The sequence below is a fragment of the Lynx rufus genome, unplaced genomic scaffold, assembly GCF_022079265.1.
Source record: "Lynx rufus isolate CCGP_SWC_20201006 ecotype Redwood Valley unplaced genomic scaffold, mLynRuf1.p SCAF_24, whole genome shotgun sequence".
NCBI classification, from domain to species: Eukaryota; Metazoa; Chordata; class Mammalia; order Carnivora; family Felidae; genus Lynx; species Lynx rufus.
The window spans coordinates 12,902,890-13,186,380 of record NW_025814839.1 but is presented as its reverse complement, the minus strand read 5'-3'; the positions used below and the strand labels follow the sequence as shown (position 1 = coordinate 13,186,380).

The window sequence follows — 283,491 nt, the reverse complement described above, 5'->3', positions numbered from 1 at the left end:
AGAGAGACACACAGAATCCGGAGCAGATTCCAAGTTCTGAGCTGTCAGCACAGAGCCCGACATGGGCTCGAATCCACGAACCTCGGGATCAGGACCTGAGCCGAAGTCGGACGCCTGACTGACCGAGCCACCCAGGCGCCCCTGGTTTGTTTGTTCTTTTTTAAGGGTCGCCATGAACATCCCTGTATTTTCTCTTTGCCTATCTGGGTGCACAGAGTCTGCCTCTAGGCTCTAACCACCTGCTACCCCGCCCTCAGCTCCGTGGCCACACTTCCTGTGCCAGGTTTGGCTTCCCCACCAGCCTCTGCTTTGGGAAGGCCCCTGGGCCGCCTGGGGGAGCCTCTCCTCCTCACGTCCCAGCCGGTCTCTGCTCTGTCTCCTCTGAAAGCCCAGCTCAGAACCCTCAACGTCTCTCCATAATGAGATAATTTACATTTTCTGTTATTTTTCTTTTTTCTTTTTCAGTGGAAAGGGGGCACTTAAAGTGAAATATCTCTCGACACACTGTTAACAAGGATTCATAAAAGTGAACTGTTCACCTTGTCTGTCGGCGGGCGGTTATGAAAAATCAATAGCACACAGAGGAATCGTGCTCCTCGCGTCCGAGGTTGTCTGTCTAGTGGTGTGGACAGGGTGGGAGCCGCCTGGCCTCCTCAAACACGCCACCGGGAGGCTGGGGGGTGTGCAGGCGTGGGGGTTCCTGGACCCGAGCGACAGCTCAGGTCAGAAGTCAATGCAGAAGACGCATCGTTTGGTGCAGAGAATGCCGTCTGGCCCTGAACCCTCACTGCTTTCTTTCCCGATACTACCACGAGAGCGTGGCTCGAATGCCACATCTTCTGGAAAACTCTTCACTCATTCACTCCCCAAACACATGGAGGCTCCCGCTATGCGGCAGGCCTGTGCTGGGCACACAGAGGTGGCTCAACATGCTCCCCGCTGTCTGCATGGTGAAGCTGGACAGGTCAACAGGACCTAGACAGGGTGACGTGTGCTTCAGCAGGGATGCTGGGGGCCCAGAGGAGGCCTCTGTCCCTGCCTAAAGGGTGGGACACTCAGAGGAGGCTCCCTAGAGGGCCTATGTCAATGCCCAGGGCCCAGAGTGTGTGGGGGTGAACCGGACAGAGTACAGGAGGAAGGACTTGTTGAGCAGAAGGAACAGCATATTCAGAGGCCCAGGGGCAAGAGGGAGGGCAGGTGGGTCTCGGGGCATTAGAGGTTTGATCTGACAGCAGCACGCACGGTCAGAGTGGGGACGGGTGGGAAGGTGACCAGTGGCCTGCCACTGAGGGCCCTGCGGACCTTGCTGAGGAACGGGGACCAGATGGGGGCTGATGCCTCTGCTGGCGGTATTTGGGGGTGAGTTTTGATTTCTCTTTGAAGTTTGAAGTCTCAGACTTCTTAAATTGTCTCTAATGCACCCGTGTTGCCTTTCTAACAAGCATTTTAAACTAACAGTAACAATTCTGCGGAAGGAAAAAAGGGAGAAGAAAAAGTAGCACTGGGGGTGCGTGGGTGGCTGAGGTCACGATCTCCTGGTTCGTGGGTTTGAGCCCACTGATAGCGGAAATTGCAATGGCGGTAACGATAGTGGTGACAGTAGTGGGTGACAGTTCTAATAGTCCCGAGTCTAACCCGTAGGCAGAGGGGGCCACTGAAGGGAAGCGAAGGATGACAGTTTGAGTTCCAGAAGTCCTAGGAAGGTGACCGATAATGGAGGCAGGTGGGGAGCGAGCCTGTCCTAGGGCCCCTGCTCCTGACAGTCTCCTCTTAGGTGATTCACTGAGGGAAGTGGTCCATTTCCAGGCTATCCTCCCCCCCCCCCCTGCCATTAGCAACTAGACTCTGCAGCCAGTCAGATTCAGTCATGGCTGCTGTGTGGATGGAGTGAGGGTCTGGAGAGATGGGTCTCTCCAATGCCACTTTTCCAGCATCCAGAACCTTAATTGCCTCTCCCTCTAACTCTTAGAACCCTCAACAGTCAGAATTGTTTTCTTCTTTTATTTTCTCCATCTACTCATCCATTACCCATCACTCTCCCATCTATCCATCCATCCAACACTCACCCATTCATCCATCCAACCATTCATCCATCACCCACCCACCCATCCATCCGTCCATCCATCTATCCATCATTCACACATCCATTCATCCATCCATCACTCACCCATCCATCCATCCATCTATCCATCCATCCACCCATCCACCCATACATCCATCTATCCATCCATCCATCATTCACACATCCATCCATCCATCCATCCATCAATCCACCCATCACTCACCTATCTGTCCATCTATCTATCCATCCATCCATCCATCCAACACTCACCCATTCATCCATCCAACCATTCATCCATCCAACACTCACCCATTCATCCATCCAACCATTCATCCATCCAACACCCACCGATCCATCCATCCACCCATCCACGCATCCATCTATCACTCATCCATCCATCCATCCTTCACACAACCATTCATCCATCTGTCAATCCACCCATCACTACCTATCTGTCCATCCATCTATCCATCCATCCATCCATCCATTCATCCATCTAACCATCCATCCATCCATCCATCCATCCATCTAACCATCCATCCATCCATCCATCCATCTATCCATCCATTTTTCCATCCTTCTCTTTATTTTCTGTGGTAGGAAGACCGACCCATTGATTAAGGTTCACCAAATATTAATTTCTGGGTAGTGGAATTTTGAATGATTTTCTTTTTTTTAATGCTTATTTTTATTTTTGAGAGAGAGCGTGCAAGTAGGGGAGGGGCAGAGAGAGAAGGGGACAGGGGATCCTAAGCCGGCTCTGCACTGACAGCAGAGAGCCTGATGTGGGGCTCAAACTCACAAACCACGATATCATGACCTGAGCCGAAGTCAGATGCTTAACCGACTGAGTCACCCAGCTGCCCTGTGAGTGATTTTCTTCTTGAATCTTTGCACTTTCCATATCGTTTGAATTTGTACACCCCATATCCCTCATAGGTGTTTGTATAAAGACGATGTATTTGTAAAAACAAACAAGCATACATACCAAAATAAAAAAACACAAGTCAACATTTCAGAATGCTTATCCTGGTGACAGTCAGCTGCCACATAAGAAGTCTGACTACTCTGAGACCGCCATGCTGCAAACAAGTCCAAGCTAGCTAAGTGGAGAGCTGCACAGAGAGAAAGGAGACATCCTACTGGCTCCCGTAGCCCAGTCATGGAGCCCAGGCAGCAGATACATGAGTGAAAGAGTCATTTTGGATAGCTCAGCCCCAGCATATGCAACTTGGAGAAGAACAAAGAGACTCATTTGACAGCCAGACCTGGGGACCCAGACACCTACACTCATCCATCATTCAAGGACCCCAAATTAGGACTCAGTCATCGGTGAGCAAACATAAGCTGTTCTTGCTGTGTCCTGCGTTGGTCAACATACACAAAAAATCGTTGTACACACACACACACACACACACACACACACACTCACATGGTTTGAGCATGACCATGGGCGAGTCCCTTTACTTTTCTGGTCTCACTTTTTCAAAGTGTGGAACAGGGGCCAGATGGCAGTAAGTGATCACACCGGTGGTTTCCCCCAGATGTCTCACTTGCCTTATCTGGAAGGCAGTGTCACGGGAGGTATAAGTCAGGCTTGGGAGTCAGGGTCATAAGTTTAAGCCTTGGCTATGGCATTTATGAGCATGTGACCTTGATTCCCCCACACAATGCTTGGCTTTTTTTAATTTTTCTCCAGTTTTACTTTTCTATCTTGATGAAAAATATGTGATGTTAGATGTCATTGCAAACAGAGCTGTGGCTAACGCTGCGCAATTTATATTGCTGGTACTCTTGATGGCTCAAACATGTTTCAGCAATATTTGGTGTGTGTTTATTTATTTATTTAGAGAGCAGGGGAGGGGCAGACAGAGAGAATCTCAAGCAGGTTCTACACCGTCAATGCAGAGCCCAAACTCACAAACTGCGAGATCGTGACCTGAGCCGAAATCCAGAGTCAGACGCCTAGACAACTGAGCCACCCAGGGCCCCTTGTTTTGCCAATATTAAAAAAAAAAAAAACTTTCCAGGGGCGCCTGGGTGGCTCAGTCGGTTAAGTGTCCGGCTTCAGCTCGGGTCATGATCTCGTGGTTCGTGGGTTCGAGCCCCACGTCGGGGTCTGTGCTGATGGCTCGGAGCCTGGAACCTGCTTCGGATTCTCTGTTTCCCTCTCTCTCTACCCCTCCCCCGCTTGTGCTCTCTCTCTGTCTCTCAAAAATGAATAAATGTTAAAAAAAATAAAAAAATTTTTTTTCCTTCTGCAAAGTTGTCGGTGGGGAGAAAATGCTGCCCTCCACGCCTTGACCCTGGATTCCCAAGCTGCCCCTTGAGAAGCATACACACAGGGTGGGCCGGTAAGGTTGGGGGCATCTTACGCCCTGACCATCAGTCCTGATCAGAATGGAATGAGGATCTTGGCAAGGGCATCCCCCTGCAGCCTGTGAGTAAGCATGTATACACACACACGCACGCACACACACACACACACACACACACATACACATGCACAAAATGGCTCTTCATATACCCGGCCTGATTAGAGTCAAAAGGGCGAGTAAGGGCCAGATTAAATATGTGTTGATTACGTGAGCTTGTGCTCCTGTTTATTTCTCATAAATAAGACATGAGCCCTGTTTTCCACTCCCAACACACACGTACACACACACACACACACACACACACTTCCTGGGGATGATATTTATTGTATGCAAATCAGAAACTGAACTGGGAGAAGTAATCACCTGTTTATCAGATGGTGTGCAGATCGGGTGGAAAATAATAAGCTGGGGTAATGGTGCTGTATCTGTTTGGACGGAGCTGACCTAGACCTGGGTCTGGATTTATCACACCCTGGACAAGTCAAGGGCTGGCCCTGGGGCCCGCCGATCCCCTGCCTGGTCAGGTTCGCCCAGTGGCGTTTACCAGGTAATTGTGCGTTCAGAAAATAGCAGGGTGAGGGCTAGTGGTTACCTGCTGCCTGCTGAGCTTGGACAGCTGTTTGCAGGAAAGACCTTGGACGTCAGGCTGACCCGGTGCAAACGCAGGATCTGCTGCCACTCGCTGTGTGACCTTGAGCACGCTACTGCCCTTCTCTGGGTCTCCATTTCTTCCCCTGTTAAACGAAGGCGATCATGGCTCCAGTCTTGTAGGGTGTCGGGAACACGAGCAGGGTCAGGCGTGTCTACAGAGAGGCGCTTGGAGTCACCCTAGACCTTTCTCTCTTCCTCGCACCCCGTTTCTGCTTCCTAAGTGTTTCCTGAATGTGAGCACTGTCTGGCACCCTGGAAGTGCCTGGTAAATGCTGTCCTTGTTTTGCCCTGGTCCGGGTCTCACCATCTGTCACAGATTGACATCTAGCGAGCTTCCCTGGGTTTTCTCTGTCGCCTCCGATTCGTTCCTCACCCTCTGAAGCAGAGAGGGCTCTCTCTTCTTCTTTCTAAAAAATCTCTTTTATGCTCATTTATTTATTTTTGAGAGAGACAAGGAGAGAGGGCAGAGAGAGGAAGAGAGAGAAAGAGAATCCCAAGCAGGCTCGTGCTGTCAGCGCAGAGCCTGATGCAGGACTCAATCTCAAGACCGTGAGATCATGATCTGAGCCGAAATCAAGAGTCAGATGCTTCACCGACTGAGCCACCCAGGAGCCCCCGAGAGGGCTCTTCCTAACGTGAAAATCCCACCATCACGTGGCTCTCCTGCTCAAAAGCCTGCCGTGGCTCCTCAATGCCCTCCAGACAAAGAAATCCACATTCCTCCCCGTGCCCCACGAGGCCCCCCCAGTGCAGACCTCAGCAGCCTGGCCGTTGCCTCCTTCCCCACGCTTCAGCCTCTCAGATCTTCATTCAGATCCCTAAACACGCCAAGCTGGTTCCTGCCCCAGGGCCTTTGTCCTTGCCGTGCCCTTTGCCTGGAACCTTCTGCCCCTGGCTCCGTTTCCACGCTGCTACTGAAATGTCACGTCCCCAGGGAAACTGCTCCATCTAAATTAGGTCCCCTCTGCCAGCTATTTGCCCTCTCTCGGAACCTTGTCAGTTTCCTTCATGACACTGATCACAATTTGTCCTAATGTTATTTATTTGGGTTTACTGGATTGCGGCTGCATCTCGGGGGGACCGGGAGCTTCGGCGCGCGGGGCCCGTGTCTGTTTTGCTCGCCACGGTGGTCCCGGTGTTCGGGTGCCTCACCGGAGTAGCCGCCTCACGGATGCCCTTTGGAGGGCCGTGGATGTGACGAGACAGGCACAGGGGTGCTCTGGGCCGGCGGCCGTGTGCCCCAGAGGGGAGGGGCCCTGACACCTGGCGCCCCGCCCACTCCACGGCCCCCTAAGGGATGTTTGCCTGCCTCTCCCTAATGGCCTGACATACAGGGTCCCAGTGATAAACCTCCCTCTGATGAAAGATGCAAAACTAACATCTGGCGGTTAATTAATAAAGAGCAGCGGTGTCTGGCTGGGGCACGTGGTTGCTGATGTTGGCATTTTCTTCGCCCGCCCCAAGAGATGCTGACGCCGTGTTCGAAAACGGGGGGAAAAAAGATCGATTTGGAACAGGCCCTGCTGACAAGGCTCCCAAGGGGCAGGACACCCTCTCGCCCCCTTTCTCGGGGGCTGACGCCCCGTCCTCCACCAAAGGGTTATGGGTGGTGACTCATAACCCTCATTTATTGGAGACCTATTATGCGCCAGGCTCCGCATCTCATTCATTCTCCCCAGGAGCCTCAAGAGGTGAAGGTCTCTGTTCCCAGTTACATACAAGGAAGCCAATTTACATACAAGAAAAAGCACGGCTCAGCTGCCCGCCCCAGAACCTAGGCTCCCCCTACCTCACTAGGACTCGGGGGTGCCCGATGGACAGTCACTGGGGTGTTTGTCACAAATGCAGGCTCCAGGGCCCCAGCACCCCAGAGTGGGGCCCAGGAGTCTGTATTTGTAACAAGAGCCCCATATGATTCTGAAGTGGGTAGATCAGATATCTCTCCTCGGAAAACACTGGTCTCTGGAATACTGTCAAACGCTTACTGAGCACCTGCTATGTTCCAGGCCCCCAGCTACTCCCAGTAACAACACTTAGGCAGGATGGACGTCTCCAGTTTACAGACATGGCCCAGGGAGAGCAAGGGACTTGATCAACGCCACACAGAGAGGCAGGCGGGCTCTAACCCAGATCCTCTGACTGCCCCAGGCCTCGGGGCTTCCCGGCTGTCCTCCGCCTGGCCCCCATGGGAAGGGAGAGGACCCCGCTCTGGGAAGGGAGAGGACCCTGCTCGCAGCTACAGGAGTCACATGCCAAGACCGGGCCGCTGAAATATTAATAAGGCTCGTGTTTCAATTACTATTCGGGACACCCCGGCAGGCCTGGTCCCCAACCTCAGCTGGACGTGCGAGTACCAGGGGGCCCTTAAACAGGCGTGTGGGGAGCCTATCTAGGAGGCCGTGGCTGGTTCGTCAGGCTTCTTGGACTGGGCAAGTCGCTGTCTGAAGTCCTATGGGGTGGGGTGGGGTGGAGGGCAGCCAGCAAGGGGGGCTGGAACACGGCTCTGAGGCTCCGGAGAGGGGAAGACAGAAGGCAAGAGATCGAAATTAGAGCGGCCTATGTCTGAATCCCGGCTCCCTCTGCAGCTCTCTGTGGGGCTAGGCAGGCTCTCACCTGGAAACCAGGGGCCTCCCACGGCCATGGTGAAGGAGACAGCAAGGCACCGGCCGTGCCCCCAGGCTTGAGTGCAGCCCAGAGTTACTCTGAGAGGCTTGGGTTTCAGGCAGATGGGTTCAAACCCCAGCTGCACAGCGTTTGGGCTGCATGAACTAGGCGCCTCACTTGGCCGGGACTCAGTCTCCCCATTGTCCCTGCTCCCAGGGTTCTTATGACCGATTAAATGCTAAAAAATGCTTAGCACAGGGCCTGTCCTTAGCACAGACACTATCGTGCTGACGGCTGTGTCGTGGTCTTAGTGTCACCGTTCCGACTGTTACATTGGGAGCTTGTGAGCACAGGTTGCTTACCTGTTTCAGGGTTTCCTGTCCCCGCTGAGCCCAGGCGGGGCTTCCTGTGGCCCTCCCTGCTCCAGGATTCTCACTTGCTTGTGTCTGAGGGGCAGCGTGGTCACCCACCCTGGGAGGGGGCGCCAGCCAGTCGGGAATCACTCAGCATAATTGAATTGTTACCGACGTGCCCTTGTGACTCTGGCCCACAGACATGATAATGCTCCCAGGCGCTGAACTGGCTCCCACCTTGGAGACCTCCTGGCACCCTGGACGGTGGCCCAAACAGGCTGGGAGTGGAGGGCCCATGGGGATCATAGGACATGTGGATACTTGGGCGTCCCTGGCTCTGCCACCGACTTACTGGGTCCCCTTGCCCCTCTCTGGGTCCCTCAAGTCAGCTCCTGGGTCTGCCTGGGGGCCGGAGGTGGGAGAGAAGAAAGGAGCCCGACTTGGGGCTCGCTTGAGGCTTCTCCCCCGTCTTCCCTAGCGCTGGTCCAATTCCCTCCCCCACTCATTCTCAGTCCTGCCTTCCAGGTTCACTGCCTGCCAAGTAAACGTTGGCATTAGCCCCATTTCTCAGCTAGGCAAACCGAGGCTGAGAGAGGGAAGGCACCATGTTCAAGGCCCACAGCCAGGAAGTTATCAGATCTTGCACCTGAACCCGGGTCTGTCTGACTTTCAGGAGCCCACGTGCCCACGCTCGCTCCCCTATCCTACCCTCCTTTCCGCCCCATCTTCCCCTTAGCCTGGACCACAGGGTGGGGAGACCTCCCTAGCCACGTCCCTCCTCCCCCGCCCCCTCCCAGGCCCGCCCTGGGCAATCAGTTTCTTCAGATATGATTTGGGATTCTAATGAACGGAATGATTTGGCATTTAAATAATTATCCACTCTCTAACTGTTAGTGCTGCTGAGTCGGGAGAAATTTCCGCATCTTATTTATGAATATGGTTTTTCCCCCTCACCGGGTGGAGATTTCCCAGCCACCCCCTCCCAGCGCCTCCTCTCTTAAATGCCTTTCCAGCGCGTCTCCAGTGGAGCATCCCCCCCACGCGAGCCCCTAAGTGCCTATTAACAACGTTTCGCTTCCGCTATCGGCACCCGTTCACGCCCCTTTTTTATCTTTACATTTCAATATCATTACAAATCCTAGTGTTATTCAAATTGCATCAATTATTCAATTTCTCCACCCGGAGTGGAGGCAGCGGCTTCCCAGTGGCTGAGCAGGAAAAAGCAGGGGCCTTTCCAGGAGGGTTTGAAATTCACGGGGGATTCAGCCGGCTTCCATTAACCTGGGCTTTTTGGCTCCCACAAATCGTGGAATTGATTAACACACACACACACGCAGTTGCAATTTGGTTGGGGGAGAAAGCCTGCTGCCGAGACGCACCTGGGGAACGGTTTGGGAGCTAAAGTGCCGTCGCTGCCCTGTGATATTCATCCGCTGGGTATTTATTGAGCTCCTGCTGGAAGAAGAGCAGCCACCATTTATTGAGCACTTACTGTATACCAGACACCACTGGGTTTTTGTTTTTGTTCTTATTTTAGAGAGAGAGCAGAGAGGGAGAGAGAGAGAGAGAGAGAGAGAGAGAATCCCAAGCAGGCTCCGTGCTCCCCAAGGAGCCTGGTGTGAGGCTCATCCCAGGACCTGAACAGAAATCAAGAGTGGGTTGCTCAACTGACTGAGCCACCCAGGCACCCCAGCACTAGGTCTTTAGGGAAGATTCCTCCTCTAATCTTCAGGACTAGCTGGTGAGGTAGTTATTAACCCCCCTCCCCCCATTGTATAGATGAGAAAACTGAGGCTCAGGGAGGGAAGGTCTCTGGCCCAGGGTTGCACAGTGGTAGAGACTGGTTTTGTCTTCAGGACCTGGCCTCTTAATCATTACGCTATGAGCTGTGGTTGTAGGGTTTGGGTGATCCCAGGGAGTAGCCGGGCAAGGGCCTGCGGGAGTGGAGAGGAAAGAGAAAGAACACTTCTTCCCACAGGGCCCTTTTTTGAAGGCTCACATGAGAAATGGTGCACATCTCGTTACTCCCCAAAGCCGAATTTGTTTCCCCAACAAACAGTAGTTTCTCATGGACACTGAGTTCTATCGTGGTCACGTTTCCCTCTTTGCTTTGGTTGCCAGGAAACTCTGAGCCCACTGGTCACAACCATACAGGAACTTATCCCGTCATGTCCCCATCCTGGTCCGCTCATCTAGGCCCTTCCTGTTTGGGCATTGCGGTGTGTATTTGTAAACCATTTCTAAGCCTTTTTTGAAACGAGGCCAGCTCTAAGTACCTTTTAAAAAAGGCTTTTAAGCATCCATTATGAAGCGTGGATTTTAACCTTGGCGAGAGGTTTATTCCCACTTTGCAGATGATGCAACTGAGGCCCAGAGAGGCTAGGAGACTTGCCCAAGGACGCACAGTAAGTGGCAGAACCAGGATGGGAGCACAGTCTGCCGGCCCCCAGCACCAACTTCGTCCCATGACCCAGAAGGCCAGGTCCAGGCTCCAATGTCCCTGCCCTAGGTCTTGGTCTGGCAGGAAGGCGTGAAAAAAGAGCATTTAATCATGAGTCAGTGGACGTGGACCCCACCACCTTGCTGTGTGACTATCCCTCTGGGCCTCAGTTTCCCCACTGAGCACTGTCGGTCTGCCCTCCAAGGCCCCACGCAGCTCTGACCTCGTGTCACTCTTTCTGCCTGTTTTACCAGCACATCCATCAATATCTGAGCCACGGTCGCCACTCCCTGAGGCAGGTGCAGACCCTGGGGAACAGTGTCACCTGCTTCCCAGGGTTTCCTGACGCCACCGACAGGAGGAGGGAGCAGCCGTGGTGGTGACAGGGCTGTGACACGCGCCTCCCACACCGGCCACCTGCGTGCTTCGTGCTCTCGGGACCCTGGCAGGCAGCGCCTTCCTGGCAAGACGGCAACATCCAGGGCGGGGACAGAGGTGGGGTGTGAATGGGGAGAGGCTGAGATCTGGTGGGGGGGAGAGGGGTGGGTCCGTCCCTTCCTGGACATAAGGGCTCTGGGTCTAGGGTCCCGGGCCCCAGCCTGACCTAGGAAGGTCTGGGCTCCCAGCAGGCAGTTGGCGTCCTAGATTGACAGGCGCTGGAGACTGGGGGCAGGGGGGCCGCTGCAGTGAAAGGAATGGCATTTACTGAACACCTACTAAATGCACTCCTCTCCACCGGAGGCTGCAAACTGGCAGTCCACAGATCAAATTCGGGCCACAAGCATGGTTTCTTCAGCCCATGTGGTGCTTTCAAAAAGCTTGCCTCAGTTGTTTTCTGGCCCTTACAAATAGGGACATCCTACATAAAATCAGGATTTCGGGTTCTGTTGAGGAGTCAGAGCACCAGGCAGCGCTGAGCCGCCTCGCCCGCAGGCTGGCTGGGTGCTCAGCGGGAGCTTGCTCCTTGCGCCCCATGTCCCACTCAGCCCTCTTGTCTCCCTCTGCATCGCTGCCTGGGCCCTGCGGGCACCCGAGTGCTCACCCCTCTCATAACCACGAATGCCTTGTGGGTGGTGTTACTATTCCCATTTTATAGATGAAGAAACTGAGTGCCTCCAGCTTATATCCAGCACGCCAAACCCCCCAACAGGTAGCACTGGAGTCAGGACTTAACCCCAGCCCTTAGCCACCCCCCCCAAGCCCTTTCTGTTTCCACCGCACCCCCACCCCCCGCCCCAATGAGGCCGGAGCAGACAGCCCCAGCAGCCTCCCTGGCGCGGAGCCTCTAAATCCTCGGTGTCCCCGTGCCAAATGAATGGCCTCTGATGTCCTTTCAAGCTTTAAGGAGGGGCGTGGCAAGTAGAAATTTGGCCTCCCCGGGGTCAGAACCAGGAATCTAACCACTCATCACGCTGAGCCAGCGCGCAGGCTCTGTGCTGGCAACTTTGAACACCCGCTCTTTTACCCCTCACGGCTCTGCAAAAGGTTTAACAGATTAGGAGACTGAGGCTCTCCCCCACCCACCAAGGTCCCGTGCCTCTGTCTTCCTTCTAGCTGGTTGAGGAGTCCCACCCGCTTCCTACCTCAGGACCTTTGCGCGTGCCGTCCCCTTTTGCTGGACTACCTTACACCCTCCGGCACACAAGCCTTCATCACCCTTCAGGCCTCCCCTGGCTCTCTGAACAAAGTCTGGCTTCCTCTGCTATTGCCTCTTAGAGCTCCCTGTACACTTTGTAGTATTAATGGGGACAGTAATGGTAGCTAAGACTTACCGCACACTTTCCACGGGCCAGGCACCGTTCTCAGCACTTCGATTACATCATCTCACCCTCTGAAGTGGCTGTGATTATTGCCCTCATTTTACAGATGAGGACATTGAGGCGCAGAGAGGTTAAGTAACTTGCCCAAGGTCACACAGCTGGTGTTGAAATTTTTACCTTAGGCTGCATGACTGACTGCGGACTGACATCTGCAGGGTCTATGCCCTGGGGGACCTTCTCTTGATAAATAAATATGCTTTATATGGATGCTGGCACCAGGATTGTGGTTCCGAATTCCATGCCCATGTGACCACAAGCGTTACCTTGTCACCTCCATTTCCTTGCCGGAGTGTCTGTCTCACCCCCGGAGCGGCCCCCAGGTCCTATTTGACTTCCAGGGACACCCCAAGTTTGCCGTCTCCCCCATCCCCACCCCCAGTATCGCCAGTGAGAAAGGGGCCAGACGGGGTTCAAAACCACAGATTGAGTTGCACTGCCACCGTGCCTTATAACTGTCCCCCTTCCCCCAGGCTGGGGCTGTGGACTGGCCTCCAGGAAATTCCCAAGGAGCCCCTCACTCCCGCCTTGCACCCCTCCTTCCTCACCACCCTCCCCTGCACCAGTTTACTGCCAATGACACTCAGATAAATGGTTGCTGTCAGCCAGGCCGGTCCCACGGAAAGGCGTGTCGTGTGATGTATGGCACCATCTTCTAGAACCACAGGACTCACTGCTCAGGGGCTCCGAGGGAATGCTCCCCCACTCCTGTCAGCCTCCGACCCTGGGCCACATCTGGGCTTTGGGGTCCCCCTCCTGTTCAGCCCTGGGGATGAGTCTCCCGTCAGACACAATTACTGGGGTCTTTAATCACATGCTGTTAAGAGCCTGGCCCACTCCCCTACTCTTCGGGCTGCGGTGGAACCCCAAAGGCAGCCTCCATTTCTGTCTGCTCTAGGTACGACATCCCGGATTATTCTGGGGCTTAGGGGGCTGCACGGGCAGTGGTTGTTGGTCCAACTCTCGGCGTCTGGGCCCAGAGGGAGGAGACCCCGCTCAGCCCAGCCCCCAGTAGGGCAGCTAATGAAACTCTGGTTTATGATCGTGTAGCCTTCAGTCAGCTCGGCTGATGCGGGGAGATCAGGGCGAGTAACGAAGGCGCTGCCCCGCGGGCCTGGCCAGCAGCCCCTGGGGAGGGCTGAGATATCGGAAGCCCCCCGGTCCTCATATTTCAGGGGGCACCCAAATGCTCTCTCCTGCCCTTGGACTTCTGCCGGCTGCAGAAAGATTGCCATCTTTCAAATGGGATTAATGACAATCATAGCTAGCACTTAGTTCCGTGCGAATGCTCTACACGCAGCCAAAGGCCGGCCACAGTATTGAAAAGTGGGGCCAAAGTATTCAAGTGCATACACTACAAAGCCACGCGATGTTAAGCAAATGACGAGAGCCAGCCCCCGGGGAGTTTGCGGGAGCCAGTCCTATTATATTCAAACTCACGCCGTGGGCTTTTACCTTTGGTCCTCGAGACAACCATCGGAGGCAGCTGTCATCACCCCATTTCCCAGACGATGTAAACTGAGGCCCAGAGCGTTTCACGCACCTGCCCAAAGACACACGGCCAGTAAATTGCAGGCCTGGGACAGCAGTCCAGGAGAGGGGGCTCCAGAGTCCCCGCAGCAGCCGCCAGCCCAGGCTGCCTCCCGGAGCTAGAGTGAAGATTCAGTGAGGACGAGCAGGTGCAGAGCTCTTACCGCACCCCCCCTCCCCCTCCCCCGCCCCCGCCGCCCCCGCCTGGCACAAATGTCACCAACCTCCCCGAGGAGCATCAGCAGAACCTCCCGTGGCCCTCAGCGGCTAATCTAGCTTATTTTTCTCGCCCAGCCCCTCCATAGAATCGAATGGCCTTTTGTACTCCCTGGTCCTGAGCTGTGGGGGTCTGCTTCCTCGCCCCTTGGGTACACATCTGGTCACCCCCTCCAGGTGGAAGCGGAGGCAGGAAGGGCAAGCCCACGGCATTGACCTTTGCAGGCGAAAAACGGGAGACCCTCCCAGCCATGCAGGCAAGAAAAGACAAACGCCCTCGCAGACCTTCCTTCTGTAAAATGATGGACTGTGCACCTACTGGGTGCCTGCACAGCGCTGGACGGAAGGAGGGATGCAAACGGCTTTGAAGCGCCCTCAAGGACTGGCTTCCCGTGGGTCTCGGTGCGGGCTGCCGTAACCACATGCCGTAGACCTGGGGGGCTTAAACAGCAGACCTTTATTTCTCACTGTTCTGGAGGCTACAAGTCCAAGATCAAGGTGCCAGCATGGCCGGCTTCCAGTGAGAAGCGGCTGCCTTCTCGTCATGTGCTCACATGACAGAGAGAGAGAGAGAGAGAGAGAGAGAGATAGACAGAGAAAGACAGAGAGAGGGAGAGACAGAGAGAGACAGAGAGAGAGAGAAAGTTCTGGGGTCTCTTCCTGTAAGAGCACTGACCCCTCATGACGGCCCCACCCCGACGATCTCATCTAAACCTCGTCATCTCCCAAAGAAGCCACCTCCAAATACCATCCCACTGGCAAGTGAACTTCAGCAAAGGAATTTGGGGGCAAGGAGGGGTAGGGCACACCTCAGCCCATAGCACCACGCGCCAGAAAGACAAAACTGTCACGTGAGGAACGGACCGGCTGGATTCTGCTCCTGGACTCACGTTGACTCACCAGAAACTTGCCGAGACCCCAATATGCATGTGGCACCACGGTGGGCACTGAGGGTACAGCAGAGAACGGGACACTCGGGGTTCCTGCCTTCGGTGAAGGGAGAGGACAGCAAGAGAGGGGCCACCGCAGTGCACGGAGGAAAATAAAACAGGGGGACGTGAAAGGGAGCACTCAAGGGGTCAGGAAGGACTTCTGCATAGAGTAGGCCAGGGAGCTGAGACCTGAGGCTGGGAAGCCAGCCCCGTGGAGACCTAGGGGGATCGGCAATCCAGGTGTGGCTGTGCAATCCAGGAGCGGGGAGCAATGGATTGTGTCCCAGCAATCCAGGAGGGCGGAGCAATGATCCTGAGGTGGAAAGGAACTGAGGAGGCTGGGAAGTCAAGAGACAGGTTGAGGGGCTGGATCGAGGGCAGGGGACAAGCACCATCCATTGTCCCTTGGGCCGGCCTTGTGACTCTCGGCCAGAAAAGAGGGTGAACGGCCAGTGGCGAGGGAGGAGGGGCTGGCTGGCGAGGCACACTCGTGTCTGTGGCCGTCAGCTCAGTGGCCATGACAAAATACCAGACGGCAGGCTTACGTGACAGAAACGTATTCTCTCAAAGTTCTGGAGACTGGAGGCCCAAGGTCAAGGTGTCGGCGGGTCTGGTTCCTCGGAGCCTCTCTCCTTGGCTTGTAGAGACGTCCCTCTTCTCCCTGTGTCTTCACGTGGAATCCCCTGTGTGCGTCTATGTCCTAATCACTTCCCTCTTTCTTTTTTTTTTTTTTTTAACATTTATTCAATTTTGAAAGAGAGAGAGAGAGACAGAGCACGAATGGAGGAGGGGCGGGGCGGGGGGAGACACAGAATTCGAAGCAGGCTCCAGGTTCTGAGCTGTCAGCACACAGCCCGATGCGGGGGCTCGAACTCGCGAGCTGTGAGATCACGACCTGAGCCGAAGTCGGACACTTAACTGACTGAGCCACCCAGGCGCCCCCCTAATCTTCGTATAAGGACCACAGTCATACTGGAGCAGGTCCAACCCACATGGCTTCACTTTACCTTAGTTCCCTATGTAAAGGAAATACAGTCACATACGGAGGTCCTGGGGGTTAGGGCTTGAACATATGAATTGGTGGCGGTGAGGGGGGGGGGTGGACAAAGCTCAGCCCCTTCTCAACTGGCTGCACCTTAGTCCAGCCCCTAGCTACCAGAACCTACATTCCTCCCCCGGAAGACTTTCCCTGAAGCCTGCATCGTCACCTGTAGCCGGAAGTGCTGGGGAATCCGTGCCCCCAGGGCCACCCCGGTGATGGTGGGGGTTGATCTGTAAGCGCCCAGGCTCTCAGCTCCTGGAGCTGTGTGTGCACCTTTCACTGGCGGGCCCCTTCCCTGCCCCCCTTCCCCAGGAAGAAATCCTGGTGTCAGCCTCTGACTTGCAGTCGAACCCTTGTCTCAGGGTCAGGGGAACCAGCACTTGGAGCGGGTGGCTCGTCCCTCCCGGCCTACGGGAGCTTGGAGATAGCGAGGACTGTTAAGAGCCGTCTGCGGAAAGCGGCAGGTGCCCTGGAGGGGGCCCTGGTAATAGAGGGACAGTCAGGGCCACGTTTGTAGATCGTCTCCCCTTCCCCGGGCGTCGTGCGTCACACTTCACCCGCCTCCTCTTCTTAAACCCTCCCGACGGCTCTAGCGACGCAAGTCATTCTTAGCCCCCTTTTACAGATGGGGAAAACGAGGCTCAGAGAAGTCATCTCTGCCCTGAGGATGCAGAGCTAGGTTCTTAACCGCTACTCTATCTCCCGCCATGTAAGGTCGGGGCCTCGGACGCCCCGTGACCCAACTTCCCCGGCGTGGCAGCTGCTCAGGGCCCCCTTGGTGCTCGCCGGGCCCATGACAACTCCCCCCGCACAGCCGGGACCGTTATCTGTTTTGCGCACGGCCTGCGCCCGTCAGGGTAATGGACTGTGCTTGTCCTAGCGGAGTTGGCCTCTGGCAGGGATGATGTATGAGGCGCTATTGTTTGATATGAATGCATTAGGCGACATTCCCGATAAAGACTTTACCAGCAGAGCCGTGGGCTCCAGGAGCAGCCCCCGTGGAGGGAGGCGGGCGGAGGCAGAGAAGCCCGGGTCCCCATCGAGCTCCGGGGGCCCTGGAGGCGGGGACCGGCCGCTGTCAGGGAGGCAGAGACCCCGTCACTCCACTCTTGCTTTCAGACTTTTGGGTCCTGAGCCCCGTGTCTCACATCCTTACAAGTAGCAGAGTGTGGACAGTGGGTCTCGCCCTTCCCGAAGCGTCAGACTCGCCCTGGGAGCTGGCTACAAAGGCAGGGTCCTGGATCCCAACCCGGACCCGTTGACACAGTCTCCGGAGTGAGGCCGGGGATTCCGCCTTTTCAAAGCAGTTCCCTCCGTGAATCTAATATAGTCGGGCTGGGACCCACAGGTGGTCCAGAGAAGTGGTGTGGGATGAAGAGAATGGGGTTTGAAGTCAGAACCCCCTGGGTTTGAGTCTGGGCTCCTCTGAGAAGCGGCAGGGAAATCTCAGGCAAGTCCCTTAGGCGCTCAGTGTTGTGATCCCGTCCTTGACAAATAAGCCTCAGTTTCGCGATCTGAAATGTGGGCCTAGCGGCAATGCCCGCCGCGGTGGCCTCCCGGAGAGGGAGGGGACAAGAGCCCGCCTGTGCTCTGTCCGCACACTCACAGCTCCCGGGATCAGGCACCGTGGGTCCTCCCCATCTTCCCACGGGGCCTCCTGGGGACACCACACTTAACTGCAGGCTGACACTCCGGGGGATCCCAGGAGGGAAGGGGCGCCCTGCTGGGGCTGGAAGTTCCTCCAAAGGGTCCACTCCACTCCTCGCTTTGGGTGGATATATAGTGGTTGCCACAGGCTGGGCGGGGGGAGGACAGGATGGGGAGTGGGTGCTGATGGGGGCAGAGTTTCTCTTGGGGGTGATGAAGACGTTCTGGAATTGGACATTGGTGAGAGTTGCAGAACTTTGTGAACATACTAAAGCCACGGAACTGTAGACTTTAAGAGCGTGAATTTTATGTCAGTTACAGCTCAATTTAAAAAAGTGTTTGGAGGGGCGCCTGGGTGGCGCAGTCGGTTAAGCGTCCGACTTCAGCCAGGTCACGATCTCGCGGTCTGTGAGTTCGAGCCCTGCGTCGGGCTCTGGGCTGATGGCTCAGAGCCTGGAGCCTGTTTCCGATTCTGTGTCTCCCTGTCTCTCTGCCCCTCTCTGTCTCTCTCTGTCCCAAAAATAAAATAAAAAAACGTTGAAAAAAAAATTTAAAAAAGTGTTTGGAGTCACAGGTTATGAAGGCACAGGACAGAATCTAAGGGAGAGTGAGCAGGGGCAGAGGGGTGGATGCGGCCAGGGCAGTGGGGCTCTGAGGGCCGCTGGATGGACTCCAGCTTCATGATCACTGAGGAAGATGGGAGCCAAGGCGGGTTTTTGAGCAGAAGAGTGGCATGTTTCCCCACGGCTCCATCTGACGATTGTGGGGGGAGGGGGGGGGTGGGCACGGTGGGAGCAGGAAGGCCGGTGACCAGGCGCAAGAGGACAGGATTTACAGATGGATTGGCTGTGTGGTAGGAGACAAAGAGGGAAGTCAAGGATGACGCCAAGGTTGGGGCCTCGGAGGAGGGCTGGGAGGCAGAAAACCGTGGAGGGAGCAAGGCGGGGCGGGGAGGCGTCCAGAGGTCAGTCTGGAACGTGTTAAGTTTGCAACCAGCCGGACAAGGCGCCCCAGCACTTGGGGGCGAGGGGCACCCGGCACAAAGATGATGGTGAAAGCGGGAGACAGGATGAGATCCCAGGGACCCGTCAAGGCAGAGAGAGGGATGGAGAGGGCAAGAGCCCAGTCCAGGGTTTTCCATCCACAGCAGGTGGCACATCATCGCCATATCTCTAGAAAGGGGGTGCTCTGGCTCTTTTAAAAATGAAAATCTGGGGGCACCTAGGTGGCTCAGTCGTTTGGGCTTCAGCTCAATTCATGGGTTCCAGGCCCACGTCAGGCTCTGTGCTGATTCGGGTTCTGTGTCTCCCTCTCTCTCTGCCCCTCCCCTCCCTCTCTCAAAAAATGAACCTTAAAAAAATGTTTTTTTAATTTTAAAGAAAGATGAAAATGTGAGGGTGCCTGTTGCTGCTGTAATGAATTGACCACCAACTTGGTGACTTGAAACGATGCGCATTTGTTATCTTACTGGGTCCAAACTGGGTTTCCTGGGGCTAAAATCAAGGGCAGAGCTGCACCCTTCTTGACGGCTCTAGGGGGCAACCTACCATTGTGTCTTCTCCAGCTTCTAGAAGCCACCTGCTTTCCTTGGTTCATGGCCCCCCCCCCGTCACTCCGACCTCTACTTCTGTTATAACATCTTCCTCTGACACTGACTCCCCTAAGTACCCTTGTGGTGACACTGGGTCCATCCAGATAATCCAGGATAATCTCCCCATCTCAAAGCCCTGAACTGAACCCCACCTGCAAAGTCCCCTTTGCCATGTAAGGTAACACATTCACAGGTTTGGAGAATTAGGACATAGACATCTTCGAGAAGTCGAGATCTAACACCACCCCCCCCCATGCCATTCTTCTGCTTAAACCCCCTCCGGTGGCTTCTGTTGCTCTCAGGGTCACATCAGAACCTCTGTTTCCTGCCTCTCCCCACATCCCCATCGCGGTGATGTTCACCCGGATCCCAGGTCAGCTGTGGCCCTTCCCTCTGCCTGGAATGTTCTTCAAGTGTCAGTCAGATTTTAGCGCACAGGTCACCTCCTCCTGGAGTCTTCCCTCACTGCAACTAAAGCAGCCCTCTTCCTATACCCCATCATCATTTTTTTTAAGTTTATTTATTTTGAGAGAGAGAGAGAGAGAGAGAGGCAGGGGGCGGCGTGTAAATTGGTGCAGCCGCTACGGAAAATGGTGTGGAAGCTCCTGGGCATTTAACCAAGGGAAGTGAAAACAGTACTTCAAAGAGATATATACCCTCCTATGTTCATTGCAGCGTTATTTACAACAGCCGAGATAGGGAAGCAACCTAAGTGTCTGTCGGTGGATAAAGAAGGTGTGTGTGGTACATACAGACGATGGAACATTATTCAGCCTTAAAAAGGAAGGAAATCTTGCCATTTGCAACAACAGGGACGGACCAAGAGTGTGTTGTGCTACGTGAACTAAGTCAGGCAAAGACAGATCCCGTATGAGGTCACTTACTCGTGGGATCCGAAAAACGAATCAAACAAGACACAAGTCAGAAGCAGACCCGTAAATACAGAGAACGCACTAGTGGTTGCCGGAGGGGAGGACGGAGGGGGAGAATGGGCAAAATAGGGGAGGGGGATTAAGAGGTACAAACTTCCAGTTGTAAAATAAGCCACGGAGATGAGAAGGGCCACGTGGGGAATAAAGTCCATAATATTGTAATAACTTTGTATAGTGACAGATGGTAACTGTGCTTATCGTGGCGAGCATTTCCTCATGTACATAAACATCGACTCATTATATTGTACACCTGAAACTAACAGGATATTGTGTGTCAACTGTAGTTTGACTAAAAAAAAAAAATAGGCACTCAGCAAACGTGTACGGCACGACCGTGGGGGGCCTGGCACTGTGTCGGGAGGTGGGGTTCAGCGTGAACCAGACAGACGTGGTCCCTGTGCCCGAGGAGCAAATTCCCAAACGCCGCCTCCTGGAAACCCACCTCCTGAATCTCAGGACGCCTACCACAGTCTGCCTCCAAGTTCAGCGATTCCACGGCTGCCTCCCCCACTGGGGAGTGAGCACCTCAGCGTCAGGGACTGTGTCTCACTCATCCGGTGTCCCCAGTGACGGGTGCAGGGCCTGGCTCAGGAAATGGCTCAAGAAATGGCCTGTGAAACTGAATGAATCAGTGGGTGTGTGGCTATGAGGGTGGAGTGCTGGTCCTGTATACAGTAGGTGCTCAATACCGGGTGATGCCCACTGTTGATGGCCCTGCCGCTTGGGTCAGGGGGGGAAGAGGATGTCCTGGCTCCTACATTCTGACCTGGGGTTGCGGGGGGGAGAGGCTGACCCCACACATGGTCACACACACACACACACACACACACGTGCGGACGCTCTTCTAAACTTATCCACATATGTATGCTCACGCACATGTGACAGGGTCAGGTGCAGGGAGAGACAATGAGGTAGAGGAAGGGTCGAAGCGCCTGGTTCGGGTCCTGACACAGATACCTCTTAATGGGAGGGTCTCAGTTTCTTCATCTGTGAAACGGGGATGAGACAAAACGCCCCTCATAAGCACACGGTCGAGATGAGGTCAAGTGAAATGAGTTAATTTGTGTAACAGCGTGGCCCCTGGCGGCCCCTTGCTCCCCACTGTCTTGCTGGCTCTGGGCTCCCAACTTGGTGTGGGGGACACAGGAAGCAAGTGGAAGGGTGGGCCGGTGGCTCTGTGGCTTGTGCCCCTCCCCCCCAAAGCCCCCTTAGCCACGTGATCAGCCCTCACTGTCCCTTGCCCCCAGGAGGGGTCCCCTTTGTAAGGTCCCCACCTTACAAAGCCGGTCTCTTCTACGTCCACATCTGTTCATACCCTGATTCCACAACCGAGGAAAAGAATCCGGTGCCCCATGTGTCACGAGCACAAACACTTTAGCAGAAGCTTCTAAACGGTGAGGCTGACGGTGGGGGTTTCAGGCATGTATGGGACCAGCCTCTGCCCGCCAGCCCCGGGCCCACCCAGGGTTCGGCAGGAAACAGACTGCAGCGTGGAGGCTGCAGATGTGATTGTTAGAGCTAATTTATGCTCCGTTTACACAGGCTCCAGATGTCACGGGCTCCTCTGTGGGTTTATCCAAATGCCAGGGAAGGTGGGAAGGGCCGGAGACCGAGGCTGGAGCCCCTTCCCCCGCCCGCCTCCTTTTCCTAGCCTTGCTCTGAGCACAGCCAACGAGTGCCCCCATCCGCCCCCCTCCGCCACCGCCCCGGGTGTCACCTGCCCTGCTGAGCCCAGCCCCGCTCCCCAAAGCTCGTGCCACATGTTTTGGTCACGGACCGTAAGCTCCGTGAGACCAGGGGCCGTGTGCCTGGGCCCCTCTGGGGGCGATGGAGTAGTAATGGAGTGACGTCACTAGTCATGGCGTGACGGACGGTGTGCCAGCGGCTGTAGTGGGTAGCAAGATATGTTGAAGTCTTCACCCCCTGGTCCTTGTGAATGGGACCGTTTTTGGGAAAAGGATCTTTGCGGATATAATCGAGTTAAGACGAAACCATACGGGATCAGGGTGGGCCCTCAACCCAGTGACTGGCGTCCTTACAAGTTGGGGGAAATTCGGGCCCAGAGAAGAGAACGCCATGTGACAGCACAGAGAACGGGGGCGACGCACCCACCAGCCAAGGGAGGCCTGGGACCACCGGCAACCCCCAGAAGCTAGGAACGGTTTTGACCCCGGTGCTTCCAGAAGGAACCACCACCCCTGCCGATACCTTGATTTCAGACCATGGCCCCCAGGTGTGGGAGAGAACACCTTCCTGTTGTCATCAGGCACGCGGTTTGTGAGGCTCGCTGGCGACAGCCCTAGCGAGCTGACCCGGTAGGACTGGGGGCTCTTGTCTAGCTGGCCAGCCGGTCAGGGCTTCTCCCGTCAACGCTCCTGAGCCTCAGCCCTCCATGGGACTGCCACCCACCTGGAGGACCGCACCAGCCCCAGCGCCTCCGAGTCTCCCCGCCTCAGGCTCGTCCCCCCAGCTCTTCTGCCCCCGGCAACTGGGGCGTCTTCACTCTTACTTCCTACTTCCTCCCCACTCCCCGGCCATCGGCTCTGGCCCCCGTCCCCCGAGAGTGCCCCCCTCAATCTTGGACACACACTGGGCCTCTCTGGGGCATCGGACACCGTTCTAACCCCCTCCTCGCGACTCTCCCTTCCCTTTGAGCCTGGGGTGTCTTCTCCCCATGTTTCCTCCTGTCTGCTCTGTGTTGTGCGGGTGGCCTCCTCTTTTCCTGCCCTACCTCCCGAATGCGGGTGTTCCCCAGGGCTCTGCCCTGCTCCCCCTTTTCTCCTCCTTCCACACAAGGTGGTGGCGATGGTGATGATGGTCACGATGATGATAGTTTGTTTTCAAAAATTTTTAAACGTTTGTTTATTTTTGAGAGAGAGAGAGGGAGGGAGGGAGGGAGAGAGGCAGAGAGAGGGGAGACACAAAGTCTGAAGCAGGCTCTGGGCTGTGAGCTGTCAGCACAGAGCCTGATGAGGGGCTTGAACCACAAACTGAGAGATCATGGCCTGAGCCAAAGTCGGACGCTTACGTGACTGAGCCACCCAGGCGCCCCCGTGGTGCTGATGGCCATGGTGACCATGGGGACCGGTGGTGCTCCTGTTAATAGATTTCTCAACACAGAAAGCGTGCTAGATCAGGCCGTGCCGAAGCTTCAGATTTCCTGAGGCTCTACACGCACACACTGCGTCTTTGCACGTCTGCCTCTCTACTCTCTTGTCTTTCCTGTCTTTCTTACACACGCTTGTGCACACAGGCTGTACTCACGTGCTGGGGCCGCCATAACAGAGGACTACAAACGGGGTGCCTCAAACAGCAGAAACGGATTCTCATGCAGTCCCGGAGACCAGAAGTCCCAAATCAAGAGGTCAGCAGAGCTGTGCTCCCTCTGAGATGCTGGGTGGAACGAATCCTTCCTTGCCTCTTCCTGGCTTCCGGTGATGACCATCAACCACAGCATCTCTCGGCTCACAGCTACACCCCTCCGGTCTTTGCCTCTGTTGTCACATGGCATTTTCCCTGTGTGCCTCTGTGTCTTTTCTCCTCTTCTTCGAAGGACACCAGACATAATGGATTAGGGTCACCCTCACGTCCTCACCTTAACTTGATGACATTGGCAAAGGTCACGTTCGCAGGAACTGGAGGTTAGGATGGCACATATCTTTTGGGGGACACACTTCAACCCAACACACACACACACACACACACACACACGTCTTCTCCTCTGTACCTTTCTATCAGGCTTCTATCATTTCCACACCCCATCCTGTGTACTATCTAGCATTTGCCTGTCTGGTTACCTCTCCCCTTGTCTGTTTCTCCCTCCTCCTTTCCTACTTTCGTTCTTTCTTACCTTCAAGCATTTATTGGGCTTCTCTCTCCGCCAGGCTCTGTGCTGGAGAGATGCAGACACGGGTGACAGGCAGGAGCCCTGTCTTCAAGGAGGGTGAGGCTGCACAAGCCACTGACCAAGCAGCCCCATGAGAGCGTTCACGGGGCTCCGCGCGTCTGCGGGCACATTTGATGCAGCCAACGTGGCCTGTCCTCGGTGCTCTGTGCCCTGCTCCTCCTCCCGGGCCATCCCATCTCCCGCTCACTTCCACGACCCCAGAGGCCGCTCGGATGCCCCTGCTTCCTGAGCAGCTGTCCCCACGGACCAGCGAAGGCATCTGGGGGACGTGCGCCCCCTCTGTGCACGGGTACCTTCTCCCGGTGCGCATCTCTCTTTAAAGAGGCTGAAGATTGCCCAGCCTGTCTCCGGGCTTTGCACTGAAAGGGCTAAATGATATGCTGACACCTTAATTACAGCCCATTGTCACCGAGTGCAGCGGAAATTGTCGGAGTGATCCCTGGAGAATGGGGCTAACAGGCCCGTCAGAGCCTTTGATTCCCCGTGGCAGATTGGAAGATGACACCTACCTGTGTGGCCGTCGCAGGCAAGGGGTCCAGAGGGCCAGGAGCGCCGGCCCTTCGCCCCAGCCTGCCTCACCTCCGGGGCCAGAGGTCTGCCTGTGGTTTCCTTTCTGCCAGGCCTGCTTCTGCCCACACGGCAGCTCCTCAAACACCCCTCCACCTGTCAAACCCCCCTCCCCGGGCTCCCACCTTTGTCGAGACTTGCTAGTGCTGCCGGGAGCCAGGCTTTGCCCTCTTAAGCCCCGCCCCCCGCCCCCAGATCTTCACCACAATGCAGGGGGTGGGAACTACTATGTTTCCATTTTACAGATGAGGAAATGGAGGCTCTGAGTTTCTAAGCCACCTGCAGGAGGTCACCTGCAGGTAGCCCGGCTCCCAGCCCGAGCCGTGGCCACTGTGCAGATGGCCACTCAAGCCCTGGGGCAGGGGGTTGGTGGTGTGGTGGGAGTTGTCGAGGTCATTCGGGCCGCCCGCAGCAGATAGGGGCCAGGACCTCACTCCCAGTCCACGACTCTCTCTCTCTGCCAGGCAGCATTTTGCGAAGCGCATCTGTGGAGGATGTTGACGGTAATAATAACGCAATAACAGCAACGACCTGTCATTGAGACTGACAAAGCAAGGGCTCTGAGCCTTTAGCCCCAGGGGATTTCAGCTCCACCGTTGACTCTGCCGCCTCTATGACGATTCCGTGAGCTGGTGCAGGGACAGAAAGTCTGGTCTAGGGGACAGCTCGCGCCCCCTCCGCTCCCCACCAGCCCGCAGCCTGCACGGGCCAGGGGCCCAATCCCCGGCAGAGCCGTGCCTTGGATGGGCGGAGCGAAGCCACGGCCCCCTCCGGGCCAGGCCTCTGACCACGCCCACTTTGTGGACCCCTCCCTCTGCTGCCGTTTCTGGGTGAGTGAGGGCTGGTGCGAGGCACCTGACAATCTGGACTTTTAAATATTTCTTTTCGGTTTATTTATTTATTTTGAGACAGAGCGAGAGAGAGAAAATGCAAGTGGGGGAGGGGCAGAGAGAGAGGGAGAGAGACTCCCAAGCAGGCCCCACGCCATCAGTTCGAGGAGCCCCACGTGGGGCTCAAACTCAGGAACCCATTTAATTTGGGCTTTTAAAATCCAGCCGTCGGGGCATCTGGCCGTCTGTCAGTAGAGCATGTGACTCTTGATCTCGGGGTTGTGAGTTTGAGCCCCACAGTGGGCATAGAGATTACTTTAAAAAAGGGCTTCTATGGGGCGCCTGGGTGGCGCAGTCGGTTAAGCGTCCGACTTCAGCCAGGTCACGATCTCGCGGTCCGTGGGTTCGAGCCCCGTGTCGGGCTCTGGGCTGATGGCTCAGAGCCTGGAGCCTGTTTCTGATTCTGTGTCTCCCTCTCTCTCTGCCCCTCCCCCGTTCACACTTTGTCTCTCTCTGTCCCAAAAATAAATAAAAAACGTTGAAAAAAAAAAAAAAAAAAGGGCGTCTAGGTGGCTCTGTTGGTTAAATGTCTAATTCTTAATTTTGGCTCAGGTCATGATCTCACAGTTTGTGAGCTCGAGCCCCCCATCGGGCTCAGCACTGACAGTGCAGAGCCTGCTTGGGATTCTCTCTCTCTCTCTGCCCCTCCTCTGCTCATGCATTTTTCTGTCAAAATAAATAGGTAAACTTAAAAAACAAGATTACTCAGAAAAATCTGGCTGTCACAATGGAATCACAGGTGACACCTGGTGACACAGCTAGCCCCATCGGCTGGAAAATCGGCCAAGGCATCTCTGCAGAGAGGAGCACCCACTCAGCACCCCCAGGACAGGCAGACCCCGAATAGGTGTGCGGGAGCTGACTGACAGTCCCCATGCTGGGAAGGGAGACGCGGCAGTGGGACACGGGCCCTCCCAAGCTCTGCTAGGGCAGGATGGTGACTGTCACTGCTGTCTCCTTCCAGGAGACCCGGCCTCCAAGGGGGCCGGTGTCCCATGCGTGCCCCTACGCGATCCCCATGGAGGATCAGGGAGAGGCAGAAACTCCATCTGCAAAGCTCAGGCCATGTGCCCTGTGCCTCACAAGCTCTGAGGGGTCAGATGTCATTCCCATTTCACAGAGGAGGAAACGAAGTCACTATATCATGCATCCTTTTGGAAAAATTGCCGCGTGTCTGCTCTGTGCCTGGGGCTATCCTGGGCACTGGGGCCACATCAGGGGACAAGACAGAGTCTCAGCTCTCGGGGAACTCACACCCACAAACAGGGCCTGGTTTTTGGTCGCATGTCATCCGCAGCCAGGAGGAGGCAGGGCCAGGCTGCGAGTAGGTTGAGGGAAGGGACGTAATCTGACAGATTGCAGGCCGGTTCTGTGACCTCAGCAAGTGATTTCACTTCCCAAGGCCTCAGTGTCCCCAGCTGCAAAATGGGCACCCTAGTGACACCTCCCCTACCCAGGGCAATGGAGTCAGGGCTCTTCTCGCTCCATGCCTGCTGGCAGGAGCCGCAGCATTTACAGCTGACACGGCATTTCCTGGACCCTTCCCCCACCTGGCGAAGGAGAACGGCTCCCAGTGAGGCTTCTCCCTCCGGCCTTGTCATTTCATGCGGCCTCCGCCAACTCCGGGAGGTGCCGTCATGGTCCCTGTTTGGCAGGTGGGGAGCCCAAGGCTCCGAGATGGAGCGACCTGCCCAGAGGCCACAGCAGGTAGCTCAGAACTGCTCTGCTCTCCACCCCCTCACCCAGCCCTTCCACCCGGGGCGGGGGGGGGGAGCTGCCGAAATGCCATCGGCAGACCCACGCACATGACCCAGCAATTCCGCTCCGTCATCAAGGAGTGAAAGCCCACGACCAAACCGAGACTCGACGTGAATATTCATAGCAGCATTATTCATAACAGCCCCAAAGGGGTACGACCCCAAAGGGGTACGACCCTCAGGGGTCCCACCTGAGGAAGCCATACAGTGGACCATTATGCAGCCTTAACAAGGAGGGAGGCACGAACGCGTGCCGCCCAGATGGACCTTGAAAACATTGTGCCGAGTAAGAGACGACTTAGTGTATGATTTACAGGCTGATGCCCAGAATAGGCAAATTCAAGAAACAGAAAGATTAGTGGCTGCCAGGGGCTGTGTGTGTGTGTGTGTGTGCTTATGAGGAAGTGTTTCCTTTTAGGAGAAATGATGAAATGTTCTAAAATCGTGGTACCGGCTCCAAAACCTGGATACCCTTCAGATGTGTGAACTATATCTCACTGTTGTGAGAAACAAAACCCAATATGCGCCGGTGTGTGGACCCCTGTCCAGAGTCCCTGTGATTCCCCGGCTGCATTGTCAGGGGAGAGCCCAGGCCTTCAGATTCCCCTTCCAACCTGGGCAGGGGTCCGCCTAGCACAGCCCAGGAAGTAACACAGGGACCCAATACCGGAGACCAATCCTGAACCTGGTCCTCCACGCAAAACCATTCCATGTTCCAGGCCCTGTACTGGAGTGGGGGACTCTGTGGAGGCCAAGGGACATGCCCTCCCTCCCGGAAGCCGACAGACAGACAGAGGAGCGGTGGGAGGAGGGTGGGGCTGACCAGTAGGCGGAAGGGACATTGCTATCATCAGGGCCAGCATGGAGAGGAGGGGTCCCTAACTCAGCTCTGGCCCAGGACGGTCTCCCAAAGAACCAATGTGTAGACAGAGGCCCAAAGAAGTGAAAAAGATAGAGCAACTCAGGAGTGGAAAAGTATTCCAGGCAGAGGGAACAGCAGATGTGAAAGCCTAGAGGCTCCAGAGAGTGTGGCCTGTTCAGAAGAAAGGGAGGGATGGAGGGAGGGACACAGGGGGGGACCCCTGGATCTATAGGAAGGGAGTTGAGGGGTTGAGATGGAGAAGCCACAGGCCCACAGGGCCGACCCTGGGCTCTGGGGATCCCCATCCCAGAGGCAGAGCCACCTCCCCTGCCCTGTTGGCCCTTCTTGGGCTGGAGTGCCTGAGGACACCCCCCCCCCACCACCGAGGGAGGGTGTCTAGGCCGGCACAGCCAGGGGCCCCTGACCTGCGTACATGCCTCTAGGTCCCCCTCCCAGCTGTCCCTCCTGTGCCCCATGAGCATTAATCACAGCAGACGGAAAAGCAAGACTAAATTTTAATGAGACATCGCTGGGATGTCTTAAGCTGCATTTAAAAGCCCCTAAGCTTCCCTCGACAGGGGGACCCGCGTTAGGCAGGGTAAATATTTACGGCTCCACCTGAAAAGCCGGGCCCATTTTTCATGCAGGATTTTAACAATATAGATCACGCTGCGAGTGAGACATAGAGGAAAATGAAACCATAGGCGGCCGCAGCGCCAGGGCCCTGAATTATGGATCCGAACCTGTCCCTAACTTCTTGTTTTTAATTAAAAAGCCCTTTTTGGTAATTCCATTAAGAGGCGGCAGTGGTTCAAGACTCTCCACCCCCACCCCCACCCTGCCCCGACCCCTGCTCGTTCTCTTTAAATTATGAAATGTCCCAAGGGCTCCTTCCGGTTCAGGGGCTGGAGGACCAAGGTTAGGGGAGTGTCAGGATTCAGGAGGCCGAAGGTCAGGCCCAGCAGGGGCTCTGGGGCCTGAGCCCCTCCCTGCCATCTGCTTCTCCCCTGCCCCACACCTCAGCCAGACTCTTACCGTGCATCTGACTGCGTGCTGGGAGCTTCCCTCCCCATCATTTCTCTCGGTCCCCACGACGGCAGCGTGAGGTCAGGATGCGATGCCTTGTGCACTAGAGGAAGCTGAGTCTCAGAGAGGGGAAGGGATGGGCCTAAAGTCACACAGCGAGTACGCGGTGCAGCTGGAACTCAGACCCAGAGCCACCTGCCTTGGCCCGCTGGTAGCACAGCACACATTAATTCGATAAAGGATGTCTGAGCACCTGTCCTCTCTGGGGACCTAGGCCAGAGCTGGGGATTCAGAGCTGAGAGATGAACGTTGCTTGCCCTTGAGGAGTATACAGTACCCTCCCTGCTGCTTATGTGTACCTTGCCTCCTCCTGGAAGCTTTTCCTGACTACCTCGGGCATCGCTCTTCCACCTGCTACCCAGACCCCAACCTCATATTCATCCACCCACCTGTCCTTCCTTCGACACATCTATTCTCCCACCCAGCCGTCCATTCATCCCGCCATCCACCCTCCACCCATTCACTCAGCTACTCACCTATTCATCTATCCATCTTTCCACTCATCTACTGTCTCATCCATCCTTCCTTCCTTCCTCCCATTCCCCTCCTTTCTTCTTTCCTTCCTTCCCTCTATTCACTCTTCCTTCCTTCCTTCCTTCCTTCCTTCCTTCCTTCCTCCCATTCCCCTCCATCCTTCCTTCCTTCCAGCCATCCTTCCACCCATCCATCCAACCATCCATCCACACTTCTATCCTTCCTTCCTTCCTTCCTTCCCTCTATTCACTCTTCCTTCCTTCCTTCCTTCCTTCCTTCCTTCCAACCATCCTTCGATCCTTCCTTCCTTCCTTCCTTCCTTCCTTCCTTCCCTCTATTCTTCCTTCCTTCCTTCCTTCCTTCCTTCCTTCCTCCCATTCCCCTCCATCCTTCCTTCCATCCATCCATCCACACTTCTATCCATCCATCCATCCGTCCATCCACTCACCGACTCATTTACCCATCTACCCATCCGCCTACTCATTTACCCATCCTTCCACCCACCATGTATCCACCATCCATCCATCATGAAAAGGAACGAACACATCTCAGGCCACCACTATGTATTACCCTTTGTGTCTCCTTCATCTGATTCTCATAGCACCTCTGCCAAGTAAAGTCTATCGTCTTCATTTTACAGATGGAGAAACTGAGGGTCTGGGATGTTTATGTTGCTTGTCCAAAGGCAAGGCAATGGAGAGTTATCTGCTTTTAGGCATGGTGACAAAGTGCGGGCCAGGAAAGAGAGGTCTAGCCAAATCGCATCATGTGGGTGGGCTCCCCGTTTCCCCTCTCCCACCACCACATGTGAGCCCCCTTCCTCTCTTCCCTTGCTCCTAGGTGGGGCACTGGCTACCATGGCCATCCCTTGTCCTCAGAGTGGTGCAGGGAGAGGCAGAGCCCCCAACACAGGGCGCCTATTGTGCCCCTCCCAGGAGCACAGGCTCCCCATTGTCTGGAGGAAGCTGCAGGTGGGCTCCAGGCTGCTCCTGAAGCCCAGTGTCTATCATCTGGCTTTGATTGTCACCATTGTGCAGCCACAGCGGCCCTTTGTCTCTGACAGAGCCTCTCCCTTTGCCTGCCCAACCTTCCCCCACCCCGCTGCAGCGATTTGCACTTAGGGTGGGAGGGAGAGATGGAACACGGTGTGGGAGAGAGCACTGGCTTGGAAGTCCAGAGACCCCAAAACATCACATCCCCTCTCCGAGAGGGACTTGGTTTCCTCCATCTGTAAAATGGATGGTAATTCCTGCCGTGCCTCATCCATATTGGAAGCAACAGCAGGGGGATGTAGGGGTAACTAACTCTGTTAATCTCTTGCCGTGTGGCCTTGGGCGAGTCATTTGCCCCCTCCCAACCTGCTTCTACCTCAGGGAAGGGAGAACAAAGAAGACCTCGGTGTGAACAGAGAGAGCCTGCTCCTAGGAGGTACAGCACGCAAATGCTGGCCCCAGGCGTGTGCTGAGCCCAAATTGTCCTCTCCTTCTCCACCGGAGGCAGCGGACACTGAAGAACTCTGTGCCCTGCCGTGCATTCTGCTGTTTCTGCTGCATTTCCAAGCCGTCAAGTCCTTTCTTAGGCCATCTCGCATCTCAGCACAGAGAAGTTAAGCAACGTATGTGAAGTCACACAGTGAGAGGCTCACGGCTCCTGTCCCCAGCGCCTTCTCCCCCCCGGCACAGGAGGCTTCGGCCATGCTGTGGGGCGGAGGCTGGGCAGCAGGTGTGTGGCCAAGGCCGGTCTGATGGGGGCACGTACTCCTGGCCTGATCGGATGCAATCCCCTGGTGCCTGCGACAGGCTCCACTTATCAGAGCAGATCCGGAAGTGGAGGGGTGGAGGGTCCCGGAAGCCCCACAGAGGCACCAGACTTAGAAATGGCCGCGCCGGGGTCTAGCCCGGGACGAAGGGCCCCACTGCTGCTGTCCCTGAGGACAAAGGGGTGTTGCTGAGACACGTCCCCCTGTGTGGAGGGGTGACAAGGCGACCTGGAGTCAGCCCTGCCCAGCGGCAGGCACCCTGGTCTGTGTGGCCTCCGTGGCCGCTCGGAGTTTGGGCGTGGCTGGGTGGCTGGGCAGAGTGGCTGGGGCTGCAGAGGTGGGTCCATCTGTCACCGAGCTCTGCCAGCACCCAGTGCCCAGCGCAGATTCTTGAGCCTGAGGACGCACGGTCGCAGCCCCTCCCAGGGGACAGCACCGCCTGGACACAACAAGGTCACCCAACAGTGTCACAAGACACAGATGGATGGGTGTCGCACAGACACACGCAGGTCACCCAGATGGTGTCACGAGACGCAGGTAGATGGTGCCACACAGCCACGTCCTACAGTCACGGATAAACAGTGCAACTGGAACCGTGTCATCCCCGTAGATGCAGTGCCTATGGCCTCCCCCGCATGATTCCCCAGGCACAGTATCATACACAGCGGGGGACATACCCCCTTTGTCACACGGGGCACATGTGGCCACGACCACCCACGTACCTTCACATTCTCCCTCACACTGCCTGTCCGGAGCCGAGAGGCCAGGACCTCTCAGAGGAATGCAGTCCTGGGTTTGAATCCTGGCCCCAACCCTCCTTCTGTGTGTCCCCCTTCCCGGCCTGGGTCTCTGTCTCCTCCTCTGGAAAAGGGAGAGGGAACACCACCCACCAGGTTACTGTAAAGCCTGAGCGGAAAAAAAAAAAGTGCACAGGGTCCAGCAGAGGGCTGGCATACAGCAGGTGCTTAATAAAGGTGTGCAGAAAGCAGAGCCTCGGGTGAGGCACGCGAGCCTCTGGTTGTCCGTGGCAGGCTCTGGACGCGAAGTCCACTGCATAGTCTCTGGGGGCCGGAAGCCCCTCAGGATCTCAGGGACTGGCCTCAGGCCGGGAGTGGCAGGGAGGGAGGGAGGGAGAGGCTGGTCCACCCACCCACTCACCCACTTCGAGCAAGGCTGAAGTGCGCCATGCGCTCTTAGGGGCCCGACCACGCCCATTCCCACAGGGGGAGGAGTCTATGGGCCAAGGGGATGTGCCCACGGGAAGCCTGTGCCCCCCTGACCCCACGCAGGAATCCAGGACCCCGGTTCCAAGGCTTGGGGGGCCTCTTCTCACGGTTCATCTGAGGTCCGTCCTCCCAAGACAAAGCCGCCACCAATGCGGGCACCCTCAGGCCCGAGGGGCAGTCAAGGTATGGCCACTTGAGGGGGGTTGGGATGGTTCCAGGTTGCCTGAGAGGCTGGTGTCTAGATGTGTGTGAACAATGGCCTTCCAGGCCTGGACGCAGCCCGAGTTGGGAAGAGAAGCCTGGGGGGCTGGTGCTGGGGCCCCATTTACACCCTCATCTGGACCCCAGTGAGTGGCACAGGCAGGTCTGGTGGGGGCCTGGGCCCAGGACCGGACACGGCCACCCTCAAACACTCTGTCTCCCAAAGACAGCAAGAAGCTCGTCTATCAGGGGCAACCTCCCGCAGCCAACAAGTGACATTCCAGGCCTGGGACTCTGTCTAACCTCAAGTCCCGTCAGGCTCATGGCTTCCCAGTCCTGCCATGGGATCCCCCACCCCCACCCACGTGACCGGGGATATCAAGCCAGAGAGCCCTGGAGCCTGCTGGTCAACCCAAACCTGGGTGCACAGCGGATGTGAGTCCAGAGTTGGTCCAGGAGCCCTGTGCCATTGCTGGACGGAACGGACGACTCCACCCGGCCCAGGGCTCAAGCTCGTACAATCAGGGTCACCAGGAACCCTGCGACGCTCAGAAATTCCAACAGGCCTGGGTTCAAATCCCGACTCCACCTGAATGTGTGGCATCCAGAAATCTAAAATGAGCCTCTCTGAGTCTCGGTTCTATTGGAAACTGGAGATAAAACCCGCCTCCCAGGGCTGTGGTTGGGATCAAACGTAACCATGGCTTTGATTTCTGTCAGTACCCAAAGCCTACACGGACGTCCTTGGCCAGTCCCGGGGAAGCGTTTGTTGAATGAATGATTTTGAAAGACAGTCGGACAAGTGGGACGGAAGGAAGCCCTAGAGATCTGCCCAGCCCCCAGCTCCGGAACCCCTCCCTCTGCACAGCTGCAGCCCCTTCCTGGGGTGGGGTTCGGGGGGGGGAACCCCTGCCCCCACTCAGAGCCCCTCCCCAAGCCACAGGAGGCCCAGACACATGTTCGGAGGGGGCATTATCTGTGCTCAGTTGACTGTAAACGTTTAAGCGGAATTGACTGTGTACTCAGCCACTTTCAAACACAACTAATCTTCATCGGGGCGACGGGAAGTGAAATATGTTATTGTCGGCAGCAGTAAATTACCCGTGCCAGAGCCGGCTCGTGAGGCATTACGGGCCGTGGCCGGCGCACTCCTTCACCCTGCCGCCACCCGCCCGCAATCCATTACCACAAACGGCCCTGGTCACCTCCTCCCCTGCCCCAGGGATGTGGGGCCAGCTGCCGGCCACCCGGGCCCGGCTCCCACCCGCCCCGGGCAGCAGGATGGAAAATGGGCAGTGGGGCTTCCCGGATGCCCGGACAGGAGCCGTGGGAAGACCCACGCCCAGCAGATTCTTGGAAGTTGGCGACCCGAATGGGAGACCTGGGTCCAGACAGGGAAAGGCATGGGGTCCCAAGGCCTCTTGGGCCTCGGTTTCTGCATCTGTGAAATGGGGATTCGTTTCCAGTTGTCCGTGTTTGCGAACCTCTTTAGAGAGTCCGGCTGAACGGAAGATTAACAGCTGGATTCTCACATCTGCTTCTGCATACTCAATCTGCCGCAGCACGTTGTTCTGGTTGACGTAGACGAAGAACACGAGGCCTCGCACAGACACACAGCTCAGAAAACGGCAGCGTTCCGACCTCTCTCTCAGATCATTATGAGCGTTCTTTCTTTGGTACGGAAACAAAACTCCCCGCGAGGTCGGGTGTAATGTGGTACCTGGAAAAACATCCCTTAACTTGCACACTCTGAGAAAGTAAAACCCATCGGTCTCTTCCGCACTTCGAACGGATCTTTGGCTCATCTTGTGACATTACGTATCAGCCATTGGGAAAATAGTGGTCGGCTTGAGTTACACAGCCCTGCCAAACATTGGCATATTTCGCCATACAGTATCAGAGAGAGAGAGAGAGAGAGAGAGAGAGAGAGAAGTCACGTTCTTTTCAGGGAAGACTTCAAGTAGGAAGCCGTCAAGCCCACGGTGGCAGATACAAGTTCTCCAAAACCCTAATTTTTGCTTGAAAGTCTAGTTTTATCCTGAGCAACAAATCGGTTGACAGGCAACTTTATTCGTGTTTGAGAAAATATCTGCCACATACCGTTTGTCCGTTGGTCATCACTCCGCGTGAAAATGGCGTTCTGTGAAGAAAGAGGCCGGTGCCGCTCGAGACTCCGACAGTCACACAGTGTTTTTCTGGAGCAACCCATGGTAGGGCGGAGGGCTTCCTGGCCATCCTTCCTTTTCTGTCACGAGGCATATTTAAAGGATGCGAATTCAGGGGGCTCCTGGGTGGTTCAGTCGGTTGAGCGTCTGACTTCAGCTCGGGTCATGACCTGGCAGTTTTTGAGTTCGAGCCCCCGCACTGGGCTCCCTGCTGTCAGCGCAGAGCCGGCTTCGGCTTCGGGTCCTCTGTCCCCCTTTCTCTCTCTGCCCCTCCCCCGCTTGCGCTTTCTCAAAAAGAAACATTTAAAAAAATGAGTAAATAAAAGATGTGCACTTGAAGGTTGAGATTTTTGTAAAAAAAAATAAATAAATTTTACTTTTCATTAGGAGCATGCTTAACTGAAAGAGGCTTTTTAACTTTTAACCGAGAGAGTATTTGGGGTAAAGAAAGCAATGATCTCCATTATGGTTTTATGGTTTGGTGCCCGTGGCCATGACATTGAGGCCAGCAGTGTATCCACCTATTACTTTTACGGCATCAGTGCAAACACTAACACGGTGAAAGAGGCTCATAATGTCTTAGTATGATTATGAATGTGGTTTTGGTCTCAGGGGTAGCCTGAGAGGGTCTTGGGGACCCCCAGAGGTCTGTGGAGCACTTTGAGAATCACTGATTCAGGATGATCAGCCCCAGGGTTGCCAAGGGTTCTGGAAGATGCGGCTGAAAAGACCTCCGTGAAATGCCCTACCTCATCAGGTACCAGCATCCTTCGCCCATCCTCTGGGGCCTCCTCCCCATTCTGGGGGCAGGTGTCCCCGGTCCCATGCCCAGCTCCTCCCTCAACCCCAATTCCGAGATTGCTAATGGAAACCTGTTGGCTCTTTCAAAACCCTCTTCAAAGTCAAGGTCTTCCTGATGCCTTTCTGAATACAAGCCCTCAGAGATCATATGTCCCTCCTCTGACTCAGTATCTCCCTCCCAGCCTCAACTTGTTCCCTGCATGCTGCCTCAGACAGACATGGTCAGCCCCTGAAAGACCCAGGTGATGCTTGGGGTGCCTGGGTGGCTCAGTCAGGTAAGGGTCCAACTTTGGCTCAGGTCATGATCTCATGATTTGTGGGTCCGAGCCCCCGCGTCGGGCTCTGTGCTGACAGCTCAGAGCCTGGAGCCTGCTTCGGATTCTATGTCTCCCTCTCTCTGACCTTCTCTCTCTCTCAAAAATAGATAAACATTAAAAGACCCAGGTCGATCCAAAGGAATGATCTGGAAAGTAGGGCTCAGCCAATGGCTGGGGCTGATTAGTGACACTGGCTAACAGTGGTCAGCAGGCCAGAGGGCTCTGGGAGATCCTGCTACGAATCCCAGAACATTAGGCACACCCCCAGGAGCTGAGCACCAGGCACCAGCACCCTCGGCGGGGGGGGGGGGGGGGTGCGGGATGGGCCAGGCGTGGACAAGAGGAAAGAGTTATACGTTCTTCAAGGACCGACCTGGACAAAACTGTGACCTTAATGAATATTACATTTACGGTCCTTCTTGCTGGGTGACCTTTGACAAATCACTTAATCTCTCTGGATCAAGTTTCCTCATCTATCAAATGAAAAGTTTGGGCCAGTTCCTAAAGACTCCTTACAGCTCCCAAATTTTCCAGGTCAATGATATTCATGGGCTAAGAGCCCATGATGTTGATATTTCAGCTTTGAAGGAGAGGAGCATTCACGATTTTTGGGCCACTGACATTCGAATGTAGCATGATGTTGACATTCAGATGTTGTGTAACATCACCCAGTGCGACTGCCATCAGTTTCTAATGCTAACGTATGAAAAGGCCCATTATGCTGACATCGAACACTCTATAACATCGGGGTCGAGTGCGAGCTTTGTACCGGTCATGCCAAAGCCCTGGGGTCCATAAACTGTCCCTTCATGGAACTTTCCTCTCCAGGAGCCTGGATCCCCATGGCAGCCCCAGAGAGGGGCTTGGGGAGACTTCATCTGTCCCCATCCCCCAGAGTCTGTCCACTCTCTTACCCGAAGGACTGATGTTGCCTCAGCATAAGGCAAATGCAACTTGAACACAATCCCTGGGACTGCTCTTCTAACTGGGTTCTGCTTCCTCCCCAAATCCGTTGCCGTAGCCCCAGTTCTTTTTTTGTTTTTTAAACGTTTATTCATTTTTGAGAGACAGAGAGAGTGTGAGCAGGGGAGGGGCAGAGAGAGAGGGAGACACAGAATCCCAAGCAGGCTCCGGGCTCCGAGCTGTCAGCACAGAGCCCGACGTGGGGCTTGAACCCACGGACCCTGAGATCATGACCTGAGCTGAAGTCGGATGCTTAATCGACTGAGCCACCCAGGCACCTCACTGTAGCTCCAGTTCTGCACGAGTTCCCTGCTTACCACTTTCCACCTAGGGCTTTGCCGGCTAGAACCTACTGGTGGAAGGGGGGGGGGCATGAAGGAGAAATCAAGGCTGGCGGGGGGGGGGGGACCCACAAGGGGCCCTGGGAGGAATGTCCTGGGACTGTGGCCCAGCCCCTTTCTCCGCCCCCTTGTCCTGAGCGGTGGAGGCCAGGGCTCCGGGCCTTTGTCACCACGGTGATACCAGCTCCACCTGCTCAGACCTCTGAGAGACAAAGCCCCCCATTGGCTTTGCCTCCCCTGCCTTTCCGAAAGAAAGAAAGAAAGAAAGAAAGAAAGAAAGAAAGAAAAGAAAAGAAATTCCTGCAAGTTGAACAATCCTTGTGTTGGATTTGGGAGATGTTATTCCGAGTGACAGACAAGGGCAATTATCTGCAATCCGCCAGCAGTTTTAGCCTAATTTCATTACTGCTGTGCAATTCTCCCTGAGCTGCTAGTCTATCAATGTCTCGCAGAACGGATTAGCGGGCACTTTCTTCATCTTCAAATGAATTTTAGCTGTCATGCCCTTGATGAATACAGCGGGGACAGGCGGCTGACCCGGACTGGGGAGTGGCCAGGGGGCGGCAGGCAGGCGGCCTCCGGGCCTGGAAGGAGGTGAGGCAGTGGGGGACAGACCAGTGAAAGGAGGCACAGGGAGGGGAAGGCACCTGAATGAGGCATCCAGCCCGCCGGGGCCCTTCCGTGCCCAGGATTTAGGGCTGCCCGGGCCCATCTCCCGGGGCTTTGCACACCGTGCCTGCCATCCGGGGACAGCCTCCCAGCTCCCGGGCTGAGAATACAAGAGGGGGCTCTTTCCTCGATGCGCACGGCTGACCCCCCATCCTGCAGCCCTCTGGGTCGCCCTGACACAGCACCCAGGCTCCAGAAACTTCTGCTTGAAGTCAGCCTCCCTGAGACACCGTGGACCTCACAAGAGCAGAGTCCAGCATGGTCTTGTCACTACTGTGTCCCCAGAGCCGAGCTCATAGGAGATGCTCTGTCAGTCTTCATTGCAGGACAAATGATTCTCAGTTTCTCCGCAGCTTGGGTCGGGGCCTGGCGTGGGCCTGGCACATGGCAGGAGCCCAGGCGCTATTAGACGAAAGCGTGACGCCACGGAGGCTGATTGGAAAGAGGGCGGAGAGAGGGAGGAAGGCAATGGGGGTCCAGAGCTCCTCCTATACGTCGAGCATCTCGCTCTGTGCTTTGACTTGGCTGACGTGGCCTCTCCAACGTCACAGAGGTGTCAGTTGGGAACTGGTGAACCCAGGCCTGTCCGGCCATCCTCTCCAACTCCCAGGGAGCACTGTTTTGGGAGCACTAGATGTGGCGTGAGATTCTTATGGACAGGGGGAGGCCCCATGGAGAGAGGGGAGGAGCCCTGGGGAGAGGGCACGTGGGACCCTGTGTTAGCCACATGGGGTGAAGACCATGCCGGCTTAGGACTCCCTCGTCTCTACTCCCACCCAGAAGCCTTCTCCACCTCCCCTCCAAAAGCTTTCCAAATTCCCGGGACGGGGGCTATGGTGGACTCTCCCCTTTTCCACCCGTCCCCGCGTTCTTCCCCGTGCCCTCGATAGCTGACCTCCACAGGCATCACCCCCCCGCCTCTGGCTTCCAGGAGGGATCATCCCCTGCGAGGCTGGGAGGGGCGGAAAAAGGGAGGTTGGGGACACTCCTGCCCTGACTCATTGGCAGAGGCTGTGTCCCTTGGAGCCCACGGCTCCCTCCCGGTGGCACTCCCTCTGTGGTTCCCCAACTACCGGGCTATTGTAGCTCCATTTCTGTCCCTTCAGATCTAAGGGTCTCTGCTGTTCCCCGGCCCTGAGGGTCTGCACCTTTCTCCTCAGAACTCCCCTTCCGGAGCTCTCCTCACCTGTGCCCTCCGAGCGGCTCGCTGGGTCCTGCCGGGATGCTCACGGATGCAGGACGAGCGGAGATCTGGTCCATGGTGACAGCGGCCTCCATTAGCCCCGCACCTGCTCCGGGCCGGGCACAGGGCTGGGCTGCGGGCGTCCACCGGCCCACTGAAAAAACTCTCAACCGCTGGGTCTCAGAGGAGGGCACCGAGGCCCAGAGAGGCCAGGAGACTGTGGGGGGCACCCAGCAGGGAGTGGGGGGTGGGTCCACCTGAGCCCAATCCTGCCCTTCTGACCGCACTCAGTTCTGCCCCAACCAGAACCAGTGGACCTTCTGTGGTTCTTCACGAAGACCAGATGTCCTCGTTCACCCTGGAAAAGGCAGCCATGGCGGATCCTTTACGCTCCCTCAGCCCCCAGCAGGCTGCCACATCAGCAAAGGGAAGTGGAGCCCGAGAGAAGAGGGGTTCCCTCCACAGCGGCCGTCCCACCGGCCCCCTACACCCCCTGGGGAGCCTGCTCTCCTCTCCCCAGGGCTGCAAGATGAGGCTCAGATCTGTCAAAGCCGGGCTTCCCTCCCCATATTCAAGTTCTGGTCCTTTCTCCAGGCACCTGGGAGACTCTCCCAAGTTTATCGATCGCCAGGGCAGCCTTGAGTCAATATAGTGCACTTTGCTAATTAATCTTTTCCAGATAATTGCGGAAAATTATTGGTTTGCGTGAAGCTGGGATAAGGGGCAGCCTCCGTCCCCGCCGCGGCCCAGAGTGGCTTCCGGCAGAGCTCAGGGTACCAGCCCAGACCCTCTGCCCTGCCTCCCGCGCCTTACTTGCCTTTCTCTACTTTGAATCGGGGGCAATGGGCCCTGCTCCCCCCACCCCCTGCCCAGCCCCCTTCCAGAATCTTCAGCCCAAGACCCCCGGGCCAGCTCTCCCAGAGCTGCTCTGGGATGCAGGGGAAAACACTAGAAGCAGGGCTGGTCCCAGGTGCAAATCCCAGCTCCGGCAGTTACTAGCTGTGCCGCCTTTGGTGGGTTATTGAACTTCTCTGCGTCTCAGCTGAAGAACAAAATAGAGTCTGTCGTCTCCGCATCACTGGGCTGCTTCTAAAGACAAAACAAAAGAAGGCGTTTTAACACTGATTTACCAGGACTTCCGCAACTAATGATACCAACGCCCCCAGCGGCAGCCAGCACTGGACAGGGGCTTTGGCACATTCCAGGTACCACTCAGAATGTCTGAGGGGGGGCGATCATTAGCCCCATTTTACAGAAAGGGAACCTGAGGCCCTAACGTTGCACAGACAGTAAGAGGCCGAGACTGAAATCCTGCTCGGTAGCCGGGATGCCGATCGTCGCCTCCCACGGTGTCACCGAGCTTGGCAGAGTGCCTGGCATACAGCCGTGTCACCGGGAACTAGTTCCCCACATGCCCCTCTCCAAGGCCAGGGAACGCTAGCTCTGGGTGGCAAGTCCCCCACCCCGACCCCGTCATCAGGCTGCGGTGGACGCAGGGCCCTCCCCGACGCCCCACGGTCATTAATCCAAACTGGACACTCCTGGGTAAAGTCCCCCGTCCCTTTAGGGCGTCTCCCTTTCTCCCAAATGCCATTTAACACACCACCTCGCGGGGCTGGAGATACCTGTTCCTAATAAACCTCTAAGACTTTAATGAACTAAATAGCAAATTACTTTTTTATTCAAGAATGAAATTTTATCATATTCATAATTCATATTTTATTTCAGACATCTGCTGCTGATTACATTACATTTAACTAAAATTAGATGATGCTCAGAATGCAATTAAGGATCTGCCAAATTCTTCGGCCCACCAATGCCGGCGGAGCTCAGCGGGGGCCGCTAGGAACCTAATATGTAATTAGGAGCTATTTTCTAGCTGTTTTTAAAGTCTGAAAATTAGCCGCCTTTATTAATCACACAGACAAATATAAAGTGGAACCAACGCTCGCTGAAATTTCTAAAAGGGATTTTTTGTTTAATTATACACCACGGAGCGCTGTGACTCGTTCTGCATGTTGATTTGTTGTGCACTGACATTTTGACAACTGGTTCTCAATTTGTCTGTCGTAGTTAGGCAACAACAAAGCCGACGGTAATACTTTAACTTTCAAAACCTTCAGTGTGCCGGGGAGAGGCAGAATGGCATTTCTCGCCGCAGGCCCCGCCGCACGGGCTCTCGAAGCCACGGGAGCCGCGACACGGGAAGGAGGGCAGGCCAGGGCCAGAAGGGGCTCAGAGGAGGAGGTGGGCCGGGCCGGGAGGTGGTAACAGCACAGGGCCAGGAGTCTGGAGGTGGAGAAGCCAGCCCAACTCTGCAGCTCGGCTCCTCCGGGAAGGTCTTCTCTCTCCCTGGGCCTCACTCTCCTCCTGGGCACCCGGAGGGGTTTGGCGTCTGAGATCTTTTTTTTTTTTTTAATTTTTTTTTTAAATCTTTGTTTATTTTTGAGAGAGAGACAGAGTGCAGGGGGTGGGGGGCGGTGAGGAACAGAGAGAGAGGGAGACAGAGAATCTGAAACAGGCTCCAGGCTCCAAGCTATCAGCACAGAGCCCGATGCGGGGCTCAAACTCGCGAACCGCGAGATCATGACCTGAGCCTAAGTCAGACGCTTAACGGGCTGAGCCACCCAGGCGCCCCCGTTGTGCTAATTTCTGTGCAGCGTCATTGAGGTCTTGCCCCCCTCTGGGAGGGGCACTTCTATTTCCTCACTGGACAGAGGAGGAAGCTGCACTCCAGTGAGACTCATCCCAGGCACAGTGGGCGCAGCAGAACTCAAACTCAGATCCAGTTGACTCGAGAACCCGTTGTTTTAACTTCACTGCTGTAGTCACCTGCCTGGCTGGGCAGCCCCAGGCAGGGGCGGCTCTCCGGGCCCTCGTTTCCCATCTGCGCAGCTTGGATGCGGCGAAGCAGCTTTGCAAGGCCTGGGGTTGCCACCCTAGCCAGCTGCCCTTGCCCGCTTGGTAACTGACCGTCCCACCTGCGGCACTGCTGGGGGCCGGGGAGGGGGGACGCAGAGGGGGTCATGGCACGGAGCGGGGTGGAACTCCTGGCTGGGTCCCCGGCCCCCGTGCAACCCCTGAGCTCGTTCCACGTCCCCTGGGCCAACACCCACCCACGAGCTCCAGGGACAGGGTGGCTGCCGAGGGGCCCATTCGACAACAATGACAACAATGACGATCAGAACAGCAGACGGCTTTTTCCTGGGTGCCAGCGCGGTGTCACGTTACTGCCTGCACTCTGCCACAAATCCTACGAGGCGGAGTCACGGGTGAGCTGGGAGGCTCACATTCTGGGTTCAAACCACTCTCGCCACCTCCCGGCTGGGGTGGCCGGCCTTGGCCGGGCCACCTTGCTTCTCTGCACCATTAAAGTGAAGATCCTAAGGGCATCCGGCTGTCTGGATTCTGGTGAGCTGGATACCTACCGAACCAGGTAATGGGTACTCAGTCCAAAGAAGCCTCAGCCAATGGAATTTACCTGCTACTACCCCATTTAACAGATGGGGTCACTGAGGATCGGTGGGGCAAAGTACTTGCCCTAAAGTACATATCGCTGAGCTGAGAACTGCACCCACGTGGTCTGATTCTGAATGCTCTCACCCCAGCCCCCGGATGCCTCCCCAGTGCCCACTGGGGAAGGCAGGAGAAGGGCCTAAAGACCCACCAAACTGGGCAGCCCCGTTTGGCCACCGTGGCTATTTCCAGGGGCCCCCCAATCTCTCACTTCCCTCCTGCCCCCTGGACGGGGTACCCAGCAGTTTTTGGCGGGAGTCGAGGCACGGTGGAGCCCACCGTGGGGGTCTTCTGCCCGCGCTGCCCCCAGGCCGGGGAATCAGCCCCCACCACCTGCCAAAACCCGTTTTCAGGAGCCAGCCCTTCATCCCCCTCCTGCCCCCAGAATCACCTGATAAAAATGCCAACGGAGAAAAGGAGGTTTTTTTGGGTGACAATGAAACTGTCAATAAAATCTCAAACGCGGGGATAGGCAATGACTATTTCACTTACTCTGACAGTTGAGATTTTGCTGGGGAAGGAAAGTGACAGGCATCTGCTGACATCAACACCACTTCTTTCAGAGAACAACCCACGGGAAAGGCGGCCCTGGAGACCTGTGTGGCCCAGATGCCGGCTGGGCTGGGGCTGCTGCGTTGTCAGAGGAGTGGGGGTCAGCACGGAGGAGAGGCTGGACGCCTCGACTCCATCGGCTCATTGTTCGTCCCGTGACCTCCCGCTCTGAGTGCTGACACGCACTGGGCTCTGGGCGAGGGCTGGGAGCTGAAGACGTGAACCGGGAAAATGCCTGCCCTTCAGAGTGTTAGGCGTTCCGTTGTGTCCCTCACCAAAAGACGCGGCGAAGCCCTGACCCCTGGTACCTGTGAATGTGACCTTATTTGGTCACAGCAGATGTCATCGAGGTAAGATCAGGTCATCAGCGTGGGCCCTGATCCCGTGTGACTGGTGTCCTTATGAGAAGGGGAAAAGTCACGTGAGACGGAGACACGGGGAGAAGCCGCTGTGTGGCCACAGACGCAGAGAGTGGAGGGATGTAGCTGTGAGCCGGGGGATGCCCAGGATTGCCGGCCACTTCCAGAGCCGGAAGAGGCAAGGAAGGATTCCACTCAGAGTCGTGGAAGGAGCGTGGCCCTGCTGACACCCTGCTTTCAGACTTCCAGCCTCCGGGACCGTGCGAGAAAGTATTTGTGTTGTTTCCAGCCTCCCAGTCTGTGGCACTTTGTTATGACAGCCCTAGGGCACTAATAGAAAAGGCATAAAAGACACCCAGGCCAACTACGGAGTCAGCAGAGGCAGGAGACTGGTAAAAAAAGGAGCGTATCTGCTCCCTGAACAGAGGAGACAAATTGGACCCCCAAATCAGAAGGTCCCTCCAGGCACCCTGCTTATCTTCCCATCGGTCACCACCTCTCCATCCGTCCCTAATGCCACTGCTACCTTCTAGACGCTGCCGTCCCTCACTTCCCACTGCCCTTCTCCATGCATTCATGATGCCACAGCTGGGGGACTTTCCAAAGCACAGCTGTGACCTGCCCTCGGGTGCCTACTTCCCACCTTGGCTCCCCAGGGCTCTCAGGATAACCTTGCCTCATGTTGGCTCCGGGCACCACCTGAACACCAAACCACCTGGGGCTTCTCTGCACATGGTCCAGCACTGCTCGCCTCAATGCCTTTGCTGCCTGGAACGCCCTCCTTCACCTCCCAACTCAGCCAAAATTCTGCCCAGGCATCTCCTCCTCCAGGAAGCCTCCCCTGATGCCATCCCCACACACCAGCTGGGATGTGTCCCACCCCTTCCTGGGCTCCCAGGGTAACTCAGAACCTGTTGATCTTTACGGTCATTGTCAGTTTGCTTATCTGGCTCTTTCCTGTGAGCCCTGGAGGGCAAGGATGGGTCTCGTTCACCCCTGGGACCCCAGTGCCAGGTGGTATGTCCCCTGGGTTCCTTGACCAAGAAGCATGCTCTGGGAAGCAATGTTGGCCCAGCCATTTAGACCCGGGCCAGACAGTCGCTTGCTTGTGAGATCCTGTGAGATTGCCCAGGGTAGAGGGAGAGAAAGTGGCTTTAGGGTCAAAGGGTCTGGGCTTCAGTCCCACTTACCAGCTGGCTGGACTCGGGCACATCACCTCATCTCGCTGAGCCTCAGCATCTTTATCTGTGAAATGGGAACAGTAAGACCTATTAACTTGGGGTCTGATTACAGCGATTATTAATGGTTCCTGTCATTATAATGATGATTAATTCATTGTAATTGTAAGATACCATATGGGCTTCCATTTCCCAAATCCGTGGGTTCCTCAAGGCCAACCTCCCGACCAACTCCTCAGAAAAATGAACCATACATGCGCCCTTGTGAGAGGGTCCGCAGTTTCTATTTGTCATTTAATTCTTATAACTCTTTACATCTTAATACGTTACCCTTCCAACTGGATGACCTCTCTCTCACCAGCGAGGATCAGCCCTTGAAGGGCTCAACAGTGGCTGCATGGTCAATTTGAAGCCCTTACTGCCCACTCAGGACCTAATACAAATCCGAAACAATCTGGGCACCTGAGCTGAGGAGGAAACTGCAGGGTAGAGACTGCAAACGGGATTTGGAGTCGGGCAGACCTGTTTCCACCTGGTTCCTCCTGTAACAAGGCCGTGAGTCTGAGGACCAGCCGTTTCCCCTCTCAGAGCTTCAGTCTTCCCTTCTGCCAGATGAGCAGGTGTCTAACCTCAGTCTTGGGTTCCATCCAGCTCCCTTCCTTCCCGGTTGGGTGAGGTTGGGCATGCCCCACCACAACTCGGCCTCGGTTTCTGTTCTGGAGAATGGGGACAACGCCCGCCGCAGAGAACCGTGCTGAGAAGGAAGAGCGCTCGTGCATGTCAAGCCCGCCATGGGGAACGTGTATAGGGACCGATGGCTGTTACGTTATTGCACCACGTTTGATGAATGGCCAGACCTGCACCGCCCCACGGCCCGGGGCCCCCAAAGCCTGGTAAATGGAGCGAGGAAGGGGGCACAGACCGGTGCTGGGGGCGTTTCCTGTGCTGAGGGCGTTTCCTGTGCTGGGGGCCTTCCAGCCCAGCCCTTCAAAGGACTTTAGAAATGCTCTTTGTCTCCCCGGTGCCCTAGCTGCTGAGAGAGGGAGGGTTTGTGGAGGCCCCTCTTTCCCTTTGAGTGAAGAAAAGATAAGAAAGGAAGTGCCCCACCCCTTTCCAACCAAGACCCCAACCCCCACCCGTTCCCAAACCCAGCAAACCCCTTTGGAGGGCTGGGGCAGCCAAGTCCCCTAAGCCGAGCGGGGTAGCCTTCCCTACTGCAGGTGAGAGGGGCTGCTTTCTACCTTCCTCCTCCTCCTCATTCATTCATTCATTCATTTGTTCGTTCACTCATTCATTCAGAAATCCTCAAGTTCTTAAGTGCCAGGTAGTGTGTTCGACTCGGGGGGGACAGCAGTGAGAGAGACAGCCGTGACACCTGCCCTCAGGGGGCTGGCAATTTACTGGGGTGACAGGTGATGTAACAACAGATGACTGCAGGGTTTGGAAATATGTCAAAGGGAGAGATGGGAAGGGGCGGGGGTGTTCCAGGAAGAGGAAACGGCAGATTTCTGCCATCATCGTTGTCACTGTCATCATCATCCTCATGGTCACCGTCCCTGCTGTCACCTGCCCGGCCCTCCCTATGTGGACTCATGTAGCCCCATGAATCTATTTCCTATCTCCTGTACTGGAATGTGAGCTTCTCGACGGTAGGCACGGGGTCTGGTTGGCCCCCTCCTCGGTGACTCAGACCAACGCCTGGCACAGAGTTGTTACGCAGTCACATTTGTTGAGCGAATACAGAGTGAATACGCAGGCACCGCGCTCAGTGCCCTACACCTGTTACCTGACTTAATCCCCACGTATCACCTTATGGGCTGATGGGCTGACAAAGAGGCTGAGGCTCAGAGAGGTGAAGGGGCTTGCCCAAGGCCACACAGCCAGCAAGTGACAGAGCTGGGATTTGGACCCAGTTCTATCTGGGCTCTTTCCCTCTACTGCTCAGGCCTGGAGTGGAGGGGTCTGGGGAGGGGGCGGGGCTATGCAACAGACAGCAGGGCCCCTGGCACCCCCCAAAGGAAGCAGGTCTGAGAGGGACGGTACTGTGGGCTCCATAAATAACCCGGGTCCCTGGGCCCCGCCGGAGGTTTAGCGGCCCGAGAGTGTGTGTGTAATACAAACAGCTCTAATCCCCTGTCAGTTAAACTGGATATCAGAGGAGACAAGCTTCCGAGCGGGGAGGCCTAATTGAATGGAATTGAAAAGGCGGAATGGGCAGCCGGGCCACGGAGGCGGGATGCGGGGCGAGCAGGCACGCAGGGCGGCAGCTGGCTGGGCCTCCCCTGCTCTGGTCCGGGCGGTGCTCCAGCCCCCCGCCACAGGGAGAGGGGCTTGGGGGTGGTGGGGGGCATCACTATAGTGAGGGGGGGCACCCCAGCCAGGGCACTCCGCCCCCGCCGGCCTCCCCTTTATCTGCTGGCTCTGCCATTTTCTCTCCATTGCTGACCCTTTTTCTGTTCCCTCTGTTATCTCGAATAATGTCACTGCCTCTTTAGAATCTATTCATCAGAGCAGAAAGAAGCCAATGCTGACTCTGATAAAAAAAAAAAAAAATACCATCTGTGCCTCCCGGGGAAGAGCTCTCAACCCAACCTCTGGCGCCCCTGCCCGCCCCCGCCACCCACCCGCCTGCCATTTCCTGGGGGTGCCGAGGGGTAATCAGATTCCGCCGGAGGCCGGGTGTCCTCCCACAGGTGGTGCCCCCACTCCCAGCTCACTCTCCAAAGCTAGGGGGAGACGGTCTCTGAAAGAGGTCTCTACCCCGGGCAGTTTTCCATCCACAGAAGAGCTTGATTTGGCCATGTGAATTTTTTTTTTTTTTTCAGATTGGTTTCTCTTTATTGGCTGACGATATGTATTTTATCCAAAAATCCAGATTCTGAATTCTCTTTAAAAACTAGAGAGGAAGGTTGGAGGACAGTGGGTCCACCACCCACAGAGCAACAGATGATCGGAGCTTGGAGTCAAGGCGTGACGTCCTCCCTGCAGCTTGATCCTACGGCATCACCAGTCTGGTCTCTGACGGCTTGCCATTATGGGGGCTCCGAACGCAGAGGTTCTCCGCTGTGGTGCCGAGGGGCAGGCGGAAAACCTCAGGGCACTTTTCAGGGGACTGGAAACATCTTCAGGGCGACAGCAGACCGAGGCCCAGAGAGGGCAAGCCACTTATCTAAGTCACACAGCATTTCAGAAATCTCCCAACTCGCGGACCATGTGCTCCTCAACCACGTGAGGCAGATGGGGAGAGAGGGGGTCCTGACTCTGGCCCACCGTGCCTCCCTTCCCTGCTCCCTGTCAAAGCCACGAAGACTCCCGTATCTGTGCCCGCACTGTTGGGCCTCCGGGGAGTAGGCTCTGGGCGCCAGCAGGAGCTCTAGCATGTCCTAGGACGACACGTCAGCGGCCCCAGCCATTGGAATGTCCCATCTCAGCCCAGCACCTTCAGACGGTCACGAGGCCTGGGTTTGGGTCCCGACTCTGCCACAAACGCACTGTGTCACCACGGGTCTCTGTTTCCGCATCTACACAGTGTGGGTCCTTGCAGCTCTATCAGGGAACGTTAGTATCAGGGCTCCTATGTTGCTAACAGAGGTCAGGTGCTCAGTCCGAGGAGAGTCTCTTCTTCCAGGGTCACATCCCCAACTCCCAGACCCATGACCGTCAACCGGTCTAGGGGCCACAGTGTGCGAGACAGCTTAGCCAAACCTGCCTCCTCGCCCTGAGTCCCGCCCGTCTTCTCCCTCCGGAAGCAGGATGAGTCAGTAAAACCTAGCCTCACCTGGGGAGGAAAGTGGAGGCGGCCCGGGGCTTTGCAGCCAGACGCTGCTGGGGTCCCATCCCAGCTTGGCTGCCTCTGGGTGGGGTCACGTCACTTCTCTGAGCCTCAGTTTCCCCATCGCAGATAATAACGACGGCTCCCACTGACTGCACGCACCAGGCTCCGGGCTCTGTGTGATGTGCATTGTTGCCTGGCATTTCCACTTGGCACATAAGGAACCTGAGGCTCAGAGAGGGCGTGTGGCCAGCCCGAGTGGCTAGAGGTGATCGGCCACGATCAAGGCCAGACCTGCCTGACCCCAAAGCCATAAAATAGTGATCACTGAGAAGGGTAGAGCCATACTCTTCTTCTTCTCAGTAGAAGAGTAAAAGGGGCATGAGGGCAAAGCTCCAGACACAGGAGGGCACTATTATTTCTATGGATAGGGAAACTGAGGCCCAGAGAGGGCGAGATACCTGCCTAAGCTCCCACAGCAAGCCGCCTTGGTTTTCTCCTCACAGCTGGGGTGTCAGAGGAAGGGCACTGTATTTGGAATCCAGAGGGACCCATCAAGGCATACCTTCCGCCTCTGTTGACTTCATGGCTCACAGCAGGGACCCCCTCACCCTGGGCCTCAGTCTCCTTAAAACGGGGCCCCCCACGCTTTCCTCAGAGGCTTTGCGGTATAGGTGGAGGGCAGCGGGATGAAGGCACACAGAGCCACAGGCCGGCATGTCCGGGAGGGCAGGGGTAGCCCTACCAAGTCACTGTCTTCCCAGAACTTCGCCCAGCTCCTGGCACGTACTAGGTGCACATTTAGTATTTGCTGAATGAATAGCATCCAGGGGCCCAGGGCCAGCGCCTGCCTGCAACCTTGGGCAGTCGTGGGGAGGAGGGCAGCTCCTTTGTCTCCAGGCAGGCAGGATGCCCCGGAGGCCCGAGGGGTCAGGTTCATCCCAGGTGCCCCCATCAGCATTCAGGTGATTCCTTCGCCTCAGCGAGTACATTATGCAAATGCCTCGAAATGGATGTTTTCCTTATCAGATTTAAAACACTGTATGAGAACAGACTCAGTTAATCTCCTGAGCCGGGGAGGGGGTTTGGCAGAGCAGCCTGTGATAGAGGCCCGATTCCCGTCTCTTCCCCTGTGTGTGTGGTTAGGCAGCTCCCCTCTCTGGGAGCCCACGAGGGTGGTGAGGATTGCGGCATTTGGGCCCCCCCCCATCTCTCCCCGTTGCCGGGAGGGGGTTGAGGGGCAGCCCAGGAGGACAGGAAGGGCCTTTCTCTGTCCCTCGGGCTGTGGCCCCCCCTCCCCGGTTTATAGGAAGAAGCACACCCCCGAGGGCCTCTCACGGGGCCATTTCCCTGCAGCCGCATTTGTCGGCTTTACGGTGGGGAAAGAGAGTAAGACTGAACGGCTCGGGTTTGATTTACTAGCTTGAGCCGCGTACTCGGGGCCCAGCGCCCCTGGCCCTCAGTCTGCTGTGCAGGATGGCCTCTGAGCCCCCGCTGGCAGGTGCAGACCTCTCTCCCTTCAGTGAACAAAGACAGGCGGGGGCCGACCGTGCGGGGAGGGAGGTGGTGGCCAGCCTGATGGATGGCGTTCAAGGCTGGCCCCCGCCCCTCTTTGGTCCGAGGCCTTAGGCGAGTCACTGGACTTCTCTCTGGGGGAGTGTGTGTCTGCTTCTCTGCGAAACGGGAGAATTTCCCCGGGCCCGCAATCCAAGCAGCTCTAAAACCCAGAAGCTCGAATTCTTCTGGAAGCACACCCAACATGGGCGATCTTTACCCTCTCCACGCCTTTACCTCCGGATTCCCCATCCACAGAACACAGGGTCTCTGTCCCTAAAACCGCAAATTCGTCACATTTGGCCCCCCGGGGCTCAGATAAGGGACTGTGGTCCTCCTTCACCTGTGGGAATCAGTGATTGAGACGCCTGAGGGGTTTAGCATACAGCCTGGCATTTTGCATTTGAGGAAACTGAGGCCCCGAGGGAAGTAAGTCCCTGCCCCAGGCTGCAAAGTCGGCAGGTGAGACGGATCTCTGGACCCCAGGTAACGGTGCTCTTCCTGTGATGCCCCAGCGGGGAGGAGAAAACCAAAAGGTGGCCCACCCCGTGACCCTGGGCAGGTCTGTCGCCCTCTCTGGGTCTCAGTTTCCCATCAAGAACAAGTGAGACACTGGACTGTGTGATTTCCGAGGGTCCCCCTGACCCTGACACTTTTGGATTCTAATTACAAACACCTGGCTGATGACGGAGACTAGTGCCTTTGCTTCAGAGAAGCCTTTTGAGAAGACACAGGGTGTGGTTCTTGGTTCAACCCAGGGCCGTTTTCAGGGGACGGTGGCTCTCCTGAGACGGGAGAGTCTGTAGCGCTCTTCGGCAACACGGTCACTTTGCCTGTTGGCTGTGTTGGCCGGACCACAGGGGGTCCAAGCTGTGGGCAGCAAGGACGGCCGAGGGGGCAGCGGGGGTGAGCTGAGCCGGTGCCTCCAGGGCAGAAGTGACATCTCCGTTCTGACAACTAGGCAGGGAATTGACAGGGGGCTTTGGGAAGTCCCTGGTCATCTCCTGGAGAACAGTGCACAAGAGGGGCTCTGAACTCACAAACATCTGGCTTCAAATCCCGCTCTGTCCCTTGCTTGCTGTGTGACCCAGGGCAAGTCACTTCCCTTCCCTGGGCCTCCGTTTACTCATCAACAGAATGGGGACAAGGGCGATACCTACCTCACTGACCCGAGCGGGTTCACAGGGATAAGGCAAACAGCACCAGGCACCACGCTGGGCGTATAGCAGGTGCTCAGGAAGGCCGGCTGTTAGCAATTCCGGAGCTGACGAAGCCACCGGGAGGGGCTGGACTCTGAAGGACAATGCAGACGATGGGACGTTCTGCAGGATAGCCGGCCAGGCCTCTTGAGTAAACCGTGTTATGGAGGAAAAAAAAAAAGGGGGGGGGGTGAGAATTTAGGGCCATAACAGCCAGATGTGTGGTCCCGGACAGGATCCTGGACATTTGGGGGACAATTAGGAAGAAATGTGACTGTGGCCTGGGAATTAGGGTACAAACATATTGTAGGCATGTTGCTTTACCCCTCTGGGCCTCCGTTTCCTCATCTAAGACAGTGACTGGGCCTGGCACACAGTAGGGTGCTAAGAGACAGCCAAGGGGCTGGACCCGACCAGCTGAAAGCCAGCAAGGGCTGGGGAAGGGGGTGCCTGCTCGGTGCTGTACCCCAAGCTAGGCGCCTTACCAAAAGCTCTTGCCAGGGAGCTGAAAGAAAAACGGAGCCCTGGAGAGGCAAAGGGGCTGGCCCAAGCACCCTGGGATGGCCAGCGGGGGGCCCGACCGTGTGCCGACCCACAGCCAGCTCCCCTAACTGGACAGGCTTCTAGCCGTCCGCCAGGAGAAAATCCTCCCCAACAGAGAGCACAGGCGCAGACCACAGCAGCTACTCTGTCTGCCGTGAGTCACAATATTTGCTGCCTGTCTCCCGACGTGAGACCTCTGCCAGACCCAGGGAATTGTGAACTTCAGGCCGTATGGGTGGGTGTTAACTCCACGGTAGGCTGCAGAGGCTGGGAGCGGCTCCAAATGCTGACTTGAGAAGCTGCTGGCAAAGAGGGAGCTGGTGTTTTAGGTGACCACCTCTCCCGGGAGGGGGCCTGCAGGGAGGCTGGAAAGCCAGTGGGCGTTGGCTGGATTTCTCCAGCAGCGACCCCCGGGGTCTCAATCTAGGCGGTTTGGACACACTGGGCTGGGCCCTTCTACCGGACTCTGGGCACCGTTCTGAAATGTCTGGGCTCTCTCTGAGAGACACTCCATTTTTTGGCACAGGACAGTGGTAACAACTGGAATTCACAAGCACCTACTATGTGCCAGGCACGGTACCAAGGAAGTGACGTGCACTTTCTCACTCGGTCTTTGTGAGACTTATTACGTAGGTATTACTATTATTTCCCCCTTCCAGATGCGGAGACTGTGGCCTCCAGAGGTGGCCTGGCTTGCCTGAGGCCACGCAGCAGATGGGCGGTAGAGGTGAACAGAAACCCAGGCAGAGCTGAGCTGTCCAGCACCAACACGGCGTGCTTAATCGACCTTTGGGGTCACTAGTTCAGTGTCCTCAGCCTTGGCCCTGCATTAGAAGAATTACCTGGGGGCTTTTGCAAAACACCCAAGACTGTGGAGATTAGTTATATCAGAACACTGGGGAGGAGGTGGGCATGCCAGGGGTGGGGGTGGGGTGGAGAGGCTGAGGTGCAGCTGGGAGCGAGATCTACTTCTGCAGGTGAGGACAAAGGTGATGGGGTGACGCTCCCTGCGAGTGCAAACTGTCTACACACGTAATAGAAAAGACCGGTGGCCAGGAATGGGTGCCACTAGGCCCTTAGGGTGGCTTATGGCGGTGGCCGGGGTGAGGCTGTGCTGGCCAAGGCATGCAGGTGGCTGCTTCACAGAGTCATGAGCGACGGGCTGCCTTCTGCTCCAGGAGTGACACATTGTCCCCAGGGAGGGAGGAGGAGGGAGGGTCTCAAGGAAGCAGGTAGGTTCTGGGGGCCTCAGCTTCTGGACACCCACCATGGGCATCTCTGGGCGCCCCAGGGAGCTCCCAGGCTGGCCTCCTGCAGTGTGGAAATGCTGACAACCAATATCCCCGAGAAAGCACCTTTCAGCCCTGGCTGCTTATTCAAATCGTGTGGGGAACTTTCGAAAACACGCAGGCCCTGGCTCTGCTCTGACCAAGTACATCAGAATCCAGAGGAAATAATGAGCCCAAGCGTGGAAAGCAGCAAGAATTGCAACGAACCTGGGTCCACACAGTAGCACGCAGGGGCTGAAGACAGGCGCTTACAGGCAGGTCGTCTGAGTGGGAAGCCTACCTCTGATGTGTGCGCACTAGCTGTGTGGCCTTGGCCGAGTTACTCAACCTCTCTGAGCTTCAGTTTCCCGATCTGTCAGATGGGGCTGAGACCAGCAGTTATTCTCCAAGACTGGGGCAGATTAAAAGAGGTGATGTCCATAGTGTTTAGAACAGTGCCTGGCACATGGTCAGTGCTCAGGATTAGTATTACTGACTTAGGCATTATTTGTGTTTTGAAGAGACACCGGTAACCCCGATCAGTGATGCCGAGGCAGGCATCCTTCATATTGCGCTCACGTCCCTGGCAGTGACCCCTGGCACAGCCCGAGAGGCCTGGCATGGTGGGGGGAGGGGAAGGGCAGAGCTCAGACCTGCTCTACAGGCCAGCTCCCACTCACCCTCCCCGTGAACACCCTGGGAAAGGCACCCGCTGCCCCCTAGTGGCCAAGGGCAGAAGCGCAGGGCCATTTTGCCCAAGTCGTGAAATCCCTGCCCAGCCCCCACCTTCTGCGTGCTCCCTGCAGGTCCCCGGCTGCTGGAGCTATACTTGGCAATGTGCTAGCTACAAGAGCTTTTTGATGGATTCTGCCATTTCAGAAGGATATCTGACTGGTAATATAAAGTTCAAATAGGGCCAGGCAGGTGCCAGGCACTAGGCTACAAACCCCTTGGGTCTTCCCCACCCAGTGAACTTTAGAAAAAAGGAAGATTCCAGGACCTACAGGTTGGTTTTTGTTTCCAGGGCTAACAAAAATCTGTGAACTTGTGACTGCTCATGACTCCAGGTGCTAGGAAGCTTAAAATCCCCCTTCTGGAAAAGCAGGTAGGTCGTTCTGAATGACCAGGGCCATCTAGGAAAACCCCACCCTGTCCCCGAGACACACAACCAAGTGACCCAAAGCCCTTCTTTCCTTCACCTTAAGAGCTCCACGGGGCAAGTGGCTGGAGAAGGGACAGGGACAGAGGAGGCAGGCATGGGTGGGCTGCAGACTGTACAAGACTGTATCCTCCTTCTTTCTGGACTCCGAGTAAAGCACTGGTTTCCTCAAGAGCTTTTTATTTCCCCTCTGCCAGTCCTGTGATGGGAGGTCACAAAGTGAAGGCCACCACCTGGACACCCCCTTGGGAGCCCACAGTCTAGCTGGAGAGAAGAGCAGGCCACACAAAGTGCCGAGTGGTTCAAACAGACTGGAGGTGCGAGGGGAGGAAGGTGGGGGTGAGGGGACTGAGGGTGCCAGGGGTCAGGGAAGGCTTCCCGGAGGAGGTGGGAGGAGCGGGGCCCTGAGAGACAGGTGGACGTGCAGAGGCGGGGGGGGGGGGGGGGAAGGCGCACCGCTTCAGGAACCACACTCCCGCATCTGAGCGTCCAACCAAGTGGGCAGGGGGTCTGGGGAGAAGGCAGAGGCCCAAAGCGGATGGGTGTGTGGGAGCTGCAGGGAGGACAGGAGGGAAGCCCCCCACATGTCAGAGGACATGGCAGAGCCCCCCACGTGGCCCCACCGCCTGGGCAGCTCAAGGGGATGCAGGACGCAGACCGTGTCTTCTGGGCGGCCCAGTCCGCTGCAGGTTCCAGGTCGTGCCGCTGGGACTGGGGCCCACCGGCCAGCACAGAGGCCGGCTCCGGCACCCAGAATAATCCAGGAAGGGGCTTCGTGGTGGGGCTGCAGCGGCACAGGCTCCTCTCAGAGGCCATCCAGGGCTTGCCGCACGGGGGCGTCCAGGGAGGCGGCCGAGTGGACAGAGATGCCAGGGGCACCGATGCTGGTTTCCCAGCAGTCAAAGCCGCAGCTGCTCAGGGCCTGCTTCACGGCCTCGACCACCGACTGCTCCAGATCTGGGGGGACGGAAGGCAGCAGGTCACCCCACACTCGTCTGCTCCCTTCGAGGCTGTTCAGGAAAAGGCCCGGGAATGTGGAGCCTTGCACCCTCTGGGGGAGGGGGCAGCGGTGGGCACAGAGCAACAGGTAAAGTCACGGGCCCCGAGTCACACGGCCCCGGCCCCACCGCGTACCAGCCGTGGGGCCCCAGACAAGCGGCTTCCCTTCTCTGAGCCTCGGTCTCCTCATTTGGGAAGGGGGCCAATAGTGATTACTACTCCCCAAGGGTTACTGAGAGGCTTCCATGAGGAAAAGCAGTGAAGGCGCTGGGTACACTGCCTGGTACACGGTACACGCCCCAGAAGTGTTCTCCCTCATCATCGTCACTGACCGTGAACGAGGAGCCAACGGTCAAAGTCGGCTGTAGGCCACAGTGACTTCCTGAGGTCTGGGGCCGCGCTGAGAGCGAGGGGGGTGGTTGGGGCCACTGTGGGCTTACTACAGAGCAGTGGGCAACGTTAGGAGAAAAACAGGGAGGAGGAGAAGGTAAAGGAGGGGAAAGACCAGAAGCAGGGGGCAAAGGGAAGGCCGCACAGGCGGGAGCACTGAGTGCCAGGTCCCGAGGGCAGGTGCGGTGTGGTGACCGAGCCGGCCCCGGGTACCGTTACCCGGCCTTGCTCTTTCCCCAGACACTGGGGGGCGGGGGAAGAAAGCCCTCGGTTTTGTAGCAAGGTCAGTCCCCATCTTGGCCACATCAAGAGGTGACAGCGGGTGATGACAACGTCCTGGTTATTCCTCAAACCTGTGGGAGACTTGGCAGGTGAGGAGGTGGTGGGGACAGCCGCCATAATGGTGGCCTCTCCCCCAGCCCAGCCCTGTGCCAGGCTTTCTAAAAGCACTTTTCTCCTTGCGTCTAGACAACAATCATAAACTAGCCATCAGCGTCCTTGTTCCACCAATGCAGCAACAAAGGCCCAGAGTGGTGAATTAACTTGACTGAGGCCCCACGGCAGAGGTGAGACTGGTCTCCAGCTTCTCCCTCCTCCCAAGGGAACTGCCCAGGTAGAACCTTTGTACGAGCCCAGGCTGCCAACCCACCCTACCCAGCCTGCTCCCCGGTACCTGGCCTGAGGAGCGTAATGCCACAGCCACCGCCACCCGCGCCAGTGAGCTTGCTGTGCAGTCCATGGGCCATGGTCACCTGGCACAGCTGGTCCAGGGAGGCATGGCCCACGCCGAGGGCATTCAGATGGTGCTGGTTCATGTCGATGAGCTCCTGCAGGAGAAGGTTCAGTCTGTTCCCACTCGGCCGGCCTGAAGCCAAGGTCCTGTGTCCACCCCATGCGTGTGACAGCCGCCGGTTTGGGAGAGCAAAATGGCTTAGGCAAGCCGGCACCGTGTCTCTGTCCGCTGGTAAAAGAACGTCTCCTTCCCGCGAGACTTCCCATGGGGCTGGGGTGGAGCTGGTGGGGAACACATGTCCCAGGCCTGGCCAAAGAAGCCTCTGGCCACGGTGATTGCTCAGGGATGGACCTGTGACCCAAGCTGGGCCAACCACCGCCTTCCCAGGGTTTTCTCTGCCTCTGCCCTCGAGCTGCGAAAACTGGTTGACTTCAGAAATAAGCCGCCAGAGTTCTCTCTGCCCTACACACGGCCAGAGAGTGCATGGAAGATGGAGAGATTTCAGACTAGGTTGTTTTGGCCCCTGGATCCAGCTATGCTTGAAGCTCTTCCTGCTGGTCTTCCCAGTTATGAGCCAATAAATTCCTTTCCTGCTAAAGCCTGCTTGAGATGGATTTCTATCATCTGCACAAGTCTGAAGTGATACGCCATCCGACAGCTGCCGCGGGTACCAATTTTCAGAAGAACTGGTTTCTTATTCAAACAAGGTCATAAGTGGGGGAAAGAGCTAAATGTTTTTCTGGTTTCTCTGATTTGCATAAAACTCCTGCTCTTCTGAGGCTCCAACGATGCAGGTTGATGAGATAGGAAAACTGATAGCTATCGCAGCCCAGGGACCCCTACTTACATTTCATTTGCTCCATCAGCGTCTGGGCGGGCACCGTGCTAAATGCTGGGGCTCTAAGAACGAGCACCCACCTGTGGTCCCTGCCACGGGCAAGTGAAGAATGTGAGATCTGGCAGAGCACCCGGGGGGCTCAGTTCAGCCTCCGATTTCAGCTCACATCATGATCTCACAGTTGGTGGGTTCGAGCTCTGCATCGGGCTCTGCGAGGACAGCTCAGAGCCTGGAGCCTGCTTTGGATTCTGTGTCTCCTTCTTTCTCTCCCCCTCCCCCGCTCATGCTCGCTCTCTCTCAAAAATAAATAAAACATTAAAAAAAATTTTTTTTAAAGAATGTGGGATCTGGAGGTGCCTGGATGACTCAGTCTGTTAAACATCTGGCTCTTGATTTCGACTCAGGTCTTGATCGCAGGGTTTGTGAGATCAAGCCCTGCGTTGGGCTCCATCCTGACAGCGCCTGCTTGGGATTCTCGCTGCCCCACCGCCCAACGCATGCATTCTCTCTCAAAATAAATAAACATTAAAAAAAAAAAAGGATGTGGGACCTGGAATCAAGGGGAGGGGACTGGGTTTCAGTCCCAGCTCTGCTACTTCTAGGTTCTTGGGCAAGGCCTCTCACCCTGTGCCTCAGTTTCCCCGCTTGTAAAACTGGCATCCTAAGAGGATCTGTCTCACTGCAGTGAGGAAGAAATCGGAGTTTTTCACATGACACCTGGCCTGAGATCAGGGCTCCGTGGAAGTCATCTGCTATCAGTACTTTTGCGGTCCTAGCACAGTTATCCCCGTAGTACAAAGGGGGCGCCGCTAAGGCTCAGGGCGGAAAGTGACTTGCCTAAGGTCACTGGGCTGGTAAGGTACCAAGCCAGCACTGGAAACCGGGTCTGCCCGATGCGAAGCTCCCGTCTACCCCGCCTCCAAGAGCGAGCGCCCTCAGCATTCCTGCTGCCGCCTACTTCTCGCCACGCGGGGCTTAGAGCGCGTGGCTCTGCTCCGGGGAACCGGGAGCGCGTGTGCTGCGAGGGTTGCCAATCACGGAGCTGTCGGCCGGGCCCACCTGGCCCTCCTGCCGGGGGGGGGGGGGGGGGTCCTTCGGGCGCGGTCGGGTCGGCCCTCCCCTGCAGCCCGCCTCACACACCCCAGCACTTCTGACAAACGAGCAGACAGGCGTGATGGCCCGGTGGTGGCCCCGGGTGCCTCTCCCCAGCCCCAGGGGCTGGATGCGAGGGAGAAGTTATGGGGGCCCACTCTCTGCGCCTGAGCGCCAGGTGTCACGTTGCCGAGGCAGGTTTCAGACACCTGTCACATTCTGATCCAAAATCTGTCAAGGATCAGATGACAGGTTGTGACACAGGAGAACAGCTCGCTGGTTTGAGCACAAAGCTGTCCAGGAGGCGAGCTGCACATTTCAGCGGCTGCCACAGCCAAAAATACACACAATGTATAATCAACGTGCTGTTCTGTGGCATTCTCCGGGGGCTCAACAGGGTATATTTTAGGCAGTACTCTATCATTATTAATTTCCTGCTCAGGAGGACTGTGTTCCCTCCTTTCTACGTGAAAGGAATTGAAGCCAGCAAGGCAAAGGCTGGGGGACTGGAGGCAGACAGCTAAGGAAATGGGACCAAAAGCACAGAAACGAGAGCGGGTTGTTGCCCCTGGCCCATGGTGGGTGCTCATTAAAGATCTGATGGCCAAAGAGATAAACCCATAAGTCAGTTTAACACCTGGCACGGCCACCCACGAGTTGGCGAACCTTGCAGAGAGTTGCTCTTGAGGACTCAGTATTCATACCTGTAAAACGGGGGCAATATACCCACTTCACAGGGAGGTGGTTACAGAGACCAAGTGCGAAATCATTTGTGAAGAGACTTGGTTTAGTAGCTGCTTCCATTCACTATAGGAGCTGCAGATTCAAACGCCTCCCGCGGGACAGAGAGGCACCAGGTGGACCGCAGCAGCTGCAGGTGACGCTTAGGGAGAGGTGGGGACTATGGAGAAATGGAGACCCCAGGGCCTCCTCCCGGGGCCTCTTCTGCACTTCCAGCTGACTGTTGCTACCGAGCCTCACCCCCCCGACCTGCCGGATCCTCTGATTCTCCAAGGGAAGCCAGGTGGCTCTTTAAGGTCGATCCACATTTGCCAGGCCACACGGGCCGTGTCTGAGGATGACCCTGGGCCCTCGGGCTTACTGAGCCAGTGGCTCATCAGGCATGGTAACTGCCTGTCGCCTACCGGGCCTCGCTGCACTCTTAAGACACTCCAGTGAGACCAGCAGAGGTGAAGCTGGGATTCAGACCCGGATCTGATCAAACCCAGGGCGCGAGGCCTCCGCCTCTACACTGGAATTATGCAAAGGGTAGCGGCTCGGGTCACAGGGAAGAACCATGTTAGAATACGTGTGAGCCAAAGCACGCCGGTGATAAACAGTCACCAAAGGACACAAATGCAGCGAGCAAACATAACGGGAAAGGGATGGCCGTGCAGGAAATGGCTCCTGGACCTCTGGAAGATGGGGTCAGCAATATCCCACCGCACCTTACGTGTGTGAACCCACACCTGGCCCGTCGCACTTAGCACGCGCCAGGCGCTGCCCTCTGTGCTTTCGACATACTCTCTCTGCAGCTCTGAATCAGCTGGGGAAAGGCGTAAGAAGAAGGCACGCTCGCTGGCCTTGGCATACACGGGACCCCAGGCCCGGGCCCAGCCCCCAGGTTTCAGTTCGGGGGACTGTAAGCGCAGAGGGGGAGCCCCTGCCTCAGGCAGTGGTGTGGGTAAGACCGGGGACCCTGCAGACGGGCTCTTACTTCCAGCACCAGGTAGTGCTCCGGGGCGGGAGCAGCCACCATCTCCCCCAGCATCCGCTCGCACTCCAGGGAGATAGCATCTATGGAGGTCAGCACGGGCGCCACGATCTCTGGGAACTGGAGGGAGAGCAAGCAAGGGCCCGTGAGGCCTGGGGCAGGGCAGACACCAGACAGCCGCCCCGGCCACGGGAGGAGGGAGGTGTCCCCACGGCCCGCTCCCACCGTCTGAGGAAACCCCTTCTCCTTCCCGCCGGGGATCTGCCTTGCCCAGGCCCCCTCACAGAAGCGGGGGGATTCTCGCCACCAAGCCAGCGTGTCTGACGCTCCCTGTGCTGCCTCCCGGCTGGGATGGACACACAGCACCTCCTGGTCTGCCCAAAACCGCCTCCCCCGCTCCCCATCACCCATCCTGCCCCTCCGCTAGCCCATGCGGCAGAGGGAGAGCTCGAGCCCCTAGACCTGGCTGTCGGGGCCCTGCCAGAAACCCGCCCGAGTGAACACGAAGCACCTTAAGCAGCCTGCTCCTGACACCGGCCACGAGAGCCTTGGTGCTGCGAGGGACCTTGGTGTTGGTCAGCAGGATCCTCAGAGCCGGCAGCCTGCGGGGTGAAGAGGGTCCATGGTGAGCTCAGGACGGAGGAGCTGCGTCAGGGCCGGGGGCACTCCCAAACGTCACCCGACCCTGACACAGGAGGAAGCGGAGGCCCAGAAAAGGGGACCTCAGTGGGCTGGAGGGGGAGAGCGAGAGGAGCAGGGTGGGTGGGGGGGCTCCTGCCACCAATCATGGCTGCATCTCCGCTCCAGGCCCTGGGCAGTCGGGACACTTTCCTTTGGCTCGTCACTCACCCACTTGACTTCAACTGGGCACCTACCATGTGCTGGGCACATGTGAGGGGGCCTGGCTTCGCCTGCAGCTGGCCGAGCACACCGGGTTCACAGAGTTAGATGAGTTCAAAGGCACTATGGCCAACAGTACAAGAGGGGGTGAAGGTTCTGTCGTGTGGGCCACCCCAGGCTGCCGGAGTGGAAGAGATTTAGGAAGAAAAGCAACGGGACCTGGGACGGATCACGCAGAGGGGGTGCACACAGGGTAGGAAGGCACCCAGGGGAGCTGGTATGGTGAACAGTGGGGTGAAGGGGAGGAGGGCAGGCTTGGGTGGCAGGCAGGTTCCCCGCAGGCTGAGCCCATCCCTGCCCTGCCTTGATGGCTCTCAGACCAGCCGCCATGGCTCAAAGCCAGATATGGTCAGAGGGAGTCCTTCGTCCCTGCTCGGCTGTCCCAGGTGAGAGAACAGAGGCCCCAGGACGGCCACAGTGAGCTGCCCTCGCCTACCTTCTGAGCTTTAGGCTACCTCCTAAAGTCACGATCGCAACTGTCCTATGCCTAGCTGTCCCTGGGGACTTAAGGCCCCATTTCTTGTCATCCCAAGCTGCCTTTACAGAGCACCACGGGCCGGGGACTATTTGGATGAGCTCTGCCCCAAGACAGCTGGAGACAGGCAGACCCCTTGATACCTTTATTCGTTTTTCTTTTCACAACTCGAGACTGTAAAATCCAATAGGGCTGGAAAAGGCTGCCAGAAACCTGCTTGATCTCACCGCCCATAAGCCCATGAAATTAATATCGATTCCCAGCCTTGGAGGCCGGCTCTTTTTTTTTTTTTTTTTTTAACTTTACAAAAGATGAACATTCTATTTGCCTTTTCTTTTCCCCTTAAAGACAAGCCGTTTCTCAAAAGGGCAGCGTTCTGGGAGGCCGCATCTTGATCCACTTTGCAAACAATGCATTTTTTTTTAATAGAGAAGCACCATGCATGGTTTGGGGGGAAAGGGTTCCTCTTGAAGCCACTGGCGGGATTAATGTGGAGTCTGGCCTCCCGGCTTCTCAGAGAATCAGCCATCTTCTCGCCGTGGCGCCCCGCAGCCAGCAGTGAAGGTCGGTTTGCTCTGTGTTCCCATCCGTCGGGGCGGGAGGAGTTGGAACACTGTGTCTTCATCTTCCTTAGACAAGTCCTCTGCGAACAGGCGGCTCCTAGCGCTGCCGGCCCCACTAAAACCCCAGGCTCTGCGGGCATCTAGAGACCACCCAGGCTGTGCTCCGCGAGTGCTCGTGCGTGCTAGGCACGGCTAACCCCTCAATCTTATCTCACCCCCGCCCTCCCTGGGTGCTCGCTCCTCTCAGCCATCCTGGCCCTGTAGCTGCAGCTCAGCACGCCAGGCACATTCCTGCCTCAGGGCCTTTGCACTTGCATTTCCTCCGCCAGGGACCCACCTAACTCTCGTGTTCCATTCAGGTCTCTGCTCAGAGGTCATTTCATTGGGGGCCTCCCCGGATCATCCCATCCAACGGCCTGACATGCTCTCGTGGAACCATCTGTTCATTGGTTGTCTCCTCCCAACAAAGTGTGAGTTCCGTGAAGGCGGGACTTTTTGTTCCCCACTGAGGCCCCAGCACCCAGCACATGGTAGTTGCTCGGTATCTGTGGCATTAAGTTTGATCTCAGCAGAGAGCAAAGCACTCCACAGGTGCCGTTTCTGATTCTGGGCTCGGGATCCTCGTTATATAAACGAGGAGGCGTGTGCCTCAGGAAGAGCGACTCACTCAAGAGCACCCGGCTCAGTGGGGCGCCTGGGTGGCTCAGTCGGTTGGGCGTCCGACTTCAGCTCAGGCCGTGATCTCGTGGCTGTGAGTTCGGGCCCCGCATCCGGCTCTGTGCTGACAGCTCGCAGCTCGCAGCCCGGAGCCTGCTTTGGATTCTGTGTCTCCCTCTTGCTCCACCCCTCCCCCACTCATTCTCTCTCTCCCTCTCTCTCTCCCTTAAGAATAAACGCACATTAAAAATAAATAAAACAAAACAAAAAAAGAGCACCCAGCTTGAAAGTGGCAGAGCTGGGCCCGCAGACCCCAGAGCCTCTGTCCGCCATGCCACCACCAGCTGGCCACCGGATATGCCTCGGGCCCCCCTCCTGCCTCCTCACTCATCCCCACATTTCCCTCCAGTAGAACGTACACGTGCCCACACCACCACGTTAGCTGGGGCCCAGTCGGTGCTTAGGATATAACTAGCCCTCAGGAAACACTGAATGAGACGTCACTGCCCCTGTGACGCCCAAATCTGTCACCCCTCGTGCCATTCGTGGCAGCTTCAGGGCATTCACATCATCCTCTGGGTATCTTCGTGCCGAGGATCACAGTCGTGCCTGCCTCCTCCGGTGGGCTGAGCCCTGCGGGCAGGCCTGCGTCTGGTACCTCAGAGACCAGCGGGGACTCCTGATGTCGCTGCACGGGGAGTCAGTCTACGTGGCAGAGCCGGCCCCTCCTGGGCCCCAGGCCCCACTGCCCTGACTGCACAGCAGCCGGAGCAAGCTGCTTCCACTTTCCTAAATGGCCCCGCTTCCTCCTCTGTGCAGAGTGAAGGCTGTCATCCAGGGGGATTCTGCCCTCCAGGGGACACTGGCAATGTCTGGAGACATTTTTGGCTGTCACAACTGGGAGACAGGGGAGGTGCTACCGGCATCTAGCGGGTAAAGCGCGGGGATGCCGCTAAATATCCTAACCATGCCGCACAGGGCAGCGCCCGCCCTATAAAGAATCATCCGGTCCACTACGTCAATGGTGCCAAGGCTGAGAGACCCTAGCGCAGAACCTCAGAAAGGCAGGCGTGGCTCCTGGAAGCCAAGAGACCTGGGGCAGAAAGTTCCCAGAGGTGCAGGTGGAAGTGACGCGGCACATCACGCCAGGTCAAGGAGCCACTCCTTGGCCCAGCTGGCGAGGGCAGTGGGCCGGGACTTGCTGCCCACGGGCTGTGAGGACCGCCCTCATCACCGTGGAAAGGCCCGCCTGGGTGGCAAAGTGCCCTGGGACACCACCTGACTCCATCGAGGGCTCAAGGAACTGCCACCTGCTCACCCTGGGAGTCGCTGCCCGCACGGGACATTTCCACCCTGAGTCCAAAGAGAACACAGCATGCTCTATTTTAACATGCATGTTTGTAGTTCCGATTGCTCCCGAGGGAGGGGGTAAGGGAACCTGGGAAATGGGCTGAGAAGTTCTCAAATGTCACCCCTGCTGGAAGCCTCTCACGAGCCTGAGCCCTGGCTCTGCCTCGAGTGCCCGACTGTGGCAACCCTCATGTTCACCTGCAGTGGCTTTGTGTGCGTGTCTGCTGGCCCCCCCCCACCCGCCCCCACTCTCCTCCCACCCTGCCCCGCCACCAAAATTGTGTCCCAGACTCATTTTTACATCCCTAGACCCTAGTACAGTGTCCTCGGGAACACAGGAAGATATCAATTCTCATTTGCTAAATGCATACACAATCGAATGAATGAAATGAATGACGACCCAGGGGTCTGGGGGAGCAGCCGCTCTCTGGAAGGTGAATGGCACGGCCACGCATGACTTCTCCCTCTAATCTCTTGGCAATTTAAGAGCTGCAGTACAGAAGGCAAGAACGGGGTGTCCTCATGGCCCACGGCCTGGGAGGGCCTCACAGGGGAGGGGAAAGAAAGCCAGGGGTGCCTGGGGTGCTCAGTCAGTTAAGTGTCTGACTTCGGTTCAGGTCATGATCTCGCAGTTCATGAGTTCGAGCCCCGCTTCGGGCTGTCTGCTGTCAGCACAGAGCCCGCTTCCGATCCTCTATCCCTCCACGATTCTCTCTTGCTCTCTGCGCCTCCCCCTTCTCAAAAATAAACAACAGCAACAACAAAAAAAGCCAGAGATGCTGCCCCGCATGTTACCGCACAACGAGACAGAGCCCCCCGCCCCCCAACAACGCGATGAGGCAGCCATGCCGGGAGGGGCTGCCCTACCCCAGAATTACCTCTTTAGGAGCGAAATCTTTCCTTGCTGGTATCGGAGTGCTCCCCCTAAAGAGAAAAAGCAGCGGGTCAGAGCTGTGGGAAAAGCTGTGTGTGTCTGCCCCTTGGGAGAGAAGCTGGGCTTGAGTGGGTAAGAGTTCTGCCCCATCTGGGGAACAGGTTAAACCCTTGTTAACTAGTCGTGCCAGCTTCGGTCACAAAAGGTCCCGGGAGGGCACAAAGGCACTCCGCGCTCCGCCAGGGAGCTCGCCCTCCCTCCAGGCTGCCCGGCCTCGTGCCACAGGTCACATGGTGAAGGTGGGCCCAGGACCGTGGCCGGGTCCGGGAAGCCAGTATCCCACAGCAGCTCGTGTGACTGCCAGGCGCTATGGCCGTGACCCTGCAGCTGTACTGTGGCAACCCTCATGGGGAGCTCACCGCACCTGTAGCTTCCCAGGCCCTGCCATGACCCCCCAGGACCCCCAGAGGTCTGGGTTCAGCAGGTGTGAGGCAGGACCCTGGAATTTCTCCCCTCCCTCACCCCCAAGCAGGAAAACACTGTTTTCCTCGGGAGCCGCTGATTTCATCCATCCAACCCAACAAAGCCTGAGCGTCTACAATGGTCACAGGAATTTGTAAAATAATACAAACACAGAAAACTGGCCTGTGGCCGCACCTACCCCAAACGCTGACAGCGTTGTCTACTCCGGAGGGGTTCCCGTGAATCACTCTCTCCCCCTGGAAGGCCCACTTGTTAATCAATTCCAAGTCCTCCACTGTCCACCTGAAGAAGACACACAAGTCCGTCTGTACCTCGGTGGAGAGGGGCGGCCAGGGCCGCTGAGGCAGCAAGGGGCAGGATCCACAGGTTGGGCTTGGTGGAGACCACACGAGCCAGGAACAGGAGAACAGCCTAGAACCTCTCCAGCTGTAGAGCCATCTCCTGCAATCCCCATGAAAACCCTACAGGGACGGTACAATTACTATCCCCTCTCCTACAGAAGAGGAAACTGAGGCACAGGTGGGTCAAGTAGACCCCCCGTGCTGTGCACCGCTAAATCAGAACCACATCCGTCGAGGAGCCCAGGTTCTCAACTACCGAGCTCTATGGCGCCAACAGGACATACTCGTTTGTCCGATATTTACTGAGCATCTACTGTGTGCCTGTCGCTAAGCTCACGGTAGGGAACGAACCAGACACGGCCCCCAGCCGCCTGAGGCTTGGCGTCTCGTGGAGAGGGGACGCCAAAAGCAATCGATATTTAACTACAACCCCCAGGAGGGGCAGTGCAGGCTGGATGGCGTGTACCCCATCTGGAAAGGGGGAGGGCCTGAGGGACAAGGGTGCGGTCGGCAAGGCCAGAATGTGCGGGGAGAACATTCCAGACCGGGGCTGCACAGCACCTGCAACTGTGCAAGAGCCGGACCTTTCCAGGAACCGAAAGGCGAGCGCGCGAGACAGAGTGGGGGCAGCTGGACCCAGCCCGGGACCTGGCCCTCTCCGCAAAGGTGAATCTTCTTCCCACCCTGTGCACTGCTCATCCTCCGGGGGCTCAGATTTCCAACCCAGTCTTCACAGGAGACCGGATTCCGGGTCTGATTGCAGCTCTGTCTGATTTAGAAACGCTGGGCAGGGGTTGGGGCCTGCTCTCACCAAAAGTCCTAGGAAGGAATGACTGGGTCTTCAGGGGTGGCGGGAGACCTGAATGTTAAGGAATCAGCATGAGAAAGAGCACACGCACGCGCGCGCACACACACACACACGTATACACACACACACACTTATGCATGCACACACACACGAGTCACCCATGCCTTTTGAAAATTAATTAAAATTTTTTTAATGTTTATTTTTAAGACAGAAAGAGACAGAGCATGAGCAGGGGAGGGGCAGAGAGAGAGGGAGACACAGAATCCGAAACGGGCTCCAGGCTCCAAGCTGTCAGCACGGAGCCCGATGCGGGGCTCGAACTCACGAACTATGAGATCATGACTTGAGCTGAAGTCGGACGCTTAAACGACTCAGCCACCCAAGCGCCCTGAAAATTAAATTTTTTAAAAAAGTTTTAAGTAGGCTCCACACCCAATGTGGGGCTCAAACTCACGACCCTGGGATCAAAAGTCACACACTCCACTGCCTGAGCCAGCCAGGGACCCTCACCCATGCCTTTTGAAAGGCAGAGCTGGTCTGTTGGCCCATATACACGAGTCTGTTTAAGGGACCCAGGGCAAGCAGGCCTTCACTGATCTAGGTTATAATCAGTGATTAGCACATGGTAACGAGCACCATCTTATGACAGAAGCACCAAACGTCAAGGCTGGAGGGCCCCCTGAGGGACCGTCAGGTGCAGCCCCTCACTTCCAGATGAGGAAACAGAGCCCAGAGGAGAAGAGGGGGTGGCCCCGCGCCCTGCAGCAAGTTGGCAGGCACACCTCACTGAAATCCCTGAAAACCATCACCTTGTGTTACCTCCAGGTGCGCCTCTCATCACCTACCGGATTCTTCCCCTGACAAAAGCCGCCTCCACCCCACCCCTCCTACTCCTCTCCACCCACAGGAACCATCCAGAGCGAGTCTCAGGAGTGCTGACAGACACATCACATCACGAGCCCGCAGATCCACTGTGGCCACGAGGATCAAAGGGACCTTGGGGCTCAGCCTGAATCCAACCGTATTTTAACCTCCATGTCTCAGAAGAGAAATCATTGGCCGTGACAGGGCAGCCAGGGGGGTCTGGGCTGCGGGAAAAACCACTGCCTTTCCAGGGCAGAGGGAGAAAGCCTCGATTCAAAGCCAAGCTCTGGAAGAGGACAAACGTCCGAGGCTGCAGGCTAGTGCAGTGTGTCCGCTCTGTGCCCCTGCAGCGGGCGTGGAGGGTAGAGGAGCGGTGCTCTGGGAGGAAACACGCAGCCACGCCCACCGTGCACCAGCACCGTGTAAGCAGCCTCTTCTGCCGGCTACACCGGGAGACAGACAAGGCCGGCGGTCCGCCCGACACCACACACGGTTGGGACCCCAGGCCCCCGGTGGGAGGGCTCCCCTGCGCTGTGTGGGCCCAGGACAGACTGTAGTTTCTCCAGATGCAGCCCCCAAGTGGCAGAAATGGCTGCCAGCGACACTGTCCTGACGAGCCTCGCTGACTCCATGAGAACTGCAGAGGCAATGCTCCCTCCGTGGAATGAGGTCAAGGGCTCCTAAGAAGGGAAATGCCTTAATAATAATAGATACTCCTCCCGGGGCGCCTGGGCAGCTCAGTTGGCTGAGCGTCCGACTTCAGCTCAGGTCATGATCTCACAGTTCGTGGGTTCGAGCCCCACGTCGGGCTCTGTGCTGACAGCTCAGGGCCTGGAGCCTGCTTCCGATCCTGTGTCTCCCTCTCTCTCTGCCCCTCCCCCGCTCATACTCTGTCTCTCTCTGCCTCAAAAATATACATTAAAAAGAAAATTTTTTAAATAAACGTTGAAAAAAAAAATTAAAAAAAAAAAATGGGGCGCCTGGGTGGCGCAGTCGGTTAAGCGTCCGACTTCAGCCAGGTCACGATCTCGCGGTCCGTGAGTTCGAGCCCCGCGTCAGGCTCTGGGCTGATGGCTCGGAGCCTGGAGCCTGTTTCCGATTCTGTGTCTCCCTCTCTCCCTGCCCCTCCCCCGTTCATGCTCTGTCTCTCTCTGTCCCAAAAATAAATAAACGTTGAAAAAAAAAAAAAAATTAAAAAGAAAATTTTTTTAATAAGAAATAAAAAAAATACTCCTCCTGTGTTTATGTCTTGACGTGTTACACTTTTTTTTTTTTTGCATAACTGTCTCGTAAGACCCAGCAATAGTGTCCTTAATGCTCTCATCAGCTTTTTACAGAGAAGGACACCGAGGCCCTGAGGGGCGCAGCAGCACGGCCGAGGTCCCGCAGTGAGACAGTGGCAGAAGTGGGCCCAACGGCTCCCTACATCCGGGCTCAGGTTCTTTCTACCATATCACGGGCACTCGAACCCCAAAGAGGCAAGGTAGAGGTGAGGGGTAGGGGAAGGGCAGAGAGGTCAGGCTCTGGATTCAGACCGCCTGCATTGGCCGCAGACACCTCTCGCCTCACAGGGTGGCGGGGAGTCCTCAGGGAGGGAACCCACGCCGGGGTCGTGGTGCCCGGGAAGGACAATGACGAGGGCAAGGGCCGCGATTACCTGCTGGCAGGCTCGCCGTCCTTCAGCGGGTTTGGGATCTCCTCGCATGCGGTCAGGAGAGCGGAGGCCACACACACGGAGTAGGCGGCACTGGAGCCCAGGCCGGCCCCAGTGGGCAGCTCGGACCACACCCTCATGTCCAGGCTGGGCAGGGTCCTGAAACACAGTGGGGTGCAGGGCATGACTCTCCTGAAGGGTGGCGAGGTGCCGACGTCGCCCAGGACTGGACGTGGGCAGGGCCTGGCTCCGAGCCTCTGGCCAGGTTTCTGGACTCGTGGACGTTTCCCGACCCTAAAAGCAGCCCTCCGGGATTGTAGGAAGTCGTGGCGACACAGACAACTTGGAAATAAATACCAGAACCACCTCCCTCCTGAACACACCGTTCCCTCCCGAGCCACCAACCATTTCTCTAAACTCCTTCCTGTTCCCTGCACAGGCTCTTTCGTGGCCCCGCTCTCTCTGTGTCCCTGCCTGGGATAGCTCTGCACCTCTTTAGCCCCCGGGCAAACTCCTAGTCTTCCTGCAAAACCCTTCTCAAATGTCACTGCCACCGTGAAGCTTCCGCTGGCCACCCACAGAACCCATTCCTAGCTCCCCTTGACGATCTCCGCTACGTAGCCTTTCTCCACCACTGCCTCATGTTGGCGTGCTGTGCGCTCACGGGACCCTCCTCCTTCCTACCGGCCAGCAGTGCCCCGCTGTGTGTAACACGGGCCTGTTTTCTACCACTGGAAAGTTCAGAATCACTGTATCTTCTGTGTATTTCCCCTAAGCAAGGACTGTCAAATTTCGTGTCCTGTAGTTTCCATTAAGGAATTTTCCCGTCTTCCAAATATAAAACCATAAGGCCGAAGCTGCTTTTTCAAACTACACATGCCCACCCTGCTCAGATGAGATTCTGAAATCTGCACCCCTTCCCCGAAGGGGACGTGTCCCACTTAAGTTGAAAATCCCACGGCGGACAGCAAGAGTGGAGGCGTTTATGAATGGGCCCTCTGCACCGTGCCTGGCCCCCAGCGTCTGCTGTATGAGTGACGAGCTGCCCCCTGAGGCTTTCCCTTTGGGTTTGAAACAGAAAATAATTATACTGAAACTCACCGTGGGCTAGTTACCGATCTAGGCCCGTTTCATATATCGTATTTTCAATCCTCCAATAGTTTTCAGAGGAAAATAGTAACAGCTAACGTTTCTCAAGCTACGTGCCAGGCTCTGAGTCAAGCGCTTTAAATAAATAAACTCATTTAACCTCACAAGAAGCCTACGAGGTAGGTATTATTACTACCCCCATTTTACAGATGAGGACACTGAGGCCCAGGAACGGTAAGAACCTCAAGTAAGCTAGTAAGTGGCCGCCGTGGGGTGCGAACCAACGCCATCTGACTCCCCATCACCACGTGACGTGGCCTCGGCGGTGAGCTGGCCTCCCTGAGGGCAAATAGCCCAAATCCTATCTTCAGGGGTGAGACAGACACAGGTGTCACTTTGCTGATCACAGAGTTTCCCTGGAGTCTGCGGGATGAGCAGCAGGGGTGCCTCTGTGGACACAGCACAGGAGAAGCCACGTGGTAGATTCGGGAGTCCGGCTTTGGGTCTGCTGAATCAAAGAGGCCAGAGGAGGCAGTGGGGGGCTGAGAACGTAAGTGTCAGAACCCAAGTCGGTGGGGCTGATTCCCCAGCCCGGCCCTCAGTGTGTTTCTGAGTTTCATTCCTGGGCCAAATGAGGGCGCCCCTCTCAGAGCTTCTTAGGAATGTTAAAAGCAGACCATCTATCAAGGGTCCAGCCTGGCACCTGGTGCGTGCGGCGATGGCAAATGGCCATGGTCACCGGAACCCCGGAAGAAAGCCCCTGTGCTCTGCGGTAGCCAAAGCTACAGAAACCCTTGCCCGCTGCCCCGGGCGGGCTGAAGCAGGGCTCCCTCCCCGGACCACGCACGCACCTCTGCTTCCGGCAGATGCACAGGTACAAGTAAAGGAAGGCCAGCACGGCCGCACGCTCGGGGTCGGCACAGTCCTTGGGGAAGGCTGCCACCTCCTTCAGCTTCTCCACTAGCTCCGCGGTGGGTGCCGAGGCGTCACCTTGCTCTGTCGCAAACAAGCACACGTGGCTGGGTGAGAGGGCCTCACGTGCTTTTATAGACAACAGCACACAGAGGACCCAGCGGGTCACGAGAATCAGAATCTGACGGGCACGGATTCACGGTCCGAGCGCCAGGGCTGAGACCGCCACCGGCCTTCAGGTTTTGCGGGCAGGTGGACTTGAGTTTGGGTCCCAACTGTACCATATGCTGGCTTTAGGGCCTTGAGTGTGTAACTCAACGTCTCTGATCCTTAGTTTCCTTCCTTGGTAAACGAGATCATGACAGGACCTCCTCCAAGATAAACTTAAATAAGGTACAGGAGACCCTTAGCACGGTTCCTGGCATACAGGAAGTGTTTAATTAACAGTAGTTTTTGAAACATGCATACACACACAAGGCGAACGCTAGCTCGATCTCTCAGAGGTCTGGCTTTGACCTCCACAGAACAAAACCCAAACCACGGGCAGTGTTAAATTACTCCCCAAACGTGTCCCTCTCCCAAAACATAACCTGCAAGGACAGGACGCTCAAAACCAGAGAATGTGGGGGCGCCTGGGTGGCGCAGTCGGTTAAGCGTCCGACTTCAGCCAGGTCACGATCTCGCGGTCCGGGAGTTCGAGCCCCGCGTCAGGCTCTGGGCGGATGGCTCAGAGCCTGGAGCCTGTTTCTGATTCTGTGTCTCCCTCTCTCTCTGCCCCTCCCCCGTTCATGCTCTGTCTCTCTCTGTCCCAAAAATAAATAAACGTTGAAAAAAAAAATTTAAAAAAAAAAAAAAAAAACAGAGAATGTGAAGGGCTGAGGTTTGCTTGGGCAGCCGGGAGAGGCCAGATAGCAGTTTCTCTCCCGTGTGTGGGGGGGCTGTGCCACTTTCCTCCGAGAGCCTGAGCAAGCCTGACCGGCTTACCTTGACAAACCACTCCTTGAGTCACAGGTCAAATTTTAAAGTAAACAGAAAAAGGAGCTTGGTGTGCCTGTGTTAGGAAACTTTAGGGTGAGGCACTCATTAAAAGGGCTGTGGGCTAACTGAAATAATAATACATTAAAGGCAGCCGAGCCAACGGGCAGTGTTACTGAGGGCACAGACATTTCAGAGCTCGGTGAAGGAAATGGAATAACTTGTTAAAGTGGTTGGAGAGTGGGGTACCTGGGTGGCTCAGTCGGTTAAGCCTCTGACTTCAGGTCGTGATCTTGTAGTTCGCGGGTTCGGGCCCCGTGTCGGGCTCTGTGCTGACAGCTCAGAGCCTGGAGCCTGCTTCGGATTCTGTGTCTCCCTCTCTCTCTTTGCCCCTCCCCCAGTTGCACTCTTTCTCTCTCAAAAATAAACATGTAAAGAAATTAAAAAAAAAAAAAAAAAAGACTTTGGAGAGTTGAGAGAGATCCGGGTCTGAATCCTTTCTGCATCACCGACGAAGATGTGCGACCTGAGCCACTCGACCCCCGAACCTCGATTTTCTCATCCATAAGATGGGGATGGATACCGCCACCTACTTCCAGGGCAGGCTGGAGACTTCTAAGAGTGCTGATGTATGTAACACACTAGGCCAGTGCCTGGCACCCACGAAGATGCCCAGTGAAATGTTCACTGTGTTTGTAACTATCGGGAGGCAACCAAAGAACACTGAAAGACAAAGGTGGAGGAGCCCTGCAGTCTAATAGAAAACGCGCGTCGTGCACCCTGCTCCTTTTTCTCCTTGGGGAAGTAACTCACACGCCCTCACGGACTGCGCTCAGTGTCCCGGCCCTCGCCCACCTCCAGTCCTGCCGGATCCTTGCAGCAACCTTCCCAGGCAACACGACTCTGCCCACGGAGGCTCAGGGGGTTTGAGCGACCTGTTGAGGTTCACACAGGCAGGCAGGGGGGTCTGGGACGTGGGCCAGACACCTGCCCGCTTCCATCAGTGCTACTGACACCCCAAAGCAGCAGCCAGCTCCCGGGGGACATTGCGAGCCTGGTGGGGGATGGTCTTGGGCACCACGGAAGGCAAATCCCACGCTGCTCTGGACGGCTGCTTTCCGAGGCCTGCTTCAAGGTAGCAGTTGTTTTCAACTGACAGTGTCCCTAGAATCACCCAGGGAATTTCTTTCTTTCCCTTCTTTTTTTTTTTTTTAATGTTTATTTATTTTTGAGAGAGACAGAGAGAGACAGAGTGTGAGCACAGAAGAAGCAGAGAGAGAGCAGGAGACACAGAATCCGAAGCAGGCTCCAGGCTCCGGGCTGTCAGCACAGAGCCTGACGTGGGGCTTGAATCCACGAACCGTGAGATCATGACGGTTTGAGAGAGAGAGAGGGAGAGAGAGAGACAGAGCACGAGCAGGGGAGGGCAGAGAGAGAGACAGAATCCGAAGCAGGCTCCAGGCTCTGAGCTGTCAGCACAGAGCCTGATGGCAGGGCTCGAACCCACAGCCCCTCAGGTGCCGCCCAGGGAATTTCTTTCAAAATACACACACCTGGTCCCCTACCACCTCTACCCCTTTTCAATAAGAGAGAGGCAGGGCCAGGAATCCGTCTGTATTGTTAAAAACAACAACAAAATCGTCTCCAGGGGTTCTTAAGGCAGGACTGGCTGGAAAATGGGGGTTTTCACCTGTTCCTCCACCCCCTACAGTATTCAGGAGTGGCTTGCTGTGGACTGTTACAGGGGACAGGGAGCAGGCAGGAAAAGACCATTGGGAGGACTCCCACTGGCCCCACTCTGGCTCAGAAACACTGTTCCCGACAATGGGGCAGCAGCCCAGCGAGGAGATAGCAAACTGAGAACAGAAAACACCCTCCAGGTTTGGTGCAGGGGGAAACCCTGCTGATGAAAAACCTTGCCTATGAGGGGACACAACATTCACAGTATTATCGAAAATTAGCACAGGGGTCTTTATTTATTGGCATGGAAAGGTATCAGGCCTGATACCCTGAAGGGGGGGGTAAAACCCACACATTTCTGGAAAGTTTGTATGGCCTGATCAGATTTTGGTTAAGGAACAGATATCCTCCTACGTCTCTCAATCTAACTATCCACCTGCAGAAAACAGTCCAGAAGGATTAATACCAAAATGCTCACCGTTGTCACAGGGGCTGCTGAGAGGTCAGTATAGATTTTTTTTTTTTTAACGCACAGTGGTTTAATATTGACTCTGTTTTCCAATTAATAACCATGCTTTTATTTTTAATGATTTTTTAAAAGTTTATTTACTTACCTTGAGAGAGAGAGAGAGCATGCATGTGCAAGTAGTGGAGGGGCAGAGAGAGGGAGAGAGAGCATCGAGCACTGTTAGCTCGATCCTATGAATTGTGAGATCATGACCTGAGCTGAAATCAAGAGTCAGATGCTTACCCGACTGAGCCACCCAGGTGCCCCATTATTTTCTTAAAAAAAAATTTTTTTTTAACATTTTTATTTTTGAGAGAGAGAGAGAGAGAGAGACAGAGCATGAGCGGGGGAGGGGCAGAGAGAGAGAGACACAGAATCCAAAGCAGTCTCCAGGCTCTGAGCTGTCAGCACAGAGCCTGATGTGGGGCTCGAACCTACGAACCATGAAATCATGACCCGAGCTGAAGTTGGACGCTTAAACAACTGGGCCACCCAGGCACCCAGGGCACCCAAGGTGCCCTATTATTTTTAATGACTTTTTAAAAAATGTTCATTTTATTTTTGAGAGAGGAATAGAGAGAGAGCAGGGGAGGGGCAGAGAGAGAGGGAGACACAGAATCCGAAGCAGGCTCCAGGCTCTGAGCTGTCAGCACAGAGCCCAAGGCGGGGCTCGAACCCACGAACCGGGAGATCATGACCTGAGTTGAAGTCAGCACTTAAACGACTGAGCCACCCAGGCACCCCTGATGATTTTCAATTATACAAAACGCCACTACCTTCTCTTTGTCAAAACCATCCTCCAGAAGGAAGGCTCACTTTGTCCACTCAGACCGTAGGACCCTCCCAGCGGTATGTAACCATCACCGGAAGTAAATTTTCCTAGTCTTTTTCCTATGCACTTACATACCTGCTGATACCTAATCCGGGTCGTCCCTCAGATACATCCTGTTTGCATCTTTTGTTTTTTCACCCAACAACAGGCCTTCACGATCAGTCCACCACAGCCTGCATACATCCAGTGCATCATTTTATGCTCTCGAATTTAAAAAAATAAATAAGAAGGGGCACCTGGGTGGCTCAGTCGGTTGGGTGTCCGACTTCGGCTCAGGTCATGATCTCGCGGTCCGTGAGTTCGAGCCCCGCATTGGGCTCTGCGCTGATAAGCTCGGAGCCTGGAGCCTCCTTCGGATTCTGTGTCTCCCTCTCTCTCTGCCCCTCCCCCACCCACACTCTCTGTCTCTCTCAAAAATAAATAAACATTAAAAAATTAAAAATAAAATGAAATAAATAAGTGAAGCTAATTTTATGGCTCAAGAGAAAAAACACCCCCAGAGTGGCCAGTCTCCGGGCCCCTCAGGGATAGCCTGGCATAACTACCCAGGCATGTGTTTCCCCTCTGTTCAGGACCCCGGCTCTTCCCACACCTGGTTCCTGCTCGTTGCACTTACCCAGAAAGCTCGTGTCCTGTAGCTGAAGCCTGGCCACATCCCAGACCCGCTTGATGCCAATGTTCGGTAGGTCGAGGCACACTTTCCCATTGCTGTGGGGCTGAAGCCGGAGGAATGTTCTTAAGTTCACGGCCACCGCCAGCGCTACCTGTAGGATAAAGGGCAAAAGCAATGAGCCTGAGCATGGGTGGCGAAGAGTATGGCTCCAGTCTTAGAAACAGGGCTCAGTGTCAATGTGCTGAGGAGAGATAGCAAATACTGGCACACAGGGCACGCCCACTCATGCCCTTGGCAGACACTGCCGATCAACCTTGGCATGCTCTCCCACTAGGTGGCACCGGCACTACCAATCAATAAGGAGTTAGCATCAACTTCTGTTTGCCCTCTCCATGCAAAACTTCAGAGGTCCTCCACACCAAGGAATGGCTTCCCCATCATCACCATGTCATCCAAATAAATGTAAGTTAAGAACATGAAGAATGACGGAATGGAGAAAGCATGAGCTGTGGGTTCAGACAGACGGAGGTTCATTCCCGGTTCTACCCAGGTGTACGGGACCTTGGTCAAGCGACCAATCCTCTCCTAAGCCTCAGCTTCCACATCTGCAAAATAGGATAATAAAAGTTTAACCTCGGAGGGCAGTCCTCAGACTTAAATGAGATAATGCATGTTTCAGACTCATCTGCTGGATCCTACTCATTTTCCCCATTTCTGAATGTCGGGGTGCCCCAGGGCTCAGTGCTCCCACTCCTTTTCTTCTCCACCGAAGCCCACTTTCCAGGTCGCCTCACTCCACCTGCACAGCTTTACCTTTCAGCTTTGTGCTACCTTACTGAGGCCAGAGGAGCCCTTCAGTGGGGGTAAGCCCTGTCTTTTCCCTGCCTCCCTGGGGAAAAACTGACCTCCTCTCTTATATACCCCTAGGCTATGCCTCAAGACTTCTTTTCAGTTTAAGATTAGGGTCAGGGAGAAGAGGTGCCCAATTCTCAAAGACTCTGGGGGCCTTTACCTTGCCGTGGACCACAGCATGCTCTCCATGAAGAATGACTTTCCCTGGAGCAGACACCAGCAGGACTTCTGACGACATAGCTAGCTCCTGGGATTCCTGAAAGAAAAAGCCAGAGAGAGGATGAGACATCCCCAGATCTCAGAGATATTAGAGAATACCCAGTTCAAACTCATCATTCTAACGAAAAAGGCAGCTACCATCCAGCACTTCCTATGTGCCCCAAAGACTGCGCAGTCCACTAGGCACATCAGAAAGACCTGGGTTCAAATCCCAGCTCTTCCGCTCCCCAGTGAGGTCAGTCTCTAACTCACTCAAATGGTTAAAAACCTTGGTTCCGTCCTATGTTATATTCGGACAAGAACTTTACTTACCTCAATGGGTTTTGGAAAGCTTAAGTTAAATAATACAAGAAGACCACTTGGCAGCGTCGGTCCCAGCTTTTATTATTACTACTATTGAGGGGAGAAATTTAAATGAAATCATGGAGTAGAAGGAAAGCTTTCCTGGACTTTTAGGCTGTTTCCAATACGTCACGACTATAAATTGTAGGCTGCAGAAAACAGATGTCAAGCCCCTTCCTGCATGCACGCTTAACCGAGGATCTCTACAACACAGAGTCCTAGAAAGTGACTTGCTGGGTCTACAGGTGTGCGCATTTTAGATTTTCTAGAAATAATAAAAAATTACCATCCATTTAAGGCCTCAATTACCTCCATATGATAAGACCTGAGCCGCACTATGAGCTAAGTGCCATCGTGATCCCCTTTCTTAGCGGGGGAAAGTGAGGCTCGGAACCGGGAGACCTACTGCTTGCCCAAAGCTCCAAATCCCTTCAGATTGGAGCTCACCAACCGCTCGGGACGGATTCTCAGAGTCGGAGAAACCAAGCCAGAGAAGCCGGGAGCCCGGCCCAAAGTCTCAGCCTCAAACCTCGCGCCCCCAGCCCCGTGAGCCCAGGCGCTCACCTGCCTCGGCGGGACCGGTGAGCGAAAGCCAGAGCTGCTCGGGGACCAAATCCCCCCGGGCTCCACCTGAACAGGGGTTCACCCTTCCGCTCAGCCAATCAGAACACGCAAACTGGGCGTTCCTTTACCGATTGGCTTGAACATTGGCCAATCGGTGTCGCAACCAAGCTGTCCGGCAGCCAATGGGAAGCAAGCCCTTGGGAGTGTCCCGCCCTGGGTCGAGAGCCAAGAGCCAATGGAAAATGGGGGCTGAACGGTGATGCGGCCGGAGGTAGGTGGAGTCGCCCGCGACCTGGACGGGAGCCTGGCGGGGTCAGCCCCTGACGAGCTGCCTGGCGCATGGCTGTGTGGGGACTGGGATCCCGCCTTGGCCTGCGCGGGGGCCTCGGCGCCGGCAGGCTGCTGTGTCCCCGTTTCCAGAGCCGCGGCCCCCAGGGCGTGGAAGACGGGGACGGGTGAGTGCCTGGCTGGGGAGGGTAACTCGGACACCTGCCGTGAATTGTGGTGTCGTCGCCATGGTGACGTCACACCGCAGTGAGGTCGCCGCAGCAACAGCCAGGTGACACGTCTTAGTCCTGACGTCACCTTGGCCACGTGAGCACCGTGGCAGCCAGAGACCCAAGATTTCTTTGCACAAGTCCGAACGAAGCCCGGCTGTCGTGCGTCAGGGCAGGGCACGTCCCTGGCCCGCCACGAGGGCCATCTTGCCCCGCCTCACCGTCGGGTGGGCCTCAATTCAGATTTTGACCTATTTTCTAAGACACAGAGATACACCAACACGATCTGAAGGTGGCCGTCCTCACCGACCTTGAAACTTGCTCCCCTTCCCAGACCTCCGAACCCGCGTGGTCCCATGAATTTATCATGGATCGATATACTCTCCTAGATCCAGTAATTGAACGTTTGGATCACCTCGTGATGCCACATGTTCGTGTCAAAGCCTGCATTAAAGGTGTTATGTTGCTATTTGAAAATGCCAGAATTAGAACTCTGTTTTGCCAGGTCTTCATTCCTGAGTATACGTGAAGCTTCTTAGAAGGGAAATGGCCCAGATTACTTTCTCCAAGCAGCCCTGACTGGGTAGAGTAGAGGATAAGAGTTTGGGTGGGTCAAAGTAACGGTTTCTGTCGGGTAAAAGGTAACTGGGGTCTGGAGTAAGGTAGTCTTGGGCATGAATCCCAGCCCTGTGTCTTCCTTCCTCAGGGACCTGGAGTCTCATCTTGTGAGCTCCAATTTCCTCAACAGTAAAAGGAAGGTCACCGGTAGTGCCTATGGGATAATTCCAGGAGATAATGCCAGTAATCCACTTAGCACAGTGCAGAGACTATGGAAAGTGATCAATAAACTCTTTCAGTGAATATTTATTGAGCATGTGCATTGAGCAGTGCACTACATGAGCTATTCTGCAGATAATGGATGTGGGCAGGACACAGAGCTTGCCCACAACGGACTGAATTGGGAAGAAGGGAGGAAAATGATGCCAACACGAGATCCAAACAGAGGAGGGGAAAGTGCTGCCTCTGAGGTTACTGGGCAAGATGTGACCCACTGAAGGAGGGTCATGCCCACTCTCCACTTCTTGATGTCTGTGTCTCATTAGGCCACAGCCTTCCTTGAAGACACCCAAGATCCCCAAGATATACACCAAAACAGGAGACAAAGGTAGGCGGCAGATGAAACATGCAAAAAACTCCATTTGAAAGTTCTTCCAAATTGTTTGCATACGTTAAAAATTATGTAACAGGGGCACCTGGGTGGCTCAGTTGGTTAGGCATCCGACTTCGGTTCCGGTGATCTCACAGTTCATGAGTTCGAGCCCCATGTCAGCTCTGTGCTGACAACTCAGAGCCTGGAGCCTGCTTCAGATTCTGTATCTCCCACAGGTCTCAATAAATATCATCAAATGTGATATGAAATGAAAGATGCCTAAGATATATGAAGTGATAAAAGCAAATTGCAGAGCAATTCAAATAATTGAAATCTACTTGGATAAAAGTGTGTGTTATGCGTATATACATATATGTGTTCAGATATGCATAGAATATGCTGAAAGGTTACATCTTGAAGTACTACCTGGGAGAGAGATTGAGTTTAGGAGAGGGGAATGAACAGAAGGGCTTTCATTGTTTATGGCGCATACTTTTATTCTATTCTAGGACTTTTTGTAATGAGCATATATTACTTTATGTAAACAATACCTGAAAATAATGTTGTACAGAAAAAAGTGAGATGTAGACTGTATCAATGTGACATATTTTCTAAAGTTTACAACTGCAGGGGCGCCTGGCCGGCTCAGAAGTGCATGCGACTCTTGATCTTGGGGTCCTGAGTTCGAGCCCTATGTCGGGTGTAGAGATTTCTTAAGTATTTTTTTTTATTTATTTTTTTTAATGTTTATTTTTGAGAGAGACAGAGCATGAGTGGGGAGGGGCAGACACACACACACACACACACACACACACACACACACACACACAGAATCTGAAGCAGGCTCCAGGCTCTGAGCGGTAGGCACAGAGCCCCACACGGGGCTTGAACTCACAAGCCATGAGATCATGCCCTGAGCTGAAGTCGGACACTTAACCAACTGAGCCACCCAGGTGCCCCTACTTAAATATTTTAATTAAAAAAATTGCAGGTTGGGGCGCCTGGGTGGCTCAGTCGGTTAAGCATCCCACTCTTGGTTTCGACTCAGGTCATGATCTTATGGCTTTGTGGGATCAAGCCCTGCATTGGGCTGTGTGCTGGTAGTGGGAGCCTGCTCTCCCCCTCTCTCTGCCCCTCCCCCACTCGCACTGTCTCTGTTTCTCTCAAAGTAAACGAATAAACTTAAAAAAAACTGTGCAGGTGGGGCGCCTGGCTGGCTCAGTCGGTTGAGCGTCCGACTTCGACTCAGGTCATCATCTCACAGATTGTGAGTTTGAGCCCTGCGTCGGGCTCTGTGCCGACAGCTCAGAGCCTGGAGCCTGCTTCGGATTCTGGGTCTCTCTCTCTCTCTCTATCCCTCCTCCGTTCATGCTATGTCTCTCTCTGTCTCAAAAATAAATAAACAGCAAAAAAAAAATTTTTTTTTAAACTGTGCAGGTCACTAGTTTACATATATTTTGGGGAGTATGTACTTAGGTCGTAAAAGTATAAAAGATATGCATACGATATACTTAATGCCACGGAACCATACTCTTAGAAATGATTCGAATGCTAAGTTTTATGTTATGTGTCTACTACCACAGTAAATAAAGGGAAAGAGAACGGGCACAGGCATGCCCTCCAGCCGAGACCCCCAGGGACAGTCTAGTCAAGTTGGGTCACTTAGCTCATTACATGGCACACCGTGGGCTCAGTGAGAAGATACTGGAAAGGACCCATTATAGGACTGGGCTTATGCCAGGTGATCTGGAGCAAATTCCAGGAAGTGGGGTGTTGCTCTGGATTGGATGCCATCAGGAAGCAGGGCTAATTCTCTAGTTGGGTATCTCAATCTTTTTTTTTTTAATTTTTTTAACGTTTATTTATTTTTGAGACAGAGAGAGACAGAGCATGAACAGGGGAGGGTCAGAGAGAAGGAGACACAGAATTGGAAACAGGCTCCAGGCTCTGAGCTGTCAGCACAGAGCCCGACGTGGGGCTCGAACTCACGGACCGCGAGATCATGACCTGAGCCGAAGTCGGCCGCTTAACCGACTGAGCCACCCAGGCGCCCCTCAATCATTTTTTTTTATAAATTTTTTTTTTTTTTTACGTTTTTTATTTATTTTTGGGACAGAGAGAGACAGAGCATGAATGGGGGAGGGGCAGAGAGAGAGGAAGACACAGCATGGGAAACAGGCTCCAGGCTCCGAGCCATCAGCCCAGAGCCTGACGCGGGGCTCGAACTCACGGAGCGCGAGATCGTGACCTGGCTGAAGTAGGACGCTTAACCGACTGCGCCACCCAGGCGCCCCTACCCCTCAATCATTTTTTATCTAGAAGGTGGGTGTGACAAAGAGAGGCCAAAGCTGTCATTGATAAAGAAGCAGCAGTCCCTCGCATTAGCCAGAGAATGGGGATGTTTGGTCATTTTTACAGGTTGGACAGTGTTCTGTGCTCAGACATGATTATGGGGGGTCTTGTTTGGGGATTGCTGTGTCACAGTCAGAGTGGGGGCCACCAGACAGTGTTCTACAGAGGTGTTTGAGTCCCAACGGAACACCACAGCCTGCCTGCGAGCACCAGGCTGGCTCCTGGCTGTCGGGAGCAGATTTGTTCTATCTCCGTGGTTAAGGGAACATGGTGGGAAATCGTGACCTAGGCAGAGATCCACAGAGGACTTCAATTTTATGTGAAATATAATTATAATATGTACCTATATGTCTTATTTCTTTTTTTAAACAATGTTTATTTATTGAAGAGAGAGAGAGAGAGAGCCGTCCCACGCAAGTGGGGTAGGGGCAGAGAGAGAGGAAGAGAAAGAATCCCAAGGAGGCGGCACACAGACAGCATGGAGCCCAACACGGGGCTCAGTGTCACAAACCATGACATCATGACCTGAACTGAAATCAAGAGTCGGATGTTTAACCGACCGAGCCACCCAGGTGCCCCTTCATATGTCTTATTTCTTTAGCGGAATGATTAGTACATGATTTTTAGGCATAAAATAAAAGCATGTCAGGAAAGAAGTTACCCTTAGGAATAGCAATGAAAGAGAGTACCTGGGGGCTTCAGGGGTGCTGATCATTCTCTGTTTGTTGATCTGGGTCCTGATCACAGAGGTATATTCAGGTAGGAGCAATTGATCAACTTATATACTTAGGATTTGAGCACTTTTCTTTTTTTTTTTTTTTAAATTTTTTTTTTCAATGTTTATTTATTTTTGGGACAGAGAGAGACAGAGCATGAACGGGGGAGGGGCAGAGAGAGAGGGAGACACAGAATCGGAAACAGGCTCCAGGCTCCGAGCCATCAGCCCAGAGCCTGACATGGGGCTCGAACTCCCGGACCTCGAGATCGTGACCTGGCTGAAGTCGGACGCTTAACCGACTGCGCCACCCAGGCGCCCCGAGCACTTTTCTGTGTATATGTTATCCTTCAGGTGGAAAGTTTTTTTAAAAAAAGAGCATGTCAGGAAAAATAAAAAATCTTAATTTGGGTGGCTAAACGTTTTTTCATAGGGTTTTCTAGCACCTTCACTGGAGAAAGGAGACCTAAAGATGACCAGGTGTTTGAAGCCGTGGGAACTACAGATGAATTAAGCTCAGCCATTGGGTAAGGCAGACGGGGTTGGCCTTGAGGCGGGGTTTGAATAGGCACCAGTAACGTAGTTCACGGGAAGCTCTCGAGAGCAGCGCTGGCTGGCCCCGGGGGGCGGCCAACCCTTGGTGAACCTGCCTCGGCCTGGCACGAGGCCTCCACGAGGCTGCCGGGGGCTGCAGGCGCCTTTCCCTTCCGGCCCTGCCTGCTCCTGGCTGGCATCTGTCCCACGCCATGTGGAGCTGCCATGCCCCTCCTTCCCTGGTTCCCCCACTCTTCAGGCGAGTACGGGTGTGCGGCTCCCACCTCCCAGTGATGGGCCCGACTAGGTGAGGTGTTCAGGATGGATAATGGCAGGTGCAGGTGGTCTGCCGCAGACCCCTTGGTGTCTGTGGGAAGGCGGGGGGTGGGGGGAGGAGGTGGAAGAGGCAGACACAAGGTGAAATGGGCAGGGGGGAAGGACGGGGAGTTCTGGCATCAGCTGTTTAGGATTAGCAAATCAGCAAGCCATCATCCCTCAGTCCGGGGCGGGGGGCAGGAGACTGGGGACGCCTCGATTGTGGATTGTCGGAGAGCAAGCCTCTCCATGTGCCGGGCAGAGAGCCTCAGCCCACGTGCCTCGTGGAGCCCACAGTCTTGGGGGTGCTGGGGGAGCAGACGGTAGAGGGGCACCCTCCAGGTGGCGGGAGCCTGAAGGAGCAGCACCGAGGAGGGTCTGCAACTGGCTGCATCGTGGGGATGTCTTCCCTGAGGATATTCCCGGGCACCTGCCTGGTGCCAGGCCGGAGGATGTCGCTTTGCGGAGGGCAGACTGTGTCCGGCCCACAGAGTTGTTCCTTGCAGTCCAAAGCGGGAGACCCACGCTAGATGACAAATTAACACGTTTGTCTGTTTAGTTCTGACTATGAGGCAGGCTAAGACGATACACTGGTTGTGCCCAGAAGGCAACCTCTGTTGCGTGGTGACGCTTCACCCCAGTCCCCTCCTCTGTCTTCCGGGTGGGTCCAGCCAATGGAAGGCACCAGCAGGAGATGGGACATTGGTAGAGAGAGGAGCGGGAACACTTTTGCCCCCATTCCCCAGTGACTCTCGCCCAGTCAGCTGCACGGCTTCTGGCGGTGGCCCCACCGAGAATCCAGCTCTCCCGGGTCTGGAGCACCTTTGACCCTCCCTCGCCCCTTCAGGCCCCTGCTTGTGCTAATTTTTGCCACCCACTGTCATTCCATAACTTTTCTCACACCCTGTTAATAGTCCCCTGGCCAGCCTTTCCTCCAGGAACCCTGCGAATGCACTGCCGACTCTTCCCTGCCAGGCCCCTGACTGGTAAAGAGAGTGGCAGAGTTTGGAGGGAGGCTGGAGCTGGGGTCCTGACCTGCGTCTGGGGCGCTTGGCTTTCCCCGTCCCACCTGCCTTACCAGGAACTCCTACTCAGCCTTCAAAGTCCCACTTCCAGCACTGCTTCCTCCAGGAAGCCCTCCCTGAACTCCAGCCAAGGCCAAGGTTCCCAGGACCCTGGCCCTTTCCTCCAGAGAGCTGACCTCAGTTTGCAACTTCACGTTCAGTCGTGTGATACCCGATTCACGCCTCGGCCTCCTGCCGAACAGAGCCTGTGTCCCTTGTACTCATGCTGAATTGCCTGGACCTGGCCAGAGTAGGCACTGAGAAAGGAAGTGTTGACTGGATGAGTAATGAGTATAAGAAAAGGCATTTTGAGCAACAAACACCCCTAACCAAATGAAAGGTTATGATGTTCTCACTGTCAGCAAGAAAAATAACCCTGTGGTGTCAGAGCTGAATTAGGGCCCACAGACATGATGTGAGACGCAGATTCTTTTCTTTTTCCTCACAGGTTTGCTTTGGAATTAGTCGCAGAAAAAGGCCACCCGTTTGCTGAAGAGCTGCAGAAAGTGAGTAGCAGTGTCTCATCCCAAGTTGGGATTTGTATCTCTGTGGCCTGATGGCCATAACTGGATTTGCCATCTGACCGTCACTTCCTCTCTGGGTCACCTGGGGCTACTCACTGTTTCTCTGGGATCCTCTGTTTCTTCACCTGCAAAACGGGGACACAGAGATCATCCTCCCTCCCAGGCGAGTGGTGAGAACAGCACCAAGGCGGGGGGAACGTAAAGTGCAGTGGACTTGACCCAGCGTGCTTCTGCCCTTCAGGGGACGCACGGCAATGTCTGGTATTACTCTTGGTGGTTACAGGTGGGCCGGGGGGGGGGGTGGGCTCCTGACATCTAGTTGGTAGAGGCCAGGGATGCACATGCTAAATGTCCTACAACGCCCAGGGCCTCCCCTGCCACAGAGAATGCCCCTTGCCTGAATGTCAGCAGCCCCGAGGCTGAGAAACCTGGGAAAACCAGCTTCAGGAAGCCCTAGGCCAGGGGACCTTATGGCCTTTAGTATTAGTGTTCTCCTTAGGAAGCATGGAGACTGTGACCCACAGACAGGACTTTAACAGTGGAGACAGGGACATCCCCTCGGATGCATAGGACGGGCCCAAGGTTTCAGTCTACACATTGGCCTGAGACTGTAGAAGCTGCTTCCTGAACACTCAGCCTGCTTCAGTCCTCCAGGCCAGGCTGGGGCCCGCTTAGCCTCCTGGGAGCAGGCGGAGGGCAGTGAGGGGGCCACAGAAGGATGGGAGGGCCTTAAGTGCCGGAACTCTCTGTGAATGAGGCCCTCCTGTGCGCCGCCAGCGTGGTTTTCAGCCTCCCAGTGAAGAAGTTCTCACCTCAGCAGGCGTCATTTCCGCATGCTGTGCTCATCTCTGCAGGGTTTCCAGAGGGAAAAGGCTGAGGCGGGGGTGGGGGGGCAGTGACGTGATGAGTCCACCTATGCTTTAGGCCCCTGTCCTTTGGGTCCCAGCTCCAACGTCACGTCCCCCAGGGCCTGGTGCAGCCGCCCAGCCTCCAGCCCGGTTAGGTGCCTCCTCCAGCTTTCCACAACCCCCGTTGTGGAGGCCCCGCCTCTAACGGCAGGTGCCACAAAGAGTGTCACACGGTCTGATCCGTCTGTCTCCTCACTGGCCTGGGCACCCCGAGGGTGCAGACTGTGACCTTCTCACCCGGGAGCCCCACCAGGTCCCCGCTCGCTGGGCCCGTGCACCGCTCTCCTCAGAAGCCTGTGACCTGCAGGTTAACGGGCACGTTATTGGGGCAAAACAAACTCCTAAAGGAAAGGGCCGCCTGCCCAAGGCGCCGGGGCTGGGAATCAGCGGAGTTGGGATCTGATTCCCAAGCTGGCTCCCGCCCCCTCCAGTGCTGGGGTGAGTGCTGCAGCTGGCCGTCCAGGGGGGCACTACCGTTACCCCGCCTCCCGCTCGAAGCCCGCGAGACGCCAGGCGGCCGAGGTCCCCACCCAGGTTCTGCCGGTCGGCGGCCCAAGGAGGGTCCCAGCTCACTGCTGGGTGGGCGGCCTCTGCTGCCTCCCGCTGCGCCCTGCTCCCGGCACGCTGTCACAGTCGCCATCTCAGCAGAGGTCACAGACCACCACCCACCTCACGGCGCCCCACCCAGCTTGAGCGGACTCTGGCCGGCCACAAAGGAGGCGGCATTCGTGGGGCTCACTGGCACGGGCGCCCGTGGGTCGTTTGTCACGCAGGGGTCAACCGTGTTCTCGTAGATACTTGTCCTTTATGGCTTAGTTTTAAAGCACTGTCACGTTTGGTGTCTTGGCCCGGCTGTCACAGGTCAGACAACCAAAGCCGTCAGTGGAGAGGAAAGGGAAAGACTTCCCGGGGCCCAGGCCTGACGGAGACGAGAGTGGGGTGAGAAGCTACCTCTTGACTGTCACTGGGCACCTGACGCTCATCGTCTGTGTGACTCGCACCCCCAAGGGACCCAGGGCCCCCGCTCAACAGAGCTGGTGTCCGAGGCAGACGTGCCGAAGGTTCAGACGGAGTTTGCTGATTCGCCTTTAAATGCCAGCTGATTAAAGATCTGGCCAGTCCCCAGCAGGGCAGCCCCTGCTCGCCTCCTGGTGTCACAGCGCACCCCTGCACGTGGAACCACGCGAGCCCCGCCCGGCCCGCCAGGAATGGGTCTTCACTGTCACCCCCCGTTGCTTCCCCAGATCCAGTGCTCGCTGCAGGAAGTCGGCTCTGCCCTGGCGACCCCGCGCTCCTCGGCCAGGGAGGCTCACTTAAGTAATCTTCTCTCCCAACCTGCCGCGCGTGCTCAGAGGTGGGACCCTGTCCGGGGCGTCCCCTGGCACCCCCGTCAGCCTGGCCCGTAGACCCCGAGAAGGAAGGCCCTCCCAAGCCGGCGGAAGTGGTTTGCAGAGCCCCCCGGGGTGGAAGGGACATGGGTGCGGTTTCCTTGGTCTGGGCTGCGACGGGCCCCATGGCCGTGTCCTCCTGCTTCTCGGCTCCTCAGGATGTGCTGCATTCGAGGCGGGGCCCATCCTGGAGCTGGAGCAGTGGATCGACAGATACTCCAGCCAGCTCCCCCCTCTCACGGCATTTATCCTGCCGGTAGGTGCCAGGCGGTGTCAACCTGGGGGTGGCCGCAGGCCAAGTGTGTTCACAGAAACACACAGGTGCGGAGTAAGCCCCCTCTTTAATTTTTGCCCGACAGAAGCTGGCCGCCGGCCTCCCAAGTCCCCTCCGGACCCTCCCCGGTCCCTCCCCAGCCCTGCCCACTTTGGAGGGGGCTTCCCAGTGGACGCGCCCCTCTGCAGGGCCCCGGAAGCAGAACACTGCTGGCTGGGGGCAGGGGCAGGGTCCTACGTATCTGTCGGTCCATCTGTCCAGGGAGCTCCCTGTCTGCAGTGGGCACGCCCACCCCCCCACCCCCTTCCCCCCCCTCCCCACCCCCGCTCCAGCCAGCGCCCGCTCTCTCCTTTCAGTCGGGAGGCAAGAGCAGCTCCGCGCTGCACTTCTGTCGGGCCGTGTGCCGCCGAGCAGAGAGACGGTAAGGGGGCCAAGGGAGAGGGGGGGGGCCTGGCCAGAGCAGCAGGCAAGCCTAGGAGGGTCGGCTCCGTGCCATCCAGCCACCCATCGGCAGACCTTCACCTGCCACCTTCACCGTTCCAGGTGGACGCCAGCCAGCCCGGGTCTCTGTCCTCAGAGCCCTGCATAGCCGAGGGGAGACAGTGACCCGCGAGCGGACAAATGACAGATGATGTAACCACATCACGCTCAGAGCTTACGGAGAAACAAGAGGTTATAGGTGAACAGGGTAGGAGGAGTCCCTGATGGGGTTAGCTGGTTATTTATAATTCTGATACTCACATGCTATGAAAGTCAAAAGGATATTCGGGGAGAGGCCTCCCTGCCCTGTGCCCCGGCTCCTCATCCCTGGGGGTTAATGTAAGTGGGGTAGTTGGAGCTGGGCAGAAATGAGTGGAGAGCCCCGCACCGTGGTCAAGGCTGTGAGGGACGTGGAGTGGACACAGGGAGGGTGTCTCCCAGTCACACTGCGTGAGCCAGGGGTTGAAGGATTGGGGGGCGGGAGGAACAGCGTCCAGTGCGAGGGGACAGCAAGGGCAGAGGTGGCAGCCCGCACTGAACGGACACAAAGGAGACCCGAGTGTCTGGGTCCAGAGGGAGAGGGTGTGGGGCACAACGAGGCCAGAGACCGGGCAGGGCCTCGGAGGCACAGAGAGGTCTACCTCTATCCCGAGAGCAATAGGAAACCGTTGGTGGGCTTTAGGCCACGCGGTGACATGAAGGGACCCTGCTGGCTGCTGGGTAAAGGGCCCAGAGGGACCCACAGGGCTGGCAGCGGGGCTGGGGGGGGGCAGGTGGAAGCTCTCAACAGACCAGCCACCCGCTGCCCCAACACCTCCGAGTCAGGAAGAGGAAGGACCCCTAAAAGCTACTGACAGCCTTTCAGAGAAACTTCAGAAGAGTTCCCTGCAAAACCCCCATTTATACCACTCGTAACGCCAGCTCACCCAGCTTCCCGGACAAATGGAAGTGAAGCCCTACCTACACTGATAGAATGGGCAGGGCCATGCATTTGCTCATCGTCACCTCATTGATGCCTCAGGATAACCTTGGCAGAGGGGTGGTGGCAGCCCCCTGTGTACAGGAGTCGGGAAACTGGAGCTCAGAGAGGCGGCCTCGTGGCCAGGGTGGTCACCTGAGCGGTCCACGGCAGAGTCCAGATTCGAGCCCGGGTCGGTCTGCTTCCAAACCCAAGCTCTGTCCACAGCCCCACATCACAAATGTCCCATCCCTCATGAGAGGCTCGTGGGCCCAAGTGGTTCCCAAAGGGGTCCCGCGTAACAGAGCTTCAGTTTCAAAAGAAAAAATTCATCGTTTGTAGAAAACCATCCGTGTCGGCAATGCCCACGGTACCAAAACAATCGGAGAGACGCAAAGGCCCGGCAGGGGGCCTCGTCCAGCAGAGGATGCACCAGGCAGGGTGGTGGGGACGTGCATGTGGGATGATGAAACCCCTTGGGCAGGGGACACAAAGCCAGAGCCTCGGTTTCGGGGAGAGCATCTCTCAGCAAGGGTTATGTGGCGGAGGTGACCTGTGTCAAGGGCCCGGCAAGGGCCCGTCCCGTCACCAGTGCTCAGCAGACAGCAGTCCGGAGGGATGTCTGCGCCCAGGCCGGCAAGGGCACCAGGTCAAGCCGCTGTAGGCTCTGAGGTGCCGGTGTGGGACGCAGCCCTGGGTCCCCTGGAGTGTCGATCCCGTAATATACGCGACGTGGCGTTTCCTCCTCTTCCAGGGTGGTGCCTCTTGTCCAGATGGGTGAGACGGACGCTAACGTGGCCAAGTTTTTAAACAGGTACTCTGATGGAATTTGGAGAGTCCCACTCAGTAAAACTAGGCACGTTGTGGGAAGCAACGATAAGAGAAGGGGGCCCACACGTTCATATCCACTGAGGGTCGGCGACGTGCCAGGCGCTGCGTCGGGCACAGGGATGCAGCTGAGAATGAGGCAGGTACCGTCCCTGTCCCTGGTGAGGTGAAGGTGTCGTCGGGAGAGGCTGTTGTGAAAACCAGGAGCACGCAACATAAGAACAAAGGGACAGTGCAGTAGGAAGGGGCCTGCTTTCGGGTTGAGTGACCAGGGAGCTCAGGCAGGGGTCAGACCCACTGTCAGCCCCTCCCCACAAGACTCCAGGGCTGTATGAACTGAGAAGAGACAGCCAGGCAAAGCCAGCTCAGGGCCGTCAGGGCCCAGGGCCCTGACACAGGAACCAGTGAGCCGGGCTGGCCCCAGGAGGTCTTGTCTGGGTTCCGTTCCAGCCTTGCCTCATGCAGTTCCAGTGTGGGCAAGGTCAGGGCCCAGGGGCAGGCTGAGAACCAGGGGGCCCCTGGGAGCTGTCCTGGATTTCCAGAAAGCGACCTCACAGCCGGGGTCTCGCCCCTCACTGAGGTCACTCCTCCCCCTGGGATGTGACCTGATCAGCTCCTTTCTTCCTGGGAGGTGGCTGGGCCTGAAGGGAGAGAGGAAGGTTCCGTTCATCGGCACAGCAGTGACCTTTGGGGAGCCTTGTCCTCCCGTAGTGTTGTGTGGGCCAAGCCAGTTCATTTCCTCAGCAAGGAGGATAGCACTAGGCAGACTGGAAACAAGCATGTCACTACCTTCCATGAATGGGAGAGACCCAGAGCAGAATCTCTTCCACTGCCCCCAAACCCTGCCCCCAGAGAGATGGCCAGGCATCAGAAGGAGGGGGGCTTGATCTCAGTGGGGGCGTGGTCAGGGAAGGTTCCAGCCTGGAAGGCTGGCAGGACCTGGCATGGAGCTGGCCACAGAGGGTAAGATTGGGGCCTGGAGAGGTGGAAGAGGGTGGTGGGCAGCGCTCGGCATGAAAACAAGGAAAAGTGGGGGACGGTTGAAAGGTGGGCGGCTTCGTGAACTCACTGCAGGCTCCTTAAGGGCAGGCTGGGTGTCTCAGTCCTGGTCACGGAAGGTACACAAACCAGTCTAGGGAGTGGCCCAAAGCCACCAGCCCTCTGAGGTCCGGTGGGGGTAGCGGCCTCATCTGGCAGGAACTGCCCCAGCCCCGGCGCCAGAGTCACAGAAGCTGGCCCGGAGTGTCATCCATCAAAGCCCAAGTTGGCCGAGCACCCGCTGTCCCGCCCGATGCTCCTGGGGTGTGTGATTTATATTTCCTCCTTGAAGGCTAATATGGGAAGGACCCAGTTAGCATTGATCTCTCATTTCAGATCATTCTCTCTGTCCCTCCAGACTCAGCGACTATCTCTTCACATTAGCCAGATACACAGCCATGAAAGAGGGGAATCAGGAAAAAATATACAAGAAAAATGACCCGTCGGACCGAGCCTGAGGCACCTGGAAATAATGCAAAGGGGGAGATCTGTAGAGCCCTCCGAGGTGAAGAGTTTGTCCTTCCTGTCCTGATTCTTGAAGATCTCGCCCAGGGGGACTGGAGGAGACCCCTGTCCTCCCCGCTAGGCTCTCCTGGGTCTTAGAGGAGGTGGTAATGAATGAATTCAGTATGGGGGAAAATAAGGCAAAGTGATCCCAGCAGTGAAAAGCCACATAGAAAAAAATTAAAAGTGGGAAAAGCTTAAGCCATGTGTGTGTGTGTGTGTGTGTGTGGGTGTGTGTGTGCGCGTGCGCGTGTGCACATGTGGTGAGAGAGCCCTTCCCCTGCCGGCTCAGCTGGCATAAAGATTTGGAACGATATCAGAGACCCTGGGAAATGTAATTGGGATTTAGCTGGGCCAGAGGGGCTGTAAATGTCACGTTTATAAAGGGGAAGGCAGGCGGGATTTGGAAGTTCGGTCACCTCCGAGCCACCATCCCCACCTACGTATGGGGGCAGGGCAGCTGCACACTGACAGGTGAGGCCTCATGACTTGCCTCGGACTCAGGGATGAGGGACCAGGGTCCAGGGACGAGGGACCGAGGAACGGCACGGCTTGGAGAAGGACTTCTTTCTCTGCCGGTTTATGCCTCTGAGATCCATGCCATGGCTGTATTTTATCTCTCTTGTCACCGCCGCCCCCTCCCACTGCGAGATGACACTGCCAGTGCCAGCTGTGTCCTTGGGAAGGGGATATTTATGCAGGGCGAGGAGGCGGCCCTGAGAACGTGAAGATCGCGCGCTGCTAATTGCGGGAAATGACTCCGGAAGGGCAGGCTCTCGCTAACTGTCAGGGCCAAGATGCCTGGTGAACTCGGCTCAGCAATCGTTCACTCGCGGAGCCCCTGCTTCACATCGGGCACCGGCTCGCTTCAGGCAGGCTGGTCACTCTGCTGTCCTCCTTGCCAGCAAGTCCGCGAACGCTAAAATGATCGGTCACACGTATAATTTTGCTCTCATTTCTTACGACTCTGCCTGCACATTTTGCAGGAATGGGTACGTTTCATCCCGCTGGATCCTTGGCCTCCGGGCAGGCTGCAGCAACCCTCTTAAGCCTGGGCGGGGAGGTGGCTGAGGTGCCGGTGAGCGTGGGCGAAGGTGAAATCCCTCCTGGAAGAGGCCGTGTCCGAGGCCTGCCCCGCTCCGCCCGCCCAGTGGTTAGCGCCAGGTCTGCTCCCCAGCGGGTGCTGAGCGTCTGTGCACAGAGCTGGAAACACTGAAAGCACCAGCATTTCAGGAGAGGCTAACGTGGCTAACTGCCCTGCAAGCACTCGGGCCGGGCCAGGGAGGAGCTGGCCCCAAGAGCTTGCGGTGAACCACTCGTTCCCCAGCTTCTGCCCCCTCCTCACAGTCTTCCTGGAAGGGGCAGGACACATGTACCAAAACGCTCCCAGCCATGGTCAGACACCCTGGAAAAGGACAAGAGAAGCCCTTTGAGGAAATACAGCATAAAATGATGCTTTGAAACAAAGCAGCTTGCCTCTTGCCAAATCCCGTCCCCGCCAGCCCTTGCTGGGAGAGGCTGTTGCGCGCCTGGAGTTAACCCCCGGTTCCCAGGCCCTGCCTCCGCCTCCTGTCTTTGGCCGGCACGCGTTCCCCGAGAAACGGCCCAGGCGCAGGGCAGACTTGGCATCTCGGGGGCTGCCTCCCGTGTTGCCAACCTGAGAAAAACAGAGCGAGCCTGCTCTGGGGACCCAGAGGACTGATCAGTTTGAAACATTTGCTGTCCTGCAGGGCCTCACAAAGGCACACTGGAGCCAGAAGCAAAAGGAGAAATGCGCACCCCTGCGTGCTCCCGGCAAAATATCCTCCTGTGTCTCAAACCCAGGGGGAAAGTTCATGAAAAGCTCCACCCTCCAGACACACGACTAAGTAGGAAGCCCGCGTTGCCTGATCTGTTTGCACGCTGCCGTCGGCGCTCACAAGCCGTCGCCCCCGCCCCGCGCAGTTGTGCAGGGGTCGGGAAAGAAACAGCAGGCCGCTTTTACTTAAAACTGTGATGTCTTGGGGCGCCTGCCTGGCTCGGTCAGTGGAGCAGGCGACTCTTGATCTCGGGTGGTGAGTTCCAGCCCTGCGCTGGACACAGAGATTACTTAAAAAATGGTGATGGTTCCTCGATCATAGATCTTTTGCATCCTTTTAATCTTTTAAAATATCACATGAAACTTTTACCTCCCTTGATTCCTGGGGTTTGGGGCACTTCCATACATTGGCACCCATTGAAGTACCTCACCTGCCTACCCCTGGGCCAGACCAGGGGCCCGGGGCACATTTAATACTCCTGCCAGAGAGGAGCTGGGGATTGACTGTGTGCCGGGCCCGGTCCAGGGGTGCCACGGACCCTCTTGTTCAAACCTCACAGTAGCCCTGAAACAGGCACTCTGCAGGGGAAGAAACCGAGGCTCAGGGGAAGCATCTTGTCTCAGGGAGTCTGCAGCCAGGTGTGGGCTCAGGACAGGGGGCCTTGTGTCTCTCCCTCCACCGCCACTTGACAGTCGTTTTAATCACGACCTGGGCCGCTGAGAACAATGTCAGACGCTAATAGATTCTGCCGTCTCATTTCTCAACCCAGTTTCCCTTAACTGATCTCTCCTGGCTATTGTTAATGTGCATTTTTCACCGAGTAATTTTCTCCGCCCGAACTTGTAACACATCCCAATGACAAACGTCCCGGTTCCGAATCCCCCGTCAGCTGCAATGTCACCCTCGCCTCCTCCCGACACCTTCCTCCGACAGCCCATCCAGTTTTATGATCGCTCTGTCCCAGTTATCACTATTGAACCTTTAAGAATCCAGACGTACTTCAAGTTTAATTGAATAAAATTCCTTGTATAATAAATTCCGCATGAATGCTACATAAATCAGTGCCTGGACGGATTTGTGGCCCGTCCCTCCCTCCCTTCGCCCAGGCCCAGGAGTCTTCCGGGCAATACTGGACCCAGGCTGGCCCAGTCGTTCTATCAAGGACTTACCTTTGCAGTCCTGATGGGGGCGCAGTTTCCTTCTCTGAGAGTCCTCCGTGGAAGACCGTGCTTGAGCCGGAGCAAAGGCAGGGGTGACAGGTCGGGGACGCCTGAGGCCTGAGGATGTCCCTCACTTTCCTCTCCCACTCCACAGAATCAGACACTTGTGACGGAGGGACCGTGCACACTTCCTAGAGACGCACGCACGTATTCACCGCGCGCATACGCCGTGGAAGCCCCGGGCAAGAATCCCCTAGAATGACCAGCGTAGCCCCCCTTCTCAGGAGCCGACCGGAGTCTCAGGCTGCCTGCCGCAAAGCCTCGCCTGGAGTCCGCAGAGCTCCAGCATTGAAGCGCGAGAAGCAGCACTGGGGCTGGCCGGCGAGGCCGCCGGACGGCTTCCGATGCTTGAAACACCGCGGAGGGCAGTGAGCGCAGCTTGGCATGGGCTCAAGACCAGCTCTGGAACTTTCTAGCTTCTTGCCTCTGGGTGGGCCACTCCATCCTTCTCAGCCTTGCTTCTTCGTCTGTGAAATGGGAAGGACAACAATGTCTGCCCCATAGGTAGGGGCCACCGGGAGAGCTTAATGAGGCAGCGTGTAAAAGGGCTCGGCACGCCCCGCAGCAAGCCAGCTGTTCTTACGGTTTGTCCTTACGGTTAAATTCGAATTCAGGCTCCAGCTGTGCCGCTTCCTGGGTGAGCCACCGTGAGTGAATTGCTCACTAACCTCGCTGAGCCTCAGTCTTCACCTTTTTGAAGTTTATTTATTTATTTTGAGAGACAGAGACAGAGATGGGGAGGGGCAGAGAGAGAGAATTCCAAGCAGGCGCCGTGCTGTCAGTACAGAGCCCGACACGGGGCTCGAACCCGCACGCCGGGAGATCACGACCTGAGCCAAAATCAAGAGTCAAACGCGTAACCGACTTCACCTTTTTTTTTTTTAATGTTTATTTTTGAGAGAGAGAGAGAGAGAGAGAGGGCGTGCACAAGCGGGGGAGGGGCACAGAGCAAGGGGAACAGAGGGCCCGAAGCAGGCTTAGCGCTGGCAGCAGAGAGACTGATGCGGGGCTTGAACTCGTGAACCACAAGATGGTGACCCGAGCCGAAGTCAGACACTTAACCGACTGAGCCACCCAGGCGGCCGCCCCCTCAGTCTTCACCTTTTATGACTGGGGATGATTCAATTTCCGAGGGTTCGGGGAATAAGTCAACGGGTTCAGCACACAGCAGCGGCTATATCCAAAAAAAAAAAAAAAAAGTAGCTTACTATTGAATTGGGTCTTCTCCTTTTCTAAGTACTTGCAAGTAGCTCAGGCCTGGGTGAAGCCCAGAACACCACCAAGCAGCGCCTCCGGGTGGTTTGGACTTGCTGAGGCTGGAGGGACACAGGTGTGCTCCAGGAGGTGCTAGTCCCAGTCAGACCAAGGGCCACGGCTCCAGGGACACCATGCCCGACTGAAAGGGAGAGGTACTCAGTCACAGAGCAATGAGAGCCGAAAGGGATCAGAGAGATCATTGCTCCCATTTCACAGATGAAGAAACTGAGGTAGAGACATGCGTAAGTATTAGTAGGTCAGTATCAATAACGACCGCAAATTGAGTACTGATTGTGTCCAGGCCTCCTAACCACTTTACAGGCAACCTTTCGTTTAATTCTTTCAACAGCCCCTGCACGTGGTACTGTTAACATTACTGTCATGTCCAAATTACAGGCGGAAAAACTGAGGCGCGGAGAGGAGAAAGGGCTTTCCCGAGGTCATATGGCTCTAGGAGGTGGAGCCGGGCTCTTCATCGGGGCTCTACACCCTCTCAGCACCATGGCTACCGTTCCCTCAATGCTCGACTGCATGGACGTGTCTCATTTCTCGGAACCCTGTGAGGCGTGTACACATTCTCCCCATTTCACAGGTCTAAGGAAACTGAGGCTCAGAGAGGTGAAGTTGCCTGCTCAGAGTCCCACAGCACCTGCTGCGGCAATGATGATGGTTATAATGGTATCATCACAAACAGCTGACATTTACAGAGCTCTTCTCGAGCAACAGGAGGGCTGCTCTACTGAGCGATACCAGAGCAGCTTCCGTGTGTGCTTAGCACATGCCCCCCCCCCACGCCACCCCCCCCCCCACAGGTACATATTTGTATCTTTGTTTCAGATGCAGACACAGAAACCGGGGCACAGGGAGACAGCACTTTGGCCAGTGTCACACAGCAAGAAGAGGCCAAACTCGGATTTGAACTTGGGTCTGTCTACCTCCAGCACGTTCTTGAACCTCTCCACGGTGACTCATGCCACCCGAGGCCTCCCTGTGGGCAGCAGCAGAGCCAGGACAAGAACCCCAGTTTTCAGGGGCCACCTTGGGGCAGTGATTGACAGCTAAGTAGGGGAGGGGAGGAGAAGAGGGTATCACAAACCCTGGGGGAGGGGCCCCAACCACACCTGCTACAAGCTACCTCTCTGGGAAAGGGTGAGAAGCAGGCATCGGCCTGGGGGGCATAGAGGCAAAGATGGCCCGGAGAAGTGGTCGAATAAATGGTGGAAAGGCGTCCAGCTGACTCAGCACCTGGGGGTGGCTGGGTGACCTGTCCCCCACCAGATGCTCCCAAGGCACAGATCCTTCGGCCCTCATCGCCGGCCATCTGCAGCGCCCACATCCTTCCTCCAGCCAGCAGGTGCCTTTATTTACGATCACCTTGGAAGGGTCGAGCAGACATATGTTGCTAAGGGTCGTTTATTCTTGTTTATAAAATTTATGGCTTCACCTCGATTACACACTGTCAAAACGGGAAGGATTGGCCCCAAAGTCTCTTGCCGCATGACTGCCTCAGACGTGCGTACATCTGTTAACTCCGTAGGAGCTGTAGAGGGAAATAAGGTTGATGATAGCTCAAAAGCTCGCTGTCCCGTCACAAGGTGTGGGCAGCCCGCCTCGAGAAAAGGCATCTGGGCGCGTCCGTGGTGGAGAGAGGGGTGGTGTCTGTGAGTGGCCGGGCCAGGTGGCACCAGGACCCTGTCCCCTCCTGGCCACACGCTCTCTGTCGGGCGCTTGGGGTTGCCCAGTGGGAGAGGAAGAACTTGTTTCTGAGGATCCTCAGGGGTCCGGCCGCAGGACCCAGCAGCTGGAGAGAGTTCCGAGCCTGTGGCTCTCCACCTGCAGACTTCAGCGGGGAGACAGAAGCGGACTCTCCACTGCTGGGGGAATTGGAGATAGGACGACCTTTCAGGAGGGCAATTTGGCAGTGCACATGAAAGTCCTAGAAACGTACGTCCTTATGGATTCTGCGTCCGAGAATTTCTCCAAAGGAAATAGCTACGTTGGTGGAGCCATCGGGATTTTTCAGGGCAGTGCTGCCCATTACAGTGAAAAACTGGACACCGTGTCTAACAATAGGGAGCTAATTGCTAAACAGGGAAAATAGTTAACAATAAGAGGCTATAGGAAACACAAAGCTGGGTGCGTGGGTGGTCCGTGAGTTCAAGTCCTGCATCGGGTGAGCACGAGACCCACTTTAGGTGAACATGAGCCCCAGGTGAGTCCTGCTTCTCTCTCTCTCTCTCTCTCTCTCTCTCTCTGCCCCTTGCTCACTTGCACCCTCTCTCTCAAAAAAAAAAAAAAAAAAAAAAGAAGGAAATACAAAACGACTGACATTGATTGTGTCTATATATTTATTACTGTGGAAAAGAGAAAACTTTTAAGTGAAAAAAAACCAAGTTGTAAAATAGTATATATAGAACGACCTAATTCCTGGAAAAGAAATGCATGTGTGTGTATACACCACAGGAAAAAATGCAAGGATCTGTCCCATGTGTTAGTAATACTTACCTCTAAGAGGCACCTGGGTGGCTCAGTCGGTTGAGTGTCTGACTTCGGCTCAGGTCATGATCTCACGGTTCGTGAGTTCGAGCCCTGCGTCGGGCTCTGTGCTGACAGCTCAGAGCCTGGAGCCTGCTTCGGATTCTGTGTCTCCCTCTCTCTCTGTTCCTCCCCTGCTCACACTCTGTCTCTCTCTCTCTCTCTCAAAAATAAACATTAAAAACAAAATACCTCTAAATCATGGGATTATGGGTGGTTTTAACTTTAATTGTTGTTTGTCTGGATTTTCTTTTTTTTTTTTTTTGAACAATGAGTTTGGGTTGGATTTGACAAAGGCTTACTTGTGTAATAAACATGACTGCCAAAGAGAAAAGAAACGGACAAATGCTTTCCATGCCTGTCATAAATCATCTACCTCTCTCGGGATGCTTGGAGCCAGGGTAGGCTTCCCTCCGGTAGCCAGAGCCACGGGGCCCCTCCGAACTCTAGAAGCCTGGAGAACATGCCCCTGGTCGTTCTGCTGAAGACAGCTGGCTGTCTGGAGTGCAGTTCCTGGGCAGCCTGAATGTGGAGGGTTGGCTTCGGTTCTAGGGCAACAGAGGAGGGAAGAAAAATGATCACGGCCCCACTGAGGATTGCCCCCGGAAGGTGATCACACCAGCTTTCCATAGGATGCCGAGGACGCTGGCATCCTTCTTTCTCCTCTGTCGGCTGCTGCATCTTTAACTTGCCTGGGGTTTGAGAGTAGACAAAGAACATCCGTATTTATCATCTTAGATGGATTTTCACCGTGGATTATCACCCTAACTTCATTTGGACAAACTGGCGCCCCGTCGGGTACAGCGATGAATCCAATGTGCCACAGTCAGCCAAGTGGCACAAACCAGCACTCCACCTGGGCCTTCGGTAGCAAAACCCAGCTTCCCTTCCCAATTACCTTTTGTGGAGACAGTGGAAGGGCTTATTCCAGGGGTGAGAAAGAGATGCCAATATGCCATTTGGTCGGGAGGGGCTGCCCGGAAGGCTGTGTTAAGAAGGAGCCTGAGGGGCGCCTGGGGGGCTCAGTCGATTCAGTGTCTGACTTCTGCTCAGGTCATGATCTTGCAGTTGACAAATTCGAGCCCCGCGTCGGGCTCTGTGCTGACAGCTCAGCCTGGAGCCTGCTTCCGATTCTGTGTCTCCCTCTCTTTCTCTCTCTCTGCCCCTCCCCACTCATACTCTGTCTCTGTCTCAAAAATAAAACATTAAAAATTAAAAAAAACAAACAAAAAAGGAGCCTGAGGCTGGGCTGGGTCCAGATTTGGCAGCTGTTAGTAATCCGTTAGCATGACTTCCGACGGAGGTAGTGGAACAAAGATGTATTTGACATTTCTGGATTCCTAGGCCAAGGCCCTCACAGATTTTAAAGAATGGGGACTTCAGAGGCAGGTATTGTCTCTGGGCTGCCCAAGCATGGACAGACTGTCCCTCCAAGCTGGCCCCAAAAGTGGCTTTCTCGACCCCACAGTTCCCTAAGAGGACGAGCTGGCGGGACAGATTTCTCAGAGCTTTGAGGTGACAACATCAGGGTCACAGATCTCCGAGAACCGAATGCGTATAAATCTAATTGATGAGTCAGCCCTGATGAGCCCCCACCGTAATTCAGAATCTGTAATTACATTTCACATCAAAGCACGCAAAGATTAAAGCCAGTGAGAAATAGTGTGACAGCTCCCATCCCCAGCCCAGCCCCAACCTCTGCCACAATCTCCGTCCCCCCTCCTCCTGCCAGCAGGCAGGTGATCCAGGGCTAGGGGCTGTCCTTCTAGAAGCCACATTCCTTTAGCTGTTTCTTCTCTCAGTTAACTCCCTACGGTGCTAGGCACCAGGTCCGTCCCCCCTCCTCCCGTTCCCCGCAGTGCTGCATTGAGACGGGGCAAACGCTTTCTTCAGGGGGTGTTCTTGGGTTTCTGGTTTACAATGTCCTCCCACTGAAGACCGCTAGGAACACCCCTGTAGTTGAGCAATGTCACGCTGTCCTATTGCAACAACAGAGCACACACACCATTGGGAAACGCGGGGTGTTTTAGAAGGGGGATTTCTTCAGCTGGTGCCGGGTGCTTTGCAGGGTGGTTCGAGGACTCAGGGGGCAGTTCTGTAGTTAAGGTACCTTAAAAAATCCTAGCTAGAAGGGGTGCCTGGGTGGCTCAGTTGGTTGAGCATCCAACTTTGGCTCAGGTCATGATCTCGCAGTCTGTGAGTTTGAGCCCCGCATTGGGCTCTGTGCCGACAGCTCGGAGCCTGGAGCCTGCTTTGGATTCTGTCTCCCTCTCTCTCTGCTCCTCCCTTGCTTGTGCTCTATCTCTCTCTGTCTCCCAAAAATAAATAAATGTTAAAAAAAAATTTTTTTTTTTAATCTTAACTAGAAGGAGGAAGGAATGAAGGATGTTAAAGCTAACGGTGGGGCACCCAGCTGGCTCAGTCCGTTGGAGCACATGACTCTTGATCTCGGGGTTGTGAGTTCGAGCCCCATGCTGGGTGTACAGATTACCTTAAAAAGATAAATAAAATCGTTAAGCTGTAATGCAATACATTGGAGGGTCAGCAGACATAGCCCCCAATGTCAAGGGCCTGGCTTGGTGAGCCACCTTGCACACACGCATCCCCACACTCCCACACCCAGGATGCGATCAAGCACCTGGTGTGGGAAGTGAATTCAATGCTCATTATATGCCAGGCATGGGGCATGCCTGACCTCATTTGACCTCCTGGGGACCCTACGTGGGACGAATGATCATCCTCGCTTTGCAGGTGTGGAAAGATGAGGTGATTTGGCCCAGGTCCTGGGAAGGAAGTGGCTGGGACCAGATCCAAAGTCTAATTCCAGGATCCAAATCCTTGCCACTGCCCTGGGTGCCAGCGTAGGCTTTCGAAGTCCTGACAATAACAGGAAGCCCCCCGTGGATATTTGCTATGTTCGGGTCCCTCTTCTCTTGACAGCCATGCCTCAAGTCCCTTTTGGGGAGTTACTTTTCCCCCTGGGATACAATCTCCGTGGGGCTCTCTGTCCTGTTTTCAACACATCATAAGCGATCTTCTGGGTTTCCCATTAGTGTCTGTCTCTCTCAAAGTAGGCTGTATCCTAGGGCTTAGTTAGAACAGGGCTTGGCACATGGCAGGTGCCCGAGAACACTTACTGAATGAATAAATGGAAGAGTGACATCGGTGCCTTGCTGGGTCTTTTTGCTCTCCCTGAATTTTCCCTGAAGATTCTGGCATGATCGGAACAAAGATGGGTTCCTGGTCGGAGCGGAGTCGTTCCCGCCGAGTCCTGAAGACTCTGCTCGACTCAGCCTCTCTCGAAGACCCTGAACTACCCTGGCCCTTGCTCTGGCTCAACTCTGCGTCTCCCGTCCTCAAAACCTGCCGATAAATCCCTTTTCTGTCTACATGAGGCCGAGCCGGTTTCTGTCACTTGCAGCTCGAGAACCCTAGCTGATAGAAACCCCTCGTGAGGGTGGCTGGAGGTGGGTGTCTCCAACTTCCCAGCTTCACAGCACGGACCTGCTGGGACAGGCCACCCGGCTGGTTCAACAGGGGCCGCTGTTACAGGAAACCAAGAGGGAAGACCAAGGAACTCTGGCCATTGCTGTGGAAGCAGTAGCAAGTTCGCTGTCATTATTAAGATGGTTTGGGGGCTGAGAGCAAGGCCTCCATAGAGAAGACGCCACAACCCCAAATGGATCATGGTCCCAGATGCACTAAGGGGCTGTTCTGGGCCTTCACCTTGTCCCCCCTGGGTCTCTGGCTCAACTGGTGAGGAGAGGGGCTCAGCTTGCAGGGATGGGAGCGATGAGCTAAGGAAGAGGTGCCGCAACGCCCACATCCTGTCTCCACCTGGGGAGCTTTGGGGGGGAGGCGGAGGCAGGGTAACTGCAGAGCAGGTACCCTTGCTCGGGTACGCTCCCAATCCAACTCAGCCTCTTACCTCCGTAGCCGGGGACAGTGCTGTTCTGCAGACAGCCACCTCTCCTGGTCTTGCCAGGACTCAGGAGACGAGAGCTCTGGGATCTTCAGCAAGTCCTTACAGACCTGCAGGGCCTTCACTGCAAAGCGGGTGCAATTCTGTTTCCAGCAGTCCCCTCAAGGGTAGATGGGGCACCAGATGCAGAAGGCTCTGAATAAGGGACAGAGCAGCCCCTGTGGCTTCACTCAGTCTTGATCCCAGTGTCTGGAAGGCTCCCCCACCCCTCTTCTGCCTGCTCAGACCTTAGTAAGGGCTTGGGAGTGTGGCAAATGAGGGTTCGAATCTTGGCTCTGCTGCTGACCGACTCTAGGACCTCGGACAAGGGGCCTGCCGTCTCCAAACCTCAGTTTTCCCAGCCGTGAAGCGGGCATCCTAACAGTGTGGCACTGGAGCGGATGATCACGGTATGTGCTCAGACATCTCTTCCTTGGATCGGTTACGCCTCTTCCCCAACCGGACCGTGAGGTCTGCAAGGCAGGGTGGTGTCCACATTCCTTGTGACTGTGCCCCCCGGCACGCGGCGCAGCCTGTGTGCCTGTTTTTGGGTGAACGGAGGCAAGCCTGAACTCTCTGGCAGTCTGTCCAAGGGGGCTGCCTCCTGGCTGGGACGCCCGCCAACTGCTGGGTCCGTCTGGCATCATCGGTGATGGTGACAACGCCATCCGGGCAGACCCTCACTTGCCCCACACAGGGTGATGCTCCCCTCCCTGGGCAGAGACCCTGGGAAGGACACAAGCGGGCCGGGGAGTCAGTGGGGCCAGGCCCTGTGGGGAGAGGGTGGTGGAGCCCGGTGTGTGGTACCGGTGCCCAGAACAGGCGATATATTAAGAGGACAAAGCGTCATTTGTCACGTGCCACGCCCGCCCCCGCCCACGCCCCCATCTGTCTTTCCCTCAACTTCAGGCTCCCCTGCCTTCCCTGGGGGAGCCCTCTCCTGCAGCCCCCTGTCTCTGTTTGCACCCAGTGACTTTTTTTTTTTTTTTAACGTTTTACTTATTTTTGAGAGAGAGAGACAGAACGCGAGTGGGCCAGGGGCAGAGAGAGAGGGAGAAGCAGAAGCAGGCTCCGGGCTCCGACCTGTCAGCACGGAGCCCGACGCGGGGCTCGAACTCACGAGCCGCGAGACCATGACCTGAGCCGAAGTCGGACGCTCAACCGACACCACACCCAATGACTTCTAACCCTTCCCGGCTCCCCCGCCACCCGTGGGATATCCAGCACAGACCGTTCCCTGTGGCGGCAAAGCCGACGCAGGTCGAAGGGGACCCTTTGTAATCACACGGACCCGGGGCCGAATCCCACCTCTGGGGCTTTCTAGCCGCGTGGTCTCGTGCAAGGGGATGCGTCTCTTTGAACCTCATCCGCACCCGCAGAACGGACCGAGTGCCCAGGGTCCCTGGGAGGAGGAGGGGCAAGAAATCGTGCAGAAGGCTGAGCGCCGGGCCGTGCTCAGGGTGAGGGCCCGGGGGACGGGAGCTCCTGCCAACACCACCTGTGGGAGGGCGTCCCCGCTCCTGCCCCGGGTGTGATGCGGTCCACCTCCCGCAGCTCACCAGCTCACCTTTGGTCTGGCTGCTGCCTCGGCCCTGAACGCCTCCCTTCCTGTCTCCGAGGTGCAGACCCTCTTTCCGGGGGGGAAATAAAGGACACTTCCCTGATGGCACCCTTTTCCCTAAAAACACCCGACCCCTCTTCCGACCCCGGAGCGTGACTTGTCCCATTACCACAGAGAGGCTTTGTAAGGTCCGACTCCCGTTTTGCGGACGAGAGCGAGGCCGGGAGAGGCGGGCAAAGCTCTCGCGGCCAGTGAAAAGCGGGGCTGGGCTTGGCACCCGTGTCTGGAAGACCCCGCAGCCACGAGCTGTCCATGAGGTAAGTGGGAGGGTTACTGTCGGGGCGATTTTCCTGCTGAGGAAGAAAAGGTTCAGGAAGTTGGAGGCCTGCCCAGAGTCACTCAGTGGACCTGAACCAGCGTTTGATGCCAAGTTCAGGGTCTCCTTCCCCCACGTGTCTGAACGCCGGGCCCCGGTGCATGGCGCACGCGCTCCAACCTTTGCTCCTGAGTGCGGTCTGCGGTGTGGCGCCAGGCGGTCAGGAACGAGGGCCCCCGGGCCCCCCAGAGCCGCTGAATCAGGCGGGTCCCCCTCGGTGACTCGTGGGCACACGGTGTTCGGGAAGCCTGGAGTCTGACTTACGCTTTCGGCTTCCTCTGCAGGCTTCTCCGGGGTCAGAGAAGCAGGTCACACCTGCGGGGCCTCTCCTGTGGTCGCCGAGCGTTCTCGCCGTCTGGCTCTCTTGGCGGAGGGTCTGTAAAATGACACAGACCCCGGTCTGCCCGAGTCTCTGAGTCTCCCCGAGGCTCAGGGGCCACCCAACTGCCGAGGGCCGGGAAAGCCATGAAGGGGATGCGGCTGCCGGGCCCGTCCGGCGGAAGGCTCAGGACACGGCGAAGGCTCGGGCAAAGGAGCCAAAAACCGGAGGCTGAGGGTGAAGCCCGGCAGAAGCCCCTCGGCACGTCCCACTGACACCTATGGATGCCTCCTCACACGGAGTGTGAAAGACAGAACTCCAGAGAGGGCGTCAACTAGGTCTCTGGAATAAAATAACGAGGACGGTTACACCAGCAGTGAATCACCGTATCACTGTCCACAGAGGGCCCAGCACAGGCTGGGGCTTTTCGGGCCACACTACGTGCGGGCTGCTGCTAGGCCCATTCTGTGGAAGAGGGAGGCGCGGCCCGGAGACGCCGAGGGTCTTGTCCCTGGCCTCAGGGCGAGTGGACAGCAGAGCCAGGATGCGAACCCGGTTCCAGAGGCTCCAAATCCCTTGCTCTGTCCAGTGCACTCGCTCAGCTCGGACTCCGGAGTCAAGTCGCGATTCAAGCACGTGCTTGCAACAAAGGTTAGTTCTCCTGACGATTACAGTGAGTGAGCGACTTCCTTGCGACTCCGAACACTGGAGAGACCCTTGGATCCTGTCTGGGCCTCCGTGAGTGCACCTGCCCCCCATTCCTGCAGAAGTTCCAGAGGGAGATTGCGGACGAGACTTCTCCATATGATTTCTCACTCCCTGCTGTGTCGGTCGGTGGCAGCGGAAGCTCCCGGAAGTCGGGTCGGGGCCTAAGTGACAAGTCACGGCAGTCCCGTTTCCTTCTCGTGCCAAGGTGGGCAAATGTAGGAATAGGACTAACATCTGAGTGCGGACTCGGTGCCAGGAACTGAGCGGGCTGCAGGCCCCATGCTGCTTCATTTAAGCCCCGCGCTCCCAGAAGGGGACAGGAGACTCTGAAGAGGCGCACGCAGAGGCCGGCCTGGGATGGAACAGGAAGTCAGGGTTGGCACGCGTCTCCGTGGTCCCGAGCCCGCGCTCTGCTTCTCGAAACGGTGCTCCAAACCGACCACTTTCCACAGTTCTGCAGCTGCTCTGATCAACCTACGAGCTTTCCAGGATATAAGTCTGGGGCCTCAGGGAGCCCTGGATCTACATGTTAACCAACCTCAGAGATAACCTGTCTGTTCGCGACCCTGTCACTTTTTGTAGTGTGACATCTGCTAAGTTAACGGGACAAAGATAGGCTCGTGGCTCTGCTAGGTCAGAAATGCTGCGGAGACCAGCGTTCCATGTAAATATTCTCAGGCACTTGCAAGTTCTGGCCGTGTTATTAAAATCGTCTTCAGGGGTGCCTGGGTGGCACAGTCGGTTAAGCGTACGACTTCAGCCAGGTCACGATCTCGCGGTCCATGAGTTCGAGACCCGCGTCGGGCTCTGGGCTGATGGCTCAGAGCCTGGAGCCTGTTTCCGATTCTGTGTCTCCCTCTCTCTCTGCCCCTCCCCCGTTCACGCTCTGTCTCTCTCTGTCCCAAAAAATAAATAAATGTTGAAAAAAAAAATTAAAAAAAAAAATCGTCTTCATCTAAGGGCTCCTGGGTGGCTCAGTCGGTGGAGCAGCCGACTCTCAATTTCAGCTCAAGTCGTGGTCCCAGGGTCGTGGGATCGGGCCCTACGTCAGGCTCTTTGCTGAGTGTGGAGCCTGCGTGGGATTCTTTCTCTCCCTCTGCCCCTCTCTCCCGCTCCTACACTCTCAAAAAAAAAAGTCATGTTTTGGCACAGAATGAGGCTCTGGGTGTCTCACGCTGGACCCTACTGATGTTGTTTAGGGAGCTTGGCAGGATTTTTTCCCTCCCGTGGTACAAATGCTCCAGGCGAGAAAAGCCGGCACGCATGGATTTCTCTTGGGTGCCCAGGCGTTCTGACTGTTGTAAAAGAGCTGCCAGGCTTTCAAGACATCTCTCCTGAGTCCCTGGATTTCAGGGGGCCAGCCTCCCGCTCAGACCCTCCAAGGGCTCCCTGCTCCAGGCAGGGAGAACTCACAGGAGGCTGGAGGCACCACGGAAAAACAGGCAGGTTTGACATGGGTTTCCTGCAGAGTATAAATCTGGGCTGAACAGAATGGGACATGGCTGTATATCCTGCAAGGATGATCCTCAGCGTGGGGGCAAAGCTGAATGGACCCAGACGTAGCTGTAAAGTTTGCCCTCACACGCTCGTGAATTTATGTGGATTGTTTTCAACGGACATACATCTATCGCTTCTATCCATTTGTGTGTAAGACACATACTCCAGGGCGATGGCTGCCTCTGGGAGGTGGGTGAGAGGGCAAGGGCCCGGGCGGTGCTGAAGACGACCTTCGCTTTACCTGAAGTGTGCTACTTCTCAAAACAGAAGTGGAAGCAAACAGGACACTGTCAGCCGCTACTGACTCTGCTTAGTGGGTGAGACTGGGGAGTCTGTTACATTTTCCTTTGTACCTTCTTTCCGCTGCAGGAGCCCACGTGCCCTTTAAGCTCCAGGCGCCCCATCGTGAGCTATCCACACACGTGGTCGAAAAGCGCTCCTTCAGATAAAAAGCAGAACACAGCCATCATGTGCTGAAGTACAAATTTAATAAAGCCTTTGATCACGTTTTAATCTCTAGGTTATCTATGAAACAACAATGACAAAAAAATGCCACAACTTTTTAGAGCCATCAAGAGCCATCGAGGTGTCCACGAACACCAGCCATAAACGTACAGATGCAGGGTTTTAGATAGTGCAATATTTCCAGCTGTTGAAGAGAATTTAAACGAAATCACAAACTACCCCTCCTCATCAAAAGAACAAATAAAGTTGACGTTGGTGCTTGGAAACCACTCTCTCCCCAGTCCCACGCTGGCGGATTCTCAGGTAATAAAAGCTGAGGGGGAATCACACGTCTTTGTGCAGGTGGACAATCTGGGCCGCAGCATAAACGTACAAACCTGCTCAGTGCACCTGCACGCATTCCGAGGAGAGCTTTAGGAGAGTCGGGTTATTTAAAGTGGCAAATCCATAGATCTAGAGGTTACTAACAAATCTTAAATAACAAATTCCTGTCTGTCTTTAGATTCCTTGCCGTCTTTCCATCAAAGGAAAACTCTGTTCTCCAGAAGTGCAGGGGCTCTAACAGAGCCAGGGTCGAACCCGAGCAGGACGTGGTACCCAGCTGTGACCCTCTGATGGAGGCCATGGAGACAGGTCTTGCCCGCTTTGCCACCAGCATGCCGGAAGGTGCTCTGCTGCTTGGAAGAGAGCTGTCAGCCCTCAGCCGGCTCCACAGAGCAGAGGAGGGTCCAGGCACTCCCGGCTTCTACCTTGGTGGTAGGGATGCGTAAGGAGCTTGACGGGGTGGGTGAGGGTGGATGGCTGTCAACACAGGCCACAGACACGGCCTCCGTCTCAAGTCCCTGGATCTAGACTAAAGTTCTCAGGACAAGGGGTGGGAATGAGGGCGGGGGGAGGGGGCATAACGGGTTGGAAGAGAAAATGAAGTAAAAAAAACAAAACCCCAAACCCCAACTCAGAGTTTCCTCAGCCCTTTGAGCCTCCATCAGGGAAAGGGCTCCCGGTTCCCTGCGTTGAAGATGGATGAGCGATAAGATCCAAGGTTTTTTTGTTTGTTTGTTTTGCAACTTTATCATCAATGGTGGAAAGTCACTGCCCGGACAGGCTGGGTAACTTGGCTAGTGCTTGTTCCTTACTAGACAACAAGTAGGGCACACCAGCGGGGAGAAGGCAGCCGCCCTCTTAGGAATCAGCAGGTTTGGGGGAACAGCCAGAGCCTTCTGGAAACAGAGTTGCTCTTAAGGGCCAAGGGTTTTTTTTCCCCCAAAGCCAGATGCCAAAGTGAGTGCACAAGATGGGGTCAAGCCAGTGGAAGCCTCCCGGCCACTCAGCCTGCTGAGTGTGCACAGCATCTGAGGCGAGACAGGGGAAGGGGCACTGCCGCTGTGTGGAATGCGTGGTTTCGAGGTGGGGGCAGCGCCCTGAACTTCCTGGGCTCCACGGCCTCCCTGGCGGGCACCGCTGCTTCCCTGGGCAGCAGGTGAGCCTGGCGGTCTGGAGAGAGGCTGCTGTGGCCCGGAGGGGCAGAGACTTTGTCGAGTGCATAGAGGCTTGGCGAGGCCTTACCTGAGTAAAGAGTTTTCGGAAACGGAAGGAGAGCGTCTCACCTGTAGTGGGCTTTGCGCACTCGGGCCCGTGTCATGAAAAACACTCTGGACCCTGGGAGTTCTTGGGACTTGTTCATACGCAGCTCAGAGTTAGGGAAAGAAAAGACTCACCGAGAAACCAAACCATCAGAAGAAGGCCTTCTGCGTCACAGGCCCCCGGAAAGTAGGAGAAAAGGAGCAGCGCTGGCGGAACTTGGAGGTTTATTCTCAACACCCTTCCCATCAGTGTCACCTAGGGAATGCTATGGAGTTGTCACGTGCGTCCCAAGTTGTTGAGGCCACAGGGGAATCTCATGGCTATAGAGAGCGAGAGGTCACCTGGCTTGTGGTCACTTTCCCAGGGCGCCACTACCCCCGGAGCCGAAGGGCCCGGGACGCCAGGAGTTGGCCAGGGTGGGGGCGGGCGCGGGAGCTAGGAAAGCTCGAAGCCCGTGTTCATGCTGACGGCATAGCGCAGCTTCTCGCGGAGCACGCTCTTCCTGCTGTAGTTGGGCAGCTTGAGCAGGTTGAAGCAGGTGGAGGATGTGGGCAGGCGGCCGCCTGGCTCCCGCTTGCGGATGGTGAAGAAGCCCCGGAGGACACTGCCGAGGGTGTCCCCGGTGTCCTGCAAGCACACACCACAGCCTTGGGCGGGAGGCGCCCGGCGCCAGGGGCGGAGCACGACGGCGGGCCGGCGAGCGCGCACGCTGCTGCCCGAGGCCAGCCCCCAATCGCGGCATGACTGGCCCCGAGCGCTGAGTGCACGGCGGCCCCCGCGGCTCGGTCCTGCACAAGGACTCCTGTGTTAAGTACGCGCTCAGAGACAGGGCTTTCCGCTTAACTCCTGGCTAGCGGTTTTCAAAGAGCCAGAATACTGTAAGAATACTCGAGGTACAAAATCATGCCTAATGCGGCTGAACGATTCCTACTGCCAGCGTGGCGGCCTACGGAGGACCGTAAGTGGGGCAGCCTCCTTAAGTAAGGGGACTGAGGGTCGGCTAGTGTTTCACGAGGGACATGGAGCCCAGACCGCACCATCCTGAAGGCAGCCACGTGCAGGGGCCACTGGGTTTCGCGGGTGGTGAGGGGAGGGCTGAGACCCTTTCACTGGCGACTCTTCGAGGGCCCCTTCCACACAGCACGATGACCCGAAGGCATCCATTCTCCCGCACAGACGAGGAGACGAAGCGACGTGCTGGATGTGCACGGCCGGCATTCGGGCTTGTGCCGCCCACTCCTCAGCCGGCGTCCCTACCCCTCTCTCCCACCGCCCCTCACACCCGGAGCCCTGGTCGGGCCGGCAGCTGCCAAAACCGCTCCCGGGTACTTTCTCCCAAGGGAGTAAGGAGAGCTCAGGCCCCAGAGCAGCCCGGATCTGAGGGTACCCTCTGGGTGCCGGACCGCTCTCCCGGCCAGAGGGCCGTGGAACCTTCTCACGGGGCTCCGAGGAGCCGCGCTGCCCGCCGTGCGGACACAGACTGGGTGGAGGCTCCAGCCGGTGGGCAGAGCCGACAACAACCAAGAGGGGCCGACTGTCCCCCCACCACCCCCGGCAGCGGTACCTGATCGTCTGACACTTCAACACAGCGGATGGAAAAAGGAGGCTTGAGGTAGGCGAATCCCAGGAGCGGGGGCCTGGAGCAGCTGGTCACAAACTGCAACACAAGGCAGGTTGGGGGACAGAGTGGGGCCCTTGCTCCCTCAAAACAGGCCCCTTACAGGCGAGCTTCACTTTTCTGCCTTCTCCGGTCACGGTCCCATTAACTGCCGTGCAGCTGCCAGGATGGTGACAGAGAGTGCATTCGGTCCAAGGGCCGGAACACATCTCACATCTCTCTTAAGGGTGCTGCTCTCGAAGGTTAAAACCCCTGAAGACCACACCAGTGGGTGTGACTTTGTGGGCATCAACCCCATCACTGGGTGGAGAATGTGCAGCTCAAGAGTTCAGGAACAACACAAACTCCCCACACGGGACTGATCCCCAGTGGGTCTGGCACGGTGACCATCGCTCAGACAGGCACCATGCAATGGGAGCACTGGGGACAGTGAGACCGTGGTGCCCACCAAGCGTGGCACAGGAGAGGGGGCCCTGCTCCCCCTGCACCTGGCTTCCTGCTCGGCTTCCTAGCCACGCAGGCAAGGGTATGTGGGTGTGCTCACCCGAGCTCCCGGCCTGCTGGTTTACAGAGCAGTCTCTGTGAGTGGTCTCTGACAGATGAATCTGCTCTCAGCATGTGGACAAAAACCAGGCCTCAAGGGCCAGCAAGGCTGAGGGGCAGACCAAGACCTGAGATGGGGCCTACGGGCAATCAGCCCTGCTCCCTTGCCAGACTCTCGGGATTCCTTGCATCTTCCACGTGGCCGCACCCATGTTATTTCCCCCAACGGGCTAGCTCACGTCTGGACAGAGGAATCGGAGTGACCCGGAAATCCAAGGGATAAACCTGCCCAGGGAAGTCCTAAGAAACGATTTGCTTTCTAAAGTTCAACATCAGCTAAAAATGCGCTCCCTTCTCCAGGGCAGGTACGGACCTGCTACTTACAACACCAGGCTGTGCTTCCAAATGCCACGGCAAGCCGATGTCTGAGGGCTCTGGGAGCCCGGTCTCGTCTAATCACTCCACGGAAGCTTGTGGGATTTGCTCTGTGTTAAGGAGGAGGAGACAGACCCAGGAGAGTCTGTGCATATTCCAATTCGGGTTGCTCAGACCTGCTGCAGGCCAGGGCTGCTCAATGGAGGGAGTGGTGCCTTCACCCCCTGGGGCAGGAGGAGGAGGAAGGGGGTGGGGGCGGGGAGGTGGCCCAGGGAGCTGCCATCTGCTGGCGTGACGTCTAGAGAAGGCAGAGTCATGTCCACTCCTGTGCTATGACGCTTGTGTAGTACAGTACCACCCAGCTCTGGGGCCCGTGTGCAGAAAAGGGAGGGCACAGGAGCAGGAACGGCAGGTCTGGCGACAGGCTATCCAGAGACACACAGGCCCGCCATGTGGGACAGTGGCTGCACACGGTTATGAGACACTGGCCCTCTTCCTTTCCGGGAGAGGCAGGGCAAGAGGTTTTATGGGTCGGCAGAGTGTTTTGCCTACAGGAGGCGCTGTCGGAAAAACTGAATTGATTCTCTTGAGAATCAACTTTTGGAATTAGGTCCACCTGCCTACCCCAAGTCCCTCAAAACCTGCAGGGATAACCAGGGCATTTCTGCATCTGTGAGAAGGGCCTCCTTGATGGGAATGAACTCTCCTCACAACGACAAACCAAGGAGGAAGAAAACCCGCTGCCATTTCAATTGGTGGTGATACTGTTCATGCTGCTTCAATGACTGGGGTCACTTGAGACCATTCGAGAAACCCAAACGTCCGAAGGAAAATATTTTAAGGCACTTAAATTTATCCCCAGAATATGGCAAAATGTTAGTGACAAAACATCAAATAGAAGACCAGATAACAAAGTGACGATTCCATTTTTATAAGATACACAGGTACACAACACATACACAGACAAGTGTAAATACCATCCAGTGTCCTATAACACACTTTGCCGACGTCAGTAACAGGAAACACGGTGGCCCTGAGGGAACGCTTTGAACATTTACAACTTCAGAGACACCAATATAAGGGAACTGGTTAATGTCAGCCACTCTGCAAAAATATATGTCACTACCAGCCTACTCAACCATATGTGTTTCTTAAAAAATATGTTGTTTTTTATTTTGAGAGAGAGGGCGTGTGCGAACCGGGGAGGGGGCAGAGAGAGAGGGAGGGAGCGCATCCCAAGCAGGCTCCGCGCTCAGTACCGAGCCCAGTGCGGGGCTCGATACCACGAACTGTGAGATCATGACCTGAGCCGACATCAAGAGTCAGATGCCCAACTGACTGAGTCACCCGAGCGCCCCTCAGTCACATGTGTTTTATCAGGACATTGTGTGTGTGACACTGTATGTTTCACACTACTGAGAAAAAGGGTACACAGAGGCAGTCCCTGGAGAGCAGGGATGGAGACTGTTAAAAAGTCTGCTCATCTGGTGGGTGCCTGGCTGGCTCAGTCAGTGGAGCGTGTGACTCTTGATCTTGGGGTTATAAGTTTGAGCCCCACATTGGGTGTAGAGGTTACTTTTTAAAAAAAACTTAAAAGAAAAAAGTTTGCTTGTCTGTATCTTAAGGTAATCAACACCGTTTGCTTCTATAAGGAAGAAAGAAGATACATGCGAGGCCAGCGCCAATGAAGGGGAAGACGGAGTGCTGAGCCCAGCCAGCTCAGGCCCAGGCAGGCCTGTTTCTGCAGAGGAGTAGGCAGCGGGTCCCGGGCCCACCCAACTCAGCCTCGCCTTGGGCCTGTCTTGTTACTGCTTGACTTACCAAGGAGGCCGGCCTCCGGGAGAGGATATGCCGATAAAATGAGGTCCTCTTGGTAATTTTATTTTTTTCCAGTGTAAATTACTGTATCAAGTGGCCTCTAGGTTTAGGAGAGTATCTACGAATGTGCGTAAAGGCAACATATAAAATACCTTCAGAAACATGGCTCTCTCGTCAGGTGTGAAGTCAGAGGCCAGAATATCCCAGAGCCAGATGATGACCCTGTGACTTCCGTGAAACCCACCGTAGTACACCGTGTGCTTCCTGAAAACAACGCAGACAATGGGCTCAGACACACACTCCCACGGGTGCTCACAGACACAGGCAGGGATGGGATTTAGCCAAATGACACAGCAAACCCGGGTAGGCCCGGGCGACTACTGACTTCTTGGAAGGCTGGAAGCTCATGCCTTCGTAACCCATGTCCCTGGAAGCTAAGTGGGCAGGGAGCTTAAGAGCCAGGCCTGCGGCTCCGGAGCAGGAGCCGACAGGAGATCCTGCAATCCCATTTTCCGAGCCCTGGAGAGCCCAGCGGGCGGTCCCTGAGACTTGCTCAGTCTCCACTTCGACTTCTTGGGTCCCCAGACAGACAAGTGGCTGAGCTTTTATTCCAGGGCGATTCACCCTTAATCAGGGAGCAGTACACTTGGAGGTGGGCTGCAGAAACAGCTCTCCGATGGGAGCCCAGCAAGGGAGCAGAGCTTGCTTTCCGGGAGGCCTAAGATTTCACCTCTCCCCCCTCTTTCTCGCTCCTTACTTTAAATCTTCCAGGTCAATCTCAGCATTGTCACCGGAGATGAGACGCTGTAGCTCGGGGGTCGAGAACATCCGGATCCACTCGGGCTTGATAATGGAACGGAACCCGCTAATGAGGGCAGCTGTCTGGTTTTTGATCTGAGTGTGCATTCGAAAGTGGGCCATCAGATGGATGTAGCTAATCCTGTTGCAAACAAGAGAAAACGACAGGAATGAAAAGGCCAGGGCGGGCTGTTACCAACGGAACGAAAGAGGAGTCCAGTCATTTCTGGACCATTTCGCAAAAACACAAACGGCACCAGGGCGTCTCACCAGAACGATCATGAGGACGATGATGGTGGTGGTGCCACTGTGTATGCACCGTGCGTTCAAGGGCACGATCTCACTCATTCCTCCCCCAAACCCAGTGGGTGACGATCGGGCGACACCCCACTCTACCGAGAATAGAAGTGAGACATTCTCCAGGTGAGGAGAGGACCCTTCTCAGTACAAAGGGTGCTTTTCGGGCTTCTATTTAATTTCACTGATATAAGATATAATTCAGTCCTCCAATAAGCTTTAAAGCATAGGAAACGTGGTTTCATGATGGAACCTCGGTCAAAGCCTTGCTAATCCAGACCAAGGCTCTCAGCCATGAAGAGGTAATCCTGCAGATAGTTGTAACTAAATGCGGCTGGCTGACGGGTTCGATGGGGAAGCCAGAGCACTAACACCGGTTCCGAGCAGATGGTCTTCGGGGTCTGTTTTCATGAGCACGGTGACCTCATCTGCAACACCATATACCGTGCAACTCTTTCGAACAGGTTAAATCCGGGCTTGCTACCATCGCGGATTTCTTAGCAAACCATTTCCTCAGAGATGAAAGAACCTGAGGCCAGCCCAGGTGCAACTCTCAAAAGCCCAAATTAGCACAGTCCCAATAAAAATTTTACCCCACGACGCTCAGATTTGAGTTACTGACCTTGAAAATAGGACTATTTAAACCAGTAGCAGACCACACATCAGTATACTCACGTATGACTTTTCCCATTATCGCCACTCATGGACTCTCTGAAGCTGGTTGCTGACGTTCCATTTTACCAAAAGGGAGGGACTGTGGGGGACTTTCCCATTTTACCTCCCCGACCCCCAGAAAGTGCAAGATCAAACATCACCCCTGAGGGGGGCAGCATTGGCATTTCCAGACCTCTTAAGACCGTCCGTAGGACCGAACCCCCAGCCCTTATACTGAGCTTGGATGCTAAGAACGTGTAAGCGTTTGTGAAGCGGCATCCCACACGGGTCTCCAGGCAGGACAGGGACCTCACTCCAACACAGGCCGCACCGACCCACTGCCCCCGGCTGTGCTACATGCCGCTCCCACCCTCACCTCTGTGCCGCGATGCCTGGCCAAACGCGGCCGATCTGAGGGTGGCGGGCTCTGTGTGACACGTCACACATCTGACAGTGGTGATGCTCGCTGCTCCCACTGATCAAAGCTTCCCTTTGAGCCACACATCCTCAAAGGTCTGTTGCGTGGCATTGCTTCACGCAAAGCCCTCAGAAGGGGCGGTTACAGGCCCACGGCAGGCAGGCACACGACCCGCCCCTGCTCTCGGACACCCTCAGGCAGTGCCTCCCAGCCTCAGCTCCCTGTTCTTTGCTCAGTTGTCCAACTGATGCCCCGTGGCCAGGAGTCAAAACTGGGGTCTTTCGATCATGATGGTATCAGGTCTGCTCTTCTAAATAAAAGCTCGCCAAGCATGCGGAATGACCCAACCACCTGACCCAGGAGGGCCACACTGCTCGGAACACTGGGCTGTGATGTGCATCTGATCCAAATGACTCACCAGGTGGGACTGAGCTCTCACTTGTCAGTAGGAGAGTGATGCTCAGATTAACAGTTCAGAGGCTCCACTGAGCCTGGCGGCAGAAGATTGATAGATTGACAAAAGGGCCAATATCTACTCCTCATGCCAGGTTCTACTGTTTTAATTAGGGGAGAATAGTGCGGGTGGAGACAGTGCATTGAGGAGTTTTGCTTCCAGGGACCAAGAAGGTTGACATTTATGATAGATTTCTAAAAGCCTGTTATCTGTGACAATAGCTGCCGGGCCTCAGAGTCTCCCCGCGTCTAAGGACCTGTCTGTGGCATTTGAATTCATCACCGTGTCTTCTCAAGAACAGCGTTTTATACAACTGCCACATGCTATCATTCCAAAATGATCTGCCCCTCCAAGGTGTCTTTCCGCCTCCATGCCCTCTGGGTTCAGGACTACGTGCCTGAGTGGCTCAGAATCCATTTGTCTGCATCTCGAGCCGTCATTAAATTCCTAGGAACACCGTGGCCGGGGTGCCTCTGACCTTAGATGTGCTACTGCAAAAAATAAATTGTCAATTCTTATTTTGCAAATCGAATTTAACGCAATTTTGGCCTCTGAACTGTAACCAGTAAATTCCATGATGATATTTATGGCCTCTTTCTACTTCGATTTATCTTAATAAATTCTCCAAGTGAGCCCAGAAAGCCAGAATGAAGTCTTTTCAAGTGGTGACTTTAAAAATCTAATTGCTATACTCACTTATTTGCATTCGTAACTGGCGTGGTCTTCCCTCCAGGAGTCAGTTCATGGCAAACGAGCTGGGGGAGAAGACGGGGAGCAATGACTCGAGAGAATTCTAACGGGGAAATAAAGCTCTCTGAAGACGAAAGGGCCCGACGTCAATATCTCTAATAATGACAGACTCGAGGTGGAGCATGTCTGGGGGCAATCATCTTCGCAAAAAGCCAGGGCTTCAGTCTCAACAAGCGGACCCTACATGATCAATATGGAAAAGTGTCTTCTCATCTGATCCTCGTTCAAACATTTGTAGTAAGGCTTCAAGATGTCGTGGAGGGGACCGTGTTAGCATTTATGAGCACAGAGGATGGTTAAATATATGTTGGTACAGCCATACCCCGGAATGTCATGCAGCTATTAAAAAATATGAGGAAAACGTGTATTTGTTGAGAAGGGAGGAAAAAAGGTTATATGACAACACGCATGGTGTGGTGTCATTTCTACAAAAAAAAAAAAAATTATAGAGGTGCCTGGCTGGCTCCATCGGAAGACCATGCGACTCTTGATCTCAGGGTTGTGAGTTCGAGTCACGTTGGGTGTAGAGATTACTTAATGAAACTTTAAAAATTACATATGGGCTCAGGGAGAAAAGTCTAGAAAAGCACAGACCACACATTAACAGTGGTGCTCTCCTGGCACTGGCATCAGAGGTGGTTTCGTTTCCATTTTTGTGCTCGTATTATAGCTGAATTTGTGGTTTGCAGTTTGCATTATTTTTACCATCAGGAGAAAAACTGTCAGGAGGAATGTTCAAAATCTGATTACAGATTTGAAATCCATAGAATCAATTGTTTTCCTCAACCTCAAGAACTTCTGGGGTCACTTAAAAATCAAAGAACGCATGATTTGAAAGCTGATTTTAACAAATTCTATTAGCATAATACCCTAGGTCTCTAATGATGAAGAAAGGAACAACCGTGGACCCCTAGTCCCACTGCTGCCAACACCTCGGGGCAACCAGAGGATTTTAAAGCTGAAGGGCCTCTGGCAATCACTCAGCCTGGTGTTTCCCAGAAGGGGCTCCATGGAACACCACGTCTGTGGGCTACCACTTGGAGAATGGCTCTCTCTCCCCCTGGAAGAGTTCTGAGACCCAGCGAGCTGGGGAGGGCAGAGGTCAGCACAGCTCACTAGGTTTCTCCCTCACAGGCCAGTGTGCTGGGGGTGGTGGTGGGGGAGGCTCTTCGGAGGGTGGGGCCTGCAGGTGTTTACCGAGTGACGCTGGTCCCAGCCAGGACTCACGTTCAAGAACGCACTTTTGTGAGATAAGGGAAGTGGGGCTTGGGGAGACTGAGTGACCTCCCTGAGGTGATGCAGGTATGGCTCCAAGAAGCCAGCTCAGCACCACGAAGCTCCTGGTCTAGGCTCACGCAGGTGTCCACTGGGATGTAACTAGAGGGCGCTGAAGGCGCTGAGGGGAAAAGCCGAAAGGAAAACTCTGGGAGCAAACTCCTCTGCTGGTGCAGTTTCAAGGGTCTTTTCTTCCTGCCCTGCTCTTTATGACGAGCACGAGCAAGGACTGGATTCTGTCCGAGGCACTTCCTCTCGGGTGGCTTCTTCCCCTCTTCAAGTCACAAGACTGTGTGTGACAGCTAATCCTCACCATGGTAACAAAAAGCAATGTTACCAACGGGGAATTAGAGCTTCCATCAGGAAAGGCCCAGAGTGCGAGCTAAGCAAAGCAGGGTCTCCGTGGGGAGCTCTCCGAGGGCCAGGCAGGCAAAGGCCAGGTCAACTGGGATCGGAAAAGGGAGAGCCCTCCTTGCTGGCTAGGAGGGAGAAGGGGGATGGGGAGGGAGCCGGGGACGAGGACAGACAGCTGTGGTTTGTGGACCTCCTCCTGGGGGAAACACTAAGTGTTGGAAAGGTCTCAGGAAGCCGGTGGAGGGTGGCGAAGAATTGCTCAGCCCTAGAGGCCGACCTACCTGACCCATGACGTCCTCATCGTACGACAGAGTCAGGCCCAGGTCAGCGATGTCCCCTTCGTAACGCTAATGCAACAGAGAAGGGGCAAGTGTTGGGATCCAGGAGGGCTAGGTCCTCGAAGGTCTTAATACTTCCCCTCCTACTGAAGCAAAGGGAAAGGCTCCTCACCGCGAGGAAGGGGGTAGAAGCGCCAGAAGGGGACGCGGGGGCCTGTGGTGGCCGCAGAAAAGCCCCTGTCCCACAGTAGGAAACTGCCTTCCACCACCCGAGAGCCCCGAGGCCTTCACTTCACTGCGTTTGCACTGGCCTGCAGCCAGGCCTTCTGCCGTGCCACACTGACCTTAATAGAAGTGAGGTTTTTGTAGAACTCTGAGTCCAGTGAAGGAAGCTCGTCCACGGAGCTATAGAAGACACTGTGGTGGTGCCCGAGCAGCTGGCTCAGGAAGAAGGAGGCGAAGGGCACGTCCACCACAATTCCCTGTGAGAGGAAAGACAGAAGCTTGCCTGTCTGCCCCGCAGGATTCCATCTCGGTGATCTCGTCGGGCTGGCCTGGGCTGCAGAGGGGCTCCAAGGGCACCAGTGAGATCTCTAGACGCTGCCTAAACTTCCCCGGTGGAGACCAGTACCTCCCGCCACCTGGATCAAGTGCCTCTGGGGGACGTCACAGCACAGCAGGTAAGGGCACAGGCTTTGGAGCTGCAGAGCCTCGGGATCAAATCCCAGCTGCCCAGCTGCCTGGCCGTGAGGACATCAGCTCTCTCATCTGTAAATGGGGCCCAGCATAGCCTCGCCATTTTAAGGATTAAATGAGCAGGCTGGAAAGGAACGGGGAGCACAGGCTCTCACCTGGAGGCAGGGCAGGGGAAGCCTCCAGGAGAAAGACCTATCTAAGCTAGACCTAAGGAGCACAAGGCCCACAGGTGTGTTCTAGGAAGGGGACACAGAGCTCTCTGGCCACAGCACAGTGTTCGGGGGAGGAAAGGAGAGGGGTGAGGCCAGAGAGGAGGCAGGGCCAGATCAGGAGAGGTCTCTGGAGCTTCCTGGAGTCTGGACTCTATCCCGAGGGCAGCAGGGAGCCCCAGGAGGGCTCTAAGCAGGTTTGCGCTTGAAATGGGGAAGGCACCGGAGGAGGAAAATAGGAGGTGGGGATACAGCAAGGAAACATGCATTACGCTGAGGAAAACGGACAGATTATTCTAGGTGGAGAGAAGACGCTGGATCACAGAGATTTAAAAGGGGCAGGGCTCAGAGTCAATGATGGCCTGACTCAGAGGGCCGAGTGAGTTAACGTGAGTTAACACACTGCCCCTCACACAGACCCAGCATGTCCTAATTTCCCCCTGTGCTGTTACTGCTGGGGGAGGAGACAGACACTGGGTCCAGGGAACAGGGAGCACATTCCCAGGATGACGAAGGCACGCTTCTCAGCGGGCCCAACTCTTCTGGCACCTCGTGTTTAGAGGAGAAACATGGCATATGGCCAAGTACATCCTCATGGGATTTCTTCTTTACATGGGAATCACCTGAGAAATGGTGGGAACAGAAGCACAGAAAAGGAGCCCAGGACCCCCAACCAGCCCAGGGCAGGAGGCAGCCCGAGGGAGCTTGGGCAGGGACGCACACAGAGCACCTAACCGCACCACGGCCAGGGAGCGAGGCCGTGGACGGAGGCCATTTACGCAGAGAATAAGTATGCTCGGCCACAGGGCCTCTCTCCCTCCATCTGCCCCAGCCCCCGGCTCTGCTTCGGAGGGCAGCCTGGCTTCCCTGGGGTCTGTGACGGGGTGAGAGGGGAGAGCTGCTCAGGCATCTCTGGAGCCCACCGTGAAGGCCACGAGAGCGGCAGCCCACGAGCTCCCACGGCAGCTTTACTTCCTGCCTGGGGAGCAGGACCCTAAGGGCGGGACCCAAGTGCCACCTGGCTTGGCTCATGGCGGACAGGGACCAGGAGCTGCGTGGGCCTCACCTGGAGTCTGCACAAGTCCACACCACCCTGACCCCATGAGACCGAGGAGCCAGGCACCACAGGTGTTTTACCTGTATTAGCTCATTTACCATCTACAGCAAGTCGATAACGTAGCTTTTGTCATCCCTACTTTTTCTGACGCGAACAAGGGCCTAGAGAAATAAAGGCAGGGGCACCTGGGTGGCTCAGTCGGTTGAGCGTTTGACTCTTGATATCGGCTCAAGTCATGATCCCAGGGTCATGGGGTTGAGCCCTGAATCGAGCGTGGAGCCTAAGATATTCTCTCTCTCTCTCCCTCTCTCTTTCTCTTTTCCCCTCTCCCCTGCTCCTACTCCCTCTCTAAAAAAAAAAAAAAGAAAAAAGAAAAAAAAAGGGGAAATAACAGCAACTTGCAGGTGCGGTCACACAGCTGGCCAGGGAAGACCCGTCTCAACCAGGAGCTGAGGCTCTGGAAGGCCCTGCCTTCTTTGCCTTCTGTTGGCAACACCCGGACCCCTGCGGCTGGCTCTGACCCCGTGGCTGGCTCTGAAGCACTCACTCCAATAACAAAAGATTTAAATTTAAAAAAAGCCGTTAACAACTATCACACCCCACAAAATGCTGCCCTCCTGGGGACCAGGAGGGACCAGGCCAACCTGGGTTTGAAGTTGGATTCTACGGATTAACTACCACTGAGACTCTGGTCAAGCGTCTCAAAGCCTCAGTTCTGTCACCTGCAGGTAAATGGGACAGCAGCAGCCACACCGCAGCACTGGCGAGAGGATGAAATGACATGACGTGCAGAAAGCACCAAGTGTTTCTGTCCAGTAATCTCGGGTCCTGTCCTCTTTCCTGGACTCCATCCTAACGACAGGTCCTTTACGTGGCCGGGCCCGGTCACCAAAACGCGCACGAAGTCCACGGGGCTTCTAACGTCTCATTTTCCCTTCCAGGGTGATGCTCCTGAACATGCCTACCTCATACACAGCCTTCCCCAGCATCTTGCCCACAAACTCGAAGAGCTGTAGATAGTTCTCATGAATGTAGGACGTGGGTGAAGGGTACAGCCTCTCGTCCCCGCTGGTTGTCTGTGAGGAAGAACGGAGAGAGGCAGGGAGGTTAAATGCCTTGTAAAGAGCAAGCCCAGCCCTTCGCTTCTCATTTGTCACCGAGAACCTGACTGCTGTCAGCCCCGCTCCCGCTCCCCTTAAATACCTTGAACAGATTGAGTGCCGGGTCGAACACCCTCTTGATGATTTCCTCCAGGAACTCCTTGAAAACACCATCCTGGTCAATGCCGGCCTCGTCCACCCCGAGGTCATTGACGAACTTCACACGGATCACGCCCTTCATGGCGTGCTGGGACAGCTGCCGGAGCTGCTCGTAGCCATCCTGCCGAGAGCAGAATTGCAGCCCATCAGGAGCGAGAGGACTTCTGCGTAACTCAGGGCTGCCTCCCCAAGGCTCCTGCTCCCGTGTGAATCCTTCCCGGCATAATTCCTAAACAGTTAGGACGCAGGGTGCGGGGCAGGGGGATGAGCAGTTCTCACCTGCTTGTACAAGAGCCTGTTAAAAGGAAAACTCATTTTGGGGATGTGACGCCACTGCTGTGTGGCAAGGGGAGGCTGCCTCTGGGACGATGCAGAGCACCAAGACAGGGAAACCAGGCAAGGTGAGTCGACAAGCTCTTGGCCATCCCATCCCGGCCATCCCATCCCATCCGCACAAAGGATGGAAGAAACTGGGACAAGATCCTACCCTCTATTTTAATGCAAAGAGTAGCTTATTTAGCTCACGGTAAAAATCAGTCAGTGAGACTCATAGATCACCAGAAGGTGAGAAAAGTAAGTACCCCCCCCACTGCTCAACTCCTGGAATCTTCCCCAGATCAGGAAAGGCCTGGTGAGTCAGTCTGAGGAATTTAGTGCCTGAGGGCACTAGGGAGCCAGAGAAGAGTCCAGGCGAGGGGAGACATGACTGGCTTTCTCAGAAATATCGTTGTTGATGGCACAGCAGCTGGAAGGAGGGGACAAGGGTGCAGGAGTGAGTCAAGGGTGCAGGAATGAGTGATGCTGGGCCCAGAGGCAGGGGCAGGGGGGAGGAGAAGCCTGCAGCCAGCCCTCGAGGCATGCAGCCATCTAGTACCCGAGGACACGACTTTAGAGTTCTTGTAATCATCTTGTTTAGTCTGTCTCTTGATTCTAATCTGCCAAGGTCTCCTAGGTTCCTCGCACGTGGGCGCTGATAAGTCGGCGGCTCAGGTGTTTCAGAGCAGTGACTGTCAGAAATAGTGCTGAACAGGACAGCGCCCAGGGAGGAGTCTTCTGATCCAACATGAGCCGCCCCGTCATGAGGGAGAAGCCGTCATAGGGGAGAAAGTGAGCTCTTTAGATCCTGTCGCAGAAGGTGCAAATCAACTGCAATATCCCTACGGAGGCCGCCCCACGGGTCTCCCTCTCAGGCATGACTGCAGTGCCGTGAGACGTTCTGCTAACACGAGACAGATCATCTCTATGGCATCCACCTGTCTGCCAGTCTGGTCCCTTGTCACAAAGCACACGAGGCCAGAACAGTAAGACCTGCTTTGGGAAACTCTTGCCACCTTCCTGCTGATCACGTTCCTCTCGTGATGCAAAGGATTGTCCCATGGTGGCTCCCGATCTTATTCTGGGGTGAGGGTCCCAAGTTAGTGAGCCAGTAATAACTACCTCTGAGGGTCTTTGGAAGGCAGAGGACCACGGTTTCGGGTGCATAGGCCAGTGGAGTATCCTGTATGCATGTGGAAGTCTGAAAACCATGAAGTTAGATGGAAAGAAGCGGGAAACAGAAGTCACTGTGCAGCGCCAGCGGCAGCCTTTAAACCACGTGTCTCCATTTGAGATCACCATCTTGGCACAGAGTCGGGGATGGGTGGAGAATTCCAACATCTTCTTGCTTGCTTGCAGGATTTCCTCCATCCTGCTTTGAAATGATGCCTCCTAGCTTTACTTCCCATTAGGAGGGGTGTCAGTATCATGCAGATTAAACGAGATGGTGTCCTGGGCAAGCACTTAGCACATGGCTGAACACAGGGCAAGTACTTAAGGAATGCTCGCTGGAGTCAAATCTTATTTATTTTTCATTTTTCATTTATTATTGATTGAATGATTGAAAGGGGTGGGGTGCGAGGGGCAGAGAGAGAGAGGGAGAGAATCCCAAGCAGGCTCTGTGCTGTCAGCTGACTCGGGGCTCGATCTCACAAACCATGAGATCATGAACTGGCTGAAATCAAGAGTCGGACACTTAACCGACTGAGCCACCCAGGCGCCCCTCAGTTTTTCTTCACCAGCCCCACGTTGGCCTTTTCTCTGAAGGGCTATAGGGAGGAATTTGCCAGCTGCCTCCTAACTGCCTGCTGCACCCCACATCCTCCGGGCACTGGCGGCATCACACGAGGATTCAACCTGCGTCTGTCCTTCCTTCCGGGAGGTGGGTCGGAGGAGGGCGTTCCTCTTCTCTACTGCATCTCAAAGACCCTGACCTGGGACGAGAGCTGGCTCCCAGGCACGGCTCTCCCACTGACACCTGAATGGAGCTGACTGTGAATCGTAACTTCTCTGGCCTCAGTTCTGCCTTTGACAGAGTGAGGGGACAGGGCTGGGCAGAGTATGGCTAAGGTTCCTCCTGGTTCTCAGATGCTAGGGTCCCGGCCCCCATTCACCATCTGTGAGGGGACACCTTCCTGCAAAACTTCAGGCTAACACCTGGAAGCGGGGTACTAAGGCAGTGCCTTCAGTACAAACCACAGAAGAGGGAACCGAATAAAAGCCTGGGATATCCCAGGAGCGGCTAATATCGGCTTCGTGATGCCCCCTTGTGTCCAAATCCAGCAAATGCCACTGCACGCTCCTGTTCTAACCACCAAACCACCACAGGAGAATGACTAGAGTGACTGAATATATGACCCTCTCCCCTTCCCAATTCGATATGAACAACAGTAATCAGGTTCATGACGAGATAGACTCTAATGGAATATGGAAAGGAAAGCGGACTTGGCCTAAAACCTAAGAAAGACATCCCTCCTCAGACATCCCTGGAGGCTGTGTTGGAGCAAGCAGGCCCAGGGTAACGGGGACATCAGGGGACTCTCCCATACACAAGGACGCTTGAGGGAGTTGGGGATTCCGTCATTCTCAGGGCGCACCAGTCCCTAGCACCCCAGACTTCCCGACTGTCAGGAAGTGACACGTCAGGGCTGGCCGCGTCTGAGTGGGACTGAAGATGTTAAGGGACGGGGGAGGAGCGTGCAGGTGCGACCGAAGAAAGTGCTGCAGGAGGGAGTTTCTAAACCCACTCGGTCTTTCTCTTCTTGGAGTCAAAGCAAAGCTTGCAAACTGGTGGCCCGCAGGTTGAATTTGCCGGGAAGACAGGTGTTATCTAACCTTCCAGGCACATTACCAAATTCCATTAGCACCCAACATAAAAGCTCTGGGGATCTCACACAAAACCCCGCATTTTGGCCTTCTAAAAACCCAGAGCATAGCGAAGCCTAAGTCCCCACACAGAAGTAGCCTAACTCCCCACACAGAAGTAGTCAGGTGGAACTGGGTGGAGGCGGTCTCCTTTAGGGGGCACGTGCTCCCCACCTGCCCACCCCTCCTTACTGCTCGGGAACAATGAGGCTGGACGCCAGGTGTCATTTATCCACTCGCTCGTGGGGTCCTTTTTCTTAAGTAGTGACCTAAACTGCGGGCTGTGTTTCAGAGAGCGCAGGGTGGGGGGAGCCAGGGAAGTGAAGAAGATTCCTGTCGTTCAGCATGCAAACAAGATGCTCCTGCGTGGACACACTCGGCCGGCTTCACCCATTCCCACGACCAGCAGGGTCCCTGTAGGCACTTACATTTCTTACCTCTACTTTCAAGAATGTCAAAACCGTCACCTGGTTACCACATGGTGCCTTTCCCCAGCAGACCCCAGTGTCAGTCACCAGTGGCCGGGAGGGAACTGAAAGCAGCTCTCCAGGAAGGAGCGTGAATCCCCCAAGGGAGAAAATGAAAATGTGTCGGGAGGAAGGGCTGCTGCTGTGGCCGCTGGCTGGCTACGTGGCCACGCGCTGTCCTGAGATCCCACGACTGCCCTCCGCTGCAGAACAGGCTAATGAGGAAACGTGGCTGAAGCGAGATAAAAGGTCTGAAGAGCAAGCATGGGCAAATAAACCCAGCCCAGCCTCTTCCAGGAATGTGGGCTTGGGACTCAGTCACCAATTCTACCACCGCTGGTGGGATCCGCACGTTTGGGCAGGTTCCGCACTGCACAACCCTGGGGGAGGGTATGGCACACACAACGCAGACCTCGCAGTTACATATGTTTATTGTAACAACGTTCCAGCAGACGGTAGTTGGTGTCTTGTTCCAACAGAATCAATATATTACAATTTTCTGACATATAGAGGTGACATGTTCTGAGGACAGGCACCAATTTCTGGCACACGTGAAGCTGCCACATAGCAGCAACCGTGGACACTGGGTTGGCTGAGGTGAGCCACTTCACTTGTTCCTCCCAAGTTCATGTCTACCAAGAACTCCTAGCTCTAGAATACATGCACTTCCCAGTATGGCTCAGTAAACTTACTACCTACGCTCCAGCCTCCACATTCACAGTTGGGAGTCTGGGCAAAGTGCCTGCCAGGACGAATGGAGTTTGCACAGACACGAGAATGCCTGCACGTGGCACTTCCTGCGCAAAGAGGCACAGTGCTCAATGTTCCAGCCCGGGGGACCCGCATGGGGAACAGGAAGGGAAACACTGCACTGCGGGTTCCCGACACTGAGGACATGTTTAATCAAGCGGCTCTTCAGAGCAGATCCCAGGACACATGGCCCCATTCCGCTCCCTAAGTCTCGATTTCGGGGTCATCAGACCAGGAGGTGACAAGGACAGTTCACAGGCAATAGATCATCCATTAAAAACCCCCCCGTCTCACAGAGTACACCTTTTTGTGACGGGCTTCTCACCTCCAACATGCGAGACCGTCGGATTGTGATGTGGGTGACGTGGGGAGAGGCTGAGCTGGTTTCCACGAGCCCCAGTTTCTCCTTCTCCTTGGTAACCATGTTTCGGAACAGGAGAACTCTCTGAAATGAGCAAAGGTGAGACCAGGAACTGGGTCAACAACGGATGATTCCCTAAGACACGCTGTACGGGACTAACGAAACAAGTCACGCGAGAGGCCACCACAACGGGACGCTCTGACAGATGCTACAGGTCAGAAGTGTCTGGGGAGAACAGCAGACGTTCCCCAAAACAACCTTGGGAATTAGAAATCTAGCTGAGTACATGCCAAGGAAGAAAGGCCCCAGAAAGAGTGGTCTGGCTGCAGCCACAGTCCGGTTAAAAATAGTCTGGAAGCCGGGACGCCTGGGTGGCTCATTCAGTTAAGCATCCGACTTCGGCTTGGGTCATGATCTCACAGTTCATGGGTTTGAGCCACACAATGGGCTCTGCGCAGTGTGGAGTGTTCTTGGGATTCTCTCTCTCTCTCTGCCTCTCCACCACTCGTGCTTTCTCTCTCTCAAAAATAAATAAGCTTTAAAAAAAAATGGGGTGCCTGGGTGGCTCAGTCGGTTGGGCGTCTGACTTCAGCTCAGGTCATGATCTCGTGGTCCATGAGCTCGAGCCCTGTATCAGGCTCTGTGCTGACAGCTCAGAGCCTGGAGCCTGCTTCCGATTCTGTGACTCCCTCTCTCTGACCCTCCCCTGCTCACACTCTGTCTCACTCTCTCTCTCAAAAATAAACATTAAAAAAAAAAAATTAAAAAAAAAAAAAAAAAAGAATGGTCTGAGAGAAAATCATTCTCATTCAGTCAATAAGCCACCATAAAAACCTGGTGGTAGAACAGGTTACAGAGGCTGCTTTATACACCTATGCCTGCTTTAAAGGGAATCAATGTTAGGAGTTAAAAAAGAGAAACATTTCAAAGATAATTTTTTTCATTGTCAGAAATTTCAAAAAATGATCCCACAGAATAAAGGTTCCTGACCTTTTATCAGCCTCCTCTGTGCCTTCAAGCACACCATAGGCCCCCCCCCCCCCCCCCCCCGTAATATTTCTCAGTTACTGTTAGAGAAGAACCCTCTCTCCCATGGTCAAGATTCTGATAAGCCCCTTTCAGGAGAGCACGACCCTTGGCCCCATCCTGGGGTTGAGAATCACTGCTGTAAAAGCACTCTGATGATGTCTGCTGAATGAAGAAATAAATCCAATCGCTGCTGATTTTGTTTAAAAATGGGAATCCCCTCAAATGTCAAAGGATTTGTTAAATACAATAAGAACAGTCAGAATGGTAACAGCAACAACGGTAACAAGAGCTAACTATATACAGGAGAGGCTCGTGTGTTTACGTTTGATCATTTCATTGACTACGAAGTTAACACACGGCTGCAGCAGGAAAAGTGACTGCCCACGGCTTCCCGAGGAGGAGGAGGAACGTATCTGGCAGAGGGGTTACTTCTCAGGGGAGCTGCTTGAGGTGGCTGGTTCACCAGCCTAGAAACAAGGACTGAAGTGCTCTGGATAGTATCAGGGTTCCAGGACAACATGGAAAGGAAGGATAGACGGAGCCACAGTGAGGGAGGCTGTGACGGGGATGAAGGGCACTGGCATGTCTCTTGTCTGTGCAGGGGGAATTGAGACTTCCAGAACAGGTCTTTAACTTGTGTGGGGCCGTGAGGCACGACTGTTTGCTCTCACTCCAAATCTTTAGCATGACTTGAACACGAGGCAGAAGAAAAGCTTCCCAGGGCACCTGGGTGGCTCGGTCGGTTAAGCGTCTGACTCTTGACTTGACCTCAGGTCGTGACCTTGTGGTCGGGCCCTGAGCTGACAGTGTGGAGCCTGCGCGGGATTTTCTCTTTCCGTCTCCATCTGCCCCTCCCTCCACTCGTTTGTGTGTGCCTCTCTCTCGCTCGAAATGAACAAATAATCATTTAAAAAAATGTTAAAAGAAGAGTTTCCCACCTGGGTTAATCCCATATGGGGCGGAGACTGCCCACACAGAACTAAAAGTGCAGAGGTGGCCGTGAGAATGGCAGGAGTCAAGGAAAGACTGTGTGGGGCTCTGGTCTCCACGGGGCGTGAAGGGGGTTTGGGACAACGGTACGCAGCTCTCAATGGTATGAGAGGCCTCACGACGGCAGCAGACATCTGAGAAAGGGTCCTTGTCTCCATTTTGCAGATGAAGACACTGACTCGCCCAAGGTCACACAGCTGGTGGACACAGGGACCACAGTCAAACCCGGGACTCACACACGGGCCACCACACCACAGAGCCACTGCCCACCCCGTGTGGCACCAGGCCTTCCAGGCCAGAACAAAAGAGAAGGTCTCAAGTCCCAGTCCGGGGATGCGCTGCACATAAAAGCGTAAAAGCAATGTAAGAGAGTGCAGAGAAGAAAGTGCTGTGTGTGTGAACGAGGCGGAGCCGAGGCCTTGAAAAACTTTGAGGGAAGCAGGAACAGCTTTGTGGGCCGCCCACGTGAATGAGATCAAGAACAGGGAGAGTTCTGGTGTTTAGGGCAGATGCCATAATGACAGGCGCAAGATTGCGGGCAGGCCTGGAGAGACTATAACCCCCCTGTGCGCTCTGGCAAGAGCATGCCAGCGAGAGAGGGCAGTACGTGCCCCCCCAGGAGGGGACAGTGCCTCGTTGCTATGACATACTGAGCCTCAGATGCCCTCCTGTACCTGCTGAGACCATAAAAGGGTCAGGACAGGTGCCAGGGGATTGGGAAGGGTCCCCACGAGAGGAGAAAAAGTTCCTGAACCAAGGACAAAAAGCCTGGATGGCAATCTTAAGCACAATTCCCCAATTCCCCAAGGAAAAAACACACAGTGAGGATTAGATTATAGCCTGGTCCCCAAGACATGCCAACTAATCTCAGAGGTTCTCAGACTTCTTGTTCTCAGTACCCCCACAGACTCAGTAATGACTTTCACGGCACTCCTAGGTCAAAAGAAATACTTACAGTGCCATCTACGAGGTAGCGAGGGTCCTAGCCACTTGGTAAGTATTTATGTGCTAAGAGCTTCGTATTTTAAAAATACATGCATGTTGAGGGGCGCCTGGGTGGCGCAGTCGGTTAAGCGTCCGACTTCAGCCAGGTCACAATCTTGTGGTCCGGGAGTTCGAGCCCCACGTCAGGCTCTGGGCTGATGGCTCAGAGCCTGGAGCCTGTTTCCGATTCTGTGTCTCCCCCTCTCTCTTCCCCTCCCCCGTTCATGCTCTGTCTCTCTCTGTCCCAAAAATAAATAAACGTTGAAAAAATAAATAAATAAAAATACATGCATGTTGAAACAAAAACTGAGTTTTGTTTTTAAAACCCAGCGTAGTGGCATCCTCGAAAGGAGTGTTGAAATCGTGAGCTCGAGCTGGTGCTCCACATGGTGTCCAAAGGATCTCACTGTGCTCTTCTCAAAAACTTAAAATGCCCTGTGACAACCCAGGGTCACCCCACCAGAGCGCCTGTGACCTGCAGACACATGGAGCGGCAATCCCAGACTACAAGGGATGGGAGTGCTATGGTCCAGGGCTGACCTCACGGACACGCAGGGCCAGGGCAGGGTGCTGCGTTTTCAGTTAGATTGCCCCAAACTGGACGAGGCCCAGGGGATGGGGGGCCGGAAGCCACTTCCCCAAGGAGTAGCTGGGGGGAGGGGAAGGATGCTACCTGTGGCACAGAGAAGACCAGAAAGCAAACGAGAGTTGTCCGCACATCTCAGAAGATTTGGAGATTCCACTTAGAGTGGCTGTTCAAGGACCAGAGAGTAGAAGTTACACAGAAGTAAATCAGGTTAAGGTGAGGAAGAACGTCCCATCACTGGGAAGAGTAAAGCAATACAATGGCTGGCTTTGCAAGGCTCCGGGCCTTCTACCTGAGGCAAGGTCAGGTGTACTGTCGGGGGCCTCCCACCCCAGATGGAGGCGTTTAGCTAAGTAATCCCCACAAGTTCCCTTCATTTCTAAATTTTTTTTTTTTAACGTTTATTTATTTTTGAGACAGAGAGAGACAGAGCATGAATGGGGGAGGGTCAGAGAGAGGGAGACACAGAATCTGAAACAGGCTCCAGGCTCTGAGCCATCAGCACAGAGCCCGACGCGGGGCTCGAACCCACGGACAGTGAGATCGTGACCTGAGCCGAAGTCGGACGCTCAGCCGACTGAGCCACCCAGGCGCCCCATGTTCCCTTCATTTCTAAGAGGCTCTGCTATCAAGTGCAATAAGAATTTAAACAGCCACATCCGTTTGCAAATCACTACTTGAGGGTAAAGAACGGCAACTGCGAGTATTAACATCAAGGTCAAAACAATATCAAACAGCAGCGAGGAATATGTATCTCTGAAAACTAAGGTTCAATGTACAAAAAATGTGACTTAGGCTTTTTTCTAAAAATGTCTTTTGTCCAAAAAGAAAAAAAAAAGGGAGGGGCGCCTGGGTGGCTCCATCTGTTGAGCGTCTGACTCTCTCGTCTCAAGTCATGGTCTTGCAGTTCATGGGTTCGAGCCCTGGGTTGGGCTCTGCACTGACAGCGTGGGGCCTGCTTGGGATCCTCTCTCTCCCTCTCTCTCTGCTCCTCTCCTACTTGTGCTCTCTCTCAAAATAAATAAACTTTAAAAAAAAAAGAAAGAGAAAAAGAAAAAGGAAAAGAAAGAGAGGCACACAAAGACCGTAAGAGTCTCTTCTGAAGGAGCACAGTATCATTGTGGGTTCCAGCAGACATTTCTGGAGTGTTCACTACAGACCAGGGACATGGGCAGCACCTTCCCTCATTTCCTGACACTCTGGCCACTGTACCTGACCCTTTCTGAGACTCTCATGTCTCTCGGGTCCGGGACACCACACTGATGGTTTCCCTCCTCTGATGAGTCCTCTCCTCATGCTGGCCCTCTTAACAACAGGCCCCTTGGTTGTCTGACTCCGCCCAGTTCCCTGACCACCCTGTCCGTGGCCATGGATGCAGTCAGATTTGGGTGCTGTCCACGTGCAGTGTCTCTCTCCAGCCCCACTGTCCGATGGCCTCCAGGAGTGGCGGACACCGCACGCCTGTGCCGCCTGTTCAAAGCTGACCTCCTCTAGCCTGCGCCCCTACCCCAGGGAATGACTCCCCCAAGCGCTCAGGAGCCCAAGCCAGAAGCCCGCCCACCACCTGAATCCCTCCTTTCCTTCTCTGAATGTCTTTGTTCTGATCCTATCGTCTCTCCACTCCCATAACACCTCTGCCTCTAGCTGGTCTTCCGTCCCATGGCCAGAAGGAACCTTCTAAAGCGTAGCTCTGACCAAGGGCCCCCGAAGCTGATAACGCTCCAACGGCTCTGGCCAAAACCCAAGCTCCTGCCCTTGGTCTGCAGGGTCTTTCCAGCTCCAAGCCCTACAAACCCGCTCAGCTTCCTGGCTCTCCTTCATATCCTCCGCAGCCAGACCGTACGTCGGGCCTCCATTAGCACCGTATTCTCAACCCCCCGGGCCTTTAACCACTGGAAGCTTCTCCTGACTCCCTTCCCCCTGTTGCCAGCTGGGCCTGGCCCCCTTGTCTGGGCTCCCCCAGCATCCATCCCTGTGACATGCCCCCCACCTGCTAGAACTGCCAGTGCATACTTTCTTCAGTTTCTGTACTCGGCTTAATACCTGGTGTAGATGGAGACCCACTGTCCGTGCACATTTGCAGAGTGAACGAGCTCGTTTCTTTCTCTCCAACTGCTACAGCAAAGGGGGCGAGTCGGGTGCCATGCGGCGGGGCACAAAGACGCACAGGGGCCTGGCTCTGAGAGCAACTCACGTTTTTGTGGGGAACGACATGAGGGACGTACTGCAGGATCAGCTGCGCCCGTCTTCTGTCCTTGTCCAGTTCTTGGAAGAGCACGCTAGGTTTGAGGTCCCTTCGGAAGAAAGGCATGGGTTTGGGGTTATCATAGGACAGCAGCTCTCTAGCGCAGGCGCGGCCAGCTCCAGCTTGCTGCCGTTTTTGTAAGCAAGGTTTCGGCGGAACACGGCCACATCCGTCCACCGCGTACCGTCACTGGCCACTTTCCCGCCACAACGGCAGACTGGGGCTCTTGCAAAGGAGAGCCTCTGGCTGCAAAGCCTAAAATACCTACTCTCTGCTCCGCCACACCCCACTCTAGTGCCACAACATAAGAGCTGACATGTCATTTATAAAAAATGGCAGACATCTTAGGACAGACACCTGGGTAGCTTCGTCGGTTAAGCTCGATCTCGGCTCAGGTCACGATCTCACGGTTCATGAGTCCGAACCTTGAGACAGGCTCTGTGCTAACAGCACAGAGCCTGCTTGGGATCCTGCCTCGCCCTCTCTTTGCCCCTCCCCTGCTTGCTCTCTCTCTTAAAATACACAAACTAGGGGCGCCTGGGTGGCGCAGTCGGTTAAGCGTCCGACTTCAGCCAGGTCACGATCTCGCAGTCCGTGAGTTCGAGCCCCGCGTCAGGCTCTGGGCTGATGGCTCAGAGCCTGGAGCCTGTTTCCGATTCTGTGTCTCCCTCTCTCTCTGCCCCTCCCCTGTTCATGCTCTGTCTCTCTCTGTCCCAAAAATAAATAAACGTTGAAAAAAAAAAATACACAAACTAAAAAAAAAAACAAACCAAAACAAAACTGCAGACATCTTACACTTAGTTGTTGTAAGTGGATCTCCCCACCCTACCCCCAAAAGGCCGGCTGTAGTTTTCATCCTGCTCATTCTGTTGATAAAAACCACCACTGAACTCTCATAACCTGCTGCTCAGTTCAGCTACAAGAAGTTTCTTCCCATTTGCTAACTATGCCCTGGCTTTGTCACCATTACTGAGCCCTGACCACCCTCAGGGTGAGCGCATCCTCACAGGCACCAACCGCTGGGCGGTCTGTCCTCCCAGGGGGACAGAGGATGAGGGAGAGATGAAGACCCCTTGGCCCCAGAGCGCGAGCCTGGCCCCCACAAACCCGCTCGCCCGGCCCCGCTCCTCACTTTCGCAGCCAGTGGTCCTCGGGGGCAAAGCGCCGCCGGCAGTCCCTCTCGTACAGCACCATCAGCCAGCCGTGGACAGAATGGAACAGCTCCAAGGTGTCCCCCTTGGCGTTCTCTGTGGGTCAAAGAAATGGGAGAGCTGCAAACACAGAGCTGGTCAGGGCTGGCGAGGAGCCAGGAGGATGGCGTCTTGTCTCTGCCGGTCACCAGCCCCCACCAAGGTCTCTAGAGTCCACGTGGAATCGACAGAATAAAAGGCGCCCTGGGTACGTTCTGTTTGCAGGACCCTAGCGTCTCAGACACAATCACTACTGTCTGCCTCCCACTAGCAGCTGATCCAAAGGACCTTTTTAATCTAAGGAGCTTTGTACCAAGCAAACTGGAAGCACTTTAGGAGGTGAGCTCTGATTTGGAGCGTGCCCTGACACATGTTCTCTTTTCACGGAAATCAACTCAAAGAAGCAAGGGGAGATCCAGGGCAAAATCATCATCGTTAATAATCCTTCACACCTACACGTATTTCCTGAAGGGAGATGTAAAACTTCCATATCTGCACCTACTATCTTAAGAGGCCGCAGACAGGAGAAGTACAACTTCCAATTACGTGAATAAACGTGCCTGTGCAATTGGTTGTGACGGGCGATAAAGCTAGGCATCAGTTGATGTTCCAGACCGTGGCCTCCCCGCGTGCAGCACGACGGCTGGCATCTTCGCCTTACCTACGATCCCATCCCAGATCATCTTAAACACAAAGGAGTTCAGGAAAGAGGAGATGGTGACCAGCTCTTCCAGTTTGAATGAAATTTGTTCTTCGTAAACTTCGATGTCGTCAAGGATCCTAAATCAGATGGAAAATTATTCACAACTTCCCACGGAGGAAAGGGGGGGAACGACGAGATGTGTACCTCTTACTAGACGAATAGAAGCTCACGAAGTAAGCTCTGATGGGTAGGATGTGCTTCAGGAGAACCTGGAGGGGAGAGCAGCTGGGGGCAGAGGTGAAGCAAAAGCGACCACGTGCAGATGAGTGTGGAAGCTGGTAATGGGCATTTGAGGGATCCTTCTACTCTTCTCTCCACTTTCTATTAATTTGAAACTGTCCATAGTGAAAAATTTAAAACCACAACGGAGAGAGGAAAACAACAATAGGCTTCCCTCTGTATTCTCCTTATTCATAAGGATCTGACTGTGACACCTTCTCCATCCACGCCTATCAAGAAATCTTGATAGAGTGTGTGTGCCCACTGAGAAAAGCTGTAGAATCTTTCCCTGCATCTGCAGCAGCCACTAGTGACCGTTAGTAGGTACATGAGAAGTGTTTATGAGGGAATGAATGAACTAATGTTTGAAAGAATGTGTGAATAAATGAACTGTTTAAGATACAGCTCTACCTGAAAATCTCCTAAGTCTGCTCCGTTCACCTTAGGGCATGACTCGTTCTTGGGTCGTCCTAGACCCGGCCCTTCAGGGTGTCTTACCCTTGCCCTGGCCTCCAACTGCTCACGGAGCACCTCTCTCTGTGGTTCTTACCCAATCTGTCACCTTGTGTCCCTGATCCCCTCCCACCCAGTGTCTTCTACCATGAACATAACTGCCTGACGGGGCCCATTCTCATAATTCTATACCAACCTTTGGAAAAAGTGGAATTAAAAGAATACCAAACACACAAGTAGACACATAGGCTGAAAAAAAAAAGCACTGACTGGGACTCACATCTATTAATTCCCCACTCTGAGCCAGGCACTGCACTGAGAACTTGACTTTCCTTTTCTCATGTACTCCCTATCAGATGGCTGATAACCATTTCTACTCTTTGAAGAAGGAAGCTCAGAGTGGTTAAGCAACTCGCCTAGGGTTAGTCGATAATCATGACAAGAACTGCAGCCCGCAGCCCTTCCTAAGTGTCCGGGACTGTGCTAAGCACTTTGTGTGTTTTATCTCCTGCAATCCTTACCACAGAGCCCAGAGACACGTGCTACTGTTGTTCCCGTTCGTAGGTGAGGAAGCAAAGGCTCAGAAAGGTGGAGCCCCCTTGCCCGGGGTGTCTCAGGAAGTGGCCCACCCAGGATTTGCATCCTGGCACTCTGGCTATGGAACTTTCCAGGTAACTACTAACCTAGCAAGGAAATGGTAAAGCAGTGATTTGAACCCAGCTCTGGGAGAATCCCAGAGCCCACACTCAGTGGGACTGAACCAGCTCCCCTGGAAGGATGGAACTAAGAACTGCTGAACCCCAACTATGTGCCACCTACTTTGAAAATGTTTTCTCATCTAATTTTCCTAATGACCCTGCCACACGGGTCCAGAGGATGGCGGCAATCACATCAGCAACTGCTTCCTTCCTGACACTGTCATTGGGCTTCTCCACATTCTGGAGAGGAACTCGGCCCCACAGCAGTCAACCTACGTGACGAGGTGCCGGGAGCAGTCACAGAACAGCGTCAGCATGGCCAAGAGCTGCTTGGACTCTTCGGTGTCATTGTTGAGGCACTCCGAGAAGAGCTTTAACCCTCCGTGGGGCCCCAGCTCACAGATAAACGCCCACAGTTTGGGGAGCAGGTCATCAAGGTAAGTGAGTCCTGGAAAAGGACAGAGAAACCCAAGCTTCAGGTGGGGGCACCATCTGGGTCACGGTTTCTCCTATCCGCTGGGGGAACAAAACACTCCTATTAGTGGACACTTAATGGGTGTGAAAAAAAGGTGCAATTACTAAGAAAATCATTATCACCACCGAGAGTGACGATGGCAATAACAGCTACCGTTTAGTGGGTGCTTTCTATGTTCCAGATGTCATTCTAAGTACTCTGAATGCATTATCACCTTTCTACCTTGTGAAACCTAACGTTACCTCCATCTTACAAGGGAAGAAACTGAAGCCTGGAGAGGTTGAGGAATTAGCTCCAAATCACTCAGTCCAATAAGGAGCAGAGCCAAGAAGAGGAACCCAGGTCTGTCTGACTCAGTGTTTATATTTTAAATCAGGGGTCAGCAAGTTTTTTCTGGAAAGGCCTAGAGAGTCAGTACTTTCGGGCTTTGTGGGCCTGGCCTAACACCGTGTCACACTACTGAATGCTACCAGCATAGCACAAAAGCAGCCACAGACAAGATGTAAATGAACGGATGGGGCTGTGTTCCAATAAAACTTTATTTACAAAACCAAGTGGTGGGCCGCATTTGGCCCCTTTGCTGACCCCTGCTTTAAACCATCTTTCTGGCTCACCTACAATTTAGCAAAGCTTTCCTCTTTTCTACTATTCTACCTTTGTTAAAAATGGGAAAGCAATGAACGACCGTAGCAGAGATCCCGTGAAGTGTCACACAAACATTTAACCCTGGGTGGAGAAGACATTTTAGGAACGCTTCCCGATGGCATTTTAGGAATGCTTCCCAATGGCTACAAGGCCTCGGACACATAGGCTACGTCACTGTCACATTTTAAGTCTATTAGTACAGCTACTGACTCAGAGAGTCTGGCTCTGAAAGTCCATGTGTCCCTGAATCTACAGTAGGGTGTGTACCTCAAATTATTCCTCATTTTTCACTTTCTGCTGGAGTCCTTATAACCCCCCTCATTTTACAGGGCACTCTGAATTACTCGGTTCTGGACAAAGAACTGCTTCGGGAAGGTATATCCGCCTGGAGGAGGAGGATGACAGACTCAATCAGTGCTGCTCTGTGCTTAGACCAGGGTGGCCTGAAGGAACCAGAGAGGAGTGGCCACTTACTACTCCTGAAGGCTGGAGCTCACATTTTCCAAGGGGCAGGACGAGATTACGGAACGCAGACCCCTCAGAATTTAAGAGGAGGTGGAGACAGAGACGGAGTGAGCAGCCGCACTGCGGAGACCACAAATACACTCCTATGGGACAAGAAGGGAAGAGCAACTGCTCTCACATCATGTGAATGGCCCTCACGGCGGGGACGAACATGCTCGTTCCCGGCCTCAGACGCGGCTTCAACAAGGGCTGCGTCCGGCGCGACTCCGACGGCAACGAAGACGCAGGGCCCTGGGGAGCCGGGCCACAGGGCAGCACGTGGCACGCGAGGAGCGGGAGCAAAGCCCGTGGTCTCCCACACTCTGCTTTGTGTGTTGCTAAACAAACAGACCCGATACTCTACCGACGCTTCATGCTAGTTTATCTCCTTCTTAAAAGGATACGTTTTCAAGTCAGCCAAGAGAACTTCTGGGTTCTCTCACTGGGACGAGGAGGGATGCCTGAATTTGTGGTCGCCTCAAAAAGCTGAACGCGGGCCCATCACCTCAAAATCCCGTCACTCGATACGCTTCTCAAGCCCTCACACTAGGTGCTGGGGCCCTGGGCTCGGTCCGGGCCCCTTTTCGTCTGCTTTTACCCTCCCCCGAGGGAACCTGCTCCGGGCCCAGGGCTTTACACAGCAAGCCTCTGCTCACGCCCCTGCGCGGTCCACTCGCGTGCCTGCCTGGCACCTCGCTCTCCTCACGGCTAGGCAGGACTCTGTTCCCCCAGCCTCCCTCCCAGTGGGCTTCTCCAGCTCTGCAAATGCACCACCATCCACAGGCTGCGGGGGCCAACAACCCGGCCTCATCTTGGAAGCCTCTAGCCTTCACTCCCCCAAATCCAACTGTACCGTAGGACCTGCAGACACGACTTCTAAAACATGCCCAGGTGCCCCTGCTTTCAACCCCACCACCACGCCAGGCCTGTGCTGTCCAAGCGGGAACCGCGCTGCCCCCGAGGAGGCCTCTGAGAGTGTCTGGAGATGGGCAGCGTTGGCACGAACGGGGAGGGGAAGCGCCACGGGCATCTGTGATGGCTGGGCCGCTCAACATCCTACAAAGGACAAGACGGCTTCCACCGCCAAGAACTGTCAGGCCCAAAACACCAGCAGTGCTGCGGCCGGGAAACCCTGCTCCAGTCCAAGCCCACGCTGTCTCATGACGTCCATGGTCACAGTGCCCATCATGACGGGCACTACATCCTTCCCGTGCCTACAGCTCATCTCCTCATTCTTAGAATCCCTCGGGGAAGAGACCCCGGCTGTCTTAGTCACCTCTTTATCCTCAGCCTGGCACACATAGGTGCTCTATCAATACATGAAGATGAGTAAGTGTGAAGGAGAGAGGCAGTGGCAATTTATGATGTAAAAAAAGGTACAATGAAACAGAAAAGTTCCATATCCTTTACGTAGTCAACGGCTTTACTGCTCACAGACTTCCTGTCCTCGTAAGACCAATTCCTACGAGCAAGTCCTGCGAGGCAGTGGAAAGCCCGCAGTACCCACACTCTTGTGTTCACAGGGGCGGGGTGAGGGGGGCGGGGCGCAGAACTTTCTTCCTTGCTCAGCTAAGAAGGAAAATGCTGGGCAGAGACCCATGTGATGAAGATATTATGCGGCCGATAAAAATGACACTTTGGAAGAACCGCTGACCAAGATAAAATGCTTCTAAAATGATTAATGGAAAGGGCACAACTACGTATTTCAGTCTAAATATATACATACGTGTAGCACACTCAGGCACAGGTGGTTATCTTTGGAAAATGGGATTAAATATGGTCTAGGTTTTCTTTCTTTTCTTTTTTTTTTTTTCTAGTTTTCTATTCAGAAAAACAGTAACTTTTGAAAGCAAATGGCACTCCGTAATGAAAACAAGAGCCAGGTCACAGGAGCAAGCTGGCCGCGTCAGGACGGAGGTTAGTGTGAGCCATTTAGCTGAGGTGTATCAACCTCGAAGGGGAATAGCTCAAAAACAACCTCCTCCAAAATATATTTTCTGAGCTAAGGAAGCCAGAAGAAAATCAGCTTTTTCTAAGAAAAGTCATCCCCCAATGTTGGAGACGGAAGAAGACGCCTCAGGCCTCCCAACCTGTGAGTATCTGCAGCCGGATCTGGGTCAGAGTCGTCAGCGAGGTCTGGTAGAGGACGCAGATGTTGCAGACCTTCTGGACCTCCGCAGAGTCCACACGCTTACCCCCAACAGGCCTGAGAATATTCCGAACTGATGCGGACTTCTGAAACGCGCGCTTCAGGAGGTCTGGCATGGAGAGGAGAAGGAACGTGTGAGCAGACGCTCAGCCATCTGCCCAGTTTCACTCTGTAAAGAGCATTTCGATAATGTGCCTCCTTTATAGCCAGGGCCAGACAGTGGGGCCACTGCTCTGACTCAAGTTATCTCTCTGGGATAAATTAGAAAAGCATTAACCACAGGCTTTTAGGTGGAACCCAAAGACCTCTTCAGAACATCAGAAGATGTTCCAGAACAAGCCAGGCACATTCGACTCCTACAGGGGATTCCTTTACTTTGCCACCGGACTTCAGAACCCACAAGGGTAAAAATTCGACCGTATTAGGGGATGATGGGTGAAGGCGGGTGGTCTGGTTGATTCCCAGTTCTCTGTACTTTCAGAGGGGAGCAGCATCAACCTCGAGCACTGATACTTGCTTTGGGTTGTACTCGAAGGTTAGTTTTAAACCTTCTCCCTTACATTTACATCCTGCTGAAGCGACACTGAGCCCTGCTCCCGGGCAGCTGTGACATGGGGCTCTGCACCACACTGGCTGGCAGAAGAAAAGTCACCCGGAACCTGGACATTTGCCACAGGCAGGTGGCACCACAGAACTCGGTGTCACTGGCATTTCCCGAACTTTTCTCAGAGTGGGCAAGAAACCTTTCCATGGACCCTATGACTGATTCCGCAGTAGGAGCAATGCCAAGGTGGCCTGGCCAGTGACCCAGTGTCCTCTGCATAAGGACCCCCACGTGGGAGACTTTTTCTATGATTAGGAACTCAGAAAGGCTCTACTTCCCTTAAGAAATGAACCTTCTGAGGCATGTGGGTGGCTCAGTCAGTTAAGCGTCTGACTCTTAGTTTGGGCTCAGGTCATCATCTCGCAGTTCATGAGATGGAGCCCCACGTTGGGCTCTGCGCTGACAGCGCGAAGCCTGCTTGGGATTCTCTCTCTCTTAAATAAATAAATAAACTTAAAAAAACTGGGGGCACCTGGGTGGCTCAGTTGGATAAGTGTCTAACTCTTGGTATTGACTCAGGTTGTGATCTCACAGTCGGTGGGATCAAGTCCCGTGTTGGGCTCTGCACTGACAGGGCAGAGACTGCTTGGGATCCCCTCTCTCCCTCTCTCTCTGCCCCTCCCTCGCTGATGCTTTTTCTCTTTCTTTCAGAATAAATAAACTTAAAAAAAATTTAAAATTTAAGAAACGGGCCTTCTTTCTTCCTGCTAGAGAAGAGTAAGAAAAGATCCCCACCCCCCTTTTCATTTTAGCTACTAGAAATTCAGAGCCAAATGGAAGTCCAGAGACAACCACCATGGCCCTTGTGGCACACCCATCTGTGGACACTCTTCTCTATATACGACCTCGGTTTTGTTCACCTACTGCTACTTCCCTAGTCCTTGTTTTCTATTCCTGAAGATTTTCTATTGCTATTTTGCTGAATGTGAACTTGGCTTAGTGGTCTTAAAACCCTTGTGGGAGAAGTCCGAGAGTCACAGAAACAGAGGGGAGAAGGCACACAGGGACAGCAGGAGCGGCCCCCGAGCCAGGCAGAGCCACAGGGTCGGCCCCTCCGAGCCACTTACTCTTCACGGGAAGCACGTTCTGGGGGGATGCCGGCTGCGCGTGGGCTGGCTCCTGGTTCTCCAGAAGCTTCTTGTTCAGGATGTCACTGAAGAAGATCCGGATCAGAGGCACCCCCCACAGGAACTGCAGCTGTTTGGTGATCAAGGGCATGGACTCGTTAAGGCTACGAGAGAGCAGGAGACCGGTGCTGTCAGCTCCACCTGACGGATGGCCGGGGAGAGCCCGCTCAGCTCCCCAGCGGGCCTTCCACTTGGAGGGGTGGCTACAACCTGCCACTCGACATGGCGAGTAAGAGGATACGAAAAAGGGGGCCTAGATGCATAAGGCGCTGGCCTCTTTGCCTTCTCTGCCACCCCACCCAGGCCTCCCGTGTCGCCAACAGCATCCCTGCTCGCCCTAGGGCCGCAGGCTCCACCTGCCATAGTCATGCCCTCTCTCTGTTCTGACCCCACCCCATTTACCATCCAGTCAACAAAAGCCATCTGCCGTCTGCTGCACTGGCCTCTTCTTCACATCCAGCCCGCAGGCCTGGCCCGCGAGTCTCCACGACCCCCTACCTCCTGAAAGTCTCCCCGCTCCACGCCGCAGCCCTAGCGTCAGACTCACACTCCTGAAATCCGCCTTCATCACCTCCCGGCTTAAGATCCTATGAGGGCTCCCTTGGCTCCCGGCACCACAGTGGAAACAGCCACCACCCATGAGCACGAGCCAGGCCTAGAGGCAGGCCCTTCACGTACCTTATCTCCTTCAATCCTCTGAAACAACACACTCCGAGAGACTGTGAAAATCATCCCCGGGTTTCGGGCAAGGAGAGCAGGGTAAAGGGGCTTGTCCAAGTCCACTCAGAGCAGACCAGGTTGCCCACTGCTGCCCCCCCACCCCCCGCCCCTCCTGCCTCCCAGAACATCCTTCCTGAGGCCACAACACACCTGCCCCATTCTCCTCAGGCTGGGCTATCACACTGGGGCCCGTCACGGGCTGGCCATTTGTCTTTTCAACCGGATGGCACTCTGGTAGGAGGAAAAGGGAGACTATCCTGGGATTTCCTCCCCTGGCCCTCACTCTTTGTTTCAAGGACATCTGCCAGGGATCCAGGCAGCTATCTGAACAGGAAAAGAGCCGGAAGCTCTAGCCACCTTCACTCCCGAGACCTGCCTCATCTCAGCCCAGGAGGCTTGTTCTGTTTTCAAATCTGTGATGCCGTTTACTTAATCTCTCTCTTTGAGCCTAGCGCTTTTAATGTTTTTGAGTCCTTTAGTTACAAAATTTTAAATTTATATTCCACCTCTTGAAAAGGATCTGAGGTGACCTCTACCCCCTTTCAGTCACGGGGCTTATTTTAATCACCTCCAAAATATGGCAGTCTAGGGAGTCAGGAAAAGTGATACTGAAAAAGAATAAATAGGGTTGACAGATAAGGTTCACAATTTACTAAAGAATGAAATACAAAATAAATGATCTCAAAAAAGACCAACAACAAAAAACTATTGAGTGGCGCCTGGGTGGCTCAGTCAGTTGAGCGTCCGACTCTTGATCTCAGCTCAGGTCACGATCTCACAGGCTGTGGGTTCAAGCCCCACATCGGGCTCTGCACTGATGGTGTCAAGTCTGCTTGGGATTCTCTCTCTCTCCTCCTCTCTCTCTCTGTCCCTCCCCCACGCATGTGCATGCTCTCTCTCAAAATAAATAAACTTAAAAAAAAAAAACAACCTGTTGGTATTTACAGGTTAAAAAAAAGAAACTGAAGGGACATTCACACGGTTGTGTCTGGGTAGTAGCACAATGGGATGGTTTTTTTTCTTTTGGTCTTATTTAGATTTTATCCAGTGAATATATATTACTTTTGCAACCAGAAACAAAACAACAGAAGCCGGAAGAAAGATGGAAGGAAGAAGGGGGAGGTGGTGAGAGACAGGCAGGAGACAAGAAAGGCAGTGATTTGCCCTGGGACTTACCCATAGTCCACAGATTGGGAGAACCAGCCGAGGACGGGGTGCCAGTGCGTCAGGTTGGATTTCTTCTGGGACACGTACTTCTGACAGTAGCACAGCATCTGGGTGAGCAAACTCACGAACCCATCCGTCTCTTCCTCTAACACCTTGGGGCTGAGGGAGCCCAACTGCAGAAGGTTGCCTGCAAAGAGAGAAGGCTGAGTGCAAGGAGCCCGGGCAGACCCACTTCGTCACCTGGCAGCCCCGCTCTCCGCCTGGGGCTCCCGCAGTCACGTCCGTGTGCAGGAAGAAATCCCACGTGGAGAGGCACCTGGCAGCTGGCAGTGCCGGGGCTGCTCCGTGTTGCGCCTGGCTTCAAACCCTGGCCCTGCCACAGAGGAGCTGTGCGACCCTCAACCCACCTCTCGAATCCGTCTCCTCATCTAGAAGACTGGAATAATGATCCCCACTCTTGCCGTGAGGATGACAGGCAGACTCATACGCAGACGTGTGTGAACTTTAGTTAGCATATGACACTTCGATACGACACTAAAACTTGAGAATCGAGAGTCAATATAAGAAATGACCTTTGGAAGGACACCTGAATGTCCTAGGAAGTCACTCTTGTTCAGCGTTCACCGAAGTTACTCACCACGAACTCCCTTAAAATTTAGCCCCAAGGACCTTTTTCTCCATTAAAAAAAACCTCTTCTAAGTGATGAGAATTACGCTCTACCCATTCGCTTCTGTCCTTTCTCTACTTACAAGGAAAACGTAAAATAGATGATGAGGCTCTGCTCCGATCTAAACACCACCCAGCTGTGCCCTCCCTTCTCTTTTGAGATGAGAATTACCCAGGTGACTCATCCCATTTTCATTCTTCTCTTGGATGCCAGGAAGCTGAGGGCCAAAATTTAACATTTTTCACTCAGCCAGGTTGCCAGGTTGCTACATTTTCCATCAGTTTTCAATTCTACGTGTCTATTTTATGTATCTAACTACATGTCTTTTATCGTTAGGTACTTCCAAGCGTTACTAAAAACAACTCATGATCCCCAGAACAGTAAAAAGCAAACACACTTGGGCTTCTCCTGATGCCCAGCCACAGATACTCACCCATTAGACAAAGCGTATGGCATCCTTCTAAGCTTTCACATACGTCACGGCATCGATCTTCGTTTCTTAAAAATGCGATGAATTTACGAAGCATGTCATGAGATTCTAAAACAGTGAGGCGCTGCAAACAATTGCAGACTGTTAGAGCGGGAGCCGACAGGAAGAATTTCCCACTGGAGCATGAACTTGGTCGCTTGCACATCAACACCTAGATGCCAAACATGCTCTCAATGGCCAGGAAGAAAATGAACAAAGATGAGGACCTGGCTCTCTCGGCTGCTAACAAGGCCGCTAACAGCTCCTGCCTTAGAAGTGTCAGGAGAAGAGGTGGAAACGAAGGGAGAAAACATTTTACTCTCTAATTTCTAAGAAGAATGGCAAAAATGGACTGGGGGTGGGGAACCAGAGAGCCACTTACCTCAGGGGTCACTGTGCTGAGGTGAGTCACGAGAGCAGGCACAGACATGATGTGGATGAGGAATGGCCGAAGCAGACTGTCTGAAAATTGTGCAGCAATCACAGGGCTAGACACAGACAGATCGCCTTATTCACACGGGTTTGCATGTTGCCCCGGAACCAAAGAACCACTCTGCCAATGCCCCCAACTCCCTTGAAATTATGCCTCACAGGACGTCTAGGAAAACTCAAGGCTGAAAATGGGGACATCCAGTCTCAAAAGATCACACATACGGACTAGATGCTCGGTTTCCCTTGGTGCCCTGTTACGTACACCTCTGCATGAGGTCATCAAAAACCTCCCTTAGGGGCGCCTGGGGGGCTCAGTCAGTTAAGCATCTGACTCTCGGTTTCAGCTCAGGTCATGACCTCATGGTTCGTGAATTCGAGCCCTGTGTCGGGCTCCATGCCGACAGCACACAGCCTGCTTGGGATTCTCTCTCCCCCTCCTTTTCTCTGTCCCTCCCCCACTCTTTCTCTCTCAAAATAAATAAACTCTAAAAAACAAAACAAAACACTTCCTTTAGCCTCTCAGTTGTTGCACCTGAGCCCCCTTGGGGGACAAATTCTGCAGACGTCCTGCTAGGTCTCAGGATGTGGCCTTATGTGTGGCCTCAGTGTTTGGCATGGCAGGGGAGGATGGTAAAGGAGACGTTCGCTGCACAGTCCCCACCAGTACAGAGCTCACGCTGCAACCAGGGAGCTGGACAGGCACAAGGGAAAAAAACAGAAACCGAGTCTGGGCAAAACGGGGGCCTGGGGAATGAATGGAACAAGGCAAGTTTGAGAAGGTTCCATGTGCCATGGATTCAATATATGTTGCTCTTGGAATACAAAATTGTGCCCAATATGTGAGACAAGAATAAAGAACGAGGAGTAGAGAGTATGGGCTCTGAGGTCAGGATAGCCTGGGTTCAACTCCTGGCCCTGCCACTCCCTGCTGTGTGACCAGGGCCCTGCTCATGCCTTAACCTCTCTGGGCCTTAACTTCCTCATTTATAAAACTAAGATTAGAGAATGTGGTGAGGAGTCAGTTAATGTGGGTATAAATCTTAAAACAATTGTGTGGCCCATGAATGTTGGCTATTTGCATCATAGGATTTAGTGATCACGTCTGAACATAACGTTTATAATTTTACAGACTTTCAATAGTATATCCTACTGTGACAAAAGCACTAGGTATTTTGTTTTAAAAGGTCCTGGCCATGTTCAATTACATTCAAATACTCAGAGGGGGAAAAGGACACTACTTAAGGAAAAGGCTTCAGAGCCGCCTGGCCTTCAGAGTGAGCCAACAGACTCTAACGACTCTAACGTACAGAGTGAAAAAATCTAAATGATGGAGGCTACCACATTCTTAAAGGAGAAGGAACATGACGGAATGGCTGGATGTGACCCTCTCGGTGAATCACTCTTGAATTACAACACTCTGGGTGGGGGAGGGACGTTGGAACGGAAGGGAAGACTTCTGTTCTCAGGAGACGGAGGAGGGCGGCAGAGCGGCCCTGTGCCCTGGAGCTCAGGCACCTGCGTGTCAACGCTTCCCTGCCTCTGACGAGAGGGGAGAGTGGGCGAGGCTGGAACGAACTGCTCCAGAAAGTGACTCAGAGAGAGCAGATGCAGGACACCTGCCACTGGAAAACCTGTTTGCACCTATGTCTTAGGACTCATTAAATACGACTCCTCTCAGAGTCTGAAAGGAAGGTGTGTTTGTTTACTAGATGATCTGGTCTACTTCTGTAACTAATTACAGCATCACTGGCAGACCCCTGCTCCTCTCGTAAGGATCTGGCTTCTAGAAATGGGCTGTCCAACGCAGTAGCCAGTAGCCACGTGTGGCTCCCGACCACTTAAAATGTGGTTAGTTCAGATGCAGGTAGGCTTTAAGGGTAAAATACACACCAGGCTTTGAAGACTCAGTATGAAAAGAAATAAATTATTAATTTTTTTAAATGTTTATTATTTCTTTTTGAGAGACAGAGTGCAAGCGGGGGAGGGGCAGAGAGAGGGAGACCCAGAATCTGAAGCAGCTCCAGGCTCCGAGCTGTTAGCACAGAGCCCGATGCGGGGCTCAAACCCACCAACGGTGAGTTCGTGACCTGAGCCGAAGTCAGACACTTAACTGACTGAGCCACCCAGGCACCCCAAATTAATTTTAACTAAAATAAAGAATTTAAAAGACTGACTACATGTAGAAATGATTATATTTTGGATATATCGATTTAAATAATTTCCCCTTATTTCTGGTCTTTTTAAATGTGGTTCTCATTACAGAGAAGGCTGCTCTAGACCAGCCTTGTCCAACAGAACTTTCCGTGATGGTGGAAATGTTTCTTCTTTGTGTGGTCCAATAAGGCTGTCACTGCTCAGTCTCACGTGGTCCCGAAGCACCTGAAACGTGGCTAATGCAACTGAGGAACGGAATTCTTTTTTTGTTTTTTATTTTAATTTTAGTTTCAGTTTTAAAGAGAGGCGGAGAGAGAGAATGCGAGCAGGGGGCAGGGGCAGAGGGAGGGAGAGAGAGAACCTTAAGCAGGCTCCACACCTAGCATGGAGCCAGATGCAGAGCTCGATCCCATGACTCTGGGATCATGACCTGAGCAGAAATCAAGAGTCAGATGCTCAACCAGCTGAGCCACCCAGACGCTGCAAGGAACTGAATTCTTAATTTTAATATATGTCTATTTAAACCCCAGGTGGCTAATGGTTAGTGGAAAGTACAGTCTAGACCAGGAGTGGCAAAAATGGCTCACAGGCAAAATTCTGCCCCTTGCCTATTTTTGCAAATACGGTTTTGTTCAAACATGGCCATTCTCCTCTGTGTACGTATCATCTATAGGTGCTTTGTGCCACACCAGCAGGGTGGTTGTGACGGACACTGCATGGATCACAGAACCGAAAATACGTATTAGCGGGCCCCTTGCAGAAAAGTTTACCAACCAATCTCTAGACCATCGTTTGCTAACTGGTATTCCACAGGAAAGGAGTCCATGGGACACCAATAGACACGTTCCACCAGTGAAAACTTAGGTGGGGGTATTCCATGTTCAGATATGTTTGGGCTGGCACCGGATTAAACAGGCCCAAAGGTTCTTAGACCTCAGGACTTGTCAAGAGCTCTCTGCAGTAAAGTGCCCTGTGGATTAGCAAAGGGGGGCAGGGCAGGGAGCTTTATGTCACTGGTTTGACCATAACACTCCCCCTGCCCAAAGTTATTATTATCTTGGGAATTAAGATGATCAAGTTATCATATTAACATCTCCCCCAAGTCTGTGCTCCTCTCAACAGTTTAAGAATGTTCTGGACCCAGTCACAGACACAGCTTTGTGCACTTGGTAATTCTCAGAATTGCAGGCATAATTTCTATATGGAAGTACTTAGCTTATGTATTTTGTATCTCCAATCTAAGTGAAGGCAAACAGCACAACCTCTCTGAGCCTCCAGATTCTAACATTTTATTGTATTTTATTTATTTATTTTAAGTTTATTTATTTATTTTTGAGAGAGACAAAGACAATGTGAGTGGGGGAGGGGCAGAGAGAGAGAGAGAGAGAGAGAGAGAGAAAGACAGACAGACAGACACTGAGAGAATCCCAAGCAGGCTTTGCACCATCAGCACAGAGCCCAATGTGGGGTTTGAACTCACTAACTGTGAGATCACGACCTGAGCTGGAACCATTAGTTGGATGCTTAACTGACTGAGCCACCCAGGCGGCCCAGATTTTAACATTTTAAACCTGGGCTCACAACACTACTCCCTTCACCCTCTACTCTGCCTTTCGCCGGGCCTCTTCCAGCTCAAGGGGTTCTCTTTATCTTATCAACTAAAAAGCTCAAAAGGAAAAATGCTTGGGTCTTGGGTCCTTGGCACAATGAAAGCAATTCGCTTTGAAAAGCTTCCTTCAAATCGCGATGCAAAAAATTCAGGGGCACAGACAGAAGAGCTGCCACAGATGCACCCTGTCTGTGAACAGAACAGAACAGGCAAGCCCCGACACGTAACATGAGGAACAGGAGGAAGGGAAAGCGAGAGGAGGAAGTTTCCGGAAGCACGCCAGCCCCTCAGCTGGAGTTACTTACCGCAGTGCGAGAGAAAAGGTCGCAGTTAAAGTGCTTTTGGACAGACAAGGCCGGGGTCTTGCCAGGCCACGGGTTAACAGCATCTGAAAAAGAACATTTTAACTGGTCAGGGGCCGATGCCAACCTACAGTCACTTGTACGTAAAAAAGCAGCACAGAAGTAAAATGAATGCTTCAGATAAAAAAAAAAAAAAAAAAAAAAACCTATATTTAGAATGTTTTCCAAAAATGAAGGGAGAGCAAAGTAAAGGGTATCTCCTTCATTATACCACTGTCTCTCTAAATATTGTGTTTAAATTTTTAAAATAAGAAACAGCCAAAAAAGTTTACAGCCAATAAAAAGACTACCACCCTTAAAATTTCATATGTATGCTACTCCTACATTCTGGCATCCAGTAGAAGATTCCTCACAGAGACGTGCTGCTGACGGCACCACCTTCGGCCATCACACCGCCTCCCAGGGTTCATGTGAGAAGAGGAAACCCGATCAGGAAGGAGCCCATCTCAGCGCCGGGCAGGAGGAAGGGTTCAATCAATGCTACTTCTAAACCCGAGAATTCCAAACCACTTTTAAACAGCGATTAGAGTTCCGGCATTTATTTCCCCGGGTGTGTGAGCCGGCACAACAGGGGTGGTGTGGACAGAAGGGTGTTTGAGGACACAGCAAGAAAGCTAACTCCAGACTTCACCCAAGAAGGAACCCAAGGGAATCAAATCCTGAGGCCTCCCCTCTCGACTTTAAGTGTCAGCGGCTGGGTCATTTCTGCAGCCAAAGATGTAGCACAACGAAGGGACCCCAGTGCCACTGTCCTCCCTCGACACAGACCACAAGCGACTCAAGGTGGGGGAAGGGACAGGACGCTGAGCATTAAACTCCTCCTGCAAAAAGGCTTCTGTGAAGAGGGCACCAGGTAATGCCAAAATCAGCTGTGAAAATTCAAGTTCAGGTACTGAAGAGAGAGGTCACGTGTTCGGGGACGCACTCACAAACCTGCAGCACAGGATAGAATCCATGCTGGTTGAGATGTCCCATTATATTCGCACAGATGTGGTTCATGGCTGGCCGAAGATTCTCCCCTGAATGAAGAAAGACGTGTGAGAGAAAAGGCACTGGCCTGACCGTGAACTGTTTATAGCACACCCCAGGCCCGAGGCCATCATTTCGGTGGCTTGTCTTCCTACTCCCCTTCAGCCTGGTATCAGGCACAGGGAGAGGATGAACTCCAGAATCCACTCTCCTGGAAGGTCCAGCTCAAGTGTCACCTCTTAGGATGGGTCCTATGATCTCCCTCAGCCAGAAGTAATGTCCCCAGCCTCTGAGCACCTGTCGCACCTTTCCTAATTCCCTCCGAGGGCCTAGCACCGTTTGCTCTCTGTGGCCACCGCCTCTCCCCGCTGGGAGACAGACACCCTGGAACTCAAGGCCAGAACTCCCCAAGATTTAAATGCCCCCCCCCCCCCACAGCACACGCCTTAAAATAACCCCTCTTTTCTGGCCAGGAGCCTTTACACATAGTTGCCTCTGTTCTCAAAGTCCTCCCCCTTGGCTCTGCGAACCCCAACTCTCCCTCCAGCTGTTCACTCAGACATCACTTCAGCGGGAGAGCCTGAGTCCCAGACACAGGGAGGCAGGGCCTCCCGGATCCACTCAACGTTCTTGTTTCTCCGTAGTCTTCCTTCCGAGCGCTACGTTTCACACGGTCGTCATGACATGCGTGTGTTCACATGTAAGTCCTTCCTATATTCGCATATAGTCACAGATATGGGACTTCCCTTTAGCGTCTATCTCCCTCACCAGACTCTCCAGTTCTGTGAAGGGCGGGCGGGCACACGGCAGTCTTTGGCACCTGAAGCCCGAGGGCAGCAGCCTTCTCTGTATCTCCAGTGCCCGCACAGAATGTGGCACGGAGAAGGCCATTTGCAGAGCGGATGGACAAAATGAATGGACAAAACATGGAAGGCTCAGTACGGCATCTGAGGGAGGAGGCAGCTTCATGATGCAAATCTTATGGACAAAATAGAATTATTTGCTGCCCAATGATTGTGACACGAATGACAAGGCTTGAGTGAATATCATCACTTGGAGGCTGAGGTGCTATGGGAGTTTTAAAAAATGAGCTCAGGGGGACCGTGCCTTTAAACAAATTCAAAGGAGAGATTAGAACACACAATCCTGAATGTATTCTGGATATTACAATGCTATCTGATGGAAACGTCAAGGGCATCTTCATTGGTATGCTTTCAGGGCCCCCCCTGAGGCTTATGGCAGTGAAAATGCTTCCTAAAAAGGAGAAAAGGTCCCCAAGGTCTCTATGCAAATGCTACTTGGGAAAGATTTTGAAGCCAGTCCCACAGACCTTTTCCGCGGAGGATTTTCCATGTTGAAGTGTCTGTGAAGGTGACAAGCATTGTGAGGTACAGCGTGATGAGTCTGGAGTCCTGTAAGATTTCAGGCTGGAAAACAACAAAGAGACTGAGATGAAGTCATACGTCCAACAGCGGAGCAGCCACTCACAACTTGCCTGGATACACTCTGCCACCAATCGGCGAGTCAGGACCGTCCGAGTTTATTCTTTTACTCTTGGGGAATGACCACTTTGGGAGTTCAGGGACAGGGATTCTGGCACACGAATCCTTGAGCACGGAATCTGAAATACTCTCCGGAATGGAGAATGAGAATTCTTGGGAAGCAAGCTGACTGGAGCTGGCCTGCTGTGTACATGGATGGATGGATGTACGGACATACGTTCACTGGAGCAGCAGAGTAGAAATGCAATTGAACATGACGGGGACTCTGGGCTCGGACTCCCTGCTTGACCACTGGCTAGATGTGTGAGTTAGGGCAAGCTGCTTACCCTCTCTGTCCCCCAGTTCCTCAGCTGTTGACTATGGGTGGTAACATTGCTTTCTTCATAGGGTTGTGTTAAAAATGAACGGATTAATGTAAACAAAGCACCAAGAACAGGGCCTGACACACAGGTAACTCTATGTAATACTGATTATCATAATCATAATTCATGCTTGCTGCCAGGTCAAGGCCAGGAGAGTCAATCACAAGTGCCCTGAGAGAGATGGCTAGAGATATGGGGGCTCTGGGGACATCTGCTCCATCGCTCAGCTCCCACCTGAGTCAAGCCTCTGCCCCTGAAACCTCTCTCCCAATGTGCGAGGTGAAAATGTCCACTGTTTGCAACCACTCACACCCCTGCCCACCTTCTCTTAACACAAGGGTGGGCATAGGACCAGAAGGGCCAGTGGCAATACCTTCCCCCCTCTTGCCACTGTGACCAGTTTGAGGTTGAGACCAGGACAACACTGGGCCTTTACTGTCCTCTCTGATTCCTAAACTAGTGGGAGAGGCCTCCCTTTTCTCTTTGGTCAAGATAAGAGTGAGGATATGAGGCCAGAACTACTGTGATTACAACAGGAGAGAATAAAGCGATTCCAAAAGGGAGCAGAGAGGAGAGAAAGGGATGAGGGAGAATCCTAGAAGCTCCTGGCTCTGGTCATCCCTGGCTGCCACATTACAGAGAATATTCTATAAAAAATATTCTCGGGGCACCTGGATGGCTTGGTCGGTTGAGCATCCAACTTCGGCTCAGGTCACAATCTCATGGTTCAGTTTGTGAGTTCAAGCCCCATGCCGGTGTCTCTGCTGTCAGCACAGAACACATCTTAGATCCTCTGTCCCCCCAAAATAAATAAACATTTAAAAAAATATTCTCCTTCTTGCTTAGCTTGTATGTATTAGGAGCTGCACATGTTGGATTTCTGCACTTGTTTAGTTAAAAATTTTTAATGTTTGTTTATTTTTGAGAGAGAGAGAGAGAGAGAGAGAGAGGCAGGCAGGGGAAGTAGGGGAAGTAGCAGAGAGAGAGAGGGAGACATAGAATCCGAAGCAGGCTCTAGGCTCTGAGCTGTCAGCACAGAGCCTGATGCGGGGCATGAAGTTATGAACCGCAAGATCATGACCTGAGCTGAAGTCAGACGCTTAACTGACGGAGCCACCCAGGTGCCCTGGGTTTCTGCACTTGTAACAAGAAGCCTGACTAGTATAATGTAAACGATAAGTTATCCATTATTTCAAAAGAATAAAAAGAAAGGCAACAGATTTCTGGGTGTTAAGACTGTGGTGAGCATAAGCCAATGTTCAGAATGTTATACGTGAAAAGAAGGACTCATACTGATAATGGTATCTAGCTTGCTCTCTCCTAGAACAGGGGTGCTAATAATTCTTTACTAGACTCTGATAAACTTCCAAAGAAATAACCTATGATGGAATCTTGAGGACTCTCAAGATATACTCTAAAGGCCTCCAATGAGAGGGAATATATTTACAATGAAAAGGATACATTTACAGGTGTCTTGTTCTGTTTTTACCTTGAGCTGCTCAAGAAACTCACAGCAACACCAAAGAATGTGTTTGATCTGTTTAATCCACAGGAGGGTGAGATCCTTGGAAAGAGCCAAGGACACATACCACACCTACAAGCAGGAGAAAAAGAAATGTAATGGGCAGAAACAGGGACCAAATTACATATGTTCTAGCTACTGGGACAGGACAAGTTCACTAGGTCCAGCGCTGGGGAAGGCAGTGGGAATGAACAGGTGAATAAACAGGGAGTAGGACTTATCTGAACACTAAACCCATAGATAAAATAGCCTAGTGAGGGAATTTACCATCCTAAGAGGTCAGAGGAGAACGCAGTCCTTGGATAATGAAAAGACTAAGAAAACCAGTTGCACTGCGGTAATGTTTTCAATTCATTACTTATTAGGCAGGTGTGTGTGTCCACGTATGCAAAGTCCGACCTAACAAAATCATAACACTTAGCAGGAACTTTCAGAACCAAAGAGATCGGCCTGAGAGCTTGTGGGAGACTTCCCAGCCCCCGTCTTGCTTACCTTGGGTTCGTTCTCAGCATCCATGCTGCTCAGGATGCAGCGACACAACTTCTCAAATCTCTGCAAAGAGGAAGGATGGGGGTTACACGTTTCTGCAAGCCACACTGAAATGGGAAAGCAGCAAGCGTTCTGTGGGTACCTGGCACGTGCAGGACTCACACGACGCCAGATGACTCACGGACGTGATCATATTGAATTCCCCCTTATAGATGTGGAAACTGGGGATCAGAAAGGCCAACGTAAGGTTCTCAAATTGGTGGCCCACAGGCTGGAGGAGCCCTACACGTGGTTTCAGCCAGGGGTGCCTTTGGAAAAAACACAATCAACCCGGCAATCTGGGCCTGTGCTCCTGCGGGCTAGCAGCTGTTCCCGGGGTCGCGCTCTACTGGTGGCCACTCTGTTAAGCACCACAGACACGGACTTTTTCCCCACAACCTGTCACGCCATCATTTTTTTTTTTTTTTTAATTTTTTTTTCAACGTTTATTTATTTTTGGGACAGAGAGAGACAGAGCATGAACGGGGGAGGGGCAGAGAGAGAGGGAGACACAGAATCGGAAACAGGCTCCAGGCTCTGAGCCATCAGCCCAGAGCCTGACGCGGGGCTCGAACTCCCGGACCGCGAGATCGTGACCTGGCTGAAGTCGGACGCTTAACCGACTGCGCCACCCAGGCGCCCCTCACGCCATCATTTTTAACTTGAAATGCAAAAGGAAGGAAAGTGGAAACTGGAAACCACGTTACGCTGTCTATACCGGCCCTGGATCCACCCTTAAAAGTGCTATGGCCCCGGGCAGCCACCTCAGCATTCTGGACTAGTTTCCTCCGTCAACAGGGGTCACCTCACGGCACCTGCCTGTCCTCATCTTCCTGCCTGTGTAGTCCTGCCTCTCTCTGGGCTACATGTTCCGTAGGGTTAGAGACCCCGCCCATCTCATTTCCTTCTGGGGCCCCACTGCCTAGAAGAAGGTCTGGCACAATGGGATGCTTAGCAGTAATGAACGTCTAACCCCTGGGAGCACAGAGGCCCTCCTCGATGGGACCGTCAGTACTATTACAGACAACTCGCTACTTCCTGGAATCGTTTCTAGGCTGATCATTCCAATCCCCAAAGTGCAACCAGCACGTTTCATTTGGTTTACAGGATTTAAAAGAAATTTCAAATTAGCTACCAATTTTTACAAATGAGAAAAACGAGTACAAGGATCACCAGCATCTCTCTTCAAAATTCACAGCAGTCCACCACTGGCTGGAGCCCAGGACTGGCCGCCCCCCTTCAGTGGCCATGCCACATACCCCATCAACTCCCTCTGATGTCATCATTCCCCATCACCACCACCTCCTGCCAGTTACTGATTATTTCTTTTTTGTTAATGTTTATTTATTTTTGAGAGAGCGAGCGAGCGAGCATGAGCAGGGGAGGGGCAGAGAGAGAGGGAAACACAGAACCCGAAGCAGGCTCCAGGCTCTGAGCTGTCAGCACAGCGCCCGATGCGGGGCTCAAACCCACGAACTGTGTGACCATGACCAGAGCCAAAGTTGGATATTCAACCAACTGAGCCACCCTGGTGCCCCTACTTACTATAATTTGTTGTTTTCTCCTGTAAATGGCTTCTTCCACTCAGTTGCCCAACCTGCCTCACTCCTGTATGCATCTGAGTCGGAGTGCTTGTCATGGTCAATGTAAAAGAATTGTGACGATTCTCAGAAGCACTGGGTGTAATCCCCACAAAACACGTCCCAAGAAAATAAAAAGGGCAGGATGTGGTGGTAACAGAATCTATCTTGTAGCATCACTATAAGGATTAAATGAATTATATTTGCAAAATACTTTCAAAAGACCTGGCAGATGGGTGAGCACAGTGTTCACTATTATTATTATTTTACCTCATTATCCTCTTTAATTCTGAACAAGAACAGCAGTTTCCTGGCAATCTTAAAAATACAAAGTGCGCTTCTTTTACTGGACTCCACGTCATCGGCTTTAAAAAACTCATCGATCTCTCTCCTAGGAGGGGAAGGAGGCGGAAAGACATTTTAAATTAGGAGCTCACAGCAGCTGGAAGGCTTTTCAAGAACTGTAGGAGAAAACACCATTTTTTCTTGCTATTAACTGGGGACAGGGGACAACGTGCTGAGGATTTCCCAGCACCCACCGGATCTCTCTCTGCAGTCGCCTCCGACACAGGAAACTGCGAACATGGGCCTGGATCTCGACGGCCGCCCGCTCCCGCTCCTTCTGCACCAGCCTTTCCTCCCGAGCCTGACGGGCTCTATCGATGAACCACGCTCTCGAGGTCTGAGAAACGGTGAACATGTTTGCAAGTTTGCACGAACCCTGCAAGGAAAACGGCAAGTGGCTGACGTAGATCATTGAGGAAGAACACACACAGGAAGGGGCTCGCGAGCCAAGGGCGGGCGGGCACGCACTCGGGCAGCAGCAGAGCTACTCAGGACCCTTCAGTTCCCTCCACAGCGGCTAATAGCTCTCCTGGCACAAGTCCCAACTTCCTATCGGCTCTTTTCATGCACCTCATCTAGACCAGCGGTGCTTTTTCCTGCATTAAATAATCACATCTTCTTAAGAGCACAGCATCTGCCACAGGGTGTGGACTCTGTAATTGTTTAATAGATGAACAAAGCATGAACCGGTTCCATCCACAAAGCTCTAATTCAAACCAGGCATCCTCTAGGTCAAAGGTTCCTAGGTATTTGAATTTTCTGGAGCAGTCTAAAGCTGATCAGTCAAATTTATTTTGCAAAGTACAGGCTTGAAGGGAAAAAAAATCGAACATAATTATTTACCGTCACCATTATTTCATTTCTCTGTTCACTCGACAAATATTTACTGGTATCTACTTTGTGCCCAGCACAAAATAAGCCCTTATTTTTTATTTTATTTTACTTTATTTTTTTGGAAAAAGAGCCATTTTAACGCTAAAAAACCAAACGTGTGAGTCCAAAATGCAAGACAATCTGTTAGGTTGAATACATTCGGTTTTATGTATAACTTACCCGGCTGTCCTTACTGTTCCCATTCTGCCAAGGGCTGATAAGGACTTCGGAGCAGAATCTGTCCATCCACTGACTGGCATGTTTTGGACAGAGGGTCTAAACTGTCCATTACATTTTTATCTAAATCACCAATCACTATCTTTTCCCAAAGATGTGGCTTTGGCTATGCCTAGAGCACACAACATGGGTCCGTGGAGCCTCCCACGCTGAAATGATTTCTTTGGATGCTTGAAAACTTTGTCATTCTATCCCAACTATATAAGCAGTCAAGCCGACAAAATTATTCAAAGGGATTACTCAGAAATCCAGACTTCTGGAAAACAATCCCTTTACCATGTTACCTCCCTCAAAGCAGCGCCCACATGAAAAGATCATCAGGAATAAAAAGCTCATTCAAGGCTCTTTCCATGTCAACATACCGAGAGGCTTCTGTGGTCCCTTTTCAACACGGATTTGCATCTGTTAAACAACATGTGGGTCTCTCATCGGTAATTGTCAAAACAAATGAACAGAGCCCACCTGGTCATAGGAAGGCAGGAAAGAAGGCAGGGGAGAAAAAGGTAGCAGTCTTCTGAATCACTTGTTCTCTCTGCCCAGCAGCAGTCTGAATAGCTCACCTGAGGACCTGCCTGTGACACAGAAACGCCAGGTAATCATTAGTGATGTTGCACAGGACTCACTATGCCGAGGGCAGCTTCTCACTTCAGAGGAGCTTGTCCTTCCTGGCAGAAGCAGAAGGAAAAATCCAGATTCGGGGTTAAGTTTTACAGGCAGGGTATCATATATCTTCCGCATTGAATAAAAGTAATAAAAAGTGCCTCTGGTTTAAAACCCTAGTATTCTCATTTTTACTTAATGTCTGATTTAATTTTTTAAACATTTATCCATTTTTGAGAAACAGAGCATGAGCAGGGGAGGGACAGAGAGAGAGGGAGACACAGAATCCGAAGCAGGCTCCAGGTTCTGAGCTGTCAGCACAGGGCCTAACGCGGGGCTCGAACCCACGAACCGTGAGATCATGACCCGAGCTAAAGTGGGATGCTCAACCGACTGAGCCACCCAGGCATCCCTTCATGTTTAAATGTTATAGTGTACCTCCTCAGTCCTTCAGCTGAAAGGGAATAGATTGAAAATAACCCCAAAGAAGCTATTTGAAGCCGCACACACTTCATGGCACTAAGCACGAACAGAGGGGAATGGCATGTTAAGAAGCCATTGAAAGTTATGTGTGGCATTTTTTTAATGAAAAACATTTATGCCTAAGAAATGAAAAACAACATGTAGACAGTGGTTGTTTGGAGGTGGAGGAATGATGGGAAGTTCTGCTTCCTGAACTAGTCCGTTTTCCAAATTCTCTGCAGAAAGCATGCAGTGAGGCAGCACAGCACTGTGAGAGGCACACAGCCTTTCGAGTCACAGCTGGAGCCCGTCTCTAGCTCTGCCACGCAGCCCCCACAGGGAGAGGTCTCAGACCCTTTCTGCCTTAATGAGACAATTTATGTCAAATACCTATCAAGGTGGCTGACAGATTACACAGTAAGTCTAATTGACGTATTCTTTGTACAGATTCGAGAATTTTTTTCTTAACTCTGCGGTACGGGCTCTCATCTGTCTAGTCACTAAGGGCCCTTACGTTCCTCCCCCATTAAATTTTGTCCTATCCCTGGGTGCACGAAGATTCACCAGTCCTGTCACTTGGGCTATGGCCCTGTTTAGATTGGTTAACAGCTTCAAGCTCCAGAGAGCTGTAGAAGACAGGGCCCAAGCCCTGAGCACAATGGTATGATTCTTCCTTAACAGGCAGCGAGTCCCTCATTTGGGGGGGGGGGGGGTGGGGGGGGGGAAAGGGGTGATGAAAAGAAGGAGCCTCTTCTCAATGGAAAAACAGGAGATTGCATATGCAAACTGACAAAGTACCTGAAAGGCTATCTCAACACTTTCACTTCTCCCAAGCAGCCTCGTAGGATAAGATCTCTTCCTTGAGATTAGCATCCCCTCAGCAATGCCATATGCTGGTTTTGTTTACACCGTATAATAGTCTGTACTTGGCAGTTTTTCTAATTCCTTCTTATTCTCCTCTTCTATCTAAAATCTACCAGTTTATTAATCAAAACACATTACGAAGTCTTTTAAGTGTGTATTCGAAGTAACTCTAATGAAAGATTACACAAACTTTGACTTAATCAAAGAAAGAAAAGGCTGTGTAGAGTAGAAAAAAACCTTGGATCATATCGAGTACCCTTGGTTCTTTTTAGTTCTCAGTCTACCTCATTTGGCCAAATTATTTATCCTCTCTAGGCCTCAGATTCCTTATCTGTAAATTGAGGATCATAGTGCCTACCTCCTAGGGGTGCTACAAGAATTAACTGAAATATTTACACTTCCTTGTATCCCAATTTAGTCGTCAGGATGCTGCGATTAGGATTAAGTGGGAAAATACTAACAAGGAGTATCTGAAAGCAGATAGCATGTAACTGGGCTTTACTGTAGCATCCAGACTTAAAACCAAAAAACCCCCCAAAAACAAACTTACAATCCAGTTACGGGAAACAATGATATAGGTGGAAAAATTAGAAACCCAAGAGGTTGGGTTAACCAAGATTACTTAAAAAGCAAAAAGGAAAGTAAGTTGATTAAAGTACCCACTATGTGTCATGTCCCTTCTACATAAGAACAGCAACCCTGTGAGATCACTTAGTATCTCCCATAGTCCATGTTAGACTGCCAGTGATGGGCAGAGCCAAGATTTTAATACTAAGAGACAGGACTCAGACTCTACATCTGTAGTCCCATGATATCTGCTCAACATCAGTCTTCCCTGGATGAGGTCAATTTCCTGGAGAATTATGAAAGAGGCCAGAGTATCATCCAAAGGTGAAAGGCCAGAAATATCAACTGCTGAGCCCGACAGGATTTTCCCCCTATGATGCGAACAGCTGGACAGGCAGGTGTGGTGACCATCACCATTTAAGGGCGGATCACGTATCAGGCAGTGTACAGATATTTACCCAGTCTTTTCAACAGCTCTATAAGGTCTCAAATGGTCCAATTTTGAAAGAACAGGCAATAGCACTTAGGCTATTAATAAGAACAGCTATTATTTATTGAAGGCTATTGCCTATCTAGGTGTGTGTTATCATCAATCCCACCTTCACACAGAGCAAATGAAACGTAGAGGGAACGTGACTTGTGCGAGGTCACTAGACTCCTGAATCTGAAGCCACGTCCAACTCCAAAGCAATTATTTAAAGTAAAACCGACAAGAGCTGGAGACTGCCCCACTCATGGAACAGCAAAAACAAAGAGCTGCGCGTGCAAGGCTGTCCACAGGGCTAAGTTAGGGTCAAATTGCGACCAAGTTTTTCTTTATTGAAATCATTAACACCAGCTGCCTCTACGGAGAGAGCTGAATGCCAGGTACCAAAACTTGTATTACACAGCTCCCTCTGTGAAACGAGCTAATGACTCCGTTCTACAGAGGAAGAAACCGAGGCTCGGAGAGGTGAGGGAACTCACCCAAGGTCACACAGCGAGTATAGGATTTGAACTCCGGTTTGGGGGAGGGACTCCTGAGGCCCAGCATCTTTCCTCGGCATCAACAACAATAACAAACCTTTTTCACCCAGCATTAGCCTGTCTATAAAGGCCTATCGCCCCAGAGCTGAAAAGGGATGGAAACGGCTACGGAGAAACCCCCCTGAACACGAAAGTCAGCCCCCGGCACCCGCCCTCCGACTCGGGGAGGCAGGGACCCGGCCAAAGGGCCACCTCCTTCAAAGTCCCCCCACCACTCGGAAAACACACAACCCTGTTCCCACTCGCTACCCGTAGGCCGTAGACCTTTATCCGCTCGAGGCCCCCGCGCTCCGGGTCGGGGCCGAAGCTACCGCCGCCTCAGCTCAGTGCCCTCGAGCTCTGCCGGACCCGGGGCAGCATCCGAGGCCCGACCGCCATCTTGCCCCGGGGTGTCCTAGCTCAGAGCTCCGCTGGGATGCAACGATCCAGCTCCAGGAAACGACAGTTCCGCAGAGCTTCTTTACCCGGGAAGAACAACCTCCCTGCATCTTGCCCTCCTTTCTGGAAGCTGAAAAAAAGCAGACCGTTCAAGGGCGGGATAATTTCCTGACCCAGCCGAGGGGAGACGCAACCCATCCCAGAGGGGGAGGTTGGAAGGAACGCGAACAATGTCTAGGCTTACGACGGACCCTTTGAGAAGTTGCCCTCTGCGGGGCGGAAGCGGGCTGCGGCAGCGGAAGTTCCCGCCCCCGCCCCGCCTCTGCCCCCGGCTTGCGCGAGCTGGGTGTTTCCTGCCTCTTTCAGTCCGGGTTTGGAGACTCCGGCGTCCTCCGACTTTTCATGGTAGGGAGGGCGGTGCCCACTACCTGCGGGCTCTGGGCGGCCGAGAGAGCTCGGCCGAGGCTGAGTAGAGGGGGAAGGGGCCGAGGGGGGCGGTTGCGTTGTGGGCAGTCGCGAAAGGGGAGAGGCGGTTGGGGGATTGGAGGGGGGCGAGGCCGGGGGTGGGGGAAGGGCTCTGGTGGATAATTGTATGTGTGTGTTTGGGGGTGGGAGGGTCCCTGGCTGTTGGGGATCGGGAACGAGCATTTGGACTTGGGAGAGTAGATATGTGTGTGGGTGAGTTCGGTTGTCTGAGTCCTGAGTGCTCATTGGAAGTGGGATTGGTTATCGTGAAGAGAACAAAGAGGGGTCGTCGAAGATGGACGTTGGAGTGGAAAACGAGGACGGGAGGGTGTTGCGAAAGAGAATGGTTAGGTTATGAGAGAGCGACGTGGGCTTCCTTGGGGGCGGAGCGTTTGGGGTTTTTGGAAATTGTGGCTGGAGCACCTGGGTGTCGGGGAAGGGGCGAAGGGGCTTCCAGGTGCTTCTGAACACAAGGGTTGGTGAAGCGGGTGAAAGAAGTCGAGGGAGCTGGAGGGGAGGGCAGATGTGCATCCAGCGCCTGAAGGAATGCCAGGGGCCTGAGGTCAGGGTGTCTTCGCCACGGAGTCCAGCGCCTTTAACTGGCGCCTTGGTACCTATCTAGTCACTTCCGTTGGGACCCGAAGTGGCCACACCTAAGGAGCCGGGAATGGATGTCAGTCACCCAGCTGTGCGAAAGTTTCTGTTTGCATGTGATCTTTCAAGGGTCTGTTCCTCAAATAGCTCTTTGGCCTTGGCTGGGAATGACTAAAGTCCAGCTAGCTTTTACTTCTTTGCTAGGTCTTTAACTGGAAAATGCAGTCTTTAGAGAAGATAAGTTTCAAGGACCCTGCTGAAGAAGACTTAGCCATTCTGTATCTAACTTTACTCCATTTTATGCAAAATAAGGACTGCCTGAAGGGGGAAAGGCATTAATTAAACCAGTGGTTCTCAAACTGGTCTCTAGACCAGCAGCAGCAGCAGCATCACCTGGGAACTTGCTAGGAATGGCCAAAATTTCAAGCCCTACCACTGACTACTGAATCAGTGTGGGGGGTTGGGCCCACCAATCTGTTTTAACAAGCCCTACCGGAGATTAGTGATTTCTTGATTTGGACTATGTAACGAAAGGGGCCTGAGTCAGAGGACACGTATAGTTCTGATTATTAATCTTCTCCCCCCAGAACTGGGGTTGGCAATCATCTCTTCCTCACTAGATCCTTGAGAGAAATCGGCCAATAGTTTGCGTGACACACAAAGGAGGAGAATGTAATTTGGCACAACGCTTGGAAATAGCAGCTGCCCTATAAGCAAGTTTTGGATGCAAAATAATGCTACCGTTATCGGGCCGCCTTAATTTAGTTTGGTGGAAATGGAACAGCAGACTTTCTTGAGTTGTAGCAATGCCTTTAGTTTGGGGGAAATTTTATAATTAGCTTCAAGACAGTGACTTGAGATCAAGCTGGTTAAAGGAACCCCTTAGCCCTGTGGCTCTTAGCTCGGGCTGCACGTTAGAATTACCTGAAGAGCTTCTTAAATACTGCTGAGCTGCCCTTCCTCTACTCTGATTAATTGGCCTGGGGTGAAGCCCAGGCACGGTGCACCCAGGTGACTGTAGTACAGCCAGGGGCTGGGACCTCTTAAGGAAGCTTGAAGGGACAGAAGGGAAACAATGCCAAGGACCAGGTGCCAAGTACTTTAACATTACCTGAAGGTTATTATGAAGATTATGCCCTTCACTTCATTTTACAACTTAGGAAACTGAGAGTCAAAAGGCTTGTCTCAACCTCACACCGGAAGTGGTGGAACAGAGCCTGTAGCCTAGGTTCCTCAGACTTTTGATCAAACTTTCCACGTGCCTGTTTCCCCCAGCATACACACACAGGGGACACAGTTCCACAGAGAACTGCGGGGAAAACATCCAAGGGTCAGGGAGTTGGTGCCTTTTTTCCTATTGTACTTGTCTGGGGGGGCCTCTTTTCAAGCCAACACTTTTCCCCCTTGGGCTGATTTTTATTTTCTAAGCACATATACAGTTACTTCCTGTCTTTGGCTCCGAAGCTGTGAGATTGGGGCCGGCTTTTGCTTATGATGCTTTGGTTTATTTTTACATGTGGTCAGAATTCACTGGGCCAATAGAACAGGAGGTTGGGGAGCTTCTCCAAGGTGATGAGGTTAATACAGACTAGTTAAGGCATACAGAACTATTTCAAGCAGTGGGTTGTAGTCTTAGCTGCACATTAGGGGAGTTAAAAAAAAAAAATTCTGTTGCCCAGGCCACGCCCCAGATCAGTTACATCAGAATTTACACGGATAGGACCCTGCTGGGTTGTTTTGTTTTTTTTGTTTTTTTTTTTTTTGAGTGGAGAGCCACTGTTCAGAATCCGCTACAGGAGACTTAGAGGAGGTGGGAAAGAGAGAAGCCTTGACTTCCCTAATTGGGTTCAACTTTTCTGATGGAATACAATTGGTAACCAGTACCTCAAGTATGAATTCCATCTTTGTTTCTCACAACCAGTTTTGCTGTCTCCTGCCCCACCCTCCCCAACCTCATTAATGATGGAATCAAATCTTTGAAACAAGGGAAAAAGCAGGATCCCAGGAGCAATGGCTGGGGAGTCTTCGGTAGAGAGGTTTGCTGTGAGAGGCTTTTTGTCTGCTGCTTTGTGTCCTTAGCTCGGTGCAGTGTGGGCTCAGGGACGAGAACACAGAACCATTTAGCCAAGGGCCTTTCCTAGTACTGAGGTGACTGACCTTTGGAAGGGTGGGCTCCAGGAAGGTTTGGAGCTTTTTTTCCTGTCTATTCTGGAGTCTCAAGGCTAGATCAGGATGGTTTCTGCCTTTATCTCTTAGTGATTCAGGTGGGTGTCCTTAAAAATGGGCATTGTCTTCAGAGAAGATCATTTGAGACTTTGAGAGCATTTTGAAATAATCATAGTGTGAGTCTTTGACGTTTGAGTGTTTGCTCTGAGCCAGAGACCGTGCTGAGTGCTCTCTGGCATCCCTCACAGCAATCCTGGAGGGAGACACTACCGTTGTCCCTGTTTCATAGATGGAACTAGACTCCAGTGACTCGCCCACAACTGATCAGTGGCAGGGCTGGGTGCTCAAATTCAGGCGTGATGTCCAAACCCAAGCCCTTAGCCACACATTGCCTCCCATCTATTTTCAAAGCTTTCTTTTTTAATTCGTAAAGAAGTGGGGGGGGGGTCCTCAATTTACATGTTGTAGCTGTATATATTTCAAGCATGAATGTTGATAAAATCATGGGCTCAAGGCCAGACAGGACTTGCCCATGTCCTTTACTTGCTCTGTCACTGACCCACCGCCAGTACCAACGCATTTTGGGAAGTGACTGATCTTCTCTGGGATGTGGTATCCAAATCTACAAGGTGGAAATAACGATAGTTGTCTTCCAGCATTGTTTAGATTTTAAATGGTTGTATGTGGTGGTAGAGATGAAAACTGGTATCTTCTGGGAGGGAGGAGTGGGAAAGGCATGGAGGGGCTTTCTGGAACCATGAAAATGTTGTCTGTCTGGATCCGAGTAGTGGCTATACAGACGCATATACTGGCCCAAACGCATCAAACTGTGCACTTCAAATATGCTTTATGGTGTGAAAATTATCTTTGAAAAGGTATCGGAAGTAAAAGTACACTGCAGTCTGCAGTATACTTAGACTTTTTTTGTCTGTTTCACAGTAGGTGCCTTACAGAATGCCAGATCATTTCCCAAAACACTTATTTTTGTGTAAATTACATCTAAAAAGGTACTTTAAAAAGTATTTCAATTTTGGGCAATTTTCCCTAACTGCCCCCCAGCCTTGCCCCCAAACCCCACAACTATAAGCCTTCATTCCCCCCACTCCCCGCCCTAGGTCTTTAAAGTTTTTAGAAACTCTTTATTCTCATCAGCTACTTCTATCATCCCATGGACAAGAGTTTTTCTGGGAAGAATGGTTGGTGATAACCATTAGTGTCAGGTTTCTGGGGACTGATTTCAAAGGAAAGCTGGAGGGGAGGGGTCCCACAGAGACCCCAGGTGAGTTAAGCTTGAGGTTCTGAAAACGTGCCTCCTTATGATATATTCACCTGATGATGCAGGAATGCTTCTGGAGAAAACACTTTTCTCTCCAGAAGCCCGTTCTTCCTGTCATTCTGCAGGGCCCTGACATGAGTCCTCCAGTGGGTGATTTCCAGGCCACTCTTCTGGGGGGGTGGGGGTCGAGAGGGTTGGTCATTGCCTGTGCTATTACCGATTGATGGACAGTGGGTTGCCCCTCATTAGCCCCTTCTCCTGTTGAAAAATAACATTTGTATTTTACCCATCATACCTGTAATCCATGTTAATTGTGGGAGATCCAGAAAAGATAGAAAGGCATAAAGAATTTTAAGAAATCCTTTTTCAGGATCAGGGTATAGTTTTTTAAAGTTTTGTGCTGTCAAAACCCCCAGGAGTTTTGACTATATGCCAGTAGTCAAAATTGGCTTTCTCTCCTTATTGCTATGAGGGAGAACCACAGAGCATCTCGGAAAGAGGATTGGGGCTTGCCTTGGGTGATTTGGGGGAGGATTCAGGGAAGTAGGGCTTTGCTTGATATTGAATGCTGTCAGGAGGGAGGGTTAATTCTGTGACTGGGTCTCAGTAATTCCTGTTTTGAAGGTGGGAAGAATGGAGTGGGGCTGAAGCTCTAACTGGTAAAGAAGCAGCGGTGAGTTGCCTCAGTCAGGATATGGGGATGTTTGGTCATTTTTGTGTTTGGGGCAACCTTCTTGTTTTTGTCTGCGTTCACGCATAATTATGGGGTAGTCTTGTTTGTGCCTCGATCCATCAGCCACCGAGTGGCCTCATCAGATGGTGACGTTCTATGAATTGTTCACGTTCAGTGCGAACCTCACGGCCCAGATAGGAGTGCCAGGCCAGGTTCTGCCCGTCAGGCTGCCTCCCCTTTGCTGTGCCCCAGATCGATCAAAGAAGATTCAGCCCACTCTTGGACACCTCCTGCCATAGGCCTTTACCTGTCGAAGAGATGTTTTCTTTGAGTACACGGGTGCCAGGTCCCAGTCTCCTTCCTAGGCCTGCTTAAATCAGTGCAGCCGTTGCTTTGAGATGGACACAAGAACTGGCAGTGCCATTAAGGAGACTGTCATCAGATCTGGCTGTTTTGGGAGGTGCTGGTACAGGAAGTCTCTATTTTGCAATAACTTTATTTCCAAGGGTTTTTTTTTTTTTAATTTTTTTTTTCAACGTTTATTTATTTTTGGGACAGAGAGAGACAGCATGAACGGGGGAGGGGCAGAGAGAGAGGGAGACACAGAATCGGAAACAGGCTCCAGGCTCTGAGCCGTCAGCCCAGAGCCCGACGCGGGGCTCGAACTCACGGACCGCGAGATCGTGACCTGGCTGAAGTCGGACGCTTAACCGACTGCGCCACCCAGGCGCCCCTATTTCCAAGGGTTTTTAAATACCTGTTTCATCCCCAGAAACACTTCCCCCTCTCCCCCCAGCAGAAGGTGTCAGGAGTGGTAGTTGGGACCCCACTGAATTCATAAAGGCTAATTTCACTTGCAGTTCAGCTGAAAGATAGCACTTTCTGCCATCCAGTGGCGCATGGCAATAAGGAGACCGAGAGAGACCCGGGCAGTGCTTCAAGCTGCTGTCGGATGTGCCCCGGGTGTTCGCTTATATGAGGAACAGGCGGAAAGGAAGTCCGCCCACCTCAACAGTTAGTGGTAAACTCCTGCTCACGGGTCAGCAGGTGAGGTCAGTATACGAGCTCTCTGGGTGGGGTTTGGGGCAACCAGTACCCCACCTCCCACCAGTTGTTGCTCTGCTGACCTGTTCGGCCTCTAATTTTAAGACAAGCCAGGAATCCGGGTTTTTCTGTGAACTCGCCTGTGTCGTCAACTTTCAGAGCAATCTTGAAGTTTTAAATGCAGTCTATAATTGGGCCAAGCAAAACACACCTGGAGGCCAGTTTCAGCCCACAGGCTGAAAGAGGTAAACCGGGCCGGGTGCTGTGACCCTGGTGACCGTTTGTCTTCTCCACTGGCAGGAAGAGATGTCAGGAGAAAGTGTGGTGAGCTCAGCGGTGCCAGCGGCTGCTACCCGCACCACTTCCTTCAAGGGCACGAGCCCCAGCTCCAAGTACGTAAAGCTGAACGTGGGCGGAGCCCTCTACTACACCACCATGCAGACACTGACCAAGCAGGACACCATGCTGAAAGCCATGTTCAGCGGGCGCATGGAAGTACTCACTGACAGCGAAGGTAAGCCTGCCCCCCAGATGCTGGGGACGTGCTTGTGGTTGAGGGGTCATTCGAGTTCAGAAGGCCAAAGTTAAATGGCAGTTGTGCTCGGCGTTCTCTCAGTGTGCAGGGGGCCTTGGGAGCGTGTAACCGGGAGAGCAGATGTAGTCCGGGTGGGGCGGGGGGTGTGGTGAAGGAGGGTTTCCCCAAGGAAGTGACATGTAAGTCGAGATGTGAAGGTGGGCTGGGGTCACCTGGGTGGGGACTCACAGTCTTGACTTCGTTGTTGATTGCCTGTGTGACTTTGAGAAAGTCACTTCCCTCCTCCAGGCCACAGCTCTGTGGCTGGACTAGCAGCCCTAGTCGGTCCCCTGCCAGTTCTCAAGCGATGATTCTGTGACTTCAGAGTGAAACTCCAGTGTGGGAGAGGCATGAATGTGTTCTGTGGACCCTTGTCTTCCTGGGATGGGGGCCTGACAAAGACAGACCTGGATTTAGGATCTCGTGATCCTAACGCGTGGTTTAACCTGTTCTCGTTTCCCCATTAGTGATACCCACCTCATGGGGCTGTTGGTGCATGGTATTCAATAGATATATATTCCGTGCGTGTTTCTTCTTCTTTTTACCTTTTTCTCATGGAAAGTCACGTTGGTAAAAGGGAAAGAATTCTTTTTTTTTCTTAATTTTTTTTTAATGTTTGTTTATTTTAGAGAGAGAGAGAGAGAGACAGAGCATGGGCAGGGGAGGGGCAGAGAGAGAGAGGGAGACACAGAATCCAAAGCAGGCTCCAGGCTCTGAGCTGTCAGCACAGAGCCCGATGTGGGGCTCGAACCCACAAACCGTGAGATCATGACCTGAGCCGAAGTCGGATGCGACTGAGCCACCCAGGCTCCCCAAGGCAAAGAATTCTTTAAAGCGACCTCACCGTAACTGTTTCCTACCCACCTGGAACAATCCAAGGGCACTTGGCAAGGGGGGACATTCTTCCCTTGGCTGGGTTCACGGGGCGGATCACATGAGGCTCACTTTTGTGGCTTGAGATTGCTTAGGACCTGGCTGGACCCTCCCTTACCTGTTTCTGAGGTTGGCTGCTGTGCCCATGCCCCTGCCTTGTGGGGGCGTTGGTTCCTGGGAAGGTGGGCTGGTTTTGCTACAAGTAGGTGGGATTGGGGACTCTAAGCCTGGCGCCCAGAGTGCATCCTCTGATCCTAGGAGGGAGGAAGCTTGAGCTGGTCGCTAGGGAGGGTGATTCCCCCTGTGTCCTGGAGAAGGCCCAGCTGCAGGGCTGGAGGTTCTGTTTCGCTGAGTTTCCTGTGAGTTTGGGTTTCTGGCCAGGCATCAGGTGAATGAGGTTGGAACCTCAGAGCTTTCTTCTGTGTCTCACCCAGAAAGCTTGGATCTTTTTATGAGTGGGAGGATCCCCTTTGCTGTGCCGCACCCAGCACTGCCCCAGGAGTATTTGTGGAGACTGAGACAATAGCGCCCCAGCCGCTGAAGGAAACAGACCTTATCTGAGAACCCAGGATTGTTGTAGTTTTTCTTCCGCCCTACCCAGTCTGGGGGGGGGGGGGGCTCAGGAAAAGCAGCTGAGTCGCTTTGGAAGTGAAGTTGGAGCCTCATCTCCTTTGAAAGCCCTCGCCTTGCTGGCCTAATGCCACGCCGTGGAAGAGCCGGTCCTCCAGCTCTTCGATCGCCCAGCTGGGAGAGATGCAGGGACAGCACCGGGGGGGTCCCACTTCCAAACAGCTGCTAGAGGACGTCCTGTCCCCAGTGCTTCCTGGAAAATCCAGCATGTTCAGGGAAGCAGGGCTGTCTTTGATACTCTGATCTTGGCCGTTTTCACAGAGCTCCACTGGCTCTCCAGCCCCCTGCCTATCACGAAAAGCTCATAGCACTGCATTTTAAAAGCTATGGGACAGGGGCGCCTGGGTGGCGCAGTCGGTTGAGCGTCCGACTTCAGCCAGGTCACGATCTCGCGGTCCGTGAGTTCGAGCCCCGCGTCAGGCTCTGGGCTGATGGCTCAGAGCCTGGAGCCTGTTTCTGATTCTGTGTCTCCCTCTCTCTCTGCCCCTCCCCTGTTCATGCTCTGTCTCTCTCTGTCCCAAAAATAAATAAACGTTGAAAAAAAAAATTTTTAAAAAGCTATGGGACTTAAAAAAAAAAAAAAAAAAGGCTACTGAGTTCAGGGCATGCTGGCTCTTACCCTGGGCTGTCCTTGGTTTGCTGCGGGCCCAGCCCCCTGGCCAGGGCACCTGAGCACAGCAACCTTTATAGGTCACCTGCCAACTTTGCGTCTGGTCTTCCAGCCCGCGCTGTGCCGGGCAAGGCGAGTCCGTTGGCCCCTGGTGAGTACACGGCACAGCCTGACCGGGGGCCTCAGTGTTGCCCTCAGATACACCATTGGGTCTACAAACTGGGATAAATGTCCTGCATCTCCCAGCTTCACCCTGGGCTTCAGTGAGATTTGCCACAAACGGGCCAAAACATCAAGTGCAGCTCGGTGAGAGCAGCGGATCCAGCATTGTGTCCTGCTGGCTGAGGAACAGGGACTCCAAAGGCACAGAGCAGCAATGTATTGAGCTGCTAGAAATCTCTGAAGGGTGCTTGAGAAACTGGTTGCTCTTGGAGAGGACCTGGGGCCCAGGATGGGTGGTGGACTCTCTCCCGCTTCTGCCTGTTGGAATTTTGTACTGCTCAGTTCCTAAACGGGGAGGCTTGGAGTGAGTGGATTTGGGTGTTGGAGTGAGACAGATCAGGTTTGAGTCCGGTAGCAGTCACAGCTAACGTTGATGGAGCCGTTTCTGTGTGTATCGGGCACTGGGCTAATTTAGGCTCGTTTGTCATTTACTGGCAATGGGACGTTGGGCGGGTGACTTTCTCTGAGCCTGTTTCCTCAGTTGTGAATGGCAGTGCTTTTCAGGATTGCAACGGGAGTGAGAGAGGACATTAACATTAGAAATTTCTTGGTGGAGTGCCTGACAGTTGGAAGACTCTCTAAATGGGCGCTGTTCACTCTCGCTTCATCCCGCCTGGGTGGGGTGTCCAGGTGCGGGGAGGAGCCCTGTAAGGGGCTGTGGAGAAGCAGGTCTTAGCGGTGCCTTGGGGAGAAGTGGCCTGCCTCGGCCTTGGGGATGAGTGTTCTGCACCTTACGCCCAAAGGGTGGCTTTTCTAAGACGGCCAAGACTCTGGCAATGAGCAGGCCTCTCCCACACTCCTCCCCAGAAAAGCACAGTTCTTACAGTGCCGGGATTTTTACCTGATTCCTTGTCAACATGGATTTATTTGGGACCTTGCCTTAGTAAGAGTTCTGCCTTAGAACTCGCCTGTAGTTAGTTGCCTATTTGGTCCCTGTTGCTTGGTACTGTGCTTCCCCCCCCCCCACCGCCTTCCCCCGTGGTTTCTGGTCTCTTGCTAATATTCTTGGAATGAGGGAGTGTGTGAACCAGATTAAAGAACGGAGTCATTAATCTTATTATCAGCACACGTTTCCTTGAAAACCAGTGGGGAAGTCAGGTGTAACACGTGGGAAGACCGTAGTACCTCGTGGTTTCCCTGCGATCTCCATGCTTCCTGCCTTAAATTAGAGTTCTGAAATACGGTGAGAGCTTGTAAATTGTGATTAATAAAACAAACTCCCTCATGCCCCTGATGAGAAGTATTAGGGTCTGGGAGCGAACGGTCAAAAAAGAATTATTGAGACGTCTTTGGCGCGAAAAAGGAAGTTTTATTAAAGCACAGGGAGCTGCGCTGGGATTGTGAGGAGTGACCGATGATATACTTCTAAGTTGGGAGTGGGTTGGGGATAGGGTAGGTCTCTAAGGAATTTGGAAGGAAGGCTTCCAGGACCTTGAGGGGCTAGCTGGTGTTAAAATAAGGTCATTGACTACTATCTAGCAAAACCTTAGTTATGAGACCCTTCAGATGTATGTGCATCAGTGGGCCATATGCTTGGAGACTGATTATTAACATATATTTGGGGGGCAGAGATAAAGGAAGTTTCCAAATGGATTTTTTTTAAGTGTATTTATTTATTTTGAAAGAGAGAGAGAGAGTGTGCCCTCGCACACAGGTGGGGGAGGGTCAGAGAGAGAGGATCCCAAGCAGCCTGTGCACTGTCAGCACAGAGCCCCACGCGGGGCTCCAACCCACGAACCCATGAGATCGTGACCTGAGCCGAAACCAAGAGTCAGATGCTTGACTGACTGAGCCACCCAGGCGCCCCCCAAATGGGTTTTTACATGTTAACAAAGACTTACACAGGATCCAGGAGGTTGGGCTGAGGTCAACCTAAGGTTGCCATTTGCCCCTAGGCAGCTGAGCTCCTGAGGGAAGGTCACCCTGTCTCCAGTACGTGTCAATGGGCTGCAAGTTGTAAGGAGATTTAAGTTTTTCTACGTTTCTTTTGCCTTTGTTCTCCACATCACCCCCACTCAGACAGGAAAGAAAACATTGCCTGGGCCGATGTGGCCTCTGTACCTTTTTGTTTGCCTCTCTCCCTTCCAGAGGTAACCACTGGCCTGACTTTGGGGTCAGTAGGTGAATTTCAACCTTGGCCGCGTAGTGAGTCACCTGGGAGCTAAATCCTGCTGCCTGGGTCCCCACCCACCCAGAGAGCCAGATGTACTTGGGCAGCTGTGTGGTTGGGGCGTTAGGGCTTGGAGGGGCTCCGCAGGGGAATCTACTGTGCGTCTGGTGGTGAAAGCCACCGATGTGAATGTGTAGTGAATGCCTCTTGCTCTGCAGTTTCTGTCCCCAAACAAGGCAGAGTTGGTGTGTTTTCCAACATTATATAAGTGGTGTTACGTCGTTTGTAGCCTCTTTGCCTTCTTAGCATTATGCTTGTGAAATCTAGCCATGAACGATACGTAGCTCTAGTTCAAATATTGGTAGTTGTGTTCCATTTGGGAAATATACTGTAGTTTATGGACCCGAATTCTGGCCATAGCTGTTCAGACTGCTGCCAGTGTTCACTGTCAGGAATATTGCCCTTCTCAAACACTCTCTGGCATGTGTGAGCTTCTCCAGGGCAGCGCTTCCCAGCCTTTGCCACATCATGGCACACAGAGAAAGTCATATTCTTATTGTGGTAAATAAAAAGGCTCTAGACCCAGGGCTACAGCATTTAAGATCTTACCCGCCCCTGGGAGCTCTCTCCTGGAGCTTATTCGCAGAAGGGGAATCCGGGAGAGCATCCTTGGCTTGATTAGGTATTAGCTGTTGTGCCGATTTACACTCCCCACAGTGGTCTGAATTTTTGCCAACACCGGGCACGGTCGGACCTCCTAATTATTGCCGATCTGACGGTTATGAGCTGGTGCTGTGTCATTTTATTTAACGTTTCCTAATTTCTAGTCCGTTGAGCATCTTCTTATGTGTATTGGTCATTTGTGTTTCATCGTTTAGCTGCCTGATTGCATCTTATTTACACATTTTTCTGTTTGCCTTTTTTTTCTTACTGCTTTGTGAAAGTCTGTATTCTGGATCTCATTCCTTTGTGATTTTATGTTGTAAATATCTTCTCCAGTCTGACTTGTGATAGCATTTTTACATTGTTTTTTTACATTTAGGTCTTCGATCTACCTCATTGGTGCTCAACCAGGGATGATTTTGACCTCCAAGTGACATCTGGCAATGTCCAGAGACCTTTCTGATTGTCACAATTTGAGGGTGGGAGCTGCTGGCATCTGGTGGGTAGCGGCCAGCGATGCTGCTAAATACCCAGTGATGCACAGGACAGTCCCTCTGTAACATAGGATTATCCGCTCCAAAATGTCGCTAGTACTGAGACTGAGAAACCCTGCCCCAGAGATTCTGGTTCAGGAATGGGACAGCTTCCTGGAATCTGAATATGTAATGAGTGCCTCAGGTGATTTATGAACAGGCAAGTTTGGGAACCCCCGAAATAGTATAAATACCTTAGGATGCTGAGAAGAGGTTGGTGAAGCCCCAGAGGTGGGGGGCAGGGAAAGGAGCAAGAAGCACTCGGTGTGCTGGTGGCCAGCACAAGGAGGCAGACCTTGTCACCCAGTCCCCTGTCCCTGAGAGAAGCCTTCCCCTGCTCACCCTGAAAGCCACGCAGACTCCCACGGGCTGGACTGTGCCCCCTCCGGACATTGCTACTGCTCTGTCCTCCAGCAGTGATGAAGAGACGCGTAAAGGGCTCATTGTCAGAGACCTCATTTGAGTGCTGCCAATAGACCCAGCATTGTGCTATGTGTCTCCAGTACATTCTCTCATTGTGCCTTTACACCAGCCCTGTGGGGTGCCAGTTTTAGGAGAGGACCTGGAGGACAGAGAGGTTCGGTGAAACACCTTTGTCATCCAGCAGGTAGGCGGCAGAACTGGGTTTCCGACACAGGCCCTTGCTGTTAGCCTTCGGGTCGTGCGGCATCTCCCAGACCATTCCAGAGCCTTCCGGTCTGCGCCTGCCTGTTCTGCTCTTCAGCCTTGCCGAAGGGCCCCCCGACCCCAGGCCGCCCTGACTGGTACAGCCTTCCGCGACAGCCTGTGTGCTCCGGGGCGTCAGCAAAGACGCCCCACAAGCCAGGAGCTGCTTGACTTCCATTGGCTTTTCTACATGCCAGGCATTTGAGCTGTTTCAAAGGGGGTGGATTCTGGCTTTGAAAGCAACTAAAATATTTTAAAATCAAAATGCTAATTGAAACCTCATGGCGAGCGCGCCTCGCTCCTTTGCCCTTATTTGTCCAAAGTATGATTCCTTCACCACAAGCATTTCCTGACAGCATTCTTGAGCTGGCGCCCAATGTCACGGTCTGTCTCTTCGTTTATGGAAACTCCGGACTGTCACTTGGATAATTGATTTCAGGGGCCCCTGCTCTTGCTGAGCAGGCTAAGTTGTCCATGCGTCAAAGGCGGAACGTGGACGTTTTCTTCCCAGAATCGCCAAGTTAAACTGGTTGCCGTTTCCCTGAAGACTGAGATCCTGCGCGTCTTCTCAATTGGTGAAAAGGAGCTTTCCTGTGAATTTCTTACTTGTTTTTTGTGATCAAGTCCTGCATCCCCAACTTGGGAATGTCCCTGAACCCCTCCGAGTCTCTGTTGTCATCTATGGACAATGCAGGGGACTGAGCCTCCCTCTGAAAGATCTGTTGGGAAGATAAAATGATCTTTCCACACCTTCTCTGCTCCCTGGAGGGAAAGCACTTGATCCAGGGTAGCAGGTCGTAAGCCGATGGCCTGCAGATAGGTCTTATTTGCCCTAGCGTGGATTAGTGACCTTTTGCTTCACTATTATTTACAAATCAGGAGGTTTCCCAGAGAAACCTGCATTCTGGCTTCTCTTGGAATATCAGAGGCTCCTACGGCCCTGGGCCCACGTTCCTGCCTGGCCATCTCTGCCGGAGTGAGGAAGAGCCTCCCCGTGCTCTGTCCCCAGGGGCAGGGCACGTGCTCTCTGGTCAGCCTCCGGCCCGGCCCACCTACACTCACTCGTGCTGCTTGCTCCAGGCCCCCGGAGGCGGCCGAGCTGCATGGCAGATACCACATCCGTGCTTTATTGTCTCAAATGTAGGAGGAAGCGGTGGGATGATGTCCAGCGGTCACTGTCAGGGTGCTGTGATTTACCATGCCTGCGAACGCCTCTTCCTTCCTCGAGGCCAGGGTTTGACTCCGGGCCACACGCTTGCACTGTGTTTGCCACCCTGGGAAGGGCTCTTCCCGCTGCACTCCGGAAACCGCAGCTGTGTGGAAGTGTCAAGTGCAAGCGTCTGGAGGGCAAGACTGGACCTTTGACCGAAGGGTCGGACTGAGGAGTTTGTAGTACGGGAATATGGAAATGGCCTTCTTCCCAAACTCGCCTAGCGACTGTGGCGAATACCACCAAGTGGCGCCCTGAAACCCTGAGAGCGCACTTGGCACGGCCAGGTTAGGGAAGGGGTGGTGGACAGACCTGTGACTCTGGATATGAAAGAGGTGTCTTTGCTGCTCTGGGCTTTTGTCTGGGGGCCAGAGGGGGACTTGGGCCGGGATGCCATGGTGTTAGGAGTGAAAGTGTGTGCGCCTCTCCCAGACTGAGCGACAGACCCGGAGGAGGGGGGCATAAAACTGCTGGTTCCCGCCTGAACCCACCTGCCCCGTGCATTGGCGTCCTCGCACCTGTAATGTGGGACAGGAGACCGAGGGAGACCCCTTGCTGGGGCTGCCCTGCTGGCCTGGGGGAGGGGGCACTCCTCTACTGGCTTCTTTCTAGATGCCCTGGCTTCTGTCGAGCCGTACGAGTCGTACCACATCTTTGCTTCATCCCAGCCTCTCCTTTCAGTCGCTCCACTCCCAGGTTCTGGTCTTGTTTCCTGCTGCAGTTTCCACCCCACCCCACCCTGCTCCAGGGTATTGGTGTTTCTGAAGATGAGTTGTGGAAGCCTGGGGGTTCCTAGTGAAGGTATAGCAGGCCGGTGCCCGGACTCGAGAGGCCATCGAGAAGCCAAAGAAAGGCTTGCCCGGCTGGCCCCAACCCCCAAGGGTGTCTCACCGTGCCTGGTTCTGGTCAGCAGTCGGCACGTTTTGCCATAGTTAATGAAAGCGAGTTCCGTCTCCCCATGTTACACTCGGCTGCCTGGGGCAGGGTCTGTCGGGTTCACCGTCTCCTCTGCAGTCGCTGTCACTAGCCAGTAAGGGCCTGTTTGGGGAGTCGAGGGTGGAATGTCCCATGGTGGTGCCGGGGGGGCGTTGGGGATCCCTCTGGGGAGTCAGACGTTGCCGTCTTTTGCTTCCTTATTTGACAACTTGAAAGCATTGTAGAAAGAGGGAGTAGGTATTTTTACCTCACGCTTTTCCCCAGTCATTGGGGTGTGGTCATTTGGACCCATTTTATCCAGGTGTTGTGCACTCTTGGGATGTCCAAGGCACTGTCTAAGGGGTTTTTGAGGGTACTTTAGAAACCCACTTTTAGGCCCCAGGGGTCCTGGCATCCAAAAGAGCCCAGGAGCAGGTGAGTCCGTGGTTGGGGTGGTCTCCAGCCAGCAGGGCCTGGAGACCATTGCAGTGCTTCCCAGGCAGGGCTCGGTCAGCCCTTCGCTGACCGCTGGGCAGGTGGGGCTACAGCCCCCTCTGCGGTCCTGCTCTTCCCTGGGAGGCCGAGGGAGCCAAGAGACACCCAGTTCTCCTCAGCACCTTCCAAGAGACGAGTGTCCGTATAACTAGGCCCTCCCTTCATCCTCATGCCGCCGCAGGCTGGATCCTCATCGACCGGTGTGGGAAACACTTTGGTACGATACTCAACTACCTTCGTGACGGGGCGGTCCCCTTGCCCGAGAGCCGCCGGGAGATCGAGGAGCTGCTGGCAGAAGCCAAGTACTACCTGGTCCAGGGCCTGGTGGAAGAATGCCAGGCAGCCTTACAAGTAGGTATCCCCCTTTCTCCCCATAAGGGTGGGGAGGTGCTGGGCCCACCTGCCTTTTTCATTTTCCTCCTCTACAAAATGGGGGCAGTTCCTCCCTCACTGAGACGTGTGGGTTCACAAGTATCCCTGGAGCTCCTCTCTCCTTGGGTCAGGGACCCCTTAGAGGCTTCCCTGTGATGCTCAGGCCACCTAACTGTGCTCAGTCGCCATGGTGCTGGGTCATCTCGTGTACATTGAAACCCGTCAGTACTGAGCTTTGGGCTGTAAAACTTGATCAGTTTTTTGGACCCATCTCGGGACTTATTCTCACCCCACCAGTCACTGTTGGGAGCCTCATATAATCTCTGCAGACTCAGACACCCCTCACTCCTCAGCTGCACCTGGGTTAGGATCATTGGGGTCAACTCTGGTGATAGCAAAATCCCTGTAAAACCAAAATGCTTCTAGACATAGCCGGCGGCCATTTATTTCAGGCAAAATTCCAACATGGTCGAGGATCAGAAGAGTTCCTTCATAATGCCACAGGAATTGGATTTGTATGCACGAGGCTCTTGTTTGTGCCTCCCTCGGGCCACATGTCTTCTGGCCCTCCGCTGGAGCCGTTCCCATACGGCCTGGCTCCTTGGCGATCTGTTGTTTCCACGTACCCCCTCGACCTGCGAGTCTGTGAACTCACCGTAAATCTGACTGAATGCTGTAGCCTTCACTTTCGTATTTTTATTTCATTTTTATGCCGGTTTAATGTTGGTTTATTTTGCGAGAGAGCACACGTGCATATGTGCGTGAGAGAGGAAGGGGCCGAGAGAGGGAGAGAGAATCCCAAGCGGGCTCCGAGCTGTCAGTGCAGAGCCTGACTCGGGGCTCAACCTCACAAACCGTGACGTCATGACCTGAGCCGAAGTCAGGAGTCGGATGCTTAACCGACTGAGCCACCCAGGCACCCCTCGTTTTTAGGTTCGTTAAAGTAATGTGTGTACATCGTATCTTTCTCCTCTGTTAATTCTTTCAACAGTTCTATTTACTTTCTTACGCTATCTATTGACATCTCAGTTTTCAATGTCATCTGCTGTTGCGAGACAAAAATTAAATTTTTGCTCATGCGGTACCACCAACCACTACCAAACTTAGGTACCCATATTCCTTCTCCAGTTTTCCAATATAGTGTTTATCACAGCTTTGGTTAAATCAGTATTTAGTTTACGTTGTGATGTCTAAATATTGTTAACAGTTGAGCCACAGAGTATACAGTGAACATTTTTATTGTGCAACTTTTCGGTTTGCCAGAGTTAGTGACTGCCTCATTGTTTTGTCTGCTTGGTTTTCTAAGTACATATCTCTAGTTGATCCCTAAATGGTCAGAAAGGTCGGTCTCCTATTGGCGTGTTTAGACACACCAGCGAATCGGTTTCATCTTTGTCTTAGAGACACGCCCTCCAGGTTCCCTTTCTGTGGTTTCTGTTAGTCTGAAGTTAAACCTCTAGGACTGACCTCCTCCCAGTTTCTGTCGCTTTTATCTTTCTGTCCCACTTTCTCAGAGGTTTTCTTCAGTTTTATCTTTTCAACCCTTCTGTTGAACTTTTCATTTCTACTATCATATTTCTAATTTCCCAGAGCCTTTTCATGTTCTCTGAGTGCTCTTTCTTCTCTAGAACGCTGATCTTATTTCATAGGATTCCGTATGTGCTCTCCTTCATCTGATAATACTATTTGTAGTTTTCTTTCTGCTGCATTCATCATTGGGCTCCTTCCCTTACTTTTTCTCTTTGTTTTGGTTTCAGTCTCACGGTTGAGAGGCTTTCCACATATAATCTGATGATCTTGGGTCTGTTAAAATTCAAGAGTAGAGTTCTGAAAAGCTGTGTGTGCAGTGCATGGGTGGGCCTCGTCCAGTGGGCTTCGTCGGTGGATGAAAAGGCTTTTTCCGTGGGAATCCCCAGTGTCCGAGTCTGTAAGCCTTTTCCTGGATGGATCAGCTCCCCGTGGAGGAATCCTCCACTCTCCTACCTGGTGGCTAGAAGCCTGACTGGCGGCCTTCTGCCATCTGAGTAGGGGAAGGAGCTGGGAGCTGGGGCTCACCGTTTAGTGTGTCGACCGCTCGCTCAATCCCCTTGTTTTTAGAAGAGTGGCTCAGCCCTGTCCTCACCCATACAAACCACTCCACGAAGATAGACCTTTCTTCTCCCAGGGGAAGGGGATGTACTTGGGGCGTCTCACCGGTGTTTCTGCTGACTGGTTAGCAATCCTCTGCTCTGGCCCTTTGCCCACCAGCCTTCACGGGTGTTCTTTGAGAACCTCTAGGATTCTTTCTCCTCGGTTATTCCTCATTTGCTTCCCAGGCTCAGATTTTTGACGGCTGACCTCCCCTCTCCCATCCTTCTCCGTAGGCTTATACTTTCTAAGTTCTTCCACGGTTGTTGCAGTGGGGTTTTAGGTGTTTCTACACAATCATATTCCATCCGCTGTGTTTAGAGTTTATTTTCAAGTGGCTCCCTGGGTGGCGGAAACATGTCCTCGTTGTTAGGGTTTACTGAGTGCCCTGACCAAAGAGCAGAGACTTCCTAGAGAACTCGACCCTTGGCCGTCCCCCTCCCCTTCCCCCTGATTCACTGGTGGTAAGAATCCTCCTCTCTTCCCGGCACTGGTGGCCCACCTTCCCTCGCCAGCACCTGTCTTTACCCAGCAGGCCAGCTTAAACAATCCACTGCTGGGCAGGCCTCCCAGGCTGAAAGCGTGTTTTGTTCCAGCAGAACAAAGATACTTATGAGCCTTTCTGCAAAGTTCCTGTCATCACTTCGTCCAAGGAAGAGCAGAAACTTATAGCAACGTCAAATAAGGTACGTTGGAAGCACCCTTGTGGCGTGTCTTTGGCTACCGAAATCATGAGTAAGTTTTGAAATTGAAACCTATAGAAGTCCCTGAGCAAGGCCTGAGAAGGGGTGAAGAATGGGAACCTGTTCCCCTAGAATGGGCTCCTGCAGTCTCCCTCCCCACGCACCCACCCCCGCCGCCCCCCGCCAGCCTGCAAGCTGTGCTCAGCTGCCTTCTGGGCCTGGTGGCAGGGCCCAGCCCCGCGGGAAGCCCACGGTCCTCTGTACCTCCGCTCCAAGTGACTCTCTTCTTTCTTTTTTAAAACAACCTGCAGCCAGCCGTGAAGCTGCTCTACAACAGAAGTAACAACAAATACTCGTATACCAGGTAAGGTGTCAGCGATAAAGGCCACCCACCCTCGCCAGGAAAGCTTCTCACACGGGCCAGGCCCGGCTCCTCTTTTACCTTCCAGCGAGGGTGGCTGTCTGTACTGGGAGGGTGCCCAGGGTAACAGACGACGGGAGACTGAATTCACATACACCGTGGCCTTTTGAAGTATATAATTCAGTGATTTTTAGTGTATTTACAGACTTGTTTAGCTATCACCACGTACCCACATGGTGAACATTTTCGTCACCTCAGAAAGAAGCCCATTGTCAGTCACTCTTCACTCCCCGCCACCCCCGACCCTTGGCAGCCGCTGGCCTCCGCTTGTGTGGCTTTGCTCACTCTGGACACTTCATGTAAACGGGATCATACAACACATTACCTTTTGTGACTGGCTCCTCTCCCTTAGCACGTTTTCAAGGTTCATCCTCGTGGCGTGTGTCAATACCTCCTTCCTTTTTGTGGCTGAATAATATCCCATCATTTGGATATCTCCTGCATCTTGTTGATCCATTCATCAGTTGATGGGTGATCAGGGTCGTTTCCGCTTCGGGGGGGCCATCGCGAACGCTGCCGTGAGCATTCGTACCACATTCGTAACACACGTGTTCTGTGTGGTCAGAGGTCTTCGTCTCCCTTGGGTGTACCTAGGAGCCGAATTGCTGGGCCCTTTGGTAACCCTAGCTCTAGTCATTTGGGGACCTGCCAAACTGTTTTTCCAAAGCAGCTGCACCATTTCACATTTCCACCAGCAATACATACAGGTTTCTAGAATGCCTTCTGGCTCTTGGGACCATGTGTTCTCAGTTGAGGGGGTATAATGAGGTTACTCAATACCCAGAAATTGACCCAAGATGAAGAGTCTCCTTTGGACAGCTCTGTCCTGCCACTCGTGGGGCTCCCTCCACATTCCCCACCTGGTGCCTGTGCACCCACAGGCGCCAAGTTTTTCACGTTTCATCTCCGGCAGAGCCCAGCTAAGCGGCTGTCCTGGCAGGCTGATTGAGAGCGCAGGCTTAGGGGCTAGAGCCGTCTCTTTGGAGGCCTGGCTCTGGCATTCTTGGCCTTGGGCAGTTACCTGTTTTCTCTGGCCCTCCCATTCCTTGGTGGAGCAGTGGGGCCTGCGGGGCCCTTCTCCTGGGCTCCTTGGGAGGTTGAAAAGGGATGTGGAAACAACTGCAGTTAGTACCAGTCTGCGGTCACCTAATCAAATGCTCTTTTGCAGCAATTCTGATGACAATATGTTGAAAAACATTGAGCTCTTTGATAAGCTCTCTCTGCGCTTTAATGGAAGGGTCCTGTTCATAAAGGACGTCATCGGGGATGAAATCTGCTGCTGGTCCTTTTACGGGCAGGGCCGCAAGATCGCTGAGGTTTGCTGTACTTCCATTGTCTATGCCACGGAGAAGAAACAGACCAAGGTAAGCCCTTCGGGGAACGGCTCTGGGTGACTGGTCAGAATACGTACCACTTCCCTTTCCCCTTGAGCAAAATAAACCTAAAGAGGGAAAAGCTTTGAAAATGCTTTCCTTGATGCACGACTGCTCATTGTGAAAACATTCATTATCTTTTGGGCCCCGGAGAGTCGCTTGTAGGTCTTGCAGAAACAGAATGGCCTCTCCTTTCTGACGGTGAGCAAATAGGGACAGTCATACTGCACCTAAGTCCCTTGGCTGTAAAGGTCAATTCAGATGTATCCTCACGCCGCTGTGCCCTCGCCACCTGCATCGTCTCCTGTTGGTGACGGGACAGGGCCTGTGTTGTTCCACAGCACCACCATCTCCCACCAGCGTGGCCCCATCCCATCTCAGTCATCAGAGGAACAGTGCTCCCTTCAAGAGCTTGACCTTGGCTTTCTAGTCACAACCTATGACTTCTGCCGTCTGTCTGCCCTCTGACCCACTGACCTGGAGTGGCCCTCCACCCTCGCAGGGCCTGCGTGGCATTCCTTAGCTCCCGTGCTTGTTGGCTTCCTTCTGAGCACACAACTTCCTGACTGATCTGGACTCTGTGGATCTACTTCCGTATCATCCGCTCCAAACCAGTAATGCCGCAAGGCGCTGTTGGAGGTGCGGTGCTCTGTTCGTTGAACTTCGCTCCCTGGAGGTCTTATGCTTACTCTTCTTGGGCTCTGCAACTCGGTTTTCTTCCTCTTTTCAAAACAGAAATCCCCCAGTACACTCTGTCACTTCCCTCGGATCCTTGCTAAGGGAACCCCGATCACCAGGGACCTGCAGGGTCTGCCAGGCAGGTTTTCATGCACAAGACTGTGCATCACCCACTTGGGGTACAGTCCTCACTAAGGCCCCAGGAGCGCACAGTTGTGTGTGATTCTAGAGCTAGCCTGGGCAGCTCTGTGAGACCACACAGTAGAAACCAGAGTTGTAAACATTTTTTTAACTTTTAAACCATTTTGTCATTGGTATTTGGAATATATCCTGAAAGATACATACTAGTTAAAGATAGCCAAGGAGGGAAAACCCCTAAGGTTCCTTTTTTTTCAAAGAGGGCAGGGAGACCAGATTCGCTCGCTTCTCTTTACCACATCAGCAAGACACATGCCTCTTTTCTCCTGTGAACTTTTTTTTAGGGCTGTGAATTCCATCTGTCATTGGCTTCCCCGCCTTGTCAGTTTGGTTTTGTTATATACACGGGTTGCCTTTGTCCTTGGATAATAACAGGACGATCATCATATTAATCTGATTAAGCTTTAAAATACTGACTTTACGTTTTTAGAGTTTAACAGGGAACAAGGGATTCAGAGGCCTCATGATCTGATCCCAACTATTTATAGATTAGCCAACAGGTTCTGGAGTGAGCTTGTGCTTGTGTTTTTGAAATAGGGTAGAGGTGGGGCTCAGGGTGATGGGCCCGGGCCCCTAGCCACAGCTCCCTTTGCTCTGCTGTCGTGTCCCCAGGGCTCTTTCCTTTCTCCAGGAGAAGCACACGCCTGGCTTCGCAGGGGGTCATGTGGGGGCACGGCTGCCCCTACAGGCGCAGGTTCCTTCTTCTGGCCCACGCCTTCGGGACTATGCTTTGGGGCTGACACTCGTATTTTGTTGTTCCAAGTAACTGTACAGATGTTCCTTTTGGGGGTTTTTGTAGAATTGCGATCCCTCTTGGTACAGCATGCCAAGTGCTTTACTAATTCCTTTAATCATTTAACTGTCTTTTGTGGTTAAGCCGGAAAGGGTTTGGCTTGCTGAAATTAAAGTTTAAGCAGATAGTTAATACGTATGCTGTCCATTTGGTTCTTGATTCCGACTCACTAGGGACTTGGTGTTAATAAAGCACAGAGCTGTGCCCTTTATTGGTCTCCTTTGTTCTGTTGTCCAGATGGACACTTCTATTGCTCTGTCTTCAATTTCACGGACTCTTTTCTCTGTCCTCCCCTTTCTGTTACTGAGCCCTTCCAGTAAGTGTGTGTGTGTGTGTGTGTCTTGGGTGTTGTATTTTTCAGTAACAATTTTCGTTTGGGTCTTCTATCTTATGTCTCTTTGCTGAGACCTCCTGTGTTTGCATTCGCCTTAACAGAGTTCACCCTTCCTTGTGGAGATGTTTTTATAATAGCTGCTTGCACGTCTTCATCAGGTAATTCCAGCATCTTGTGGCCTCCTGGACTTGGCATCTGTTGATTCTGTTTTCCCTCAGGAGTTGAGATTTTTCTGGTTCTTCATTGATGACACAAACTTTCGAATTGTATCCTGGATATCCCGAATGTTAGAGGGCTTTTAGATCTTGTTAAATCGTAAAGGGAACGTTGTTTTGTTTTGTTTTGTTTTGTTTTGTTTTTAATTGTTTTAGTAGGCAGTTGACCCACTTGGGTTCAGGTCACAAGTGCCAGCCAGCTGTGGGTTGCCGTTCCAATGACAATCCAGTTTTCAAAGCCCTCAGATCCGTGCTGCACTGAGGGCCAGTCTGTGCCTGTGGCACCGGTCTGGCCCATTGCTTCGTTCTGTGCGTGCTGTTGAGGGACGGATCGGCAGCCAGGCTCAGGCCCAGGAGTTCCTGCACAACCCCAAGCAGCTGCTCTCCTGAGCGCCCTTCTTTCACAATCTTCTGGTGCTGTTTCCCTGGGGCTCCCCTTTTTCAGCCCTCTGACCGGAGACTGGGGCTTCAGTTCCCTGCTCTCCCACACACCGCCTGTGACTGTATCCTTACCTGCAGCCTAACGGCATAAAGAAGCTAGAGGAAAATAGTAGCCCAGATTCACTCCATCCTGATGAGACCACAGTTCTCATTAGAAAGGAAGGTTCCCCTTCAGAGTTTTGACTCCCACAGTCTCCAGCCATTGCTGCCACAGGATTTGGGCAGGGAGGGTTGGGGTGCAAGAGAATGGGGAAAAAAAGGAGAACCGAGAACTTTCCTTCAGTCTCTGGGTATCGGGTGGCCCCTCTGGAGCTCTCTGAACTGATGCCAGTTTCAGGGTCACAGGCTGCATTGACCTCCCTCTGGATAGTACTGGTGGGGGAGAAGGCATAACCTCACTACTGGTTAGAGGCTACTCCGAACTGGTCCCTCCCCCCAATCCGGCCGCCACTATTTCTGTGTCACAGCCCTCAGCCACTGCGTGCTCTCTCTCCTGGTTGTGTGGCCTCCGTGGGAAATAGAGTAGAATGCACTCTCCCCATTTCTCTCAGAACCTCCGAATCCTGCCCTTGAAAGCCAAGTCTCTGTGAGTCAAGTGCCCGGGACCCACTTGTGCAGCCCCACTCTGGTTCATGGCGCCGTAGCCCCGAAGGGTACCAGGCAGTCACAGAGCTTCGCCACGCAGGAGGGGTCATGTCCTTTCCAGCTGGTCCCTGCTCACAAAGAGTACTGCTGCCCTAAAGGCTGCTCCGAGGTGTGGAACAGCTCCACGGGAACAGGTCTGTTGTTAGTAGAAACATGCTGGAAACGACCTAATCGGTTAATTGCGTCATTACAGTCTTACAGCCCCCTGATGGGGAAGGATCGCCTGTGTTAGGGGAAAGCAAAAGGTGAAGTGTGTGTGGTGAGTCACCCTTTGTGTGTTCTAAAGCGTGTGAGTGTGTGTGTGTGTGCAGACGTACCTTTATCTGCACCGTGTCCCTTTTGTGTCCTGTGTGTCGAGCACCGTGTGTAAGTATTGCCTGTTGAAAATCAAAACTACTTTGAAAATAGTAAGGACAGCCTTAAACGGCATCCTAGGGGCCTGAGGGGGCCAGCGGCCCTGCTGGCAACCCCAGGAGGCAGCGGAGGTGGTGGGGTGTGTGTGTGATGCTAACCTACCTGCCTTGTGTTTTGTGGGGGTGCAGGTGGAGTTCCCAGAGGCCCGGATTTATGAGGAGACCCTCAATATTTTGTTGTACGAGGCCCAGGACGGCCGAGGACCCGACAATGCGCTCCTGGAGGCCACGGGCGGGGCGGCTGGACGTTCCCACCACCTGGATGAGGACGAGGAGCGGGAGCGGGAGCGCATCGAGCGCGTGCGGCGGATCCACATCAAGCGCCCCGACGACCGGGCGCACCTCCACCAGTGAGCGAGCGAGCGAGCGAGCCGCCTCCCTCCTCCCTCCTCCCTCCTCCCCTGCTCTTCACTCCGATTCCTGCAGGCTCCGGGAGCCTTCCACTTCCCCCGGAGTCTGGAGATACTTTTGTAATAAGCCAGATGATGATTTTGATATTTTTCGACCAGGTGACTGTCTTTCCCCAGGTGAATGCACCCTTGTTCTTAAGTGGAGTCCAAGGTCTCCCCCTTCCGTGGGAAATGGGGAATCCTTGGAGCCAGGCTTTCTTGGTTCTCGGAGAAAAGTATGAATGGGTGTGAAGCGGACGCGAGAGATGTTGTCTGCAGTATTTATTTTTGTGGGTGTGGACTACCTATTTGAGCTTCGGGGCGGCATTCCCTCGGGGTTCAGTTGGACAGCTCCGAGGGGGATCCTGCCAGTTAGTTGGTGGCCACCAGACGTTCTTGTGAGCATCCTGTGTCGTCGTCCTCCAGCCCAGCACACTGGCTGCAGGTTCCTGTGTGCTATAGACTGGGCGGCCCTCCGGGGTTTTGCTGGAAGCACCCGCGGCGGCAGGATTTTTGCGCCTATGGCTTATTGGTAAATGATTGCAGTTTGTGGCGTGGAAGATAGGACCTATGAGCTTCGTGCCTCTAACTTGTCCTGGCGTAACTCTGGGTCAGGAGCAGGCCTGTTGCCCCCTGGGCTGACGTGTGGTCCGTGCTCATTGGGACCCCGCATGCCTGGCCGAGGGCAGAGCCGTCCCCGGCAGGGAGTGCTGGGGTCCTGGCCCTCTCCCTGATTCCTGCCCCTTCTACCTGGCCTCCTTGTTGAGCAACCCCGTTCTGGGAAGGCCATCTGGCCTGGTTACAGGTGGAGCTCACACCGCTGCTTCCTGGGATCCATTCCTCCTCCTTTGCCCTTCTTCTCTGTTAAGCTGGGCTGTCTCGGGTAGAAGCCCTGCCTTTTGCTTAGAAAGTGGACGTGGCCCGGACTCTTTCCCCTCCCCGAGCCTGGCATCCAGGCAGGAAGACCACCCCCACCAACAGTCTCAGGGCACCCATCACCTGGAGATCCCCTTTTTGTCTTTGCCTCTGATTTTTACAGTATGGAGTGGCCACAGGGAGCAAGAGTTTGAGGCTGTGCACATCCTTTGTGGTCCAGTTAAGTGTGCGTGTTCATGTTTAAGGGACGTGTGCGACTGTGGACGGGGACGTGTGCTTGTGGGGCGCAGGGGGCCCGCGCTGGAGCCCGGCTGTCTGCACGGTTGCTTGTGCAAGACGGACGTTCTCGGTGACCTACCTCCCAGTCTCCTCTGCGCCCACGAAGGGACAGAAGTGCGTTGTGGCTGATGTGGCTGCGACTAGATTAGGTAGAGTAGTTAAGGGAGATGTGAACGTGTGTGACGGAATGGATGGAATTTGTCTGTTTTTCAAGGGAAATGTTACTGTTTTATACCAAAGGTGTTAACGTGGGCAGCCTTTGACACCATGTATTCCAAAAAAAAAAAAAAAAAAAAAAAACGAGTTTATATTTTGAAATGGTTTTTACAGCTTAGGCTTTGCACATACTGCCTTTCTTGAGACATAGGCCTTTATTTTGTATCCAGCAGCAAAGCCTCCAATAAAACTAAAACAATCTTGATTGAACCTAAAAATCATGTACGGGGTCGATGCTTTTTAAACTGTTGTGTGGGAGACTTTCCTACTAAGCCATTTGGATTTTATGAAGTGCACAGGAAAGGGGGCTTAAACACGGTTTCGTAAATATTTTATATACCGTTTAAGTTTTAAACACCAACCCTGGCATTTGGGTTGAACTTTTTTAGAACGTTAAAGCGAGTGTCAGTTCTAATGTTTTCTGTAGGAATGGAAAAGCCATCCTATGAATTGTGTCTTTAAATCTTTCTGTGAAGAGTACGTCTGTGGAACAGTCGGATTTGTTTGGGCTTCTACACCGTCTGAGCTCATGTTTCTGGCAGTCTTTACACTTTTCCTACACTTTGCACTTGTTCATTTGGAGTCTTTGCTTTCTCGGGAACGGAACAGGTTCCCGAAACATTCCATGGTGAGGGAGGCCGTTAGCTGCGGAGCCAGGAGCTGACAAGAAGCGTTGGCTGGTCCAAGCTCTGTCGGCAAACGTATTCTACAAGGAACTGATTTTTATGCGAGCACGAAGGGCAAACCAAGGTCAGTATTTATACTGAAGAACCATCTAAGTAAAAACACTGGCCTAAGATTTGGTAAAGTGTTTTATTACAGTGTAAGAGCTTACAGTTAAAGTAGAACAGCTTTGGGTCCCTTGTCCAGAGGTCCTTGTTGGTGGGGACCGGGGGCCTGTGCCCAAGACAATCCTGGAGTAGCCTCTTCTGTCCCCCTCCCCCACCCCCAGGGTAGCAGGTAAGCAGCCTGGCTGAGGGGCAGGTACCCCCCCCCCCCCTCGGCTTATGTGTGCTGGCTTGCACCTCACAGCAGCTGCTCGGGACCCAAGTGTCAGCACCGCTCCTCCGCCCTCCCTTAGGGCTCCACCCAGCGTCACCGTAGCGCGCCTGTGTGTCACTAACCTTTCTCTCTGTGCTATGAGAAGAAATGCTATAAACGTTAGAAGTAGTCACTGTATGTTGTACAAGCATTTGTGGACGTGTAAAATAAAAGTTACGTAATGCTTCTGTTGAAATGTTTCCTGCGTTCGTTCTGTAGTGTTTGAATTTAAACACTGCGAGGAAGTCTTGGGGAGAAAGTGAATCAGCTGGGGTTGCTACCCCTTTGATTTTAATACTAGGGAGGGAAGGGGGACAGGCACTTCGGCCTCCAGCTGGGGAGCTGCGTCAGAAACGTTAAGGCATCGGGTGTGGTGAGTTCCACTGAGTTAAAGCAAAATTCAAATTCTGCAGCTTTATGAAATTTTCCTCTCAGATCATACATGCTCCTGTGTTCCTCGGGACCACTGCGGCCTTGACAAAGGCAGAGCATCTGTCGCCCACTGTATAATGACATGTTCACATACCCATCTAGGGAAGGTCCAGGTAGGGACACGGAACACCATCCCCGTAGGCGACTTGAGGTTGGGCCCCTGAAGAGTTGACTTCGGCTCCCCAGGGCAGCAGAGAGCCGGGAGGGGGACAGGTGCCCCTCAGTCTCTTCAGATGGGATCTCCTTTTGCTAGAGCTGCTGTCCCCTTTCCCGGAAGGTGTAGCCACCTGGACAGCCCCCCACTTCCTGGGCACTTTCCTCAGCCGGAGCACAACCAGCCACCGGAGAGGTCAGGAGGAAGTCGTGCGGACCGACACCTTGGGGGAGAGGACGCACTTAGGTCAGAGCCCTCTTCTCACCCGGTGGTCCGCAGCGGGGCAGTGGGTGTGGACCAGCCTGGAGAAGCCAGCCCCACCGGACTTGAGGCAGAGGGCATTTAGAAAAGGAAATGGGATTTAGAAAAGGCATCTTCAGCCCGAGCCAGTCAGGCCGTGTGACTCAGGACAGAATTACTCCTGAAGGTCATGCCCCTAAGACAGCACGTAGACTGAAAACTCTGATGCTTTAAATCCAAAATAGTACTTAAAGATTTCAACTTCTCCCTGAAGGCGTTTAGGGGCAATTGGATCACAAAAGCCTTTTGGGTGCTGTTTACATCCACAGTCACAGTTTCATAGTTAAGGGGATATAAATTAAAATAGGTACAAGACATTCCATATGTCGACAGACCGTTTCCTCGTTCGTTTGTATCAACTAAGGATACCGGGTGCATATATACAAAAGACATCTTAAAACACTCAGCCCGCTCAGGTTGTAATGGGCTATTTCCTAGCAAAATCGGATCAAACTAAGCTCTGTGTACTCCTGGTACAGTGAGGAATGTTGAGATGCCGGGTCCAGCATGGTCGGACCCGGGAGGGAGGGCACAGCATGGAGCACTCCAGCTGCACTTGATCCGACCAGAGTGCTAACATTCCAAAGCCCCGGCCACGCCCCCGCCAAGCCAATTACATCACCGCGTCTGAGACTCAGGCACTGGTACTTTTGGAAACTCACAGGAGACTCCAACGTTGGAAACACGAATGAGAACCACTGTGATAAGGCGTAAGGCCCTTACCAGGCAGTGAAAAGGTGGCTTCGACCTTTAAAACCGAGAAGGACTGAACGTCAACTTCCTGTTTACTAACAACCAAAACTGGGAGGTGAACTTGCTTTTTTTTCCCCCTTTTCATTCATTGTGTGAATCTGTACCCCTGGTATCCATACCTTCCTGTTTTGATACAGAATCGAGAACAGAGGGAGAAATGAACAGTCTATATTCTCATGTCAAACTGCTCACGCCTCCCTCCCCTGCCAGCCACTCACCACGGTTAACTGTCCATTTTTATCTTTATAGATTTGCTCTTCTGGTCCCGTATCGAAAACGATCATGCCTTCTTTTCCAGGACTGATACAAAACCGTAAACTGAAAATACACAAAATCATCAATTACTGACCTTTTCTTTTTTGCCTCTTGTCTACAAAAGAAATTCACTTATGCAGCTTTATTGGTTTCAAGATCAAATTCCTGTTTTATTAGAGTTTTATTTTACTTGAGTTCCCAAAAGACCACCAGTTCCGTAATGGAGAAAACTCACCACGTTCCTGTGGTTATTCTCAAATCACTTTAGCACGTTCAGTCCTTCAAGGGGCCAATTTGATGTCTGAAGAGCCACCTACATATGGTCCTGCTGAAACTCTCATGGCTGGGGGGGGGGCGGGTCTCCCTGTGAGGTCCAGCAAAACCAACCCTGCTCTGTGCCCCCCTCTTGTACATAATGGATTTGCTCATGACATTAGGGTGGCTTCAGACCTAATAGGGGCAGCAGGAAGACCTGCTTTCCCAGGGGCTGGGGGGGGGGGGGGCACAGCGCCTCCTGATTCCATCTGCGAACGAGAATCCAGCATGGCCTCAGGAACCCCCACACCGTCCCCAACCAGCCAGGTGACACTGGGCCTGCTGCTTAGCCGCTTTGTGCCCCTGACATGGAAAACGTGGCCATCCTTCAGAGCTGAGAGAATCGAGTAAGAGCACCCCATCTCCGTGTCAGATGGTTTTCTTTTCCGTCCTAAAGTAATGTTGCCACTCTGCCCTCATCAGTTGTAGGCAGCCTGCAAAGCTCCGGGCCCACTGTGCTTGGCCAACTGTCCCGAACAACAACTATCAACAGGAAGGGTGTGGACGTCACCTGCTCTGGCCCAGAGGTCCACCTTTCACTCAGTGACAGCTTCCCTCAGGAACATAAGGCCCTCCTTGGAGAACTGGGATGTGAGACCACGGTTCCCTATGTGAGTGAGCGATCGCTGGGCAAAACCACCTACCTCCCCTGGACGACATTGACAATGTTCCCCTGCTTCACCAGCATGACGAGCTTAGTAATGGCTTCAAAGATATGTTCACACTGTAAGATGGCATCCCCCTGAGAAGGAGACATGGCTGTTCCAGAAGCAGTGGCTTAAAAGGTTTTTTTAATTTTTATTTTTGAGAGAGACAGAGCGTGAGCAGGGAAGGGACAGAGAGACAGAGGGAGACACAGAATCCGAAGCAGGCTCCAGGCCCTGAGCTGTCAGCACAGAGCCTGATGCGGGGCTCGAACTCACGAACTGTGAGATCATGACCTGAGCTGAAGTCAGACGCTCAACCGACTGAGCCACCCAGGCACCCCGGGAGCAGTGGCTCAAAAGGAAAACACCCTCCAACACCAAGGCTCTGCGGCAGGCAACTGAATATCGTGGCAGTGGTCTCCGTCAGCAGAGACGGGTGGCCGGCAATTACCTTTTGTTTGCTGTCCTCTGGCGACACGTGAATGACGAAGATTCCATCACTGAGGCTGCTGGTGGAGACCCCTTAAGACAGATCCAGAGTTAGGGACCGGGAACCGGACAACGTGACATCAATACAGGAAAAAAGAGGAGGCATACCTGGGGGTGCCCCAACCCCACGCTCTTTCCCTCCCAGCTGGGCCCAGCAGGAAGAAGGGCACACTCCAGCAACGAGCATGCCGTGAGGCTGTGAAGGGCTGTGCTTGGGATACAGCACAGGTCATCGGAGAAGGGGACGGTTATCCAAGCTGGATACTGGAGCGAAGGGGTGGCCGTTGATATTTATGCCAGAAAGAGAAGCACAGGCCAGGCCCCGGCAGCCCCAGGCTTTAAGGGCACCCTCCACTTTGGTGTTCCACTGGAGGGTGTCTTCTTAACTGGTGAGCCCAGAAGCTAAGTCGACCCCGTGAACAGCCATACGGTCGCTGGCTTCTTACCTTTGAGTGCCGAGTACGCTATTTTCTGCTTGATTTTGGCAAGTTCCACCACGTAAGCCGCTTTCTGAGTGAGGAGGAACTGCCGCTCCCGCGCCCTGAAGCCCTTCCTGTCGTATTTAATGACCGGGACACCGTACTGCGAAGAGGTGACCGTCACCATGAAGGGACTCCGCGGGCGGAGGGGGCGGAGTACTGAGCTCCTTACTTCCAGCACTCACCTGCTTATCTGTGAGCAGGTATTACCACACAGCGCTTCCTGCCATGGAACCCCGGGGCCTCTCCGTAACCCTGCCACCCCCACACACAGAGGGACAAAGGCAGCAAGAGCTGAAGTAACCTGCCCAGATGGCGCATGGCTACTAAGTTGTGCCATGTTGGCACCCCGCCACATTGCTGCTGCTAATAGGGGGTGTTTAACGATGAATTTCATGGCTGTGTTTCACTCAATTTCATAGGAAAACCCAACCCGGTTCCTGGGGTGACAGATAAGGACCGTAAGAACAGCAAATAGGTACCTAGGGATCATGCGGGCCCTGCAGTCTTTGTTAATACCCAGAGCATCACGGTTGTGAACCCTGTCCATCCCCATGCACCCCTGCAGTTCAACAGCACTTCTGGACACCCCTTGTACAGAAGACGGACCCTGTTCTCACGCTTCGTAAGGGAATCCTGACTGATGCCAGGACACAACACTTCCCTACCTGGATTTTCTCACTGCTGATGAGTTGAAGTACTTTGGGATTAATGTCTCCTTCATCTGGGGAGGGAATCGGAGCACAGTGAATCGTCAACTAAACGCCATCGTGGTGCAAAAGCCACTGGTACCTGCTGGGTTTACGTCTCTCTGTGACCAAGACCTCAACTATGGGCCAGGAGACTCTCCGGAGTCAGGCGTCATCTTCTGACCCTCTAAGCGAGTGCACAAACAGAAGAACGCGCTTACCGATCCGACTGTTGGCGAAGGGCTGGTTTAAGGCTTCTGCATAACCTTCTTTCTTCCCTCTGAAGAGCTCACTTGTAACCACCTTTTGCTGCATCTGGTAACAGAGAGAGGGAAATACAAAAGTGGGAGCCGTGGGGCTCCTTGGGACGGAGGTCCGTGGCACAGCTCACTCTCCGTGATCAGCTGTAGAGGCCTCGTCATACCTCTGCCCGGAAATCACAGCACATTCCAGGCTTTGGCCAAAGTGCCCCTAAAAATTACGCTGGCAGAGACTGGAGCTGACATTTCGTGCTGGTCTCTTGCACTCCCTTCCCAGCAGGGGAATTTTCAGAATTTCAGACAGCAGTTTCCTCCTTCTGGGTCAGAGGTCTGCCTGCCAACTCCAGCCCCGGGGGCCAGATCCAGCCTGCTGCCGGTTGTTTCTAAGTTTTTGTTTGTTTGTTTTGCAGCCTGGCTACGCCATTCATTCATGTGTGCTGTCCGGCAGCTTCCGTGCTCTGCTCGCAGAGTTGAGTGACTGCAACAGAGATCGTGCGGCCCGCAGACCCTGAGAGAGGACTCTCTAGCGCTTTACGGACCTGCAGACAAGCAGACACAAAACCCTCCAGCAGAGAAGGGGCCCGGCCTTCCGTGCAGCGCAGGGGCCATCTGGGCTGTGTTCCCATGGCAACAGCGTGAGCAGAAGCACTTGCAACATCTGTCCTTGAACAAGGGGCTCTGACCTAAGTGGCCTTCTTGTGTTCCATCCCCAACACATGCAGGAGGCATGAGCCCGGTGTGACCCCTGGGCTCCCAGGTGAGATGGTGGGCGAGCGCCGCCCACCCCGGACCTTCCAGCACCTTCGCCGCCCACCCGGGCTCCCCGTCCTTACCAGCGCCTTCCTCTCGGCCGTGATCCCGCGACAGTACTTCCGAACCAGGTTCCTGGTGCACATCTTCCTGAGCAGGTCCGAGGCCTGTGTGGAGAACACACGCACGTCTGCTCTACCCGCCTTACTCAGACCCAGTCTTGGACTGTGGCCACCAAGACAGAGGCTCTGAAAGCAAGTCGAATTCAGTCCGATTTCAAGTACAGCATTAGTATTTTTTTTTTTTAAGTTTATTTACTTTGAGAGCAAGCGAGCATGAGCGGTGGGGAGGGGCGGGGTGAGGGGAGGGAGGGAGGGAGGGAGGGAGGGAGAATCCCAAGCAGGCTCCTTGCTGTCAGCACAGAGCCTGACGTGGGGTTTAATCCCATGAACCTCGAGATCATGACTTGAGCTGAAACCAAGACTTGGACGCTTAACTGACTGAGCCACGCAGGTGCCCCAGTACAGCATTAGTATTTTAAAGTCCGAGAAAGCAACTAATCTTCCAACCTTGCGTTACCTTTTCACCGTTGCTAAGCTACTGCTTCTCGAACTTGAATGTGTTTGAGTCACCCGAGGACCCGGTTAAAAAAAAGACTCTAAGAACTGCTCAGTGGACCTGGGCTGGGGCCCGGTTTCTTACAGAGGCTCCCACTGTGCTCCAGACACAGGATCCTTGGACCTTTTTTTGAGAAACGCTGTTCTAGGTGACAGTCATCATAAGCCATCAGGAAGGCCACACCAAGGGTAGCGCTATTCGCAAATGCTCCGTGCTAACCAACCTCCATTGGCTTGAGAGTACGAATTGAGAGGAGTGACATTTCTCATAGGACAGCCTTGCAAAGAAGTGCTTCGCTAAAGCCTTTCGAGCCAAGGGAGGTGGCACAAAGATACCAGCTGAGCCCCGTCGCTGCCCGAGTCACTTGCAACAACAATCTGCGTGTCATCCTCACATTTTCTAAAATGCCAGGAGGCCTCAGCCAGCTCTTGTCCAAGACGTTCTTTGGGACATGATACCGGAGGTTCAAGATGTAATTCTTCCGCACGAACACGATAAACTCCTCATTGTCCGGGCAGAGAGGCTTGTTGCGGTTGATGAATCCCTTTATGAACCTGAAGCGGCAAGTGGTTTCTGTTAATTTTCTGGCCCATTTCTTCATGGAGCCTCGGGCTCTCTCCCCACCTGTTTGCAAAGGAGGCCGAAATGGTGCAGGTTGTTTGGGTCGCCAGGTGGGACTACCGTTACATGGCCCACAGGTTGGGTCTGCCCCGAAAATGTGCTCTATTTCACCCATGCTATCTTTGGTTTTGTTTTGAGTGGTTTGAATTAGTTGCTAACAACAATATTGGGAAATAGTACACGAAAGCCAGATTTCCACCCAAACTTGGGCGGGCGGAGGGGGAGGGGGGGCTGGTTATCAAGAATCTGTGGCAACACTAAGCTGGCATTTCTCCAAGGCAGCAGTCAGCTGGAGTAGTGACTGCCCCTCTGAGGTGGACTGAGCTTTCCAAAGTTAGCTGCAGTTCCCACCATGCCTTATCATCTTATCCCAGCTCGTGAAATTCACTTTTACCTGCCTGGCATTGGAGGGCAGCTGACCTTGTGACTTTTGAACTAAGAGAAACTGACAGGCGTATTGAATTGTGATCACTGTCCATTTAGGGAGCTCAGAAGAAAGCAATGGACTTAGCCGCAGTCCCCACCATGCCTTACGTCTTATCCCAGCTCGTGAAACTCGCTTTTTTACCTGCCTGGCATTGGAGGGCAGCTGACCTTGCGACTTTTGAACTAAGAGAAACTGACAAGCGTACTAAATCGTGGTCACCGTCAAATTAGGGAGCTCAGAGGAAAGCCACAGAGCTGAATTCTTAGGGGCTGACACCCTGAAGGGAACTTTCGGCACAAAGCCAAAGAACTCAGCCAAGTCCGCGACCACCTTCTACAGAGAACTCACTTTCTTACGGTCCGCACAGCCCACTTTCTCCTTTTGGCCAGCTTCCGAGCCAGGGCCCCGCGCCAGTGGGCTTCAAGTGTGATGGCTGAAAGAGTTCACTGCCAGCATTAGAAGGTGAGCACGATCACATTTAAATACAATGGCTTTTTTCCAGAAACATCCAGCCACTCCACAAACATCCGGATACCCACCCGCACTCTGCCCGAGAGATGGAAAAGTGGTGAGTGTTACCAGTTCTTACGGGGAGTGTGGGGGGCGGTTCAGACAACTGAACCAGGGCAACAGAGGAACCCCAGGGGTGCCGCAGAAAGCTTCAAGGAAAGCCCCACAATGACGTGAGGGGATCAGAGTTTCCCCAGGCCTTCCTGAGGGACCCGTTAGTTTTGTTGCCGCCCGCGGCTGGTCTCAACTGGTGTGTGCTTTAAGTTGTCTACACTTAAGAACTGAGATACGTAAATTGGGACACATAGATTTCTGACGTGCTTCCCAGTTTTTAAGTGCTTTACAGATTTTGTTCAGTTATTCGGATTAGAAAAAATACTTTCTTGTGTATTCCTCATAGCAGCACTGTTTTCTGTTATGAAAGCAAACAACTGAAACAACCCATGCGTCTATCCAGCGAATGGCTGAATTATGAAGTACTCATACGGCACGGGGGTTGGCAAACTGCGGCCCGCGGGCCATCTGTTTTTGTAAATAAAGGTTTACTGCCACACGACTATGCCCGTTTATTTACATATAGCCTAAAGTACCTTCCTGATACAATGTCAGAGCTGAGTAGCCGTGACCGAGGCCGGGTGACCCCCAAGCCTACAGTACCATCTGGTCTTTAGGAAAGTTTGCCAACGTGTGATACGGTGCAATCCTACGCAGCCGTGACAGTAAATGACCAAACCTGAGCAAGTCGACTGGTTGCATTTCGGAAACAAACACATCCCTAAAAATATAAACAGCATAATCTTACGAAGTTCCAAATGTGTCAGCCAATAAAACTGTTGTTTAGAGACATATCCATAGATGGTAAAGCTATAGAGGAAAACAAGGCAATGAGAAATGCAGAATTCCAAAGAGAGATGGGGGCGGGGGGGGGCAGGGTTGAGAAGGGACAGGAGAGCGACAGGAGACGGGTTCCCAAGGTACTCCTGGTGTTGGCATTCTTTTAAAAGAGTTATTCTGTAAACAGGCACACGCGGTGGGATCCAATAAACCACGTCCGTGGGAGGAATACGGGCCACTCCGTTGCAATCTCGGGTCAACAGAATAAAGACGAGACACACGCAAGGTTTCAAGGCCGAGCAAGGGGAGAGAAGCCACCAAAGGGGCCTGAGCTCCAGGTACAGCAGGGATGAGAGAGACCGCAGAGGTCTGGCTCACTGCAGACGGGCACGTTTCTGTTTTAATTCTTACCTGCGTGTCTCTTTCTCACGTACACTCTCCTCTCTAGGCAGGCTTTGTATGTGGCTTGGATTCTTGCAACTTAAAATGAAACAAAAGTTTTGGTGAGATGGCTTTCAGTTGTGCACCTGCGTGGTAGCACTTTTCCAAGGGCAGGTCAGAAGCAGCCCTCGAGGTGTGCCGTGCGGAGCTGACTGGGAAGAGATGGGAAGGGGTGGGCCCATCCTCCCTCCCTTCCTCCCTTCTTCCTCCCTCCAGGGTAAAGAACAGACTTGGTGGTTAGAGCTCCCCACCCCCGTCTGTCTACGGGGGGCCTGCTGGCCCTCGGTTCCATGGCCCTCGGACCACATGCTTGCTCGCCCTCGAGCTGCCCCGTCCACCTCCCTCCACCTGGGGACTGAATTCCCAACACAAGCCAGGCGCACTGAGGGCCCCACAACCAGTGGCATCCCATTCCCTGGGGCTGGTTAGAAACGCTGGGGTCCCCCCTGCAGCCAGCACCCACCCAGAAACCAGGTCCCGGGATTGGTGCCCACTGCTGTCAGGGTCCAAAAAAAGGACGGTGGTCACAAGCCCGGCTCCTGAAGGCGGGCAGCCCCATGTTCCAACCCAAGCTCTGCCGCTTACTAGCTGTGCAGCCTTCAGCAAGTTACCAACACCTTGGGCCTCAGTTTCCCTGACTGCAAAGTGGAGATAATACAGCTGCGCAGGTTAGTTTTAAAGAGCACAACGAGGTCCTGAGGGCAGAGGACTTAATACTTACCTGGCACACAGAAAGCACTCAGGTACACGCAGCAGGGTCTGTCTCGACAGACCAGTTGAGATTTCGAGGGAGAAGCCCCACTGCCCTCCAGGAGTTTTTACATTTTTTTGCACCCCCAACCTCCACCCCAGAACTTTCCTCATTTGCCATTCACTGCACTCCCCGCACGCCACACCCCCCCCCCGCCCCCGTGCCTGCAGGCTGCGAGGCGACACCTTCCGGCATCAGATACTGGTATGAACGAAGTGTTCAAAGCTTCATTTGAGGTTCGGGTCCTAACAAGTGGGATGGCAATCCGGCATGTAAGTTTCCGTGTGCATCCATGACTACCCTCCAAACACGCATTAAGGCATATAAACCCATGTGTTCTCATTCTGGGTTTCCAAAGCGAGTGCTTCTTACATTAGATCAGACACCATGTGTACGATGTAACCCAAGCTAAGCCAGTTCATTTCGCAGTCTACGGAAATCAGGACAGGAAAAAAAAAAAAAAAGAAAAGAAAAAGAAAATCATACCTAATTGATGTTTACTAAATTCAAAGGCATCTTCAGTAGCAAACAGAGTTCTGGGGAAACGAATGAATATCTTGGTTCTAGAAGTGAAAGAAAAGATTGTTGTCATGAGTAATTGGCTGGCTTGAATAGTGTCCCCTCGCCAGAACCTCAGAATGTGATCTTATCTGGAAATAGGGTCTTTGCAGACGTCATCAAGGTAGGGATTGAGAAGAGATGATCCAGAATTAGGGTTCACCTAAATCCGGCATGCGTGTGCATCTAAGAGACAGAAAAGGACACACAGGCACAGGGAGGTTCATGTGAAGACAGAAGCAGAGACTGGAGGGAAGTGGCCACAAGCCAAGGAAGGTCAGGAGCCACCAGAAGCTGGAAGAGGCAAGGAAGGACCCTCCCACAGAGCCCGCCGACTCCTTGAGAACACTCTTCTGTTGTTTAAAGCCAGCCAGTCTGTGGTCATTTGTTACCAGCTCAGGAAACTACTACATTGATTTGACCTGAAGTTAATTCCTTAGGTTTTGAAGATTGATGACAAGGAATATGAGTCTCGGGTTTTTTTTGTTTTGTTTTTTAGGTTTTATCTTTTTAAAAAATGTTAGAGAGAGAGCATGCACGCACAAGTGGGGGAGGGGCTGAGAGGGACAGAGAGGATCCCAAGTAGGTTCCACACTGTCAGTGCAGAGCCTGATATGGGGCTCGATCCCAAGAACCGTGAGATCATGGCCTGAGCCGAAATCAAGAATCGGATGCTTAACCAACTGAGCCACCTAGGTGCCCCCAGTCTCAGCTTAAAAGAAGATCCCGTTGGGGCGCCTGGGTGGCTCAATTTGTTAAGCATCTGACTTCAGCGCAGGTCATGATCTCATAGTTCATGAGTTCAAGCCCCGTGTCAGGCTCTGGGCTGACAGCTCCGAGCCTGGAGCGTGCTTCGGATTCTGTGTCTCCCTCTCTCTCTCTCTGTGTCCCTCCCCTGCTCACGCTCTGTCTCTCAAAAAAATAAATGTTAAAAAAAAAATTAAAAAAAAAAAAAAGGAAATCCCCTCCACCAGCAAAGATAAATTATCAATATGCATCACTTTCTACCTGCCCTATGCACCCTGTGAGGGCAACTTACCACCTATGACCTCTTTCGTCCGCCTCCCTTGGGCTGTGTGAAGCTCCATTCCCCTCAGGGATCAGGCTTAGAAATGTGGTTAATACTTGAAGCAGGTCCCAGGACAGAAGTGTAAGGATGGAGAGGGACCAGGTGGCCAGACGGCTGTCTATATGTGAGTGGGAGTTAGGAGTTGACAGGCAAAGCCCCTGATAGATTCGAAGGCAGAGATCCCTGGAGCTGGATTCTCTGTGGCCTGGGAATGCCCGTCTATACCCTTGGGCACCGCTCCCTACCACCAAATTCACCCTGACCAAAAGGACTTATAGGACAAACTAAAATCTTCGCGGTTCGCCCCACTGAGTTCTGCCTCAAACGCTTCCAATGTGTACAAAAGTTCTCCTGCTCACGGACAACTACAGCGATAGTAATGTACTCGGAGTTCTAGAACACCACCTTCTGGGATGCCCGAGGAGCTTTGGCATCACAGAAGTCCTAATATCCCCTCTGAGAGGTCCTGCGTGCATGTGATCAATAACAAGACCAAACAAACTCATCTTGCAGGCAAAGACGTTCAACCCAGCCCTGAGTGAGGTAGAGAACACGGGGTTCCTTTCTAACTTCATCTCCTCCCGTAGGCAGTGCTAGAGCCCTTCCAACCACTTGGAGCTTGTGATGTTGTGACTCTTAATAATAAATACATATTTGGGGACGCCTGGCAGGCTCAGCCAGTTAAGCATCGGTTGAGTGTCCGACTCTTAACCACAGTTCCTGAGATCGAGCCCCGTGTTGCTCTCTGCACTGGCAGGGCAGAGCCTGCTTGGGATTCTCTCTCCCCCTCCCTGCCCCTCCCCTGTGCGTACTCTCTCAAAATAAACAAACATTAAAAAAATATATATATTTGGTCTTTGTCCTGTTCCAGTATCACGGCTCCCAAAATCCTTGTAATTAGAGCAACAGGGGCATCTTTTTGTTATATTTGGACTCTGTTCCTGAAATGGTTTCCAAGGGATAAGAGTGAAATGGGTGTCTTACTAGTCATTAACAGATCCCTTTCGACCACACCACACCCGAGTTTCTGCTAAGGAAGTGATGTGTGCAAAGCCCCCTTGGATAACCTAAGGATGGGAGCCAGCTGCCAGGGAAACCAATCTTGAGATGAGAGGCTGAGAACTTTCAGCCCCGCCTCGAGGTAGGGGAGAGGGGCTGGGGGTTGAACTGATGACCAGTGACTTTGTCAATCGTGCCCATGTAATGAAGCCTCCATAACCGCTCCCACCTGCCCCCCGCCAAAAAAAGACGTGGCTTGATGTTCTGAGTGTACCTGGAGAGGGCGTGGAAGTTCCAGGCTTCTTCCCCAGACCCCGCCCTATGTATCTCTTCCATCTGGCTGTTCTGGAGTTCTATTTTTTTGTAATAAGCCGGCAATGCAGTAAGAGAAATGTTTTACTTTTTCTTTAAGTTTTATTTTTGAGAGAGAGAGAGAGAGAGAGAGAGAGCGAGCGTCTGTGCAAGCAGAGGAGGGGCAGAGTGAGGGGAACAGAAGTTCTGAAGCAGGTTCTTCACTGACAGCAGCGAGCCTGATGCGGGGCTCGAACTCCTGAACCGCGAGACCATGTCCTGAGCTGATGGCTCCACCGACCGAGCCACTCAGGGACCCAAGTAAAATTTTTTTTTCTGAGTTTCCTGAGCCACTCTGGCCAATCGATTGAACCCAAAGAGGGGGTCCTGGGAACCTCCAATAGCTAGCCAGTCAGTGGTCAGAAGCACAGGTGACCAGTGGGACTTGTAACTGCCATCTGAAGTGGGGGGCGGGTGTAGACAGTCTGGCGAGGCTGAGTCCTTAACTTGGGTCTTGGACACTACCTAGGTAGACAGTGTCAGAACGGAGCTCAACTGTGGACACTCAGCTGCTTTCAGAAACGTTGTGCAATATTCTGTGTGAGCAAAGCAAGGTGAGCAGGTACACGCAGTGTTTTCTTCACAGAGCTGAATTTAACTTGAGTGGATGGAGGTATCCGCTTGTCAATCTATGTAAATTCCTTTACAAATTCATCTCCAGGCTCTAGACGCATACAGGTCAATGCACAAAGCTTTTCAACGGGGATTTCTTGGCCACTTACCTCCCTAACTTGTACTCCTCGGGCGTGTAGCCGATGTACTGGATCAGCCGTTCTACGCCCTCTGCTGGAGGCCCGTGCCAGTGTGGCCAGGTGTCTGGGCACAAGGACTTGTACCTGGGGAGAGGAGAGGCCCTTCCAGAAAGCCTTCGGACCTTCCACTCACCTCCCCCACCCCCACTCCCCTCCAGAGCTCAGGATGTGCTCCGCTGTGGTATGTCAGCTACTCAGCACAATCCAGCAGACTCATCATACCAACTTCCTTGAATTCAATAACGCACACTTGGCAAGAAACATAAAAGGGAGAAACGGTCTCAACGGGGAGGGTTTGGTCTGTCCTCATAGAACAATGACATCGTCAGACACCCCACCCAAGAAACTCCATTCCACTCCTAAGTACACACGCAGAGACATGAAAACATACGTCCACACACAAGCTCATACGTGAACGTTCACGGTGTCATCACTCATCATAGACAAAAGGTAGACACAACCCAAGTGTCCGTCTGCCGATGAACGAATAGATAAATGAACGTGGGCCAGCACAGGAAGAAGAGGTACCGTGCTTGGTAAGTGACGAGGGATTTTTCAAGGGTAATTGTGGACGTAATGCTGATTTACGGACCTGATTTCAGCACACAATACAACTCCCTTCTATATGTGGTCACCATAGACAGAACCATGGTTGTCTGTAACATAATGAAATAAGAGAACGCAGAATTCCAAGTGCCCGTGGACCAAGGGTAGAAACTATATCCGGGACTGCCCTGGCTGAGTTTGAGTCCAGCTCAGGAGCCGGGCAAGTCACTTCACCTCCTCACCCTGTGCAACATGAACAATAACAAGCCCTTCTCGTGGGACCGTCACAAGGCTGAAGGGAGATAATCTGTGGAGAGCACTGGACGCAGTCCGAGACTTCAAAAAAATGTTAGCTACGTTACTCCTACTATGCTTCTCGCCCTTAATAATGTTATATGGTTCCTACTATTTCAAAATCACATTTTACACTGTTTTTTAAAATTAGTTAATGTTTATATTTGAGAGAGACACAGCGTGTGATCAGGGGAGGGACAGAGAGAGGGGGAGACCCAGAATCCGAAACAAGATCCAGGTTCTGAGCTGTCAGCACAGAGCCCGACGCGGGGCTCGAACCCACGGACTGCAAGATCATGACCTGAGTCGAAGTCGGATGCTTAACCAACTGAGCCACCCAGGACCCCACATTTTACTCTGTTAAAAATGGGTTTATTTTCTAGGAACTATACTTTATAAGCAAGTCCATGAAGGGCAATGGATTGAATGTTTGTGTCGTCTCCTTACTCCTAAATTCACATGCTGAAATCCTAACCCACGATGTGATGGCTTTAGGAGGTGGGGTCTTTGGGAGGTGATGAGGTCATGAGGGAGCCTCCATGAAAGGGATGAGTGTCCCTGTAACAGAGGCCTCCAGAGATCTCCCTCACCCTCCTTCCCCCACGCGAGGATATGAGAGAATGGCGGACTTCATGCAACCCAGAAGACAGTCCTCACCGGAACATGACCACGAGCTCAGATTTCCAGCCTCCCAAACTGTGAGAAATAAACTTCTGTTGTTTGTAAACCACCCAGTCCCCGGTACTTTGTTTTAGCCGCCTGAATTAAGACAGGCACTGAGTGTCATGTGTTCTTCCCTGGTTACCTTTCCCGGTGTAGCCACGTACGCACAAAGGCACAGGGGCACGCCAACCCCAGGGAACACAGTACAGCCCCAGGCCCTGCTCCCTGCTGTCCAGGCCACGCCCATCACTAGCACACGTCATCAAAGTTGTCCAAACATGGGCTAGACAGACACGGCGGGGAATGAGGAGATGCCTTAAACACTGGCAGGGAGAGAGACTAGTATGTTCCATCTGTGTAAGTTCCACTAGTAAATTTCAAATGTGAGATACAATAGCTTCCTGATCAAGGGAAGTAAGGCCAGGCAGGGTGCACACATATGATCATCTTTAGCCCCTCCCTGAGCCCACTGACCTGAAGCCATGCCAGCCTCCTGGCTGGTCCTCCAGCCCACCCAGTTCCCACCTCCAGGCTCTCCTCCCTGGATCACTGTCCCCAAATACCTTCATGGCTCCCTCCCTCCACTTGGAAAGGCTCTCCCAGACTACCTTATCTAAAGAGGTAAAGCCTTCCACCTTTCAACCCTGCTCCTCTTTCCCCTCCCCAGATTCATTTCCCTTCAAAGACATATCCCCACTTGACCGCCTATATCCTCATTATAGCTAGTGGGCTCCTCCACTGGGAAGTAAACCCCATGCTGCAGTGGGGTCTGTGCTGTCCTGCAGTTACCCAGCACCAAGGACAGCGCTGGTACACAGCAGGTGCTCAGTAGTATTTACAGAAAGAGTGAAGGAGCCTCAAGCAATAACAAAATAGAAAAGAAGATTTGTGAAGTGCAAAAAAAAAAAAAAAATGGGAACATCAAATGCGCATGTGTTTGGGGGGTAGGGTGGGCGGCGGCTGCTGATTCTGGCCATCTCTACCCCAAGTTAGACTCAGAAAAAAATGGATATGTGAAAATGGTGAATGAAATACAAGTAGCTGATGAGCAAACACAAGGCAAACAGTCTGGTAGTTCCTCAAACAAATAAACATTGAATTATCATACAACCTAGTAATCTACTCATAGGTATACCCCCTCCCAAATAAAAACACATGTCCACATAAAAACCTATGCATATGCATAACAGTATTATTATATGTTATATGCATATTATATGTTATATGCAGAACAGTATTATTCATCATAGCCCCGAGCAGAAACAATCCAAATGCCCATCAACTGATAATGCATAAATAGAATGTGGCCTGTCTATCCACACAATGGAGCATGATTCAGCCCTCAAAAGGAATGAAAATATACACTACAACAGGGATGAACCTTGAAAACACTATGCCAAGTGACAGAAACCAGTCACAAAAGGCCACATACTGTATGATTTCGCGCATATGAAATGTTCAGAATGGGGAAATCTAGAGAGACAAGCAGTAGGTTAGTGACTGCTTCGGGCTGGAGTGGGGGTGGTAAGGAGATAAGGGGGTTACAGCTAAAGGGTGTCAGCAGGTATATAAATCATTAACAGAACAGTAAGGAAAGAGATTATTACTTAATAAATGCATATAAGCAGATATGACTTATCAAGGCATGAGGCTCACGGGAGAAAAATAAACATGATCCTTGGTAGAGAAAGATCTGAGCACTAAATCAGGGGCTACAAATTAGAGCTGCTAGAAAACGCTCAAGTTTCAAAGGGCAGGATCTGGATGTAAGTTGCAAAAGGCAAGAAATCTGATGAAAAATGTAAGCTCGTGCGCAAGGCTTTTATACAGTTGAAGCTCAAAAGCAGCTTAGTATTAGGTTAAAATATAAAATTGCCAATATTCAACCATGGCGACCCACAAAAATAACAATTTTATTCTGCTTCCCTTGAGTGTGTGAGAATGTGGTTTTTTTTTTTTTTTTTTTTTTTTTTTGGTAGGACAAATTCACACATAGCCCCCCACCAATGAAGTACTGGTGCACAAGCCATTTGAGTGGCGGTGGTGGTGGGATTATATCATTAAATCCTTTTTTTTTTTTTTAATTTTTTTTTTCAACGTTTATTTATTTTTGGGACAGAGAGAGACAGAGCATGAACGGGGGAGGGGCAGAGAGAGAGGGAGACACAGAATCGGAAACAGGCTCCAGGCTCTGAGCCATCAGCCCAGAGCCCGACGCGGGGCTCGAACTCACGGACCGCGAGATCGTGACCTGGCTGAAGTCGGACGCTCAACCGACTGCGCCACCCAGGCGCCCCTATCATTAAATCCTTATGAACTTATGTTCACACCACTCCACCTGCTTCTCTTGATAGCCCATGAGGCCGGGAGGATCGCTTCCAGACTGAAGGCTAAACTAGCACCTACAATCACCATGGGAAGGGTCTTCCCCAACTAAATACAGACTCAAGTGGTGCACTGCCCACTCTGCCCCCTGGGTGGCAGGTCTGTGCGTTAACCTGTGTTTCCTGGACTCCAAGAAGTTACAGGCTTAACGTCAGGAAGGGAAGGAGGTACAGCGAATCAGTTTCCTATTCTGCAAAATGTTAGTGCTCATCACAGTCAAGTCTACAGCAATTAACCAAATGGAGTTGCCTGGGGCCTGGCCTTTTATTCAGCAACGCACCCTGAGAGTCCTCACACAGTAGGTATTTGTACCAGCTTCAACTCAACAAAACCAACTTTACCTTTGCAAGAAATGCTCATATTTCCGCCGGTGTGCAAAGCCAGCCCGTCTCACCCGCAGGTGCTCCATCAGCCCCAGGTACTTGATCTGATGCCTTATGAGCAAGTCATCAAACTTGCCTTTGGAAACACAGAAGGGAGAGTGACAGTAAAGGATTCCATGGCTCCGTTTCAACCAAGACAGACCACAGGCTGCAAGCTGACCATCTGTGGGCTGGGTCTGGCCACGGACATATTTTGTCAGGTCCTAACTCTGTTGTTTTCTTTTAATGGGGGGAATTTACAGCAAAAATTGGATTTCTGGCTTCTCTTAAAAAAAAAAAAAAAGATATCTGGCCATGCTGGGCTAGAGTCCCATGTGGCAATAACTAGGTGGAAGGTAACAGGGCTGCTCCTTTAGACAGCATGTGCCCTTTGGAGTTCGCCACAGTCCCCTCCACTCCCTATTGCCTTACATCCTGCTTCACTCATGTGCTCTTCCTGCCTGCCTTCTGTAAGCCTCTGACTATACAACTGTGTTACCGACCATAGCATGAGCGTGGAAGATACCCAAGTCCCAGACCATTTGGAAAACTGTTCACTGGCTGGAGAGAAGCAACACTGCTTCCCCCCACCTCTGACACCTGCCTGGCTCAGCTGTGCTGCTCCTGAAACTGGCCAGGCTCTGAGCAATGGTCACTCAGGACCACCAAAAAAACTCCTCTCCCTCCCTATTCATTTACCTTCTATTATTTAAAAATGAAAATAAATCATGTATGGAGAGCAAGGAGCAAGCCTGTGGGGTTTTTGTTTTTTTGTTAGGATTTTAACCCACTGCCACCTTGGCTTTCCTCCCAGCCTTATTTCCCTGAGTTCAGTGTTCAGAACGATTCATGACTCACTGGGTTCTTTCCTCTCATTGGGCTTGATGCAACGGATGTATGAAGGTTCCTTAGAGATGAGGATTTCCAGAAGGCTGCTCAGGCTGTTTTTAAACTGAGTCCCCACCTTGAGAAAGAGAGAGAGAGAATGAACTAAGTAGAGATTGCAGCTCCAAGTAAATACAGAGAAGATTGGCTAGTCCTTTAGGTCCCAACTCCTGACATATTATCCTACCCATTACCATTCTGCCCACTAGGAGAAGGTTCTGAATGTCCTGGCCTGAGAAGTACAGGCGCAGACTGGTCAAGCAGAAGCCGGACAAGCACCTGTCCAGAGTTCTTCCTTCACTTAGCAAATATGTGATGAGCGCCTTGTAAGAGCCAGTATCGCCATTGAGACCATCACCCCCATGCTCTCTTACTTCCTTGTTACCAAGCTTCCTTTATGACACACTGTTTTAAGTTCTTTCTTTCTTTGATGGTATTTTCCCATATTTTCTTTCACTAGATTATAAGCCCCATGAGAAGAGAGATCTTGTCCATTTTGTTAACGTTAAATCCTGTGCCCCCTCTACACAGTAGGCACTCAGTGAGTGCAAATAAGCACACTGGTTGCTACGCTTGGAAAGTATATATTTAGTAGAACGTGTTAGCAACATTTCCAGAAAAAGGAAGGACAGCTTAAAATGTATAGGTAACTGGGGGTAACTGTGCCCTCTGGCTGATTTTTGCTACCTTTCTAATTCTGCATGAGCATTTTTTCCCCACCTCCCCACTCACCGTTGGTGGCCTTCTTCGGTTTTCTAACTCAGCCACCAGGAAGCATTCCTTCAGGATGCGATTTTTGGAACTGCAGAGCACCTGCAAGTAAAAGAAAGGAGTTCCACGTTCAGTGTTTCGGAAATCACTAAGGGGCCTTCAGGAGAGCTTGCATAAGTGTGCACAAGGTCCCAGAGCCACTTACTTCCGGAGCACTTGAAGAAGTGGGGAAAAGACATAGTCAAACACGGAAGGAAATGTTTAAAGCTTCATTTTATGGTATTTTTTAAGTTTATTTATTGATTTTTGAGAGAAAGAGAGAGAGAGACAGACAGAGAGTGGAGGGGGTTGGGGGCAGAGAGAGAAGGAGACACAGAATCTGAAGGAGGCTCCAGGCTCTGAGCTGTCAGCACAGAGTCGAATGCGGGGCTTGAACCCACGAACGTCAAGGTCATGACCTGAGCCGAAGTCAGACGCTTAACTGATGGAGTCCCCTGCGCCCCCCAACGTTTCTTTAAATTAAAAAAAAAATTGTTTAATCCACTCTAATTCTGCATTTACAACGGCAGGAAACAGCAATTTTTTTTTTTTAACATTTTTTATTTATTTTTGGGACACAGAGAGACAAAGCATGAACGGGGGAGGGGCAGAGAGAGAGGGAGACACAGAATTGGAAACAGGCTCCAGGCTCTGAGCCATCAGCCCAGAGCCCGACGCGGGGCTCGAACTCACGGACCGCGAGATCGTGACCTGGCTGAAGTCGGACGCTTAACCGACTGCACCACCCAGGCGCCCCAACAGGAAACAGCAATTTGCATACAGGAGAGAGCAAATTGAAATGACCCATTTTGAAGCCAAAACAAAGTGCAAGGAGCTTCAGCCCTGGCTGGTCAAATAAGAGACTTGGAGATTTTTCCATGGGAAGCCCCCTCCATGGGTGGGTTTGTGAGGGGCAGGGGCATGGCACACAGAGGCCAGTGTGTCAAATCGTCAGGAGACGATTATTACGTTCCCTGTGTCGGCCCGGCCCTTCCACTCCTGTGTCATTCACCGCGACTCTGAGAGGGAGGCCCCACCAGACCCACCTCACCAGATGGGGAGGTCTGCCTGAGACCCCCAGTTGGGAAGGGGTGGGGCTGACAATGACCGAGGGAGCACCTGCCTGGAGCAGAGATCCAAAATTAGGAATTGCTTCTCTATCCTGAACCCCAGAGGTAGGGACAAGAGGACCTAGAAGTGACAGAGAAAGACCAGGGAGGGCAGAAGACATCCTGAAATGACTGGTTTGTGCGTCCACTCTGAAAATGCCTCCCTAATGTTTAAGCTTTTTGTAGACCAAGCTACTTAAATAAAATCCCATTTTTATAAAACAGTTGACTGTTTCAATGCAAAGCAAGGCTCTACAACACCCAAGGTTTTTCTGATCAGTGAGGTAATGGAGGGAGACTGGGACTTGCAGCAGCAGCCCTAGGGGCTAATCTCAGCCCCACCTCACCGTGTGACCTTGAACAAGTTGAGATTTCTCTGGGTCCGTCTCCTCATCCTCTGTTTGTGCTACCCTGCTATATTCCCGCTGCACCAGAACAAAAAATCTCTACTCCTCCTTGGGGACTTCATCCTGATGGGCTCAGTCCCCGCTCCTAACATTATACTCGTCACTGAACACACACTGAACTCATCTGGGCCTCAGGGCCTTTGCACATGCTGGTCCCCCACCCTGGAGAAACCCCATTTTTTCCAGTCAACAGCTCAAAGTCACCTCCAGAGGAGTGCTTTCTTTGATCTCTTTAAACTAAATTTAAAATGTCCCTCTCAGGGCACCTGGGTGGCTCGATCAGTTAAGCATCTGACTCTTGATTTCGGCTCAGGTCATGATCTCACAGTTTGTGAATTCAAGCCCCTGTGTCAGGCTCTGCATCAGTGCTGAGCCTGCTTGGGATTCTCCCTCTCCCTCTCTCTGCTCATCCCCCATTCATGCTCTGTCTCTCTCAAAATAAACAAACTTTAAAAAAGAAAATGTCCCTCTCAATCATATTTCCTTATTTTCTTCATAGCACTTCTCACTGATGGGTAACTTATCGTGTGCAGTTGACCTTTGAACAATACGGATTTGAACCACGTGGATCCACTTACGTGTAGTTTTTTTTTTTTTAACAGCAACATTACTATAAATGTATTTTAAGATTTTCTTTTTTTCTTAATACGATTTATTGTTAAGTTGGCTGACATACAGAGTATTCAGTGTGCTCTTGGTTTGGGGGCCTCAAGTTTGTTCTCTGTATTTAAGAGTCTCTGTAAGATTTTCTTACTAACATTTTCTTTTCTCTAGCTTACCTCCTTTTAAGAATGCAGCATATATGATACATGTAACAGACAAAATATGTGTGAATCGGCTGTTTATGCATCAGTAAGTTTTCCGGTCAACGGCAGGCTGTTAGCAGTTAAGTTGTGGGAAGTCAAAAGTCTTACGTGGATTTTTAAAATCATTTATTTTTGAGAAACAGAGAGAGCATGGCAGGGGCAGAGAGAGAGGAAGAAAGAGAGAGAGAGAATCCCAAGCAGACTCCGCACAGGCAGCGCGGAGCCCAATGCAAGGCTCGAGCTCATGAACTATGAGGTCATGACCTGGGCCGAAGTCAGATGCTTAGCCAACTGAGCCACCCAAGTGCCCAGTTATAGGTGGATGTTTGCACGGAGGATTGGCGGGATCTTGTTGTTCAGGGCTCAATGTATATATTTATCCTCGGCCACTCCCCACCCCCATGGTAAGCCTCGTGAGAGCAAGGACCGCCCAGAGCGGGTACAGAGTTCTGGCACACAGCAGGGGCAACATACACACTTGAATAGGCACGTTGGATCAAGGGCACATCGTACAGATGACCTCAAATATCCGTTCCGGCCATGAAGGTCTATCGTAAAGGACTGCAGAGAAAAATCCAGGAGGCCCAATCTAGCCCCAAATCCGGGTCATGGGTGATATCTAATAACCATCAGAAACACACATGGTTAAACTTCACACTTACTTCTTTCAGATGTCTGTAGAGGAGATCATTGTTCTTTTCCAAGAAGCCTGTAAAACGTTGAAACTTTTTTTGAGTCAATGGCTTTGCCTAAAAATGCATTTCCATCCCAAGTGATCGCAAAAGGAAACCCTGCAAATAATCTCCTAGGATCAGGTCGGAGCTTCCCAGCCTTGGCACTGCTCACATTTGGGGCTGAAAAGACTTTGTTGTGGGGTCCATCTTGTGAATCACAGAATGTTTAACAGCATCCCTGACCTCTACCCATGCGATGTCAGTGTCACCTTCTCTAGCTGCAAGTATCAAATTGTCTCTAGACGTGGCCAGATGTTCCTGGAGGAGTTAGCTCGCCCTTGGTTGAGAATGAGGTCCTCAGAGTTGAATCTATGGCATACATACCGTACTCTAAACTCCCACTTAGCTATCACAAGAAGGCGAAGCACTGTAGATTTTACGCGAAGCACTGTAGATATGTCCTAGTCACGTAGCATAGAACTACGTATAAACGGAATGACGTCAGAACAAGGAAGGGGGTACTGAATTTCAAGAGGGGCCAGGCGAAGCCAGGTGAGAAAATCATCCCACCACTTAGCAAAGCCAAGCTGAAGCCCCAGGACTCGAGGCAGCCAACAGTGTCTTCATACAAAGGAAAACTCGCCATTTCCAATGTTAAAACTCGGTTTATTCAGTGCTCGCTTAAAACCTTATCAGTTACTAATAATTATGTTCGTAATTAAATGACGTTATACAATCAAAACCAACTAAAAAAAGGCGTCTAAGACCTAACCTTTTCAGAAGACTATTTGGAGTCACCAAGACTGGCATCCTTATTGTGGCAAAACAGACATAACATAAAATTTAGCATTTTAGCTATTTTTACATGTTCAGCGGTATTAAGCATGGCCACACTGCTGTGTAACCGGCACCACCAGTCGTCTCCAAAATGCTTCACCTTCTCGAACTGAAACTCTGACCCTGTTAAATGCTAACTCCCCCTCCCCCTCCCCCAGCCCCTGGTAACCACCACTTTCTGCCTCTAGGAATTTGGCTACTCTTCTAATTTGACTACGCCTTATAATGGGAATGATGCAGGGTTTTGTCCTTTTGTAACTGGCTTATTTCACTTGGCATAAGGTTTTCTTCTTTTTTTTTTAAATTTTTTTAACATTTATTTATTTTTGAGACAGAGAGAGACAGAGCACGAAGGGGGGAGGGTCAGAGAGAGGGAGACACAGAATCCGAAACAGGCTCCAGAGCATGGGCACAGATGACCAGGTTGGAGAGCTGTTGAGTCAAATTCTGTCTCTCCTTAAAATTTTTTTTAAATGTTTTTATTTCTTTTTGAAGGAGAGAGGGAGAGACACAGCATGAGCAGGGAAAGAGCAGAGAGAGAAGGAGACACAGAATCCGAAGCAGGCTCCAGGCTCCGAGCCGTCAGCACAGAGCCCGACGCGGGGCTTGAACCCACGGACCGTGAGATCATGACCCGAGCCGAAGTCGGCCGCTTAACCGACTGAGCCACCCAGGCGCCCCCATAAGGTTTTCGTCTTAGAAAAACTTTTTAAATGTTTATTGTTGAGAGAGAGAGAGAGAGAACAAGCAGGGGAGGCACAGAGAGAGAAGGAGACAGAGGATTTGAAGTGGACTGTGCAGTGACAGCGGAGAGCCCGACTCGGGGGCTCGAACCCACGAACCATGAGGTCATGACCTGAGCCAAAGTTGGACCCTCAACCCACTGAGCCGCCCAGGCACCCCCAAACTAATTTCTGATAGAACTTTTAACTTAGCAATGCCACTTTTGGGAATTTATGCTACGTATATAACATGCACAGATTGGCCAAGTGAAATATGCAAGGGGGTCAACGACAGCAGGGTTTACAAGAAACAAAACTGGAAACAAGCTGTGTCCATCAAACAGGTCAAAGGACACAGCCCTAGAGGGAGTCCTTGCAGCCTCTCAAAAGAAACGTGGTGCAATCTGTTGGCTGCTACGGAGAATAGATGTGAGTGCGGAGGCAAAAGGTGTGGGTCTGAACCCCAGCTCTGTCACTTACTATCTGAGCGACCTTGGGCAAGTTACTTGACTTCTCTGAGCTCAGTTGCCTTCGAGATTAAAAGAAGGATAATAAAACGGTTCTGTGAGGTGAAGCACTGGGACAGTGTCTGGCTTACAGTAAGTATTGAGCGTTAGTTGGAATCCAAATGATCTTGGGCTCCTGGGCGGCTCAGTCGGTTGAGCGTCTGACTTTGGCTCAGATCATGGTCTTGAGGTTAGTGCGTTTAACCCCACACTGGGCTCTCTGCTGTCAGGACCAAGCCTGCTTCGGATCCTCTGTCTCCCTCCCCCTCTCTCTCTCTCTCTGCCCCTCCCCTGTTCACGCTCTTTCGCTCAAAAATAAACAAACATTTAGGGCACCTGGGTGCATCTGACTTCGGCTCAGGTCATGATCCCATGAGTTCGAATCCCACACTGGGTGAGCCTGAGCCCCAGTTCGGGTGAATATGAGCCCTGCTTCTATCTCTCTCTCTCTCTCTGTGCCCCTAGCTCACTTGGGCACACGCTTTTTCTCCCTCTCTCTCTCTCAAAAATAAATAAACAAACATTTAAAACAGAAACAAGAGGGGCGCCTGGGTGGCGCAGTCGGTTAAGCGTCCGACTTCAGCCAGGTCACGATGTCGCGGTCCGTGAGTTCGAGCCCCGAGTCAGGCTCTGGGCTGATGGCTCAGAGCCTGGAGCCTGTTTCCGATTCTGTGTCTCCCTCTCTCTCTGCCCCTCCCCCGTTCATGCTCTGTCTCTCTCTGTCCCAAAAATAAATAAACGTTGAAAAAAAATAATAATAAAAAAATAAAACAGAAACAAGAAACAATTTTTCTCGTTTTCATGAAATGAAAAAAAATGCAAAATAGAGAACACAGAATAACAATCTGTGTTACTTAAATGTGTGTGCATATATGTGTTATTTGAATATGTATATGTGTCCCCAGATATTTAAGTAGATGCAGAAGATATTTCTATTTTCCTGAAAGAAATTACAAGAAACTGTTGGTTTCTGTGGGAGAAAGTAGGAGTAAAGGGGACTTTTAGTTTCCTTTTTTGGACTTTTCTGTACCGTTAGGAACTTCTTACGTTACGTGTATATTATTGATGATGACAATCAATCAATTATCCACAAAGAGAGATTCATTCCATTTGAAAATGTTTTCTGTTTTTATACCACTCTGAATTCAAGAGAAAAAAATACTTATTGCTTTTTAAATATTCTTAGAGAAACTTATTTAAAAGTGAAAATAGGGGCGCCTGGGTGGCTCAGTCGGTTGAGCGTCCAACTTCAGCCCAGGTCATGATCTCGCGGTCTGTGGGTTCGAGCCCCACATCGGGCTCTGTGCTGACAGCTCAGGGCCCGGAGCCTGTTTCAGATTCTGTGTCTCCCTCTCTCTCTGACCCTCCCCTGTTCATGCTCTGTCTCTCTCTGTCTCAAAAATAAATAGACATTAAAAAAAATTTTATAAATAAAAAAGTGAAAATAATTTAGGGGCGCCTGACTTGCTCAGTCAATGGAGCATGTGACTCCTGATCTTGAGGTTGTGAGTTCAAGCCCCACGTTGGATGTGGAGCCTACCTTAAAAAAGAACTGTAAAAAGAAAAAAAAAGTGAAAATAATTTAGAACCTAAAGCAGAAATGACAAAAGAAAATATTTTTTAAAGGTTTTGAAAGACAATGTTCATAGGAACCTTACTTATTAGTAAGAGCTCAAAAGCAAACAACCCAAACGCCTGTCAACTGATGAATGGATAAACAAAACAGGGTATATCCATAGATGGAATATTATTTAGCAATAAAAATGGTAACACAGATGAACCTTGAAAACAAGATGCTGAGGGAAAGAAGCCAGACACAGAAGACCACACATTGTGTGATTCCATTTAGATGAAATACCCAGAACAGGCAAATTTGCAGAGACAGAAAACAGATTAGTTCACAGCTGTGGGGGATGGGGCTGGGGAAAATAGGGAATAGTTGCTAATGGAAACAGGGTTTCTTTTTGGGATGAAGTGTTCTTTTTTTGTTACATATTTATTTATTTTGAGAGAGAGAGAGAGAGAGCACGGTAGCAGGAGAGGGGCAGAGAGAAAGAGGGAGAATCCCAAGCAGGCTCTGTGCCATCAGCGCGGAGCCTGACCTGGGACTCGAACCCACAAACCGCGAGATCACGACCAGAGCCGAGGCCAAGAGTTGCCTGCTTCATTGACTGAGCCACGCCAGGCGCCCCTGGGGCGAAGCGTTCTAAAATGCACAGCGGTGACGGGTGCATAACTATAAAGTGAACAGAGTAAAACTTACCGGAGGGTACACTTTAAATGGGTGAAATGAAGTGGTTCGACAAAAAAGTAATAAAGACAAAACTTCAGACGGCTTGCTTGCAAGCAGAGCTAGGGAATGTAGACGTGCAGCCGTTTCTTCGGCGGACACGGGGACACCTGCGTGACCGTGACCTACGCCCCACGCACACTCACCTTTGGTGCAGTACGTGACCTCTCCTGCGTAGTGAGAGAGCCGAAACTCCATCCAGCCAATCCTCTTTCGGCCCTTTGGCCCCGCCAGCTTCCGGCTGCAGCAAGAGAGAACGAGACACGAACTGAACCTTCCTAGTTTGCTGTAACAACACGCACCAACATAGAAAGCAAAGAGCGAAAGAGAAGCCTGGAGAAAGGGTAACCCACTTGCACAGCTGGTGGGACGCAAAGTGGTGCGGCCACTGTGGGAAGGACCAGGGAGGTTCCTCCAAAAGTTGAAACAGAGCTACCCTACAATCCAGCAACTGTACTACGAGGTATTTACCCAAAGAATACAAAAACACTAATTCAAAGGGATACATGCAGCCCCGTGTTTATAGCAGCATTATTTACAACAGTCAAATTATGGAAGCAGCCCAAGTGACCACCGATCGGTGAATGGATAAAGAAGATATGGCATATAAACACAATGGAATATTACCCAGCCACAAAACAGAATGAAATCTTGCCATTTGCAACGACATGGATGGACCTGGAGAATATAATGGCTAAGTAAAAGTCAGTCAGAGAAAGACAAATACCGTGTGATCTCATTCATATGTGGAATTTGAGAAACAAATGAACAAAGGCTGGGGGGGGGGGGCGGAGAGACAAAGCAAGAACCAAACTCTTAACTGTAGAGAACAAACTGATGGTTACCAGAACGGACCAGGGTGGGGACATGGGGGAAATAGGCGATGGGGACTGAGGACTTCACTTGTGATGAGCACGGGGTGAGGAATGGAAGTGTTGAATCACTATACTGTACCCCTGAAACTAACATAACACTGTATGTTAACTAACTGGAATTGAAATGAAGACTTAAAAATAAAATGTGATCCTTCCCCTGAGAACTGAGGAATTAAAAAACACACGTGAGCCACAGAAGACACACTGATTTGTACAAAGAAAAAACTTCTACTTTTTCCAGATGATAACTAAGAACCAATTTACTACATTTTTATGATGGCAAGTGACTAAAATGCTCATAAAACATCATTTTTCAGATTCTGGTGATGGCTAATTTTTTTGTAACCTTTCTCGAAATGTACATAACATATATATTGACAACGCAGATACCCTAAGTGTATGGTTCAGTGCACTTTGGCACAACGAACACCCAGGTAACCGGCAACCAGATCAAGAAACAGAACGTTACTGGTTCCCTGAGAACCACCTACCCCCGCCTTGAGCCCTTTCCAGTTCTGACCTGACACCTAACACAACACGTTGGTTTTTATCTGGTTTTATACTTTATAGAAACCTAATTGTATCGTATGGACCCTTTTGTGTCTGATTCCTCTTTTAAAAAAAAATTGCTTAAATGTTTATTTTTGAGAGAGAGAGACACAGCATGAATGGAGGAGGAGCAGACAGAGAGAGGGACAGAGGATCCGAAGCGGGCTCTGTGCTGACAGATGCTTAACTGACTGAGCCACCCGGGTGCCCCTGTGGGTCTGATTCCTCCTGCTTATATGTTCTGTGATTTATCCACATCACTGCATGTAGTTATGGATTGTTCATTCTCGTGGCTATGTATTATGCCATTTGTGAATATGCTGCAATTCAATTTTCCATTTTTTTAAAGATTTTAAAAAGTTTATTTTGAGAGAGAGAGAGAGAGAGAGAGAGAGAGAATGCAAGTGGGGGAGAGGCAGAGAGAGAGAGGAAGAGAGAGAATTCCCAAGCCTGATGCGGGGCTTTAACTCATGAACCATGAGATCGTGACCTGAGCTGAAGTCAGACGTTTAACTGACTGAGCCACCCAGGTGCCCTTCAGTTTTCCATTTTTGATTCATTTCCTTATCCTTTCAATATTCTACAAAAGCTCTGATAAAGCCACTACCATTTACCCGATCTTTGCCACGGCCAGAAATTACACTAGGTGACTTACGGGAGCCACTTACAAGGCTCCGCACCAGGTATATTAATAGGTCACGTGTCTTATAAGTGGCCGAGCTGCGATTCTAGTCAATTTTCTTGGATGCTGTAAACCCTCATTCTCTGGATCTACGTGGCAGTGATGTGAGTACACACGAATGTGAAGATTCATTGGGTCGTACGCTTCAGATCCACACATAGCTCTGTGTGTACTTTATATTTGATACGTAACTTAAAAAAAAAGACTATTTCTGGGGTTCCTGGGTGGCTCAGTCCATTAAGTGTCTGACTTCGGCTCAGGTCATGATCTCACGGTTCATGAGTTTGGGCCCCACGTCGGGCTCTGTGCTGACGGCTTGGACCCTGGAACCTGCTTCAGACTCTGTGTCTCCCTCTCTCTCTGCCCCTCCTCCACTGTGCTCTCTCTCACTCTCAAAAATAAACGTTAAAAAAAAAAAAAAGATACAAAATCTTAGAACATTCTACCTGGAATTCGGGTTTGATTTCTACTAACAAAAGGTACACATATATAGGAGTCGGTATATCATCATGGTGCATCACGTTTTTGTGCACGAAGAAGCACCTTTACTCTTGGGGTCCACTGCCCACATACCCAAGAAAGTGGGTAAGTGACGAGCTTCCCCAAGCAACAGCTTGTCGAGCGAGATACATACGTCTGGAAGTGCGCATGCTGGCCTACTTTCTCTTCCAATTTCTCCAGGAAACTCAAGTCCGTAGCGGGACCGGGACGGATACATTCTTCATCCTTCCAGAGAAAAAAGAGAAGCCTCGATCCGTAGCATCCTACGCCATCGATTCCAAGTTGAAACGCCTTCGCCAGCTGTGGCCGAAGGTAGTGGACTAAAACGCTGTCACCTCAACCCAAGTTCAGGTGAACCTTGGGGGCGCGAGGGCAGTGACCCCTCACGCGTGCTTAGCTTCTCAGAGGGATCTGAAATTCTGTGAAAAGTCACCTCGCCCACCCACCCGACCACCATATTTCCAAAGTCTTCTTGAACACCACCTCAGTTTCTCTTAACCAGCCACTGCTGGCCAAGACCACATCCCCTTTTACCAGGAGCAAAAACCTCATGGAGAGAAAGCTATAAAGCCCCGGGCATCTAACTTCTCACGTCTCTCCGGCTGTGTCTTTCTACTTCCTGTTTCGGGCCCTTAACACTGGCAACATGCGAGTGACCATCTTTTTTTTTAAATTTTTTTTTTTTTCAACGTTTATTCATTTTTGGGACAGAGAGAGACAGAGCATGAACGGGGGAGGGACAGAGAGAGAGGGAGACACAGAATCGGAAACAGGCTCCAGGCTCTGAGCCATCAGCCCAGAGCCCGACGCGGGGCTCGAACTCACGGACCGCGAGATCGTGACCTGGCTGAAGTCGGACGCTTAACCGACTGCGCCACCCAGGCGCCCCGCGAGTGACCATCTTTAAAATCAACCCTGCAGCTTTTGTTAAAACGACAAGAGAACACCGGGCTTCAGGTGAGTGAGACAACTCTTTCGAAGTGACATGTCTATGCTGGTCTAGCCATCAATATGAGCATTGAGAGCCCAGAGAAGAGCTTATGTCAGCCTGTGCCTCCCGGAACTTGCCTCCCCGGATGTCCACACGGCCCTTCCCAGACCACCTCGCCTGAAACTGAGTCATCCTTCCCGGCACATCTCATCTCTTGAGCTTTTTTCATTGTAAAACCTACTTATGTTGCCCACGAAACTGTCTGTTGTCAGTCTCTCCGCGCTAGAATTGAAAGCTTCATGAATGTAGTGGTTTTGATCTGTTTTGTCCACTGCTTGTGTCCCATAGCACGGGGCACAGTCACGGCACCAAGGAAGCATTCGGTAAGCATTTGTTGAACGAAGAGAGTCTGAATGCTTACCACACCCCGGCATAATTCTAAGCCCTGTGCATGTACAATCTCAGCCTGTCCTTACAATTCCTCGAGATAAGTGCTGCTATCACTGCATCCATTTAAGACAAGGAGATGGGAGCTCAGAGAGGGTAAGACAACCACCCAAGGTTACATAGCTAGCAAGCAATGGGGCGGGCATCTGAATCCAGGGGGTGCCCATGTTCCTGGCAACGACAGGCACCATCTGTAGTCACGGCTGTGCTTTAGAATCTTGTTCACCCAACAGTTAGGTGGGGGAGGGCGGCAGGCAGGAGAGAGGAGACCAATTATTTTCGTTATAAGGGAGAAGATCCCAAATGAAGAGGCAAAGAAATACTTTCTCATTGGCTTTAGATTTTAAAAAGTGATGTTTGGGGGCGTCTTGGGTGGCTCAGTCGGTTAAGCATCCGACTTTGGCTCAGGTCATGATATCGCGGTTCGTGGGTTATGGGTTCGAGCCTGCGTCGGGGTGATGGCTGGGAGCCTGAAGCTTGCTTCAGGTTCTGTGTCTCCCTCTCTCCCTGCCCCTCCCTCGCTCCCACTCTGTTTCTCTCAAAAATAAATGAACGTGTTGAAAAAAAGCGATGTTTGAACTGGAACAATTGGGCATGGATGTTCTTAGAAGTTCCAACAGGTCAAGATAAAGCCATGGGTGCATCCCAAGGAGTCTCAACTCTGGATCAGTGCACATTCTTTGTAAAACCTTCCTTTATGTTTTCTGGCTTTCTGCTTGGGCTAAGCAACCCTTTTCGAGCCTGGGGGAAAACTTCCGCGTGTTGGCGACACCGTATGAATGGACTCTAAGTCAACATTCATTTTCTCACCAGAATGGAAATGATCCCTTTGTGTCTCTCGTCCACCAAATCACAGATGATCTTGTTGTTGAAATACTGAATGGGCTCCCACTGAAATGACAAAGAGAAAAGAATTCTCCGAGGGGGATTTAGGTGAACATAAAATAGATCTCTTTTTAAAATGATTTTCCAACGTTATTTTTCCAAAATCTGATTTTTTTTTATCTCTAACATTAAAAAGAAAAGAAAAGAAAAGAAACTACCCGAATGTCAAAGTAATTTCCCAGAAAATAAGCAGAGCAGGAGAGAAAAAAATAATTCTTAGTACTAGGGAGGCCAAAATCTCCAGGGAAATATCCTTTCTCAAGCAAATCTCTTTCGCTAGATTAAGAAATCAAGTGAGAAGAAAACATTAAGACGTTTACCTCTATACCTTCCATTTCGTATTCTGCCTGTTCCGCCTTAAGGGTTCTCTCAATTAACAGTTGCTGGAGTTTCTCATTGCAGTAATTGATGCAGAACTGTTCGAAACTAGAGAGGCCCAAAATTTAAAGAGCTAAAGCTACACGAGTAGACCAATTAAAAAACTGTATTTGCTTATTTTTATTTTTTTTAACGCTTATTTTGAGAGAGAGAGAGAAAGAGAGTGCGGAAGTGGGGGAGGGGCAGAGAGAGAGGGAGAGAGAGAATCCCAAGCAGGCTCTGCACTGTCAGCACGGAGCCCGATGCGGGGCTCAAACTCACGAAATTGTGAGATCATGACCCGAGCCGAAATCAATAGTCAACGCTTCACTGACTGAGCCACCCAGGCACCCCTGTATTTACTTACTTTTTAAAGATGCTTTTTAATACAGAAAAAGCAAAGTCCTTATTAATTACACAATTTACTAAATAGATCCCAAGAATCAAGTTAAAAGATGTTTGCGTTTTTGTTTTACATTTATTTACTTTTGAGAGACGGAGAGAGACAGAGCAAAAGTGGGGGAGGGACAGAGAAAGAATGAGACACAGAATCCGAAGCAGGCTCTGGGCTCTGAGCTGTCCGCACAGACCCCAATGTGGGGCTCCAACTCACAAACTGTGAGATCGTGACCTGAGCCCAAGTCGAACACTTGACCGACTGAGCCACCCAGGTGCCCCAAGACGTTTGCCTTTTTTAATGGTCATTTCAACTCTGGAACAGTCTATGAGTTAGCGGCTATGGAAATCCCGAGAATTTCTAAAGATGGGAAACCCAGTTCCAGCAACATTAGAGATGCCTCAGACCAGACGGACAGAGGACCAGGAGGTAATGACAAACTTACCCATTCTTGTCGAAGACCTCAAACCCATAGATATCCAGCAATCCAATCACAGTCTTCTTGGTGAAATCCTAGTCAAAGTAACACACACTATTCATTGTGAGGTCTTTTACTTAATGACTCTTCAAACCTGGTAGCTGCCCCCAAAGCTGGGACTTGGTTATAAAGCTCACACCTTCTCTCTCTCCAACATTGGCTCACAGAGAAATTATAGGGTGGAAACAAATTTCCCAGCCTGCTCCTCTGGCCGGCAGCCCGCCGGGATCCCGCCACCACCCGAGAAGTGAGACCTTCCCCTTCTGGTTCACTCCCTTCCTTCAGCCCTTCTCAGCCTCCCAAGCCCACATCAATCCCAAAGAAACCAAGAGACCTCTATAGACAGCAGCAAAGGAGATGTCTATCCAGGAGAGAGGACAGGTGATACAAATGTCATTTTAAACAGAGGATGGGGACACTTGGGTGGCTCAGTCAGTTAAGCATTTGACTTCGGCTCAGGTCATGATCTCACAGTTCACGAGTTCGAGCCCCACGTCAGGCTCCGTGCGGACAGCTCCAAGCCTGGAGGCTGCTTCTGATTCTGTGTCCTCCCTCTCTCTGCCTCTCCCGCACTCATGCTCTGTCTCTCTCTCTCAAAAATAAACATTAAAAAAATTAAAAAAAAAAAAAAAGAAAGGACCAGGTGCAAAGATGGATATTTATTTTTATTTTTTTTTAAACGTTTATTTATTTTTGAGACAGAGAGAGACAGAGCACGAATGGGGGAGGGGCAGAGAGAGAGGGAGACACAGAATCCGAAGCAGGCTCCAGGCTCCGAGCCATCAGCCCAGAGCCCGATGCGGGGCTCGAACTCACGGACGGCGAGATCGTGACCTGAGTTGAAGTCGGACGCCCAAACGACTGAGCCACCCAGGCGCCCCAAAGATGGATATTTAAAGAGAAAATGCCTATTTTTTTCCACAGGGCCACAATTTAGCATTCCGTATGGTGTCCTGAGCTGATGCCTTCCAAATCTGTCCTTTACGTACTATCTCCTTGAATTTTACGTCTACATACTCTGTGCCTCAGGATCATTTCCTTAATTTCTAGCTTGGAGGAAACTCCCAGGGTGAATCTGAAGGACTTGTTATGCATATTTTTTCTTATGCACATTAAAAGATGCTCACTGTCAAAGCTAAATTCCGTGGACACTGAAGGCCATCTGGCGTACTTCAAATACTGTGCATCCCACACTTTGGGACACACTCCAAAAATCATTCAGCGGGCATTTTTTTGTGAGCCTACTGTGTGCCGGGAATGGAGACGCGGAACGATATCGCCCCTGGGCACCAGGGGCCAACAGTCAATGCTCACAAATTCTTCAGAGTGACGAGGTTGGTTATAAAACATTACCATGTTAGCAAGAGTGAGTCAGCCAAACATGTTTGGACTAACCTTGTTCACTAAGGAGGAATTGATTTTGTTGACTAGCCAAGTAAATGTTCGTCCATAAATGGCCTTTGCCATTGCGTCTCTAGCGTAGACAGAGAGTTCCAGAGTCAGTGGGCATATTACCTGAGGACAACAACAGGTGCATCATTACAGAAGTTAAAAAAAAAAAAAAAAAAAGCCATGAGGCACCTGGATGGCTCAGTTGGTTAAGCGTCCGGGGCTTGGTTCCAGTTCAGGTCATGGTCTCATGGTGGTGAGACTGAGCCCCATGTCGAGCTCTGCACTGAACAGGGAACCTGCTTGGGGTTCTCCGTCTCCCTCTTTCTCTGCAACTTTCTTTCTCTCTCTTAAAAAAAAAAAAAAAGCCCACTTCCTCCCGAGTTTCCAAATTAGCCTTTAATAACAGCCAGCGAGGGATATGTGCTGGGGGAAGACACTGCCCCCACCCGTACACGTTCAGGCAGTAGCTATTTCTTGAGTGCTTACGACGTGTTGGGCACTGCGTGGAGCTGCTGAAGTACAGCCATGACTGAGACAAATTCTGTGGGTTCACGTTGGGGGACGGGACATTCACGCCCCACACACCGTCATGTTGCAAGCTGAGAGCAGTATGAGGAGATACCGATGGTGCATAAGGATAGGGGTGGGATGGTCAGGGAGACCCTTTGAGGGTGTGACCCCAGGAACTGAAGGATGAGAAGGCATTAATTAGAGAAGCACAGGGAACAGTGTTCCAGTAGAGGGAACGGCATGTGCAAAGACCTCATGGGGGAAAGGCATGGCAAGAGGGGAGGCATGGAAAGCTAGTGATGGTGCAGTGGTGGGGACGGGGAGGGTGAGGCAGGAGTCTCCTGCAGGAGCTGCAAGGCGGGACCCCGGCCTCCTCTAGGACCATCGTCCTGCTCTCCCATGAGGCAGGCAAGAGTGGGGAGGGCAGGCACATTTCCATCTAGTGTCATTTTTACCTCTTCAGTTTTGGCTTCAATCTTTCTATGGGTGAGAGCTTCCAGAAGGATGGATGGGTGGACCCCCAGGAGCTGAAAACATGGAAACCAAAATGCCATTCAGCGATCAGATTTGCTTTTTGCCAATTTGCAAGGAGTTGGTGCCATTTCCAGGCCCAGGATTATACACCCTGATGGATAATCCCACCGAAATGCGAGAGAGACCACATCCCGATTTTACACTCAGCTGGCTTTTACCCACTCCCTCACCTGCCCCCCTCGCTCTTTAAATCTCCTAGCCAGTATCAGCCGGAAGGCCACGGTGTTGGCCGTGTGGGACCTGGGCCTCCAGCTGCCTTCAGCTCCCCTCTCCTACCCTCCACCTCCGAAAGGGCCGGGCCCTCCCCGTGCTTTTCAGAAGCCGAACGTCACCTTGGCGATCCATTTGATCTCGTGGGTGTCTGGGATCGTGGCACAGCCTTGGTGGTTCTCTTCAAAACAAACGTTCCCCAGGTGTAGGACGCTGGCAAGAATTCCAAAGAGATTCTAGGAATGTGGGAAAGGGTGAGGAGAACAGGGAGAGAAGGGCGGCCGCCCAGCTGATGAATGTCATCACGGGAGACAGCCAAGGAAAACCGCCCCTTCCCAATTCCAGCCCGAGCTCACGGAGCCAAGTTTCCCCCTGCCCCAGGAATCAGCTTCTTACCCACCTCAGATGTTACGGGAAGGAGGATAAAAGAACCTCAGCAGAGGATGGGGGAAGATACCTCCTTCCATCTCCAGCACAGGACACTTCTATTTCTGGATCCTCCCCATCCCCTTCCCGCAAACAGACCATTTCATATGCAAATAGCATGATCCCAGATACATATAGGTATATATTATATCAATGTATAATATTTTATTTTGTAATGTATTATTTATTTTTGAGAGGGTGCAACCAGGCAAGGGGCAGAGAGAGAGGGAGACAGCGGATCCAAAGCCGGCTCCGGGCCGACAGCAGCGAGCCCCATGTGGGGCTTGAACCCACGAACTGTGAGATCACAACCTGAGCCAAAGTCGGACGCTCAACCGACTGAGCCACCCAGGTGCCCCTAAATATATTTTAAAGTATAATTCTAGTCCTTGAAAGAGCAAGAGTTTTAACCATCAAAAAGAAAAACAGAAAAAGATGTAAAAACAGAATGTTCATATATCCTACAATCTTCTCCAGTTTGTTCAAAAATAGAAGTGTAAATAAACAGTAATCCTATAGATCCGGAGCATGTAAATATCTGAGATTTGATTTTGGGGCATCTGGGTGGCTTAAGTGGTTGAGCGTCTGACTTCAGCTCAGGTCATGATCTCACCGTTCAGAGTCTGAGCTGGGCTATCCACTGTCAGCACAGATCCTGCTTCGGATCCTCTGTCCATCCCCCACCCCCCCACCCCCGTCTCTCAAAAATAAATAAAAATTATTAAGAATATATTTGAGATTGGATGTGAGAGGAAGAAGAAACAAAATCTCCTCCTTGCTCACCACATTGGGAAATCTTAGGTCTGATGAAATGCAGAACGCCCAGGTAACATTTCAATCCCAGATAAGCAAGGACTAAGTTTTTCGTAGAAGTTTATCTCATTGGGACAAGCTTATCTGAAATTCACATGTAACTAAGCATCCTGTATTTTTTTTTCAACGTTTTTATTTATTTTTGGGACAGAGAGAGACAGAGCATGAACGGGGGAGGGGCAGAGAGAGAGGGAGACACAGAATCGGAAACAGGCTCCAGGCTCTGAGCCATCAGCCCAGAGCCTGACGCGGGGCTCGAACTCCCGGACCGCGAGATCGTGACCTGGCTAAAGTCGGACGCTTAACCGACTGCGCCACCCAGGCGCCCCAGCATCCTGTATTTTTATTTGCTGAGTCTGGCAACCCTACTGGGCGATCACCAAGATACCAGGATTGTTTCGTCAATCCCAGACCATACTGGCAGTTGTGACCACAGGGTTCATACCTCGAGGTCATCTTCAGTAAAATCGATGACAGAAAAGGCACTGGAAACAGTTTTCCAGTCGTTCTTGTCATTAATAGACGACTCTTTGGCACAATGACCCTGTTAACACAGAATCGGGTTGCTTCGCGTCATTTCCACAAGGACAGTTAGGCACGCCCACACCTGTTCTTGAATCAAAGTGGTTTTCTCTCCAAACACGCAAGAGCTAGTTCTAGAATGTTCTGATTAGAAAAAGCCAGGTTTTATCTCATCGTCTAGCACAGCATGATTTGCCGGCTGTTGCCTTTTTCAAATTTATTTGGAATCTCTGTCCCGGGAAAACTTTCAAAGGTACACATTAGTGGTATATCTCTTTAAATATGTTTTTTTTTTTTTTGTTTTCCTTGTCATATTTGTCAAGTAAACTGAAGATGTTTGTCTCAGTAAACACCTGCCAAAAAATGCAGGGAGAGGACGAGCCCTGAAATTCAGATAACAATCTCGACGCAATCACAACGTCCAGCAGAAACTGCCGTGAGGGGACGAGGGACGAGGTAGGAGACACTCACTCAAGAAGAGTTTGGCATTTAGAGAAATGAAGGTGATACGGATACAATCACCAGCAGAGAGGTGATGGGACTTCCCACTGACTCTAGAAGTTGTCTTCTAAAGAAGACACACACTACCGAATGTCACAATTTAAAGGGAAGAGATTCTGGATGAAGTTTCTGTTTTGTTTTGTTTATGTTTGTTTGTCTCTTTTGCTTTTGTAGGACAAGGTGTTCCTAGATTCCTGGCTATCTGAAGATTCGTCACGTTAAACAGATTTCCTTGTTGCCTGGGGAAACCGGAGGTGCTGGGTCATGAAAAGATCCACCCATGAACTGACCAGTGTTAAATCTGCAACCTCCCAAATATCCCTCCGGGTTTGACCAATGGCATCTGCTCCTGCCCCACCAAGGGCGGGGCCAGCTTAAGTCAGTCCTTCCAGGGCACCTAGAGGTTTGGAAGCAGCGCGGATATACTGCGAGTAAAGCCACTACGTCTGTCCAAGTTACGGGGCAACACAAAATTGAACAAAATAACACTGGCGAATGGTCTGAAGATCTGGCCAGGAAAAAAAAAATCTGCAAAGATAAAAGACAAGCTACATTCCAAAAGGGGATGATTTGAATTATCAAAGGGTTAGGAGAAGCCCTTGGGAAAAGGATTCAAGGTCTGAAATATTTTTATAAATTGACCCTCTCTGTTCATGCCGTGAGAAGCCAAATATGAGGCTACCATACAGCTTTATGGGGAGAATTCGGTTCTCAAAAAGGAAAAAATATATATATATTTATCACATCCGAATTAGTCTTCATTCTCACAATTAGTACGAAATTTGCAAAAGGAGATTGGGATTCTTTTATTTTCATCATTTAGCCTCATTTTTCAAGATGCATTTCGGTCATGTCTACTCTTTCACCAGGGCTATGAAATGCTGGTCTTTCTTTTACAAGATTCACTTCCTAAGAAGTGAACTTCCTCGTTCTCTTTCTCAAATGATGGCCCCATGTGCACTCTGCCAAGTGGCCTCCATTCAAAGCCAGACCCAGCAAAGAAGAGAAAAATCCAAAAATCTTGGGGCATAAAAGGTGCCAGTGACATCAAATGGTGATAGATCCTATACAATCTGGACCTTCTAGAACCCTAGTCCTGGCTGCAGAAAAACTAATGGTGGGAGTCAAATTCTCCAAGTCCATCTTTCAACACTGGGTCCCAGGGTTGCTTACGGGAATGGCCCAAACTCTCTCTGTAAGGAAGTCCATTCATTTTGCAATTAACAACCCTCAGACTGGGAGGCAACGGGGGGGGGGGGGGTCTTTTCCAAACTAGTTCTGGAAAGCAGAAGGGAGCAGCACAAGTTGTGGACACGGACGGGCAGCGAGTTACTATCACACCCAGACCGGTAGTTCTCACTTCTGCTGTGTATTAGAATCACCGGGGATTCACTTAATTATCCAGAATCACAGGGGAGTGTTTAACACAGCCTTGATGTCCAGACCAATTAGATTGGAATCTTTAGATTCTGTGTGTGTGTGTGTGTGTGTGTGTGTGTGTGTGTGTGTGTGTGTGTTGACAAATCCCCTCAGGTGATTCTAATTTCAGCCAGGGCTGAGAACCACTCACCTAGAGATTGGTTACTTTACCAAGATGATCTGTCAGGCATAGACAAAGGGGTTATGATAAGTGGCAAGAAACCAGTCCATAGGATATCTCCAGAATGGTAATGAGAAAGTTCTTGGCCATCCCATAGAAGCCCCCAGTAACGCCCTTCATCCCTGCCACCAAAGGGCGTCCCAGCCAGGTACTGGTCCTTCTGACCTGTGAGAGGTATTTATACAGCTGGGGGTCCCGCTCAAGTCCAAGGTAAGCAAGGAGTTCCTCTTCGCCTCCCTCCAGCAGCTGGTAGAAGATGTGGAAGTTCCTCTCGCCCTGGTTTTGATAGACGACTCGAGACTTTTCTATCAGGTAACTGATGATATGCCCGCCTACGGGAATGCCCTTCAGAACAGAACAAAAAATGCCCAATGACGAGAACTGAGCCGCCTTCTTACTGGTGTCTTCTGAGGAACAGAAATTCTGAATTCAAATGATTCTTCTTCTATGCTTAGTGTTTTCTGGGCTCTGTTTACAAATATTTTTGCCTACCCTGAGGTCATGAGAAGGATTTTCTATGCTTCTGTCTAGAAGCGTGAGCATTTTACCAGTCGCATTTAGGACTGTGGTTGATCACTACTGAATTCTTGGGTATGGAGTGAGGTAGAGGGTCAAAGGTCTTTTTAGTCACATGGATTTCAGATTGATCAGCACCATTTATTGGAAAGGCAATCGTTTCCCTATTGGATCACAGTGGTGCTTTGGTCATAAGCCAGGCAATCATATCACATGTGGAGGCCTTTGTAGACTCCACTCCAGTCTACTGGCCTGTTTACATATCTTTATGTATCACACTGTTTTGTTTTTAAGAATATATCCAGTAAGGGATTTGGGTTCCAGAACATATAGAGAACTCCTGCAAATCAACATGAGAAAAACAGCCTAATTAAAAGTGGGCAAAAGGCTTTAACACAAACTTTTTAATTGGCCAGTTATCAAGACTTCACTAATCATCAGGGAGATACAAACATAAATCACACTGGGAAACCACTCTACTCCACCAGAACGTCTCAAACCTAAAAGGACTGATGATACCAGATGCTTTCAAGGGTGCAGAGAACCCTGCTGGTAACTGGACCCATCGTTAATTATCATAACATTCCTGGTAAGAACCCAACAATGCCACCTCTGGGTATGTGCCCAACATAAGTGGATGCTAATATCTACTCAAAGACATGTTGCAAGGATGTTCAGAGCGCTATCTGCAACAGCCCCAAACTGGAAACCCAACCGTCCATCGATAGGAGAACAGAAAATTATGATGAGGTCACATAAGCAAAAAATGACCAACTGCCACATGGAGCGACATTAATGAATCTGACAGAGTGTTGATTAAAGGGAGCCAGACAAAAAAGAGGACATATAATTCCTAGACATGAGGCCCAAGAACCCACAAAATTAATCTGATTATAGAGGGAAGAACAGTTGGTAACAGTTGGGAGGGCAGATACTGTCAGAGAAGGGTAGGACAATCTTCTAGGTGCTAGCAATTGTTACATCTTGATCTGAGTGCCAGTTGTCACAGGCAGATAGGTAAAAATTCATTAAACTGGACTCATGCCTTGCTTCCTTTTCAGTAGATGTGTTGAATTTCAATAAGGAGTTTAAAAACAGACACAACTATTCAATTTTTTTTTTTTTTCAAAGTCTGGGCGCACTTCACCAGAAGTCCATGTACTGGCTTCTGGAAAACCCTGAGCCAGTCTGTTATCACTACACTCAACCCTCAAGCAACAACTGTCCTCCAGTCTAAGGGATAGTTTGTCCCCCGGAGTTCTACGTCCTTGAGAACTCTGTCGACCCTTCCCACTTGCACGGGCCCCATTTAAATTCTGTGAACATACAACAATACTCATCATACACTGTCTCCGGTTGCCTCCATGCCACAGCAGCAGAGCTGAGTGGTTGTGGCGGAAACCCTATGGTCCACAGAGTCTGAAATATTGACTATCTGGCCCTATCCAAAAAACATTTGCCAACCCATGCCATATAATTATGCGCGCCCACACAGTACATCGTTTCCATGTGGTTATTCTCAAGCTTTGTAAGAAATGGCTGACACGTCAGACTTTCCTAAGACTTGACCATGTTACGTGTAGCTTCATTCACTTGCTCTTGCTGTTACGTGACAGTTCATTGGGTGAACATCCCACCATTTAACCATTCTCCTGTCGATGGACACTCAGCCCTCTCCAGATGTGTTGACTGTTTCCAGACCTTTTTACCATCATGAGCAGGGCTCTTGGGGGCAGGCTTGCCAATCTCCAAGAGCGGAATGGCTCCACCTTAGATGATGTGATTTCAACTTCACAAGATAATAATGTTGTTTTCCAAGTGGGTCGCGCCAGTGTGAGCCCCACCGGCAATGTGGAAAAGTTCCTAATTATCCACATCTTCACCAATAGCTGGTGTGATCAGACTTCTTAATTTTTGCTCACCCAGAAAGTATATAATGGTATCTCATTGCGGTCTTTGTTTGCATTTCCCAAAACGGCGCTAATCCTGGAGTTGTTAGTTATTTGAGCCAATAGAGCCCTTTCTCCCTTAAGGGACCTCGGGTCAGGTTTCTGTCACTGGCAGGCTAAGGGGTCCCCATGAACCAGTAATAGGAACTTCAGTGTACCTTATAGTCAAACTGGATGTCCATGTATTTTCCAAATCTGCTGGAGTTGTCATTCCGGAGTGTTTTGGCATTTCCAAAAGCCTTGCAATACAAAGCGAGGGAGACAGGGACAGGCTGAACCAAACTGTCATGCCTGGTCTTTTAAGCTCACCAAGCTCATCAGACGCCACGATTATGAAAATGGGGGGGGGAGGGAGGGGGAGCCAGGGATTAAAGCCATACTTTATCTTCTAAGAAGGAACCATGAAGGACAGAGAATTTGATGCCAAATACTGAGGATAGAGCGAGAGGAAAGGACAAAAAGATCTCTCTAGCATCCAATCTAGGACTGACGAGGGAGAGCTATAGAGGCCCCTAGGCCCCTGCTGTTCTAGAAGACAGAGTTCATGGCCCCCATTACCAGACCTTCTTTTCTATCAAAGAGGTAAATTGTTCAGCCCATAGGTCTATGGGGAAAATTCCTTCAACCACAAATACCTTTAACATGAAGGGCGACAAAAACACAGAATTGCTTGTTCAAAATCAAACAGCAAGTCAGTGAATTGCAATAATCATCCAAATAATTTCAATTAAATAAGAAAGATATTAATAAGAGAGCACGACTTCAGTGCTTACTAATTCTGCTGTGTGCTTTTTATGCATTCATCTGGTTTTATCCTCAGAAACTCCTAGGAGGTGGGAACTATGAGTAGACCCATTCCACAGATAGGGAAACAGAATCTGGGATATGCAGTGGTTTGCTAAAGCTTGCTGAGGCGTGGCTGCCCTGGGATTAGCGTCCATGCTTGCCGGACTTCAAGGTTATGCCCTTAAGCACAATATTTCCCTTGAGACCTTTCTGCTTAACTCCCAGACGGCGATCTGCCCATTTTGACTGTCCTGCACAGGCAGAAGATTCTTCTTACTTAATTGACCTCCCGAGAACTCCCCTCCACAGGTCCTCAAAGATCACTTACCTCCAGCACTGGATTGGAGAGCAGCAGTCTGTCACGGGCTATTTGTAGTGACTCGGTCATTGGGCACGTCACGGCAAAATACTGGAGAATCTTCTTGGAGGCCTCCGTTTTCCCTGCCCCGCTCTCTCCAGAAATGAGGATGAAGTGGTTAGTTAGCTCAGAGCACATCATGCGGTAAGCGTTGTCAGCTATGGCGTAGCTGGAGAAGGAGCGGGAAGGGGCTGTGTGTAATGCCCACCACAGCAGAAGGACCCAGAACCCCGCCTCCGGGAAACCACATCCAGACTGTGGTACAAGGACACTGAGCTCAGATATCAAACGCTCACCAGGACCCATTGACTGATCGGAGATAAAATGTACCAGAAATCAAAACTCAGATAACAGAGTTAAAATGGACAAGTTGAGCAACAATGGACATTTTTAAAAGTTTATTTTGAGAGAGAGAGCGTGCGCCCGCGAGTGAGCAAGGGAGGAGCAGAGAGAGAGGGAGAGAATCCCAAGCAGGCTCCAGCCTGTCATTGCAAAGCCTGACATGGGGGCTTGAACCCGTGAACGTGAGATCGCGACCTGAGCCAAAATCATGAGCCAGATACTCAACCGACTGAGCTGCCAAGGTGCCCCCATCAACATTTCATATGAGAATAAGCCAGATACTAAATTATATATATCCCCAAGAGACATTCTATTAACTGCAGGTAGAAATAACATCTTGTCTAAATATTTTAAACACTTAATAGCTATAATGAGATCCCAAGTTTCCTCTTTCCTTCAAGATGTAGCGTAGTAAGAGTACCAAGACAGGAAAGCAAAAATATCTTAAAAGCTCTGTGATATCTACAGGACAAGAGGTGAGACTGGTACAAGGGTTTTACCTTCAAGATCAGAAACCAAAGCGTGAAAGTCTCCCAAGAGTATAAGCTTCCCACGTGGCCGAGTTTGAAAGCCGGCTAATTTGGATCCCCCTAGTGGTAGTGATTCAGAAAGGTTTATAAAGGCCTTACAGGAGGTGAATAGGTAAGTCCTCAAGAAAAATGGAGAGACAGCCCACATACTAGCCCAGAAGTCAACCAGGGAGAACTGAGAAATTCAGTAGCGCCATAGTGACATATAGATCAGACAGGAAATTACTTGAACTACGGATCTGCGGGACCGCTACTAATGGGAGGCTCCTTTTGCCGCCATGATACTCAGACACCAGTAGATGGCGCTACAGCAAACCTCTTCCCAGAAAAGACCCCTCTCCAGCCACGCTCTTAGAGCTCTTAACAGTTAACAAAAGATTCCACCTCTCGGGATATTTAAACTGAGACTTGACAAGGATCTGATGCTTTCTATTGTGTTGAAAGACATTTATCAAGAAGGCAGGAGTTTAAGTGAGGTACAGAACCTAATGAGGATGCATCAAAGATATGGATGGATGGATGGATGGATGGATGGATGGGGTGAATGGATAGATGGATAGGAAAGAGGGAGAGAGGGAAAAGGAAAAAGGAGGAAGAGAGAAAAATACTACTGATGACCCTCCATATGTACTACTTACACATGTGGTGGCAGTTCAAAGAAATTGACCCCTTGATAAAGTTCCATCTGGCTCATAGTGTAGATTCCAAGCTCCTGGTATGGATTCACAGATACAAGGAGAGTCCCAATATAGGTCTAGAAGAATGGACCAAAGCACTAGTGAGGAATTGTGGGGTGCAAAGGGCTACAGTGAGAGACCATCACATGCTATGATCCCCATGTGTTCATTTCATGGGATATAAAACAATAAATAAGACAGGTGGTGTCCCTGCTGTCCTGGAGCTTACACGCGTGTGCACATGTCTGGGGGAAGGGGCAGACAACCAACCCAAGGGTTCCAGAATGCTTCAGTTAGAATGGTAAGAAAGGTACACATAGGGTAATGAGAGAGGGAGTGACCAAGGAAGGCCACCTTAGCTCATGGGCTTGGGGAAGTCTTCTTTAAGGAGGTGACTCCAAGCTGAAACTTGAATGATGAAAAAAAAGTAGGCAGGAAAGGGCAGGTCAGGCTGAGGGGTCCAGGGTCGGCAGGCTGGCTGCCCTGGAGGTCAGCGAGGGAGTGGGGAACGGAAGACGCTAAGACACAGAGTCCGAGATGGAACAAGTTCAGATCCCCCAGGGCATGAAGAACCGGGGGTTTATTCCAAATGCAGCGTGTGGTGGAGACACCGCTCTCCCTACTGATAAGTAATACTTGCCTTACACTGTAAACGTAAAATGGAGAGCTTTACGAAGAGAGCACCACAATCTGACCCACGTTGATGTTTCAGAGAGGTCTCTCCAGCCATTGGGTGAAAGCAGGGAAGATAGGCATCCCGGCTGTCTCCAGCTGGGCCAACATTCCCACCTGCTGGCACGGATTTCCCTGGGTTGCAATGTTGCGTTCTATTACTGGTCAAGTTCCTCACATACTCGTGATTGTAACAGAACCACTAACGTAAACGCTTCTTAGAATACACTTAGGAATGACCAAAGCTCTCACCCTCTTAAACAGAAAACAAAGACATGCCTGGGCTCCTCTGGAAATACATCTGGAGTTTTCAAATTCTGGGTTTGTTACTGGGTTTCATTCCAGAGCCTCGATATTGGAGGTTCTCAAGTTTATGCCTAGGCTAAAATCATTCTAACGGATGTTTCTAACCTCTAGAACAAAGTCGAAAAGAGAACTAGAACAGATGAGAGTACCATATTTTGTCTAAAATTGTGCACGGCTTCCACTAGTAGAAATCTTCCAGGGTAGAACGTAGTTTCTGAAATCTGTTCAAACCGGAAATGATTTATTCATGATGATCCTATCATCCCACTTACACTTCTCCATACCGCACTCTTTCTCCTTGGCTTATACATAAAATCTACTTCAATCAAAAATATATACTCTAAGAATTCCCACTGCTTATTTCTCCCAGTAACCTTGGTTTCGACATACGGATTAAGTCATGGCACCATTAAAAACAAAACAACTACAAGGCAAATATCGTTAGATCGCTTTTCATGGTCTAATTTACTCTTAGCAACAGCTAATAAAATCTCAATAAAGTTAATTAAGTTTAAAAACACACAGAGACGCTGTGGAGTTTGGCCTACAACAATCTACCTGAAATTTGACCAATCAAATCAAGGTGCGGTGAGAAATGGGGAACTTAATAAAAACTGACCACCACTAGAAGCAACCAGACAAACCTAAGAACAGGTCTGGCCGTGTGTGGCAACCTTGACCCTTGGAGACTCATGGGATGCGGTGGACATCTCTTATATTTGCCAGTCTGGCATCTTGATCCCCTTCTTCCGGCAGATTCCTTTGAGGAACCTTCTCCGGCTGGCAGCCCGCATCAAACGGTAAGGTGCACACTGGCCTAAATCCTCACCTCCTGGGCTGGGCCTGGGTAAATAGCCTGGCCAATCAGAATATTCCTCACTTCAGCTGTGGGGATTGGTTCAGAGGTAAGCAATGACCCGAGATGGGCCAATCAGAGCCAACCAATGTCTGTGTCTCCGGGAGGAATTGCTCTCTTGTCTACCAACATCAGCCTGGTCCGGCTGTCGGCTACCCAGCCCCCTTGCCCCCTTGCATAGAGTCCGCCCCAGAAAGAGACCTTTGCAAAATCGAGCAGAGAGGTGGGAAAGGGCCCTCGAGGCTCTTCAAGACTCATCACCCTAGACCCTAGATCTATTTCTGGACCCTACAGTGACATGGGTCAATAGATTCTGTCTTATGGCTTACGCCCGTTTAAGCTGGGTCTTTGTCACTGGAAGCCAGGATTGGGGTGCATCTGGCAGTGGTCCCTTCACCCCTCTCTTTAAAGGCTGATCTAATGGAGAGATAGTGCTCACTATCCTCAAGGCTGTGAAGACAGGCAGGAGGGGAACCACCAGTCTAGGGAAACAGCTGAGGAACAGGTGACATTACATAGATGAGGTTCTCGCTGAAACGCTTTCGAAGATTGTCCAGAAAAGCAGATTCGCTGGTGTAGGCATCCAACAGCACAAAATCCTGCACCCCGACCTTGTCCCGGGCGGTCAGCGTGCTTTCCATGTGCAGACGAATGTGCTTCCTCCTCACTTCTTCTTTCTGCGGCAAACAGAACATTCGTCAGCAGCTCGCTTATTCTGCAGCCCCTATTGCTCGTCGAAGACGGAAACAGCGAGATCCCCTGGGGACAGTGGAGCGCTGAGATCACGTTAGGCTCTCTTTGTTAAGGGTTTACGATCTGGTTAGGGATACAAGGGGATGGTAATAAAAGCAGTAACGGTAACGGCAGCAGCTGACGGCAACCGAGCAGTGACTGCTAGGTACTACGCTAAATACTTGGCCTCTATTTTCTTTGGCCCTAGTGCTGAGGCTAGGAGGTAAATGCTATTGCCGTGCCTATTTAACAGATGAGGAAACTGAGGACAGAGACACTATAAAGCACGTCCAAGTTCTGCCAAAAGGCACGGCCAGGATATGAACCTAGACAGCCCGGCCCCAGAGTCTTTCTTGACCATCCCTTACTAAGCATCAGTTACCTCAGCTTGCTGTATAATTCTGAGATGAGTGAGGAATTTGGCTGCAATGGGAATTTCTTGCTACAGAGGAACACTCAAGGCAGGACACCCCGGAAGGGTCCTCTCTCCAAGGCTGGGCTTCAGACCTCCCTGGAAAAGGAGTCGTCGCAGCTCACTGGAAGGTGGAGAATCTCGGCGAGATACCAGGGGGCAGAGCTGGTCCACTGTCCCTAGACGGTGTCCATGAGGGACACAGGTGGGCAAAGGGAGTCCGATCGGCGCTGGGCAGCGGGCCTGGTGCAGCACTGCCTGAGTCAGGAGGGCTGTGGGAAACAGCTCTCCAGGTCTGGGGCAAGCTGAGGCTGGAGACTGGAGGGTACAGAGAGAGAGTGGGGGGGGGGCACCGCCATAGGAGGTGGCCTGGAGCTTGTGAGCTCTGCGTTGGGAGGATCGCCACAAGGTGATCGGCAGGCCCAGGCTACTGGGGGGCTGACGGACCATGCTCTGGGCACATGGTTAGTGCATGGGTCACCATGTACCAATACGCAGGCGACTGCCGCTGAAAAGCAGCAGCAAAACCTAGCAAAGGGAGCCAGGAAGAGAAACCTCTGGCTAGTGCAGCGTCCCTCCAGCGCCCTCTAGTGACCAGGATGCAAGGAGCAACGCTCAAGGAGGTCGGTTATCACAGGGCAGGTCCTGAAGGATGAATCTGGGCATGGGACAGGAAATTGACAACGGACACCTTTGGATACACAGAGGATCTGGAATAGCTGAAACAGTCTCGACAAAGGAAAACAAAGCTAGAGGACTCACGCATCTTCGCCGGGAGTAATCAAGCCCACTGTGTCAACTGATTTTTAACAAAGGTACCAAAACAAGTCAGCGCAAAAAGGGAAAATCTTTTCAACTAATAGCACAGGAATAGCTAGGTATCGTAATGAGGTAAATCCATTTCAACCCTACTTCATGATACATATACTTATATATTATAAAATAATGTAGTGTAATACATATAAAATATATGTTCATATTTTAATACATTTCTATTAAACTTTTATATGTGTAAAGCTATATGTAAAACTTCCACATATCTATATATTATATAAACTTGTATGTATAAAACTATATGTAAAACTTCTAGATATCTATATATTATACAGTATACGTTTATATATAAAACTATATATAAGACACATATCTATATAACATATAAACATATACACAAAACTCTATATAAAACTTTTTTTATGTATCAGGGCACCTGGGTGGCTCAGTCGGTTGAGCGCCCACTGCTTGATTTTGGCTCAGGTCGGGATCCCAGGTTCAATGGGATGAAGCCCTGTGTAGGGCTCTGTGCTGACAGTGCAGTCTACTTGAGATTCTCTCTCTCCCCCTCTGCCTGTCTCCCCTGCTTGCATGCTCTCTCTCAACATTAAAAACAAAGCTTTTTAATTCATCTATATATTATATAAACTTACATATGGAACTATATAAAGAAAACTTTTATTATATATGAACTTTATATATAAACAATTCCTATCTCATATAAAGATATAAACTTATAAAAACATGTTGGACATATTATTTTATAACATTTTATTTATATATATAAAAGCTTGAGATGAATCTGAGACCTAACTGTAAATGCATAATCTATAAAGCTAACGGGAGAAAACAGAAAGGGAATATCTCTGCAACCAGAGGAAGGTAACATTTCCTTATGACAAAGGAAGAAAGAACTATAAAAAATAAGGCATTTGACTTCATCAAAAACTTCTCCCAGAAGACACCATTAAGAAAACGAATAGGCAAGCCACAGACTGGCCGAAAGTGTTCACAAAATATATACCTGCGAAGGATTTGCATCCAGGATAAAAGATTCTTATGACTCAGTAACAAAAAATCAAACCCCGTAAAAATTGCGCAGAAGACTTGAACGGACATTTCACAAAGGCAGTCAAAACGAATGGTCAATGAGCGCATAGGAAAGTGCTCAACGTCATTAGTCATCAGGGAAATGCAAGTCAGAACTGCATCGAGATGGCCCCAGAGCAGCTCGAATGAAAAAGACTGACAGCACCAACTATGAGCGAGACGCAGAACAGATGGACCGCTCCCGCATCGCTGGCAGGAATGTGAAGTGATAGAATCACTTTGGGAAAAGGTCTGGCAGTTTCTAATAAAGTTAGCCTCCGCCCTTTGATCCAGCAGTCCCCTTCCAAGTATTTACATAGGAGAAGTGTAAACACACGGCCACAAAAAAGACTCCAACATAAAGGTTTACAGCAACTTTATTCATAATGGCCCCAAACTGGAAACAATCCAAATTTCCATCAACCGGAGAGCGGACGTGGAATCTATACAATAGAAAGGGTACAGCGATAAAAGACAGAACTGGTACGCAAGACACAGAGGACTCTCACCGGCATTGTGCTGAGTGAAAGAACTCAGACACAAAAGAGTGCATGCCCTATGATTCCATTTATCTGAAATTCTAGAAGCAAAACTAATCTGCAGTGAAAAATCAGAACAATTGTTGCCTGGTTAGGGGGGTTGTCTGGCAAAGGGCATTTTTGGAGTGATGGAAACATTCTCTGCCTTGATAGGGCTGCGTGTTACATGGCTGTGTCTGTTTGCCAAGATACCTTGTTAAAATTTGGTAGATTTCCACATATGTAAATTTTATTCTAAAAAAGGACCACAGGGGGGCCTGGGTGGCTTGGTCGGTTGGGCGTCCGACTTCGGCTCAGGTCATGAACTCGTGGTTTGTGAGTTCGAGCCCCGCATCAGGCTCTGGGCTGACAGCTTGGAGCCTGCTTCGGATTCTGTGTCTCCCTCTCTCTCTGCCCTTCCCCTGCTCATGCTCTGTCTCTCTCTGTCTCTCAAAAATAAATAAATGTTTAAAAAAAAATTTTTTTTTAAAAAAAGAACCACAAAAAAAGTGTGCAGGGGATGGAGAGTGGGTGAAGGCCTACATGGAAACAGAAAAGCAGAATGGTAATAATTGTTGAAGCTGGGTGATGGGAATAAGGCGGGTTCATTATTCTGATCTGTTTGTACACGTTCGAAATTTTGCATAATAGAAAGTTGTAAAAACCAGAATGGCCACCAGGTGTCTCTCTACCCTAGTCAAACGGAGCTAGAACACTGCTCTCCAAGGATGAAAACAATGCATTTAGATTGTAAAAGAATCGTGAAAGAATATCCTGGTGATTCCAAATATCCCCATTTTAAAGCATTTGTGGGATGCCTCGGTGGCTCAGTCGAGTAAGCATCTACTCTTGATTTCAGCTCAGGTCGTGATCTCACAGTTTGTGGGTTCGAGCCCCGCATCGGGCTCTGCGCTGACAGCTTGGAGTGCTTGAGATTCTGTCTCTCTCCCTTTCTCTGCCGCTCCCCTGCTCTCTCTCCTCTCTCCCTCTCAAAGTAAACACTTTTTAAAAAAAAGTGTGTGTGTCTGTGTGTTTAAGAGAGGCAGTAAAGGACCCTGGAACACAAGCCTTCCCCGGGGTTTAAATCCAGTCTCTGGAGGGGCGCCTGGGTGGCTCAATCGGTTGGGCGTCCGACTTCAGCTCAGGTCACAATCTCGCGGCCCATGAGTTCGAGCCCCGCGTCGGGCTCTGGGCTGATGGCTCAGAGCCTGGAGTCTGCTTCCGATTCTGTGTCTCCCTCTCTATCTGCCCCTCCCCCGTTCATGCTCTGTGTCTCTCTGTCTCAAAAATAAATAAACGTTAAAAAAAAAAAATTTAAAAAAAAAATCCAGTCTCTGTCACTTCCGGGGAAAGTCTCTTTCACTCTGCAAGGACCTCTGTTTCAGGTCTGTAAAATGGAAACATAACTGTACCTACTTGGCAAGGTTGTTGGTTTGAACAGACCATGGAAAGGACTTGGCATGGTGCCAGACACAATGTCAGCTCTGGGAGCACGTCCTTCGAGCCCCATTAGTATTACTGTATTAGTAATTATCAGAAACGAGAAAACAAAGTGAAAAGTGCGCCGGTTAGTGGTCAGCGAGCCCCTGTTGAATTGGGAGTGGGCTGGAGTCTGAAATGTCTGGAGCCGCGCCCACAAATAGCGCTGCCGTCAGATCCCCACACTGGAGGGTGCAGAAATCACAAAGCTCTCTTATCCCCCTTCGATCGATGTGTGCTTACAAGAGTGAGCCCTGCAGTCAGTACCCCGGGCTTTCTGTGACTCGCAGCCCGAAGCGATTTTGCATAAACCTCGAAGATTAAGGAATGGGACAGTGATTTTAACTCGCCAAGGGCCACTTCAGACTGGAGTTTTGTTTGCTGCAATATTTCAATTCCCATGGCTGGGTTCCTTTTACCTAGCTCATTTCCAAATCTCTTTAAAGGGCAAGAGGAAATGAGAGTGTCCTGGTGAGACTGACGGGAACAGTCAAAGGGATGAAAATCGGGGCAGAGGGGATGGGGGAATAAAGCAATTCAAGTAGTTCTGCTTTGGCCCAAAAGAAAAGGATCGAAAGATTTTACCAGGAAGAGAATATCAAATCCGGAAAGGAGCAAATAAGAGGGAAGAAATTCAAGAGAGAGGTTTTTAGGAGACCTAAGACTGAACATCTTTGGGGCGATAAAACTTTTGTAGAGGATGCTGTTGTGCAAACCCACAGGTGAGGGATCACAAACTGTGCTGCCTGCAGGCACCCGGGCAGGTGCTAGGGTTGAGTCAAGCTCGTGGATGATAGGGACTCGCTTAGATTAGGGAACGAATGGCCATCGAAACCGGGCCACCCCCGCTTGTCTCTGCTGACTCCAGGTGTGAATGTTTGCCTCGTGTTGCCAGACCTTCCGATCATTCAAGAAAAGTCAGAAATTTGGAATTTTATGTGAAGTCTGTTGCACATGCATAGCCCGGTGGGGCACCAGTCGAAAGAAAGCTAGTCACCCTTTGTCTTGGGTGGTTCAGATAACTCACTTGTCCGCAGGCGGGAGACTCAGGAGATGCTCCCACCAGGACCATTATTTTGGAAGCGTCATATCATCAGTGATGGCCTGACCATACCACCTTCTATGTAACCTAGCACTTGACCCAGTGTGTGTCTGGGTGAGTGGGAGGAGAGGGGGAAGGGAGGGAGGAGGGAGGCACAGCGTATATCAAGATGGCTAAATGCTGTGACAGAGACCAAAATGCCTGACACACATTCCATGCATGTCCCGACCTTTCCCCCTGCAGTTAAGTCACATGACTATTTTGGACCAACAGACTGTGGCTAGAAGTGACCTCTGTGCCAGCTCCTCCATTGGGCTATCCGGACTCCTTCAAGGCTGCAGTGACTGGGAATTTCTTGTGGAATGGACGAGCCACAAAATCGATACGGCCCGGATCCCGGAGTCATCACGTGGAGAGAGAGGCTCTAATGAATCATCCAGATGCACAGTAGGCTTTGCGTAGGCAAGAAATAACCTCCTGCTGCGGCCAAGTTCGGAGACTTGGGGGCTGTTTGTTGCTGTAGCTGAGGGCTGCTTATCCTGACTCACATACCTGCAGAAAAGGGCTTTTTCCACGGGGAGAACAACACTTGGAAAGCGAGTCACAGCTTTTGCACGTTAAACTCAGCCAACTGTCCTGGCTACAACTCTAAGGTTTGGAAGATGAGAAGAGGGAATTTTTTTTTTAATGTTTATTTCTTTTTGAGAGTGAGAGAGGTGGGGGGGGGGAGGGAGAGAAAGGCAGAGAGAAAGAGAGAGGGAGACAAAAGATCTGAGGCGGGCTCCACACTGACAGCAGAGAGCCCAATGTGGGGCTCGAACTCAAACCATGAGATCATGATCTAAGCCAAAGTCATCAGATGCTTAACCGACTGAGCCACCCAGGCACCCCAAGAGGGAAATTTTTTTCTTGATGTTTATTTATGTTTGGGGGGGTGGGGACACAGTGCGTGCAGGGGAGGGGCAGAGAGAGAGGGAGACACAGAATCGGAAGCAGGCTCCAGGCTCCGAGCTGTCCGCACAGAGCTCGATGTGGGGCTCGAACTCACAGGCCGTGAGATCATGACCTGAGCCGAAGTCAGATGCTTAACTGACTGAGCCACCCAGGTGCCCCAAGGGGGAATTTTTTTTAAGGGGAGAAGATAAGCCCTTGAGTTGTAGCTTTTGAAAGTCTATGCTTCAGGACACTTTTTTCAAGGGAAGTCCTAAAAAACCTCCGTATGTAAAATTAAGGAAAACAAAGCCTTTCTGTTTAGGGGGAAAGTCTCACCAGGTTACCCATGGACGTGTGGGAGAGAGTCTGGGAACCCCTAGGGCAAGAGGAGAGTTGGTAAAACCCTGTTTATCCCCTAGAATCCTGTTCGCCAGGCTTCCATATTTAAGTGCTTCCTTCAAATTCATAGTTGTACCTGGGTACCAACCCGTACTATTCCTTTACTTCATAATTTCTTTAGGGTTTTTTTTTTCCTGTAAATATACGTAGTTATAGCTTTTATTACGAAAAGTGTTCACACACAGGGGCACCTGGGTGGCTCAGTTGGTTGAGAGTCTGACTTTGTTTGGCTCAGGTCATGATCTTGCAGTTCATGAGTTTGGGCCCCACATCGGGCTCGCTGCTGCCAGCACAGAGCCTGAAGCAGGGCTCGAACTCATGACCCAGGAGATCGTGACCCGAGCCGAAACCAAGAGTTGGACGCTTAACAGACTGAGCCACCCGGGTGCTCCGAGCAAGTATTCTTTATGGGATTGCTCTATTTCCCTTCCAGAGAATTCAGTGATAACGTACAGAAATGCTACTGGTTTCTGTAGGGCAATTTTGTGTCCTGACACTTTATAGGATTCACTGATTAGATCGAACAGTTTTTTGGTGGAGTCTTAGGATTTTCTTTCCTTTTTTTTTTTTTTTGATGTTTGTTTATTTTTGAGAGAGAGACACACGGAGTGTGAGCAGGGAAGGAGCAGAGAGAGAGGAAGACACAGAATCCGAAGCAGGCTCCAGGCTCCGAGCTGTCAGCACAGAGCCCGACGCGGGGCTCGAACCCACGAACCGTGAGATCATGACCTGAGCTGAAGTCGGACGCCCAACCGACTGAGCCACCCAGGAGCCCCCAGGATTTTCTATAGGTAAAATCATGCCACCTGCAAATAGAGCCCATTTTACTTCTGCCTTTCCAACTCTGATGGCTTTTATTTCTTTTTCTTGCCCAACTGCTCTGGCTAGAACAGTATTATGTTGAATATGAGTGGTGACAGTGGACACCAGATCTTGTGTCCCATCCGAAAGGAAGCAAGAAAGTGTTTCTCAAAATGCATGAGGAGTTTATTATTTCAATTCAAATACATAACTAAGGGGTTTGTACGGAATCTAACCTTTCTTATATTATTTCCCCTTTCTTTTATCCAAAATCCTCGTTCAGTGACACAATTATTCATGGGATTTTTTCCATAATACGTAGTTCCAAAGTAAGAATGCCAACACTATCCCCAATGTGATTAGTGGAAAAGGTCTGAAAGTTTTTCAGTTATTTGTCTTGGGAGCGTACTTTGCTGGGGTTGTATAGGCACATCACTGCGTTTTTAAGTCCCCTTGAAATAGTTGATCTCAAAAAAAAAAAAAAAGAAAAAGAAATAGTTGATCTCTATGTGGCTCTACCAGCAATTAAATACGCCCTTAGGTTTATCTCCTTTATTTTATTCCTTACTTGGAGATTAATTTTTCAATGTTATTTTACTCTATAATTCTGTAAACATTTTAATGGTTCCAGAGAACAAAATAAGGCATATTCACAGAACTAGCTCCTACCCCTGTCTCTTGAGCCCTATTCCTTTCTATTTCTGTAAATGACCATTTAAAAATTATTAGGGATGCCTGGGTGACTCAGTCAGTTAAGCGTCCGACTTCGGCTCAGGTCATGATCTCACAGCTCGTGGGTTTGAGCCCCACGTCAGGCTCTGTGCTGACAGCTCGGAGCCTGGAGCCTGCTTCGGATTCTGTGTCTCCCTCCTTCTCTCTTTCCCCCTACCACACTGTCTCTCTCTCTCAAAAATAAATAAACATTTGGGGTGCGTGGGTGGCTCAGCCGGCTTAGTGTCCGACTTCGGCTCAGATCATGATCTCACAGTTCGTGGGTTCGAGCCCCACATCGGGCTCTGTGATGACAGTTCAGAGCCTGGAGCCTGCTTCGGATTCTGTGTCTCCCTGTCTCTCTGCCCCTCCCTTGTGTGCTCTCTCTCTCAAAAATAAAACAAACATGAAAAACATTTAAGAGTTATTACAATGCTAAAATTGTTTCTTAAATATTAGCAAACGCCTGTCGGTTGTTTCCCTCCTTTCTTAGGCATGTATTTGCAAATTCTATATTCTGTTTTTCCAACTTGTCTTTCACTGGGACATGTCTCCTGATGATCGCTTCAGAGCTGTTAATAACGACATTCCTCATTCCTTTTTTTAGAGTTGCCAAGTACCCCACTGTGCGTATGTACCTACTACGGTTTATTCAAATGGTTGCACAGATAAAGATCTCAACTAACCCTTCTCAGAAACTGACAGAAAACAATGGCAAAAAAATCAGTAGGACACAGAAAAGCTAAACAGAATTAACTAGCACAAGTAGAACACTGCACCCCACCATTGAAGAATATGCATTTTGTTTCAAAAGCACATAGAGTACTTACAGTAAGTTGATCACAGCCCGGGCCATAAAGCAAATCTCAAGGGATTTATGTCATGCAAAACTGAGTCCAGCCAAGCATCTAGGTCAACACTCCAGTAGAACCTTCTGAGACGATAATGTTCTAGAACTTCATTGTCTCTTACGGCAGCTGATAGCCACACACGGCCCGTCAGCGTTTGAAATACGATGAGTGAGACTGAGGGACTGAAATTTTAATTTCAATTAACCTCAACAGGCAGCACAGGCCTAGACCTAACTTCCCATTTGAAGGATAACAAAGAACGAGAAACACTTTTTTTTTTTTTTTTAAGTTTATTTTGAGAGAGAGAGAAAGAGCGTGAGTCAGGGAGGGCAGAGAGAGAGAGAGAGAGAGAGTAAGAGTCTCTGCCCAGGAGGGGTAGAGGGGGAGAGAGAGAGAGAGGAGAGAGACCAGAAGTGGGGCTCATGGTTACTCTAAGTGGGGCTCCTGCTCATGGACCAGGAGATCATGACCTGAGCCAAAGTCAGATGCTTAACGACTGAGCCAGCCAGGCACCCGATAAAAAAAAAAATACTTTATTTATTTATTTATTTTTTTTTTTTAACGTTTATTTATTTTTGAGACAGAGACAGAGCATGAACAGGGGAGGGTCAGAGAGAGAGGGAGACACAGAATCGGAAGCAGGTTCCAGGCTCTGAGCGGTCAGCACAGAGCCCGACGCGGGGCTCGAACTCACGGAGTGTGAGATCGTGACCTGAGCCGAAGTCGGCCGCTTAACCGACTGAGCCACCCAGGCGCCCCTAAAAATACTTTAAATAAAAGGTGAAAGAGGAAAGTGCAAGTCAAAACTGCAATGAGATGGTACTTCATGCCCACCAGGATGGCCACAATCCGTCTGGTAATAACAAGGGTTGGCGAGGAAGTGGAAACGTTGGAACCCTTGCCCCTGGTTGGGTGCCTGTCAGCATCTAGACCATCCTCAGTTGAACAGAAAACATTTACTGCAGGGGTGCCTGGCCGGCTCAGTCGGGAGGGCATGGACTCTTGATCTTGGGGTTGTGAGTTCAATCCCCACGTTGGGTGTAGCACTTACTTTAAAAAAAAATAGAGGGGCGCCTGGGTGGCGCAGTCGGTTAAGCGTCCGACTTCAGCCAGGTCACGATCTCGCGGTCCGTGAGTTCGAGCCCCGCGTCAGGCTCTGGGCTGATGGCTCAGAGCCTGGAGCCTGTTTCCGATTCTGTGTCTCCCTCTCTCTCTGACCCTCCCCCGTTCATGCTCTGTCTCTCTCTGTCCCAAAAATAAATAAACGTTAAAAAAAAAAAAATTTAAAAAAAAAAATAGAAAAGAGGCGCCATGGTAGCTCAATGGGTTAAGCATCCAACTCTTTTTTTTTTTTTAACGTTTATTTATTTATTTATTTATTTTTTATTTAAAAAAAATTTTTTTTCAACGTTTATTTATTTTTGGGACAGAGAGAGACAGAGCATGAACAGGGGAGGGGCAGAGAGAGAGGGAGACACAGAATCGGAAACAGGCTCCAGGCTCTGAGCCATCAGCCCAGAGCCTGACGCGGGGCTCGAACTCACAGACCGCGAGATCGTGACCTGGCTGAAGTCGGACGCTTAACCGACTGCGCCACCCAGGCGCCCCACGTTTATTTATTTTTGAGACAGAGAGAGACAAAGCACGAACGGGGGAGGGTCAGAGAGAGAGGGAGACACAGAATCTGAAACAGGCTCCAGGCTCCGAGCGGCCAGCACAGAGCCCGACGCAGGGCTTGAACTCACGGACCACGAGATCATGACCTGAGCCAAAGTCGGCCACTCAACCGACTGAGCCACCCAGGTGCCCCGCATCCAACTCTTGATTTCAGCTCAGGTCACTGTGATCTCACAGTTTGTGAGTTGGAGCCCCACCTTGGGCTCCATGCTGACAGCATGGAACCTGCTTGGGATTCTCTCTCCCCCCCTCTCTCTCTCTCTCTCTCTGCCTCTCTCCTGCTCATGTATGTGCACTCTCACCTTTAAAATAAATAAATAAGCATTAAAAAAAAATAGAATACATTACTATTGCTATTACACAGCGGGGGGTGGCCAGACCACGAACAGTTACACAGAGTTACATTTTGCACCAGGCATTGGATTTGTATTTTCATATACAAATTCACTTGAAAGCTCTCAACGAACTTAGGAGGTAACAGGCATTTCGGCTCTCATTTTATTTATTTATTTATTTATTTATTTATTTATTTATTTAACATTTATTTATTTTTGAGACAGAGAGAGACAGAGCATGAACGGGGGAGGGGCAGAGAGAGAGGGAGACACAGAACTGGAAGCAGGCTCCAGGCTCCGAGCCATCAGCCCAGAGCCTGACGCGGGGCTCGAACTCACGGACCGCGAGATCGTGACCTGAGCTAAAGTCGGACGCTCAACCGACTGAGCCACCCAGGCGCCCCTCGGCTCTCATTTTATAGGTGGAGAAGCTGCGTGAGACACAGAGAGATTCCATAACTTGCCAGATAACTAGTATAGGTCAACCAAGATTCAAACCTAAAGAGTCCAACTCCAGAATCCATGCTGTTTTTAGCACACTCCAGAAGGACGCAGAAGAACCCTTAGAGAAACAGAAATACATGCCAAATCCTGGGTAGGAAGATTCAACAAAGATGTGTAATGCAACCACTATGCTGTGCATAGCTGGGAAAGCGAACGAATCACCATTATGTTCGCCAACATGGTTTAATCTCAAAACAAGCCTTGTTCAGAGAAAGCAAGTCATATAAGAATATATATACGGTTTGATTCTAACAAATGTCCCAAACAAGCAAAATTGAGCACTATATGGTTTGAGGATACATGCACCGATGGTAAAACTATCAGGAAAACCAAGGATTGTGCTTCGTATCTTACCCTGGGTGGCGGCATGCAGGTGTTTAATATTCTTTAACTTATACCTATGTTGTATATACCTTGTCTATTTCTAATGAAAATGTAAAAGAAACTAGACCAACCTCACTTAGGTACATCAATACTAAATTCCTCAATGACTAGCAAACAAAATCTAATCAAATAATAAAGGAACGGTAAAACACGACCCAGTGGGATGTATTCCCGAAAGTCAGTATTGATTTAGTAATAAAATCAATTATAAGAATTCAATATTAGAAAATCTACGAATAAAGAAGGTAAAAGATTAATAAAAGATTATAGAGAAGATGAAAAGATACATAATAGATTGACCCTATCAGTCGATCAAGACTGAAACGTTACAGGTAACCAAAAGGAATGAAATCTTGCCATTTGCAACAACGTGGATGGAACTAGAGGATATTATACGGAGCGAAATTAGAGAAAGACAAATGTCATATGACCTCACTCACAAAAACAGGAAGGGGGACAAAACACAAGAGACTCTTAAATACAGAGAACAAACTGAGGGTTGCTGGAGGGGAGGTAGGTGGGAGGATGGTCTAAATGGGTGACGGGCACTAAGGAGGACATTTGTTGGGATGAGCACTGGGTAGGGGATGAATCCCTGGATTCTACTCCTTTTGAAACCATTATTGCACTATATGCCAACTAACTTAGATGTAAATTTAAAAAATAAATTAATTGGGGCACCTGGGTGGTTCAGTCCGTTAAGCGCCTGACTTCAGCTCAGGTCATGATCTCACGGTTCGTGGGTTCAAGCCCCATATCGGGCTCTGTGCGGACAGCTCAGAGCCTGGAGCCTGGAGCCTGCTTCAGATTCTGTCTCCCTCTCTCTCTGCCCCTCCCTGACTCACACTCTGTCTCTCTCTCTCTCTCAAAAATAAATATTTAAAAATAATCAAATAAATAAAAAATAAAAAATATAATATTAATTAACTTAAAAAAGGAATGAGCAATGACACCTATCTAAAGATTCTGAAAAGGCACCTGATAAAATTCAACTTTCATTCTTGGTAATTACATTTATCACAAACAATACATGGAACTTAAATAAAAACTTGGAAGAAAAATATAGATACTTAACATTAAAAAAAAAAAAGAAGCTAGCACCATACTTGATAGTAAATGCAGAAACATACCTAATAGTAAGTATGGAAGCACACTTATCAAAATAAGGAACAAGGGGCACCTGGGTGGCTCAGCTGGTTGGGTGTCTTGACTCTTGATTTAAGTTCAGGTCATGATCCCAGGGTCGTAGGATCGAGCCCTGCATCGGGCCCCACACGGAGCATGGAGCCTGTTTAAGATTCTCTCTCTCCCTCTGCCACTCTCCCCCACTCATGCACTCTCTTTCTCTCTCAGATAAATAAATAAGTAAGTAAGTAGACATGGATGTCCTTTATCATCCTATTTAACATTGTTCTGGAGGTACCAGCCAGTGCAATTAGACAAGAGAAGTAAATAAGGAACAGAAATACTAGAGAAAAAGAGATAAAAGTATGTGCAGATTGTCTGAGTGCTTCTATGGAAAATCCAAGCAAATCAACCAAACATTATACACGATATAGAAATGCAGGCCCAATACAAAGTTAATCATCAGAAATAAACAGCTTTCAGGGCGCTTGGGTGGCTCAGTCGGTTGAGCGTCCGACTTCGGCTCAGGTCATGATCTCACGGTTTGTGAGTTCGAGCCCTGCGTTGGGCTCTGTGCTGACAGTTCAGAGCTTGGAGCCTGCTTCGGATTCTGTGTCTCCCTCTCTCTCTGGCCCTTCCTCCCCCTCCCTCCTTCCCTCTCTCTCTCCTCTCTCTCAAAAATAAAATAAACATTACAAAAAATTTTTAAAAAGAAAGAAATAGCTTTAGCGTAACCAGCTAATTATTAGTTAAAAGTTGTAACTGAAGAAGGAACTCTACTTAACATAAAATGCCTTAACATATCACCAGAGTTGAAATATAAAAATAATCTTACCAAAAAACGTGTCAAGTTTATATAAAAATAATTTTAACACCCTCCTAAGGACCACAAAGGAAAAGCTAAACAAATAGAAAAACACACTATGTCTTTGTTTAGGAAGATTCAACATCACAAAGGTATCAGTTCCACTAAGTTCATCTATAAAGTAAATAAATCCCATTTATTTATTTAAAAAAATGTTTTAAAATTTATTTTAGAGAGAGAGAGTGAGCGAGCGAGCATGAGTAGGAGAGGGGCAGAGACAGAGGAAGACACAGAATCTGAAACAGGCTCCAGGCTCCGAGCTGTCAGCACAGAGCCCATGGAGCTCGAACCCACGAACCCCGAGATCATGACCTGAGCCAAAGTCAGATGCTTAACCGACTAAGCCACTCAGGCGCCCCTAAATAAATCCCATTTAAATTACTGCTGGGGGACCCCTGGCTGTCAATCCATAGAACATGAGACTCTTGTTCTCGGGCTCAGGAGTTCAAGTCCTACGTTGGGCAGAGAGATTACTTAAAAACTACTGCCACGATTTTTCGGGCACTAAATTTGAGTCTAAAGTTCATCTTGAAAAAGTGAGACTATCCAGGAAATTCCTGAAATAAACAAAAAGATCAATGGGAAGATATGAGCTTAAACAGATATTAAAACACAAAGCTACATTAATCCAACAGTGTATGATTGCACACGAATGCACAACCAATTCAGTTTCACTGAATAGAGAAGGGGGAGCTTGTCTCAAACTTATAGGTGATTTTATTAAATGATTAAGGTAGCATTAAATTTGCGGTGAGAAAATGCCTTATTCAGTAAACGGCATTATACAATTGTAAAAACTCAGAGAGCTACTGGTCTAAGGAGGATGAATTTTTCTGTACGTAAATTATACCTTTATTAGCCTAACTTTCAAAATTAGCATTAGGACACTGGATAGCTCTATTTAAAACAAAAACAGAAACAAAGTTTGGATATCTACCTCGTACTTTATGCCAAAACAAATTCCAGATGAGTCAAAGATTCAAACATTAAACAATACAGTTGAAAAATAAAGGTACTGGAAGAAAATATAGGTAAGGTAAGAAATGTTCTTCTAAGTATGATTTTAAAAAACTCAGGAAGAGTCAGAATGGCTAACATTAGCAACTCAAGCAACAACAGATGTTGGCGAGGATGCGGAGAAAGAGGATGTCTTTTGCATTGTTGGTGGGAAGGCAAGCTGGTGCAGCCACTCTGGAAAACAGTATGGGGGTTCCTCAAAAAACTAAAAATAGAACTACCCTATGACCCAGCAATTGCACTAGTAGGTATTGATCCAAGGGATACAGGTGTGCTGTTTCGAAGGGACACGTGCACCCCCATGTTTCTAGCAGCACTATCAACAATAGCCAAAGTATGGAAAGACCCCAAATGTCCATCGATGGATGAATGGATAAAGAAGATGTGGTATATATATGCAATGGAGTATTACTCGGCAATCAAAAAGAATGAAATCTTGCCATTTGCAACTACGTGGATGGAACTGGAGGGTATTACGCTAAGTGAAATTAGTCAGAGAAAGACAAATATCATAGGACTTCACTTATCTGAAGAACTTAAGATACAAAATAGATGAACATAAGGGAAGGGAAGCAAAAATAATATAAGAACAAGGAGGGGGACAAAACATAAGAGACTCTTAAATACAGAGAACTGAGGGTTGCTGGGCGGTTGTGGGTGGAGGGATGGGATAAATGCATGATGGGCATTAAGGAAGACACTTGTTGGGATGAGCACTGGGTGTTATACAAGGGGATGGATCCCTGGAATCTACTCCCAAAATCATTATTGCACTATATGCTAATTTGGATGTAAATTTAAAGACAAATTTAGGGGCGCCTGGGTGGCTCAGTCAGTTAAGCATCCTACTTGGGATCAGGTCATGATCTCACAGTTCATGGGGTCAAGCCCCACATCGGGCTCTATGCTAACAGCTCAGAGCCTGAAGCCTGCTTTGGATTCTATGTCTCCCTCTCTCTCTGCCTCTCCCCTGCTCATGCTCTGTCTCTCTCTCTCCCCAAAATGAATAAAGATTAAAAAAAATTAAAAATAAATTTAAAAAATAATAAAGAAAAGCTTTCTGAGGAAAAAAAATTCGGGAAGGTACACACATGTGCGTGCACACACACACACACACACACACACACACACACACCAGTTCAACGACAGAAAAATGTCTGCCAAAAAAAAAATTGTAAGCAAAGTCAAAGGACAAAAAGAATTTTGGAAAAAAATACTTGCAACTCACATTCTAGGCAAATGACTAGATTCCTTAATATATAAAGAGCTTCTATAAATCAATAAGAAAAGTCCAACACCCCTACGTACATACACACCAAAACTAGACAAAGCTTAAAAAACAATTCACAGCAAAGAAAATGAAGACTTGTCCTTCAAACACAAGAAAAAAAACCACTCCGCTTTGAAGAAAAATGTTACTAGAGTACACTGAGCTACTGTTTTTCGTTTTTGGCAGTCTGACAAATAAAAATTTGAGAACATACTTGGTGAGAGTATGGCAAAGAAATACTGGCATTTATTCTAAGTGAGAGGTTATATACCTTGTTGAAACTCTATGAAATATAATTTGATAAGATATTTTTAAAACTATTCTTTGAGACAATAATTTCATTTCTGGATATTTATCCTCTAGATAAGCCCTCTAACCTTTTCATTAGACAAAATATAAATATCCACTAATAAGGAACAAGTAAATTAAATTATGGTCCAGGCGATACAATGGAATACTATAGAGGTAAAGAATCTTCTGAATGGCTTGTTACCACTTTTAGGAAATATACACGCACATACATGTACATTCATGAAATCTCCCTGGAAGATGCCCAAGAAATTGGCAACAGTGGCTGCTTCTGGAAAAGGAGGCTTCAGTCTGACTGTAAACCTGTTTGTGCTTGTTGACTTTTGTATGTGTATTTGTATTATCTATTCAAAATCAGAGATAGGTAAATGTCTCCAATACTCAATATCCCTGCACCCCATTTTTTATAGGACTGTCTACAACTTGCAGTTAATCAGATGATTTCTTGATCTTAGGCTGATTCCTTCTAGAAGACTCTCAAGAGTAAATCTTGCTCATTGTTGTGTCCCCAGCTTCTAGTTCAGTTCTTGCCTCAGTAAGTGTGCTGAGTGAACTAGAATTTCATGCTAGTTCTGTGCCTTGTAGAGACTGGAAACAATCTAGAGAACTCAGAGAGGAGGGACAGCAGCTAAAGTCATGGGTCTCGGAGAAATCACAGTTTAAAGAAAGATAATCAACACCGGTTTACCCAAATGTATTCCACCTGCTGATAAGAGGGACTCTTGATGTGGGTAATAGCCCTTTCTAGTTCACTGGATATCTACCATGCACAGTAACAGGGCAGTTTGCAAATATCTGTCTCATGGAATATCCATGACAACTCATCCCATAGATGGTATTTTCCTCCCTTGGTGAAAGTAGAAACAGAAGTTAAGTGACAGGAAGGCTACAGAAAGGATTTGGATCAGTCTAAAGGTTAGTCCCACGGCTGTGTAGTTATGTGACTTTGACTATGTCATTGCCCCCTTTGAACCTCAGCATGGTACAGGTGACAGGAATTGCCTCCACTCCCTTCCAAGGGAATCTGCTCCCTTCCCACTCCTGCTGAAGAGGTGAGTTGAACTGGTCACAGGTGGGCCAGAGCATGGCTCTGCCCTGGGAAGGGGAACAGACCTAGACAAGACCACAGAATCCAGCCCGGGGAATCTAAGAGGCTCCACTCTTTTTGCCATGGGGATGTAAAAATAACAAGGTTATGAACACGGTGATGTTGGCCATGCACGTAGATGCAAAGACATAGACGTTGGAGGGGACACCTGGGTGGCTCAGTTGGTTAAGTCTCCGAGTCTTGATCTCGGCTCAGGTCACGATCTCACGTTTTGTGGCATCGAGCCCAGCATGGGGCTCTGTGCTGACAGTGCGAAGCCTGCTTGGGATTCTCTCTGTCCCTCCCCTGCTTGCTCGTGCTCTCTCTCTTGCTCTCAAAGATAAACAAACAAACAAACAAACAAAAAGACATGTATTGGGCAGTCCTAGAGACAGACAGACGCTAATTGTCCCCTAACTTCTCGGTTCCATTTTAGATCTGGCCATACTTCCTGCCACGTGGTATGCCTGTGCATGGGGGTCGGGGAAACCCTCATAAATACATCCGCACAATTTTTAAATGCCACGCGGTCCCCCCCAAATAAACAAGGCTTTCTCATCTTTTTAAACCTCAGTCCCTCTCCCCATCCAAAGGTTTAGGGCTGTCCTTCCTGAATATTTACTCACCCGTAACATTTCCCTATTTATACAGACAGAACCGTGTCCCATGTGGCGAACTGCATGTTGCTTTTCTCTCACTTAATAGCTCTAGATAGCTTTCAGGATCAGCAGCAACCACCTCATTCTTTCTAGAACGGCGTACTCATTGTTTACTACCTTCACTCATCCACCAACATTCAAGGAACTCGGTTTTTCCTGTGTCAGGTCCTGTTCTAGGCACCTCACTCGTGATGCATCAGTGGACAAGTTGGAAAAATAGCCTTGTCCTTGAGGAGCTGACATTCCTACCGATGGACCTCAGGTTACTTTTAGTTTGTGGTGCCACAGACCCTTTGTAATGGGCATCCTGCCGGTTACGGCTCGGCGTGTTTTGTTTTGTTTTGTTTTGTTTTTTTGTGACAGAACCAGTAGGAAGGAACTCCCGGATCCCAAGACAACTTGGAGACCCAACTTAGCCAACGTGCACCGGAAACATCACTCCAACTTCCACTCCAACAAAGCGGAAGGTGTGAAAATGCAGTTTTTCCCCTAACTCTCTCCAATACTGCTATTATGGGTCCTTTTCTTGGTCACCACATAGGTGGAGACGGGAGCATTTTGTGAATTGCAAGCAGGCGGGAGCATCATTTTGTAGGTTTATTGGGTTTTTTTTTTTATACTTGCATGTTTCTTGGACTTTTGTATTTCTTTTTTCTATCATCTGCCCACTTATATTCTTCCTTAGGTTCTAATAAGGAACTTAGTTTTGTCTTTTACTTGAATGGCCTCTTTGCGGAATTAGGAAATCAGCCCTTTGCTATGGGCTGGGAATATTTTTCCCAGTTTGTCATTTGTCTTTTGATTTTGCTCATGGAGGTTTTCCTGCAGAGAAATACCTGATGAACTTTATTATATAAAAATGGCTTTTTCCTTTATGGGGTCTAGAACTCCAACACTATGTACTTCTTTTTCCACCCTTTGGAGTTTGTGATCTATAACAAAATAAACTCTCAAGTTCATCCGCCTGGGCTTTTCTTGCTTGAAACTAGTCAAATCATTTTTCATTTTTTAAAAATGTATATTTAGGGGCGCCTGGGTGGCTCAGTCGGTTGAGCGTCCGGCTTCGGCTCAGGTCATGATCTCGCAGTTGTGGGTTCGAGCCCCACGTCGGGCTCTGTGCTGACAGCTCGGAGCCTGGAGCCTGTTTCGGATTCTGTGTCTCCCTTTCTCTCTGCCCCTCCCCCACTTGTGCTCTGTCTCTCTCTGTTTCAGAAATAAACATTGAAAAAAAAAATTTTTTTTAATGTGTATTTATTTTGAGACAGAACAGAGGAGGGGCAGAGAGAGAGAGCGAGAACAAGAGCGAGAGTGAGAGCGAGAATCCCAAACAGGCTCCATGCTGTCAGCACAGAGCCCAATGCGGGGCTCGATCCCATGAACTGTGAGATCATGACCTGAGCTGAAATCAAGAATCAGATGCCTAACCAACTGAGCCACCCAGCTGCCCCACTTTTCATTTCTAAGTGGGGTCATAAGATTTCTTTCATGGATTTGTCGTAAGGATAGGAGCGACTACAGATAAGTCACTGAATAAAACCTAGCCCCTCTGCCGGGGTTAGTAGATAATAAAATACAGATAGATGTAATGATAATGAGGAATGACTTTCTATAGCCAGTAAGAGGCAGAGCTGGGATTCAACCCACATCTGTCACTTCAGTCTCAGTTTGGGCTCTTATGGAGCAAATCCAAGTGTTTTTCTCTGTTTCAATGCTCTCTTTGAATTTATAATTAGGTCAATCTGCATTTGAGTGAAAACCATTCATTCGTCTTGCATCCAGAGCTATGGCAAGGAGATAGTTCTGAAACCTTGAGTAGGTTTGCTCATTCTACTTAAACCACAAAATAAAACTTCCAGCTACGATGGTCTCGAGCCGGTTCTAGAGCTGTTTCAAGTATTCCTACGTGGTTCCACTTGTGGGGTATGGAAAAGAGATACTGTCCCCCCCCCCCCCCACAACTTCTCTAAACCTTTCCCCAGCTAGGATAAGCTTTAGCGCTGGCTAAAAATTCACCTCTGGGTTCCTTTGCTTTGAGCTAAATGGTAGTGCTTAAATGAAGGCTGACAGGACACAGTTTTAAGAAGTTTTGGCAAAAGAAGCGAACTGAAAAGAAAAAGCATGAGGAGTCCTGGGGAAGGCACGTCTGGGTGATGGGGGGCTCACAGAAGCAGCTCGCCCTTTTACTATCGTGGCTGATGGGCCACTAATGCACCCCATGTGTTGGTGCTGGGCCCATAGCCTCAATTATTATTATGTCTCATCTCATTTAATCCTCATTAAATCCTTAGAAAGCCCCTCTGAGGTAAGTGCTATTACCTTAATTTTTCAAAAAGGAAAACTTGTGCTAAACTCTCCAAGATGCAGGGGAGGTAAGTGAGGGAGGCAGGAGTCATACCAAAGGCTGGACTCCGGACCCCCTGCACCCAGCTCTAAGCTCACCATCTCCGGGAAGGCTCCGGGTGCCCCCGGGGCCGAAGATTTGGGAATAAAGGACTCAGAAGAAAATTCCAAAGCCACTTTCCTAGATAGGAGCTGGATCTACTTTGGTTTTGCCTAGATACCACCCCCAGCCCTGAGGAACAGTTCCAGGTTTGCAGTAACATTAGAGTAAGGAAGCATGCCCCCTGTTGAGCTGTATTATTAATGCTGGCAAGGCTGAGGTGAAATTGCAACCAAATGTACAAGGAGCGTTGTACATTTCGGCCACCCCTTAGAGAGGCAGCACTGTCATGTGTTAAAATAATGCCTCTGAAGGTCATATAACCAATGCTTTCTCCCTTTTAAGTGAGGCCAACAGAACACAGATGTACCTGTGCCTTACGATTACAAACTATGTATGCCTATGGGTGCTCATGGACCCAGACTGGACCGGGACATGGCCCAGATGCAGTTATAGGAGGTGGCAGGTGCAGGTGGCCATTTCTCGTGTCTACTTTCCCCGCTGACCGGTCGGACACCAAGCCCAAGAATTCTTATTTCTTTTCCCCCTGCTGTGGTGCCCTCCCAGGACCTGTGCCTCCTCCTTGGACTTCCCCTGGAGGTACGTCCTCTTCCCGACTTGGAAGGCCTCAGGCGGGACAGTCCAACAACACGTTCCCATCTCTAGCCAGGAGGAGGTGGAAGAAAGCTCAGACTTCCCGTTTCTGCGCTCCAGGCACTTAGATCTTGATCACAGGCGTGTCAAGGAGCAAAAGAGCCATTGCTGACCTCTTGGTTTGGAAGCAACTTAAGTATCTACCACTAGGGACTGGGCAGGAGAGGAGCACCCTGGGGAACAGTCTCACGGCATCGTGGAAAGAGATTAGATAGATGCATTATGAAGAAAAAAAGAAATGTGCCGTTTAACTCGCATGCAGGTAATTCCCACGCAAAACAAAGCTGCACGTTGCACATGGATGTAGCCATAGTTAAGGACGCATACGAAATGCGCTGGGACTGGGGAATCTCTAAAAAAAAAAAAAAAAGGTAATTCCTTTTCGGAACTGGTGAGGGTCGTTTCTATCGTTTGCAACCAATGAAATCAAACACAACATAGTGGATACAGGTTTTTTGTTTTTTTTTTTTTTTAAATAAGATTTAAATTCAGAAGGAAAAAAAAGAGGATGTTTTGGCTTACACTGGAGCCCAGATTGTAAAACCATATACTGAATACAGGGATAGGTCGGTTCGGTAAACCTCGGACAATGGAGCCCCGCCCTCCCTCCACCAAATAACCAAGGACACACGGCTTACCCTGATATTCCCCTAACGATTACTTCGTGACTTGCAGTTTGTGGGCAAAAGCTCTCGGGTTTGCTGACAGAATGACAAAGTCTTTGGTAGCTGCGCGATAAACGCCATGGGATGACTGCTTTCTCTTTTCAAACTCAAACGGAAAGTGATCCAACACCCTCCCCCCCCCAAAAAAAAAACCCCCACAACTGTTAGTGAATCTTGTGTGTTTCAGTAGTGATGTTTGCTGCGTCTAAGTCTCACCTTTCCTATTTTCGTTCCAGTTTGGATTTTTGCTTGTGTGTATGCACTGAGGCAGGATTAAGAACAGTCTACTTTTACCTCGTCCTAAGTGATTGTATCTAAACAGTGATGCACTGGGTTTGCTGGTTGTTTTTCGTAATACACATGAAGACATAACGACACTCATCTCTGTGTAGCCAGGCTAGACTCATCTAGAAGCTTCCACCTTGTGAAACAAGCTGTTGTTGTTTCTAAGTGCTCAGCAAATGATTCCAAAACAAATCAGGAAAATCCCAGGAGTGCTACTCTTTAGTGGATATGAAGGAAATTGAGTGAAAGAGGCACGTGAAGCGTTTCTGGAGTGCTAGGTCTTGACCCAGATGGTGGTTACCTAGGTGTGGCCCTTATAACACTTAAGCTGCACACTTATGCTTCGCACGTTTCGGTATGTGGGTTATATCCCACAAGAAAAAGCCTTTCTAAAACCTCACATGTCCTAATTCTGCTGTGTTTCCTCTCAAGGAAAACAATATGACACAGGAGTGTCTACGATGAACTCCATGGAGGCTTTCATTATGTTCACTTAGTCTTTACAAATTTGTAGGTGGGGAAACCAAATTGCTGCGAGGTCTTGTTTCCTGTGGAAATTCCTAGGAGTTTAGCGTCCTTGTTCCTTAAATTCATTTAAGCTGGTGGAGATGGCAAATAGGAGAAGTCAAAAGAGGACAGACGGGAGTTAACATTTCGTGTGTTGGAAAGGAGAATCTATCCGCTCTCCGCGGTACTTTCCAGAAGCTTTGGCTTTTGTTTCTATTTCTCCAACACGGAGCCCCGGGGTAGTCCCATGTCTAAAGCTTAAAGATCCACAAGGATGTGAGGCAGAGTCTTGCCATTAAGACCTTCTTCTGTTGACATCTGTAATTCACAGAAGCGGAATGTTTGTTTCTTTCCTCGGAGGATGTTTCATTATGATCATTCCCACGGAGGAAAGCTACATGGTGGATGTTTCTGGCTACACTTCACACATCCTCCATGGGAGCCAAGGAGACATCTTCTGGCGAACAAACACATCGGCCCTCTCTCCTACGAAGGCAGATAACGAAAGAGTTGGAAAACTCCACCTTTCACAGAGCTTGGCATCAGCAAACCACAGCTCCCTCACTATTAGTAAAGTCCCAGAGACAGAGACAGGGAAAGAGAAGACCCTGGCCACGGTGGTTGGCTAACTGGCAATCTAAGAGCAGTGAAACTCTGAAGCCGACATCACCCGGATTCAAGAAGCACAGAAACTCCCATTAGTTTTGTTATCGACCCATCAGAGCCGGCCCACTAACCCAGGTGTCTCTGTACTGAGCCACTGCAGAGCCACTGAAATCCCAATCGTTTTCCCAGTGAAAACCACTGGGAACTTAAGTTCACAACAAGGCGTCATTTGAAATTCCCCTGCAATCTCCTATTTATCCACACCCATCCAGAAGAAGGAGGAGGAGGCAAACACGTACGAAGTTTAGCCACAGAGAAAGCGCCCACCACCCATTCCTGGGACCTCTTGCTTGTTTCCAAGAAATAGGTTCCACGAATCTTGTCAAGGGTGACCATTCGGCCGCCAGAACAGGACAGAGGTCGGGGGGAGCCGCTTCACTTTCTCAAATCAAAAGGGGGGAAAGTAAGTGAGAAAATCTCCCGAGTTCAAACATTCCTTTAAAACCCGCAACTTTAAATACTAAATGTGTTTCATGGCTGCCATCTTGAAAAACATTAGTTTGCCAAAGGCGGCCTTTGATTCCCATTTGGGATGGAAACGCTTGCAGATAATCCATTGAAACAGGTCCGTCACAAAGGCCTTTTTGCAACGATCGTGGTGCTTGTGAAGGACAACATTTTTGTGCGCCGAACAAAACATTTTAATGCGCTACAATCCATTACACATATAGTCCTCCATTTTCTTTCAGGAATTATTCATTAGAAAACATTTAACGTCACTGTGGATTTCACACTGGGCAGTCTGGACACAAAGAACAAGAGATGGCCCATTTATAAGGGGCTGGGGCCTTCTTTTCTAATCTGAGAAACTCCAAGGAGGTGGGGCCCGCAGGACACAACGGGCCCGGCTAAATTGTGCGGTTAACGGTCAAAGCCCCCCTGCCTACTTTGACACTCATTTAAAGATGACAGGGAACAAAAGAGATTTGTTCTGTGCGACCCTTTCTTGTGACACAGTCTACATCAGCTCCACACATGAAACCACCCGATATTTTATTCCACCTGCCATCCCCCACCCGCCTTCACCGACCCTCTAACTCTGCTCCTTCGCTCGTTCCCACTTTAACACAAGGAGACAGGTAAAGAATATCGTTAAAAGCGGGCCATTCAGCACGTCAGCTTTCATAATACAATTGCCTGTCAGGTTCCCTATGAGGCCCTCAAACGTCTGGGTTCAGGCCAGAAATCCGGCCTGCAGTTCGGTTAGTGAGCAGGGCAGCTCCCGTAGTGAAGGGCCATCTCCCAGGCAGACACCAAAAAAAAGCCATCTTTAATAACCTCAGTTTGAAACATTTCCCTCCATCGTTGAGGGATCACCTGCCAAGCCCCGAAGGGCTATGTGTATATTCCTGTAACGTCTACATTTACAACCGTAACTACAAACTCGGGCCGAGAGACCTAGAAGCCTGTTAGTAGAGAAGGTTGGGAGAGAAAGATCTTACAGCATTGTTTAAGATGTTCTCGATGGGGCAAAACAGTTTAACACCAGAGGATCCTTCCCTAAAACTATGGGGTGAAATTCTAGCTCTCTGGAAATTCTCGTCAGATTAACGGATGTAGCTGATTGGAGAGGGACATGTACAGACCTAAACACGGCTCGTATGGTTTCTACGCTGCATACTGCAGGGTATACACCACCTTGGGATGTTTCCAGAAGGTGGGGGGGGGGGTCCCCCACCCATTCCTGTTCTTATGGTGGGTTTCCAGAACAAACCAGCAGGCACAGATAGTCACGGGTTTTCATAGATCACCTAAAACGACTCGTGTCACTGTATCATTCTTTTGCCTATCAAACAATCCTGATGTTTGAACACACACTTGCTTCTGGTCGTCATGATGTGCTATATAGAAGCTGCCTCTGGTCACAGTCCAACAGCAAGAACGTGATGGATATTGTCAGTGGGGACTTAGGGAGAAAGCAAAATTCATAATGAAGCTGCTTGTGGAGGCTTGGCCAGTGGTCGATGAAATTCTGAAAACAACACAGTTTTGATGTTCCATGTCAGACAATAGCAAACTATGTCCTGTGGGCCAAATTCGGCCAGCTGCCTGTTTTTGTCACACGCTACGGAGGGGTTTGTACATTTTTAAATGATGGGGGGGGGGGGATGGGGAATCAAGAGAATAATATTTCATGACATGAGAAAATTCTACGAAATGCAAATCTCAGTGTCACTGATTGGAATATGGCCACGCTTATGGTTTATGGGGGTCTGCGGCTGCTTTTCCATCACAACAGGAATGAATAGTTGCTACGGAGGCTGTGTGGTCCGGGAAACCTAAAATATTTACCATCTGGACTTTACAGAAGAAGCTTGGGGATCCCTGATCTGCATCTTGGTTAGCCCACATCCCTCTTTTCCTTAGGAACCAGACTTCCGAATCAATGGTAGTTTAAAAAAGTGGAAAAGTCTGAAAAAGACAAGCCAAGTGGAATTTCAAAAATAACCCTTTCCAAAAAAGGGTCCAATGGTTTTCTGATACCTCCCTCAAATTTGGAGGTGTGATACTTCTTAATTAAGCTTTTCTGTATTCCCAGCGCCTAACAATCTTGGCAAATTAAGGTCATTTAGAACCCGGAAGGGGAGACGTTACCTGTTCCCCAACCCATTGTTTTCTGGCTTGCCCAAACGCAAACCAGAAATTAACTGCAAACAGCAGGTAGCAATTTCAAGCACAGAACTCAACAGAGTGTCGGCTCCACCAACAGAAACTGACCTCTAGCTCTCAAAGAAACCCTTCTGAAGGTGCTGTCCCCACTTCTGAACGACCGTCCTCGGTGGCAGCTAAAATTTAAATCAAACGCACGTTGAGAAAGCGTGGTCCGATATTTTGATTCAAAGGGTCTTAGCTGTGGAACTGACAAGGATCGAACCTGAGTGATAAAAGCATTGTAAGACCGCCAGTTTTTATGTATCTGATTTGCTCAACAGTGACAGCTCAGCAGTTGAAATGAGGGACTATCTTTTCATCTCACGACAAGAGGACTGTTGGTGTTTTATTATCCAACTACAGCCTCTTAATCACTACTGAATGAGTATAATTATGAATATCGGCAAACAGAATAACGCTCCTAAATTACCTTAGGGATTAGATGGTCCCCTTGTAAAAAAAAAAAAAAATAGAGCAGTTCATGGGTTCTTAATTGTCCCATGGGAGTTGCAGGTGGAGGAAACATCTGCAGTTACAGTATAGGACCATGTTTTTCAGCCTAAGCAGGAAATAAAAACATATCAAAGGCAAGACCTAAATGTAGCTCACTAACTCCCACCCATAGATTAAATACATGTTAGAAAAAAAGATCTTGGAAAATTCGTCGTAGCCTTTTTCCTTCGCACACATTTCTTAATTGAGATGTAATGGACATGTAACATTATAGTATACTCAGACGTAGTTCAACATTTGTAAACCCTATGAAAGGATCACAAAAAGTCTAGTCCATCACCACAGTTACAAAGTGTTTTTTTTTGTGTGTGTGCTGACAACTTTTAAAGATTTACTCTCTTAGCAACTTTCAAATATACAGTACAAGATTATTAACCATAGTCAGCATGCTTGTATATGACGTCTGCAGCATTTATTTATTTTACCACTGGAAGTTTGTACCTGCTGACCCCATTCACTCATTTTACCTACCCTCCACCTCTGGCAAGCAACAATCTGTTATCTGTATCTACATGCGGGTTTTTTTTTTTGTTTGTTTTTGCGGTTGTTGTAGGAGTCTACATATGAATAACATCATACAGTATTTGTCATTCTCTGACTTGTTTCACTTAGCATAATGCCATCGGTGTTGCCATAAACGGTAAAACCTTCGTACGATTGAATAATTACACACACACACACACACACACACACACACACACACACACTCTTTATCCATTTATGCATCGATCAACACTTAGGTTGCTTCCGCATTTTGGCTATTGTTAATAATGCTGCAATAAACACAGGGGTTCAATATAGCAGTTTTAAGTGGAGGATATTTTTCTGAGTTACTTTTTGCCTTTCCTGAAGTCCATTAAAGTTCCCAGAAATCCTGTTTCCTTGAGTTTATAGATGAAGTTGTCCAAGAGGCATTTTCTTGCCGTAAGGAGAATCTTCCTGGCATTCTCAACTAGCTTTCCCTGGAACAGAAGCTATATCATGGTCTGGGAGCCTTATAAACACTCAGCAGAAATTGGATATTGACCATGGATTACACTAAAACCTATCTGGATCAACAAATATGAAAGTGTGGCTCGGAATTTTCCCAGGATTCTGCACCCCCCTCAGTTCATATCCCTCTGGGGACAACGGAGAAATTAACAGATGCCCCCACAGTACACAACTTTCTACACGGCTTTTTAACTATTCCCCATTCTGACATCTGTGCTTAAACAACACTGGTGAAAACAGCTAACACTTCCGGCAGATTGAGAAATCTCCGGAGCCTGTGGTTCTCAAACTTGAATATGGCAGAGGATCGCCTGGAAAAGTCTGGGAAATGGCAGAGTAGGGCCCAGGAATCTGGATGTGTAACAGGTACCCCAGGCCATTCCAACGAATAGGTCCGGGTAGCCCAGGACCATGGTTAGAACCCCATTCCTCAAAGCTGGGTCCACAGACCTACAGTATCGACATCCCCTGAGAAGTTTAGCACAGTTTATGCAAATTTCAACTTCAACGGTCTTTCTTTTGCTACATCTGGAATTCATTAGGGATTTTCCAACCCTTTTTCCTCCATGTCCAAAGCCAGTCAGTTCATTTTCTTTTTGTGACACTGCCAGGACTTGCCAGGCAGGACAGACTGCCCCCCCACCCCTTTATTTTCTTCTGGAGAGGGAGGCCCAAAATGTCTCATCTCAAATTTCTAAAAGGGTAGGTAGACACCAAAACCAAAGAGATACCGCCAGTCTCTCAGATTCCTCTTTCTGAAGAAACATACCTTTTCTGTCCCCAAAATTTATTGTTTTTAATATTCATTTTGAGAGACACAGAGCATGCAGAGGAGGAGGACAGACAGACACACACACACACACACACACACACACACACACACACACACACAGAATCCGAAGCAGGCTGCCGGCTCTGAGCTTGTCAGCACAGAGCCCGACGCGAGGCTCGAACCCATGAACCACGAGATCATGACCTCAGCCAAAGTCGGACACTTAACCAACTGAGCCATCCAGGTGCCCCTGCCCCCAATTTTTAATAAAAAAAAAACAAAATGTACAAGGTCTTTAGCCACGGGCTGGATCAACTTCCTGGAAATGTTCATTCCGCAAAGGGTAGAATTCTTGCGCACATACCCCAAAAATGGAATAAAGATCAATGTGTACAGTTTTTAAAAATTTACTTTCCTGGGGAGATACAGGCTTCCACGTATGGAGTAAATCAATCACGGGAAGAAAAGGCACAGCATAAGGAACACAGTCAATGATATTGCAATAGGGATATATGGGACAGATGGTTGTGGCATCTGTGGTGAGCAAAGCGTAACGTATTCTACTTGTCCAACCACTACGTCCTACACGTGAAACTAACACAACACTGTGTGTGAACTATACTAAAAACAAAAACAAAACTGACTTTTCTGGATTTTGCTGTTAACCCTGGTTTATGAGGAGCCTGAGCGGGGAAAGGAGAAGGAAAAGTATGTTAAATAAACATCTGCTAAAGCCCCTCACGGAAATCGCTTCTCAGCCTCTTGGCTCAGATCTAGCGTAAAAGCCCCCCATGGATATTGGCTTTTGAAAATGGTATCTTTTCTCTGCCTGATTGTAAAAGAAGGACATTTTCGTTTCAGACGCTCGGGAAAGACACAATAGAGAGAATACAAATCATCACCACTTCGGGGCACCTGGGCGGCCAAGTCAGTTAAGCATCCCAATCTTGATTTGGGCTCAGGTCACGATCTCATGGTCCTGAGATGGAGCCCCACGCGAGGCTGCATGATGGGCGTGCAATCTGCTTGGGGTTCTCTTCCTCCCTCTTCCCTCTGCCCCTACCCCACTAGTATGCTCTCCCTCTTTCTCTCTCTCTCTCAAAATAAATAGATAGATAGATAGATAGATAGATAAATAAATTCACCATTCAGAAATTACCACTGTTTTCATTTGGGAATATTCCTTTCTAGTCTTCCTCACCCCAGGCATATATGTATGTAAAAATATTGGGATAATGTTTTATTTTCATGTTTATTTATTTTGAGAGAGAGAGCGAGAGTGCATACATGCACATAAGTGGGGGAGGGGCAGAGAGAGAGAGAGAGAGGGAGAGAGAGAGAGAATCCCAAGCAGGCTCCATGCTGTCAGCACAGAGCCTGACACAGGGCTCGATCTCGTGAACTCTGAGGTCATGACCGGAGCTGAAATCAAGAGTCGGTCACTTGACCCACTGAGCCACCCAGGCGCCCCCACTGGGATGATGTTTTATATATGGTTTTGTATCTTTTAAGAATAACACGATTGATCCTTACACATTAAGAATGGTGCTTTGAAACACCACATGGTGTGAAATGGTCTGGATTTGAAGCCGTCAGAATGACAACATTAGAATAAAAAATCAGGCAACAGCTAATTTCCCAATTGTGCTCCATAGAATTTATGGTATTATTTATGAGTCTTCTGGCCAAGTACCCCTGATTAAAGTATTAGTGCTAATAACTAGAATTATTCTCATCCATAAATGTCTTTTAAAGAGTCAAAGTGGAATTATGAACAGAGCCAGGCTTCTGTAACAAGAGATCTACCCCTGGAAAGATGAAAAAAAGAACCCTTCATTTTCTGTGTCATATTGACAGCACCTTCTTGTTCCCTCAGTCGTAAAACAAATTCTGAACCAAAGAAAGAGAGCAAAGCTCGTCTGACACAATCTTAAGTATCTAGGAAACTGTAGGAGACGGAAATGGAGTTTCACCTTCTCTGACAGTGATGAAAAACATCACAATTAGACCTAGCTTCTCGGACCACCGTGGGATCCTCTGGGTTAGATGATGCTTGACTCAAGCAGAGACAAAATGAAGTAACTTTCTTGAACCAGCTGAAGCCACTGGAGATGTTGCACATAGAATCTGTATTGTCAACTTAAGAAGTCAATGATCAGATTAGAAAGTTGAGTGGTTTATTTTTTAAGGTTTTTAGTTTTAAGTAATCTCTACATCCAACGTGGGGCTCGAACTTACAACCCCGAGATCAAGAGTCACAGGCTTTACTGACCAAACCAGCCAGGCACACTGAAAGTTGAGGGATTCTAATAAATAGGAACCAGGAGCGCAATCAAAATCCTAACTATGTGAACACGGCACCTGATCAACCACTTTCTGAGCATCTAATGTGTGCAAGGCATCATGGGAGGTACTTGGTCCCCAGGAACTTACAATCACTTTAGAAATAAAAGCACAGTTATAGGAACAGTGAAGACAACAACCCTGGGGGCACCTGGGTGGCTCAGTGGGTTCAGCAAACCCACTTTGGCTCAGGTCATGATCTCACATTCCTGAGTTCGAGCCCCGTGCCAGGCTCTGTGCTGACAGCTCAGAACCTGGAGCCTGCTTCAGATTCTGTGTCTCCTTCTCTCTCTGCCCCTCCCCTGCTGTGTTCTCTCTCTCTCTCTCAAAAAAGAAAAAAAAAATAGTAATAAATTTGTATTAAAAAAAAAGACAACCCAGGGGCGCCTGGGTGGCTCAGTCGGTTGAGCATCGGATTTCACCTCAGGTCATGATCTCACAGTCTGTGAGTTCAAGCCCCACGTCGGGCTCTGTGCTGACAGCTAGGAGCCTGGAGCCTGCTTCAGATTCTGTGTCTCCCTCTCTCTCTGCCCCTCCCCTGCTCATGCTCTGTCTCTGTCTCAAAAATAAATAAAAACATTAAAATAAATAAAATAAAATAAAATAAAATAAAATAAAATAAAATAAAATAAAATAAAATAAAATAAAGACAACCCTAGACTAAATGCCTCTCTCTCAAAAAAAATAATAAATATACGTTAAACAAAAAAAAGACATCAACCCTAGACTGAATGCCTATTCTTTTAAATGGCTTTTACTCAGATCCCCCCCTAAAAATGATTAATTAGGAAGTTACTTAAAATAGTAGAAGTTCCTGCTGTCAAACTGTGTGTGAATTTGCTTTTCTTCGAGATTTCAATATAAGATGCTTGCTCTTCGTTAATCAAAAGATAAGATAGTGGGGGTGATGGGAGGCAAGTGTTCAAAAGAGTTTTTAAAGTAGTAATACACACATACACACACCATGGTTTAGATGAATCTTTGCTTTAAAAATAAGGCATACCAAAATGAGTTGCAAAATCGTAAAGGAAAGCCATCAGGAGTAAGGGGAAGGAGCTCACTGGACCCAATTACTCTCTGAATTCAACATATTACTTGCGTGCCGCTTCTCCTGCCTCCTAGTGACACCGCCTCCTAGCCGGACAGGAAAATGAGTCTACCAGAGGTGTAAGGGGCTTAGCGAATTAGGACTTAAGACAACCAGGGTCAAAGTCCTCACTGCAGTAGGTGTCCCACAAATCTACAGATGTGTTAAAACGGCATAGCACTCCCCACACACCTCGCGCCAACGTCACCTGTCCTGGTTTAAAAATCGTATGGTAGTGGGGCGCCTGGGTGGCGCAGTCGGTTAAGCATCCGACTTCAGCCAGGTCACGATCTCGCGGTCCGTGAGTTCGAGCCCCGCGTCAGGCTCTGGGCTGATGGCTCAGAGCCTGGAGCCTGTTTCCGATTCTGTGTCTCCCTCTCTCTCTGCCCCTCCCCCGTTCATGCTCTGTCTCTCTCTGTCCCAAAAATAAATAAACGTTGAAAAAAAAATTTAAAAAAATAAAAATAAAAATAAAAATCGTATGGTAGTTACGTACGACATCATCGAGGGACACGGGGTCAAGTGTACATGGGACCTCTGTGTGGCTATTTTTGCAACTTGGGGAGTCTGCTATTATTTTAAAATAAAGTTTTTTTTTTTAACTTACCTGTGTATTTGACTCTGATGGGGTTACAGAGTCCTAAAAATACATAGTCACCGAAATAAATTTGGACAGCAGCAAAGTACTTATCTGAAACATAGTGTGTCAAAAGACACCAAAAAAAGGGCATTATATAATCACCGAGAAGACAATCCAAAAAGAAGATATAACAATTTTAAGAACGTACCCAACATGAGAGCACTCAAATATATAAAATAACAAACATAAAGGAGGAAGAAATAATGCAATAATAGTAGGGGGTTTTAAGACCCCATTTGCATCAATGGACTGGTCATTTAAGTAGGAAATCAACAAGGAAACAATGGCTTTGAACGACACGCTGGACCAGGTGGACTCAACAGATATATAGAGAATATTCCATTCTACAACAGCAGAGGAGAGACCCAAAGGGACAAAGACAAGAAAGGATCAGAGAAAATCTCCAGAAACAATGACAAAAAAAGTAGCAGAATGGCAAGAAATACAGATCAATAATCACTTTCAATGTAAGTGGACTAAATGCTCCAATCAAACGACAAAGGGTGTGAGAATGGATCTTAAAAAAACACACAGATAAAACAAAACAAAAAACAACAAGGCCCATCTATCTGCTGCCTACAAGAGACTCATTTTAGACGTAAAGACACCTGCAGATTGAAAGTGAGGGGACGGAGAAATATTTATCACACAAATGGAGGTCTAAAGAAAGCCAGAGTAGCCATACTTACATCAGATAAGCTAGGTTTTAATTTTTTTTATATTTATTTTTGAGAGAGAGAGAGAGAGAGAGAGAGAGAGAGAATGAGCGGGAGAGGGGCAGAGAGAAAGGGAGACACAGAATCTGAAGGAGGCTCCAGGCTCTGAGCTGTCTGCCCAGAGCCCCACATGGTGCTCGAACTTGTGAATTAAGAGATCATAATCAGAGCCAAAGTTGGATGCTCAACCGAGTGAGCCACCCAGGCACCCCAGACAAGCTGGACTTTAAAAACGAAGACTATGGGGGCATCCGGGTGGCTCAGGTCGGTTAGGCGTCCGAATCTTGATTTTGGCTCAGGTCACGATCTCACGGTTCATGGGGTTGAACCCCACGTCAGGCTCTGCACTGACAGTGTGGACCCTGCTTGGGATTCTCTCTCTCCCCCCACGCTCTCTCTCTGCCCCTCCCCTGCTCAAACTCTCTGTCTCTCCCAAAATAAATACACTAAAAAAAAAAAAAAAAACAAGACTGTAAACAAAAGAAAGAAAGAAAAGTAGCATGGAGGCAGCCATTCCGTATGAACATTGAACACGGATTTCAATCATGAGTTGCTTCCTCATTATCTGGCAAAGGAGCGTATACAGATTTCCGACTAAACAACAAGTTCCCACAATTCTACTAGCTTGGAGGAAGGAGGCCAGCTGTGCAGATGACTTTGAGAAAGTGAGCTTTTGAATAAATTACCCATGAACTAAAAAAGGCCATCATGTGGATGGTGCCCAGTTGAATGGCATGAACCCAGTGCTCAGTAAAGAGTAGCATCATTATTCATTTTGTTCTGCTCCTCAAGCCCAGCTCCTTCTCAGGTCATTTCCACTGGCTTCGTTGCCAATATTTCCAAATAAGGCTTTTATTATTTTTTTTAAGTTTATTTCTGGGGTGCCTGGGTGGCTCAGTCAGTTAAGCGTCTGACTTTTTGGCTCAGGTCATAATCTCACGGTTTGTGAGTTCAAGCCCCACATCGGGCTCCACGCTGACAGCTCAGAGCCTGGAGCCTGTTCGGATTCTGTGTCCCCCACCCCCCCCCTCTCTGCCCCTCCCCTGCTTGCTCATGCTCTCGCTCTCTCTCGCTCGCTCTCTCAAAAATAAATAAACATTAAAAAAATCTTTTCATAAAGTTTATTTCTTCTGAGAGACAGACAGAAACAGGGCAGAGAGGGGAGGACAGAGAGAGGGGGAGAGAGTATGAATCCCAAGCGGGCTCCACACTCTCAACACAGAGCCCGATGCGGGGCCCGACCTCATGAACCATGAGATCATGATGTGAGCCGAAATCCAGAGTCAGACGCATAACTGACTGAGCCACCCAGGTGCCCCAAGGCTTGAAACAAACAAACAAACAAACAAACAAACAAAAAACTATTTATTTTGAAATAATTATAGATTCACAAGAAGTTGCTAAACCAGTACAGAGAGGTCCCACGTACCTTCCTCTAGCCTCCCCCAAAGGTAACAATAACTATCGTACCAGGAAATCAACACTAGGACATTCTTCACACTTGATTCAGATTTCACTTTTCTCTTTTGAAGAGAGAGTGAGTGCGCATGTGCACCCATGTGCACAACCGGGGGAGGGGCGGGGGAGACAGAATCCCAAACACTCTCCACACCCAGCACCAAGCCCAACGGGGAGGGGAGTGAGGATGGGGCGGGGGGAGTTCGATCTCACGATCTGAGCCAAAATCAGGAATCAGACACTTAACCGACTGAGCCACCAAGGACCAAGGTGCCCTCACATCTTACTAGTTCTTATATGCACTCATGTCATGTGCTTCTATATAATTTTATCCCATGTGCACCATGACCAACAAGACACAAATGCTCTGTCATTTCCTAAAGTCATACGAACAATTTTTCTGTAACTCCTGGCAACCAGTATTCTGTTCATCAGCTCTATAATGATGTTATTTTGAGAATGATCTATAAATGGAGTCACAGAATATAGAAGCTTTTGAGGCTTTTTCCACTCAGCATAACGCCTTTGAGATCCGTCCAAGATATCAGGTGTATCAATAGTTTGCTTGTTTTTATTATGACGTAGGATGTCCAAACGTTTACCAACGCGATCCGGGAATTAATTCACAAGTGGGGGAAGGATAGCTTTCCTTCATTTTTTATACAGTATAACCACATAGGGGGCACCTGGGTGGCTCAGTTGGTTAAGTGACTTCAGCTCAGGTCATGATCTCACGGTCCGTGGGTTCGAGCCCCGCGTCGGACTCTGGGCTGACAGCTCCGAGCCCGGAGCCTGCTTCGGATTCTGTGTGTGCATCTCTCTCTGCCCGTCTGCCTGCCTCCCTCCCTCCCTCTCTCAAAAATAAATAAAACAGTAAAAAATAAAAAATAGGGGTGCCTGGTGGCTCAGTTAAGTGTCTGACTCTTGGTTTTCGGCTCAGGTCATGATCTCCGTTTCGGGAGTTCGAGCTCCACGTCTACTCGGCGCAGAGCCTCTCTGGGATTCTCTCTCTCCCTTTCTTTCTGCCCCTCCCCTGCTCATGCTGTCTCCGTCTCTCTCAGAATAAATAAATACACTTTAATAAACAAAAAATTTAAAAAACAAAGAAAGTATAACCACATATAGATAAATCTGCACGTATATTACATCTACGTGGATTTCAATACAGCCATGACAATTAGAAAATGACACATGACACTTTGCTTGAGGACAGGCCCACCTGTCACATTTCCTCGGCAAGACCCGCTCCGCAGGAAATACTCCTCTCCAATGAACCAAATCATTCTTCCCCATGAATCATGCTCCCTCGGGTTCCTGTTTTGAGACCTGATGCGGGAATGACAAGGAAAGCCGGGACCTCTGGGAGGTCTGGGAGCTCAAGCACACTTTCAGTCAAGGACAGTGCCATTTGGAGTTACCAGTTGCCAAGGCGACGGTATTAGGTGCTATAGAAATGGATCATTGACGGAATGGATGGATCGATGACAGGTTGGAGCTAGAGTTTCTTCATCGGGCATGAGGATTGTGTGGCTGGCTACTAAATTATTCTCACCACATATACAAATGCTTCTGTCACCTTTTTGGCTGTCTAGAGGAGGAGAAATTGTCCACCAACGGGTAATGTTTTCTAAACAGACATGGTTATGCAAAAGCAAAGAAAAAGGCCAGAAAAGAGAACTGTCCTTCTAAATCTTTAGGCTTTTTAATGAACCCCTGGAAAAAGCCAGTAGGTTCGACACCCGGATTCCATCTTGCACCTGCCCCAGGAGAATTATTGTCACTGCCTACGCGCCTAGGAAAATAGCTCAGTTTTAGCTTCCTAAGGTGATCTTTCTCCGGGGCAATTTGGGGTTACCACATCTAAAAGTATAAGCATGGTGCCTCGGGGATACATTTACAGACAGTCTCAAATGTGAGGGCAGTTACTACCCACAATGTTCTTCAATACGAGGCACCTACCTACTATTTAAGGTTCCACCTGAGCTGCCTACCGCAGCAGCCTCCAGCCCCGTGCGGCTCTCCAAATCGATTAAAAGTAAAACTGGAAATTCAGTTCCCCAGGCACACCAGCCACGTCCCAAGCACTCAGTAGTCACATATGGCCAGCGGCGACCGCATTGGACATGGAGAATGCGACCATTTCCACAATCACAGGAAGGTTGATTGACGGCGTAGCTCGAGGGCGATCTGAAATGAACTGGTAACACCCCACAACTTCCGTCCTAAAGGATCGCGTCCCCCAGTGAGTAAAAAGGGTAGCATCGAACAACCATCTCAAATAAAATTTTCACCAAATATAGGCAGACTCTTATCCGTGAGCCCCGTTCTCGCCCCATCGCTCCCGGAGGCCCAGCTGTTACTCTTGTTTAAAGAGCTCCTCATAGAAGAGAAGGTGCCAGAATGAGGCCACCTCCCCGTCACATTACCTTGGATGCCATCCTGCAGGGAGAGTGCACCGGTTGTTAACAGCTCTTGCGCTGAGCCATTCAAAACTGCCTCCCCGTTGGCTTATGAGCCTTGATCCCGAGACGCCCAGCAGCAAGGTCTGATGCGATTCTAGCTCACTGGGCGGGGTGGTGTTAATAATTCATCCCAGGAGGTGGTGACTGCTCCCGATGGCCGCCCACCTGTGGCACACGGGGCTGCTTGCAACCGATAAGAACTGGAAACCGGACCTCCCTCGAGATTACGTTACAGCCACTGCTGATCTCTGATTAGTCACCTACATTCCTGACCACTCACCGAATATCAAAGTCAGGACCCCCAGTGAGCTGTGCTAAAGCAAAGATGCTCTTGGCTTCTCAGCTGAGCTCCGGCTAGGTCCTCGGTGAACAGACGTGGTCACCGGAGAATCAACTAGACAGAGACGAGCTCCCATTCCACCCCTTAGTTACGCAGATCTTTTTTTTTTTTTTTTAAGTTTATTTTTACTTAGAGAGAGATAGAGAGCGAGGGGGGCGGGCAGAGAGAGAGGGAGACAGAATCCCAACTCGGTACTCAAACCCACGAACCATGAGATCATGACCTGAGCTGAAGTCAAGAGTCGGACGCCTAATTGACTGAGCCACCCAGGCGCCCTTCCCAGACTTCTCGAAAGAGTCATTTGAACAATTTCTGTGTTCTTCCAGAGTTACGTTATGCTTAAATATGCATGTATATGCAAGGGCATGCATCACTTAATGCACGCAACCAGGAGCATACAACGTATGCTTCCTTCCTTCTGAGGTTTCCCTTACTCACTCTTGATGATCATTCGGCGGTGCTAGGAAACTTCCAGAGGCATATTGGTGGGGCACTGGGAATGGCAGGAGCACCCAGGTGTCCGTAGAGAATTTACAAATCATAAGTAGACCAACTAGGGGCACGTGGTGGCTCAGTCGGTGAAGCATCCGACTTTGGCTCAGGTCATGATCTCGCGGTCCGTGAGTTCGAGCCCCGCGTCAGGCTCTGGGCTGACGGCTCAGAGCCTGGAGCCTGTTTCGGATTCTGTGTCTCCCTCTCTCTCTGCCCCTCCACAATTCACGTTCTGTCTCTGTCTCAAAAATAAATAAACGTTAAAAAAAATTAAAAAAAAAATCAACAAAAAGTCTGCTTTACCTCATCACCAGGCACCAGTAATTCTAGACAATGTCAGGGATAAAATACTCCATCCCACAAGAATCTTTTGTTCATCTAAGTCTTAGATTAGGGGCGCCTGTGTGGCTCAGTCGGTTAAGCGTCAGACTTCCGCTCAGGTCATGATCTCACGGTTTGTGAGTTCAAGCCCCGCGTCGGGCTCTGTGCTGGTAGCTCGGAGCCTGGAGCCTGCTTTGGGTTCTGTGTCTCCTCCTCTCTCTGTCCTTCCCATGCTCATGCTCATGCTCTGTCTCTCAATAATAAATAAACGTTAAAAAAATTAAAAAAAAAAAGATTATAGCTCAACTATTTCTGTTGAGTTTCAATAATGTATTTGTAAGCTTCAAATTAGCACAGTTTGTGGATTATCCTTTATTTATTTTTTTAACGTTTATCCATTTTGGAGAGACAGAGGCAGAGTGTGAGCGGGGGAAGAACAGAGAGAGAGGGAGACACAGAATCCGAAGCAGGCTCCAGGCTCCGAGCTGTCAGCACAGAGCCTGATGTGGGGCTTGAGCTCATGAACCGTGAGATTGGGACCTGAGCTGAAGCCAGACGCCCAACCGACTGAGGCACCCAGGCGCCCTGTGGATTATCCTTTAAACAGCACTGAATTCTATGTAGAACTTGGGGATTTCCTAGTTACGTGGTCTTCCTCTAACACACAGACTCCGCCACATGTGTTCCTATTCAGAGTGAGATCATGTTGAATTAGAATTGTGCTCACCTTGGGCACAGGTCTATGTGTCCAGCCTCTGTCATATTTTGTACCTGTTTCTGGGCTTAAACAATAGATTAGAAGTAAGGATAGCCAGGGGCGCCTGGGTGGCGTAGTCGGTTAAGCGTCCGACTTCAGCCAGGTCACGATCTCACGGTCCGTGAGTTTGAGCCCCGCGTCGGGCTCTGGGCTGATGGCTCAGAGCCTGGAGCCTGCTTCCGATTCTGTGTCTCCCTCTCTCTATGCCCCTCCCCCGTTCATGCTCTGTCTCTCTCTGTCCCAAACATAAATAAACGTTGAAAAAAAAAATTAAAAAAAAAAAAAGAAGTAAGGATAGCCATATGCATTTTTTTTTTCTTTTCGGAGTTCTTTTTCTCATAGGAAGTTTTAAATGAAGTTCATCAATCATTAAAAAAAAAAAAAAAAATTGTAAAGAGCCAGAGTCAGCCTTTAGAACTGTCCCTTGAAGATCCCTCCCAGAGAAAATTGTGTGAAAGCCATGATCTGTGGCTTAGCAGTGGAGAAATTCCTTAGATTTGCAACCGCAAAATGTAAGGAAGTGGATACACATATAGGGGGGGAAAAAAGAACAGGTTTTAAAGAATAGCAGGAGAAATGGGCAGAAGACATGAACAGACACTTCTCCAAAGAAGACATCCAGATGGCTAATAAACACATGAAAAAATGCTCAACATCCCTCCTCATCAGGAAAAGACAAATCAAAACCACACTGAGATACCACCTCACACCAATCAGAGCGGCTAAGATTAACAACTCAAGCGACAACAGATGCGGGCGAGGATGTGGAGAAATGGGAACCCTCTCGCACTGCCGGTGGGAATGCAAACTGGTGCAGCCACTCAGGAAAACAGTGCGGAGGTTCCTCAAAAAAGCAAAAATAGATCTACCCTATGACCCAGCAATAGCCCTACTAGGAAGGGCTACTCCTAGCCCTACTCCGAAGGATACAGGAATGCTGAGGCACAGGGGCACATGTACCCCAATGTTTACAGCAGCTCTTTCAACAAGAGCCAAATTTGTTGAATTAGCCAAATTCAACAAAGAGCCTAAATGTCCATCAACTGATGAATGGATGAAGAAGATGTGGTATATATACACAATGGAATACTACTCGGCAATGAGATAGAATAAAATCCTGCCATTTGCAATGATGTGGATGGAACTGGAGGGTATTAGGCTACATGAAATAAGCCAGTCACATGTTTTTACTCATACATGGAATTTGAGAAACTTATCAGAAGACCATGGGGAAAGGGAAGGGGAAAAATATAGTCTGAAACAGAAAGGGAGGCAAACCATAAAAGACTCTTAAATACAGAGAACAAACTAAGGGTTGATGGGGGGATGCGGGGGAAGGGGAAAATGGGTGACGGGCACTGAAGAGGGCACTTGTTGGGATGAGTGCTGGGTATTGTATGTAAGCAATGAATCATGGGAATCTACCCCTGAAGCCAAGAGCACACTGTATATACTGTATGTTAGCTAACTTGACAATAAATTATATTAAAAAAATAAATTAAGTAAAGCAAAGGATGCAATAAGGTATCATGAGAGACTGACTATACAAACAATGACCAGCTCGTATATAAAAACAAAGCCCTGAACTACAACCGTGCAGCAAGCTGCCCAGAAAACTGACCCATTACCTATAACCAGCAGCCCAGGAAGCCAGCCTGCTGGGTCAGACCTGCCAGGAACCAAACTGCTATCTATCTCTAGTAACAATCCAGGAAAGCCAAGCAACGACCCCAAAACCAACAGCACAAAACTGCCAGGACTACATTCACAACGGCCAAGCTTCTCTCATTTTTGTTCCCATTTCCAACTGAGGACCAACCAGAGAAAGCCAAATAAGCTCCCTAACTGATCACACAGAATGCCCTTCTAGTTAGCCCACCTCCGGATTCCCGTGCCAACTGCCTCCCGCTCTGAGCTTACCAGAAGCTTCCTTTCTCCCCGCCCGCCCCATAAAGCTTTCCCACTTCTGTGCCTGCCTCAGATTCTCTGCCTCAACACGGGCCACGGTGGCCGACTCCCTTGTTACATACAGCAAGCTCTGAACGAACAGCCTTTGGTTGGAAATAAACAAAGACCAACCAAATGGAAACAATCAGCCATGAACTGATTTTGGTCAAAGAAACGCTTGAGAACTTTTTACTAAATGTAACGAACTCTCTAGCGAAGTTATTTTAGTGGAAATTTTCGGCTATGGAGACATTTGAAAGCTCCGAGAATTGATCTGAAGATAGAAAGACACGGATACCGCCATTTCTGGAATGTGTTGTGAAAAGGAATTTTTGTGAGTCTCTACCAAATTTATCCTGCTTATTTAAGACTTCTCCTGCTTGGGGGTGCCTGGCTGCCTCAGTCTGGAGAGCATGTGACTGTGGATCTTGAGTTGTGAGTTCGAGTGTTGCGTGTAGAGATTACTCAAAAAAGAAAAAGAAGAAAGACTTTTCCTACTTGCATATCTATTGCTTCACATCTATTCAACATACATATGCAAAAAAAAAAAAGATCACTATTGGAATCGCTGGCAAATTATGCAGAAGTCAAGGCTTAAAAACCTATCAAGTTATTATTCGTTACTGTGACAAATGTGCTGGTAGAACGTTCCCCACTTCGGTCAAAACATATATTCATGTAATTATAAAGGACCAGCCCACTACTCCTTTCCCTATTTTGTGCTAAAATATTTTAATTTTGAAACGTTTTACTGGCATGATTTTATACATACAAAGTTCAATAAAACACATTGCACTGCATTTATTTTCTGACAGTTGTCATTTGCTTCATTTCACGATTACGGAAAAAAATTTTGTGGTGTAGAAAAGGGAGACGTTAAAAGTGACCTCTGCAGGTGCCAGGTACTCCAAGTGTGCAGTTATATTGTCTAGTGTTTTTTTTTCTTTTAATATTTATTTTTGAGATAGAGTGCGAGCAGGGGAGGGGCAGAGAGAGGAGACACAGAATCCAAAGCCGATTCCAGGCTCCGAGCTGTCAGCACAGAGCCCGACGCAAGGCTCGAACCCCCGGAACTGGGGGATCATGACCTGAGCCAAAGTCAGACGCTTAACCGACTGAGCCACCCAGGTGCCCCATCTAAGGTTCTTTTTTGTTGGCCGTGAGGGTTCCTGTTGTGTTAAATCACTCTAGAATATTGAACCAGCCCCCCAGAGGTGAGTATTTAGGCTGTTCTAAGTTTTTGGCTACTATAGATAATGCCGTACATCTGACCGTGAGGCACAAACAGATGGCAAACTGTAGGATACGGACTTCCTAACTGAACCTGCTAAGTCAAGGTTTCTGTGCTATTAGTGTTTTGCTCCACACTGCACGAAATTACATTTCCAGCAGGGCCCGAAGACGCATGTTCTTTCCACCACAGCTTGGCTTGCTGGTTATCACTCTGTGTTACCAAAAGCCTTGCTGGTCACCTCTCCGAGGGATAAACAGGAGGACTGCTTTAATTGTAAGGGAAGTTAAGCCGCTCTTCACATGCCCGAGATCCACAGGACTTCCAAGAACCCTTTATGATTTACGGCAATTGACCCTCAACCTGTGTTGCAATTAACTATCTCCGTTTGTTCCTTGCCCGTTGCCATGCAGGATTTTTTGTTTTCTCTTTGAATACAGTTAGATTTCACTCAAAGTCTCTTCCTCCATGTTTTCCTTCTCCTCCTCAATGTTCGTCAAGGCCTTTGCTACACTAAACGTTCTAGTGTTTGAAGGGACAACGGCTCCAGGTGAGAATGTTAACTTATTAATGGTAAGCCCTTCTTCCCGCCCCCTTAAAAATTTACACATGAAGCCTTAAGGTGTTTTGAACACTCTTTTATGGAAAAATAGGTAAGATTTTGAAGGCCTCCCATAAACAGAAGTGCTATGGCAGGAACACTGTTGCCCCCCACCCCCAATACACACACATACACGCATGCACACACATGCTCACAGTGTTATTCGACTCATTTCAAGAGATCAGGAAAGACTTTAGGATAAAAGGCCAAAGGGGCACCTGGGTGGCTCAGTAGGTTAAACCTCTGGCTTCGGCTGGGGTCATAATTTTGCAGTTCATGAGTTCGAGTCCCGCATCGGGCTCTGTGCGGACAGCTCAGAGCCTGGAGCCCGCTTCGGATTCTGTGTCTCCCTCTCTCTCTCGGCCCCTCCACTGCTCACATTCTCTCTCTAAAACACACGTTAAAGATATATATATTAAAAAAAAAAAAAAAAAGAGGCCCAAAAGTTTTGCAGCCCAGTCAGTTGGGAGTGAGGTCTGTCTCCACTGCTTGCTGACGGAGGGACTTTGGGAAAGTGTCTTCATCTGGTTAAGCCTCAGTTTTTGCAACCATGAAATGAGGGGTGGGGGGAACAGTATACCCTACCTCACAGGATTGTCTTTGGATTGCATGAGGTAAGGAGCCCATGGAACCCAAGATAGCTCATCATAAGCACCACTAAATGCGAGTTGGGATGCTGTCAGCCACTCCCATTCGTAAGTACCTGCTGTGCAGGAGGGTCCAAGATGCAGAAATACCCCCTGAGAAGCATAAGATGTAGACACGATCAGATGATGCAGGAATGCCAGTAACCGATATATCAGGCCAAGAAAAAGACACGAACAAAGGGCTATCTCTACACAAGATCCACTTGGAGCCTCTGAGCAGGAGGTGGTATTTGAGATGGTCTTTGAAGGATGAGGTAAGAAATCCTTTCCAGCACTCCAACAACAAAAAGGCAGAAAAATCGGCAAACGTCCAGGTTTAGGTAGACTGCAGGATACTTAGGAACAAGTGGTTGGCTAGACAGGTCAGCTGTAATCCGGCTGCTGTGGCCCTTTGTAAGGTCTTTCGAATGGCGAAAACACATCTCTTTTTCTCTTAACGTTGCAGAGAGCAGGGACTCGACGTGGCCGACTGCCCCTTTTCTCTTTTTAGGACTAGAGAACCCTTCCCCAACTGTTCGCTAGGCGCATGGCTGCTCAGCTAGAAACTACATTTCCCAACCTCCCTTGCAGTTGGAAGTAGCCATGTGACTCATCACGGAAGGTGAGCAGGAGCAAGGTGCACACGTTCGGCCATTGTGCGGCTTCCCCTTCCGTCTGTCCTCTTCCCGTGAGTTGGATTATAGACCTGGTGGTAAGCTTTGACCACGCAAACAAGAACAGCCCCCAGGAAACGGCAGAGCCATTCTAGATGGCCTGTGGAACAGAAACACCTGTCCACACTGGGCTACTCACCTCCCGCTGGACTGTTGAGCGAAACAGCTCCTATTGTCTTTAAGGCTCTGCCCTTTGGAGGTCTCCATTTCAGCAGCTTCGAGAGTGCCCTCATTTATATGGTTAGCAAGTGCTGCCTATTCTAGATTCACAGATCTCGGAATGTTGTCTCCTATTACCAAATCCCAGGAAATGAGGTATTAATGGAGCTGGGGAAAGCTGTAGTTCATCACCCCAGTAAACAATGACTGAACTGGACTGGGACCACAATTCTTCAGCGGTTTGTTCATTCTTTTCCTTGGCATTTATTCGATCTCTGTGTGTATGTCCCTTCCCTTCTAGAATGTATTCTCCAGGAAGAGACAACTCACAAATACAGGATGCTTTAAGGAGAGGATTGAATAAGAGAAAGATGATGCGTGGCTGATTTATAGGACCTGTACTGAGAAAACTCACGGAGTGGCCAGAAAAATGGTCAGAGCATAGCAGGCTACATGGAGACAATGTGGAAAAGGTAAAATTTGAATCCGGTCTGTGAAGGAGGAATGGCCTTATATTGGTGGAAAGGTAGGAGGAGGCATAAAAGGCCAAGGAAATAGCAAAACTCAAGGCAAAAAGAAGATTGGTGACTAACGCAGTAAAGAAAATGGCTCAGTTCAACTGGACCGCCATGTTAGAAAAAACAAGAGATGAGGTTCAAAAGGTCTGGGACACATGATGGAAAAATTTGAATGGGAGACTAAATACGGAAGAAGATTGTTCATCCGAGAGCCTAGGATTTTATAACAACTAAGTGTGGACACAAACTAAGTGCAATAGACTGTTTACTTATTGATATTTAATACATTATAACTTTAAATGCACAAACCAAACACAAAGCAATTTAAGTGTGCTACTTCCCCGATGATTTCACGATTTACCATCTACACGTCTCGGTACCTGGCAGGCGAAACTATCGTAAAGTGAACCTTTGTCTTTTTTCAGTCCTGTTGACTTTTCTGTGTGAGTCTACAAACCATCCTCATTTGGAAAGGACGTCCAAAGCCTAACCATCTGGTTCTTGGCCACTGTAAGCTCAGACAAAATGGTTTTCTGGACCTCTCCATCTGCAAAGAGCCCTTAGCACCCCCTGGCTACTTACAATTTAAATATGTTTGAAGGAAGGAGGAGGGTAGGAAGAAAGGAGGAGATAGATGAAGGGAAGAAAGAGGGAAAAGAAGGAAGGGAAGGACTTGAAGCAGAATATGTTAGAAGAAACAAACATTAATGTCCAATGTGATCAAGCCACCTCACAGCTGTCAATGTCATGTCCAGTCACAACTGTGCTTCCTAAACCTCAGATGCCACGTAGCTATTGAAGATTGCACAGGGAACCCAAGAACAGCTTAAAGGTAACTACTTACTGTTTAAAAATTTACCCTCATTAACCACGGTCTGGGTCCTTTAGCAATGTACGGGGATCCTATGGACGGAGTTTTTCTTTACGCTATTTTAGATACATGGATTGATATAGATTTGAAGAACAACTAAAAGCCATTCATCCGGTCGGATACCTCAAACCACCATAAATCCCTAAAATGGGTCAACTCTACATTTCTGATTTATTCCATTAGATTTATGTTCACTGAAAGTGTACGGGTGCGATCATCCCGTGAGGTTACTTTTCTTGCTTAAGTGTGTCACCAGAAGAATGCCAAGTGATAAAAACAACAAAGATCTTCTTCAGACTCCTGGTTCCAGGGGCATGGGGTACGTGACTCATCACAGCCTGCGTCTACACTGCAGGTATGTCATTTAAAAAAATTTTTTTAAAGTTTTTATTTAAATTCCAGTTAGTTAACATACACTGCAGGTATTTCAAACGTCACAGTTTCAAACCGTGAATTTGTAAGCATTTTGACACAGAGGGAGTTAAGCCCTCCTCCTTCCAACATTACTGTTATTCAGATTTAAGATAGCATATCCTAAGACAGAAAGAAGACAGTATTTAGTTTCATCTGATACATCTATAATTGCCTGGAATTATGTTTGGGTCATCAAAGAATCAGATTCCCCAGGATTTTTCTATTTGGGACGTATGCCAACAACAGTTATCATCTTACTAAGTGCTCACTATGTGCCAAACAACGTGTATACATTTTCTGCACTTAACCCTTATGTTTTTTTTTTTAATTTAAATCCAAGTTAGTTAACATGAAGTGTAATAATGGTTTCAGGAATAGAATTTAGTGATTCGTCGCTTATGTATAACACCCAGTGCTCACCCTAACAAGTGTCCTCCCTAATGCCCACTCATTTAGCCCTTCCCTCCCACCCAACACCCTGCCAGCAACCCTCAGTTTGTTCTCTGTATTTAAGAGTCTCTTATGGTCTGTCTCCCTCTCTGTTTATATTATTTTTGCTTCCCTTCCCTTACGTTCATCTGTTTTGTGTCTTAAATTCACATACAAGTGAAGTCCTACAATATTTGTCTTTCTCTGACTGACGTATTTTGCTTAGCATAATACACTCCTGTTCCATCCACGTTGTTACAAGATTTCATTCTTTTTGATTGCCAAGTAATATTCCATCGTGTATGTGTGTATATATTTATATATATATATACACACACATATGTGTATATATATATATATACACACCCCACCATCTTTTTTATTTTTTTTTAAATGTTTTATTTATTTTTGAGAAAGCGAGAGACAGAGCATAGGCAGGGGAGGGTCAGAGAGAGAGGGAGACACAGAATCTGAAGCAGGCTCCAGGCTCTGAGCTGTCAGCACAGAGCCCGACGCGGGGTTCGAACTCACAAACTGTGAGATCGTGACCTGAGCCGAAGTCGGTCACACAACCGACTGAGCCACCCAGGCGCCCCACCACATCTTCTTTATCCATTCATCTGTCAGTGGACATTTGGGCTCTTTCCATACTTTGGTTATTGTCAATAGTGCTGCTATAAACATCGGGGTGCGTGTGTCCCTTCAATTCAGCATTTTTGTGTCCTTTGGGTAAATACCAAGGAGAGAAGTTGCTGGGTCGTAGGGTAGTTCTACCCTTATGTATTTATTAGTCACCATTCTCAAGAGAAACAGAACCAAAAGGATATATATATATATATATATATACACACATACATACATACATACATATATGTAAGAGATTATGGAAATGGGCTCATGCTACTTTGGGGGCCAAGAAGTCCCATGCCCTTCCATCTGTGATCTACAGGAAAGCTGGTGGTGTAATTCAGTCCAAGGCCTGAGAACCAGGGGGCTGATGGTCTATGTCCTAACATGAGTCCCAAGGCCCAAGAACCAGAACACCAATAGCTGAGGCAGGAGAAGACGGATGTTCCAACTCAATGACAAAGAGCAAATTCACCCTCCCTCTGCCTCCTTGTTCTCCTCAGGCCCTCAGTGAATCACATGAGGCCCACTGTACTCAGTCTACCAACGCAAATGCTAATCTCTTCTGGAACCACCCATACAGACGCACCCAGAAATGACTGTTTTACCAGCTGTCGGGGGGCACTGCTCAGCCTAGGCAAGTTGAGACATCAAAGTAACGATCACACTTCATTAGAATCCTCTGAGTCAAATACTAACTTCTTTTTGCAGGGGGGGGCAAGCTCTAGATCCGAGAAACCAAGGAACTTGCCCAAGGTCACACAGCTGGTAAGCGGCGTTAGCAGGCAGACCTGGAAGCCAGTATTCTTAGCCACTGCGCTGGATCCAGGCAAAGGGTGGTGGCTGTCACTTAGCAGGTCCTGATAGAATCAAAACAAAAACTTCCAATTCCCACCACCCCCCCCACCCCACTTTCCTGTTCCACTGCCTTTGGGAAACTTAAAAAAGGTTCAATTAGCATGTCACAACCACCTTAGAAAAGACTGGATCAAGCTAGAATCCTCAAGGAATACTGAATTCAAGGGACAATTTCCAGGAGGTGAAAGGTATCCTCCCAGGTATCCTCCCACAGATGGCTTATTAACAGGAGGAAGACGGTATTTCTCCAGTGGAGAAATCAGACAACACCTCCACTGGGTGTCATAAGTTAGCATCACGAGTGAGGGGCAAATGGACACCGTGAGCCTCCAGGTGGGATTCCCTAAGAGGGAAGGAACATCAGCTCTGCAGTATGTGGCCAAGAATGCGTGGCCAGAATTGGATCGCGAAGGAACAACACGATACGAGGAAGGTCCTACAATAAAACGGAGTGAGAGGGACTGTATTCTTCCAAAATATCAACATTTTAAAGATAGAAGCAGCTCCAGTTAAAAGAGGCCAGAGTGGGGGGAAGAAGGAAAAAAGGGGGACAAATAAAGAAGCTAGAGAGCTGACAACTGAATGCGCTACCTGACCCTACACTGGATCCTGCACGGGACAGGGAAAATGCCAGAAAGAGAGTGATTCAGGGGTAAAGGGAGCACAAAAGATAAAGCAAATAGGATAAGCAGTTTAACAATAGGTGAAGCCCCAAGTGCCTGGATGGCTCCGTTGGTTAAGCGTCCGACTTCGACTCAGGTCCCGGTCTCCTTGTTCGTGAGTTTGAGCCCTGCGTTGGGCTCCAGGCTGACAGCTTGGGGCCTGGAGTCTGCTTCAGACTCCGTGTCTCCCCTTCTCTGTCTGCTCCTCCCTCGCTCATGCGCTCTCTCTCAAAAATGAAAAAATGTTAAAAAAAAAAAAAATAGGTGAATCTGGGCAAAGGGTGTGGGGTGTTTCTTTGTGCTATTCTAATTCTTGCACTTTTTATTCTTTTTTTTTTAATATTTATTTTAATTTTTTTTTCAACGTTTATTTATTTTTGGGACAGAGAGAGAGCATGAACGGGGGAGGGGCAGAGAGAGAGGGAGACAC

The 283,491-nt window shown here is 51.2% G+C and overlaps 5 protein-coding genes across 14 annotated transcripts; 2 read left to right on the top strand and 3 right to left on the bottom strand.

The window, feature by feature from the left end:
- Nucleotides 1–55,193: 55,193 nt before the first annotated feature.
- Nucleotides 55,194–77,845, bottom strand: MVK (mevalonate kinase). Its single transcript, XM_047088456.1, has 11 exons — nucleotides 77,785–77,845; nucleotides 76,820–76,915; nucleotides 75,811–75,958; nucleotides 71,139–71,283; nucleotides 69,202–69,357; nucleotides 65,710–65,813; nucleotides 65,053–65,098; nucleotides 60,741–60,831; nucleotides 60,233–60,349; nucleotides 56,526–56,679; nucleotides 55,194–55,420 (listed from the first exon to the last, which is right to left on the bottom strand). The coding sequence occupies exons 2-11, from the start codon at nucleotides 76,895–76,897 to the stop codon at nucleotides 55,269–55,271; spliced, it is 1,191 nt and encodes a 396-aa protein (XP_046944412.1). The 5' UTR covers nucleotides 76,898–76,915; nucleotides 77,785–77,845; the 3' UTR covers nucleotides 55,194–55,268.
- A 262-nt stretch (nucleotides 77,846–78,107) lies between these two features.
- On the top strand, nucleotides 78,108–91,514 carry MMAB (metabolism of cobalamin associated B). 4 transcript variants are annotated; one of them, XR_006963666.1, is made up of 9 exons: nucleotides 78,108–78,239; nucleotides 79,385–79,446; nucleotides 82,932–83,025; nucleotides 84,860–84,917; nucleotides 87,088–87,160; nucleotides 87,390–87,487; nucleotides 87,862–87,926; nucleotides 88,049–89,757; nucleotides 91,168–91,207. XR_006963666.1 is itself a non-coding variant. In XM_047088424.1 (9 exons), the coding sequence occupies exons 1-9, from the start codon at nucleotides 78,124–78,126 to the stop codon at nucleotides 91,265–91,267; spliced, it is 726 nt and encodes a 241-aa protein (XP_046944380.1). In that variant the 5' UTR covers nucleotides 78,108–78,123; the 3' UTR covers nucleotides 91,268–91,514. The 4 variants fall into 4 exon arrangements, 2 of the variants coding, with proteins under 2 accessions (XP_046944380.1, XP_046944381.1); XR_006963665.1 differs by having other exon boundaries at nucleotides 87,088–87,197; XM_047088424.1 differs by having other exon boundaries at nucleotides 89,698–89,757; nucleotides 91,168–91,514.
- Nucleotides 91,515–107,012: 15,498 nt separating this feature from the next.
- Nucleotides 107,013–160,231, bottom strand: UBE3B (ubiquitin protein ligase E3B). Of its 6 annotated transcripts, none has more exons than XM_047087972.1 (28): nucleotides 160,075–160,231; nucleotides 156,769–156,971; nucleotides 155,391–155,572; nucleotides 155,122–155,242; nucleotides 153,236–153,295; nucleotides 152,711–152,815; nucleotides 150,688–150,784; nucleotides 149,322–149,407; nucleotides 148,332–148,414; nucleotides 144,214–144,319; nucleotides 143,796–143,916; nucleotides 142,704–142,881; nucleotides 140,748–140,911; nucleotides 139,018–139,185; nucleotides 135,580–135,751; nucleotides 133,892–134,010; nucleotides 133,173–133,287; nucleotides 131,990–132,089; nucleotides 126,171–126,290; nucleotides 121,393–121,569; nucleotides 121,155–121,265; nucleotides 118,572–118,709; nucleotides 118,231–118,296; nucleotides 116,267–116,325; nucleotides 113,707–113,889; nucleotides 113,102–113,213; nucleotides 110,160–110,252; nucleotides 107,013–109,222 (listed from the first exon to the last, which is right to left on the bottom strand). In XM_047087972.1, exons 3-28 carry the CDS (start codon nucleotides 155,549–155,551, stop codon nucleotides 109,031–109,033), a joined length of 3,207 nt encoding a protein of 1,068 aa, XP_046943928.1. In that variant the 5' UTR covers nucleotides 155,552–155,572; nucleotides 156,769–156,971; nucleotides 160,075–160,231; the 3' UTR covers nucleotides 107,013–109,030. The 6 variants fall into 6 exon arrangements, with proteins under 6 accessions (XP_046943928.1, XP_046943927.1, XP_046943931.1 ...); XM_047087971.1 differs by having other exon boundaries at nucleotides 156,867–156,971; XM_047087975.1 differs by having other exon boundaries at nucleotides 156,769–156,878.
- Nucleotides 160,232–160,557: 326 nt separating this feature from the next.
- On the top strand, nucleotides 160,558–187,612 carry KCTD10 (potassium channel tetramerization domain containing 10). 2 transcript variants are annotated; one of them, XM_047088128.1, is made up of 7 exons: nucleotides 160,558–160,608; nucleotides 166,722–166,935; nucleotides 176,104–176,273; nucleotides 179,021–179,107; nucleotides 179,416–179,468; nucleotides 180,694–180,889; nucleotides 184,745–187,612. In XM_047088128.1, the coding sequence occupies exons 1-7, from the start codon at nucleotides 160,606–160,608 to the stop codon at nucleotides 184,967–184,969; spliced, it is 948 nt and encodes a 315-aa protein (XP_046944084.1). In that variant the 5' UTR covers nucleotides 160,558–160,605; the 3' UTR covers nucleotides 184,970–187,612. The 2 variants fall into 2 exon arrangements, with proteins under 2 accessions (XP_046944084.1, XP_046944083.1); XM_047088127.1 differs by having other exon boundaries at nucleotides 179,018–179,107.
- Nucleotides 187,613–188,198: 586 nt separating this feature from the next.
- Nucleotides 188,199–234,382, bottom strand: MYO1H (myosin IH). Its single transcript, XM_047088522.1, has 31 exons — nucleotides 234,224–234,382; nucleotides 231,836–231,951; nucleotides 230,296–230,494; nucleotides 229,340–229,420; nucleotides 226,882–227,061; nucleotides 224,539–224,637; nucleotides 222,977–223,090; nucleotides 222,566–222,637; nucleotides 221,604–221,723; nucleotides 220,176–220,243; nucleotides 219,297–219,402; nucleotides 218,902–218,982; nucleotides 216,847–216,938; nucleotides 214,253–214,347; nucleotides 209,740–209,786; nucleotides 206,738–206,818; nucleotides 205,979–206,084; nucleotides 205,100–205,217; nucleotides 200,841–200,954; nucleotides 197,628–197,704; nucleotides 196,361–196,429; nucleotides 194,954–195,038; nucleotides 193,952–194,111; nucleotides 193,023–193,106; nucleotides 192,151–192,244; nucleotides 191,909–191,964; nucleotides 191,208–191,343; nucleotides 190,724–190,794; nucleotides 190,270–190,367; nucleotides 189,274–189,373; nucleotides 188,199–188,225 (listed from the first exon to the last, which is right to left on the bottom strand). Exons 1-31 carry the CDS (start codon nucleotides 234,347–234,349, stop codon nucleotides 188,199–188,201), a joined length of 3,072 nt encoding a protein of 1,023 aa, XP_046944478.1. The 5' UTR covers nucleotides 234,350–234,382.
- Nucleotides 234,383–283,491: the final 49,109 nt, after the last annotated feature.

What these genes read in the sequence shown, in the direction of transcription:
- MVK (XM_047088456.1), bottom strand. Translation starts at nt 76,897, where the DNA reads ATGTCGTCAGAAGTCCTGCTGGTGTCTGCTCCAGGGAAAGTCATTCTT. An exon ending in TCAGGAGCAGGCTGCTTAAG is followed by an intron (nt 60,350 to 60,740) that starts GTGCTTCGTGTT and finishes CTCTCCCTCCAG; the next exon opens with TTCCCAGAGATCGTGGCGCC. An exon ending in CATTACGCTCCTCAGGCCAG is followed by an intron (nt 55,421 to 56,525) that starts GTACCGGGGAGC and finishes CCGTCCCCCCAG; the next exon opens with ATCTGGAGCAGTCGGTGGTC.
- MMAB (XM_047088424.1), top strand. Translation starts at nt 78,124, where the DNA reads ATGGCTGTGTGGGGACTGGGATCCCGCCTTGGCCTGCGCGGGGGCCTC. An exon ending in GAATTAAGCTCAGCCATTGG is followed by an intron (nt 83,026 to 84,859) that starts GTAAGGCAGACG and finishes TTTTCCTCACAG; the next exon opens with GTTTGCTTTGGAATTAGTCG. An exon ending in TCACGGCATTTATCCTGCCG is followed by an intron (nt 87,488 to 87,861) that starts GTAGGTGCCAGG and finishes CTCTCCTTTCAG; the next exon opens with TCGGGAGGCAAGAGCAGCTC.
- UBE3B (XM_047087972.1), bottom strand. Translation starts at nt 155,551, where the DNA reads ATGTTCACCGTTTCTCAGACCTCGAGAGCGTGGTTCATCGATAGAGCC. An exon ending in CGACTGCAGAGAGAGATCCG is followed by an intron (nt 155,243 to 155,390) that starts GTGGGTGCTGGG and finishes TTCCCCTCCTAG; the next exon opens with GAGAGAGATCGATGAGTTTT. An exon ending in ATGTCGTTCCCCACAAAAAC is followed by an intron (nt 126,291 to 131,989) that starts GTGAGTTGCTCT and finishes TGCTCATTTCAG; the next exon opens with AGAGTTCTCCTGTTCCGAAA.
- KCTD10 (XM_047088127.1), top strand. An exon ending in AATGCCAGGCAGCCTTACAA is followed by an intron (nt 176,274 to 179,017) that starts GTAGGTATCCCC and finishes GTTTTGTTCCAG; the next exon opens with CAGAACAAAGATACTTATGA. An exon ending in CGGAGAAGAAACAGACCAAG is followed by an intron (nt 180,890 to 184,744) that starts GTAAGCCCTTCG and finishes GTGGGGGTGCAG; the next exon opens with GTGGAGTTCCCAGAGGCCCG.
- MYO1H (XM_047088522.1), bottom strand. Translation starts at nt 234,349, where the DNA reads ATGGAAAGCACGCTGACCGCCCGGGACAAGGTCGGGGTGCAGGATTTT. An exon ending in CTCCTGGCATTTTAGAAAAT is followed by an intron (nt 193,107 to 193,951) that starts GTGAGGATGACA and finishes TTCTCCACACAG; the next exon opens with GCCTCGGACCTGCTCAGGAA. An exon ending in CGGCCGAGAGGAAGGCGCTG is followed by an intron (nt 192,245 to 193,022) that starts GTAAGGACGGGG and finishes CTCTGTTACCAG; the next exon opens with ATGCAGCAAAAGGTGGTTAC.